A 286,974-nucleotide genomic window follows, 5' to 3' on the forward strand; every position below is an offset into this window, starting at 1 on the left:
AAAGGAGAAAGCATGATAGAAAATAATGTGTCAGATCTATGCTCAAACATACCTCTCGTGTGGAAAATGTTAATGGGCTGCCCTCACCTATTACGGAAAACGATTGGCAGATTAGATCACAAAGCAGAACCTAATGCTGCTGTTTACACATAAACATTTATAATAAAAAGATGGACAATAGCCTAATTGGGCAAATGCAAATAAAAGAGAGCAGGTGTCACAACCAAACAGGGTTGAATCCAGGTCAAAATCATTAAGCAAGTCAAAGAAACACACAAATACACTTTGAATGACAAAAGGTCCATTTCTCAATGAAGAAATAACAGTTACGAATATGCAACGAGAGAAATAGCATAAAAAAAAAAAATAAGGGGCTTCTGGGTGACTTAAGTCAGTTAAGCCTCTGATTCTTGGTTTCCGCTCGGGTCATGATCTCAGGGTCCTCATCTGAGCCCCAGAGCTGACTCCCCACTCTGTGGGGAGTCTGTTTGCCTCCCTCCTCCTCTGCCCTTCCACCTGTTCACGCACATGCTCTCTCTCTCTCTCTCTCTCGCTTAAATCAATCAACTTTTAGACAAACAAAAATGATAAGAGCCAAAAGGACAGTTGTTGTAAAAGATTCCATTTCACAGCAGTTGAAAAGGAAAAAAATGTGAATAAAAGCATATAGGTGGGGCGCCTGGGTGGCTCAGTGGGTCAAAGCCTCTGTCTTCAGCTCAGGTTATGATCTCTGCTCAGTGGGGAGCCTGTTTCCCTTCCTCTCTCTCTGGCTGCCTCTCTGCCCACTTGTGATCTCTGTCTGTCAAATAAATAAACAAAATCTTAAAAAGAAAAATAAAAAAATAAAAGCATATAGGTAACTTAAGTGTCACAACTAATAAAGAATATTGTTAATATAGCTCATGCCTTGAAAACAGAACCACTTCCCACTTCAGGGAAACCTAGAACATTCAGTGAAGCTGACTGTAAATTAGGCCACAAAGCAAATAACATCCACCAGTTATGTAAGGGCTTACCAAGTTCCAGTTACCCATCAAGTCATGTCACATATATTAACTCATATAATTTCAAGAACTTTAAAAAGTATGTGTATCATCGTTTCCATTTTACAAACTACGGCATGGAATGCTGAAGTTGCTTGCACTAAAGTCACGGAGTTAGTAAGCACGTGTCTCGAGAATAGAACCAATGCAGAGGTTTTAAATCACAATGTTTTGAGTAGAAGTTACCCACAGAACTAAGAAGCCTGCCACCTAAACATCAAAAAAGAAAAGAAAAAACAATTTAACCAACCAACTGGGAAAAAAAAAAAACAACCCCAAATAGCAAATTAAAAACCTAGACAAAAACCCTCTCTTCATTTTGGGGTGAAAGAGACTATCCAGATTGTTTTCATTAGAGATAAAGCTCAGAGGACAGGTGAAGGTCTTGAATCCTTATTATTAATAAACAGAAAAAAAATAAAAAAGTTAAAATAAACAGAAAAAAAAATAAAATAAATAAGATGACTTAAGCATCTTATCAAGGAGTAGGGGCACCTGGGTGACTCAGCCATTTTAGCATCAGACTCTTGGTTTTGGCTCAGGTCATGATCAGGGTGCTGGGATGGAGACTCATATTTGGCTCCCTGCTCATTGGAGAGCCTGTTTCTCCCCCCCTCTGCCTGCCGCTCCCCCTGCTTGTGCTCTCTTTCTCTGTGTCGAATAAATAAAATCTTTTAAAATGGGGGGGGGGGCACCTGGGTGGCTCAGTGGGTTAAAGAGCCTCTGCCCTAGGCTTGGTTTGGGGTCCCAGGGTCCTGGGATTGAGCCCCACATCGGGCTCTCTGTCCGGTGGGGAGCCTGCTTCCCCCCACTCTCTCTGCCTACTTGTGATCTCTGTCTGTCAAATAAATAAATAAAATCTTAAAAAAAGAAGAAGAAAAAGAAGAAGCAACATTGAAGTAAACTTAAGGACTCCACAAGAAAAAACTAGTCAACTCTGAAATTAACTAATTTAAAACTAGAAAAATGGCTACCACTAATAAGTGAAGGAGTTGGTTGGTTGGAAAAAAAAGATTTATGTTTATCTAATGAATCAAAGTGAGGGCTGGGGGTGGTGAACCACATACATACAAAATATTACAGGTCTTGGATAAACTCACAGAAGTGTAAACACGAGGTTGAAGACAGTGTATACTAGTATTTTCTGACAGACGTTGCTGAATTGCCATCCGCGGACGTTATTGGGACTCTGGTCTCCACTAGCACTGAGTGAAAGTGATCGTCTCCCGGTTCCACAGAAGTGCAGTTTGGTATTATCCATTCTGTTTCAAGTGTGTCATCCTGAGAGATGGAAAACAGTATCCCTGCTTAGGTTGTTAGTGTTTTTTTCTTTTGTGGATTGGGTCTTAGCTAGATGTGGAATCGTTTTGCTCCAGTCCTGAGAAGGAGCAGGAAGCTTTTCTCCTGTTCTCTACATTGTAACACTTTAAGTAACAGCAAACCTGTTGCTCTATAAACGCATGGTAGAATTTCCCTGGGAAACCAGCTGGTCCTAGGCTGTTTGTGTTTTTGAAGTGAGGGTTAGTTCTTTGGGGATGTTCTCGGTTTCTTCTATGGCAATGGAAGTGTCTGGATTTTTGTCATTTCTGGAATTACTTTTGTTATACGTGACACATTTTTTTTCTCTAGGAAGCCATCACTATGATTCATGGTGATTTTTACCACAAAGCATCATCCACAGTTTTGGTCTGCTGCCTCATGACATGGACATCAAGTGGACTCCTGACAGGCTCCTTACCCTTTCTCAGAACAGTGTCCTGTCTCCCATCTCCATCTCCAGCTACCTCATGGGGAGTTCCTGGTAACCTCACCTTTTTCACAGTTGATTGATCTGGGGGTGGGCACCTGACCCAAACTAGGCCAGTCAGAGAATCCTCTCTACAATTTTGGAATTGAGTGGAAAATTTTCCTGTCTTAGTCTGGGCTGGTCTCTCAAACAACAACAACAACAACAATAACAAAACTGGGGGAAGTATAACGAGGCCATATTTTTAATCAGGTAACTTGGGGAGCCAGGAGAGCTAGTCACAGAGAGAGGAAGGCAGAGTGAACAGATCTGAGAGGGAAGCAGAAAGGAGACAGAATATTACCCAGGAGTCCAGGCAGCTTTTCTAGTCCCTGGAACTAGCATCCTGACTCCAGTTTCTTGGGGCCTGATTGCATTCCTTCCTGTGGGTTCTAGGAGATATTCTCCCATTTGCTTTACAAACTTCTCTGTGTATTCAGCTCACCTAGGTGATTTCTTTCATGATACTTTAAAATGAAAGCTCTCTTATTATTCAGTTCTGATCCCCAATGCCCTGCTTTTAAGCTTGTTGGGGCAAGACAGTTCGTTCCATCCTCCCAGGTCATTATAGTCCGTCTTGAAGGCTATAGTCATGCCTTCCCTTGTCCTATGTATCCACATCCTCATCATCCTTAAGAAGTAAGTCCCTGTTCCTGCCATAAAATTTTCCTAACTATTCCAGACCTTCTTGATTTCTCCTTTCTTTGGATGTCCGTGTACCATTTGTAAATTTGGGGAAAAACTAAAAAAAAAAAAGCATTTGCCCAGCTATGCCAAATAACACCCAAAGTCTTTTCCAACTCAAGTGCCTGACTTTCACGCAGAATCATATGGTTTTCCTGCTTCTGCAGTGTGAAATTTCCACAGCCCAGCCTCGTGGTTACGAGCTCGTGAATATGTTCAGGACTCCATCTGCTATTAGTTCAGTATTTCATTATTTAAAGCACAATTTGCAACAAAACCGATTCTGCCCAAGGGAAGCTTGCAACATAAATTCCATGACACTTCCCTTAAAATTGGAAAAAGAAAATGATTATACTTTATAAGCATAAAAGCTGAGTATACAGAAAGTTCATCAATACATTCACCGGATAAACAAGTTGTGGTATATTCTTAATTGAACACCTGACAACAAGAAAAAAGAGTAAACTATTGATAATATGCAATAACATGGGTGAATTTCAAAATCATTACGTTGATTGAAAGAAGCCGGTCATAATATATATGAGGACGTATTGTGTCATTCTGCATAATGTTCAAAGACAGAAAAAAGTAATCAATGGCGGGTAGAAATCAGAACGGGAGTTACTTCTGGAGGATACTGAATGGCAAGGGACATGAAGTACCTTTCTGGGGTGAAGGAAAACTTAGGACTCTTCAGTGAGTACTAGGGCAAAGGGCTGTATACAAAAAGAAAAGTTTATCAAGTTGTATACATTTTCCTGTATGTTAAGAATTTCTTAATTTAAAAAAGGATGCAAATTTTTAGTTACCAGAGGTGGCTTCAAATCAAAACAGGCACACACAGACTGTCTTCAGCTTCTGTAAACCTCTTCTGTTTCTAAAACTGGCTATACAGCGTCTCTCCTCCTATCGCTTTTCAGTTTTGTGAATATACACCCAGGGATATATTATGTATATATAAAAAATACATTATTTCTTCCTTTTAACACAATGTTCTTCTTCTTTTTACACAAATGGTAGTACACTGAAGGTTGTTTTGCATATTGCTTTTCTCACTTAAGAGTAGATCTTAGTAATGAGATTTTTGAAAGAATTCCATTGTATGGCTTAACTCATCGTAAGGGAAATGTATGCCAAAATCAAATAAATATATCAGCTTAGGGTCGCCTGGGTGGTTCAGTGGGTTAAAGCTCAGTGGGTTAGAGCCTCTGCCTTAAAGACTCAGGTCATGATCCCAGCATCCTGGGATAGAGCCTCTGATCGGGCTCTCTGCTCAGCAGGGAGGCTGCTTCCTCCTCTCTCTCTGCCTGCCTCTCTGCCTACTTGTGATCTCTGTCAAATAAATAAATAAAATCTTTGAATAAAAATAAATATATCAGCTTGGCAAACAAAGATCAAAAAGTCTGATAACATAATATATTGCCAAGGGTACTGGGAAATAGGAACCCTCATACGGGGGCGCCTTTGTGGCTCAGTCGATTACCTTTGGCTCAGGTCATAATCCCGGAGTTCCGGGATCAAGCCCCATGTCAGCTCCTTGCTCACTGGGGATTCTGCTTCTCTTTCTCCCTCTGCTCTTCCTACCTTTCTCCCAGTTACCCCTCCCCATCCACTCATGTTTGTGCCCTCAAAATATCTTTAAAAAAAAAAAATCCTCATACATTGCTAGCAGAATATACATTGATACTTCCCATGGAGGGCAATTATCAAATTCAAAAGACACATATTCTTGGATTAAGCAATTGAGTCAGGTTGAGCACATTACATTTGCTGAACGGTTGCTTCAATTTCCTTTCCTGTGAGCTAACTGTTCATATCTTTCTCCACTTTTCTATTAGGGTATTATTGTTGTTTCCCCTTGATCTGTAGGCGTTCTTTATAGATTAGGGAAATACACCCTTGGTGAGATATGTTGCAAAATTGTTACCATTTTGTCATTTGTTTTTGACTAGTGCTGTTTTTCTGTCCTGCAGCAATTTATTTTAAACAGTTGAAATTATCAATCGTTCTTGGACTTTCCCTAGCATGAGATTATTTTTTTCAGTCTCAGCAGATTTCTTCTTAAAATGTTTAGGATTTCATTTTTTACATTTAAGACTTTGATTCACTAGAAATGTATCCTTTCGTAAGGTGTGAGATGCAATTATCTTCTTCTGTGGATGGCTACCCAGTCGCCTTAAACTCTTCTTTCCTTACTGATTTGAAATTATTGTACATTCAAGACACAGGAAATGGAAAATGCACAAGTAGAAAATGATTACAAAGAGCTAATTTACAGGAAACTTAAAAAACAGGTATATGAAGCAATGCTCAACTCCCTTGGTCATGAGAGGGATGCAAATCAGAATAATAATGACTGTTTGGGGCACCTGGGTGGCTCAGTCAGTTGGGCATCTGCCTTCGGCTCAGGTCATGATCCCGGAGTCCAGGAGTCCCGGGATCCAGTCCTGCATCGGGCTCCCTGCTCAGTGGGGAGCCTGCTTCTCCCTTTATCCCTCAACCCGCTTGTGCTCTCTCACTTTTTCTCAAGTAAATAAATACAATTAAAAAAAAATGACTGGCAAAAATTAAACTGGATTTGATGGTGGGTGTGGAGTAGTGGGCTGATGTAACATAGGAAGTCACATGTACTCATGCAGTCATTCTAGAAAGCAGTCCCTTCATGTGTATGTGTGTCCTAGGACTCAGTGGTTCTCACCTGAGCATATGTCTCCCAGGCATTTTCACACAGACCCAAAAGGGGATATGAGTGTGTTCATAGTTGCACTGTGGGGTGGGGGGTGGGGGAGCAAGAGGTATTATGAGTGTTCATCACTGAGAGAATAGGAAAACGTGCTACTATAGATTAGTACTCTAAAGTTGTAAACCAGTGGGGCACCTGGATGGCTCAGTTGGTTGAGCGACCAACTCTTGATTTCAGCTCAGTTCATGATCTCGGGGTCAGGAGATAGAGCCCCTCGAGTTAAGCTCTGAGCTTAACAGGGAGTTTGCTTGAGATACTCTGAGATCCCTCTGCCCTCTCCTCTGCTCTCTCTCTCAAATAAATATTTTTAAAAAAGTTATAAACTGGTGTATTACTACACACAGCAAACATGGGTGGATCTTAAAAATACGACGTTGAGTGAAAAAGAAACAATGAGATGTATAATAATAAATTTACTATTAAAAATATATGCATATAAAACCACATATTTACAAAGTCACATAGAAACAAAAAGTGAAACATTATAATTTCTGTCACTGGAGATAAGGAATGATAATAAGGTGAAATTTCAGAGAGGGGCAGGGGAGAGAGAGATAGAGAAGAGTCATCAATGATGACAATGGGCCACAAACCAAGTATGAGTAATTCAATCTTCTTTGCCCGAATTGAAAACCAAACCAAACCAAACTCAAGGTTACCAATAATCCCCGTTTTGCCAAGTGCAGGAATCATCTCCCTGTCCTCATCATACTAGACTTGGTAACATTCAACAGATAGTTGACAAGCCACTTTCTAAGATCCTATTACTCTTCTACTTAAAATTTTCCAATGGCTCTGGTTTCAAGTATAATAAAATCCCAACTGGTTACAACATTCCATGTAAGAGGACTCCTATCTCCCTCTCAGATTTGTCTCTTCTATCTGTCCCCCCTATTCTGACCTTTCTTCTAACTCACCAAGTTTGTTCCCTTCACAAACTTTGCACTTGCTTTTCTTTCTCTGTTATATTCTTCCTTTGGATCTTCCCAAAATATTCTGGTCTTGACTCAAATGTGTCTTCCTCTGACAAGACTAACATAAGAAGGATTAACAGAACATTGAACTGTGGTCCATTTTACCTTTCTATGTTTTCACTGCTATTGCCAATTAAGCTTTCTTCAATTGTTAACTCCAAAAGGCAACCATCTTACCACATTCATTTTGAGGAAGATGGGAAACAAGAATCTGGGGACAGCCCTTCTGTTCTGTCTCTAGGATATAACACTAAAGGAGAAGCACTAAACAGTGGGGTTGGTTTTTACCTTTTCTATAAGTATATGTCTCCACAGGTGCAAGATTACTGTACCCTGGGTTGAACATTAATCTTCAGCACAAGATTTGAGAGTCTGTTAAATTATAAAATTGTTGTGCTGAAGATGTTGTGGATAGTAATTTTTCATGAAAAGGGTATGAGCAGCTTGATCTCACAGGAATTTTGTATTTGTTGTATATTTTATATAAGAAAAACAAAATGCCTGATCTTATAGAATTATAGTTAAATAATGTGAATATCTTAGATATCTTTGATAATCTAAGATTTAAGGGATGCCTGGGTGGCTCAGTTGGTTAAGCGGCTGCCTTCAGCTCAGGTCATGATCCCATCGTCCTGGGATTGAGTCCCACATCGGGCTCCTTGCTCAGCAGCGAGCCTGCTTCTCCCTCTGCCTCTGCTGCCACTCTGCCTGCCTGTGCTCTCTCTCTCTCTCTCTCTCTGACAAATAAATAAATAAATAAAATCTTTTTAAAAATCTAAGATTTAAGACAAAGATATTCTGACTTTGCACTCAAGAGGAGTTGACTTTGACCTCTTCGCATCCTCCTCAAAGGCCCTTACTATTGAACAAGAGTATTTAGGATTTCCCAAATTCCCAAGGTACAGCATAGATAGACATGCTGTACCCCTAAAAAGTCCCCAAAGCAACAGAATTAATTTTTCCTCACCTATTCAGTCTCTAACTGCTAAGGTGGCTATCCATTTCAAACCGGTGATTGCAACCAGTGAGAAGCTGAAATCAATTTTAAAGGTCTAAGCAGCATTTTTTTAAAAATGAAATAGGCTACAACAGAATTTAATTGGGTTGAAAGTATCAGGGCACCTCACTAATCCTTATTCAAGGCTCAAGTTCAGGAGGGAGAGCTGATATACGAGCAGGTATCTTATTGGAATTTCTGGGTGAAATTTTTGGACAGATAACATTGTACAGTCTAATTTTATTTCTCACAACTACTTGTGATTTATGAAATTATATACAGGGAACTTTATTGCTGATAGAAAAATCCAGACTTTTCAACTGAGTTCCAATGAAGGACTTAAAGTATGTTTGGGGGAAAGGCATGTCATCATTTATGATGTATGTATGCACTAAACATATGGTGTGTGTGTTTGTGTGTGTGTGTGTTCTATTTATTAACCAAATCAGTGTAAATTGTTCCAAAGAAGTTGCTTTATTATCAGAAGGAAAAGAAATAATAAAGTGAAAAATACAGGAACTGTGTTCAGGTGTAGCTGCTAGATTTGGAAGTGCAGTGAAAAGACTGAGAAAAAAAATCTTCCTTTAATAATCAGAAAATAGGCTTTACATTTCAAAGGAGAAAAGGGTAATGCATTTCTGGCAAAGGAAAGATGAATATCTTCAAAATTAGGGGACATGTGAAAATATAACATGTAAGTCCCTAAAATAAGTTCTTAAGGAAAAAGGCATAAAGTTATTGGCACAATTTCTCAGTTGCTTCACAAATATTAATGAAAAAGACAATCTTTATGTTTAGTTGTGGCAGAAGAAAAATGGTTCGCACTAAGTGCTAAGAAACTGCTTCCTCCAATATGTTGGTGCATATGTTTTTGGTGGCAAAGAGGCTGATAAATTCAAAGCTATGATTCCTGGCAATAGCATAGTATCAACTCAATTATCACAGAACACTGAGAAGAATCAATGATTATCATGCAGTTACAGTCCAACTTGATGGGAGTACTAATACTGCGAGTTGTCTAATACTTTTACACCAGATATGTGTAGCAAGCCAATTTTATAGAGGAGTTATTTTCTGTATGGAGAAAAACATACTCACAATAAGAGAACAGCACTTAAGTCAATAAAAAACCTTTATACAGTTTATAATGGATAAAATATGTTATCCATTATATTAATGGATAATAATATAATGCACAAAAACCTTTATAAAATTTGTAATAGAATTGCAAGTGCTGGGACAACAAATATGGTCAGGAAATTGTAGATATACAAAAGAATTATTGAAAACTACTAAAAACAGAAGACAATTTGAAATATTAAATGAAAATAACAGTAAGATTCATTTGGTTTTCAAAACCTTAAGTAATTGAATTAAAGTTGATGTTCTATGAAGAGAATAAATTGATGTGGCTTAGGACCTCATTTACACAGAAAAATGATTGCCATACATGAAATTTATATTATGTTGGATTAAGATTAAAGATATTACTGCTAAGAAGAAAGTGGATTCATGTTACTATCCACAATGCCTATGTGAACTAGGATGTTCAATTTGATTCATTTTAAAAATAAAAAAAGATCAGGCTTAATAGTAGACCAGATGTACATGCGGCATCATCCTCATGCATTCTAGACTGGAGTAAACCTACGAACAGGCAGAGACTTCCATGGCTTTAAATAAAATCTTTACTAATTTGCTTCTGTACCACTTATATTAAGATTGGTTTCCAAATTGTATTATAAAATACCTTTATATTGTATTAATTTTGTTCTTACTTTATTTTACACAGTTCGTTTTGTATAGCTTGTATTTCAAGACATGTATGTGTGTGTATCCCGGGTTTCAGTGTAGAATCTATTTCTCACTGTGAGTTGTGGTTCAAAAGTCGGAAAAACACTCAATGCTTTAGAAGTTAGAAGAGGACTTTGGAAGAGTAACACACCTGCAGAAGGATCTGGCCCATAGACCACCTCTTTGCTGTCTGAGCTAAACTGTGGATGATACTGACTATGCATTCTATATGAAGTATAGAATTTACTTTGTAGGTAAGTTGCAGCTAGGACTAATACTGACATGATAAAAAGTGTTTTAGGGACACCTGGGTGGCTCAGTCAGTTAAGTGTCCTACTCCTGATTTCCGCTCAGGTCATGATCTCAGGGCTGTGGGATTGAGCTCGACGCTTCACGCCCCCACCCCAGCTCTGTGCTCAGTGCAGTTTGCTTCGAATTCTCTCGCTGTCTCCCTCCCTCTCAAACAAAATTTTAAACAAAAACAAAAAACTTGTTTTAGAAGCATTGATATAGTCCCACTGCAAGACTGGCAGGAAGAGAATGGAGACAGAAAGTTTACTTAAATGCTGCTAAAACAACCTAGAAATGAGACCACTAGCGCAGAAGCAAAATGGGAGCAACTGCAGAGAAGATAAGGGAGATAAAACGGCGCGCCAAGGAAAAATGATAGCAATTTAGAGCTGGGAGGGACCTTTGGAGACATCCATCCCATCAGTATCTTCATACAATTAGTAAAAGTAACAGTAAAAAATTTTGAGAATTTGTCTATGACGTCATACTGACCTAATCAAATAGTCCTCAGTAGGTGTTAAACATTGTTAATCCGGTTAATGAAATCAAAAGAAGGCATGAGTTCTCTTCAGGATGCAGAGGGCGGGCCCTCGAATTTGCTTGCTATTTAATGGATTAAAATGGGCAATAACTCCGGTCCTTTTAAATCTGAATTCCAATTAGTTTACCACAGGTGTGCCTACAAGGCTTCCCCCGTCAAGGCTCCCCTCCAGCCCGAAATGGGTCGTGGAGCCTTCTACTTTCAGAGAGTATGTTCCCTAAAGTACCACCAAATCCTCCGGAGACATTTTCTGTTAATTTCGACAGTTTATGGACGAGCCCAGAACTATTCCTTTACTGTACTCGTTCAATCACCCAACTTCAAAACGGTATTGAGCATTTTACGACCGTGCCACACACCGTCCCCACCGCGGCCGGGCGAGAAGAACAGGAGCCGGTCTAGGAAAGGGAGGCCTGTGGGAGTCAGTGGGGCGCTCTGCGGAAAGAAGCCGCAGGGCGAGTCCGGCTGCAGTTAGCCATTTCCTTTCTTTCCCCGACACTTCACAGGCTGCGGGGCGCTGGGCGGGCAGGCACCGCGGCTGGTCCTCGCGTCCGTCACCCCTTTCTCCGTATCCGCCTCGAATAACCTGCTTGACAACCCCGATTCTCTAGAGCCGAGGGCGGGAGGCGTGTGCCGGGGACGGGATCCAGCGCCATGATTAGGTCAGTCCCAGGCACATCCAGACGCTCGCTCCTAGCTGAGCCCCACATGCGTCGCGGGTTTCCGGGTGCTAGTGGGAAGCTCGGGAAACCCCAGACCCCTCCCTTTTAGGAAGGGCTCAGACGGCGTCTCCGTTTCCAAGGAAACTGGCCCTGCCATAACGTCACTTCCGCTGACCTGTCTGGACTCCAGACTGTTGAGAGGAAAAGAGGAAAACTGAGCCACAGCCACGACGGTGGACGCGAGCGTCTCCTGTCTGCGCATGCGCCCGCTCAGCGGCCTGCTTCTATTTATGTGGGGGATCCAACATGGCGGCTGCGGCGACCCTGGCGATGGCGGTGGAGCCCATCAGAACATAGTGGCGGGGAAGGGGGCACGGTCCGCACTCACGGTGGCGTCGGCAGAGACGACTGAGGGCGGTGGAGGGAAGAAAAGCGACGGAAAGCAAAAGGAAGGGCGGGCAGGCAGACAACTCGGCGTAGAACCGAGCGCCGGCTCGAGCGAAGGCAGAGGGCCAGAACAGTGGGGATGGCGGAGCCACGCAGAGTAGCGTTTATTAGCCTGTCACCGGTGAGGCGGCGCGAGGCCGACTACCCGGGGGCGGAACGCGAGCCCGAATACCCTCGCGAGCCCCCCCGGCTGGAGCCGCAGCCGTACCGCGAACCGGCCCGGGTGGAGCAGCCGGCCCCGCGGGAGGCTGCCCCCCGGTCGGACGCGCAGCCCCCGCCGCGGGAGAAGCCGCTCCCCCAGCGCGAGGTCAGCCGCGCCGAGCCGCCCATGTCGCTGCAGCGGGAGCCCCCGCGGCCCGAGCCGCCGCCGCCGCCGCTCCCTCAGCTGCACTTGCAGCCGCCCCCGCCACGAGAGTCGGCTTCCCGGGCCGAGCCGCAGCAGAGGCCGCCGAGGGAGACAGTGCGCCTGGAGCTAGTGCTCAAGGATCCCACCGACGAGAGCTGCGTGGAGTTCAGTTACCCGGAGCTGCTGCTGTGCGGAGAACAACGGGTACAGAAGATTCTCCCTCACCCCCCAGACCCTGGGAGCCTCAGGACTCATCCGCTTCTCCCAGTGGTTCGCACCTTCCGACGCCCGCTTTGCGCGTCTCGGGTCTCCTGGGAGGGTGGGCTGGAGGGGGCAGGGGCCGGACGGGTGGACCAGTGGTTGGTGCTGCTTTTCCCCTGCTCCCCTGGGTTGGCCAAGACTCCCACCCTGCTCTACACCCCCCGCCCCCTCGCCTCGTGCGCCCGCTCCAGATGCCGCTCGGAGCCGGTTTTCCTCTGCACCTTTCCAGACCTCAGAATTTACGCCTTTCTGCTCCCCGCACAGAATTTGGGGGCTCGGCAAGTTACGTGGCTGGGTTTTCCTTGTGGAGCTCCAGCAGTCGTTCCAGTAGAAAGGAAGAGAAAACCTTGGGGGACACGCCCCCCATCCGAAGCAGGGAGATAGTGTAACCCCCTCCATATCCTCCTCCTCTTCATCACTATTTGTTATGCTTGGCGCTGAGATGTGCTTGTGAGCGTGGGGTGTTTCTCTTAATTTAGAAGTGTATTTGAAAATAAAAATTTTCAGACTAAGGATTCCACTCTAGGAATGAAGAAGAAGCGGATTAGTTATTTGGTTACTTATTTTTCTCTCTCACCTTGGTATTGGTACACCTACTTAGCGTTGTTTTCTCTAGAGTTTGTTTTTACTGTAATTGAATGGGAAGGTGTCTCCTGTTTTATATGGCGCCTGCCGTCATACTCTCTTATTTGAGTGTATACCATTAGTTTATAGGTCTAGGTTGGAGGATGTTGCACTAGCCATTGTAATTTTTGGAGACCGATGAAACACAGCTTTGAATTTTTAGGAACTGGTTGCAAATATATAGGTATGCCTTTGGTGGAACCGGTGAACAGTGATAGGAGGGAGGTTTGTTAGTAATTGTAATTTTTATTGTAGGTTTTGGTGATCTTTAGAAGTAAACTAGAGAGGGAAATGATAGAGTAACAGTAATAAGAGAACAGTTTCCTCTGTTGTTTAGAGATTATGCTCTTAGGTTTTGCTCTAGCACAGGTCTAATGGACTCCAGAAGTCATTTGTTTTGTTTTCATTCTCAATTATCTTTGTACTTTGATGATTCTTAAGTTTAAAAATAATCATATTAAACAACGTCACTGGATTTTGTTTATTTTAAGGCCAATTAATCTTTTGATCATTATTTACAAATACTGCTGTGTGGCCAAATCACTACTAAATGTTTGCAATCACAATGAATTGTTAAGGGTAGAGATCATTTTGGCCATTTTCACAAACATTTTGTCCTTCAGACTCACTTTAGTGCCACTACTATTTATAAATGTGATGTTAGTTTTTTTCCCAAAAGCATTTTGAAAATACTAGATTGGAGCATTTTTCAAATTGTATTTGATCTAATCCAAGTGGGTTTGCAGTTTTACTCCCTAACTTTCTTTATAAATTACAGATGAAAAGCATCATCTTTGGGTAAAAGTACATTATGGTAGCCAACATTTACTGAATTCTTCCTATGTGTGTGCTATACACAGTTCTAAGTAAGGTGTATGGCTTACGTAATTTATTAGTTCAGCAGTGCTCCTTGAGATTGGAACCATTATCCCCACTTTACAGATGAGGAGGCTAAGGCACAAAGTGCTTGTACGTAATTTTATCAGTACTTCTTTCTGTACCAGTACCAATTCTTAGTAAAACAAAATTTCTTAAAATTGTATAGTTTAAATTTGGAGGATCCTGCCAAAATGAACTAAAATTAGAGTTATAGTAGAAATACAGAGATTTCTGTTATCCTCTTAATGCTATGATATTCATGCCATGATTAATAATAGATATGTACCGGGACACCTGGGTGGCTCAGTGGGTTGGGCCACTGCCTTCGGCTCGGGTCATGGTCCCAACGTCCTGGGATCGAGTCCCACATCGGGCTCCTTGTTCTGTGGGGAGCCTGCTTCTCCCTCTGCCTCTGCCTGCCACTCTGTCTGCCTGTGCTGGCTCTCTCTCTCTCTGACAAATAAATAGATAAAATCTTTAAAAAAAAATAGATATGTACCTTTTAATTATGACAAAAAAGTTAAATTTGACACCCTTTCTTGCTAATCTGATAATATCAGAACTACTAGTTTCATATGATAGGAGAAAGATAAATAATTCAGTTTCATTTTTCTGTTTATACTATCAACTTAGAGGTATTTTGGTCGAATTTTCTTGTATATTCAGCTATATATCACTTGTATTCTGAACAAAAAAAAACCCCATTGTTTATACAATGCATCTTTGCGACCGAGTATTACCATATTTACTAATGATTACTCCCAATGAACATATTTATTACATGAGGAATTGTAGAAAATATTTCTCTAAATAAAGTTGTCATATTTCCATGAAAGGAAATCCTAGTAGTAGAAACCAACAAAAAACTAAATGAGATCACCAGAATTGATCTGCTGAGTGGCAATTCCCAAATTTGGTTTTTCTTCCCCTCAAGGAGAGTCTAGTTATTTTTAAGGATGTTATAATATTTTCAAAATAGTCTAAACTTTGAGTTGTTGGAATTGAACAACTTGTTACAGAGTTTGAGTAGAAAGGGGAGAGAAGGAGATGGTATAAAATGAAAGAAAAAAGATTCTGAATTTTGAAATAGCCATCTGTCACTGAATTAAGATTTTAGTTGATAGGTATAGGTATAAATCTGTCACATGTGAATACCACCTATATTGGGGTGCATTTAAATCACCCCCCTTCATAAATGTGAGTAGTAAAACCCAGGTTAACTGAATGCAATCAGAATTTTTTGTATACTCTTATTATTATTATTTTTTAATGAGGAAAAGCACAGTTAACTAAGTATGCTGGCAAGAACAAAACCCCTTCTTGTCAGGTTGTAAGGACACAGGTTAGCTAAACTTTTAACCTTGTTCTCTCTCTAAGCTACTAAGCTCTGATGTAGTTGAAGATGATGACTGGGGCACTGCCATCATCTCTATCCTCAAAGATTAATTTGTTCACCATTTCTGGCTAAAGAGAAATAGCACAGTTGAGTAATAAGTTCTGGCAGTAATTGATATGCAAATAATTTTTGTTTGACTCGTAGTAAATCAGAGAATCAGTTAACCAGAACATCCACTTGTGAATGTGATTAATTGAGCATTTACTATAAAAAGAATAAGTGATTATAGTGTCAGTGTAGTTATACTGTTCGAGAATTCTGTGCTATTCCATTGCTTGTCATATTGCATATTTTTGATAACATCTGAAGGATCTGAAGATGGTATTAATGAGTTAATATCAAAGGACAAAATTATAATGTTATTGCCTATGGGTAGTTGGCAATTTTGATATTTGCTGATTTGTGGATTATCTTTTCACATGGAAAACATAAAGCTCACTTAGAGCCTTGATTGTGGGTATTTCTTAACTGTGAGAGAAAGTGAGTCATTTTTCTTAACTCTGTTTTTATAGACTGTAAAGAGTAAGAGATTTACTCTTGATTCCTCTATAAAGTCTATACAGAATGTTATAATGGCATTTAAGGTAATTGTTATTAAAAAATATATGTCCGTGTGTTTACACTTCACATATAAAATGGGACGACAGCTCAGTAATAAGACCTTGTATTTGGACTTCAGTGACATGAAGCAACAGTTGATAATGTCAAGGCATGGTGGTTGCACACTGTCCTTTAGTCTTAAGGCTATCTCTTGAACATACCTAGTATTTATTTTATTATCTGTCTCTTCCCCCTGATTTATTTATTCCTTTCATGTCATATATATTTATTCCACTGGTAACTCCGACTGGGATAAAGGATTTTGTAAATATATTACTTATTACAGTAGTTAATTTAAAACATTGATTCTAAGATTAATTTTTTTAAGCTTTAAGAATATCCCTTTAGGGTGACCTCGGTGGCTCAGTTGGTTGAGCAACTGCTTTCAGCTCAGGTCATGATCCTGGAGTCCCAGGAGGAGTCTTGAGTCCTGCATCGGGCTCCCTGCTCAGCAGGGGCTCTGCTTCTCCCTCTGACCTTCCCCCTCTTATGCTCATTCTCATGCTCTCTCTCTCTCTCAAATAAATAAAATCTTCAAAAAAAAAAAGTATCCCTTTATTCTAATACTTTAGGTCTGATGAATTGTTTTGTATTCATTCTATTCATATTTTTCTGTCATATTTTTAGACTAATCGTATCTCAGCTTTCATATCCAGGATGAAGTGTATCAGTTCCAAAGTGTGCAGATCTTTGTCCCCTCTGCATTTTTTTTCTTCAGGTTCAGCCAAACCTTTATCCAGTATTTCAGTTTTAATATTCTTTATTTTTAATTACTTGAAGATGCTACTTCATAAAACCACCTAGCCAAGATTAACTTTCTAGTCAGTTGTCCATAATTAGATACAAGTAGCATTTTTATTCATATGCAGCTCCTTGTTTTCCCTTTTTTGTATTGAAAACCTGTGTGTGTATGAAAGGTGTCTGCTAAAATAGTAAACTTGAATAAAGGTTGTGATTTACCTTCTTGTTTGTTTTAGTAAATAGATGGTAAATGTGGGATCCTAGCTGTGTGTGTGGTTTTTTAAAACCATGTATTATGATAAACTTTCATTCTCCCCTGCTAGAAGGAAGCCACAGGAATGTAATCTATTTGCAGCTTTCAGTTTTCTGGCTTTAAGAGAAGTATGTACTCCCTGAAGGAATACTGATGGACAAAAAGGAGGTGATGTAGACCGAGGTGTTGATGCTGGGCCTCAGCAGAAGGCTATAGCAGCTGCAGATACCCTCGTGGTAGCGAGGGCAGATGGTTCAGGATTGATGTTGGTTAATAACCTGGAGAGCCTTTGAGAAGCATTTCCTGACCAAAGCAGTTATTTTGAGGGGGAAGATCTCAAACCAGAGTTATAAGTGGGATTTTCATTTTTACCTAACTTTTCTTGGGGAATTTTTGGCCTTTTTATTTTGGATGGGGTGACCATAGATCATTTTGTAGGAGGAGACAATTTGATTTGTTGAGTTATGAACCAACGAAAAACTTGAGAGTGTGTAAGAATCCATTGAAACTGCAAGTATTTTTGCTACGAACCAACATTTCTTTCTAGTTACTTTTAATGTGTCTAACTTATTTGTTTTTTTTTTTTTTTAAGATTTTATTTATTTATTTGACAGAGATCACATGTAGACAGAGAGGCAGGCAGAGAGAGGGGGAAGCAGGCTCCCCGCTGAGCGGAGATCCTGATGTGGGGCTCCATCCCAGGACCCTGAGATCATGACCTGAGCCGAAGGCAGAGGCTTTAACCCACTGAGCCACCCAGGCGCCCACTAACTTATTTGTTAATATTTGGAAAATTTGACTCTAATTATTAAATTTAAGGATGCATTCAACTCTGGTTAAAGTAATATTAATACTTACATTTCTTTTCCTATTTACTTTGAATCAGAAGAAGCCCATTCACACAGAAGACCCATTTAATGATGAACATCAAGAGAGGCAAGAAGTGGAAATGTTGGCTAAGAAGTTTGAAATGAAATATGTGAGTATAATATATTCTTTGTTTAGATAATTTTATCTTACTGACTTTTTTTTCCCCCCTCTTGGTGACTGGTTGGGAAGGCTTATAATATCCATTGCCCACCTTATTTTGTTCTCATAAATTGAACCCAAATAAATGGTTAGACAAAGATTTTGATAGGTTTGTGGTGGCTATAATAGTAACCGTCATTTATTATACCCCTTCTAGAGCCCAGGAAGCTTGCTTAACATATGTTATCTTCCATCCTTCCTTCCTAAAACTACATAGTAAGTAATATTGACCACATCTTACAAACGAAGAAACTGAGGCTCTGAGCTCAAGGTCACACAATGGCAAGAACCAGGCTGCATAGCCAGGTCTGTCTACCTCTAATCCTTTGCCTTTTCTGCCATTGAGAAGGCTGCTTTAATTCCTTTGGTGTAGTATTTCTTAAGCCTTCCTGCCTCTTTTGAGTTTAAGAAAATGAACATGTATATTTCTAGCATACACATTCTGGGATCGGAATCAATCAGCAGCAGCATGAAATTTCTTTGAAAGTATCTTGTTTACCTTAAACATTCATGTACATTTTATACCCTATGCCATAAGTAGATTGATACTTGTTTTAATACAAAAGTGAATTCTAATTATTTGCTTAACATTTTTCTCACATTTTCTAGCATAATTGAGTTTATAGGAAAGCTCCCTCCCTCCCCATCTTTATCCTATGGCTTTATTCCGTGGCACTTTACTAAAATATAACTCATGAAAAGAAAGACCCCTTCTGGTTCCTGTCTGAGCATTGGGAAGTATCTCACAGAGATAGGAAGTCAGCTCACACTAGCCCTGTCATTCTCGTTATCCTCCCCATGCAACTGGGATCTTGGTTGATAGGTGTTGGCTCCTTGTGCTAATGAATCTGTTTGGGGTTGGGGAAATGTATGAGAATACTTTGGAATGTAGGTCAGGTTGTAGGCCATACTTTGCCATCTACAAATTGTTCTTTGGTAAAATTATTTAACCTTTTTGGGCCCCAGTTTTCTTATTTTGAAGATGTTTCAAGTCTTCTGCCTTTATATTCTGTGACTATATAAAAATTTTAGGGATGGACTGGTGGGTGTTTTGATGGAAAGAGTAGCAAAAGTTGTTACTTAAATTGTAGTGTTTAATTACAATAAAATGTTTTCAAGTTATAAATCCTAATGTACTATGGCTTTTTCTTTTTCTTTTTTTTTTAAAAGACTTTATTTATTTATTTGACAGAGAGAGAGAGATCACAAGTAGGCAGAGAGGCAGGCAGAGAGAGAGAGGGAAGCAGACTCCCTGCCGAGCAGAGAGCCCGATACAGGGCTTGATCCCAGGACCCTGAGATCATGACCCGAGCCGAAGGCAGAGGCTTTAACCCACTGAGCCACCCAGATGCCCCGCCCGGCTTTTTCTTTTTTAAGATATTTGTTTTTAAGTAATCTGTACACCCAGCGTGGGGTTTGAACTTATGAGCCCAAGACGAAGAGTCACATGTTCTATTGACTGAGACAGCCAGGCACCCCTATAGCTTTTTTATATAAGTTAATAAATACATTGGTTAAATTTAATGTTTTAACCAGGCAATATATTTTCATGGTTGAGAACTCAAAAATTACAGAGCAAAAAATCTTTCATTCTGTTGTTCACCCACATAATCTCACTTCCTAGAGGCATGTAATGTTTTGGGGGTCCTTTTAGAAATGTTTATGTATATCTATGTATATCTCTGTGTATACATGTATTAGCCCCACCCCCATATCTCTTTACACATTACGGAAGATGCAGTTCTGCTCTTTGCTTTTTTTCTGTTACTCTAACTTGGAGATTTTTTCACATCAGTACAAAGAAAGCTTTTTTATCTCTCTCTCTGTCTTTAGGGCTTCATGGTATTCCATAATATGGACATACCACAGTTTATTTAACCAGTCCCCAGATGATCCAAGTTTCTAAAAATTTGCTCTTAGAAGTAGTACTACAGTAAATTACTTAGTAGCATGGCATTTCACATATTTGCAAGTTTATCTCTTGGACAGATTCCTAGAAGGGGAATTTTTAGGTCAAAAGATTTATGCGTTTATTTAGTTTGGGTATATTTTGCCAAATTACCAGTTCCTAAGTCACCAGTTTCCATTCCCTCCCGCAGTGCATCAGAGTGCTTATTTTTCTATAGGTTTTAAAACTAAGGATTAGAATTGCCCTTTGCAAATGGAAAAATTCCTATCATATGATCCTATAAGTAATGTGATTCAGTATGTGATGTACTGCCTCAGAGTTAGCATTAAATCATCTTGGGGAGCCCTGGAATCATTCTTGGCATGGAAAAACCAATGTTCTGAAGAAGTTGGTTGATGTGTAAAATGGAGCTCCAAATAACTGGGATATCTCCAGGCACTGTCATTGTGCAGGGATAAGATGTTCTTCTTGTTATAATTTAAATTAATGGGCTGTAATTCTTCTGTAGATTTTTATTTTGGCTACTCTCTTATTTCCATTCTAAGCAGGGATTTTAATGTCCTATGTCATGAAGTCTTTATGCCATGAGTATTATAGGATTAAGTATGTATATTATAACAATTAAAGGCATTATATATAACAAATGATTTGGACCTTTGTAAGAAAGCCATCCAGCTAAAAGTGACTGGGACATGATGCTTCATCTAGCTCTAGGCTCTGGGGTGTCACAAAAGACAACTTCTAAACAACTAAGGGTTTTTTGGTGTTCTATATATTTATTTATACTTATGCATATATTATATGCATATTTATATTTTAAGTAAATAGACTTTTAAATATTGCATGTAAAATCTTGCAAAATGTTAACGCACCAATGTTACATTTCCCTTAGAAATTTTTTTTTTGGCAGTGATAAAAAGAGGATTTCATTCTTGGAGGCTTATAAAACATAAAACTAGCCACCTTTTCCTCTTGCTTTTGTTTCCTTCATATTATAATTTAGATGTCTTTGTCATTATTTCTGAAAATCACTTAAGGTTGCTTCTAAGTCATTGTTTCTTGGAACAAGAGGTGCAGTTTTTGGTTAAGTTTTGTGTATAAAAAAAGTGTTTGTGGAGCACCTGGGTGGCTCAGTGGGTTAAGCCTCTACCTTCAGCTCAGGTCATGATCTCAGGGTCCTGAGATCGAGCCCCGCATTGGGCTCTCTGCTCAGCAGGGAGCCTGCTTCCCCACCTCTCTCTCTGCCTGCCTCTCTGCCTACTTGTGATCTGTCTCTCTGTCAAAAAAAAAAAAAAAAAAAGTGTTTGAGCATTTACATTGGACATACAAAGGGGCACGATAGTCGCTTTCTCTTGGAACTTTCCAAATAATTGGGAAAATGAGACATACATATGACTCACAAATGTAGTACCAAGCAGTTGTCTATGGAATTGAAAGACTCTGGGGATTTGAAAGTGTGTAGAAGGGCCAGTTGAGTCTTGACATTTGAAGGAATTTTGGAGACTTTGGTGCAGAGTCGTTGAATGGATTCTTCAGTCTCCTGTGGAACCACATTTCTCTGTAATCCCTGGAATAGTTTTTCTACCCTTTGTAGGATATCCAGTAGATAAGAGGCAGCAACAATGTATTGTAGTGGAAGGAGCACAGGATTATGAGTTAACATAGCTGGATTCTAATCCTGTCTTTGCCATATTAACTAGCTGGGTGACCTTAGTACAGGCTCTTGGCTTTTTTATGGTTTGTATCTGAGGGGAGAACAGTATCTGCTTAGCCAACTTTATATTTATAGCACAGGGGTTTTGTCAACATCAGATGAAAAAATAGATTTTTAATGTCAGAAATATTTAAAGTGCTATCTAAATATGAAATACTGTTTATTTAAACATATTACTCTTGTGGAGAACTGCTTGTGTTCTATACATGTCATAAATTCTTTTTTTTTTTTTTTAAGATTTTATTTATTTATTCTACTGACAGAGATCACAAGTAGGCAGAGAGGCAGGCAGAGAGAGAGTGAGAAGCGGGCTTCCCGCCGAGCAGAGAGACCGATGCGGGGCTCGATCCCAGGACCCTGGACTCATGACCTGAGCCAAAGGCAGAGGCTTTAACCCAGGCGCCCCTCATAAATTCTTTTTAACATAAACATGTATGGGATTTTTTTAACCTCTATTAATTGCCCACCCCATTAATTTTTATCTTTTAGTTTAGTTCAGGCATTCTGTTCCAAATGGCCCTTTTTTTTAGTCCTTCAATCACTATTTACAGGTTCTTCTTAATTATTAGGGTCTTCTTAAAGACCGCAATAAATTATTTGGAATCCTTTAAGAAACTCGTTGGGCCAAAAGTGATGTGGGAGAGTTGTTTGCAAATATCTTCTCCCATTCTGTCAGTTGTCTTTTGGTTTTGTTAACTGTTTCCTTTGCTGTGCTCTCACAAAAGATCACTCATAAATAATCACTGACGATCTTTATTGACTATACTTTACTGTCTAATAGTTCCTTTAGTGTTCTCCAGTTCAGGAGTAACAAAGTCAGATGACCCCAAGATGCTCACCAAACCACCAGTGAAGCAGGCCAGTTGAACAGTAAAGGTGGGGGATTATTTGAACTAGGAGACAGCCACTGCTTAGTTCTAGCCTTTGTCACTTCTCAGGGACCGGGCTTAGGGTTGCCAAATCTTTACATTTCTCAAAAGAAGGCTGAAATATGGATTTTCTTATTTCTTTTCTTACTTTGAAATGTTGGCTTCTAGGGGGCCACATCCAGCTCTAAAGGTCTAGTTGGAGACATTGGTATACTTGCTTCACTATTTTTTTTTCTTATTTAACTCATCAGTCCATCTGTGCCGTTCTCTTCTTCTTCTTCTTTTTTTTTTAAAATTAATCTTTATTTATTTATTTATTTATTTTTATAAACATGTAATGTATTTTTATTCCCAGGGATACAGGTCTGTGAATTGCCAGGTTTACACACTTCATAGCACTCACCATAGCACATACCCTCCCCAATGTCCATAACCCCCCCGCTCCTCCCAGCAACCCTCAGTTTATTTGTGAGATTAAGAGTCACTTATGGTTTGTCTCCCTCCCGATCCCATCCTCTTTCATTTATTCTTCTCCTACCTCCCTAACCCCCCACGTTGCATCTCCACTTCCTCATATCAGGGAGATCATATGATACTTGTCTTTCTCCGATTGACTTATTTCACTAAGCATGATACCTTCTAGTTCCATCCACGTCGTCGCAAATGGCAAGATTTCGTTTCTTTTGATGGCTGCATAGTATTCCATTGTGTATATATACCACATCTTCTTTATCCATTCTGTTGATGGACATCTAGGTTCTTTCCATAGTTTGGCTATTGTAGACATTGCTGCTATAAACATTCGGGTGCACGTGCCCCTTCTGATCACTACGTTTGTATCTTTAGGTAAATACCCAGTAGTGCAATTGCTGGGTCATAGGGTAGTTCTATTTTCAACTTTTTGAGGAACCTCCATGCTGTTTTCCAGAGTGGTTGCACCAGCTTGCATTCCCACCAACAGTGTAGGAGGGTTCCCCTTTCTCCGCATCCTCGCCAGCATCTGTCATTTCTTGACTTGTTAATTGTAGCCATTCTGACTGGTGTGAGGTGGTATCTCATTGTGGTTTTGATTTGTATTTCCCTGATGCCGGGTGGATGTGGAGCACTTTTTCATGTGTCTGTTGGCTATCTGGACGTCGTCTTTGCAGAAATGTCTGTTCATGTCTTCTGTGCATTTCTTGATTGGATTATTGTTCTTTGGGTGTTGAGTTTGCTAAGTTCTTTATAGATTTTGGACACTAGCCCTTTATCTGATATGTTGTTTGCAAATATGTTCTCCCATTCTGTCAGTTGTCTTTTGGTTTTGTTAACTATTTCCTTTGCTGTGCAAAGCTTTTGATCTTGATGAAATCCCAATAGTTCACTTTTGCCCTTGCTTCTGTTACCTTTGGCGATGTTCCTAGGAAGACGTTGCTACGGCTGAGGTCGAAGAGGTTGCTGCCTGTGTTCTACTCAAGGATTTTGATGGATTCCTTTCTCACATTGAGGTCCTTCATCCATTTTGAGTCTATTTTCGTGTGTGGTGTAAGAAAATGGTCCAATTTCATTTTTCTGCATGTGGGCATCCAATTTTCCCATCACCATTTCGTGAAGAGGCTGTCTTTTTTCCATTGGACATTCTTTCCTGCTTTGTCAAAGATTAGTTGACCATAGAGTTGAGGGTCTATTCCTGGGCTCTCTGTTCTGTTCCATTGATCTATGTGTCTGTTTTTGTGCCAGTACCATGCTGTCTTGATGATGACAGCTTTGTAATAGAGCTTGAAGTCCGGAATTGTGATGCCACCAACTTTGGCTTTCTTTTTCAATGTTCCTTTGGCTATTCGAGGTCTTTTCTGGTTCCATATAAATTTTAGGACTATTTGTTCAATTTCTTTGAAAAAAATGGGTGGGATTTTGATAGGGATTGCATTGAATGTATAGATTGCTTTAGGTAGCATAGACATTTTCACAGTATTTGTTCTTCCAATCCAGGAGCATGGAACATTTTTCCATTTCTTTGTGTCTTCCTCTATTTCTTTCATGAGTACTTTATAGTTTTCTGAGTATAGATTCTTAGCCTCTTTGGTTAGGTTATTCCTAGGTATCTTATAGTTTTGGGTGTAATTGTAAATGGGATTGACTCCTTAATTTCTCTTTCTTCTGTCTCTGACACTTTACTGAATTCCTGTACGAGTTCTAGCAGTTTTGGAGTGGAGTCTTTTGGGTTTTCCACATATACTATCGTATCATCTGCGAAGAGTGATAGTTTGACTTCTTCTTTGCCGATTTCGATGCCTTTAATTTCCTTTTGTTGTCTGATTGCTGAGGCTAGGACTTCTAGTACTATGTTGAATAGCAGTGGTGATAATGGACATCCCTGCCGTGTTCCTGACCTTAGTGGAAAAGCTTTCAGTTTTTCTCCATTGAGAATGGTATTTGCGGTGGGTTTTTCATAGATGGCTTTGATAATATTGAGGTATGTGCCGTCTATCCCTACACTTTGAAGAGTTTTGATCAGGAAGGGATGCTGTACTTTGTCAAATGCTTTTTCAGCATCTATGGAGAGTATCATATGGTTCTTGTTCTTTCTTTTATTAATGTGTTGTAGCACATTGATTGATTTGCGGATGTTGAACCAACCTTGCAGCCCTGGAATAAATCCCACTTGGTCGTGGTGAATAATCCTTTTAATGTACTGTTGAATCCTATTGGCTAGTATTTTGGTGAGAATTTTCGCATCTGTGTTCATTAAGGATATTGGTCTGTAATTCTCTTTTTTGATGGGATCCTTTTCTGGTTTTGGGATCAAGGTGATGCTGGCTTCATAAAATGAGTTTGGAAGATTTCCTTCCATTTCTATTTTTTGGAACAGTTTCAGGAGAATAGGAATTAGTTCTTCTTTAAAAGTTTGGTGGAATTCCCCTGGGAAGCCATCTGGCCCTGGGCTTTTGTTTGTTTGGAGATTTTTGATGACTGTTTCAATCTCCTTACTGGTTATGGGTCTGTTCAGGTTTTCTATTTCTTCCTGGTTCAGTTGTGGTAGTTTATATGTCTCTAGAAATGCATCCATTTCTTCCAGATTGTCAAATTTATTTGCATAGAGTTGCTCATAGTATGTTCTTATAATTGTTTGTATTTCTTTGGTGTTAGTTGTGATCTCTCCTCTTTCATTCATGATTTTATTTATTTGGGTCCTTTCTCTTTTCTTTTTGATAAATCTGGCCAGGGGTTTATCAATCTTATTAATTCTTTCAAAGAACCAACTCCTAGTTTCGTTGATTTGTTCTATTGTTTTTTTTTTTGGTTTCTATTTCATTGATTTCTGCTCTGATCTTTATGATTTCTCTTCTCCTGCTGGGTTTAGGCTTTCTTTCTTGTTCTTTCTCCAGCTCCTTTAGGTGCAGGGTTAGGTTGTGTATTTGAGACCTTTCTTGTTTCTTGAGAAAGGCTTGTACCGCTATATATTTTCCTCTCAGGACTGCCTTTGCTGTGTCTCACAGATTTTGAACCGTTGTGTTTTCATTATCATTTGTTTCCATGAATTTTTTCAATTCTTCTTTAATTTTCTGGTTGACCCATTCATTCTTTAGAAGGATGCTGTTTAGTCTCCATGTATTTGTGTTCTTTACAAATTTCCTCTTGTGATTAGTTCTAGCTTCAGAGCATTGTGGTCTGAAAATATGCAGGGAATGATCCCAATCTTTTGATACCGGTTGAGACCTGATTTAGGACCCAGGATGTGATCTCTTCTAGAGAATGTTCCATGTGCACCGGAGAAGAATGTATTCTGTTGCTTTGGGATGAAATGTTCTGAATATATCTGTGATGTCCATCTGGTCCAGTGTGTCATTTAAGGCCTTTATTTCCTTGTTGATCTTTTGCTTGGATGATCTGTCCATTTCAGTGAGGGGAGTATTAAAATCCCCTACTATTATTGTATTATTGTCAGTGTGTTTCTTTGATTTTGTTATTAATTGGTTTATATAGTTGGCTGCTCCCACGTTAGGGGCATAGATATTTAAAATTGTTAGAACTTCTTGTTGGACAGATCCTTTGAGTATGATATAGTGTCCTTCCTCATCTCTTATTTTAGTCTTTGGCTTAAAATCTAATTGATCTGATATAAGGATTGCCACCCCAGCTTTCTTCTATGTCCATTAGCATGGTAAATTGTTTTCCACCCCCTCACTTTAAATCTGGTATCTTTGGGTCTAAAATGAGTTTCTTGTAGGCACATATTGATGGGTTTTGTTTTTTTATCCATTCTGATACTCTGTCTTTTGATTGGAGAATTTAGTCCATTAACATTCAGGGTAACTATTGAGAGATGTGAATTTAGTGCCATTGTATTGCCTGTAAGGTGACTGTTACTGTATATTGTCTCTGTTCCTTTCTGATTTACTACTTTTAGGCTCTCTCTTTGCTTAGAGGACCCCTTTCAATATTTCCTGTAGAGCTGGTTTGGTGTTTGCAAATTCTTTCAGTTTTTGTTTGTCCTGGAAGCTTTTTATCTCTCCTTCTATCTTCAATGATAGCCTAGCTGGATATAGTATTCTTGGCTGCATGTTTTTCTCATTTAGTGCTCTGAATATATCATGCCAGCTCTTTCTGGCCTGCCAGGTCTCTGTGGATAAGTCTGCTGCCAATCTAATATTTTTACCATTGTATATTCCAGACTTGTTTCCCGGGCTGCTTTTAGGATTTTTCTCTTTGTCGCTAAGACTTGTAAATTTTACTATTAGGTAACGGGGTGTGGATCTATTCTTGTCGATTTTGAGGGGGGTTCTCTGCACCTCCTGGATTTTGATGCTTGTGCCCTTTGCCATATTGGGGAAATTCTCTCCAATAATTCTCTCCAATATACCTTCTGCTCCCCTCTCTTTTTCTTCTTCTTCTGGAATCCCAATTATTCTAATGTTGTTTCGTCTTATGGTGTCACCTATCTCTCGAATTCTCCCCTCGTGGTCCAGTAGCTGTTTGTCCCTCTTTTGCTCAGCTTCTTTATTCTCTGTCATTTGGTCTTCTATATCACTAATTCTTTCTTCTGCCTCATTTATCCTAGCAGTTAGAGCCTCCATTTTTTATTGCACCTCATTAATAGCTTTTGTAATTTCAACTTGGTTAGATTTTATTTCTTTTATTTCTCCAGAAATGGCTTTTATTTCTCCCGAGAGGGTTTCTCTAATATCTTCCATACCTTTTTCGAGCCTGGCTAGAACCTTGAGAATCGTCATTCTTAACTCTTTATCTGACATATTACCTATGTCTGTATTGATTAGGTCCCTAGCCTTCGGTACTGCCTCTTGTTCTTTTTTTTGTGGTGAGTTTTTCTGCCTTGTCATTTTGTCCAGATAAGAGTATATGAAGGAGCAAATAAAATACTGAAAGGGTGGCAAAGACCCCAGGAAAATGCACTTTAACCAAATCAGAAGAGACCCCAAATCGTGGGAGGGAGGAAGGGGATAAAAAGAAGTTCAGGGAAAAAAAAAATTAAAAGAAGAAAACAGATAAAGAAAAAATATAAAAAACAAGAAAAAATATATATATATTAGATAAACTGGTTAAAAAATGTTAGAAAAGGGTAAAAGTTAAAAAAAAATTAAGCAGAAGAAAAAAAAATTTTTTTAAATTTAAATTAACCGCAAGACTAAAGAATCATGGGGAGAAAGCCATGAGTTCCGTGCTTTGCTTTCTCCTCCACTGGAATTCTGCTGTTCTCCTTGGTAGGTGAACTTTGTCTTGGCTGGATTTCTTGTTGATCTTCTGGGGGAGGGGCCTGTTGTAGTGATTCTCAAGTGTCTTGCCCGAATCGGAATATCACCGCCCTTACCAGGGCCCGGGCTAAGTAATCTGCTCGGGTTCGCTTTGGGGAGCTTTTGTCCCCTGAGCGCTTTCCGTAGAGTTCCGGAGGGCGGGAATGAAGATGGCAGCCTCCCTGTCTCCAGTCCGCAGGAGCTGAGAGCTCGGGGCCCCACTCCTCAGTGCGCCCTCAGAGAACAGCGCCCAATCACTCCCATCTCCCTGGCCTCCGGCCGCGCTCCGAGCTGACCTAGCCTGCGACCGGTTCAAGGTAACCCCGAGTTGAGAGCTCACTCTTCGGCTCTGTCTCTGTAGCCGGCTTCCCCGTTCTAATACCTGCGAGCTCTGCGACACTCAGACACCCCCATCCTTCTGTGACCCTGCGGGAGCTAGGGCCACGCTGGCCCCGTGTGGGCTTCACCCCGGTTTAGCCTCTGGAGCTACATCCCTCAGTGGAGCAGACTTTTAAAAGTCCTGATTTTGTGCTCCATTGCTCCACCGCTTGCCACGAGCCGACCCCTCCCCCCACGGTCTATTTTCCCGTCGCTTTGGATTCACTTTTCTGCTGGTCCTACCTTTCAGAAAGCGGTCGATTTTCTGTTTCTAGAATTGCTTTTCTTCTTCTCTTTGATCTCTTGTTGTATTTGTAGGTGTTTGCAGTGGATTGATAAGCTATCTAGCTGATCTCCTGCTACCTGATGTAGTCTCAGCCTGCTACTTCTCCGCCATCTTGACTCCTCCCTGTGCCGTTCTCTTCTGTGAGCAGAGTGGTTGGTCCAAGTGGGAGGGCATGCCATTTCCATTGTGGAGGAGAATGCATTTGCAGGAAGTTTCAGAGAATGAGCAAGTTAAACTCCATTGGGGGTTTCCAGATACCGGGACAGATAAGGTGCACAGAGGGGAGCCTGAGTCTATAAGTGATGTTAGCAATGAAATGAGTGGTTTGTTGGAGGGCTAGGAGGCCATTTTATGGGCTTCTTGTGGTCTCGAGTATGTGTAGCCATTGCTTGTGCTGGAGAGGAGGTGTGTGAAGTTGAATAGCCTCCACTTGCCGTAGAAGGAAGGAGAACCGTGGAGCTTAGGACATGTCCTTTCTCTTGCAGTAGTTGTATGGGGGTAAGGATTGAGACAGTCCTGGTAGTTGAAATGCAGTAATAGAAATTATTAAAAATAGCACCCTGTATCGAACTTTTTTTTTTCTCCCCTCTATCCTGTACTGTTTTTACTGCCTGTGTCTTGTTTCCTCTTATGTTACTGTTCAGGTAATGTGACAGTGCATGTTCACCATCAGTTGCTACATTTTTTCTTGGGAAAAGAGCAATGTAACTATTTGGTACTTAATTTTACCTAGAGTATACTAAATTGGTTTTGGTACATAAATCTTATTACAGAACTAAGTCCAACTTTGGACACTTCTCCATAGGCTCCAAATTTTTCTTGTTGGTTACTGTAGGAAGGAAGCAGGATACAGTTTATAGAAGCTTGTGTTCTTTTCCTCATTGGTAATTTTAAGACTCCCAAGTGTTTAGGCTAAATATCCTGCTTTCCTGGATATCCTGAATTTCCAGCTCAGTTTTTAGGTTATTTCTAGGTTGTGTACCCTTTTTTTCTGAGGCCGTATATACCAGAGCTCAAAAAAGCTGTTCACACTTGTTCTCAGCCTTCTAGGGCATAGGGTAACCTGTGGTGGATGGAAGATTTTTTTTTACTGATTTTTCTCACTGTTACCCCAGCCATCTTGAAACATCATGCTATTCTGGAATTGGATTTAAATTCAGTAATCTCAATGAAAGTGCTTAGCATAGTATCTGGTGCCTAGCAGTGGCTCAGCTAAGACTATTTGAATCTGAATGACCTATGGTATAGGGAGACATGTGTTCTGCCAAGCATTTATTAGCATTTATGAAATCATATTATGACTTTAAAATTCACTTGCTTTACCATATAGACTTTGAATACCACATTTAATGCTTAATTCTATGTGATTTTAAACTCTTAGGGCCCTAATAGCTTCATATTTATTTTAAAAGAGAGGGTTAAAAGTATATTTGATAGTATAAAGTAATTCTGAGCAGTCTTCTAAATAAAACAATTCAAATGGAGTTAATACTGTTTTAAATCAGAAACAAAGTATATTTATAAAAGTTGATTTTCTTGTTGTACGGCTTTTAAAATTGATTTTGTCCTGATATGTTTTAAAGAATGGTGATATCTTTTAATTTTATTTTATTTCCAGTGTAATTAACAGACAGTGTTATGTTAGTTTCAGATGCACAAAAAGTGATTCGACAATTCTGTACTTTACTGGGTGCTCATTTTGATAAGTGTGCTCTTAATCTCCTTCACCTGTTTCACCCATCCCCCCTACCCCCCCACCCCCCACTCTGGTAATTATTAGTTTGTTCTTTTATGGTTAAGAATCTCTTGGTTTGCCTCTTTTTTCCTTTGTTCATTTCTTTTGTTTCTTAAATTCCACATATGAGTGAAATCATACAGTATTTGTCTTTCTCCAACTGACTTTAGCATTATGTCCTCTAGATCCATCCATGTTGTCCCAAATGGCAAGATTTCATTCTTTTTTATGGCTAAGTAATATTCCTGTGTGTGTGTGTGTGTGTGTGTGTGTGTGTGTACACATACACCACATCATCTTTATTCATTCATCTACTGATGGACACTTGGGTTTCTTCCATAATTTGGTCACTGTAAATAATATTACAATAAGAAAATAGCAATATTTGGAATAACTGATAATTTCCAATGAGTGACTTCTTCAAAGTAAATACTACTCAATTGAGTGGAAAGGAAATATGCTTTTACACTTGAAATAATTCTGGGTTGTTTAAAAAGTGTCCTCAAGGGGCGCCTGGGTGGCTCAGTGGGTTAAGCCGCTGCCTTCGGCTCAGGTCATGATCCTAGGTCCTGGGTTCGAGCCCCGCATCAGGCTTTCTGCTCAGCAGGAAGCCTGCTTCCTCCTCTCTCTCCGCCTGCCTCTCTGCCTACTTGTGATTTCTCTCTGTCAAATAAATAAATAAAATCTTTAAAAAAAAAAAAAGTGTCCTCAAATCTGAGACTGGCACAAGTGGATGTGAGAAAACATTTATGCACTCTTCCTGGGAGGTTTAAGAATTCTCTGGTTACTCATATTAGATGATCATCTACAGTTGGTGAGGGGTTAGTGCTTCCTTGGGAACTTCCTTGGCTGGTTTTCCTCTGTATGTTTTGGCCTTACATTAGGTCTGGTCCATAAAGATCAACATGGTAGGACTTTGAGTAAAACAGGTTGGATAAATACTTGTTAACACCACCACAAAGTAAATTCTACTTATGAAGCACAAGTACCAGTGTACTTAGCTTTTATAGGGCAACTACATTACTATATATAGTGTGATACTACACATTCAGCAAAAACATCATGATCTTTTCAAACAAACTGAGGTTGGGGTTTCTTAAATATAGCACAGGGAAAAATTCTTAAGTCATAGCTTTCTCTTTTGCAGTTACCAGTTGTAATCGCTTGCCATGACATGCCCTTTCAGTTCCTTGCCCTCTTTGAGTTGAACAAATTCTCTTCAACTTCCTTAAATCCATTAGGAACAATCAAGAATCAGCAGTTTTAGAGTATTTGGAAGGAAGGCCCTATATCCTAAGGGGTGATTAAAGAAATCTGTTTATTCTTTATCTGTGCTGTTAAGTCAGCTCTTGGCTCTCTTTTCACGGACTTAAATTTGTCCTCTTTTCCATCAGTAGGTTAAGGAAATCAACAGAAGTGGAGGATAAGGTTGTGACTGGGCTGGGACAAATAAGGAATCTTGATGACCAGGAGATGTTTTCTTCTCAGTTATAGGACTGGAGTCTTAGCATTCAGTATCATGTTTCCCCTGTCTTCCATAGGTGATCAATGAACATTGCTTATTAGTTAGATTTCTTATTACCTGGAGGCATCTGCTGGGGGAGGGGGTGTCCTGTACTAGGAACATCTTGTTTTTCTTTCTCTCCTTCTCTCTTCCTTTCTAGATTGATTTATTTATTTTAGAGAGAGAGAGAGCAGTAGGTGGGGAGAAGGAAAGAATATTCAAGTGGACTCTAATGAGCACAGGGCGAGGGGGGCTCAGTCTAACAACCCATGAAATCATGACCTGAGCCAAAACCAAGAGTCGGATGTCCAACTGATTGAACCACTCAGGTGCCCCTTGTTTGTTTTCCAGCTTAGTGTTATAGTGTAATCCGGCAGCATTGGCTTGAAACACTGATTATCAGGTTAAACAGGTACTAATGAGTCAGTAAGTCATTTTCTTTTGAGTCATAGTAAACCAGTACCCTAGGGGAATAGATTTAAAGGGGGTTCTTTGTTTTAGGTGTAGCAAAACTCAAGGTTTTCTTTTTTAATTTGGAAAATAAGCTTTGTGTTTTTATCAGAGGCATTTATCGTGTAAACTATGGAACATCAACAACTGCAATGGTCCAGGGAATTTATCAAATAAGACTGTGATTCTATTGCAGGCAGTCTCCTTGCTAAGGCTGCTGGGAAAGAGACCAGTTCAAAACAGGCCTAGTGGGGAGGACACTCTAATACGATCCTTTGCCAGTCTATCTTGAGTTCCTTTAGGTGAAATTTTAGTATTTGTGAATAGTCTTTAGGGCAACTCTCCAGCGTCTGGTTCTAGTTCATACCATTTGCATATCACTGGACTTGAGCATAATTGGGGAGCTAGAGGGTGGAGAATAGAAAAGAGGAGGTGTGGCAGAAAGAGCGAGCCAAGGGAGAAGTGTTTCCAAGGCAGCCAGGAGATGAGGAGAAGTAAATTGAGGCCAGAAAACTCTACTCTTCTGGCCTCTGTGAGGAAAGAAAGGACTGTAATGTGCCTGACAGTAAATGCTTTGGCAGAAAGCCATTGATAGGTAGAGGAAAGGCTATTTAACCCTGGCTCTTGGGGAGGAAATTAAGAACGAGCTACTCAGGAATGAGTGTGTCAAGTACAGCTTGTCCAAATCTCTTTCCCCACCATTGGACTAGGAAGCAGAACCTAATTTGGAGTAGGGACTAGTAAATCCCCAACATGGGTCTAGGAAACAGAACCTCTTTGGGAGTGAAAACCCAAATGGTATTGAACATTTGGTGATCCAGACCTAAGAAAATAAAATCCTTGAATAGGTAGTACATGTACTTAACAACAACTCAAAAGGTACAGAGGGAATATGACGTGAAGTAAATCTCCCTCCTGTTCCTGACTCCCAGCTAACCAGTTGTGTCCTCAGAGATAATAATCACTGTTGGAGTTTATTTTCCTAGAGATAGATGTATGTAAGGATTTACATATTTCAAAGATTTTGTTCACTGTAGAAGAATATATCAATACAGATAAATGGAAGAAAATAAAAATCACCTAATCATTTGTAATCCCACTGCCAGCCGTTAACCACTGTTAATGGTTGGATGTGTATCCTTTCAGGGTTTTTAAAAATGATTGTATGCGGGGCGCCTGGGTGGCTCAGTGGGTTAAGCCGCTGCCTTCGGCTCAGGTCATGATCTCAGGGTCCTGGGATCGAGTCCCGCATTGGGCTCTCTGCTCGGCGGGGAGTCTGCTTCCCTCTCTCTCTCTCTCTCTGCCTGCCTCTCTGTCTACTTGTGATCTCTCTCTGTCAAATAAATAAATAAAATCTTAAAAAAAAAAAAAAGATTGTATGCTTACAGATGTGCTCTCTTGAACTTAAAAAAATTATTTTTAAACATCCCAGTAATACATGGATACATTCCTGTTATTAAAAATGAATTCAAAGTGTTACAGCTCTTTTATAGTTTGTCCAGGAGGTTTCCAGTTGGTTTCCTGAACCAAAGGGGAAAAAAATCCAAATAATACATATTAAGCCAACATCTTCCTTTACCACTGCCTCCAGTTATATCCCCTTCCCTATTGGTAATAACCATGGTGATCTGCTTGTTAGAATTCATTGAGCATTTTATATACATCTATAGGCATATATTGCTGTGTTGTCTTTCTCATAAATGAGATCCTTCTGTTTGAGAATTAAAAAAGCAAGATCTTATTATTTTAATATCATCTCCACAATTACCAGTTAAGTCGGACACTGTCAAATGCTTATTGAATATTACCTTTTCTGTGTCTAGGCTAACTGTACATAGCATTTGGTAATCTGCTTTTGTTGCCTTCTGTATTATTGAATATTCCTCTTCCACCTTATTTTTAAATGGCTATTAACGTTGAATGCATGTGTCATAGTATATGTAATTTATACCTTCATTATTGTTATGATGCTATAATTGATAGGGTGCTTGGTAAAGATCTTAGACCCGTAAGATCCTTTTTGGAAAGAATTATTATTGAGATTAATACTGTTACTATTAAGTGAAACTTTAGTCATTTTGTTTACTATCATTGATTCACATTTACTTAATTAGCCATTTTATTGCATATACTAGATTATGGACTCATAACTGTTAATAACAGCTACACTTTCCAGTGGTAACTGCTGATCACCTTGATTAGACTTAAATGTTCCTGAATCTTTCTAGTTATGCATTAAGTTATTTATACTTCTGCATATGTGTGATGGTGCCCATTCCGAAAGAACCTGTTTGCATTTTAGTTTTCCCTAGGTAAGTCTTACAGGCAGCTAGCTATGCCCAGAAAAAAAATATGTTAGAAGAGCAGAAAAACATCATTTTGATTTTAAGTAGAAAGCATCAAGGAGAAAAAGTTTAAAACTTACTAGCTAGGAAAAGTGGGAGAATTCAAAGAGGAGTAAGAAATTATTCACAGTAAGGGGAAGGCAGAGGAAAGATAAGCTTAAGTGTGTTTACGAGGAGAATGGACAGAGAGATTGAATGGATCAAAGTGTTCAAGTTGGAAAATTGTAAGAAAAAGTTGGAAAGGTAGTTTAAATCAGTATGTAGAAGGCATTTAATTAATGCCATATTAAGTGTGTTGGATTTATTTTCTAGTAGCTGAGATGCTTCTGAAGCATTTTGAGGAACTGGTATTTTATGACTATATTATGCAGGATAAGTTAGGATAAATGAAGGAAGAGAGGCTGATTAAGGCATTCATTGCATTTAAGTGAAAAACAATGGCTGACATAGCAATGACAGATGGAAAGGAAAGGAAATTGTAGATGTGAATGTTTACGTGAACAAAGGTTTGTGGGGAGAGAGTTGAAGTAGAAATCATTTTGAGGGGTTCTAAGAATCAGAACTATGGAAGATAATTTAAGTACATACAATTAATTCATTTTAATTGTATAGTTTTATGGATTTTGACAAATGACAGTTGTATAACCACTACTACAAACATGTAGTACGATTTCATCTTCCCGTAAGGTTCCCTTTTACCTCTCTACAAATAGTTCTCTCCCTCTAGCCCTGGTCCTTGGCAATCTTAGATCTCCTTCGTTGTCTGTATAGGTTTTTTGTTTTCGTTTTGCCGTTTCCAGAGTTTTCTAAAAATGTGAATCTTAAAGTCTTTTGTGCCTGGCCCCTTACACTTAGCATGAATTCAGCCTCGTGTTGCATGTTACCAGCAGTTCCTTCCCTTGTATTGCTGCGTAGTAATCCTTTTAAATGGATGTGGCACGGTTTATCCGTTCACTGGATGATGGGTATTGGGTTGTTTCTAGTTCTTGGGTGCTATGAATAAAGGTGCTCCGAACATAAGCATACAGGTCTTGTGTGAACATATGTTGTCATTTTTCTTGACTAAATAATAAGAGTGGAATTGTTAGGTCATATGGGAAGTGTATGTTTAAGTTTTAAGAAACTGCCAAACTGTTTTCCGGAATGGCTATTTCCATTATGCACCAGCCATGTAGGAGAGCTTATTAGCTCCACATCCTTGTTAACATTTGGTATCATCAGTCTTTTTAAATTTTAGCTAATAGTGGAGTTGTAAGGCAGAAAAATAGGATGAATAAAGTGGGAATGTCAAGTGGGAGAAGCTAATTGGGAGGTGACTGATAGTGGGGACACCAGTTTCAGTTTTTGGTATTGAGTTCAGGTGTCTCCAAGTGGGAAAATGACCCCAGGGATGCTGTAACTTCTCTTATAGAACTTAAAAAAAAAAAAAAGATTTATTTAGAGAGAACAAGTGCGAGTGGGGGTGAGGAACAGAAGGAGAATCTCAAGCAGACTCCCCGTTGACTGCAGAGCCCCCTGCTTGGTGCTCGATCCCACCACCCTGAGATGATGGCTTGAGTCAAAATCAAGAGTCCGACGCTCAACCGACTGAACCACACAAGCACCCTTCTTTTGTAGAACTTTTAGTAGAATGACACTTTGAAGTCAGATAGTCATGAGCTTGAAGATCGGCTCAGTTACTTTCCCTATGGTCTTGGGTTATTTGCCCTTTCTAAGCTTTAGCTTTTCCCATTTGCCAAATATGAAATAATAGGTAGTTACACTTAGAATAGGTGCTAATGCGGGGCACTTAGGTGGCTCAGTTGGTTAAGCATTTGCCTTCAGCTCAGATCATGATCACAGAGTCCTGGGATCAAGCCTCAGTTTGGGCTCCTGGCTCAGCAGGGAGCCTCCTTCTCCCTCTCCCCGCATTCTTTCTTGCCCTCTCTCTCTCTCAAATAAATAAATAAATAAAATCTTTTAAAAAAAAAAAAAGGTGCTAATGCAAAGTTAGCACTCAGTGAGTAGTAGCTGGCGGCATCATCATCATCATCATCATCACTGGTACTTAAATATACTTTTAAACCCCCCAGTAACTTAGGACTTTCTTGCAAATCTCTTGAATCTTTTCCCTGCCTTACTGATTTCCTTCCTGTCTGTGTTCATTCCCCACCACAACAGCGGGAGTGATTTTGTCAAGCGCAGATCTTGTCAGGTTACTTTGCTGTTCTAATCCATTCAGTGGCTTCCGTAAGTGATTACTTCCGTTCATCTTTATCTGGGCATCAGCATCTCAGGAAAGCCTTGGTTAAGTCCTCTGTTAAAAAGATCTAGTACTAGCTATATTTTCCTTTCTACTATTTATCATTACTGTAATTATTTGTTTAATCTTTCTCCTGTCTGCAATACTATAAAATCCATGAAGAATGGCATTTGGTAGGCACTTAGTTAATTTGTTGAGTAGGTTGTCTTGTTTTAAGTTTCTTCAGGATGGGAATTTCATACTTAAATTTGAATTCTTTTTTCTATCGATATACGATATTTTATTTTATTTTTATTTTTCAAATTTGAATTCTCATTAGTTAACATATAGAGTAATATTGATTTCAGTAGTAGAATATAGTAATTCATCATTTACATACTACATCCAGTGCTCATTACCAGTTCCCTCCTTAATGCCCATCACCCTTTAGCCTGCCTCCTACCCACCTCCCTCCATCAACCTGCAGTTTGTTCTCTGTCGTTAAGAGTCTCTTACAGTTTACTTCCCTACATCTTTTTATCTTAAATTTAAATACTTTCTGATATTTAATATAATACTTTTTTTCTTTTAATTTTAGTTATTTAAGTAATCTCTATACCCAGCGTGATGCTCGAACTCATGGCCCCAAGATCAAGAGCCACATACTCTTCTGGCTAAGCCAGCCAGGCACCCCAGCATAGGACTTTCTGTAGCATTAGTTCTTAACAAATATTCTTGGATCTAAGTAGTGGTTCAAAATAAGCTTACATAGAATTAATCGGGTCAAATAAGGTAAAAGGTTTTAAAAATTATTTTAGTATATTTCCATTATGTCATTAGTACTTCATAGGAAGTTTGGAAAGTAAAGAAGCAAAAGAAAAACATGTGAGAGTATCGCAGAATTCTTGGCAGATCCTTTCAGATTGCTTTCCAGAAGAGTTTCTGGTATAATGTTACTAGCAGTACTTGAGCAGCCCTGTTTCTTCTCCATTTTACCAGAATTTAAAAAGTTTATAATTTGTTAGATGATATAAGTATCTTTAATTACACATTTATTTGATCTATTAATTACTCTCCACTGAGTTGTAATGTTTCCTTTCTCATGTTAAATTCTTCCATACTAGGGTAAGTTTCTGAACATTGTTGTGCATCTATGTTTATCCTTATATTCTTGGTATAATGATTTTAACTCCCATAACTTATTTTTAATTTAATTTTTAAATTTTAATTCCAGTATAGTTAACTATATAGTGTTACATTAGTTTCAGGTATACAATATAATGATTCAATAATTCTGTATACTGTTCAGTGCTCATCAAGATAAGTGTACTCTTAACCCCCTTCACCTATTTCACACCCCTCCCAACTCTCCTCTGGTAACCATCTGTTTGTTCTCTGTAGTTAAAAGTCTATTTTTTGGTTTGTCTCTCTTTTTTTTCCCCCTTTGTTCATTTCTGTTGTTTCTTAAATTCACATACATGTGAAATCATATGGTTTTTGTCTTTCTCTGACTTATTTCACTTAACATTTTGCTCTCTAGATCCATCCATGTTGTTACAAATGGCAAGATTTCATGCTTTTTTATGGGAGAATAATATCCCTCTGTGTGTGTGTGTGTGTGTGTGTACACACGTACGTATACACTACATCTTCTTTATCCATTCATCTACTGATGGACCCTTGGGCTGCTTCCATAATTTGGCTATTATAAATAATGCTGCAGCAAACATAGGGGTGCATATATCTTTTTGAATTACAGTTTTCATGTTCTTCAGGTAAATACCCAGTAGTGGAATTACTGCATCAAATGGTAATCCTATTGTTAATATTTTGAGGAACCTCCCTACTGTTTTCCAGAGCGGCTGTACCAGTTTGGATTCCCACCAGCAGCGCACAAGGGTTCCTTTTTCTCCACACCCTTGCCAACACTTGTTGTTTCTCGTGTTTTTTATTTTAGCCATTCTGACAGGTGTGAGTTATAACTCATTATGGTTTTGATTTGCATTTCTCTGAAGATACGTGATGTTGAGCATCTTTTCACATGTCTGTTGGCCATCCCTATGTCTTCATTGGAGAGATGTCTGTTCATGTCTTTTGCCCATTTTTAAATTGGATTATTTGTTTTTTTGGTGTCAGGGTATATGAGTTCTTCATACATTTTGGATAGTAACCCCTTACTGGGTATGGCATTTGCAAATATCTTCTCCCACTCAGTAGGTTGTCTTTTGGTTTTGTTGGTTGTTTTCTTGGTCGTGCAGAAGCTTTTCATTTGGTTGTAATCCCGATAGTTTGTTTTTGCTTTTGTTTTTCTTGCCTCAGGGGACACATCTAGAAAAATGCTGCAGTGGCTCATGTCAGAGAGATTATTGCCTGTGCTCTCTTCTAAGATGTTTATGGTTTCAGATCTCAACACTAAGGTCTTTAATCCATTTTGAGTGTTTGTGTGTGGAATAAGAAATTGGTCCAGTTTCATTCTTTTGCATATTGCTGTCGACTTTTCCCAGAATTGTTTGTTGAAGAGACTGTTTCCTACTGTATATTCTTGCCTCCTTTGTTGAAGATTGACCTTATAACAATGGGGTTTTTCCCTGAACTTTCTATCCTGTTCCATTGATCTATGTGTCTGTTTTTGTGCCAGTACCATACTGTCTTGATCACTACAGCTTTGTAATATAACTTGAGATCTGGGACTGTGATACCACCAGCTTTGTTTTTCTTTTTCAAGTTTGCCTTGGGGTCTTTTGGGCTTCGTACAAATTTTAGAATTATTTGTTCTAGTTCTGTGAAAAATGCTGTTGGTGTTTTGGTAGGGTTTACATTAAATCTATAGATTGTTTTGGGTAGTATCGACCTTCTAACAGTATTTGTTCTTCCAGTCCATTGTTTATCTTTCCATTTGTGTCATCTTCAATTTCTTTCATCAGTGTTTCATAGTTTTCAGAGTACAAGTCTTTCACTTTCTTGGTTAAGTTTATTCTCTGGTATTTTATTATTATTGGTGCAATTGTAAATGAGACTGTTCTCTTAATTTCTCTTCATGCTGCTTCATTTTTAGTGTATAGAAATGCAATGAATTGGGGTGCCTGGGTGACTTACTTGGTTTAGTGTCCAACTCTTGGTTTCAACTTCAGTTGATTTCATGGGTCATGAAATCAAGCCCCCTGTCAGACTCTTTGCTCAGTGGGGAGTCTGCTTGAAGATTCTCTCCCTTTGCCCCTCCCCCCAGTTGTGCCCTCTTTCTCACTCTCTCTCTATCACAAATAAATAAATAAATCTTTTTTTAAAAAGAAACAAAAAAAAGGAAATGCAATAGATTTCTGTAAGTTGATTTTATTTCCTGAGATCTGACTGAATTTGTTTATCGGTTCTAATAGTTTTTTGGTAGTCTTCAGGGTTTTCTTTTTCTTTTTTTCTTTTTTTTTTTAAGATTTTATTTATTTATTTGACAGAGAGAGGGATCACAAGTAGGCAGAGAGGCAGGCGGAAAGAGAGGGAGAAGCAGGCTCCCCGCTGAGCAGAGAGCCTGATGAGGGGCTTGACCCCAGGACCCTGAGATCATGACCCCAGCTGAAGGCAGAGGCTTAACCCACTGAGCCACCCAGGAGCCCCTTCTTCAGAGTTTTCTATATATAGTATCATGTCATCTACAATAGTGAAAGTTTTACATCTTCCTTACCAGTTTGGATGCCTTTTATTCCTTTTTCTTGTCTTAACTGCTGTGGCTAGGACTTCCAGTACTATGTTGAATAAAAATGGTGAGTGTGAATTTCCTTGTCTTGTTTCTGATTATAGGGGAAAAGCTCTCCGTTCTTCCTGTTGAGGATGATGTTAGCTGTGGGTTTATCACATATGGCTTTTTTCATGTTGCTAACTCCCATAACTTTAAATAAATTTACTATGTGGCAGAGCTAGTATTCTTCATTTGTTTTTGTATTTTTTCATGTGCTAAGATATTTTTGTATTAGTGTTTATGCATCTTTGGGTTTTTATATTCTTTTTAAAGCTCACCCTCTGGTTTTTGGGTGAAACAGTCCCTCATGTACTTAATTGCTTGTATGTGACTTTTCTCAACAGAATAACTCCTATCCTAGAAATACCTCTTTCTGTCCCCTGACTTCTGATTTTGGGTTTTGTTGGAAGGTTTTTTGTTTTGTTTTTTTGACTTCTGATTCTAACGGTAGTTCTATAACCTAGTTGTAAGGGTTCCAGTTTGCAGACCTGGCAAATGGGAAAAATAAGAAGAATTTATTATGTGTGTTGCGTATAGGCATACACATGCTGTGTATATGTGTGTATATGTACATATGTTACATATGTGTCTGTATGTTTAAGGTTGCCAACTAGTATTTCTTAAGAAGGATTATTGTTGTGAGCTTATGTCTTTAATGACCTTACTTAGCAAAATGAAACAAGGGTTGTCACCTTGTGTCAGTCTTCAGAATTGTTTTTGAAATGTACCTGACTTATAAAATCAAAAATATGGGAACCCACTACTTTATCTCACACCATAATGACTTTCTTGGTGATAATGATGTAGTGTTGCTTTGTCCCCCAGAAGGAATACAATGAAGTCATAGCTTATGGGGGTTAGGTTTTTTAACATTTGTATATAACACAAATGTAACATGTAGTCTGAAATACTTTTACAAATTATTGAGAAAGGGATGGTACCAGGGCGCCTCGGTGGCTCAGTGGGTTAAAGCCTCTGCCTTCGGCCCAGGTCATGATCCCAGGGTCCTGGGATCAAGCCCCACATTGGGCTGTCTGCTCCGCAGGGAGCCTGCTTCATCTCTCTCTCTGCCTACTTGTGATCTCCGTCTGTCAAATAAATAAATAAAATCTTAAAAAAAAAAATTAAAAAAAAAAAAAAAGAAAGGGATGGTACCATGTTGGTGACATCTCTCAGCAGGTCCAGCATAACCATTTTTTCCATCAAACACTGGAGCAGATTATTTCTTTCCATGGAAAGAAGATAGAGCAGTTTTTTTTCTTTCTTTTTTTTTTTTTTTAAAGATTTATTTATTTGACAGAGAGATAGCACAAGTAGGCAGAGCAGCAGGCAGAGAGAGGGGGGAGAAAAAGGCTCTCTTCTGAGCAGGGAACCTGATGTGGGGCTTGATCCCAGGACCCTGGGATCATGACCTGAGCTGAAGGCAGCCGCTTAACCAACTGAGCCATCCATGCGCCCAGAGCAGTTTTTAATTTAAGGGCTGTGTTGCACACAACTTACCCATCTTTCACCATTAGAAGAGAGACCACTGAGAATTGAAACTGAGTAAGAGATTCACATCTTTCATCCCATGCTTTCTGGTGGACTCACTCTGGTTCCGTGGTGACATGTTGGTAGGCAGAATCCTTACAGCTTACTACTGTTTTCTCTCTTTCTGAGCATCTTCTTCCCCATGGCCCACTCCTGTGCTTAAAAAAAAAAAGTCAGGGGTCAAGGGGTGTTAGGGAGATGCTTAGAAAGTATAGTTAAATTCAAGTGAGTATATTTGAATATCTACAATAAGTCTTAAAGATTGAACTAAACACTTGTTTTAGTAGTGCCACAATAATAGTCCTGCTCACTTAAACTACTTATAGCAAGCTTATATATAACTTTTAGCCTACGTGTAACATTTATACCTAAGATAGAATGAGTTCTTTGTAAATATTGTAAAGACTTCTTAAACTGTGACGTGAATAGGGGTGCCTGGGTGGCTCAGTCAGTTAAGTGTCTGCCTTCAGCTCAAGTCGTGATCCCAGGGTCCTGGGATCAAGTCCTGTGTGGGGCTCCCTACTCAGCGGGGAATCTGCTTCTCCCTCTCCCTTTGCTGCTCACCCTGCTTGTGCTCTCCTGCTTGCAATCTCTCAAATAAAATCTTTTAAAAAAGTAGGACATGAATAATGGAATGTACCCTAACAGGTTCTTTTTGTTTTGTTATTGTTTTACTTTATTTTACATATTTATTTATTTAAAGGTTTGCTTATTTATTTGAGAGAGAGAGAAAGAGAGAAAGAAAGAGTAGGGGTGACAAGCGCAGAGGGAGAGAATTGTCAGACTCCCCTCCGACCATGCAGCCCGTCACAGGGCTCAATTCCATGATCTGTGAGATCACGACCTGAGCCAAAAGCAAGAGTCAAACACTTTAAACAACTGAGCCACCCATTTGCCCTTATTTATTTATTTTTTAAGTGGGCTTCATGCCCAGCATGGAGCCCAGTGGAGAGTTTGAACTCACAATGGTAAGATCAACACCTGAGCCAAGATCAGGAGTTGGACATGTAACCAACCGAGCCACCTAGGCACCCTAAATTGTTGTTTTTCTTTTTTAAAAAACATTTTTTTTAGTTTTCATTTATTTTTTTAAGTAATCTACACACAGTATGGATCTGGAACCCATGACCGTGAGATTAAGTCACATGTTCTACTGACTAAGCCAGCCGAGTGCCCCTAAAATATTTTTATTTAAAGAGAATATAGACTCACGTGAAGTTGTGCATATAATACAGAGAGGTCCCCTTGTACCAATCACCCAGCTTCTCCCAATATCTTACATAGCTGTAGTTACCAAGAATAGGAAATTGACATTGGCACAATACAGTTAACTAGACTTCAGATCTTATTCATGTATACCACGTACTCATGTTTCATGAGTATATATATACTCATGTATACACATGTACTCATGTTTCATTTTCTTTTATGTTTAATGTGTAAATTCTGGGAGTTTAAAAAAATTTATGAGTAGTTTGTACAGAAGAGTTACAGAGATAATACAGAGACTTCCCATATATTTCTCACCCACTCTCTCCCATGATATCTTAGGTTTATATAGTAGATTTGTTACAGCTAACAAACCAACATTGTTATATTACAATTAATTAAACTCCCATGTTTTATTTAGATTTTACTGGTTTACCCCTAATGCCCTTTTTAGGTATTGAATCTGTTTCAGAATACTGTATCACATTCAGTTTTTATGTCTCCTTGGATTCACCTAGACTGTGACAGTTAATCAGCTTTCTCCTTGTTTTTAATTATCCTTATAAGCTGAGGAATACTGGTCAGTTATTTGTGCAATGTCCCTCAGTTTAGTTTGCCTGTTTTGGTTTTTTTTTTAAGATTTTATTTATTTATTTGACAAACAGAGATCACAAGTAGGCAGAGAGGAGGAAGCAGGCTCCCTGCTGAGCAGAGAACCTGGTGTGGGGCTCGATCCCAGGACCCTGAGATCATGACCTTAGCCAAAGGCAGAGGCTTTAACCCACTGAGTCACCCAGGCGCCCCTGCCTATTGTTTTTTTTTTATGGTTAATTTGTATGATATTTTCTCATGGTTACCTGGGCATGTAGTCTTTTGTGAGAAGATCACAAAGGTGCCATTTTTATCGCAACGTACCAAGGGTACATGGCTATCAACACGTTTATCATGATGTTGTTGCACTTGATTACCTGGCCAAGGTCATGTTGGCCAGGTGTTTCATTATAAAGTTACTTTTCCCCCTCCCTTTCATACTCTACTCTTTGAGAGCAAATCCCTAAGCACAATTTAACATTCAGAGTGTGGGGGGGAATTAAATTCAACCTCTTGGAGAGGGGGATTATCTATAGAAATTATTTGGAATTCTTCTGACAGTTATTTTTTTAAGTTTATGGAAACAGCATGAATACTGATATCAGTCTGACATATCTGTTTTTTGCAGGGTGGGAAACCCCGTAAACACCGGAAGGATCGGCTTCAAGATTTAATTGATATAGGCTTTGGCTATGATGAGACAGATCCATTTATTGATAACTCAGAGGCTGTGAGTAATGTATCTTTAATATAGCAGCAATTCTTTGTTTGGGATAGAAGTCAAGGATAAAGTTACCAAAATAGTTCAGTATTTGTTTTTACTAACCAGTCGTTTGTTGATGTACATCTAAATTGTTTCCACTTTTATGTGCTTACAAACAGTTGAGCATCTGTGCACGTTTATCTTTGTGTACTTGAGTAAATATGTAAGATTAATTAGAGAGTGCAAATATACGTATAGGATAAATTTCTAGCAGTGAGATTTATTGATCGAGGGTATTTACCTCTTGAATTTTTATTGATATTCCCAAACTTGGGCAGGTGTATTTTCAAATGACTTTGAGATAAGAACCTTATGAACTTGAAGATTAGAGCTACTAGGTTGAAGTTAATCTGGCAGACATCTTTAAAATGTATTTCAATTTTGTTGCTGCTGCCAACCCTTTCTGCACTGGTGATGATTGAATGCCAGCTTTTATTGCTGTCTGTTTTGATCAAGCCCTACAGCTTTTTCCCTGGAGTCCTCTTTCTCTTACAAAATGAAGAGGAATTTAGGAAAGCATTTAGGAATTGTAGCAGTCCATTGATCACATAGCAAGTGAAAGTAGACGTACTGTGTTTGGAAGTAGGTAAGGTATATGTTCTTACATTCTTCTCAATGCACTAGAATAATCTAAACCCTGGACTTATGGTATCCTCTGCATTGTACAGTGATTTCTTAGAATATACAGAAAGTGACACCAGGGTAAGCATTATAATACTACCCACAAATTAGTATTTCTTTTTCCTGTGACTACACTGCTTGGTTATACAAATGAATACAAGGCATTCAGTGGTAGGAAAGTGATAGGTAGAACTTCCAGCAGGAGGCATCATGGGTACCCTATCATATTCCTGAGTTATTTTAGTGTCCTGACATAAACTGGTTCACCATACCAGACAGCCCGGTCTATAGGAGTAAAATACTGACAATGCTCTTTGGGGTAGAGAAGTCTTGTTACCAGAAAAGTTGACAAACCTTTTTGTAGGTTGAAGGATGGAATGTTTTTAAGAGTCTTGACCTTGATATGAAACACAAGTCAAAATTAATAGATTCTAGACTTGACTAGGTTTCTAAGGATTTCTAAGCAGATCTTTTAACATTACCCAATTTTCTCTGCTATGGTCGGAATATTTGAATAAAGTGTTTTTTCAGACTTTTGCAACCCATAATTGGAGTATGTATCAATTTATAGAGAGTGTGGCCAGTATTTTTCATGAAAATGAAGTAGACTAGAATAGGAGCTATCATAGCAAATCATAGTTGATTATGTGAGTTTTTTAATATGTATATGTGCGTGTGCATGCACTGGGTTTTGATGTGTATTTTCCTCTTGGGTGGTGGTGAAGAAAATTTGAAAGCTACTGCTTTAAAAAATAAGGACAAAGTTAGTAGGTATAAGTTGTTTAAAAATTTTAGAATTAATTGTTGACATTTAGAGGACGAGGTAGTTTCCTGTTTTGTAAGAGGAAATTGAATTAGAATACAGCCTGTTTATTGACTTGCCAAATAATTTTGTATTGTTATCTTTAACAGGTTATTGGGTTCTTTTTATGAGATAATTCAGACTGACAATTATAATCCAACCAAATGATTTTCTGTTCTTTTCATTGATTGTATTACCAGTAAGCTTTCACTGTTTGTAATTATTTGATAGAGAGTTAAAATAATCTGGTTCTAATTAATTGTCAGAATCATGTACTACTTACTGCTATAAATACCTGAAAATAAATGTTTTTGAAGATTATTTTTAGTCTCACTGATATTGCCAGATTCTGTAAAGACTGAAAGAAAATGTTTTTCTTTATTATTTAATAAATTATAATACCAGGCATGAATAACACTTTTATTTAGGTTGTTTCTTTTAAATTTCACTAGAACTTTCTGAAGTAAGTAATGTTGTCACTGTTACACAACCCCAAAGTATTGATGTTAAATGATTTCCTTTGGGTCACAATTGCCTTTCATAGCCAAAGGATCTAAATCCAGGCCTTCTGATTTTCAAATTCAGTATTCCATTGCCTCTTAACGCATTCTACTTAAAGGGCTAAATTAAATATGCATAAAAAGCTTGTTCTCCTGAAGAGTGTTCCGATAGGGGAAGCTTAGTAAAACACTGAAGCATACAGATATGGACAACACCATGTTGCCCTTTAATGTAGTGATGAATGTGTTTCCTGTCAGAAAAGCTGCTTGAAATAGTGGATAGTTTGAAATACAGCCAGAGCCTCTACTATAAGCTTTAAAAAATTATTCTGGCAAGGTTCTTAACCTCTAAATTTGGTTTTCACTTATAAAATGGGAATAATACTTGTCTTTTTTTGCCTCAAAGGTATCAGGAAGACCAAGTGAAATAATTTATATGAAGAAGCATTGTAAATTATAAAGCAGTGTAAGCGGAAAGTATAGATATGTTTGTCGCAATTATACATTTCCAGAAAATAATTACTACAGAGTCATTTCACTTTTAATTCTCTACTCTTCACATCACTTTTTTGCTTACAGATAGTACTGGACTCTTTCTGAAGGTTTTACCCGTGGATCTTTATAGTAGCCCATCAAATGAAGCAACAAGAAAGCACTTCATTCCTTTTTCCCCCCTGCTTCATTTCTCTTTGATTCAATGTGATTAAACTGGAAATTCTTTCTTTTTCTATTCACTCTTTAATTGAAAAGGATACAAGTTAAAAGCAAAATTTTTGTACTTAGCCTTAGGATTCTTAGAGTAACTAGTACATGCTCTATATTCCTTGTCCATGGCAAAGGATTCTCCTTAAAAATCTGACTTTCTTAAAAATACAAAATATGAAGAGACTGTAAGTAGAGTTTTGGGGACCTTAGGTAGCAGGTATGTAGCTCTGTTAGATAAGTAGTTCCTTTTTTCTGGTTGAGAAACTGCTTTCTCAACCAGAAAAAAGGAACTACTTATCTAGGACTCCATTATTTGGTGAAGATTGACCTTCATTTAATGTTTGCTTTTGTCCATTTTCATCAGGTGAGAAGTGATAAACTTTAAAATCCAAGCTTAGAGGACATCAGCTTAAGTGATATTTTAGGTCAAACCTTCAGTCTAGTTTAGGTAATTTTCATCTCTTGCTCAAGCCAAGTACCTGGCTCTTCACAATGTATGCTTAATGAACTGGCCAGTTCGTTTTCTCCTTCTTTTTTTTTTTTTTTTTTTTTAAGTTTTTTTTTTTTTTTTTTTTTTTTTTTTTTATTTATTTGACAGAGAGAGAACACAAGTAGGCAGAGAGCAGGCAGAGAGAGAGGAAGGGAAGCAGGCTCCCCGCTGAGCAGAGAGCCCGATGCAGGGCTCGATCCCAGGACCCCGGGATCATGACCTGAGCCGAAGGCAGAGGCTTAAACCACTGAGCCACCCAGGCACCCCTCTCCTTCTTTTTTAAACACATACTCTGCTGTTTTTATTTTAAAAATTTCCACCTAATACCTTAGAGCTAAGACACAAGAAGTAACTTTGTTATTCTTTAAAATCTTCTTATGAATAAAATTATATACTGATATGTTGGGAGATGAAATTTATTCTTTGCCTGAATGTTTAATCATCTGTTTTAACTTGTTTGAATTTCTCATCACAATCATTTGTTCTCGGGGTGCCTCGCTGGCTTGGCTGGTAGATAGAGCACGTGACCCTTAATCTCTGGGTTGTGAGTTTGAGCCCCATTTTGGGTGTAGAGCTCACTTAAAAAAATACATAAGTAGGGTGCCTGGGTGGCTCAGTGGGTTAAGCCTCTGCCTTCGGCTCAGGTCATGATCTCAGGGTTCTGGGATCGAGCCCTGCGTTGGGCTCTCTGCTCAGCAGGGAGCCTGCTTCCCGCTCTCTCTCTCTCTGCCTACTTGTGATCTCTCTCTCTGTCAAATAAATAAATAAAATCTTTTAAAAATATATATAAATAAAGATTTATAAAACAAAAAAAGAATCATTTATCATTAAGAATAGTAGTAGTGACCTTTAAATTTTTCTCAGCAGATGATAGAATTTGTGTTGTTATTCCAGAATTTCCATTATTTATAAATACTGAGTAATCCAGGCTCATTTTTATCTCATATACTAACTTTTTCTCAATTTATTCCACAAACATCCTCATTGTATTCAGTTTTGTAGTTAGGATTTAAGGAAGGTGCTGACATAGTGATTGATTCTTTGATACATTTATAGAATTAATAATAGGATGTATCTGAGACCTTTTTTTTTTTAATACAGTATGACGAGTTAGTTCCTGCTTCTCTAACGACAAAATATGGAGGCTTTTACATCAACACTGGCACACTGCAGTTTCGCCAAGCTTCAGATACTGAAGAAGAAGATATTACAGACAACCAGAAGCACAAGCCACCCAAAGTAAGTTTATCCAGCATTGCAGTAGTAATGAGTGTTCGGTTAATAGGGTGTACTTTTTTATTTACTTGTGAATATAAGGAAAAATAAAATGCTAACCATTGTTTAATGAATCTGTAGTTATTTACATGCTTTAAGGTAAAATTATGTAGATAAGGGGAAATTGATACTTACATAATAGGAAAATTGTATTCTTTTAAAACTTCTCTCTCCATATGTGGTCTTATAATCTGCTGTTTGGGGGGTAAGAGTAAGTTTCTAGGATAAGTTAAGACTCGGTATAGAAATGATGAAAAGCAAAAACAAAAAAAATAAAAAAAGAAATGGTGAAAAGCTATTACCTTTTCTAAGATGTATTTTATAAAGCTAATTGTATGGAATGTATACATTGTTATAGGAAATGAAGAGTGTCCTTAGTTAAGTGTTTTTTTGTTTTTTTTTTAAAGATTTTATTTATTTATTTGACAGAGATCACAAGTAGGCAGAGAGGCAGGCAGAGAGAGAGGAGGAAGCAGGCTCCCTGCTGAGCAAAGAGCCCGATGTGGGTCTCGATCCCAGGACCCTGGGATCATGATCCGAGCCGAAGGCAGAGGCTTTAACCCACTTAGCCACCCAGGCGCCCCTAGTTAAGTGTTTCTTGAAGTGTGATCAAAGGACTTACTTGTACCAGAATGACCAGAATGTTTGTTAAAAACCACGCAGTGCTCATATACCCCAAGAATCTGCATTTATTACAAGCACTCCTAATGTACACTGAACTTTGAGAGAAAACTACCCTGGATGCTATATTGATACCATCAAAGAGTAAAGTATTGATACTCAGATAAGTGATACATTCTTCTATCATTTGAAGATTCCCAAAATAAAAGAAGATGACATTGAAATGAAGAAGCGGAAGCGGAAAGAGGAAGGGGAAAAGGAGAAGAAGCCAAGGAAAAAAGTACCCAAACAATTGGGGTATGTAAAATTAAACATCATAGGGTCATAGATGACCAGCTGCCCTTTTAGAAAGATATATTTAGCATTAATTCATTCAGCTTTGCTGGGTCTAATTTAATACTCTATTTATAAATGTCAGTGACTATTAACTTATATTTAATAATATTTATATGTATTTGGTATAATATTTATATGTATTTGGTATAATATTTATATGTATTTGGTATAATAATATTATATGTATTTGGTATACATGTAGTAAGTAGAAAGTTTTATCTTCTTAGGTTTTGGGGTTTTTTTTGCGAATGTATTCTTTACTAAATCTTACTAGTGTTCTTTAAGGGGAAACACACAGACAAGTACATTGAAGAAATCTTATTTTTATAAGAGATTTAAGAAGCCTTTAAGATATTTCCAGGTATTAAAAAAAAAAAAGATATTTCCAGGTATTATCTTCAGTGATGCTTCTTATCTTTATTCTTGGAGTCCAGGTAATATTCAGCTCCTATAGTTACCACAAATGCAGCAAATCCCCATTTGAATTCTTTTAATAATGCACCAACAAAGGAAACATTGTTTGCAAAAGCACGGGTGTATCTCCAAGCTTCATTGCGGCCCCATGGGTCAGTGCAGCCAGCTTCTCCTGGACAGTTTCTAATGGTTTTCCTTCTGTCTTCCATTGTTTATAATCTGGAAGTTCCAGTTTGCTATGGCCATGTTCCTGTCCATGTCTGTGGGCCATGTCTGACAGCAGTCGGACCTCTCATGACACTCAATATTCAATCTGTCATCTTCGATTTTAATTAATTAATATTTATTTATTGAGAAGTAGAAGGGTTTATCATTTTAGAGACTCACGTTGCTTTAGATCAGATTTACACATTCATTTATTAAGTATTTTACTCATTATAACTTTTTACTAAAAAGAATCAGTTTGAAAAGATGGTATAAGCCTTAAACAGTTGTTTTGAACTTTCTGTGCTAAAACTAAGCTGATTAGATGCCTGGGAATTGAGGATTGGCAGTCGTCTTTGTGTGAACAATTTATAGTTGTTTTACTATTTAAAAAGGCATTTGTTTAGTTCTTCATGCTTATAATTTGAGGTAATGACATTATCTCTAAACATCAAGTAGACTTTCTTAAAAAGACTTAAGTCATAAGAATAAAATGTTTATACTATGCATTCATAAAATTACCATTTGCTCTTGCTTCTCTCTGACTTTTTTTGGAGAACTAAAGGACAGAAACTAAGAGAGGCTGGATTTCCTTCCCCTCTTTGCCAGGGGAGGTGCATCTGCATTTTGGCCTATCAGTATTCAAAAGATTGATGTAGGGAGGTATTTATCCTCCTGTAAACATGAGATTTTAGTGACCTTGGAGTCATTAAGTAATTAAGGAAAAACATATAGATTACTAGTGAATATATTAAAAGGTCATTATTTACAAGTAAACTTCTTTGGGAACAAAAATCTATAATGCCTTTTATTGAATTTGTCTTTTTCTCAAATTCATAACTTATTCATGCAGCAAGTCTTTATTAAGTACCTGTTGTATACCAGGTATTGTTGTATTTGGAGTTATATGTATTTGGAGTATGTAACAGTTAATGAAATGTGGGCTTGCCTTGAAAGTACAAATCATCTTTTTGATTCTGTAGTGCATATAGAAGCATATAAGCCATAGAATGTAGGAAAGATTTCTAGAGAGAGTGGTAACTAAACTGAAACCACCTTTTTCCCCATGGTTTCTGTAGGGAGAACATTGTCACAGAAAATTACACGTATATGATTGCCTCACATGGCTGTTCCCAGAATGGAAAGTGAAAGTGATCAGAACTGTAGCAGCAGATAGAATAGGGTCTAGAAAGATTTTGCATTTCTTTGGCAGCTTGTAGCACAAACCACCTGGAGTATCAGTTTGAAGTTGTACTTGTGTGAGCTTCTCTGGTTGTAAGGCAACTCTGTTTTCAGCGAAAGTGCATTTCTTTACTTGGTTTATTTCTTAGGCAACCACTTTATAGAAGTGCTTAAGGATGTGAACATTCCAAAAACAGTAGTAAGTTTAACTTCATATTCTCTAATAAACATGAGCTACATTCTGTTTTGTTTCTGTTAACTTTAGTCCATTCATTTTCTTCACTCTGATGACCATTTACCTGTCGACCTTTCCTCAGCACAGTCCATCCAGATGATGAGAAAGATGCTGTGATAAAAGGATAATTTAATAAGAAATTTGCTCTCCCACATATCAAATGATTGTTTTGATGATCTCTGCCTGCTTATTTACATGGGGCTTTCAACTTTAAAATTATACATAGCCTAATGGATGACCTTTTTCTTCACAGAGTTGTGGCTCTAAATTCCCACAAGTCTGAAAAAAAGAAGAAACGTTATAAAGATTCTCTTTCTCTAGCTGCCATGATACGAAAATTTCAGAAAGAGAAGGATGCATTAAAGAAGGAGCCTAACCCCAAAGTCCCAGTGAACTTAACAACCTCCTCTCTGAATAAACCCCCCTCCACTGCTGTAGCATTGGGAAATGACGTCTCGGACTTAAATCTGAACAGTGCTGATCCGGACCTCCCTATTTTTGTTGGCACAAACGAACATGAACTGTTTCAGGAAGCTGAAAATGCCCTAGAGATGCTAGATGATTTCGACTTTGACAGATTACTGGATGCTGCTTCTGATGGTAGCCCCCTCTCCGAGTCAGGGGGAGAGAATGGAAACACCACCCAGCCAACCTATGCCTCTCAGGTTATGCCCAAGGTGGTGCCTACACTCCCAGAGGGTCTACCTGCCCTTCTTGAAAAACGCATTGACGACCTCCGTGTAGTAAGTGTAATAATTCCCTTGTTTCTTATTTGCCACATAAACTTAACAATAAATGCTTTCTATAAGACAAAAGTAATAACTCACAATCCCAGCACCCATATAAACAACTTACGATTTTCTGTATTTCCTTTTAGGCATTGGCTGTATGCATAGGCCTTAGATTTGAAGTAGGAATAGTTACAGCAACATATATGGGTGATTGTTTTATTATTTTATTTCATCTTATAAATTTTTTAAAAGATTTATTTTAGAAAGAGTGAGAGGATGCTTGCAGAAGTGAGTGTGAGGGGGAAGGAGCAAAGGAAGAGGGAGAGAATCCTCAAACAGATTCCCCACTGACCACAGAGCCTAAAGTGGATCTTGATCCCAGTACCCTGGGATCATGACCTGAGCTGAAATCAAGAGTCGGACACTTAAAGGACTGAGCCACCCAGGTGCCCCTTATCTTATAAATATTTTTCAGCATAGCTTTCATAAATTACAATTTTTATTGTTAAAAAAAAAGTCACATAAAGACAATAGAGGGAAGGGAGGAGCAATAGGAACATCACAAAAGCATACCTGAACTTGGTCCAAGCTATCAACATCTAGTTATTTTTTAATTGATTTTTCCAGCTAATCACATTTAATAAGCATGCATTGTGTTCCCATTAGGCCAAACTTGAGAGCTGAACTTTAGCATGTCACACTAGATACCTCTCTAGATTGACTTGGGTTCATAATCTTTGTTTAACTAGCTGCAGATCCAGATAAGTATCATCACACTTCATTTAATCTCAGGGAGATAGTATTTTGACTTAAAATAACATGCCAGTGGGCACCCTAGGTGGCTCAGGTTCAGCTCAGGTTCCTGGGATCAGTCCCCACAGCAGGCTTCCTGCTTAGCAGGGAGTCTGCTTCTCCCTTTCCCTCTGTCCCTACCCCTGCTTATGCTCGCTTGCTTGCTCTCAAATAAATAAAATATTAAAAATAATAATAACATGCCAAACCTAGCTTAAAAGACCCTTCTTGATTACTTTAGCATCTTTTTTTGAACCCATGCCATATTTTAGTCCTCATTTTTTTCTTGACTACAAAAGTAAATTGCACAGTATTAAATGTATTTTCATACATAGGGAAAGATCCCCCATAATCTGACATTCCCCACTCCCAGCGGAAATAACCACTATTAAATAATATATTTTTCTGGATTTTAATCCATTCATTTGCAAATGTTATAGTATTATAAAAAATAATTAATGGGATGGTAATGTATGGACTATACAGCTTGCTTCTTTCTCATGGGATTGTAGTAACCCAACTTAAGTCACATTTTAAAATTTACTAATCATCTTTATATTGTATTTATTTTTCATAACTTTTCCTGAAATTTAAATACCTGATTATGAGAATATTAGATTTATCTAATTTTTCTAGTAACTGGCCTACAGATTTTATTTAGTAATTCTATTATTTTTTTCCAAATTTTTTATTCTTTAGCATTTCTTCTGAAGTTGTGACTTAATTTTGGCTCACCCGTATTTTTACTTATTTTAATGTATTTCATGTTGGGTCCATGGTCAAAGGAGCGAGACTGATACAAAGCGAAGGTCAAGAAAAGCTTTTTTTCGCGCCAAGCATCAAGAAACAAACTGACCGGCCAGGGCCGTCTCTTACAAAGAGGCTACCTCTCTCTTCTTTGCAGACTAGCTTTTAAGGGCAAAGGCCATGTGGTTGGGCCTGGCCACGCACAGGTGACCAGTGAGATTGTAACACAGAGAAAGCTGCACAGTCCTGCTAGGTCACACATAAGTGACCAATTGAATTACAGTTTACCCTATAGTAGATATTTGAACTAGCCTATGACCTTGGTCAGAGTTGGTGCCCAAAGGGCGGGGCCCACACTCCTTTGTAGCTAGGGAGACAGTATGCACCCCACCGACTGCATACCTCCACCTGACCTGACCCACGCTTGTATTTGGGCTTTGTTACCAGGGACTGGTTTCCGGAACTTGTTTTTAAATAAGTTCCCTGAAGGGGGTGGGGGCAGGGTCAGGACGGAGCTGCTCTGGCTAAATAGGCCCTTGCATTTCATTAGTATGGAATTTAGAGAAGTGTGTTAAAATATCTCATGGCCAGTATTTCTTAGGTTATAAATTGTGTTTACCATCATTTTTGCTTCATTTCCATGCTGTGTTGTTTGACCCATAAAATTCTTGATGGCTAGATCTTCTTTGTGGTGATTATCATTTGAAGGTGACTTTTTGTGCTGTTACTGCTTTTTACCTTGAATTTAGTTTTGTCTGACTTATTGTAGATTGTTTTCTTTTTATTTCTACATGGTAGTTTTTCTCATCATTTACCGTCAACCTCTTTGATTTTATTTTAGCTCTTTTTCTTATAGACAGTGTTTAATTTCTTTATTGGCCTCATCTGAGTCCTTTCTCTTTTAACAAATTATTTTATTTTTTACAGTTGTTATAATTATATAATTGATCTTTGTCATTTTCTTTTTTATCTTGTTACTCATCTCTTTTGTTTTCATTGTTTTGCTATTTTCTGTGCTTATTTTTTGAAAAGTATACAGTCTGTAGATTCAGTATTAAGCAGGTTTTTATTTAATCTTCTCAGCTACTCTGCATAGGAAATATAAGTATTATTTCCTTTTTGTGGTTAAGAAACTTGAGGTAGGTTAAATAGCTTGATCACGTCTATGCAACTAGTAAGTAAGTTATGGAGCCAGATTTTCGCCACAAGGGTTCACCTATCTCCAAAGTATATGCTTCTTACTTTCCCATGTTGCCTATCTCTAAAACCTTTAGTATCTTATAGGTTTTAAAAAGTGTTAGTGATGTGATCCACATTTTGCAAGATATTATTAATAATAATAGCTCTTGGGGTGCCTGGGTGGCTCAGATGATTCAACCTCTACCTTCAGCTCAGGTTATGATTTCCAGGTCCTGGGATCAAGTCCCATATCAGGCTTCCAACTCATTGGGGAGCCTGCAACTCCCTCTCCCTCTTTCTTTGCCTTTCCCCCTGCTTGTGCTCTCTCTGTCTCTCTCTCAAATGAACAAATACAGTCTTTAAAAAAAAAAATAGCTCTTGTTTATTTAGCAGAAACCTGTACTCTGTATTGAATGCAGTGTTTCTGTGTCTCACATAGCATTTACCATTCGGGGGACAGTACCCTGATTGGGTTTAGTGTGCTTTACCTACTGTGTAGTCTGATCCTCCAACAGTCACGTGAAGTAGGTAGTAATCTTCCATTTAATAGATGAGGAAACTAAGATTCAAAAGGTGAAGGGATTTGCCCAAGGCCAGATAATTTTTAAATGGCTGAGCCGTGATTTAAGGTCAGCATTTAAAGGCAGGACTGTGGAGTTCCATTGTAGGCACTCTGTCTGCTATGTTATATGCCATTCATTTTTACTTACTAAGCAAAATTGATTAGTAATGAGTGTGTTATAGTCTTGTAAAAGCTTTGTCATATCTTATATACCAGAACGTATTTCTCTTTCTCTCTCTCTTAATAGCCCTGCCAGGGTTAATACAGGTGCTCCCTGACTCCTTGGTAGGAAATCATCAGTAAGAAGTTTGATTTCACTTACTGGTATCTATGACTTCTCTTTATGTTTTATTTGAAATACGAGAATGGTATTTTTTTCTTTAGGAGCTGAGAAGTCATCCTTAGCTTAAATGCTTATGTTTGTGTGAGAAGGAATTGCTTCTTGTGGCTCTTTTCTTACTTTGTAATATTCTTCCACTCTTCAACCTCTTGACTTTTTATTATTTTTCTTGAAGTTTAGTTTCCCTGTGCCTTTCATATATTTCCACCCCCTACACATACCCAGTTTTCATGCTAAGAAGTACTGAAGCACATCTTGGAAATTTTCTTCTACTTATTGCATGTAAAGTCAAGTAACTTGGTGTGATGGCTGAGTCAGCATATGGCTTGCTCAGATTATTAGATCAGGCTTCTTGGTGTTTTATACCTCATGGACCTCAACTACATTGTTTGTGATTTTCCCAGTGTATTTTCCTTCTGGTAGGGTTTGCTGATAACTTGGTTTCTGGTCACCTGGTTGAGGTGACAAACATAACGATGAAATTAATCTCATTGTACTAATTTTTGCTTATCCCTTGATAACTACCTTGCCTACGTTTTTTGGTTATAAGTAATTAGGTGGAACCTAAACAGGCTGCAGGAAGCCAGGTGTCTTTGTACGGGGTGACGGTGTTGTGCAATCGAAGTCAGAAAGCTTGTGTCTGAGTCCCGGATCCACCACTTACTAGTAGTGTGATTTGAGGGCATGTCATGTAACCTCTGACAGATTTAGCTTCCTTGTTTGTAAGTGGGGGCAGTCATGCCAATGTCATTGGCTGTTATGAGGTTTAAACATGGTAATGAATATAACATGTAGAATATCAGGTAGATACTTTGTAGACACTCAATAGAGCTTGTTGTTATCCTGGAGATCACAGCAATAATTAATAAACCTGTGGATGGTCAAGTACACAAGATCCCCAAAGCACTAAGAAGTCTTGTATGTATAATTTGTTAATTTAGTTGGGATTAAGAAAAATTAAATACAGAGGTAATAGGAAACATTGGCATATATGCTAAATTTGTTACACTCTAATTTCCTACTCATGCCATGTACTAAGTTGGGTATGGAGGATACAAAGTGAAGTAAATCACAGTAGCCCCACCCTCAAGAAGCTTATCCTTTAGTAAATAAATATGGAAACAATGTTTTTATTGAAAGTGATTGGCAGGGTGCCTGGGTGGCTCAGTTCCTTAAAGGTCTGCCTTTGGCTCAGGTCATGATCTCAGGGTGTTGGGATCGAGCCCCACAGGGGTCTCTGGCTTTCCCTCTGCCTGCCACTCCCCTTGCTTGTATGTGCACACTCTCTCTGTCAAATAAATAAGTAAAATCTTAAAAAAAAAAAAAAAGCAATATTGACAATCTTATGTTTCTCTAGGCTGCCAAACTTTTTGATGAAGAAGGAAGGAAAAAATTCTTTACGCAGGATATGAATAATATTCTTCTGGAGTAAGTAATTCTCTTCTTTAATTAAAAAGCCTAAAAGTTATTTATACTTTAAGAATGCATTTAAACATACAGTTGGTTACAGCTTTACAGGTTGAATATTACTTTAGATTTAAATGTTTTTTTGTCACTTTGTATGAAAATGTCTTTCTGGAACAGCTCTGAGTATTCTTATTAAATTTGGTATAATTTTCCTTCTGTTTTCATTCGGTCTTGAGAAGAATAATTCCATTGGCATCTAGCAAAATTAATTCATACAAACATTTTTATAGCCAAATGGGAAGAAAGTATGGTTTAATGAAGAAATTTCTGGTTGTGAGGTAGGAGAGAGGCAGTGTGGAGAAAACAAAAGAGAGAATGGAAAGGGGAGGCTGAAGGCTGAAATAGGATACAGATTGTATTTAAATTAGTGACAGTTTTTCCTCTTACCTGGTGTTTGATGCTAAGGAAGTTGCAGGTTCTAATATTGTGGTCCCCTAAGCTGTCCTTGTAAACCTATTGGCTTTTAAATTTTGAACATTGGTTTTAGAAGTGGAGTGCAAGCAGAACTGGGTAAAAAAGGCAATCCTGGAGAAAGCAACAGATTTTACTCCTCTCACATGAAAATAATGTGTGCCTGCTCTTGGTGGTTCGATAGTATTATATACGAAGAAACAAGCAGCGTTTCCAATACTGTGTGTTGAGTCCTGTCTTTTAAGTATATGTTGGAGGTAGTTTCTCATAAGACACAAAGAATGATGAATTGGTTTGCTTTGATAACTATTTTCTTTTTTGTTTGTTTTTTCCCTCTCCCCTTTGATTATTGTTTGAATTGAGTGCAATCTCTCTTTCTCGAGTACTTAAAAAATCTTTTTGGTCCCCTGCAGACCCATGAAACGTATAACCTAGTATGCTACTGGTTTGGTGACAGAGGAATTTCTTATTCCTATTCTTTATTTTAGCCAGAGATTTTCAGATTGATTCTGTCTGCCTGGAAGCAAGGCAAATGCTTCCTGCCTGCGCCAGCTCCTTTTACACCCCAGATTCAGTAAACAGTATAACCATTACTCACCAGAGCTGTCCCAGATTTCCTAATCAGGAATCTGACTGGCTGCTTTTTCTTTCTACTGGGAGAGCCCTAAGTTTACTGGATCAGGTCCTTTTCCTATGATTAAGACAGTGCTTTTTTATTTTACTCTTTTGTAAGAGGGACTGACTTTTCTCCCCTGAGGGAAAGGAAGGATCATCCTTGGGACATAACATCTCAGATAAGCAGAATATCAGCATTCCACTAACAGGCTTCTTTCTTTCTTTTTTTCCTTCTTCTTCTTCTTCTTTTTTTTTTTTTAAGTAATCTCCACACCCAGCAAGAGTGTTGAACTCATGACCCTCAAATCAAGAGTCACCTGCTCTACTGACTGAGCTGGCCAGTTGCCCCTCCTGCACTCTAAAAACTGTTTTTATTTTAAAATTTACTTTATTTATTTTAAAGTAGGCTCCATGCCCAGTGTGAGGCTTGGACTCATGACCCTGAGATCAAGAGTTGGATGTTCTTCCACCTGAGCCAACCAGGCATCCCCCTGCCCCCAACAGACTTCCCTTAATCTTCCCTATGTCTATCTTAAATCCTCGAGTTTTGTTAGAGCCTGTCTATTTTTCATTTCACAGAGTGTGCCTCCAGTATTATAAAGCTGTAGTGTTCAGAGTTTAATGTTTTCCATTTTAATCACTTATTTATGCCCTTAGCCTCCGTTTCCACTTTCCTAAACAAATATCCCTTGTTTCTCTAGACTGAGAGCACACGGTACATGATTATTTTGGGGAGTAAATTCTTATGAAATTATCCAGGTGTATTGGCTCTGCCTCACACTGCTTCATTATGCTGGGCAGAAAGGGGTGAATTTGTTGGAATAGGAGCACTTTCTTTTTTTGCTTAATTGATTTTGACTTGGATCAGCAAATATACAACTTGCCAGCTTAATCTCTTTCCCTGTTTCCTCCTTTATCTCAAGCATACATTGCTAATAAAATCTTGGTACTCTTTGCCTGTGATCCCAATCCAACCTGAGTTGTGTTTAACATATACTCTAAAGTTGTTTAGGGTCAGGAGGAATTCACATCCCTCTTGTGTATTATCAATCAACAGGCTTTTGAATTCTTGCTATAAAATAAGAACTATTTTGGATTTTGTATTTAGGTTACTGCTCCCTAAGTCCTCAGTTACTGGTTTTCAGTGGTTCTGTTATGTATAGTACAGTGTTGGTAAACTACATGGAACACTAGAGGAATAATTCAGGAAATTAAGTAGGTTCCAGAATTCACTTGGAGTTAGTCGGCTTTTCTTTTGCTAGTATTTTTAAACTGATTGAATGAGATATATATTCTGGGTTTCTTTTTAAGACTTTGTATATTTATTTGAGAGACAAGGCATGACTGGGGTTGGGAGGACAGAGGAAGAGAGAGAAGCAGACTCCCCACTGAGCAGGGAGCCTGACGTGGGGCTGTAGCCCAGGATCCCGAGATCATGACCTGAGCAGAAAGCAGACAATCAACTGAGTCACCCAGGAGCCCCTATATTCTGTTTTTTAAAAAGAGGGAGAAGGGGGCCTGGTTGGCTCAGTTGGTAGAGCATGTGACTTTTGATCTCAGTGTCATGAGTTCAGGCCCCACCTTGGGTGTAGAGCTTACTTAAAAATATAATAATAAAAAGAGGGTTGATAGGTAAAAAATAAAATTAAATTAAATTTAAAAAAAGGTTGATAGGCTAGGAAGATAGTCATATATCAACTATGGGGAAATGACTGTTTCTAGAATTCTGTGTGAAAATACAGATAAGACTAAGTATTCCTGAGCCAGAAGAATCTTGTTTATAAAGTTGACCATTGCTTGAGCTAAGGATTCCTGTGCTGCATTTCTTGGAGGCTTCTTCAGAGGCAAGTGAGAGCCTTGTAAAGACAGATACACAAATGGGTTTCACATACCTGTTTGTGGGTTACTCATAAAACCCAGTGGTTTGTCCTCTAATGCATTGTCAGCAGATGATCCCAGTATATTTTTATCTGTTTAGAACGTGTAGCGATCATGTGTTCATAATTTATTATCAGAGGTTTGAGACCCATCGTCATAACTTCCATGCATGGATATCTGCTTTGGGGATAGACTTCACTTAAAGAAGTGAAAGAACCTGGTAGATAGAAGGAGACAGGCTCAGGGAAAGTTTGTTGCTTTAGGGGAACCTTCATTTTTTTTGAAATGTGAAAATTACTGAAATTCAAACTTTTCATTACCATGTGTTTTAGGTACTTCTTAGACCTTAGAAGATTGGAATTCTTAGTGAGAAAAAAAAAATTAAATGTCTGAGGGATGTGTGCTAAAAATATACTGCTCTCAGGAATTTGTATATAGTTGTGATAGACCAATTTGTTGGTAACCTTCAGAGATAATATGTTTCTCTAATTTTTACCTGGTATTGGCATAGGAGCAGGGAGTCAGCTCTTTGTGTTTTTGTTTCCCCTCTCTTTGGAAACCACTGATTTTTATAAGTGTGTATTGAGTCACTCTGTTCTTACTTAGAATCTCTTATTACTTGGAGTTCCTATTTTATTTTCAGCCTTAATTAATCTTTAATAATGGGGCAAGCCTAGAAAGCCTCCTACCAGACTCTAGACTTTTAGTAAAGATCCCCCCTTAATGTTATTTAAACCAAATGTTTATACACAGAATTCATGACCATAGTGATTGTTTCCCATATGATCCTCTGCATTTGACCTTTTGGTTCTTATAGATTCTAAACATGTTTCCATTCATCTATGTGTTTGACTTCTCTAATACCAAGAATTTTTATTGCCAGTGCTAAGAGCATAGTTCTCCACATTTTGTTGTTTCTGAAATTGCAGTGTATCTTGTAAGTGATGGATATACTTGATATGGGAGGGCTTCTTTCCTTCCCCAGATGCTGTTAATTGACTCTTTGGATTCATCTTACATTTGTGAAAATTATTTATCAAAATATCTGCACCTTCTCCTATAATAGAATGTGATGATTTGGACATAGTTTTTGCCAAGAGCCCCAGTTTGGTCTTGGCCTTCAAATTAAAATGTGTTCCTACCTTCCTGCAATAGCAGCTGCCGGATAGATACAGTGTCTTTCATCTTAGTAGAAACCTCAATTATTGATTAGTAGACTTGTCCTGCTGAGAATATGGTGGCTGTTAAAACTCTTCTCCTTTTCTTATTTTTCATTTTTTAATAACTATTACATTAAATACCCATTTAACTATTTTTGGTCTAAAAAACGAATTTACAAATGGAAACAGGAAATGAAGAATTGGAATAAATTGAACAAACTACTAAATATCTAGCTTATGCAGTGCAGGCATAATGGAGGAGACAAAGATAGATGAAAAACAGTCTGTATGTGTATCCTGAAGGGCTTCACCTCTCCCGAATCTGAATTTTTTTTAAACACCTGTAAGGAAAAAATACTCTAAATTCATCAAAACTATGTAACTCTCTAGCGTAGCAATTGCAGTGGGGGAGAGAGCATATGAATATCTATCTGAAGGAATGAGCTTTTGGTTAATTGAGTTCCTGTGCTTTATCCCAAAATGTGGACTTTACCCCTGTTCATCAAAAAATTATTCACCAGTTTATTGTTGTATAAATTCTTTCTATATTTTCTCCTTGAAAAATACTGTGTAGGAAATCATGGAAGATAAAACAAGGGAAGAGTTACCGCCTTTGTCTCCTTACTTGTGTCAGTGCCTGAAGGAAATCTGTACTATTTATTTGTCATTGTTTTTGTTCAGCATCGAGTTACAGCTACAGGAACTAGGCCCTGTCATCCGTAGTGGTGTCTACTCCCATCTTGAAGCTTTTGTGCCATGCAATAAAGAAACACTGGTAAAACGTCTCAAGAAGTTACATCTCAACGTCCAGGTAAGACGAGGAATAATAATATCCATATCTGAGGTTTTATAACCTATAAAGAGACTGGTTTCTTTTGGCGGCTTTTGTGTATTAGGTGCTTTATAGTCTTATTGTACATATGGAATAACTATAGGAGTTGTCAAAGGCATATTGGATCTCTTGAAGAAACTTACTTTTTAACAGTTGATAAGTCTAGATGACAATGTTTTCTAAGGCATAGATTCTTGGACTGGTAAAATAACTTCAGTTCCACAGTGGATACGGTTTTGCCCTCAAGAAATATGTGACAGATTTAGAACTCCGTTTTTTCATTACTAAGCTGGATCTATGCAGATATGTTCACACCTACTTTACACAAACCAATGGAATGAATCCCAGGGTAAACTTAGAGATTTTTTGGTGTAATCCTCCATGTTTTGCTAGATTGTTCTCCCCTACAACCCCACTAGGTAATTGTCTAAGTTTGAATGCTTCCAGTGGTCAGAAAAATATTTCATTGTAATATTAGAAAATTCTTCCATGCACTGAGACAAATCCAGGTGCTTTCCACCCCATTGGTCCTAATTCTACCTTTGAGTCTATTCATAAATCTAATTGTCACCTTCACAGCTTTCATGTTTTTGAAAGCTTGTATTATATCCCCTTCTTCACCTCATGTAAAATGGTTTTTAGTATCTTCATTGCCCTGATTACTCTTCCCTTAATGATTTATTTGATTATATATTTTAAAAATATTTATAACTTGCAAGTAAAGGAAAAGAACTTAAATGTAATTTAAGACCAAAAATGACATTTTTTTCTATTAATAAAGGTATTTCATGGAATTAAAAATACAGCCAGTAAGGGATGGGAACTAATAATTTAGATTAACTCTTATTTCTCTCTACCCATCTACCCATGTCTCATTTTTATCCTTGTAAGTCATCTGAAAATAAGATTACCTTTTTTTTTTTTTTTAAGATTTTATTTACTTATCTGACAGAGAGAGAGCACAAATAGGCAGAACAGCAGGCAGAGGGAGAGGGAGAAGCAGCCTCCCTGGGCTTGATCCCAGGACCCATGGGATCATGATCTGAGCTGAAGGCAGAAACTTAACTGACAGAGCCACCCAGGTACCCCTGAAAATAAGATTACTTTATTCTCAAGGTTTTATATTACGGAAAAGCCACACACACAGACTGACTTGACTTAGCCCTCTCATCCCAATCCAAGTTCTTGGGTCAGAGAATCTGATTATATTATCTTTTCTGGCCAGAGGTTGGGAGTCACGTAGCACAACGTGGCTGTCTAAGGCCCCCCATGGCTCTAATGGGGGAATGAATGTGGTGCCCTGGACCACTTGTAATGTGATCTGAGAGACATAGAACTGTTTATTATAAGTATTATACAACTGTTAATAAAACAGCCTGACTCTTGGTTTTGGCTCATTTCATGATCTCAGTGTTTTGAGATTAAGCCTTTCATCAGGCTCTGAGCTGGGAATGGAACCTGGTCAGGATTCTCTCTCCCTTTCCCTCTGCCCCTCCCCAACTCCCCACATGCATTCGTGTGTGTGCTCTCTCTTAAAAAAAAAAAAAAAAAAATCTTTTGAATTGGGAAATCTTTCTCAGTTTAAAGCAGAGAAATAAATGAAATTTACTTGAGATCACAGATTTTGTGTCTGTGCCTGGCTCCTTCAGACACTGGCAGTTGGAGCTAACTGCCATACATTCACAGGACAGAAGTGGGTACCAGTAAAAAAAGATCTAGAGGCAGGAGAACAACTTTTTATACATTATAAGATGTTTTCTATACATTATAAGATGCTTTCTAAGGAACATATCAGATTTGATATTTGAAGTTATTTAATATCCCTCTTGGCTGTAAAAGAAGACATTTATCTTAGCCCTTGCTTTTCTTTGTATGGTTTTAGCATGTGTACTTTTACTCCCTAAATACTATATTATTTGATTTTATATATTTTTGAGCTTCGTATAAATGGAGTCATACTGTCTCCATACTTTTCTTCTGTGACTGACTTTTTTACACTGAACATTATGCATGTCAGATTTATCTGTGTCTTTACATGTGGTGAACTCCATTTTTGGAGTACATTTGCTGTACAGTGTGTATGGTGTTCCGTTCTATAAATACATCCTAATTAATTTATTCATGTTACTGTTGATGGATATTTGGGTTGTTCCAGATAGTCTCAGCTACATAATTAAGAAGTGATCACCTAGGATCCATGATACTGGCTGTTTCACATTTCTTTTAATGGAATTTTTATAGCAGACAGTGTCATATGTGCTGTTATATTTATTAATTGGTATGTATGAAAATAGTAAGAGTCTTCCAGTTTCCTCTTTCTCTTTGGCCTTGACCTTGCATTTTTGCTTGCAGCATAAGTCATATTTAGTAACAATTTTAAATGAAAGAACAGGATGCCAGCATCCTGTTTGTAGTCTCCCAGACCGAATCCTATGTTCCAGTGTTGCAAAGCGATATCTCTACTTATGGTACTGCTTCCTCCTCATAACGGTGATCAACCAGTAGTAGTTTGCACAATATAGACTTTGATCTGTATTTAATCTTAAAGTGTCCATATAATTTATCGACTGGGGCATTTTTAAGAATGTAAAGGAATACATTGTGTGTCAACTAAACTCAAATAAAAAAAATTTTAAGAAAAAAAATGTCAGGAACACTTAATTATGCTGGGGTACCAAGCAAAAACTGGGATTCTCGTTGGCGGTCTGGGAAGTATGGTCATCCTAATTTTATATCCGGTGTGCATTATGAAAAGTCAGTGTGGTAGGAGAAGCGTCCACATTTAAATATGTTTACATTAAAAAAATAGGTTTTCATTTCAAATCCATAATCAATATCTTTTGTGGATTTGCTTTAATTCTTGTAAATTTTAAAAAACTTTTAGTATACTTTCTCCTCAGGATGATCGTTTAAGAGAACCTCTGCAAAAACTGAAACTGGCTGTTAGCAACGTGATGCCTGAACAGCTATTCAAATACCAGGAGGACTGCCAAGCTCGTAGTCAAGCTAAGTGTGCCAAGTATGTACCTCTTCTGTTTGGAGCGGCTTTTGCATTTGAGAAATATTTTTAGCTCTGAAGGATTGGTCTTACATAGATGTTACCACCAAGTAGAAATCCACATGTACCACTGAAGTGGTGTAATTGAGTGTTTTCTAAATGACACAACGCTCCCCATTCAGTTGCTTTTGTGTTAAAAGCAAAAGGTCTCTTGATTGAGTGTATGGGTGTGATCAAAGCAAGAGCTGGCACTGGTCAGACATTTCACACATCAGCCAATTTGGCTGAAGTTGGACACAAATATTTTCTGAACTGAAATATAAGTATTCATGGCCTTATGTTACAGTTTGAAAACCTTATATACCAAACCACCATATAACACATTTCAAAGTATTACATATAAGGTAGATTCCCCATTCACTTTCCCTTTTGAGTTAATATTCAGTTAAGCAGTTTAACAAGTGTCTCTGGAGCATATCATAGGCACTGTTGGGCTAAAACTCCGCCTCCCAGGACACCTGGGTGGCTCAGTTGGTTAAGTGTCTGCCTTCAGCCCAGGTGGTGATCCCAGGGTCCTGAGAGTGAGTCCCGAGTTGGGCTCCTTGCTTTGTGGGGAGCCTGCTTTTCCCTCTGCCTGCTGCTGCCCCCGCTTATACTCTTCTCTCTCTCTCTCTGACAAATAAAATCTTAAAAAAAAAAAAAAAAAACAAAAAAAAAAACAAACTCTGCTTCATAAAATCTTTTTCATTTTTAGGTTGCAAACAGATGAAGAACGAGAAAAAAATGGATCCGAGGAAGATGATGATGAGAAGCCAGGGAAACGTGTCATAGGACCAAGAAAGAAATTCCACTGGAATGACACCATCAGGTAAAATTTAACCAAAGCCTTCACTTTTAACCAAATAGATACTGCAGAACTAAGGTTTCTAATAAAAAGAATATATAGTAAATGAAAGACTAGATTGGAAACAACCAAAGATTAGTATGTAGGAAAAATTCATTCAAAGGAAGATTGATTTGATCCTAATATTCTTAGAGTGCTCTCACTTTTATTTTTATATCCTACTTTTTATAAGCTAATCTTCTAATAATTAAGTAAGTCATACTGGTTTCAGAAGGTGAAGTACTCCATATACTTGTATAATCAGTCATCTTTTTTACCAGTATTTCTGTACCCATGTAGAGGGTTTGGCTACAGGACTATCCCTTTCAGTCTTTGGTGCCTAGATGAAAGGTATCAAAGGAAATTGTTTCATATTGGGGATTTGGCTGTAGTGCGATGAGTGATGTGTGTTGGAAATCATTTATCTTCATGTCATCTGAATTCTTGAGATAATAGTCTTTATTATTGCTGTCAGATTTATGTGCTTTTAAAAAAATCTGTTTCAAGCTTAATTTTCCACAATTTTGCAGTCAGATTTATATATAAATATATATTTTTAATCTGTTTAGAACTTTGTTATGTAACCTTGTTGAGATCAAATTGGGATGCTATGAGTTAGAGCCAAATAAAAGCCAGTCCGCTGAGGATTATCTTAAATCCTTTATGGAGACAGAGGTGAAACCATTGTGGCCTAAGGGCTGGATGCAGGCAAGGTAAGAAATATGACATCCTAGATTTTACTTTACTTTTCTTATTATTGCTATTATTAACGATACATATATACGTATATACACCCACACACACATATATGACATTCATTTTGCAAAGAACCTAGTCATCTCAGATGACCTCTGCTTTGAAAACTTCAAGTCCTTAAAAGACAAAATAGTCACATGGATGTGGAGATACAGAGATAGACATAAAGGGTGGTTATTTGTTTTTTTTATTATTTTTTTTTTTTTGGCCAACTCCTTTTTCTTTTTTGGACCTAAATTCGCTAATAGAGAAATGGGAGGAGGAGAAGATGGTTAGGAACTTTGGGAGGGGAACTTCACATGGGTATTGTGTAGATAAGGAACTAAATACAAAATGGAGAGTGTAGAAAAGGCAATCCCAACTTTAGGTTCTGTTGAAAATAGTCAATGTGGAGTGGTATCTCAGAAGTTAAGAGTAGCCCAATTTAAAGTTTAAAGAGTTAAGAATGTTGAAATTAATAGATGTGGCTATCTCTGTCATCTTAAAGCATTCCATCTTCAATTTAAAAAAAGGTCTGTTAAAGATTTAAATAAATAAGTGTGCTATAAAACTCCCCATAAAATAGATTTTTGAATTTACTCTGTGCCATTATAACTTTCATTTGATAAATAAGCGAGTAATAGACTGCTGAAAAACCATGTAACTAAAACGAGGAAGTGGCTGTCATGATCTGTTACACAAAAATAATCATGTCTTTTTAACTTTTGCAGAATGCTTTTTAAGGAGAGCCGGAGTGTACATAATCATCTTACTTCTGCTCCGTGAGTAAAACAGACTCCAGATTTCTTCGTTTATTTTTGCTCACCTTATGCGCTTTAGTAAACAAGGGCTGGTGAAATAGTACTTAAATGTACATTTGAACAATCTCCCTTTTTACTACTGCCTTTAAAAAAAAAATCATTTTTACTTTTTATGTAAACCTGAGAACACATTTATTATCCAGAAAACTGAATGTGTGCTGGCCCAAGATTTGTTAGGTAGGAGCCATGTAAACAGGAAGGTTCTGATGGTTTCCTTTGGTCCTGGGCCTTCCTCCCTCCAGTTCTTTGGTCCTTTTTCTTTCTCTCTTAGTGACCATTAATGTAGCTAACCTATAGCCTTGTGCATTCCAAGATGGTTTCCTATACATACCTACCCTGCCTTGCCTTGCAGAGTGTTTCATTCCACAACAATTAACCTATTCTTCATTTCCTTCCCTTCTCTTCAAAACTGGGTATTTCCTTAGTGATGTGAGTACTAAAGAAAGGTCTCTTAACCTAAGAGGGAGAAGTAAAAAGCTGGGGTTTTTGTGGTTATATTTTTGGGTGAATACTGGTTGACTTCAAGAATTTTATTTTTAGGGGCGCCTGGGTGGCTCAGTGGGTTAAGCCGCTGCCTTCGGCTCAGGTCATGATCTCAGGGTCCTGGGATCGAGTCCCGCATCGGGCTCTCTGCTCGGCAGGGGGCCTGCTTCCCCCTCTCTCTCTCTCTCTCTCTCTCTCTGCCTTCCTCTCCGTCTACTTGTGATCTCTCTCTGTCAAATAAATAAATAAAATCTTTTAAAAAAAAAAAAAAAGAATTTTATTTTTACCTACAACTTAGGGCTATTTCTCTGTAGCATAGAAGTATAGTAATAGTTAATAAAATATTAAATTAGTAATTTACTAAGAATTTATGGATCACTGTATTTCAGTATTCTAAGAGGTCTGGCTAACAGCTGGGTAACCTTACAGAATTCTCCGTCTCTTTGCATACAATCACAGTGGAAATGTTTACAAGGCTTAGGAAGGACACGTGGTTAGCATACTGTCAGGGTTGTATTGGGTTGGTTATGGCTTTCAGTTCTTGCCTTTCTTCTTTATTGCTGGTGGTTTAGTTATCCTGGGGCAGGGGTACGTATATATTGGTGTCAGTAATATTTCTGGCCTTTAATTTCCCCTCTGTTATAAAATCACATGTGTTACAGTTCAGGGTAGAAATAATTAATTCCTTTAAACCTAAAACTGATGTTTACGTAGATCCTCTTCCCCAGTTTTTTTTTTTAAAGTAGCTTTATTACTCTGATCAACTCGTGTTTTAATATCAGAAAGTGGAAATCAATGGGATATGTGGGCCCCAATAGTCTTTATCAAAAAAACTTTGAAAATTACTGTTGCCTTAATGAAGTTGTATATTGACCATTTTTATCATGATATTTGTTAATTTGATGGATGACATTTTCAACTTAGTGAAATGGAAGTACTCAGTGTGAGGTATTTTAGCTTGTTAACCCTTTAATTCAACAGACATTGAATACTTTCCCTTATTATGGAACTGTAAGGTTTTTTTTGTCTTCAAACTTTTTCACACTGCTTCCCAAAGGTTTCAAGGCTCCACAGTATTTTTCTTGCCTTTTTTTCTGTCATTTTGACATTTTTAAATTTGAATTTGTATATTAAAATAATTTTCTCTAAAAACAAAGATTTGTTTTTAAAATGACATCTCATTTACAACTTCTTGGAGTGGTTCTCAAATTATGGTTTAATTTGAACTGAAAGTTTCTTGAGGCTTTATTTTCCTATAAATAATCACAAATTCTTGCAAGTTGTTTGAAGTGAGTTTCCTTAGGGAGCTTTGTTACCCTGTCTTGAGGGTTTTTGTTTTTGTTTTTAATTTTGAGCATTTACATTTAATTTTTAAAAAACCTTTGTCTATAATTGGTATTTTGCTAATGGTATGGCCTTTCTTCCAGTTGATTGAAATTGGAGGAAATGGTACTGTATATTCACATATAAACTGAGCACTTATATATAGTTCCTTCCTTCATAGAGTTTTCCAAATAGCATAAGAAGTTACTTACCAACGTAATGACAAGATTATGTTATAATTTCCTAATGGTGACCTAACTGCTACTGAAATGGCCTTTTTTTTTTTTTTTTTAATCTCTTGTCTTAGGGCAAAGAAAAAGGTGATTCCTGCACCTAAACCCAAAGTGAAGGTAAGTATTGAACCAAATCTTAATTAATCATAATTGGGGAGTGTTGAAATACATTCTTAAAATGCAAAAAATATATGTATTTGGCACAGGTGGATAGATTCCATACTTTTAAGAAGAGTGTTTTTAAACTTTGTAAAAATCCTAGAACCATTGTACTTCAGAGAATTAAATTGTAAGAGTTAACCTAATATAAATTAGAAGTGTTCTATAAAATATAACAAATATCCTTTAAAAGCATAGTTGAGATTACAGAAATGTAAGAGAAATCCTTAAGGCCTGAAACAGAGAAGAAGCTGCCAGAGTGTTAATCTGTCACTGAAACTTTGGTTGCCTTTAGATGCATTTGCTGATTTTCATCCATCACTTTATGGTTTATTTTTAAATTTCTTCTCAGACCACAACAGATAGGGGTTTCTTTGCCTTACATAGGTTAGGAATTAGACTGAAACTCTGCATAAACCTGGGACTTTCAAAGGATAACATCTTTAGTAAAAGGAAGGACTTGAAAAAAAAAAAAAAATCCATTCACCAGCAGAAAGATTAAGAAACTTGGGTGTCTTGGCCCGAGTTCTAGATTAGGGGAAGGAAGTCCTTCCTGAGAATTTTCCCTGGTTTAGGAGTTTAATTTAAACTGCTTCTACAGGGGCGCCTGGGTGGCTCAGTGGGTTAAGCCGCTGCCTTCGGCTCAGGTCATGATCCCAGGTCCTGGGTTCGAGCCCTACGTCGGGCTTTCTGCTCAGCAGGGAGCCTGCTTCCTCCTCTCTCTCTGCCTGCCTCTCTGCCTACTTGTGATTTCTCTCTGTCAAATAAATAAATAAAATCTTTAAAAAAAAAAAATAAAAAAATAAACTGCTTCTACAAGATCTGGGAAATCCTCAAGCTTTGAAAAGAATGTAAAGGTATTAGATTAGTTATTAACCCAGGGCAAATGGCAAATCAAACTCTCTCTGGAATAATGCAGTTTCATCCCAGGCCCCAAAGGCTTACCACATATATACCATGTCAAATATGAGTTTAAAATATGAAAACACAGAAAACATGAGGAAATAAGTTGCTATGAGTGAGAGCCAGCAGAAACATCTGACAGAATTAGATCCCTGAGAAGGGCAAGTGATGGATTTATTAGGTTTAGAACATAAAGGAATTTAACTTGTTTAATATTTAAAGAAGGAGAAGAAGGGATAAAAAAAATACCAAATAGACAAAGCAGAGTTGAAAAAGAATCATGTATAATCTATAGAACTGAAAATTATAATCATGTGAAAGTAAAATTGTAAAGAAAGCCAACAGCCTTTAGGTTTTAGACTTTCCCCATAGCTTTCATCTCTTTGAATAGATGAGTTTCTTGGCTTATGAGGTTATGGCCAGTAGGTCAGTATTCGTTACTCTGTGGCCTTCTTAACTTTTAGCATTAGAGGCTCTTTGAATACAGAGTAAATAGTCTTTTTTCTTACCTACCTCATTTGTCTTCTAATCCAAATAATAATGAGCCAGTATTTCATCACATGTGTTGAGTTCATGCTTTGCTTTGACACTTTATTTGTACACTCCTAATACTCTCCATAAAGTATTGGTTAAATTTTGGTACATCTATTCAAGCATATGTTTATCTGAATTCTAATAATGACTAGGGTGGTGTAGGGGAATTATCTATTTTGTTTGTGTCTTTGTGATTAAATTACTGTTTCCTTTTCCCCAAATAGAAAAACTATATTGCTGATTTGTGTTTGCCCTACCACCCATCAAATACCTATTTTAGTTACAAAGGTTAATATAAGGAAGTACAGTAGAAAATGGAAATACAGAAAAGTAAGAAGGAGAAAAGTAAAAGTATCCAGGGAAAAAGCTCTTCCTTTCTGATACACAACCACCATCTCTTCTTCTGGATCTCTGTCCTTGCCAGACCTCCTTCCAGCCATCCAAACAGTCATTCATTTATTCAGATTTAATTACCGTTTTCTAAATGGGATAACCTGCTTTTTAGACTCATTTATATAATCTCTGGACAGTTATCTCTGCTAGTATAAATTTATATAATACTCAGTGGGTAGATTTAACATTAGAAGAAAAAATTAATTTAGAGGCACCTGGCTGGCTCAGTCAGAAGAGCATATGATACTTGATCTCAGGGTTGTGAGTTCAAGCCCCACATTGGGTCTAGAACTTAAAATAAATAAATAAATAGATACATAGAAAGAAAGAAAATAAAAATGAAACCAGTTTATCCTTTAAAAAAAATTAAAAGTTACTTTAAAAAACAGTTTTCTATTGGTAGTGTTACCATTATTATTCCAGGACATTCCCTACCCTCAGTTTCTGTACTTTCTAAATAAAAATGGTATTTTCACTAATCATACTTGGATGGATGCCATGTCAAAGCAAACGTGTCTCATATGTATTACCCATTCATCTTAATGGACAATTTTGACCTTAATGCAGTTATACTACAGAATTCTGAGAGGTAGTGGAGTTTTCAGGCAGGGCTTTTAAAATAGCAGCTTAGAAAAATTGCTGAGGAAGTTAGAGTTTAACAGCCTTCTTAACAGCTTCTTTATTGTAATACCTTAGAAGTGATGGTAAAGACACTTCCTCTCCATTCTTTCCCCACTATGGTTAAGGTAAGTGCTGTGGTTGTAAAAAATGATGTGGAATTCAAGACTTTGGGATTAGGTTTACTTGGGTTTCTTTTTAAGAAACTAATCAAAGAAACTTTGAAGTGCTTTTTATGTAATAGTTGTATTTCTTCTTAATCTTACAAATGACAGTCAAATTTATATTTCCCTTTTAAGGGAAACAACTTTTTTTTAAGATTTTATTTATTATTTGAAGAGAGACAGAGGACAAGGGAAGGAAGTGCAAAGAGAGGGAGAGCTCTGCTCTGAGCTTGGGGGCCCATGCAGGCCTAATCTCAGGATTCTGAGATGGGAGCCTAAACTGAAATCGAGAGTTGGAAGTCCAACCAACTGATACATTAGTCCCAGGCACCCCGAAACAGTTACTTTTTAATTCTTTTGCTCTTTGAATATTTTTTTTTTTGCTCTTTGAATATTTTAAACTAGATTCTAATTCTCTTTTCTCTTCCTTGAATTTTAAGAAACTTAATTTTTTTGAAAAAAAAATTCTCTTAGGTATTCAGAATTTTAATTCCCATAACCTTGTTTTCTTAGTGTACAGTGCCTTGCTCATAGTAGATACTTTAGTAAATATATGTTGAATAAATTAAAATGACCATAGTGAATAGAAGATATAGTTTAAGTATGCTTGTATTGAGTCCCAGTTTGAATGTACCGTTTTCTCTATGTACTGGCTATGGATGGCTGTTGGACAGGGCATACAGAGGCAGAAATACAAGGAACAGAAAGTGTGAGTCAGTATCCCAGCAAAAACCATACTACGTTAGGAGGGTAGAGTCTTAGGATAAAGGCAGAATTTCTCCTAGGTACAAGGAGAATAAAAAGAGAATAGTCCCTGAACAGATGGATTTGGATCAGTATCTTATGCACGTGGGCTAGGGTGAGGAAGGATTTCACCAGTAATATATGCAAGTAATATATGAACGTTCCTTTGGCTTGGTTTCAAGTCTTCTTAGAAGAGCTCACTAAGGTATGGCGGCCATGCAATGTATCAGATGCTTATGGCTTCTGAGGACAGTTCAGTCAAGAGCTCTGTCCTCAAAACCGTTTTGGTTTTTTCAGTCTAAAGATTTCCAGTAGAATTTTAATCATTGTGAGAAGTTCTTTGTCCTTTTAAGACTTATACTTAGTGGTTGTTTATTAATCATTTAATTTGTTCCACTATAATGCTGTTTATGCTAGGAGTATAGTCCAAAAAAGGACCAGAAAACTCCTGCATCCTTGGTGGCTTCCGTTGGTGGTCCCTCAGCAAGCTCTAGCACATCTGCGGTGGCCTCTGCCAGCTCTAGCTCTACACCCGCCCAGGAGACCATCTGCCTTGATGACTCACTAGATGAAGACCTTTCTTTCCATCCACCTGCACTGGATCTTGTTTCTGAAGCTTTAGCTGTTATCAACAATGGGAACAAAGGCCCTCCAGCTGGCTCAAGGATAAGCATGCCAACTGCAAAACCTCGTCCAGGACTGAGAGAAGAAAAATTAGCAAGTATCATGAGTAAGTTGCCGCTGGCTGCTCCTAAAAAACTAGATTCTCCTCAGACTGCACATTCATCCAGTCTTATTGCCGGTCACACAGGGCCAGTACCAAAGAAACCCCAGGATTTAGCTCATACTGGCATCTCTTCAGGCCTTATCGCTGGTTCTTCAATTCAGAACCCTAAAGTTTCCTTGGAACCTTTGCCAGCCAGGCTGCTTCAACAAGGACTACAGAGGTCGAGTCAGATTCATGCTGCTTCCTCTTCACAGACCCACGTGTCCTCTTCTTCCCAAGCCCAAGTTGCTGCCTCCTCTCATGCTCTGGGAACACCCGAGGCCCAGGATGCTTCTTCGTTAACACAAGTAACAAAGGTGCACCAGCATTCAGCTGTCCAACAAAACTATGTGTCTCCATTACAAGCAACCATTAGTAAATCACAGACCAACCCAGTGGTGAAATTGAGTAATAATCCCCAACTTGCCTGTTCATCCCCGCTTATTAAGACTTCGGATAAGCCACTTATGTACCGCCTTCCCTTATCTACTCCCTCGCCTGGAAATGGTTCTCACGGGTCCCATCCCCTGGTTTCTAGGACAGTACCCAGCACCACTACCTCCAGTAACTACTTAGCCAAGGCTATGGTGTCACAGATGTCCACGCAGGGTTTCAAATCTCCCTTCTCAATGGCTGCATCCCCCAAACTTGCCGCATCTCCAAAACCCGCCACATCTCCTAAACCCTTGCCCTCGCCTAAGCCTTCTGCCTCGCCCAAGCCCTCTCTGTCAGCTAAGCCTTCAGTATCAACTAAACTTATTTCGAAATCCAACCCCACTCCCAAGCCTCCTGTACCCCCAAGCTCTTCCAGTCCAAATGCACTCGTAGCCCAGAGTAGCCACTCCAGCGGTAACAACCCAGTCCATAAACAGCCCAGTGGGATAAACCTCAGCAGACAGTCACCCACCTTGAATTTGCTGCCCTCCAATCGCACTTCAGGCCTTCCAGCCACAAAAAATCTTCAGGCCCCTTCAAAGCTCACCAACTCCTCGTCCGCTGGAACTGTTGGGAAGAATAGCTTGAGTGGCATCGCAGTGAATGTACCTGCCAGCAGAGGTAGCAGCCTAAACTCAAGCGGAGCGAATAGGACTAGTCTCTCTGGGGGAACAGGAAGTGGAACACAGGGTGCTACTAAACCGTTGTCTACTCCACACAGACCATCCTCTGCCTCAGGGTCTTCAGTCGTAACAGCCAGTGTGCAGGTATGTATGTTACATATGTTTGTGGGATGAAGTGTAAGATTGTGTGATCTTTCCTGTGAGTCTGTTCAGTAACTGTGCTTATGGGTTATCCCTAATAGCTTATTACAGCTTGTGGCCAAGGAATTTCCTGATGTTGACATCACAGTACTGGGGATAGTTGGTGGGTGAGGTTTTTGTTGGGATGTGGATTTCTTTTTTCCCCGGTAAAGTAGCACATACGTACTTCCGCAATTTTTGAAAAACACATAATGCATAGTTAAAATGATATGTTGTCAGAGTCCAGAACAAAGCAGTAACTTACGAGTTTAACATACCCTCACTTGTCTCCTTTCTTCCTCTCTCTAGTCCCCTTTCCCCTGCCAACTTTTTGATTTTTGTATTTAATCAAATTTGTACATTTATGGGGTTTTTTTCTTTAGCCATTTGTCTTCAAATAAACTTTTTATTTGGCATGAATTTTGCAGTTACTCATATAATTCTTTATGTCAAATTACCATCGATAATCCTTTTATTCCACCGTTTCCCCATTTTAATTTAAGTTTATCTCAGAGGGAGTACCTCACTCAGAGTCTTTTCAAGAATGCTAACACATACCTATTTTACCTTAGCATTAGCATACCTGATAATTTCTGACTGTCACACTTAAGTATATAACTTCTTGGGTTCATTAACTGTCTCCCTCCCTATGTTGTATAAATACTGTTCCACTAACCTTTGCTTAGTATTGAGGATTATAGGAAGTCTGAGGCCATTCCAATATTTGTTCCCTTATTTGTGTTTTCCCTGCCTAAATGTTAGTAAGGTTTTCTCTTTTTTGTTGAATTTCAAGTATTCTCGAATTAGGCTAGATTTTAATCTATAAGTTTAATCTATAGTTTATAGTTTATTAAGATATAATCTATAATCTATAAGTTTATAAGTTAATCTATAAGTGGCTTTTTCAGCTCAAGAATATTTTGTTCAATGATGTATTTCATTATCATTTCTGATCCATTTGCCCTAGGTTTGTTGAGAACTCTTTATCCTTCATATTTTGTCTCCCTCCTTTCCATGTCATCTTCTCTGCCATTGTTTTCATCTTTCTGCCACTCCCTGTATCCTGAGACTTGTCAGATTTGTCCTTCATGTGACCAGTTTGATTTCTTAAAGATTCTTCTTCCCTGTCCCCCATCCCAAAAAGTAATACATATTCACGGTAGGCAAATACACAAAAAAGAAAGTCCCCCATTCCTGGTACTTTTTTGGATTCTTGTCAAGAAAATGGGTTTCACATAATATGCTGTTTCATAACAAGCTTTTAAAAAATACATAACATTTTATGATGTGTTCTTAGGTTCCAAAGTGTTTTTTGAAAACATGACTTTCGTTGATTTGTGGAATTCCGTTGTCTTAGAAAGTGTTCTTTTTACTGCTTCCTGTTGATGTGGAATAGGAACATCTAATGAAAGAATTTTTACCTTGGTGTTTATAGATGTTTTCTGCTATTGAGTACAAACTAAGCATTGGTATTCATAAATATATGAAACCCAGATCATTACTCTGCCATTACGGTAGGCTTAGTAATGAATTCATTTATTCCAGAACTCTAATATAAAACAAAATTCAATTAACTGATACTTCACTAGTTGGAATCTAGGACTCACTGATGTTTTATCTGTGTAATTTTACTTTCATCAGAAATGAAATGAAAAAAAAAATACTGATTAGGAATTGTATGTTAAAATTTAAGTTATAACTAACGTCTGGAAGTTAGTTCACATTCCTCTTTGTATTACCTTTATTAAAATGTTGACCATGTTTAACGTTAATCCTCAGTTTGAGTAAAGGAGAGAATTATAACAGAAATTCAGAATTATAACATTCCTGCCACATGGGTCCTACTTCCCAGCATCAGTTACTTCTAATTCTCATAGCTTTTTCTGTGTTTTTAAATATTAAGAATGAATGGAAGACAATTTATTCATTTTACTATTATCTTTTCTTGTCATGATAAAGCTTTTAGCTGTTTTTATACCTTTGCCATTCTCCTAAAAGAATAAAACTACAACTTTTGGTTAAATCCATGACTTTGTAAAATATTGTCTCTGTTGAGCTAAACCATAAACTGTGGTTTCATTTGCTTTCTTATTTTAAGTTTTTGGCTTTTTTCCTCAAGAAAAATGCCTTCCCCCCCCCTTCACTTTGAATTTAACGTTAAATCTTTATCCTTTGTCATCTCCAGAGTCTCTGAGTTCTGTCCCCACCCTGCTGCCACCCCTCAGCCTTCCCCTTCCTGCCAGTCCTTCTTGTATTTGATCATCTACCCCAGGAGAACCTAGATGCTTAGCATACCAATTCATTTGTCAGCAGGGAACCTATGGCAAAATTTGTATTTCCAAAAAGTTAACTACTTCCTTCTGGTTTTCATCCTTTCCGAAATGACTTTATGCTTTGAAGGCCTTATTGATCCTGCCTTCAGATCTGATCCTTTTTGTTCTGTCTTACTGGTTTGACTGAAGAAAAGATCAATAATTGAATAAGGTTTTTTGTAACTTTGGGAGAACCTGTGGTTTTTGTTGTTGTTGTTGTTGTTTTAACATAGCCTCTCATTGAAACTTCTTGGTCTCTAGATCGCGTCTCTCTAAAACTCTAGCACTAAAAGAAGATTCCCTGTCTGTGCCCGTAAAACATTCAGCACCTGTCTGAAAGATATCTTCAGCTATCTATTCATTTGCAGAATGAAAAGGACAGGTTTAACAGAAGTTAAAATCTTTCTGGGTTCAGATTATTACCTTTCCCTGCTTTGTATTTAGTAACTTCCTGCTCAAGGCTTTCCTCTTCTTTCTTGCCCTTCAACTTAACTGATGTTCTGTGAATCCTGTCTTTGCCACTTTATAATTCCAAAAATAATTCACTCCTTAAGCAAATGTTTCTGAGGTATTTACTATGTGCCAGGCACTCTTCTAGGTGCTGGGGAGCTAGAGTAAACACCATACTCAAGGTCTCTTCTGTCAGGGAGCATATTTTCTAGGTAGAAAGATAAAAACAAATTTTCTTTAAAAATGTTAAGTGTTATGAAAAATTAAAACAATAATATGGTAGAGTGTGATTGCTGCTAACATAGGTAAGGGAGTTGGGGACAGCCTCTTTCAGGTGATAACATTTGAGCTGAGAATTGAATAAACAGGCTAGTCATTTGGAGATAGGAGGGAACAAACAGTCCAGGCTAGAGAGGTGGTAGGTGTGAAAACATGGAGATAGGAAAGAGCCTGACATGTAGGTATGCATGGCTGGACTAGGGAGAGATGGATAGGTGAGAGATCTGAGATCAACCAGAACCATGTGATGAAGGACCTTGCAGGCCACGATAAAAACTTGGGGTTTTAATCTGTGTGCAGTGGGAAGCCATTGGAGGGTCTTCTTTGATTTATATTTCAAAATATCTCCCTGGTTTTTGTAGAGAATGGGGAGGTGGTTTTTTTAAAAATTCCCTCTCTCTCTATATATATGTACATGCATATACACACACACACACACACACATTTATGCATAGATATGTAGAATGCCCACCACAGGAAGAGCATGGTTTTCCTTCATTATTTTCCCCTGGAAATGAAATATGTAGGTCATGGAAGTATTTTTGATTATGGAGCATTATCCTGAACTGTTTGCCTGTTTTTGGTTGACAGCTTCTCCTCTAGGCTTCTGGATGATATCAACAGTAGGATACCCGACTTTTGAAAGGTCTCCATCTTATAGGGAGAAATTTATGAACGTTATGTAATATTTAGATAGTCTGATGTTTCATTTTGGTTTTATAAACAAAAGTGGACATGGAAGTTTTTTGAAAATACAAACTGTTACACAGTTACGGCATGACATCATTTTTGATCGCTCACTTAATTTGGAAAGTTGCCCTAATTTATATTTTCCAGCTATTTTAATACTTCATTTAGCCTTCTCCAGAAAAGCTTGAGTTCTCCTTCTTAGCAGTACTCACTGTTCCTCTGTAGGGGCCTCCACTTGGGGCACATGGTCTTAGAGTGTGTGCTTCATATTATCCTGAGATTACAAGAGAATTATGATTTAAAAATTTTAATTCTTAAATTGATGTAGGATCCCTTCTATCTAAGTTGCTTCAAAGTGTCCTTATTTCTAATTTAGTAATTCTTTCCAGTGAATCCATTTTGTATATCATGGTTGGCCCAGTAAGGGAAAGACTAGAAAATAGAAAAGTGGCCAAGTCCAAGCATAAAGTGATGAAGATTTGTACTTAAGTGTTGGAGGAAGTGGTGGTTAAAAAAAAAAAAAGAAAAAGAATGGGTATGTTGACAGTAAGTTCATCTTGTCCATTTTTTTATGATGTCTAAAAACTAAGGTTTTAAGCCCGGATGTCCAGAAAGAACGAGACTATTAATGATAGCAGTTGAGCTATAAGGTGGGGGTCACATGATTATAGGAGCTGCTGAGTTCAGTTGTTGGTGAGTGTTCCATAGCCAAGTGCGATTCCTCCCTGAGCTTTTAGATTTACAGAATTGAAACCGAGGTGAGGATGTAAATTTGAGAGCTAACAAAGGAAATAAAGGAAGGGAAGGCTATTGGAGAAAGAGTAGCGAAACCAGATTTAAAGCCTTCTGGAAGGTGTTCTTCATTTTTTGTTTAGCAGTGGCATGGACTGTTAGGTATAAGAAATGCATATGCTGGGGAATGCCTGGGTGGCTCAGTTGGTTAAGCAGCTGCCTTCGGCTCAGGTCATGATCCCAGCGTCCTGGGATCGAGTCCCACATCGGGCTCCTTGCTCATCAGGGAACCTGCTTCTCCCTCTGCCTCTCCCTGACATTCTGTCTGCCTGTGCTCGCTCTTGCTCTCTGACAAATAAATAAATAAAATCTTTAAAAAAAAAAAAGAAAGAAAGAAAGAAATGTATATGCTGTGGCATATATGTATGGGAAGATCACTTAAATTTTTTCTCATATATTAACTAAGAAATAAAATGATCAGCCCTTTACTAGTAATGTTTACTGATGAGGAGTGAGCACACAAAATAAACCTGATGATAGTTAACATCGATTACTGACTAAAATTCAAAGAATTCAGTATTCTTTTTTTTTTTTTTTAAAGATTTTATTTATTTATTTGACAGAGATCACAAGTAGATGGAGAGGCAGGCAGAGAGAGAGAGAGGGAAGCAGGCTTCCCGCTGAGCAGAGAGCCCGACGCGGGACTCGATCCCAGGACCCTGAGATCACGACCTGAGCCGAAGGCAGCAGCTCAACCCACTGAGCCACCCAGGCGCCCAAGAATTCAGTATTCTTGACGGAATTTAGAACTGTAAAAATTTCGGCCAGGGAAACTTAGAATTGGTAAAATAAGACTACAAAAGAAAAGTCACAGTTGCACAAACTATCATAGATAATCTGATACTGAGACAATTTTATTGTAATGTTAGTTGATAAGTACATGTAGAAAAGAAAGCCAAAATGGGAAAAGATTATTGCTGAATAGAAAATTGTTCAAAGAATTAAATTAGCTTAAGGAAGTGTACGTAAGTAATTTCTTAGGGAAAGTTAGTTAATGTTAGCGTATGTCTGATTTAAATGTACTTTTCTTACACATGGCATCAAAGCCCAGATAGAGGAGTGTTAAAACACCTTTTACTGTAAGGAGTCTTTAGGTTCAGAAAAGTAATGACATGGAAACCAGCTTTCAGGGGTTAAGGAGAAACTAGGTAATGTGGGGAATGGAGGGTATCATTTAGTAAATTTGATTAACAAAAGGAATACAAACAAGGTTGTTTCTAGGGGGTGAGGAACAGCCAGGAGTAACTATGGTTGTTTAAAGAAAAAAAAAAAAAAAAAAAGGTGAGGTCTCTGTATATGACAAGGCAGAGGAATCTTGGAGAAAGATATAATACTAGATATTTGTACCAGAAAGTTCGGCATAGGCGGATTCGTGGCATGCGTCAGATGGTTAGTTTTGGAGGAGAGGCAGTTAGAGCTAATAAAGGAAGAGGAAGAACATCTAGATGGCCTCATTTCTTTAAGGTGCTATGATGAAAGCAGGGGGTATTGTGTTACAGGCTCTGAGAGGGTCCTCATCTAGAACACTAACCACATGAATTGTATCAGGAAAGATGGTAAAAACAAACAAACAAACAAAAAAAAAAAACAGTGAAATTACCGAGCATTTTCAAAGACCAAATTGAAATTGTTATGGAATTAATGACCCGTGGTTCAGATGGAGGCCTTAGGAGCAAAAGTGGAAAAGCGGAAGTCTGAGGTGAGGTATGAATGAATGAGTGGTAATACAGGCTTTAAAATAAAGAGTTTAAACTGGCAATGAAGAGCCGAGTCGAGAATTCATTCCTAAACCAATGTGAGTGGCTCGTAGAAATGTATTTTTCACCTCAGTCTTCATTTTCTGTCTCCTAACGTTTCTGTTAGATAGAGGACACAGTCTTGCGCCCATAAGGATATTAAATAAAATAAATCAATTCAGGTTAAAGATTTGATTTCTTATGTATTTTGACCCCTGGTTTCTGCAGTCCACAGCAGGAGCATCATTATTGGCTAATGCCTCACCTCTGACTCTCATGACATCACCTTTGTCTGTAACAAATCAAAATGTGACTCCTTTTGGGATGCTGGGTGGCCTTGTTCCAGTGACCATGCCCTTCCAGTTTCCCTTGGAGCTACTTGGCTTTGGAACGGACACAGCTGGAGTGACAACCACCTCGGGATCTACCTCAGCCGCTTTCCACCATAGCCTAACTCAGAGTAAGTGGGGCTCTTTTAGTTACTGGGCTACCTAGTTTGACAGAGCAGGAAACCTCATGAATTTATTCTCATTGAGAGTAGTCCATGTGGAGTTAATGAAGATTACAGAATTCCTTTTTTTTAAGAAATGCAATTTATTTCATTTATATGTAAGTCAAATTACTGGAATCAGATTTTATTTACAGTTCTTAAAGGAACCATCTATACCATATTTCTATCTTAATGAAACTACTAATAAAAGGGAGTCGTGGTTGCTGGGTTATTTGCATACACATATTTTTATACATATAAATTTTTCAGTGTATGTGCTCTAGTTTAAGAAGGACTCTGAAGTCAGGGGCTATGTCGTACATTAGATAAATTAAATATTTTTATTTTTGATCTAAGAGGGCTCAAATCTTAGGTTGAAAATTACTGACAGGTCTGTTTTTCTCTCAGATTTACTAAAGGGTTTACAGCCAGGAGCTCAGCATGCAGCAACACTTTCCCACTCACCTCTGCCTACACATTTACAGCAAACATTCAATGGTAAGAAAGCCACCAGTTTTTTCATCTTTTAATATGTATATAGATTTATAAATTGGATTACAAACCTTTTCTGAAAACTGAATGAGATGACAAAGGTTGGAAAAAACAGATTTTCATATGACTAAATCCTTATTAACAACAAACTCCTTATAAGAAAAAGGAAATAGGTATGAGACCTTTTGTTACATGTGAAAAAAAAAACCTTTTGAAGACATGTGTTTGCTATATTGAAATGAGGACAAAGAAGAGGATTCCTTAAACAGTGTTCAAAAGTCATGTCCAGTGATTGTAATAATTCATATGTATCGAAGGTTTACTAAGAGCCAGGTGGTCCTGTGACTACTTAATGTATTAGCTAATTTAATCCTTCTAACAGGCCTGTGAGTGAGCTAATGACAATCCCTAGTTTTATAGATCAGGAAACTGTATTCGAGGTAAGCAGCTTGCCCAAGATGATAATCCTAGGAAGTGAGCTGAAATTCAAATCTGGGCAGTCTGACTTGACGGGCTGTATTCTTAACCATTCAACTTTTCTGCCTTTTAGCAGTGATTCAGTCTATACCATCCAAACTGTATGCATTAGATACTTGCCGGCCAGCTAGATCCGTGTGAAATCTGAGATTAGGGAGTAGACACTGAACATCACATACTGGCCTCAAGGTTCTTGCTTTCACCAGCAGTTGACCTCGGTGGACTGTTGATACTATTCTTGAAGACCATTTTCAGGATCTTTTGAACAGAAATAACTGTTCAGCTTTGGGGGTTAACTGGGACCTCACTATTCTTTTTGGCCACTGCATTTAAAATGATCTTTGAACAAGTTTACGGTTGACCACATGCAGAAGTGGGAGCCGTGTGGCAATCTCAAGGCAGCGGGTTATAATTAATTCTGTGAAAGACTAAGTAGTAAGCTGCCCCAGACTCAGCCCTTGAAAGAATGACTATAACTTTTATATAGTCTTTTTATATAGCATATACATTGCTTGTAAAAAGGCCTAAATAGTAAATATTTTCAGCTTTGCAGGTCACGAAGTTTCTATCACAACTGCTTGACTGTGCCATTGTAGTGCAAAAACAGCCTCAGACAAAAACACCAACATCAGTGTGGCTGGGTTCCAGTAAAACTAGAAAGCACTGGTGGGCCACATCTGGGCCTTGGGCCAAACCTTGGTCTAAAGAATCTCACAGTTCACTTAATATGAATATTTTATTTTGCTAATTTACCAATACCTCTTTGAGCATAGTCCTTCCTTGCCATTTTAGGAATTTAATTTTATACATCAGGTCAACATTATTGTCTCTATAAACACAAGCACATAATATCTCATTATAAATGGAAAAGCCAATTCCTTAGATGTCACCAAAATGATTTTAATAGTGTTCTGTTTATACAGCTTTTGAAACAATTATCCTATCTCATTGATCTAGCTTTTCTTCAATAGAGACAGTTTTTTGTTTTATGTTTTACGGGAGTAATTTAGATATCACATGAATGAACCTAGCAATGTGACTTTCGTGGTCTCCTCCAGCATTAGAACAGATCTTACAGTACAGTAATTTTATTCTTTCTCACCTGTGTGCTTCAACCATTCATGCCTTCCCCTGACTTTCTCTCTCAGGCCTAGAAGAGGGAGGCTTCCTTGTCTTTGCTAAAGCAGGACTTTTTTTTTTTTTTTTTTTTTTTAAAGATTTTTTTATTTATTTATTTGACAGAGAGAGAGATCACAAGTAGACAGAGAGGCAGGCAGAGAGAGAGAGAGAGAGAGAGAGGGAAGCAGGCTCCCTGCTGAGCAGAGAGCCCGATGTGGGACTCGATCCCAGGACCCTGAGATCATGACCTGAGCCAAAGGCAGCGGGTTAACCCACTGAGCCACCCAGGTGCCCCCTTTTTTTTTTTTTTTAAAACATTCTGTTCGCTCTCAAGCTTACTGCATCCTGCTCTCGCCCAGTTTAAAAAGAGTAACCAACATCTTCCCAACAAAAGTTAAAAAGCCACATGTAAACCTAGAAACCACTGTTCGCAGGAGCAGACTTTCCTTGTCACTTACAACTCTGGCCCAGTTAGGACCAAAACAAAAGCTCAGCTGGATTTTTGCAGTATGTTGCATTCATTTATGTAGGTAACGGGGAATTCGCTATCAAATGCTGTGTCATGGCAAGAAATTTAATTTCACTCACAGGAAAATGGAATTGACCTTGTCTTCTAAAGGAATTGAAAGATGTGGTAGCTTCCTTAAACATGAGGGTTATGTCTTTTATATTCCTTTATAATCCTCACAGCATTTGTCACAATCGGCTCTGGGGTCGATTATAAATACCTGTTGAAAATAGTATTTCAGCTGAAAACCAACTAAACCGCAGTCACTTGAGATAAGAGGATCATTTTTGTTGAGTTAACTTATCTCCTTTATGTTACGTTTCTCAATCTAATGCTGTACCATGTAAGATATTAAAGGCTATCTTTTTAGCAATGTCCTTCACATGCAGATTAAAAGTTAATTGTTCTCTTTGTTTTATCTTTTTTTTTTTTATATAACATGCCAACCCATGCCAATTAAACACCTCTTTTCTCAGATGGAGGCCAAAGTAAAGGGGACACTAAATTACCACGGAAATCTCAGTGACTTCCCAGCAAGCAATGGAGATGAGACTTTCAGCTGGCTGATGGAATCTACCTGATGGGAAAGTCCTCATGTGGTCATAGGGCTGCTGTTCTGTCGATGTTTACATTCTCTCGTCCCAAGCACTGTGGTGAGGAGGAAAAAAGGAAAGAGAACGTTACTTGAGTAAAGCCAGGTGCAGGAGGAAGAAATGCGTTCGTGCAAAGTTAGTGACCTTTGGTCTCCTCTAAAGAAAGACAAAGTTATCATATTAACTGACTTGAAAGAGACTCAGTTGTCAAACCCACAGAAGTACAAATTTGATTTTTTCCCCGGGGGGGGAGGAAGAAGGAATCTGAGGATTTGGGTATACTCCATCCATCCTGGGGGTTGGATCTGAACACTTGTAGACATAATTGCATAATAAAAGGCAATATATCTAGAATTAGGCCAGTTTGTCAGGAGTAACAATCACGTCTATTTGAGTGGACTATGCAGCAAATTGCCACACAAAAATTATGACCCTGTGTCTGATACAGACAGTAGCTGAGTAAATATCGTACCCTCACACAATCCTGAACAAACTTGAATCTTCTCCAGTGTGTAGCAACTCCCCGTGTAAATCAGTGGACTAAAGAGGCTTCAGGAAAGTTATTTTAGCACAATGATATATATTATTAAATCATCAAGATTTTTAAAAGTCAAGAAATTGAGCCTGTTGCTCTTAACAGACGAAACTTATATGCCCCCTTTTTGTAAAAGGGTCAATTCCTTCTTCCATTCAGAAGCAGGTACTTAACTCTTCTTCAGGTGATTTGTGCATCTGGTATTGACTGGTTAATTCTTATTTCCATTCTTGATGTTAAAATGTGGCTTTGTTCACATTTTTCTCTTCAGAAATGGGGATCTTTGACGTAGGGCTGCGACTTTGGTGCTCTTAGCCCTTGCAGGCCTACCGCTCTGAATTGTAGATTTCCCCAGCCTCCCCTCAGTTCACGACTTCTCCTGGTCTTTTAGCTAGTGGTACTTCAGGTGATATAGACAGGTGTAAGTGTGTACTGCACATGCCTCTTCATTGGTCATTCAAATGGCATATATTATATTTTTGGAATTTTTAAGATAGTATTTTAAAGGGAGGAATTACATTAGATCATGTGTACAAGGGATTATTTTTTATAACAATCACAATGTATTTTTACTCCCTGTATCCAGTGTAGTGAAATGGATTTGGAGCATTTGGGATCTTAAAGCTTTATTAATATTTACTGAGAATATTGATACGTTAGTAAACCTGCAGACAGTAGTAAGACTGCTTAGTTATTATTGCTTCCTTATGCAAATACATATTCAACAAAGGATGTTAAGGGAGAAATTTATGGTTCTTTTTGGATACATTTGATTTTTTTTCGTCATCATCGGTCTTGTCTCTATCAATCTCTCTCTCTCACTCTTTTTTTCTCCCTATTTAGACTTCTGAATGTTTTTAAACCGTACCCAAGATTGGTGTAAGCTTGATCCGTTTATAACAGACTCACCTAAAAAACAGCATCAGATTGGTAGTAGCAAGATTTGCATGTTTTCATTACAAGTCACCCTATACCTTTAAATTTATTAAATAAGTGTATTAATGTGGCCCTTTTTTCCTTTTTAAGCAAAAGTCCCAAATAGCCTACAGGACTGGATGAGTCACCACAGGTCTGTTCAGATCTGTGGTACCTGTATTTTGACTTCAGAGTCACATTGGCTTGCTTCATAGCAAAAAGTTAATAAGTAACTGAAAACTTTATTTCCAAAATGTTGCAGTAAGGCAGAGGACTGTTTCAGAGGAATCATTGCTACAATTACTTGCCTCTAAGAATTTAGTTTACCAGTAGAACAAATAAGAATGTTTTGTCCACCCCAGAGGATGCTTCCAAAGGATGTTGCGATGTTGCCTAGAGGTTTGACTTGAATTGGATATGTTTGATTAAAGATTGTTTGGTTTATTTAATTAGGGAAGCTTACCCAATTCTTGAGTTATTCCAGTGTAGTATACCTGTTGCTCTTATCTAATTTGGGGAAAAAAAAAAAGTCTTTGCTAATACTGTATAGGAGTTTGCCTTTGGGAAGCTGACCTTGGTCTCACTTCCCGAACCACGAGTCCGAGTGCATATTAATCTCTCTTCCTGCTGATAGTTGTGCAAGTGTTCATCTGTGTGTATACATAAATTTATTTCTATATAAAAATGCATCACTAGTTTAAGTCAGGGAATAACTTCAGTCTCTGAAATCCATCAGTTCTGAATCATGCCGCGTGAAGATCCCTGATGATTCTTTTGTCTCCGTTAGAGAAGAACAGGATTATCAATTCTTCCCCCAAGTATTATTTTGTAACTAACCAGTAAAAATATCTGGAGGCCCTTGGCTCCGAGAAGTCCATATACAGGGAGATGAGATTCTGTTCTCTTCAGTCTTGATTCCGTGAGGACTGCTGCCAGATCCCGCCCTCAGCCCCATACCACATTTTTGCTAACTTACGTCCATTTCAATCAAGTCTACCCTTTTGTGTTGTTCAGATGAAACAAGCATCCTTTTATTTCTAAATAGATAAGTATGATCTGAGAGCTCCTACCTGTAAATACAGAACTATTTCTTTTCTAGATCATAACATTGAAAATGGTGTCCATACTTTACGGGCACCTGTCTTTACAGTTTTTCTTACTAAATACAGACATATAAATTGGTTATTTTTTAGCCCAGAGACTTGTGACTCATACTGTATTTTTGCACTTAAAAGTCAAATTATGTTATTTTTTAAAATGGTGAGTAATCAGAAAGGATATAGAGCAATGTGTATTTCCGAAGAGCATTAGCAACATCCCAATGCAAAAATAATCAGCCCACTTAATTATGTCCCACTCGGCGGGACTCTTGATTCAGGAAAATTAAGCTGTTCGTTTTCAACTGTCTTGTATTTAAATTGCCTTCACTGATGTATAAGCTGTTACTGTACATACAAGTTAATCCTCAGTATTCACAAGCAATAACGGTCAGCGGAGTTGTCTTCAGAGACAGCCGTGCTGAGCCTCGGCTGGAGACTGTTTGGGAGCAAAGTGTCAAGCTCATTCAGAGCCTCCAGAATCAATGCAAGCAATAATTCCACTATAACTCAATGATAATTCTTTCTCATAAGCTTCTGAGATCAGAGGGTAAAAGAAATCAGGGGTTTGAGATCAGCCTGAAGAAAAACGTTTGGGAAAAAGAAGTGAAGTTAATCTGAAGTCGCAGAATCCTGAGATTCTGAGGAAATCAGAGGCTCGTGTTCATACATTCTTTTATGCCTGCCACCCCTTTGATGGATGTTGTTAGCCCAAATTACGTTTTTTTACTATCACAGAAGTTGAGTAGGGTTTCTTGCATCACTAAGGTAGGAGGAAGAACCGGGCACTTATTTGTTTGGATACTGTGGGTTTGACACCTGTTGAAAACAACTTACTGGAAAAGATTTTTAACCCAGGATTTTTTTTTTCCCTTCCCAAAGCAGATCTAAATTGTTTACTACCCAGGGTTGGAAAGGGCAGGCCCCTCTAGTCTTTCTTCTCCGCTTGCCCTTACCACACCCCTTCCTGCCTCTACTTGGTTCAAGACAGTTTCTGAGATGGAAACTCTACTGTTATTCAAACTGCCATTGATTGTGAGAACTCTCTGTCCCTTGGGACAGTCTCCTAGAACTCCAGTTGTCTATCATATTTGCTGCTACACTTGTATAATGAACTTTGCCTGTATTGGTCGATTATAGTCTGATTTACAGTTCTTTATCTCTAGGAGGTTTTGTCATGTAACTTGACCCATACATAGAGTTAGGATACTTTATTTTAGGAGTGTACCATAAAAGCACACTGGTCCCGAATTCTTTTTATTATCATGTAGGTTTTGAATTTGTGTTGGCTTCTTTTTTTGTTTGTTGCTGTTTTGTTTCTCTTTGTTTTAAATTAGAAATAGCAGAGTGAGAAAAATCTATAATCAGGCCAAACTTGAGAACTTTCCCTTGTGCTTCAGCACTGTAGTTTCTGCTGACCGTATGTTCTCAAAAGGGGCACTTGTACTTTCTATTGTGCATGTATGATTGTTTTGTTTTGTTTTTTTGCTTTTGTAATAATGAAACAGAAATGCAGTAGTGGGTAAATGACCGATTACAAACATGTTATGCAATTTTATTTTGTAAAATTGAAGGGGAAAAGTTTAACTCTCTGTAAATCATTTCTTAGCTCTGGTAAAATGCTTATATTACTCCTCTAAAACATGCTCAATTCAGGCCTTTGTCTTTGTTAAGTGCCTTTTTTTCTTTCTTTTTCCCCCTCTTAAAAGTGTTCTCAGATATCCTAAGTACAGGCTTATAAGTCAGGGGATTCAGGAGGAAGAATCTCAAACTTGCCAACGTCATGTCATGCTGTAATATTCTTCCTTTTCTTTATATGTATAAGGATATATGTGTAAGATACATAATACATATATATGTGTATATATATGTATACATATGTAATATATATATATATATATAACTAGTAGCTGCTGTACCATTGCATCCTTTCCAAACACAGCCCTTTCGATGTTTGCAAAACTTCTGGCTTGTTTATTCCATTGCTTTTAGTCAATTAAAATGGGTAGATTGGGAAATTGTCTTTACACAAGATGCTATCTTCCCCCTTTGAATATCTGTTTGTAGACATTAACAAAAATACATAAATAGAATAAGTCATTTATTTCAATTTAAGTAAATTTAGTGGACTCATTGACTATTCCTGGATGTAACCCACTGCTCTCTGCCCTTCAGACTTGGCATGAGTAATCCTGGAGAAAGCATTGGAATAACAAGAGTCTTTAGAGGGTCAGGTTGATATAGGTGCACTGTGGCAGGCAAACGTAAAGACGCGGGGGAGCCAGAGTTAGGAGCTCGGTGTTCTATCTGAGTACGTTTTGAAGGAAGCTACCAGCTTTGTCCACATGCAATGTGCATCGTATTTTCTTCTGGAAAATGATTTTCGAAGAATTCATACGGCTGCATATCTGTGAAAAGGTTAATAAACTTAGACTTCAGATACTCACGTAAACACTCACCTAACTACAGCATTCTTGAGAGATCTTCGGTTTTCTTTTCATTTGCCAGATAATTACATTTGGCTTCATCTGATTTTATGGCTGTTTAGAGTTCTCCCTGGAGCGCAATAGCGTAATCTTCAGTATCTGAGATTCATCTGTTCCTTGTTGAAAACAGATATGACACACAAAGGGAGACTAAGCTGAACCAATCCTCAGAGACCAGTACAAATATATCTAATAAGTGCCCCCCTTTTTAATTGGGAGGACATTTTAATTGGGAAGAGGAGACTGGTGATTAACAGAAAGCAGCGGCTCCTGGTAGAGTCAGCAGATAGCGGAAGCACTATCAGGCAGCCTCAGCTCAGACACGCTACTCTGGAATCACTGTATTTAACAGGGGGAAGATCATTTAACCTTCGTGCCTCAGATTACCCATTAGAAAATTGGGTATAATAATATTCACCTACCTCCCAGGGATATCAGAGACTTTACTATTTCAAAAATACTTTGAGTTTTTCTAAAATGTCCTATGTAATTAAAAAAGTATTACCATCTTTCCACAGAGGCTAAAAAATGTTTCCCTGTGATGGGTATAAAAGTACCATATGATTTTTAAGTTTAAAAAAAAATCACTGGAATTCTACTTTAGATGCATATTATTTAAGCATATTTGTGGTGGGATTAAAATGGTTAGTTTCAGGTTAACAAGGGTTCGGGGGAGTAACACTAAGTTTCTTAATTATAAGTAGAGTTTTGTTTTTTTTTTTTTTTAGCCTTTTCTGATGTTAATACACGTGTGATTTTTGCCAAGGTTGTGGAGCTACAGCTAGGTAAAGTTTGGATGATTGGTTATTGGAGTTGATAAATGATCCTGCAAGTTTTAGCTGCCTCACTTTTCCATCTTCTCAATTTAATTTCCTTATGTCACTTGTCTGGTGATGGACAGCCAAGCTTTTAACCTTCGAGGAATGAATGGGCGTCTCCTAGTCCTTGTACATCAGAGACTGTGTACTAATCCTGTCACTACAGGTCTATCCAACTTTGTGCCGTCGGGGCAAGCACTACACACAGCTGGGTAGACACTAGCCGGTCTACCTTTGTGTAACTCCGGCTTCTTCCACCCATTAAAGAGTCAGAGCCAGCCACTGCTCAGGTTGTAGGAAAATGGGAGAGAGGAGACAGGATTCACTTCTTAACTGGGACGTGAGGTGGGAAGGGGAAGGGACAGAAGGAAGCATGTTTTGCCCATCTCTGAAAAAGAAATGAAGATCATTTTATCCCCCTCTCATCCTGGCATGTTAGGTAGTGATACTTAGAATTTTCCTTTATCGTTTCAGACAACAGCAACAGGAAAAAATGGATGCTGTGTTTGTAGTTAGTGCTAAATGCTAAGCAAAAATTATTAGAGAGTGTGTGTAGATTTAAATTACAGCACATATTCAGGGTCAGGAAAGAGAATGTAGAGGATGAGGAACAAATTACCCAGCTCAAGTGAGTCAAGAGAAAGCCCCAGGCCCAAGCAGACAAAGCATCTGTGTTAATTCCCACAATGGGCCAAGGCCCATTTAATCTAGTGATAGGATGTTTTTGTCTTAAAAATCACCTTTTGGCTTTTTATTGCTTTTTTTAAGATAACGCCTTAGTTAGTAACCTCTAAATATCAACTATGCAGATAAACATACTCTTTATTTTCCACATTTTCCCTCTTTTTTCCATTCTTCAAATACAACTGTTAAATGACTTCTACCCAAAGAAATAAGGCATAAGGGTTTTGTTGAATGTGTGTTTGTTCCTCTAGAGAAAATTAACAGAAGCATAAAACAGATATTTTGTGTGTTCATCTATCCTGAAATGTGAACTTGATATTGAAAAACTTAAGTACAGATCCTTTTACTGGTGCAAAACTGTAGCGAGAATCATGGAATGTCTTTGGGTTGTTAAGATGAAATCATCCCAGTGTTCAGTTCTGAGAAAGTTCTAGATTCTGTGGCACAGTGTTCAGGTTTGTAGAGCTGAACAGTTGGTCAGACTCTAATTAAAAATGGCTTTGAATATTTAATGTTGAATTCCTTTCCTCCTCCTTCTTACCTCTAGTTTGAGCTCTTAAGTTAACCATTTCATCACCCAGTTGCTAAGAGTCCCGAGAGGAAAGACTAGACTTTCACTTCTTTTCTCACTCACTCTGGCGGTCTTTCCTGGGTCTCCACTGCATTCAGAAGTGAAGACTGCAGGCATAGTCCAGGACACTGTTCCTGTCCTCACACAGACTCAGACAGGGACTTGGTGGAGGCTTATCATCAGACTGCCTTTGAACAACTTTGAAATGAAAAATTAACATTTTTCTCAGATACTCCCAAAGTATCAAATTGGCTTGAAAGTAGCTATTTGTGATCTTTATTTAATTTCTTCATACTGTTATTCTTTAACTTCTCAGTCTTTCTTACATATTGCCATTTATGGTGAACCATTAGCAGTTTCCCAAACTGTATCCCAAACAGGTCAAGGATACTTTCAGAAACCTCAGTAGTCTAATTAAAGGGGTCTCTGTGTCCAGGATTTGGCATCAAGTTCACTGGTGACTGGAATTGTTTTTTTTTTATTATTCTCCCTTGTATTAAAAACTAGCTTTCTCTACTACTATACCTTGTGGTTGCTACAATTCATGGCTTCTTCTTGATATTTTTCAAGGTTATTCAAATGAGATGCAGACCTTTGTTAAGGGCTCTTATTTCTCATAATACTCCGCCTTGCTTATTTTCATATCCTTCCCCTGGAATAAACCTGCTTTGCAAAGGTCTGCGTCACACGGGCCATATAAATTCCTAGAACCAGTTTTATGTTCCTCAAAAAACTCTGTACATTATTTGCTCCCATTTTGCTAATGATAATATAATTCTATTTTATCTTAAATCTAGTTTTAAAATATTTTGTAATAGAGCACTAATGGAAACCTAATTGAAATACAAAAAAGATAACTATTACTCAAGATAACTTGGAAATACTTCTGTTTTTGAAGTTAACAACTCCATCTACCCTCTAAGCACATTTAAGAGTCAGCCGTAACCAAGACCAGCCAGTCGGCATGTTTTTCTGTGACAACCTGCCTTTAATTTGTCAGACCTTACCTATCTTGTATTTTCTGTCCTTGTGGCCATAACCTTTCCTCATTTTTTTTGCTATTCTGTGCTGTTCTCAAGGTTAGTGTGCCCTGGACTGGCACATAAGAGTTTTTCTTTCCCATACTTGCCAAACTACCAAGGATTACCCTGATTTTGGCTAGGGGCACTAAAAGACAAAGAAGTTATTCTCAGCTGATAAAATCTATTGCTGTTTTATATAGTTAGTTAGAAAGTTGGCCATCTTTGGCTGACTTTTAAAATCCTGGCTATGCCTACATAATTAATTACATATACCATCTGAGACCTTCCAATAAGTAAGGGGCCTTTTCCACCAGCAGAGGCAGGTTTCCAACCTACAAATAATTTCCTCTGATGTACATCCAGCCACAGAAAAGATTCAAACTTTGTATTGTCCTTTTGATGGATGTCATTAAAAAATTATAGAAAGTAGCAAAAATCTCAAATTGTCCTTAAGAAAGGTATGTTATCTGGGGCTTGCCCTTGTGTTTTGCTCACAAAACATTGTCAAGCTTAAAAGAAAAGGAAAAGAAATCTCTGGCTGGTGAGAATTTTGTGCCCCAAATAATATGCTAGTCAGAGTCTACCGAGGTAACTAAGTGATGGGTGTTCTCTCTCTTTTATTACAAGCAAGAAAGTTTATTTGCAGTTGTAAAATTATTGTGGGACTGCAGATCTGTTTGCTATAACCAATTGGGAATAAGGATTCTGATTTTTAGTCTGGGTAAGCACATATTTCCAACACTTGTGGTATGAATTTTGATAAGGGAAAGACTTTTGTGTGGTAACAGAAGGAAAAACAGGACTTAACCGATACAGTGAACGTTCACTCTCTAGAGGAACTTCCCTCCAGGTACACATCTTCCTCTTTAGCCACCTCCACACTTGACAGAGATGCCAGCATGTTCCACAACCGATCTCAAAGGAAGGAGCCTAGAGAATTGCAGCTCCTCTGGGTGAAGGGCGCTCATTGCTGTCTTGCATTTGTTTATAGGGAGGTGTGTTTTTGCTAACTTGAAGGGATATACTGTATTTTAAATAAGTGTGTGACTTAATATTTTGGGACTTTTTTTTCCTCCTTTAAAACTGGACCTGAACACAGCTTTGAGTTAATATTTGTAATAATCTCAGGACCTGAAAGATTGTAGCATTTAGTGTGTCTTAAAAATTATGTACTGTACCAGCCATGGATTTTTGTAAATATACCTGTCTCCCTTTTTTGTATTATTTTAGTAAAAAAAAAAATAATAATAAATTTAAATAAAAGGGGGTGGTGAGGACATGTGAATGGGTGTGGGTATGTGTGTGTGTGTGTTTGTATAAGGCTCTTTTGAGACGAACTGGTGCTTGTTTAATTTCCGGCTCTACTTAGAGCAGGAATATGGACAAACTGCTGCTACTGACCCCTGCACTGAGCCTAGGTATTTCCATTTTGTCTTTTCCCACGGTGGATTGAATACGGGCTGCCAGGACATGACTGAGAAGTTAAATTCTTCCCACTGCCATCTTGCCTTTGCATTCTCTGTTCTGCACACCCTTTGAACTTGAATGGTAAAGCTTTCCAAACTCTGGGTGGTTTGGTGGTCTCGAGTTTTTAGAGAGCTCTTGTCACTGTTTTCTAAGCAGAAAGAAGGACAGGTAAATTTTTTTAACCAAAAAAATAACCACACATTTCATAAAACCCTGATGAATTTTGGATATGTGAGAGGGCTTAAACATTCCTAAATATGGATCTGTGAATTTAGTAAATTAGCCCTATGGATATACCCCTTCAGTGCAGGGAATTTTTTTTTTCTTTTCTTTTTGTTTTTTTGCAACAGCCTTGCTCATATTCCAGGTATAGCTAGCAAACCCCTGTTTTAAAGCAGGAGCCTTATTTGATTCAGTGTAGATGTTTCCTGTCTATCCTTCTGTGACAGGACCTTTTACATGAGTGTTTTTTTTCTTTTTGTATGTGTTATGTGTTGTATTAAATAAAGAGGAATGTACATATTATTCTCGTGTCCGTTGTATTATTTGGCTAACTTGGGTTTTAATACCTCATTCTATCAGTCGTGTTTGAGGATCTGTTGTCTGTATTGTACTGTGCCGGGCGCTATCAGAAACAGAAGTAAAGGGCAGGGTCCCCACGTCAGTGTATTAACAAACACTTTGCTATCTCATGACGAGTTAAAAGATTACATTACAGCTCAAAATTTGTCACAAAGGTGTGGTCCATTGCTGCCTGACATACGAGTTCAGAGCAGGGGAGAAACAGGACTGGAGAGAGCTGGGAAGACTTTGTCAGTTGGATGGCACTTGAGCCGGGTCTCAGGATACTGGGATTTGGCTATGAAGAAAGAAAAAGGAATGTCCTGAGCAGAGTCAGGAAGAAGCAGGAAAGAGACTGGTCTGGTATGAGGTGTGCACTGGGATTAGTAGAAGCCAGGCTGAAAGTCCTAGAACACAGGCCCACTAGGGTCTTCCTTCAGGGTATAGGGCGTGTGTGTACGTGCATGTGCGTGCGTGTGTGTGTGCGTGTGTGTATGCTACCTACCAGGCTCAAGGTTTGAAATGTAGACGTGAGAATTATCTCCAGAAGTGATCTTCCATGGGGTTGGTTGGCTGGCTGGCTCAGTCGGTACAGCATGTGACTCTTAATCTTGGAGGAGTGGGTTCAAGTCCCACAATGGGTATAGAGATTACTTTAGAATTTAAAAAAAAATAAAGACCAAAAAAAGGAAGCGATCATTTAAATCCTTACTTGTAGAAGACTTCTAGAAAAAGTACAAATAAGATAAAGGGTGGAAAAAGAAGTCAACCTTAGAACTCTGGGGAAGGGTGGGGAAAGGATGAAGAGATAGAAAGGAACTTGTTGGAGAAATTGAACAGTTTGTCATTTGTGTATGTATATGTGCGTAGAAAATCCGAAAAAGGACATATACTCCAAAATATATAAAGAGTGGTTGTATAAGTGCTTTTTTCTTTTTCCTTTTACTTACATGTATTTTTGGTGCTTTATCCTTAACATGAACTTTTAAAAGGGTTGGTCCTTGTGCATGGAGGAGAATAGGCTGCAGTTGTTTTTACTAAAAAACATGTTAAGGATAGACTTGCCAAAGCCAGTTCTTGGGAAGTAATAACCCTAAAGATAATTATTGTTATTTGACTACACTCAACTATGTTATCACCGTCTTGTAAATGTGTATTAACACATTAAAGGTGTTATTATAAGCAAGATTTTTTTTTTTTTTAAATGTAAGGTCCATGCCCAGTATGGATCCCGATACAGGGCTTGAACTTATGACCCTGAGATCAAGACCTGAGCTGAGGTCAAACAACCAAGCCACCCAGGTGCCCCTGTAAGCAAGATATTTTTAAATCTATAATTTCCCCAAGCTTATTTGAGCATGGAATTTTTTTCCATGTAACTCCAATTAACAAATTATGTAAGGCCTGTAAAGCACCTAGCACAGTGACCCAGGAATCCGCACCAGGAAGCCTTAGCTCTTACCATTTAAATTAGTTCTACCTTATTATGTATTATATTCTGTGGTTTGAAAAGTTTCTAAGAAGATAACCTAGCTCCAGGAGTTAAGGATTTCAGAATAACCTTTAGAGAGCCAGCAAGTCATCAGGTAGAAAAATGCAACCAATCTTCTAGAGTTGAATGAAGGTCAAGTGTCTGGAAGGTGAGGTTTTTCAAGGGAGTATAGAAAGATATACGGAGCAGGAACTATGTTTGACACTGTCCGCGTGGGCAGGAAATGGTGTCAGACCTGAGTTTTAGGACGGGAGAGTGGTTGTCTAGGACATGCACACACAACAGCCACTACAGATGGAGCTCTAAGGCCAAATTAACGGGCAGTGGAGTTACTTTCCTTTTATAAGTTAATTCTAAGGGAGAAATGGATTGTACAAAGATTCTGTGCAATGATATAAAAGTTTGAAACAGTCTAAGGCCATGTTAGGATTGGTTAAGTAAATTAAAAATATATTAAATAAAATATTTTAAAAATAAGAAATGGCAAAGATGTCCAGGCATTAAGAAAGAGCCGTTATATGTGTAAATGCACATAGGCAAGGAAAAATAAATAGAAAAACTTAACACTCCCAAAATTTAAAGAATGGTGGTATGAGTGCTTTTTCTCCATCCTTTTACTTAAAAGTATTTTCAACAAACATGGATGACATGAGAAAGGTTTTTTTTCTGTTTGTTTGTTTTAAAGAAACAAACAGGTAGCCTTGGTTGAAGAAAGGGAGAGAGATGGGAAAGAGGCTCTTCCTTGTGTCATCACTGGGAGAAGGGAAGAGAAAAGACTGTATTTCCTCTACTCAGATCCGATTAGATCCCAAAATTGGATCTGTTTTAGAGAGAAGACAAAATGAACTGCTTGATTAGAGTTTGGGGGGCACCTGGCTGGCTTGGTAGAGCACGCAATTCTGGGTCATTGATCTCAGGGTCATGAGTTCATTGGACATGGAGCCTACTTAATTTAAAAAATAAAATAAAGATTTTTGGGTGGTGGGAAAAGATTATCCTTGCACTTGGGATAGGAAAAAAAAAGTAACAAGTACATGGGCATATAGTGAGTACAAAGTATGTCTTTCCTAGCCATGGCTCTATATCCTTTTCTCAGAGGAGCGAGTGCTACCAATATTTGCAGTTATAAGTATAAATACGTACCTGACTCTTAAGCATAAATTTAGCAAATGTACTTTTTTTTTTTTTTTCCGTTATCTTTGAGGTTATTCCACATCAGTACATGGGGGTCTGGGTCATTCTTTTTGACAGCTCACAGTATTCCAACTTGTGGTGTCATCACTATTTATTGTATCTGTTTTTAACTGATGAGCATTTAGATTACCGTCACAAGGCTGACTGTGATATCTGTGGAGGCATATAGAAGTTCATCCTGGTATAGGTAATAAAGACCTGACGTACTAGAGGTGAAAGTCAGTGTCTGGGATCTTTGACGTTGCTTCTTATCCAAGTAAAGCTTTGAGAAGTACTTGATAAACCATTTTTTTTTAAGGGTTTTGAAAACTGGAAATCGAAGCAGAAAAGCTGGTTCTGGGTGCACCGAGGGTTGAATTACATGGCAAGTGAAATCATGTGATTTTTCGAAGGACGGGCCCCTCTGATGCCAGTATGCCCCGGTATGTCATGAGGATCCTTACCTCGAAAATGATGCTCTCCCCCATCGGTGTGTGCCTTGACGTGGCTTGTTTTTTCTGTCTGTATAATTACCTCTTCTGTGTCCCTGTGTCTGTCCCTCTACCATTTCCCCACTCTTTTTTCTAATAGGTGGCATAGCATGAAGGAGAACACGCTGACATTAGACAGATGGGTTCCCAAGTCCCTACTATAAAGTTGTGGCCCTAATTTAGACAAGATGCTTAGCTCCTTTTAGCCTGTTTCCTTATATGTACAGTGATGATAGCCAATGGTGGGGGCGTGGCTGAGTTAGAGACTAGATATGGAAAGCACCTAGCATAGTGCCTAGCACATACGAGCTAATTAACGGTAGCTACGTTATTCTCACTCTCTCCTGCCTTTTTTCTTAAATCCATTTCTTTAAACTCATGCTTCCTCTTGTTCTCCTAACTTCCAAAACTACAGAGGTGAAGCCGTAGTGTTTAAAAAAAAATTTTTTTTCCTTTTTTTAATACTTAAAGTACAGAAGTGGATAAACATCAGAATTCTTTGATCACAGGTGTCAAAGAGAAACTTCTCTAAAAACTAAAGTCTGTTAAAACAGTAAAGGGCATCTTTTGGTTCATGTAACTAAGTAGTCTAGAGGTGAGCGTGGTGTAGGTGAAAGCTTTACCCAGTGGTTCGTGTCAACACTGTCTCCGCGTGGACAATCAAAGGGTCAGATTCCACACAGAGCCGTCTGACTTCAGGCTCTCCCTTTGCAGCCAGATGGCCACTCCCACTCAAAACGACATGTATGTGCTGTATGTAGTTTATTTTTGCTTTATTGTACCTCAAATGCAAAGCAATGCATTAATTAGGGGCCTCAAGTCGTAGCACATGGTCATCACCACTCAATACAAAAACTCATTCCCTCTCTTTATTATATAAGATTCAGTTTCTCCTTCCTTCCTTAGTCCCCAGTCCCCCGTATTTCATAGGTGCCCACTTGATACATGCCCCTTGCCATCCATGTATACTTCTAAAATAGTGTTATTTTGTGTGTGTACACCTTTAATTCATACAAATGGTCTGGGGCTATAAATCTTGCTGTTTCCTCCTTTTCTCACTTTTCTTAGATTTGTCCGTGTTGCTATGTGGGCATCTTGTGTGTTGCTTATCTCTGCATGGTTTTCCATACTATATATCCACCACAGTTTACAGAAATGTTTCTCTGGTGGTAGATACCTAGATTGCCACCAATTTCTTATTGGCTACGGATAGTCTTCTGCGAGGTGCCTGTTCATCTCTGCTTATCATTCAATTGCATTTTATCTTTTTGTTGCAGATATTAATCTCTTACCAGGTTGAGATGTGTTTGATATTTTCACCTATAACCTCTCTTTTAACTTTGTCCATGACATCCTATGTTCAACAGAAAATCTTTATTTTTAATGGTCAAATTGATCCATTTTTCTACAGATATGTGTCGAGGGGTTTGTTAGGAGATACTTCCCTACCCTTGGGTCACAAAGTTCTCCTCTTACACTTTCTTCTATTAACTTTATAGTTTTAAGTTTGATCTATAGAGGTATTGTTCATGCATTGATTTCTGGGTACTCTACAATTGCTTTTATGAATGGCACGCTATTCTCCATTATACACTCTAATAGTGTTCACTAGTATCAGGGAATGCTACTGATTTCTGAAAGTTGAGTTTGTGTTCAACAACTTTGCTAAACTCTCTGATTCAAATAACTCATGATTATTTTATTAGCTTTTCAATGGAGATGATCATATAATCTACAAAAAAATGACAGGGGGTGCTTGGCTGGCTCAGTCAGTGGAGCATACAATTCTTGATTTCTGGGTTGTGAGTTCAAGCCCCATATTGGGTGTAGAGATTGCTTAAATAGATAGATAGATACATAGATAGATACATAGATAGATAAGCTAGGGGGAGGGGACAGTATAATTTCCTCTCCCACTTCTTTTGCTTCTGTCTTATCTTAGATCATTACACTGGCCTTTAATACAGTGTTAAAGAGTAGTGGTAAAAGCGACATCTAAAAAAAAAAAAAGTGACATCTTTGTTCCTTATCTCTATTTTCTCCATTAAGTGTGGTGTTTATTCTAGATTTTTTGTATATAGTTTTTATGAAGTTAAAGTTCTATTCTGGGATGCCTGGGTGGCTTAGCTGGTTAAATGTCTGCCTTCAGCCCAGGTCATGATCCCAGGGTCCTGGGATGAAGTCCCAAATGGGGCTCCTTGCTTGGTGGGGAGTCTGCTTCTCCCTCTGTCTGCCACCTCCCCCTGCTTGTGCTCTCTCTCTCTCTCCCTCTCTGATAAATAAATAAATAAATAAAATCTTTTTTAAAAAATTCGTAAAAATCCCTAAAAAAAATTCCTAAAGAGTCCTTAAAAAATTCCTATTCCTAATTTTCTGGGAATGTTGGTCATAGGTATGAGTTGGATTATATCAGGTGCTTTCCCTATAAGACCAATAACATGATCTACACCTCCAGAAAATTTCTTAGAAATGTATTCATAATTTTTTTATTCTCATAATCTTTAATGTATCCTTGTCTTCCTCTTTCATTCTTGGTTTTGTTTATAAGCATCACTCCCTTTTTCTTCTTCATTCTTGCCAGTCTTATTCAGTCTTCTTCAGTCTTACTAATTTTTCAGGAAACCATGAATTTTATTGGGTACATCCATGTTCATTATGGTTATATCTTTTTGATCTACTGTTTTTTCCACCAATATATAATGTCTCTCATTTTTCTTTATGATGTGTTTGCCCTATTGTTGTTTGATATCCCAGGTATCTATATTCTGAATAATATTCCATGGTATGAATATATCACATTTCTATTTATCCATTTATCAGTTGATAGACACCTAGGCCATTTGCACATTTTGGATAGGATGAATAATGCTGCTATAAACATTTTTGTACCGTAGTTTGCCCTTATCCAAGTGGTATATGTTCCAAGACCCCCAGTGGATGCCTGAAACCACTTTTAGTACTGAGCCCTACATATACTATGTTCCTATACATACATACCGAAGATAAAGGTTAATTTATAAATTATGCACAATAAGAGATTATCAATAATAATGAATAAAATAAAACAATTATAACAATATACTGTGATAGAAGTTATGTGAATGTGGTCTCTTCCTCTCAAAATATCTTCTTGTATTGTACTCACCCTTGCCTACAAAATGCCTCATGATGAGATGAAGGGAGGTGAAAGACATAGGCATTATGATGTAGCATTAGGCTACCACCCACCTTCTGACGCTGTCGGAAGGGAGATCATCTGCTCCCAGACCATGGCTGACCATGGGTAACTGAAATTGTGGGTCAAGGGGACTACTGTACAAGTTTTTGTGCAGATGTATGTTTTCACTTCTCTTAGGTATGTACTAATAATATCTGATTAGGTGTGGAACTGCTGGGCCATATGGAAACTCTCTAACTTTTTGAGGAACCACAAAACTATTTCCCACAGTAGCTGAAACATTTTGCATTTCTACTAGCAATATAGAAGAGCTTAAATTTCTCTGTGTCCTTGTCAACACTTGTTATTTTCCATTTTTTTGATGAGAGCTATTGCAGTAGGTATAAAGTGATACTCATCCTTTTGATATGCATTTCCCTAATGATTCATGGTGTTGAGTATATTTTCATGTGCTTATTAAGTACTTAGTATATTGGTATAATTATAGTAGATAGCTAAGTATATTAAGTATAAAAGTACTTCTTCAAGGAGAGTTTCCAAACTTTGTGACTTTGTGCTGTAACCTTTCTAAGGCCTTGCATGTTTGAACTTACCATTTTTACCTCCTTACATTTATAGACTAGTTTAGCTGGATATAATATTCTAAGTTATTTTCCTTCAACACTTAGAAAATATGACTCGATTGCTTTTTTGTCTCCAGTGTTTGTTAGAAAAACTAATGTCAATCAAATTCTTACTCTTTGGTAGACTATCTGCTCCTTCTTTTAGAATTTTGTTTTTGTCTTTGGTGTTCTTTAATTTCACTATAATGTGTCAAAATTTAGTTTTGCCATATTTATTCTGTTTGGTGCTCCATGAGACCTATGTATTAGAATCTTTTTTTATCTTTAATTTTTGAAAGCTCTTATGATTTCTGTAAATATTTTCTTTCCTAAATCTATTTTCTCTCTTTCTGGAACACATATTGTACAGATATTTACATCATCGTCTCTTCAGCATTCTTTTATATTCCCTATCTCTTTCCAGTACCTTCTGGGAAAATTCCTTGAGCTGATCTGAATCATTATTCATTTTTCAGCTATGCAGCCATTCTTGTTTCTATCCAATCTATCAGGTTTATTCACTATATCATACCCAGTATTTCCATTTGGTTCTCTAGAGCTGCTTATTTGTCATTATTGTCCTCCTATCTCAGGAAGTATCTTTACTATGCTTATCTTAAATTCTTGATTTGTTCCATTCTGGTTTGTCTAGTACAGTTTGTTCCAGTTATTGTCTCTTTTGGTGTGACTCTACTCCTCAAATATCTATTATTTTCACTTGTGAGTTTGTTTTTTCCAGGGTTTATAAACAGCTTTCTTAGCTGGGAATGTATACTAAGGGCAGAGGCCAAGGTGGGGCTCTAGCATGTGCTTTTAAGAACCAGGCTGGGAGCCTCAGAGGGCATTTCTCAGGGCCAAGTCCCAAGCACCAGAGTCAGATCTTGACCCAAACTGTGGGTCCAGTCTTGTGGTTATTGTTTTCCGCTAACCTGTTCACAGTGGCTTATCTTTGTGTTCGGCGATCTTTTATTATATATCTCTGCACTTTTTAACTTCAGCTATGGGCATTCTTTGAGGCCTAGATTTAAAGTATGTCCCTCTAAAGAGTATTTGAGTTTGCTTTTTCCTGGCTCCTAGGAACATTACCAACCGAGGACCACGCCAAACTAAGCATTAGCTTAAGGATTTCAGAGCCTCAGAGACAGGATGGATTTCAGCCACTAAAGCATGTGACGGTTATTGCTTTTGGTTAGGAACTCTTACAGAAGGTTCTCCACCCTGCTAGCCCACCCTAAGCTGAGATTAAGACAGAAAGGTCTTGGAGTGCCTGCCTGACTCATTCGGTAGAGCATGTGACTATCAGTCTCAGGGTTGTGAGTTTGAGCCCCATGTTGGGTGAGTGTAGAGATTACTTAAAAAATAAAATCTTAAAAAAAAAAAAACCAGGGGCACCTGGGTGGCTCAGTGGGTTAAAGCCTCTGCCTTCGGCTCAGGTCATGATCCCAGGATCCTGGGATCGAGCCCCACATCGGGCTCTCTGCTCGGCAGGGAGCCTGCTTCCTCCTCTCTCTCTGCCTGCCTCTCTGCCTACTTGTGATCTCTCTCTGTCAAATAAATAAATAAAATCTTTTAAAAAAATGGTGAAACAAGATTTGTCAGAACTTTAAAAAAAAAAAAAAAACAGAAAAGTGAGATCAGGGATATTTTTTTCATTCCCACCAATGAGGTCAATTTGGGGGGTTCCATCATTTTGTAAGAGTTTTTTAATAATTCTTTTTAAAAAATATTTTATTTATTTATTAGAGAGAGAGAGCAGAAGCAGAGGGAGGAGTCAGGGGGAAGGGTTGGGGGAGGGGTATGGGGAGGGGCAGGCTCCCCACTGAGCAGGGAGCCTCACACAGGACTCCATCCCGGGACCCTGGGATCATGACCTGAGCCAAACGCTTAACCAGCTAAGCCACCCAGGTGCCCCAATTTTTAAGACTTTTTTTTTTTTTAAGATTTTATTTATTTATTTGACAGAGAGAGATCACAAGTAGGCAGAGAGGCAGGCAGAGAGAGAGGGAAGCAGACTCCCCGCAGAGCAGAGAGCCCGATGCAGGGCTCGATCCCAGGACCCTGAGATCATGACCTGAGCCGAAGGCAGAGGCTTTAACCCACTGAGCCACCCAGGCGCCCCTTTTTAAGACTTTTTGATCTGACCTTTCCCATACTAGTCTGAGGCCTTCTTTGCTTCTGATGGCCTATGGCAAATTGAAATCCAGACTCTAGGCCACCAGGGAATCAACAGATCTCTTCAGGGCAAATGCCGCTTCACACTCACTCTCCTATTCCTCTTCCTTTGCCATCTCTGGCTATTCTGGCTCCTTTACTGTCAGCTCTGTTACGCTGTGAAAAAGTGTTATTTTTGTATGTGTATTTGTTAAAATCTCACCCAACGCTTATGGTGTTTTATATTGAGAGAATTCTCTGTACATCTCATCTTTCATAATGTCAAAACCAAAATCCTATAAATATTTTGTATAAAATAGTTTATATGTAAACATGTTAAGTGTACATATTAATATTTAATATAAAATTATATAGCTCTTTAGTATTTAATTCTCTATTAACTGTACATTCACAGCCCAGTTCATAAGTCAGACTGTTTGTTGTCTGTCACCCCCAGTGCATCAGGTGTCCTGAGGAAAGGACAGGAGTTCCATGAGGAGGAGGGGTTGACCATAGCAACTTCACTTACTAAAATAGGACTCTTTCTGTGTCAGTTTCACCAGAAACCCCAAAGGCTGAGAACAAAAGAGTAGGCGCCAAGTCTGTCCACATTCTAAAGAGAGGAGGAGCTAGGTCACCTATGCCGCCCATGCTAAGAGACTGTGAAATGGATCCTGGGAAGCACTAGCTCACTACTGGGAAGGATTAGCTCGGCATCCACCCCAGGAGATGTAAGAGAACATGAGAGGATTTCTGTGGACGTCCTTGTCAGTATGCTGGATGTTTCCTGAAGTCTCCCCAACCCGGAGAGGGTGGGGCTGCTTCCTCTTTGCCTCATGCCAAATGAGGGGGCACTTCAAGAGGACCGTTTGAAGAGCTTCACACATCCTGTGGAGTCTGAGGGACACAGGGACTGGTGTCTGACTCCCTCCTAAAAGCCTAAAGACAACCCGTCGGGTGGCCAGCTCCTTGAGAAGACAAGCCTGGGTTCAGAATGGAATGGCTTGCACGTCCAAAGCTCCTGAGTTCCTGTGGGCCTGATGTAGTTCTCAAGAAAGGAGTGAGGTTTGCTCATTTTAAGAAGGAATCCAGCTGAAGGGAACCTCTGGAGGCTTGAGATGACATCAGTGGCGGGGAACCTGGGGTAGGAATCCGAGTCACTAGAGAAGGCGTGGCCTACAGAGGAACTTCAGGTGAGAGATCGCGGGGATGGACAGAGTCTGGAGAACCCAGGAGGAAGCACGTGTGAGGAAAGCTCCTCCCAGAGGACACTAGCACCAGATGGCAGGTCTGCCACTTGAGTAGGGAGAACAGGCCCAGAACAGCCGCCGCTGGGAAGAGGAAGTGTGTGTGACAAATCAGAATGGGGTTGACTGTGACCCCTAGCCTCCCTCAGATGGGCCATGCTGGGGAAGGGGAGAAGTTGGAAATTAACTGACATTTGAAGTTTTAATAGATGACTGGGTGAGACTTGCCAATACCCAGGAAGAGAGGCTATTTCTGAAATGACGAGGGGAGGCTGGAAATTCTTCAACCTGTTTGTTACTTTGCAGAGACTGGAAAAGCCGGAGATGTCATCCAGGCAGAAGGAAAAAACAAAGCATCACAGCAGGTTTGTAGGGAAGCTCGTGAGACCATAAAGTTGCTTTCTCTTGACCCCTGACAAGTCTAGCTTGTTCCACAAACAGGCCGTGTCTGAGGAGCAAAGAGCAGGTCAGGGAGACAGAGAAGCTGGCCGTGTCCTCCACCCTTCTTGGCCCATGGTAGCCTCAGCCGACAACGGGGAGAAGTTCTACTGGGTGAAGTTTGGAATTGTAATGTCATACGGCCTGGATTTTCTTAAAACCAAAGAAAAACAGCTAATCGTCCTGTTAGCTCTTGGAATAGCTGCGTGAACCATCACAATTTCATGCTGGCGAGGAGGAATTCAGCCAGGAGGTTTGCGAGCCACGGTGGGGAGAGGACTAGATCGCTGTTCTCTGCCTGCATCTAGCACGTTGGCTTGCTTGTTCATAGTCCCATTTACTTCTATTACAACGTACTGCAATTTATAGGCTACAGGAGGTGATTAGTTAGGTTAACGTGATGAAAAGTAATATCTTTCAACAGAAGAAATTACTGTGTAATGCCAAGCAGTCGTGAAAATCCTATAAACTGCCAAGAGACTGAGTGATTATCTTGTTGGGAAGTATTCCCAGGAGTTTTACAACTGAAAACTTAATTGCTATTTTTCTTTTACAAGAGAGGCAAGTGTTTCTTAATTGCCTTCCTTTTCCATGAGGATGAGAGATGATCAGGGGGGCGCTCCTGCGGGGTCCACAGCCTTTTGTCAGCCAGCATTCATCCCCGCAGCCGTGTGTGCTGCTCTCACTCTCCGTGGTCCAGGGACCGGAATTATGGAAATGACGCCTCCCAGACTTCTTCACCTTCAAGGTTCTGGATGTACTTTCTTTCTGTCGGTGTATGCAGGTGAGATTTTTGTAGGTGGGAGCACCTAGCAAAATGGGTAGGTCACGGTAGACTTCAAGTTCTCCCCTAGGGTCTAGGTGATCTGTGAGCCCTCATGTTGGTAACTGGGTGCAGATCTGATCAGCAGTGGGGGTTCCTTGCATTTTTCTGACCTGGGTGACCGCCCCAACCTCCTAGTAACTGCTTAGACCTGCTGAACCTTGGCGGCAACTTCCCCAAACTCGTCCAGTCCTTCTAAACGTGCCCTAAGCTTCTTAATGCCCTGTTTGCTTGGAAGGTCTGCAGCGGGCTCTCTCTTGCTGATGGACCCCTGATGGTCACAGCGTCTAGTAGCTGGTATTGTGAAGGAAATGAACATGCTGAATGGGTCCCTTAAGTTAGAAGTCATTTTTTAAAGTTACAAAGGAGGCATTAACTGCTTTTTTTTTTTTTTTAAGAAACTTATGTGATGAAGAGGGAAATTTGAAAATTGTTCTTTAGAAATACTTATCACTATGATTCTGTTGCCCAAAATGATGTGTTAAACCAACATTTTCAAAATACTGAAAAGTACTGAATTACATTGTTTTCAATAAAATAAACACTACTCTTTGCTGAGAGAACGTAGGACTTTTTTTTACCATTAGTAAATAAAATAAAAATATTTTCCAAATGTTGTGTATTTCATTTTTTAAAAACAGCCTTTTAATTCTATTTTGTGTGTATTTTTAACGTATGTACCATATGTCTCAGTAGTGCATGTATATATTTTAAAAATAAACGCAAACACTTATGGGGGAGATGTAAGATTTTTACCACTGGCCACATGATCAAAAAAGTTTAGGGGGGCATCTGGCTGGCTCAGTCAGTGAGCTCAAGCCCCATGTTGGGTGTAGAGTTTAAATGAGTAAATAATAAAATTATCCTCATTAAAGAATGAGAAATCACTGCTTTCAGACACACATCTAGAGTATCACAAGGGATGGAACCAGTGCCTTCACGTGTATATTCTCTTAGATACGCCCTCTTTCATTAGTCCTGGCGCTTTCCCACCAAAAACTCCCCCAGATTCCTATGTGACTGGCCAGGTCGCCAAGTAACTGCTGTAGTTGCGGAGTTAAGACTGAATCCTCTGGGTCCGTTCCCACAGTTTCACTGGACACAGAACACTTGTCCCAGAGCACCTCCTCTTCCCTTACGGAGTTTGAAGGACAGAATGGTGATCTTGTGATTGTTGGGAGAATGGAGACTGGGTCTCTCTACTTAAATGTACGGGCACTGTCCCACCCTGACATTTGCACACACGCAAGCTCAAGACACTGGATCCTTCCATCAGCTGGGTCTCTGCCCAAATGTCACCAAATCGGCAAGGACATCCCTGAACGGACATGAAGCAGCAGGTTGCAATCTGCTGCCCTGAGCTTTCCTTTTCTCCATAGCACTCCCCACCGGTTGATAAATTTGATGTTTGATCTGATTACTGTCTGTCTTTCTGGATGGAAACTTCACGAGTATAGAAGTTTCACTTTTGTTTGCTTTTGCTTCCCTAGCATCTAGAAGAGTGCTTGACTCATAGCAGATGCTTAATAAAAATTCACCATGTGATCAAATAGTTGCTTTCCCAACCACCCTTGACCAAAACCTAGGAATAGGATCCAGGCCATGCTAATGAGAAGTCCTCACCCAGAATGTGGCGCTTAGGTAAAGATGTTATCTGTTGTAGCCCAAGTAAAAGCACAGAAACCATAGGCTATAGCCAGTGTCCCGGAGCAGCAGCTCTGGTGTCCTGGCGCCCAGCTCCTGTCCACTGTCATTGTGTCCGACTTGCAAGCTATTAGCAGTTGTTTTCGCTGGATTGAATCGGAAGCAGGATTCTGGGTGAGATCTTTGTCTGTGTGGCTTCTAAGTCTGGTCTCTGGCCTTTTCAGGAAATTCTGAAAATTACCCTGTATCTTTTTTTTTTTTTTAAGACTTTACTTATTTATTTGACAGACAGAGATCACAAGTAGGCAGAGACACAGGCAGAGAGGGAGGAAGGGAAGCAGGCTCCCCGCCAAGCAGAGAGCGCAATGCGGGGCTTGATCCCAGGACCCTGAGATCATGACCTGAGCTGAAGGCAGAGGCTTAACCCACTGAGCCACCCAGCCGCCCCTACCCTGTATCTTTTTAATAAAAATCCATTTTCTGCTATAACTTAAAAAATGTATTTTTTAAAATACGCTTTGGTGTCAGATTGTCTGGAGCCAAACTCCAGCTTTCCACAGATGGTTGATCATGCTGACTAAACCATGAAACTATTCTGAGATTGTTCCCACATTTGTAAGTGGGTAAAAAGAGATACTACCTCATAGGACTGTGGTGAAGGTCAAGTGAGACATTACCTATAAAGTGCTCTGGGATGTCATCATTCACACACATGCAATCCTAGGTTATATAAGACCAACAGAAGGGTTTTATTTGATAAACTGTTTTTTAACATGATCAGTAACATTTAAAAGTTAGGGCATTTCATAAAAATGCTGGATTTACAATTATTGAAAAGTCAGTGGCTCTGGCAACACTGGCAACACTTTCCTACTTTGCAACTGAGATTGAGCTGAAAAGCAGCTAGCTCCTTTGCAGGATGTAGGAACCCACCTGGCCAGTTTTACTTTTGTATTACCCGCCTGGTCTCTGCTGTAGGGTTTTGAGTTTGTAGCCTTGCAACTAGGAACCTAAAAACTTTCAAAAGCTGCAAAACTGAGAAATTTGGCTAAATTGTTCCCACAAACTTTTTCAGACTGATTTGCTGTTTTGTTGTTGCAGAGTAATTTCAAAACTTATTGGAATCATTCCCAAACAACAGCCATCTTATCACCTTTAATGATTCTTGGAGTTAATTGGGCTTAGCTGGGCAATTTTCTCTCTATCTGGCAGAGACTGTGGTCTTCTGCAAGTGCCGCTGGATTAGGACATTCAAGATGGTTTACACATGCCTTTCTTGGGGTGCCTGGGTGGCTCAGTTAGTTAAGCAACTGCTTTTGGCTCAGGTCATGATCCTGGAGTCCTGGGATTCAGTCCTACATCAGGCTCCTTGCTTGGCAGGAAGTATGCTTTTCTCTCTGACCCTCCCCCTTCTCATGGTCTCTCTCTCTCTCTCTCTCTCTCTCAAATAAATAAAATCTAAAACAAAAACAAAAAAACTCAGTGGAGAACTCACTTGGTGCTATCTCAGTACTCCTCCACAGGCCTTGGGGATTTCACAGGCTGGTAGCTAGCTAAGACGCAGAAGTGAAAGTTGCTAGTTTTAAGGCCTGGTCTTGGATAGATGGCCTGGAATATCACTTCTGCTGTGTTCTGTTGGTCAAAGCTAATCAGAAGGCCAGCTCAGATTCAAGAGGGGGAGGGGCGGGTGGGATGGGAAATAAGCTTTACCTCTTTTTTTTAAACTGGTGAAAAAAAAAATTTTTTTTTTTTTTTTTTAGATTTTATCTGTTTATTTGTCAGAGAGAGAGAGTGTGAGCACACAAGTAGCCAGAAGGAGAAGCCTTGCAGGGAGCCTAATGCGGAGCAGGGAGCCCAATGCAGGAGGACTCAGTCCCAGGAGATCATGACCTGAGCAGAAGGCAGACACTTAACCCACTGAGCCACCCAGGCATCCCAAGCTTCACCTCTTGATGTCAGGAGCAAGTTATGTATAAAAAGAGAAGACTCTTGGAAGCCCATCTCTGGAGGCTAGTGGCTACATATAGCTAACATTTCATGATTATTTACTCTCTGTGTAAGAAGGGCTTAGAGCAGAAGAAAAGAGTCTCTTGGCCATTTAGTAAAAAGGAATTCAGAATTAGTAATTACTCTGTACCACAACATATAAAGTTATAGAAGGCCTATTTCCAATAAATTCTCCCACTTCCTCAGAGCTGGCTTAAATTTGCTATATCTTAGAAAGCTGGTTAAACAAATTTATAGTTAAGTAACAAATATTCAGCTGACTAAATTTGAAAGATCTAATTGGCTTTATTAATCAAGTCATAAAACAGGTAGCATCCCATCCAGCAAATATAGGGGCGCTCCAAAGGGCTACAGAAAACGAAAGGCTTTTTAAAGACAGAAATAGTTACAAAAAGGGAACTATTAGCTAAGAATCCATTGTTTTAAGCAATGCTGCCTTCCTGAGGGTAACGGAAGGAGTCTATTGATTTCCTAGTGCTGACCAGTAAATTTCCATACTGACTGGTTATAGGTTCAATTCCTTTTTCTTTTTTTTTTTATTTAACAGAGAGAGAGAGAGAGAGAGAGAGATCACAAGTAGGCAGAGAGCTAGGCAGAGAGAGGGGAAGCAGGCTTCCCGCTGAGCAGGGAGCCTGATGTGGGGCTCCATCCAAAGACCCTGAGATCATGACCTGAGCCAAAGGCAGAGGCTTAACCCATTGAGCCACCCAGATGCTCCATAGGTTCAATTTCTGAGGGTTTCTAACTGCAGTCAGGTTAGGTGTTAATTCTTGGTTTACTGACTTGGGGCCTTAATCTAAGTGAGGCCATTTTCAGCCTGTGGTTTTCTAGTTAACAATATTAAGAAAAGAATTAACTGATAACATTCTCCCCAAACCCTAGTTCATTCATATTAAGTCATTCTAGTCTGGTCTCCTCTAATGTTCATACTGTGTCAGGATTCTAGCCGGATTACGAACTGTTGTCTCGAAATTGGCCACAGCTAAATCTGGTGAACCCTGACAGGGACCCAAGAGGAGGGAGCTGTTAAAAGTGGGAATTCGTGGTCGCCTGGGTGGCTTAGTGGGTTGAGCGTCTGCTTTTGGCTCCAGTCATTATCTGGATCAACACCACCCCCCCAAAAGGCTTCCTGCTCAGCGGGGAGCCTGCTTCTCCCTCTTCCTCTGCCCGTTCCCTCCACGCTCTCTCTCAAATGAATGAATAAAATCTTGGAAAAGGAAGGAAAAAAAAAAAAGTGGGACTTCAGGAATCTGAGCAGTTGCTTCCTGGCTCACGCGGAAGACGACGGAGCGGAGACACAGGTATCCTATTTGTAAAAGGTACGATTAACACGTAATCTAGAGAACCTCCAGGAGCTCAGAGGTGAAATGAATCGTTTTAACTTTACCGTATTACCCACAAAGGCCTAGAGCAGTTCCTGACCTAGACTTGTCGAGGAAAACTGGAAGTCCAGAAGATAAATAGGAATGTTAATACAAAATGGTTAAACCTCAGGCGGAGGGAGTAACAGGAATGCAGAGGACGAGAGAAGCTGGGGCACCAGGCGCAAAGGTGTGAGGAAACGAGGAGAGATGACGGTTACGACACAGACAAGGGTCCAAAAGTTTCAGGGGCAAGAGGGAGCCACTGCCGAGAGTTAAGGTTGTTGAAAATGAGAGGTGACTTGTCCAAGCTGCACAATTAGGACCAGAGCCAGAAAAAGAGGTTCTAATTATTTCTGATGAACTAATTTCCAGTGAATTAATAAATCCCCGCTGTCCCACGTTTATCTTCCAACCCGGCAACTCAAAACGTAACACACTCGTCCCCTACTCGCCAATGGCTTTGCGGAAATGGCCTCAGCGCTTCAACCGGAAACAGAAAGTGACCGATGCGGACGCCACCTAACGGCGGGTTGGGGGCAAGCTAAATCCGGAAAGCCGCAACACCGGAAGGGGCAGCCTGTTTCCGGTAAAAATCCGACGCGGGAGAAGCTCAGAGGGCGAGTCTCCGAGGTTCGACCAGTGTACCCAGCGCGCTCTGCTCCGCGACATCGCTTGCCCACTTTTGCGCAGGCGCAGGGGCACAGGGCAGACAAACGCGGACGCAAAACCGTGCGCGCGCCCGTTCTCCGTCCGGCGCAGCGGTGCTGTTTTGAGGGTAAAGCCTTTGGAGCTGGAACGCGGGCACTTGTTCGCTGAACTACAACTCCCAGCATGCCTCACCCCTCATGTTGGTACTAGGTGTGGTGTCTTAGGATAGGTTAAAAGGCGACCTAGATGACGATGACGTACCAAAGAGGAAAAAAGAATTGAATACGTTACTGGAGCGTTTCATTCTCAGAAGCCCCAGTGGCCTAATGGATAAGGCATTGGCCTCCTAAGCCAGGGATTGTGGGTTCGAGTCCCATCTGGGGTGGTTAGCTTTTCGTCCTCAAAATGACTTTTGCCGTTTTTAGAGAACTACACCGAATATGCTAACTTAACTTTCTTAAAAATGGGAAGGATATGTGTGGTTTTCCTAGGTGATGGGCTACAGTTTGAGAGAATAAGAATACTCCCATTTCCTTCTTCTGAGTCGTATAGTGCCGTAAGATTTCTGGGAAGTCAGTACTTTGAATTCTGCTATCCCCTCTAGGTACCAAAACGTATCTTTCGTGTTCTGTTTCAAATCAACACCCACTCCCACCAGGCGCACTTATTCTCGAGACTCAGCGGTCAGCTAATGACGTTTTAAATGACGTAGTCAGCGAAGAACCTTTCCCCTAGCCCAGCCTTTCTCACTTTTTCTTACGGACCCGGTGAGTCAGTTAAACTCGGCTTTCGTTTGCTTCTCCCTTAACTCCTTAGGGTGCCGCTCGGTGTTTGATTAGTAAGGCCCCGCAGAGAAGGGAAGTGAGATATTCCACTACTCTGCGTTCGATGGGGGGACCCAGTAGTCTGCGTCCGATTGTACCATTTAGCGGCTGAGCTGGGGGGGAGGGAGTTAGAGGGGGCGTAGGGCGCCATTGGGCACCGCGCTCCGAGGACGGGAAAATGGCGGCCCTGGGGTCCCCGGCGCGCACTTTACGAGGTCTTCTACGGGAATTGCGCTACATGAACGAGGCCACGGGCCGACCCTATCGCGACACCGCGGCCTATCGGTACCTCGTGAAAGCTTTCCGTGCACATCGGGTACGGAAGCCTGAGTCGGGTTCCTGAGTCCAGCGTCCCTTCCACTGGGGGTGGGAGTGGGGTTGGGGATGGGGGTGGGAGTGGGTGGGGAATATGGGCAGGGGTTGGGAGCACTGGGGACCCTCCCACCCAGCCCGGGTTCTGGCCAAATAAATCCAGGCCCTAGGCCCCGGTCTCCCAGGAACTAACCAAGGACCAGCCGGACAGGAAAGTCGCTGTGGGATGGAGACGTCCCGAGGATTTTATTGGCTGGTCTTCTGCAGGGGCGGTGGAGAAAGATCAGTGAAGTCCAAGAGATGGGGGAAAAGAAGAGATGTACTTGGAGAGTGTAGGGTTACTAGCTACAGCGTTTATCCACCATTCTCCTCGCCCATCCTCTAGTAGTTACTCTGAAAACCAGTTTTTGATGCAGAAAAGAGAAGTGTAATAAGATGAGAAATATTAACTTGGCAGACACTATGTTGTATCCCATACCCCATTTAAGGAAATGGTGCCTTGTAGAGCTGAACTAGAAACCTGTCATGAGATTGTGCTGTCCCAACATTAACGTGATTATCTGACCGGATACATTTTTTCCTTACATAGCAGATAAACTTGAACATATGGGAAGCCATCCTTGGGAAATTGCTTTGTGAATCCCACACTCCATATTCCCCTTAGGCAAGAGCAGGTGGAAGCGGTTTTATTTTTCAGGTGGGACAACTGAGGGTCAGGGACACTGACCAGTGAGGGTACATGCATAGGAACAGCTAGAACCTCCGTTCACAGATAGGGTGCTTCCGTTTAATTGTTGCCTGTGGATTTTCAGATCAGGCTTCGAAGGAATTTGAAAGGAATCTCTGAAATATAGGTTAGAGAATCACTTTGGGCTGTAGGGTAGGTAGCTTACTGTCATTTGAACAATGTGGGAAAAAGGAGAACCAGCATCTCGCTCAATCTTTGAGCCATGGAAGTTAGAGTGCAATGTTTTAGAACTAAAATTCAAAAATTTTTTAATTTTTAAATTTAAAATATGCATATATTTATTTGGGTAAACTCTATGCCCACATGGGGCTAAAATTCAAAATTTTCCTTTTTCTTAAGATTTATTAGAGAGAGAGAGTGGGCAAGTGGCAGAAGAAGAGGGAGAGAGTAAGAGTCTCAAGCAGACTCCACGCTAAGTGTGGAGCTGCCACAGGGCTTGATCCCAGGACCCCGATACCATGACCTGAGCTGAAAAACCAAGTCTAATGCCTAGCTGACTGAGCCACCCACTCACCTCTAAAATTCAGAAATTTTTAAAAGGCCCAAATGGTAGGGACTTTAGGAACTTGCCTAAAATTATGAATAAGATGGACATGAATCCTGTCTTTTTTTTTTTTTTAAGATTTTATTTATTTATTTGACAGAGAGAGATCACAAGTAGACGGAGAGGAAGGCAGAGAGAGAGAGAGAGAGAGAGAAGCAGGCTTCTTGGTGAGCAGAGAGCCCGATGTGGGACTCGATCCCAGCACCCTGAGATCATGACCTGAGCCGAAGGCAGCGGCTTAACCCACTGAGCCACCCAGGCGCCCCTGAATCCTGTCTTTTAAGACAAAGCTTGCAGTCCAACTGAGGAGCCTTACAGCAAAGCACTTAATAAACAATAGGAGGTCCTCCTATAAAGAAATAGTGGGATTTCAGGAGGAAAGTCAAGGGTGGGGTTGCAGGGCAGAAGGAGAGAGAGATGAGAGAGAAAAGCAGACTCCTCACTGAGCAGGGATCCGGATTCAGGACTTGATCCCAGGACCCTGGGATCATGACCTGAGCTGAAGTGGATGTGTAACTGACTGAGCCACCCATGCACCATCATTCTAAGATTTTTAAGGTGACATGATTATAGTTGTACTTTCTGGAGGCAACATTATTGCCCTTGAGAGAGACTTGGTAATGGCTCTCAAATTCCTTGGAAATACATTTGAAATTCATGCTACAAATTCCAGAAACACCATTCTGTGCAATGCATATGAGGCTATGGGGAATGCTTTCTGTTTCTGCTGGCTCAGAGCTAACTCAATAACCATCTATGCCCATTTTCTTTATCTTTTTTTAAACTGAAGGGGTTCATTTAGGGAAGAATCTCTGCTTCCTCCTTAGAGAAAATACAGTTTTCTTTTACTTTTTTTTTTAAAGATTTATTTATTGGAGAGAGAGCGAGATGGGACAAGCAGGAGAGGGAGAGAGATCTCAAGCAGCCTCCGCACAGAGCAGCACTCTCTCCCAGGACTCTGAGATCATGACCTGAGCTGAAACCAAGAGTCGGATGCTTACCCGACTGAGCCATGTAGGCGCCCTGAGTTTTCTTTTTCATTTGGTCTTTTTTGGTCCTTTTTAGTTACTTACTGTGTATATATATATATATTTTTTTTAAGATTTTAAAAAATTTTTGAGAGAGAGAAGAAGACTCCCCACAGAGCAGGGAGTCCGATGCAGGACTCAATCCAAGGACCCTGGGATCATGACCTGAGCTGAAGGCAGATACTCAACCCACTAAGCCCCCTAGTCATCCCACTTTCTGTTTATATTGTTGACCCTTCTCTCCTCACTCATGATTCAAGTTCAGCTGAGTCAAGATCTGTATTCTCCTACACTAGTGCAGAATTGCTGTTTCAAATCCTGTCAGTTGGGCTTATATAATAGACATGGATATTACCATTTGTTAATGTTTGACACTGGTGTTGGTTGCTCATAAATTTTTAATTATAAAAAGTTAAATGATTAAAGATGAATTCTTTTTTCGAGCAGTTTGAGTGCCATTTTCACATATGTGATCTGCACATTTTTGTGTGGGCTCTTCAGATCTTAAACCACACTTTCTAATTTTCAGATTCTAACCCTATATATTCAAATAAAGAAACGTGAAAGAAAGGGGTTTGCATAGGCACTGGTGCCCAGAGATTAATCTGCAGTTCGATATACACAGGCCTCAAGTCACTTGAAGCCATGCACACATCTATTTCACCTTTTCTGCCCTTTGCTCACAACCTCAGAACACAAAACTAGTCAAGTAAAGGCCAGTGTACTAAATCGAGATTAATTAGGAAGAAGAGAAAACAAGGTTTGGAGTCATTGGGGACCTCTGAAAGGAAATAGTTTCCAGCTACTTACGGTCATCAGAATCTGGATTTGGCAGATGGATAAGTATATAGAAAGTATAATTAAGTGGCGCCTGGGTGGGTTAGTGGGTTAAAGCCTCTGCCTTCGGCTTGGGTCATGATTCCAGGGTCCTGGGATCGAGCCCCACGTTGGGCTCTCTGCTCGGCGGGGAGCCTGCTTCCTCCTCTCTCTCTGCCTGCCTCTCTCCCTACTCGTGATCTCTATCAAATAAATAAATAAAATCTTTAAAAAAAATAAGTAATACAAATATATGCATATTACTTTTATATATAAAACCTTCATTTTGTTCCTGTTGAGGACAAAGTTATTATTTCCAGACAAAATGGTTTTACTTTTCAGTGAAATGAAAGACCTATACCACATTAACCAAAGTCAGAAATATAAAAAGCAGACTTTCATTTGAAGGGGAGGAAGTTCTAGATTTTATTCCTTAGGTGACATTAATGATTATAGTTCCCCATCTCTGCCAGTAGCCAACCATTGAAGTCTCTGTGGGCTTTAGTTTCTTATTTGTAAAACATTTGCAAGACAAGGGAGTTGAAATAACTTTTTTGGGGTATTAAAATCTGAGGACGCTCAAACTCTTCAGTGATATTCCTCGTAAAATTCCTCTTCAATTAATTGGAGGTCAGCTTTCTCAATCAACTACAGGGTGTCTCTACATATGTAATTAGTATACGCATACACATGTTTATATTTCCTCTCTGCATTTACTTTCACTCTAGAGAATGCTTATGAAATCTTTGTGGCCATGTATCTTGGCTGGGCTGCTAATAAAGTCTGTGACCTTGCTACTTTCTAGGTTACCAGTGAGAAGCTGTGCAGAGCCCAACATGAGCTTCATTTCCAAGCCGCCACCTATCTCTGCCTCCTACGCAGCATTCGAGAACACGTGGCCCTTCATCAGGAATTTCATGGCAAGGGTGAGCGCTCAGTGGAGGAGTCCGCTGGCTTAGTGGGTCTCAAGTTACCCCAGCAGCCTGGAGGGAAGGGCTGGGAGCCATGAGAATGGAGAGAGTCCTTGGATGCTGCCATCATTCAAGAATTTAATCATCTTTCAATATGTATTTATCATTAAATTTTTGTTTAAGTTTAGGGTTTTTCTCTGTAATTTTGTTGACCGAGTGTTTCTTAGGGAGGTTTCATCCTTTCAGTGAATTTACTGAACTTCTTGTATTAGGCTGATTGATGCTTCTGATCTACTTTTAAAACTATTATTTTTATTTTCAAAGTATACAAACTTACTGTTTTAAGTAACTCAAATGGTACAGAATATAAAATAAAAGGTGTCTTTTTTCTTATCCCTGGTCCCTACCCTGTTGCATCCCCATTACCAGGTAGAAACTGTTGCTAACAGTTTGGTGTGTATCTTTCCAGATATTTCCTATATACGAGCATACAATTATATACGTACATACACTCATACATACATATACACGCTTTATTTAAAAATACACAAATATATGTTTAAGGTCCCGACAGAAAGGAGTAACAGATAGGGTTACTGCAGGGAGTTAATGAAGGGGTATAGAAAAATGTGGGCTGAGCTACAGTCAACAAGTTGTGAAGCCTCCAGGGGCTAGCACCATCTGGGGACTATTACCTCCACAGGGTGACAGAATCGACCCTTGTCAGTATAGGAAGATGGGCGCCACTCAGGCCGCAGGGAGGAAGTCTACAGAGAGGGAGATGGAATGAGCGTACTGACTTCTGCCTTCTAATCTGTGAAACTGCTCTTCCTCTTGAACTGTCAGTGTGAAAGGCTCCACCATGCCCTTGGCTGACCAAGTAAATGCTGACTTCATTCTGTATTCCTGTCTCCTTCCTCTCCATATCTAATCAGCAATTTCTGCTTCTGCAGTGTTCTACTGTCCTTTCCCCCACCAGTCCTCATTGCCTCTCTTCTAGTTCAAGCACTGATAATCTTTTGGCTGAACTATTACACTGTTCTCCTCAATTTTCTCTTTGCTTCTAACATCCTCAAACAGAAATTACTCTTTCTGTGAATCAGCAGCAGTCTTTGTGCCCACTTCGTGGTCCATGTCAGTTTCTCATAGGCATGTCTTAGGACTTCTTTTTCCCTGGACCGCAGGCTGCTAAAGAGTAAGCATCATGTCTCATTCATCACTGTGGTCTCCAAAGCACCTTCCACAGTGACTGTACACGTAGCATTATTCAGTATTTTGAATACACGGCTCAGTGAGTACTACTCACACGGAGGCGTCCAATCTGAACGGATCTATTCCTAAAGCAGTTCAAAACACCATACGAGATTAACACGAAAACAGTAGTATTAAGAGGTCAAACAAGAGGGCGCCCGGGTGGCTCCGTGGGTTAAGCCGCTGCCTCCGGCTCGGGTCATGGTCCCGGGGTCCTGGGATCGAGCCCCGAATCGGGCTCTCTGCTCAGCGGGGAGCCTGCTTCCCCCTCTCTCTCTGTCTGCCTCTCTGCCTGCTTGTGATCTCTGTCTGTCAAATAAATAAAAAAATTAAAAAAAAAAGAGGTCAAACAAGCATTTATTCAATTAATGGATCAAAAAGATAGAAATACTTAACATTTTTCCCCTTGCTTTATTTCATGGGCATGAGTATAATATTATCTGAAGATGTCTTACTTTGGTAAAATGAAGAAAGCAAGAGGATTAGAGTAGGTTGATGCTTTGATTTCCTTTATTTATTTTTATTTTTTATTTATTTATTTTTTTAGAAGGTTTTTTTAATTTATTTGACACAGAGAGAGAGAGAGAGATCACAAGCAGGCAGAGAGGTAGGTGGGGGGCGAGGAAGGAGGCTCCCCACTGAGCAGAGAGCCTGATGCGGGGCTCCATCCCAGGACCCTGGGATCATGACCTGAGCCGAAGGCAGCGGCTTAACCAACTGAGCCACCCAGGCGTCCCTATTTTTATTTTTTTTTTTAAGATTTTATTTATTTATTTGACAGACAGAGATCACAGGCAGGCAGAGAGAGAGGAAGGGAAGCAGGCTCCCTGCCGAGCAGAAAGCCCGATGCAGGGCTCGACCCCAGGACCCTGAAATCATGACCTGAACTGAAGGCAGAGGCTTTAACCCACTGAGCCACACAGGTGCCCCGGATTTCCTTTATTGTTACAATATTGCATATACGATAAAGATTTGAGGCAAAATAGCCTAACCGGCATAAGATATCATGGGTCTGAAGTAACAGAGACCTAGGTTTTAATCCACTTTTATAATTTCCCAGCTATATTATCTTGGGCAGGTTAGTTGACATGAGCTTATTTGCTCTTCTATAAAATGGGAATGCCAACAAGGTGGTTGTAATAAATACATAAATAAGAAAATCTTACTATTGTAATCATTTTACTTCACTTATTTATCTTACTCATTCTTTTATCATGAACTCTTAAATCCTATTGCCATCTGTCTTCTGGATTATAGATAGGTTTTTTTGTTTTGTTTTTATAGTTTAAATAATTTGTTCAAACCATTTTTATTCATATATATTCAAACCTGTGCCTCTTATGGACTTACCAAAAAGAATTAGCTGAACTCAGTTTTAGAAATACAAGGAAATGATGGGGGCACCTGGGTGGCTCAGTCATTAAGCATCTGCCTTTGGCTCAGGTCATGATCCCTGGGCCCTGGGATCAAACCCCACATCAGGCTCCCTGCTCAGCAGGAAGCCTGCTTCTCCCTCTCCCACTCCCCCTGCTTGTATTCCCTCTCTTGCAGTCTCTGTCAAATAAATAAATTATTAAAAAAAAAAAAATAGAAGGAAATTATTTTGGAACATAAACATAAACTTTCTATACTGGGAAGTTCTGAGAACTGAGGTTTTGGCACTGTATTAACCTACTATAGTTGTTTTTTTTTTTTTTAATCCATTTTAGAGAACACGTGTGAACGAGAGGGGAGAGGGGAGGAGGGAGAGAGAGACTCTCAAACAGGCTTCACACCCAGCGGAGCCTGACAGGGGCCTGAGACCATGACCTGAGCTGAAACCAAAAGTCGGATGCCCAATCAACTGAGCTACCCAGGCGCCCCTGCTATAGTTTTTGATGTGGCACATGCTTTATCACATTCCTTCATTTGCTCTCTCTTTTACCCTCTTTCCTTTGATTTTAGCTACTTCCTCTTGCTTAATTATAGTAGCATTTAAACAGGCTCAAGGCAGGGCACGTGGGTGGCTCAGTGGGTTAAGTCTCTGCCTTCGACTTAGGTCATAATCTCAGGGTCCTGGGATCGAGCCCCACGTCGGGCTCTCCGCCCAGCAGGGAGCCTGCCTCTCTGCCTACTTGTGATCTCTGTCAAATAAATAAATAAAATCTTTAAAAAAAAATTAACTGGCTCAAGGCTCTTCCATCTAAAAACAATCAATCATGGGGCACCTGGGTCCCTCATGCTCAGAGCAGAGAGAGTCTGAGTTTCTCTCTCCTTCACCTTCTGCCTCTCCCCACCGTGTTCTCTCTCTCTGGAATAAATCCCCCCCCGCCTTTTTAAAAAAATATTTTATTTATTTAACACAGAGAGAGAGATCACAAGTAGGCAGAGAGGCAGGCAGAGAGAGAGGGGGAAGTAGGCTCCCTGCTGAGCAGAGAGCCTGATGTGGGGCTCAATCCCAGGATCTTGAAATCATACCTGAGCTGAAGGCAGAGGTTTAACCCACTGAGCCACCCAGGTGCCCCTCCCCTTTTAAAAGATTTTATTTATTTGAGAGAGGGAGAGGAAGCAACAGACTCCCTGCTGAGCACAGCACCCAACTTTGGGCTCAGTCCTGGGGCTCCAGGATCATGATCTGAGCTGAAGGCAGATGCTTAATCCACCAGGCCACCCAGGTGCCCCTCTGGAATAAATCTTTTATATAAAAAGATAAAGACGCTTGGGTGGCTCAGTTGGTTAAGTGTCTGACTCAGCTCAGGTCACAATCTCATGAATCATGAGATGGAGCCCCCACACTGGGTTCCATGCTCAGCAGGGAGTCTGTTTAAGGATTCTGTCCCTCTGCCTCTCCCCCACTCTCTCCCAAAAATAAATAATAAATCTTAAATAAAAACACTCAACTTTTTACACAAATGCCTTTACAGCTACTACCTCTTCACAAATTGAGTCATTTAATGAATTATACTCATTTTCTACATTTTCATGTTTTTTAAAAGTTTTTTATTTAAGTAATCTCTTCACTCAACATGGGGCTTGAACTCACAACCCCAAGATCAAGAGTCACATGTTTCTCTGACTGAGCCAGCGAGGCACCCCTCATTTTCTACATTTTAAAACATGAAATAGGATGTAGTGACGTATAATTTATATAATAAATATACCCATTTTAAACGTGCAGGTCAGTGAATAATGACAAGGGCATACGTCTGTGTAATAACCCCATTAAAACTATAGAACATTTCCATCAGACCCAAAAATTGCCCTGTGCCCCTCTGTAGTCAATTCCCCTTCCCCACCCCTGGTCTCAGGTAACCACTGACCTGTTGCTGTCAGCATAAATTAGTTTGGCCTGCTTAGGAATTTCATCCAAATGCACTCTATAGTATGTACTCTGGAGTAGGCTTCTTTTGCTCAACATACTAATTTTGAGATTAATAATCCGTGTTGCATCATTTTCTGCGTTTTCACTGCTCAATCATCCTCAGTCCACTGTAGTCTGGCTTCTGCCCCTCCACTACCTGAACTGCTTTGCAAGGTTACAAATGACCTTCAGGCCACTAAACTCAGTGGATTTTTCCTTACCTTGCTTGATCTCTAGGAAGGATTTTTTGTTTTTGTTTTTTACTAAACTCTACCCCTCTGTGGGTCTTGAACTCATGATATCGAGCTCAAGTGTTCAATGCTTTACTTACTGAGCCAATTGGGTGCCCCTCTAGGAAGCATTTGACACTACTGACCATTCTTTTTTCTTGGCTTTGATGACATCACATTCTTGTTTTCTTCTCTTGCTCTAGCCATCTGTCTTCAGTTTACTCTCCTGCATGTCCCTAATATATTTGCATTCTTCAGGTTCAAGTCTAGGTTGTTACCTCACACTTGATATGCTTTCCCTGGGTGAAATCACCTCTACTTCCCAGGCTTCAATTATCATGAACAGGCTAACTCCAGTCCAAGCCCTCCTCTAGCCCTCTATGTCCAGCTACTTCAAAGACAACACCACTTAGATGATTCAAAGGCATATCAAATTCAAAGCATCCAAATGGAACCTCATCATCTTCCCCTATAAATCTCCTCTGGTACTGACACCTGTACTCAGTCGTTCAAAGCAGAAAACAGGGTCATTCTTGACTGCTTTCTCCTTCATACCTCAGTTAAATAATCACTGAATTAATTAGATTCTACTTCCTAAGAATCCCCTAAATCTCTCTAATACTCTAGTCCAGACCTCTTATCTCTTGTTCCTCTTCCCTGAACCACTTGCTTGTCCCTTGTAAATGTAGCACATAAAGGCACAAATTTGGCTTCAGGGCACTTGCCAGTTGTGTAGGTAGTAGCTTTGTATTGAAACTGAGCTACACTTTTGATGGGTTTTTAGGGTTAACACAAAGTCTAGGGCCCACCAAGGTAGGCACTGTAAAAAATCCACATCCACTTGAATCTAGAACCCTGACATTCACCCTCAAAGATGAACTGTAAGTAAAAAAGTCCTTGCCAGATTCTCGGCCGATTTTTTTGTCATTTTGGCGGTCAAGAGGAATTGAGGCCTTGAACCTGTATTAGAGTGGTCCTTGACTAGTAAGGTCTGCAGTTACCTATCAGAAAAATAAAAAGCTCTGGAGGAAGATAGCATCATATCCTACTTAGATTTGTATTATTCCTGTATGTAATTTTTAAAAAAGATTTTTTATTTATTTATTTGACAGAGAGAAATCACAAGGCAGAGAGGCAGGCAAAGGGAGAGGGGGAAGCAGGCTCCCCACTGAGCAGAGAGCCTGATGCGGGGATCCCAGGACCCTGAGCCCATTACTTGAGGCGAAGGCAGAGGCTTAACCCACTGAGCCACCCAGGCACCCCTCTTACATGTAATTTTTCAAAAATATGGCTCAACATATAAACATAACCAGACATAGGGGCGCCTGGGTGGCTCAGTGGGTTAAGCCTCTGCCTTCAGCTCATTTCATGATCTCAGGGTTCTGAGATCAAGCCCCGCATCGGGCTCTCTGCTCAGCAGGGAGCCTGCTTCCTCCTCTCTCTCTCTCTGCCTGCCTCTCTGCCTACTGTGATCTCTCTCTGTCAAATAAATAAATAAATAAATAAATAAATAGATAACCAGACATATAAGAAAACAAAGAGTCCATGAGTGAAAACCAGCAGAAACAACAGGCAACAGAAACAAAACTACAAAAAACTTCAGATAATTGGATTTAGCAAACTCAGATTACAAAGAAATTATGTTCAGTAGCAATAAAGAATAGCCAGGCTTGGAAATTTTATCAGGGAACCAAAAACTATTAAGAAATGACCTAGTAGACTTGAAAAGGAAACCAATAAAAATTCTAGAACTGAAAAAATAAATTCAGTTGATCTATTTAACAGCAGACTAGATACAGCTGAAAGGAGACTAATGAACTATCACATTTTTTTTTTTTGGTCAAAATATCAAGAAGACAGTTTGGCAAGACAAGGTAGAAAATGGAGACTAAAGAGATACAGAGGTTACAGTGAAAACCGTCTAATAAACACTTACTTGGAGTTTCAGAAGTGGATGAGTGAGAAACAATATTAAGAATAGCTAAACATGGGGTGCCTGGGTGGTTCAGTGGGTTAAAGCCTCTGCCTTCGGCTCAGGTCATGATCCCAAGGTCCTGGGATCAAGCCCCGCATTGGGCTATCTGCTCGGCAGGGAGCCTGCTTCCCTTCCTCTGTCTGCCTCTCTGCCTGCTTGTGATCTCTGTCTGTTGAATGAATAAATAAAATCTTAAAAAAAAAAAAAAAAAAGCTGAATGAATCCTAAAAGCAGAAAAAAATTAATCCACACCCAGATACATCATAGTAAAATTGCAGGATACCCAGAGTAAAAAGAACAGAATTTTAAAGCAGCCAACTATCTGCAAAGGAGTGACAGACTTCACAGGAGCAATGGAAGGTAAAAGGCAAAAGAAAGGTGGAATGAATATGCTGAAAGAAAGTAAATTCAAACCTAGAATTCTATACCCAATAAAAATACCTGCCTAGAATTAAGAAAGGGAAAAGAAAGATCGTTTCTGATCAACAGGAATGGGACAGTTCCCCATTAGCAGACCAATGTAAAAGCAAACTCCGAAGCAGATTAGGCAAACTTATGTATAAAGCCAGGTAGTAAATATTTTAGTCTTGCTGGCCATACAGTATCTGTCACAACCACTCAACAATGCTGTGGTAGTGCAAGTGCAAAAGCAACTAGAGACAATAGTAAATGAATGAGCCTGGAGGTAGTCCAATGAAACTATTCAGAAAAATGGGCAGTGGGCTGGATTTGGATATTGCTGACCCGTGTCCTAAAGTTTAAACTTCAGACAAAAGGGAAATGATCCCAGATGGAAAGGCAGAGATTCCAGAAGGAATAAAGAAGAAAAAAAAAGTGGCAAATGAACAGTATATGAAGTTTGGTTTTAAAGAACATAGAACTAAAACACATGGTAATGGGTATATAACTTCAGGAAAAGTTAATTGGAGTTAGTTTTCTAAGTTTTTTGTATTATCTGGGGAAAGTGAAAAGGTACTGGTTAAGAATGCCTATTATAACTTTTAGGGTAACTACTAAAATAAGAATAAAACTTCCAAACTACTAGAAGGGGGGAAAATGGAATGATTAGAAAGCAGACAGGAAAGGAGAGAAAATTGAATAGATGAGACAAATAGACAAAATGAACTTTAAGCCCAAACATGTGAGTAATTACATGAATATAAATGAATAAATTTAATTAAAAGTGAATATCGGATTAAATAAAAAAAACAAATGTATGCTGTTTTTAGGAGACCCATTTAAAATGTAAGCAACCAGAAAAGTAGGAAGTAAAAAACTAAATTCTCTTCATTAACACATTATTCAACAAGTGGCTCTACTTTCCACCTACGGATATTGTCTCATACTGTATATATGTATATATACTATACCTCCCTCTAGGACAGAATAATCTGTACACTTTTATTTTTATTTATTTAAGATTTTATTTGACAGAAACACAGCAAGAGAAGGAACACAAGCAGAGGGAATGGGAGGAGTAGGTTTCTCACGGAGCAGGGAGCCCAATGTGGGGCGCAAACCCAGGACCCTGAGATATGACCTGAGCTAAAGGCAGACGCTTAAAGACTGAGCCACCCAGGAGCCCCAGTACACTTTTACTGTAAATTGTTTTCAATGATATTAATAGTTTTGGAGTTGTTGGAATTTTGAGTTCTTTGAATAATGGAGGGAAACTATTTTGTCAGCTACAAAAGACAACGTAATTTAAAAATTAAAATAAAAAAATTGGGGGGTGCCTGGATGGCTCAGTGGGTTAAAGCCTCTGCCTTCAGCCCAGGTCATGATCCCAGGGTCCTGGGATTGAGCCCCAAGGCAGGCTCTCTGCTCAGCAGGGAGCCTGCTTCCTCCTCTCTCTCTGCCTGCCTCTCTGCCTACTTGTGATCTCTGTCTGTCAAATAAATAAATAAAATCTTTGGAAAAAAAAAAGAAATTTTACTGGCCCAATATGCATTTTAGTTATTTACTTTTTTTTTTCCCAGTAATCTCTACACCCAATGTGGGGTGTAGAGATTATACCCCACATTACTCACAGCCCTGAGATCAACCTCTGAGTCAGCCAGGTGCCCCTTGGCCCAATGTGCATTTAAACGGATCTTGGGACTACAACTATTACTTTGTTTTTTTCTTGCTAATAGATTTAAGTTCCAGGTTGATGCACATAAATTTTTTTTAAAAAATATTTTTATTTATTTGACAGAGACACAGCAAGAGAGGGAACACAAGCAGGGGGAGTAGGAGAGGGAGAAGCAGGCTCTAGTCCAACCAGAGAGCCTGATGCCGTCCCAGGACCCTGGGATCGGAACCCAAGCCGAAGACAAACGCTTAACGACTGAGCCACCCAGGCGCTCCTGATACACATAAAAAAAATTTTTTTTAAAGATTTTATTTATTTGACAGACGGATCACAAGTAGAGCAGCAGGCAGAGAGGGGGGTGGGGAAGCAGGCTCCCTGCTGAGCAAAGAGCCCCATGCGGGGGGTCCATCCCAGAACCCTGAGATCATGACCTGAGCCGAAGGCAGAGGCTAAACCCACTGAGTCACCCAGGCGCTCAGAGAGGGGGGTGGGGAAGCAGGCTCCCTGCTGAGCAAAGAGCCCCATGCGGGGGGTCCATCCCAGAACCCTGAGATCATGACCTGAGCCGAAGGCAGAGGCTAAACCCACTGAGTCACCCAGGCGCTCCGCACATAAATTTTTAATGAAAGAAATGTTACCATTACTTTTCCAAGTATCTAGGAAGTACCTATGTCTTATTTTAAGGAATTAATATTTTATAAAAAAGTCAAAATATCAAGCTCTGCATTTTCTGTTAGCTTATTTAGTCCTCACAACAATGTTATGAGGTATGAGAGTTTAGATCTATAAATACGAGATTAAGGAATAAATTGCTTAAAGTTCCAGATAGCAATCACTCGACTAAAATTTTAAATCCAAAGTGATGGCAAGCTATGACCACACAGGCTTTTTTCTCCCACTGTCAGTGCTGCTGATACACTGAAAAGGCTTTATTCTTCAAACTTATCTTTTAAGCAGGAAAGAAAAACTTTCTACAAGATCACCTTTCCTTTCTGAGAATACTGCTTAATTTTTATAGTTCCAAATTTAGACTAACAGCTTCCCGTTAAAAATTATCATAATCAGTCTGAATGGGTTAGATCATCTGTTTCCTAGTGTATTAATTTCAGGTGATACTTCCTGAACTTAATTTATCCTAATGGGGTGGGGGGTGCTGTTAAGCCTCTATGCATAGAGGAAGGGAAATGACCCGGATTTCACATCTCCAGGGCTCCTTTTGGAGGTCAAGGCAGCAGTGGGGAAGTGTGGAGCGTACAGTATTCTGGGTGGGCCGCTGAAAACGAGTTAATTGGGCAGCGAATAATCATTAGAAATACGCATCTATTAGCTACTAAGACTGCTAACTTCAGTCGAACCGACGGGCAAGGTCTCCACCCACTTTCAACTCGGGGTAGCCCTCTGGCACATCTGCTAATCTGGGTCTGTTTCGCCAGCACAACGTAGTGCCGCGCAGCCCTGGCCCACTTGGAGCTCGTAGCGTGAGGTTTGGCGCCTCGGGCGGATCCGGCTCGAGGGTCGTTTGATAACCAGAGTCTCGCGAGATCTGGGGGAAAGGGGCGGGAGAAGTTCGCGTGCACGCGCCCCAGAGCCGTTAGGGAGGAACCTCTCCCGGGCGGGGCGGGTGGAGCAAATACAGTTGGACGCCAGTTGGTGGAGCCCCCGCGGGAAACAACTGAGCGCGAGGAGCGTGCGCGCTCACGTCCCGACGACGGTGGCGGCGAGCGGCGTCAGAGCTTGAAGGGGGGGCCGACGGCTTCTGGCGGGTGGCGGTGTTGGAGGCGAGAGCTTGCTTAGCCCGTAACGCTTCTATCCCAAGAGCCGACGGAGAGTGAGGGAACGAGGGCTGCTTTCGGGGGCTGCTGCCTTCTACTTACACATCGTCGTGAGGAGCGCAGTCGGGACTCTCCTACAAGCCCTGCGGCTCCCTTTCCACACGCCTTGAGGCGGCGGCGGCGGCGGCAACTGAGACAGCGTCTCACCTTCCCCCACCCCTTCCCCTGTCCCCCCTGCCCGAGAGGGCCCGGTCTGCGCCCCACCCCCGCCCGCTCGCTACGCCGCCGCCATGTCGGCGCAGGCCCAGATGCGCGCAATGCTGGACCAGTTGATGGGCACCTCCCGGGACGGTAAGTGTCTGCCAGTGCCCTGGGGGTGGGGGAGGGGATGGGGAAAGCGAGGGGAAGGGGCTCCACGGGCGTACCTGGGCTTGCGTGTGTGGCTGAGTAAGGGGCTCCCAGATTGGTAACACGAGGTCCCGGCTCCAGTCCCATCCAATCAGGGCTGGGCAGGCGGGCTTGGGGGGCGGTGACCGAGCGGATTGGCGGGAACTGCTGCCAATGGGGTCAGGCGGGGCCTGGAGGCAGAAAGGAGAGTTTGAGATTCAATGTTGACTTGTCTGGGACGGCAGAGCCCACGTCTCTCTTGGCGTAGTCGGTCATCCCGTTTTGTGGCTGCTTAGGTACCGGTGAACTGCTAAGGCCTCCTCCCCCTGAATTCCTTAACCCTGTGCTTTGGGATCGTCCCTCGCCGCCGCCCTCCAGAGCATCCACAGAGAATTGCCCCACCCCTCCCCCCTCCCCCCCGCCCCTTACCTGGGTCCGGAGAGAAGCTTCTCTGGGAACCCAGTCCCAGCAGTGTACTCTCGATCCCCACAGAAACAATCCTTATGGAAAAATCTGACCCAAACCATGGTTTCTTGAAGTGGGTGTGTTTGGCCCCATTTTGTGAAAAGAAATGTTATGGCTTGTTTTTTTCCGAGAGACCTCCATTTTGTTAGAGAATTTAATAAAAGCTTTGTTCAGTAAATATTGACAGATCTTGCATGTGCCCCAAAATAGAACCATTTTGAAAATGTGGTGCCCAGTGAAATAGAATTGAGGGAAACAACGGTCCTTTTAGGCAGTTAGGTTAGAATTTGTGTAGAAGATTACTAATTGCGGATATTTTTGTCATAAAGAGAATTTCTAAATAAAAAGATGAAATGCTTTTGCTTTTTTGGTGATGATGATAATGTATTATCAAATTGAGCTCAAATAATGCTAATACGGAGGAAAGGTCTAGTTCAGTACTTTCTTAAAAGCAAAACACTTGCTTATTTTTATGTTGCTTGTTTAGCAGATCGTTTCTTAGCCATTAAAGAAATGCTTTTTTCTTGAAAAGTTACTTAAATTGCTTGGCGTAAGAAAAAAGGCACACTTATATTTTTAACAGTTGCTCTTGTAATTTTCTTGAATACTTTGCAGCAAAATATGTGAGTAGATTTTTAAAAATGTACTGAATTGGGGTATTTTTCGCAGTGCATACAGAGAATGGCTTTTCAGGATTCACAGTTCAGTTTTCATAAAAGCTCATATTGGGAATTTGTCTTCATAGGACGTACAGACAAATAGGTGGAGGTGTGGCAAACCTACTTGTGGTTGTGTAGAGAGGAGGGGAAAATTGGGAAGGAAATGAATTTTGTGTAGTAAACCCTTGAAAGTTAACATTAATTAAAAATGCCCCTGGAACTTTTTTACCTGTTCATTTTTCACTGTTAGATAAGAATGGTTATTTTATAACTGCAGCATGTCTTAACATTGCTCCTTTTCCATAATGAAGACTGTATTGGGAAGGGACCTAATTCAGGATTTTAGCTGACAGAGTATTTTTTGTAATAAAAGTAAAGAAAATCATTTAAGATTTTACATGAACCTTTTAATCCTAGATGGATACCATTTTTGGTACCTTCTGCATGGATTGAATTTTCTAATTTCACTGGGAGGGTAGTTGGATCAAAGTAATTGCTGTCAACTGATATCACCTGATACATTTCCAAATGAGGTAGCCAATCTAGTATTGCAAAGCTACATTAAAAAAATATATATATATATATAAAATATATTCTTGTGTGTGTAGTCAGCAGAAACATGGATTTCTTAAAATCCATTCTGCTTTGTATACAAATAAATTTACATTTTTTATGTGTATGTTACCGGATTTTTTTTGCCTCCAGACTAAGAGGATTTACCAATGAACTCATGTTAACGAGTCCACGATATTATTTAGCTGAAATGACTGGATTTTCACTGCTGTGTTGGGCCAGAAGTAAGAAACCTACTACTTTGAAGGAAAAGAAATGAATGTTTTTTTAGATACCCATATTCTTTTATGTATACAAGATAAGAATCAGAACATTCTTTTCCTGACCAGATAATGAGTTTACATATTTCATCTTACGATTCAGGACCTTTAAATAATTAGGATTGTTCTTCTTTAGCATACAGTCAACTTCAAGTTATCCAGGGGTAGGAGAATATGTTCGTGAATAACACCATATAATTTTAAAACCATAAAATGGAAAGCTTTGTATTGGACAAAGGAACAGCTTACAGGGAATGCTGTTGGGTGTCTTTGGCACTAGAGGTGGAAATGGGGATCCAAGAGGTGGGAGAGAGATGGAAAAGGTAGGTAGGGGAGGGTGTGCTTAAGGCAGTTCTGCCCACCCCCCCTTAAAACAATCATCCCAGAGACTGACTGTAAAACAACTACTGTCTTCTGTGATCGTGTGACTCAAGGTTGTAATAATCCCTCCTCAACCTTTAGTGTCCCGTCTCTGAGGGAATCTGAAGTGGCACAAGAGGCCTAGGGCACTGGGAAAACTTTGTTTCCCTTTCACCTCCCCCTCTCCTCCACCTATAAAAATACTTACTCCTTCTTCCCTTCTCCCAACTCAGTTTTTATTAAGTTCTTTTTTAAGCTCTTTGGAGATGTAAGTCTATTAAAAGTACCTTATTTTGAGTTACTTAATTCAGCTAAACCTGTAGATTACCTAATCTTTATTGAAATTCTCAGAAATAGGAATTTTAGTGTCAGGGAAATGGAGAGGTAATTTTGGATCACTGGGCACTCCCAGAAAGGACAGTCTTGGGTGAGTGGTGGAAGTGGGCGGCGTTGGACAACCAGAGGGCAGCATGATGGTGCTGGGAGGCTGGGCAGGGGGATGACCAGGTGGTGGGAGAGGAAATGCATAAGGGTGGTGGGAGGGCCAAAGACAAACTTTGCCTTCTTTGCAATTTTGCCTAGGGCCCTGGTGGTGGCAACCGCCTGTGTGCCACTGAAAATCGTGCCGATGCCTGGCATACTGCATAAATGGAAGCAGGGTACCGCGTGAGTTGAAACATTGGTCACACTATATAAAGTTTGTATATGTGAATCAGTGTAACTCATACCCATGTAACTGGGGCTCTGACTGTATTTGGATTTTTCTGATAAGGCATCATGGGCTAAGGAAAAGAGCCCTGGGCTGAGACTCAGGAGACCTGGTTTCTAGCCCCAGCTGTACCTCTAATTGTAACCTTGGGTAAGTCACTTAACCTTTTTTGCCTCAAGTTAAATCAATAATCTGTTAAATGGGAAACCAAATAATTTACTATGTTACACTCAAAAAATGTTGAAAAATAAGTATATTTTAAGTTTTTTTAGGAGAGAGGAACCATAAGTAGATATAAATTAGTATGTTATTTTATCTGAAGTTTGAGGTAAATTAAACTTTATAAATACCTTTTTGTTGTAGTTGTTGGCATTAGTAGAAGGGAGAGGGATAATTTTTTTTCTCCCTGAGCATAGTCCATTTGAAAGGAGGGAGGATCAGCAAAGGAGAATTCAAGTGGGAGGAACTCAGTGTCCTTGCATAGACTAGTTATTTTTTCTGAGTTTGGTTAATTGCAGGAATGTCCCTTAGCTAAAACTTTTGCCAGCAAATAGGCTTTGTTTATAAGCCTCTGGTCCTGACCCCTAAAAGGCCTGGCAAGGTGCAAGGGATAGGAATTAAACAAAATTGTGGGTATGAATTTAGATTATATCCTAAGTTTAGAAACCAGGGAATTTAGAGAAGTAGTTTGAGGACTCCATATTTTTTAATTACTTACAACCTTTAAATGGCAGAGATCATCTTGGAAAGGTTAAAACAGGCCAGGAATGACAATCATCCCCAGCATCTCCCCTTCCTCTAGTTCGTGTCCCAAACGACCAGTGAACTAATAGAATGTAGAAAACAGAATAGAATTTTATTGCAGCATTAGTTGCCCATTATGGTTAGGGAATGTCTAGGGCAAGTTAAAGCTTTCAGATAATTGTACCTATTTTTGAGGGTAATCCTTCTAAACATACAGTGATGTGTTTCCTTAGTTAATAGAGTACATTTAGTCATAATTTGTCAGTTACATTGTATAGTAGTTTTATAGAATGTAAAATTAAAAGGGTACTACTCATCCTAGGAGGTAACCAGGAAAATAAAGTTCAGTAAATCATTTACTTGTTCCGAATATAAGTTTAGTGATACGTAACTTGAACCTGTAGGATAGTATGACATTGCTGCCTTTCTGCAAAATAAATCATTGAATCAAAGATAGAAGCAGTGTTATCTTCAGTGGATTTTCTTCATAAAGTCATCTTTACTGTAATCTGTGTTTCTTGACTTGTCATCAACATTGAGAGCATTTTTTTTTTTAATTTTTCTCATTAGCATAATGAGCCATATTTATTTCTTGGTCAGTTGTAAACCATTCTATTCCACTTGGATTGTTCATTATAAGTGAAGGAGGCATAGCCTTTAATGTATAAGCACACATTTAAAAAAAATAATAATGGGGTATATCTTACTCCAGAGCTTGTAATTCTTTTAACTTAAGAAATTTTGGCAAAAATAAGGTTAAACAGTAGTTAAAAACATCAGGCTAAATAAGAGTTCTGCTGAATATTTGACTTAGAGGTTCAGGCATATCAAAACACTGAAAGCCCTGTTAACATCCATACGGTGAGCCTGTTTTAAACAAACTTTAACTCATTTTACATTTTGAACTCTGAATATTTCTGTCTGCAAAACAGCCCAGAAAATAGTAATGGTATCATTTCATGTAATCTTGTTTTCTTCTTGGATTCTCTATAGTCGTTTAACTTTCCTCAAGGAAGCCTATGCTTGTGAGATATTCTTTTACTTTGGGTAAAGAAATAAATGGAAACCAAAGAAAAGTCCTTTTGTTTATCACTACATAAGCTCTGTAAGCAACAAATAAATGCTTTGATTTGGATAAGATGTTACATGAGGAAAAATGGTGGTGAGCTGCACGTTCAACATAGGTAGGAAGGGTGTCATGGATCATGATCTTTGAATGAGTCAGATAGTGGTGTTGAGTACTCAGTGGTTTATACAGACATTAAAGCTTGAAGTTGCTAAGAGTTCAGGCAAGCGGTGGGGTTGCAATGATAGGTAGATGGCTTAAAACTGAAGGTCACCTAAGTGTGGGCAAAACTAGATCAGTGAGGCAAATGCTCCTCAAGGATGGAATTCTAGAAAGGTACATGAAATGGATTGAATCCTACAAACCTGGGGCTATTAGTATAGTCTACAAGGAAGTATAAACGTTTATTTTAACTACTCAGTCAACTAAGAAATTGTAGACAAAGAAGATGAAGAAAGGTGGAACATTTTGCAGGAGAAGGAATGAGGGAGTGAGAGGGTACATTTCTGACAGGAATTTTGTGAATTCACCTGCAGAAAAGTCATTCTGTATCTTTTTGGTTTAAATTCTCATGCAGTAGTAGCCGCTAGGGTAGAAATTGGAAGCAAGGCCAAAATACATCAGTTGATCAATTTTTGTAAGGTGACTGAGGTTATAGAGTAGTTTTGTAAAAACTGAGTAAATGGGGGCGCCTGGGTGGCTCAGTGGGTTAAAGCCTCTGCCTTAGGCTCAGATCATGATTGCAGGGTCCTGGGATCGAGCCGCATCGGGCTCTCTACTCAGCAGGGAGCCTGCTTCCACCTCTCTCTCTCTCTCTCTCTCTGCCTACTTGTGATCTCTGCCTGTCAAATAAGTAATAAATAAAATCTTAAAAAAAAAATAAAAAAACAAAAACCGAGTAAATGTATTTTGCTCTTTTAACATGGGCTAGTGAAAGGAGTCTTTTTAAAATTTTTTTCTAAAAAAAAACCAACTCACTAGATATTGATCCATATGTTCTAATTTAGTTGTGAACCATGTGCATTGATGTCTGACCTGTGTGATTCAACATGAAAAGAATTTAACCAGACGCCCTTGCTGAGTCTTTTGTCATGTCTCCTGAATGCATGTTACATTGTTTTGTTTTTATCTTCTTGAGACTTCAGTTTTCTCTTTCAGAGTAAAACTTTTCAGAGTTTTACCTTTCAATAAAATAAGTTGGATATTAATTGGTTATTATCTATGGGATACTTAGCTGTTCACTGCCTCTTTATTTTGTCCTGTTACTAGATTACGCAGTATACCCTTTTTTAGTTATTTGAAGGTATATTTTAGATCAGGATTGGTACTGTGGCCCACCTGCTTTTTGTAAATAAATTTTTATATGAATACAGCCATGCCCATTTGTGTACCTACTGTCTTTTGCTGCTTTGCCTTGAAACAGCAGAGTTGAGTAGCTGCAAGAGATATCTATAGCTGGCGAGTTTGAAATGTTTGCTGTCTGGCCCTTTAGGGAAAAAGCTTGTTGACCACTGTTTTGGTGAGTGATTCTCAAAATGTGGTCCCCAGACTTTAGCAGTACCTGGAGACTTGTTAGAAATGCAAATTCTTGGGCTGACTCCAGAAATTCTGGGGATTGGAGCCTATAATCTGTGATTTAAACAACCTTCTAAATGACTCTGATGTGCATTAAAAGTTTGAGAAACTCTGTTCTAGATAAGTGTTTCCCAAGTGTTCGTCTCACATACCACCTTGACTGTTTTTTAACCCTATTTTCTGTTTATTTAATATTTTCTAAACATAAACTCACTTTCTCAAAACTTAATTTTAAAATGAAAATTTATGTCACCAGAAAATACAATGAGAGCAACATGGTATTTTTTTAAATATTTTTTTTCAAGATTTTACTTATTTATTTGACAGAGAGAGGGAACACAAGGAGGGAGAGTAGGAGAGGGAGAAGTAGACTTTCCACTGAACAAGGAGCCCGAAGCAGGGCTTGATCCCAGGACCCTAGGATCATGACCTGAGCCAAAGGCAGACACTTAACAACTGAGCCACCCAAGCTCCCCAACAACATGATATTTTAAGAGATAAAACTTAGACTCAAAAAAATTCAAGAAAAAGCTTAGACTTTGTTGTCACACATGCTAAACATTACCTTATTAGAGGTATGGACTTGATCATGTACTTTTAAAGTTAATTATGATAATCACTAAATGATTCAGTGGTGCTTAAAATGTTGGTGAAATCCTGTTGGTGAAATTGGATAACACCTAAAATCATCTTTTGTATAAATCTCATACTTTGGAAAATACCGTTCTAGTGAAAGAAAAAGCTGTTTTAACTACATACCCAAGCCCTGAAGTAGAAGTGACCAGAAGAAGCACATACCTGTGAGATGGAGCGATCTAGAATCCGTAGAGAGGTTCGTCTAGCCCTCAAGGGTGAAATTACTTCATTTAGCTTGAATTCTCTCCTCCTCAGTAGTGTTTTGGCCAATGGTAGCCAGCAGTTCTGCAGGACTTCACCAACCTGTTTCACAAGGGGCATGTGGAAAGGTGCCTGGCTCTGGGAAGGCTACTTATAAAAGATTAACCCCTGGACTAGAAACTGTGGGTGAAGTGGCTGTGGTTTTACCTTGTGGATAGGGGAACAGCGGGACAAGCTTGCTGGAACAATAGTTGATTCTGGAAACCATGTGGTCATATTTTGAGAAATTCCCATGTTATTTTACTTGCCTTATGGTATTAAAGGGATACTTCCCTGGACATAGTGTTCTCTTTATTTACTGGCTGATGTGCTTTAGGGTATAGTAATTGTTAATAGGAATAGAATCTTTCTTTTCCTGAATATCCCCAAGTTGCTGATTTGCTTTAGTTACTTCTTTTCCTTAGAGATTATGGACACATTGGTTTCTGTTGTCTTTTGTATCTGCAATAAAGTAGTGATGTAGGACTCTAAACTGACAGGCTAGTGGGAAATGAAGGTTTACACATGAACAATTATATTTATTTTTAATTGATGAATTCTATGATGTTGATTGTATGGGTCTAATTTGGCAAAAACTTTAAAAAAATGCAAAAGACAGACACCTATAGGAGTGAACAAATGTTACTTTGTTCAGACTGTAATAAACAAAATATTGCAAATGAAGTTCTTCTGCTCCACTTCACAGTCAGAGTTCTTTCCCCAGAGGCCATCCTGGTGAATTTGGTGTGTATTCAGCATGACACAGTATTTCTGCTGTGTTGTTTCAGTAGTTGCAAGGCTCAGTCTCCTTCATTGTAATCTGTTTTTCATTCTAACTTCCTTTATCATTGTCTGTCACTTCTGTCCTTTGATATTCTCATTTCTTATCTTATTTCTTTCCTTCACTATATTTTGATTTGGGGAGGCTCCTCTTAGCTTTTATTGCTATAGCCAGCTGACGAGAATTTGTCTTTTTGATAAATCAATCACTTTCTCTTTGGTTCTTTTCAGCTATTTCTTCATAGCCAGAGATAGCTTTCATTACTTCTGGTTTTGTGTATAGAAAGTTCTGGATGATAGAAGGCACCAGATATTCCCAATATAAGTGTTACTGTATCAGAATTTGCAGCTCTGCAAGTAAGTATCAAAATGGAAAATTTAGCAGGCTGCAGCTTTTTAATGACCATCTTTCCTTTCTGACATATATCATAAAACACATTCTATATAATCTGCTTTTAGAACTTCATTTTTAGGTAACAGTTTATTCAGGCTTTTCTGATATATCTCTTAAATCTAAAAGGAGAAACATGTTGGTAGATATCCTAAAGCGCCATTCCACCACCAGCCCTGCTGTGGCTGAGAGTCTTTGCTTGTGTAATGAGAGAAGATTAGGGGTGGAATAGAACCCTTGGAATGTAGCTACTTTAGTATTCCTGTTCTCACTTCTCCATCACTATTCTGTTAGTTCTTAAATATCCTGTAAGCTTTTTCACCTAATAGCCAGGCTGTTCCTCTGTCTCATTGGTTACAATTCTGTTACATGGATTTTCTTTTCTTTTTTTTTTTTTCTCTCTTTTTAAGATTTTATTTATTTATTTTTTTGACAGAGAGAGACACAGCAAGAGAGGGAACAGAAGCAAGGGGACTGGGAGAGGGACAAACAGGCTCCCACTGAGCAGGGAGCCCGATGTGGGGCTCCATCCCAGGACCCTGGGATCATGACCTGAGCTGAAGGCAGCCGCTTAACGACTGAGCCACCTAGGCGCCCCTACGTGGATTTTCATAGACAAGTAGGCTGGTAGATTTAAAAAGTTAACTTTAGCATTATTAATCTTTGATCATATTCGGTAAGAATGAACTTGTTCTAGCAGTTTCTACAATGGGCATTGCAGCTCTACAGTGGGCATTGCATGGGTTTGTTTTGGGGGTTCTGATAGGGGTAATAGTAGTACTTATTTGTGATTATAAACCTATAGAACCCTATGGAAAGGTTAAGAGGGATAGCTTTCTGGACCATATAGTACCCTTAGTTTTGCATTTTCTGGGGGAAAATAAATTTGCTACTACTTACTTGGTATGACTTTGTAAGTTCTTTTAGATAGAAGTGACTTAATTTGGAAGGGACAATGCCATAATTGGTTTTTCCCACTGCCACCTTTGAGTACATAATAAATACATTCCTGAAAAGTTCGATATGTATCACGTTGTGTTAACTGTTTGAAAACCCCTCTAGTCACAATATATTAAGTCATGGTAATAAGTCATTTTACAAAACAAATTCTATACTTTCAACTGTATAAATATACAGTGAATTAAACTAAGTGTGTAAACAATGCATGGAGTAATAGTTTTTTTTTTTTAAGGATAATTACAAATGCATTCTTATAGATGAGCTTTAGGCTGAATTCTGAAGGAACAGCAAAGGTAGGTGGGAGAAGTTAGTGGAGTTGATGTGAAACTTTGAGAAGAGTGTAAAAGTAATCACAATGGGTTTTTCAGTGTAGCAGTCATGGTGCAGCAGGAATCTCCTGCTTTCACCCCTGAAGACAAGGGCTTCCTGGGACAGGCTTCCTGCCCCGTATGAGACTAGAAATTGGCCACCAGTCTTTATAGAGTTTCTGTGTTACTATGTGGACTCAGTAGCTGATATATTACAAGAAGTAGTACTAAGAGGGTGAAACATTTCTCTGCATTTGATGATTCCGAGAGCACAGGAAAATGAGAAACTAAGCTATTGATATACTTCTTTTTCTTGCTCTGCTTTCCTTTCACTGAAGGGGTATGGATTTTATTTCAGAGGGAATGTACCTATCCTGTCTTAACCCAATGGTGACAGTTGGCTCCTAACTTGTGTACCTGTGGGGAGGGGTTTGGTTGTCACATTGGAGAATATGGGAGGGCTTTCTCTCTCCTGACCCCATTTATAAGCTAGGGGTTGCTTCCATTTGCTTTGTGTGCTATTGAGTTTTCTCTGTTTTCCCTAAGCTAAGCTCTAAGCTAATTCTATACAAAAGAAATAGTAATTAGTTGTTTTTATAAATTGCTTGCCTTAATGCCTGATAATATGCAGTAAAATAAGGATTCCGCATACCATTATATATGTCAAATATTACAGAGTTTAAGGTTCTTTTAATTACGATACTAAACTCAGTTCACTTTTGCTTAGCCTTCACAGTTGTTGATCACATAGCATGGTCATCCACTCACAGCTTAAAAAAATACAGGGAGCATCGGAGAGAATGGGTAAAGTAAAATTTTGATGTTTTTAAAATAGCACCTAAATCTATGAAAGTTTATTTGATTTATTGTTTGTATGGGAGGGAGAGGGTGGGTGGCACTGGGGGGGGGTGGGTATTGGGAAAACAGCATGCACCATGTAAAATGATGTCAGATACCATCTAGGCTGAAGTTTTAAGTGTTACTACTACTGTTTAAGTCAGTTTCAGAAGAGGCAGGACCATAAAATAGCAGTGTTGGGATTTACAGTGGTCTTATTTTTCCCTCCCAACAAACTGAAGAGGATTTTGAGCATAGCAGTATTCGAGTACATTCTGGGCTGGAGCTGCCTTTCTAAGAGTGGCCTTTCTGTATTCTCCAAGTGAAACTGCTTCAGTACCATGTTAGGTCCTGTTAACTTGTTGAGAAACTTTGAGAGGAATAATAGGCATTCCAGTTTTTGTTGGTATACTTGCAACTCAGGTGTTCCCAAATACAGATTACAATGTATGAAACTCATGAAGGGGTTGAACCAAAGAGAGAACTAAAGAAAGTTGTTACTCTGATATTAGTTGCTTAGTAATAAATATTAACAGAAATTTTGATGCTTCCATTAAAATGAAGAACACTTTGCCTACCAAAGTTCCAAATCAAGTTACTAATTCTGAAAACTTGGGTTGTAGTTATGTACAAAGCCTAATTAATAATTGTAGAGGTTACAGGGTAGAGAAACCTCCATGTTTTTATGGGTAGGACATTGTATTGCTGTAACTCAAATAACTTGGTTTAATCTCTGGCCTTGTTATTTTTAAACTTTTAAAACTTTGTTTACACACTAAAAATCTGGATTGAAGAAAAAAATTAAATCAGGTTTTACTCAGAAAATACTATTCTGGCCCTAGCTTTGCTATTCCTCTACATGTAGCCATTTGCCAAAGCCAAATTTGACTTGGAGTATTTACTATTCCCTGAATCTTTCTGCCTACATAAGCTTTGTTAAAGATAATACTCCAGTTTGAAATGTTCTTCTTCTTTCCTGTGGTCTGAGTCCTCTTATCTTTTCTTTAAATTTTGGCTTCTGCTTTTTGTATGAAGCCTTTTCTAACCTCTCCATCCTTGGTGGCCATTCTACTCTTAGAATTCCTGAAGTACTACTGTTAGAGACATCCATTTGGCTCTTGGGTCATGCTACCTTTATTGTTATTTCATTTAACTGTCCTATTTCTCTATCAACATCATGGACTCCTTGAAGGTAGAGAGCTTGCAATTATATGCCTATTTGTAACCCCATTGACTAGCACAGAGGATATGTGCACTAAGAGGTTTGATTCTTTAATTTGGATCCAGTGTTAGTGTAAGAGGGTAACTGTTTTTTTTTTTTTTTAACTCAGGTTATTTTTATATGAATATGTGCCCAGAAAATCCAAAGATAAAATATTTGAATTCATAAAGTAATTCTTTTTATTAAAAGATTTGGTTCATAATTGTTTTCTGTTAATTGTAGTCTGCCCCCCCCCCCTTTTTTTTAAATGGGCGCTGCTTTACCTAGTTTCTTTTGAAAAACATGGTTTGGGCCAGATACCTTGATAAAAACCAAAATTACCAGTATTTTTATTTTAAAATTCTTTGTTGGTTTAGCTAAATTATGCGTTTCATGGCATAAGCCCAAGTAAGTTTATTAAATACTGCATGATAATGTAGTCAAATTATTTTAAGATATTAACCTTAAAGTCTCTTAAGTAAAACTTTAAAAATACCAATTACCAGATACTTAGTTGCTAGTCCATCTTGGGATATTTCTGCATCTGAAATTATTAGCGGTTTTATTATTTCTTGGTCTTAGAGGTTTTTGTAATGTGTAAGCTGTTACTTGATAGCTGTATTTATTGTGTTTGCAGTTATCAAATGTTTCTAGAGCAAGCACTCTTTTTTAAAAAAAATTTTTATTTATTTGACAGACAGACAGAGATCACAAGTAGGCAGAGAGGCAGGCAGAGAGAGAGAGAGAGGCCCCGCCAAGCAGAGAGCACGACTCGGGGCTTGATCCCAGGACCCTGGGATCATGACCTGAGCCAAAGGCAGACGCTTAACACGCTGAGCCACCCAGGCGCTTCAAGAGCGACCACTCTTAACGCAGTGAGAAGTTACTTTAAAATGCTTCTTGGCATTTAAAGAAATAATGCTTTTTGTAAGAGCTCAGCCTAGGGATAATGTTTGCTAAATTCGTATTTGGAATTGTTTATATTGTACCTGATAGCTGTGTCTTCAGGGCACGTATATCTTAATGTTAGACTTAATGTTGTGATTTCTGAAGCAAAAACAGTCGCCCTACTTCATAAAATGTTTGACTAGTAAAACTTCTAAGAACCTTGGTATTTTTCTGAGGCCTGGTTTATAATATTACTGAGCCATTAGTTTGACATAGCATTGAAACAATATTGTTGTTGCATGCTGAAAAGCTTAGATATTGTAGTAGTTAGAATCCTAGATATGTAAGGGTTTTTTTTTTTTTTCTATTTATAAAAGTTACATCATCTTTAAAATTCTTAGCATAATTTGGGTACAGTTTAAAAATAAGACATTTTTTCTTACATGCCAGTAAGCAAAAAAAAAAAAACCTAATATATAACATTGCCCTTCTGGTGCTGCTTATCGTAGTACCATTCTAACGCGAACCTAGGCCCGGCCCTCACCAAAGTTTTAATGAGATAATATCTTTAAAAAAGCATTTTTTTTAAAAACGCCTCTTGGCCCAGAGACCATTTCCCAGAGTTTCAGCATTGGACTTTTTCCTGTGGTCAGTCATACTCTTATGTAGGGTTACACTTGTTAAGTCAATATTTTGAAAAAACAAAACACCCTGATTTTGTTCACTTTTGTTTTCATATACAAGAATCTTTACAGTCAACATGTACTTCTAGATGCTGTATTGAAATTGCTGGCAGAGTCTATTCTATACAAACTGAACAATCTGGCCCCTTGTTTTATTTGTAAAGGTTCAATGTATCTATGCCTGCCTACTTCAATCTGCAAGGGAGTGTCAGAAAGGCCCCGCATTCGCCGAGCCGTGAGTTATCACTAACTTTTCAGATGTGTTAATGAATGTGGAACAAAAGCAGTTGTGTTTAAAAGGAAAAAAGGACCATCAAAATAACCTTTATTATAGTAGCAGGCGTGAACACTAAATGATTTATTCCAAATTGTGGTGTCAAAAATAACCTACTTTAACTAGAGATTAGCCTCTAGAAAACCTATTGTTGAACTGCTCTGAAGCTATCATTTTAGCTATAAATTACTTTTCTTAAATTTTATATACCCTGATTACAAATGAGAATTTTCTTTAAGTCTTTTTAACGGAGTTAAAACAATTTGAACAAAATCTTACCCCACCTAAAAATGACATATTTAGTTGACTTCGCATTAAGTTCTTCAAAGTAATGTCATGTCCATGTGAAGTAATGTCAAAGTCCATGTGAAAGGGGCAAAGGTTTAACCTTTCTGTTATTCACATGTGAAAAACAAATTGATTTAAATAATTGAATCACTTCTAGGTGAGTTTTTGGAGTGCCCCAAGCATCATGTTAAGTACAGAGGTATTTACAATCTCTTTTGGTACCAACAGTTCTCGCTTCAGTAATTCATCAGTAGGTTTTCATTCATCAATGATGATATCAATTTAAGGCTAAAATAAAACACCTACATTTCTTAGGGCTTATCATTCTACATAGAAAAAATGTCCTTAAGAGTTTTTTTTTTTCCTTTTCTTTTTTTCCAAAGAGATTCTAAGCAAAAAAATTGTAACTAACATCTATATTTTGTTACTAGAGCTAGTTACCTTTCTTTTTCTTAGACTCTTTAAAGTTTGAGTTAGATAGGCATATTTGACTAGGAGGTTGGATGCTTCTGTTGCTTAGGAGGTATATTGTGTTATATGAAGACAGTAAATTTAAATGTACCGGGTTTGGCCATATGTAGCACAGACCACCTAAAATTTGAAGGTATGGTACCTTTGGAGGCATTAAAGTTAACGTTTCATTTAGGCAATGTGCCTTTGTCTGACTGGTGTGTAAGTCCTTCTTCCAGGTTTGTACACTCTTAAACACGCTATTCTACCCTCTCTAACTCATCCCAGCAGCAAAAGGGAGACACTTCAGCTGGAACAAAATAGTGGAAGAAATGGCGTCTGGGGTTCAGTGGGGATTCGCAGTGTGTATGCAATGTTTGCAAGATTACTTTTTATGTTTTTCAATTAATGTAAATAATTACAAAATAAATCTATGCTTAGTGTGAAGTAGGGAACACTGTATACCAGTAGAAACTTCCTTGTGGGTCTGCTGCAAGTCGCTTAACCTCTTGGGGCCTCAGTTTCATCATCTGCAATGTAAAGGAGTTGGACTCCATAATCTTAAAAGTCCATTCCTGCTCTATATCCTATGCTTTCCTGAAGTACTCTGTTTAACAGAATGCATTGCTTTCCCACTTTGACTATTTGAATTACATGTGCAGTACACATACTGCAACTGCATGTCTAAGATAGTTTTTCTGTAGGATATTCTATAAAAAACTAATCCCTCTTGAGCTGATGTATAAATATATGTGTGTATAGCCACACAGAAAAAGCTAGCGATAGTAGGGCTCTCAGAAAATAAGTATTTTCTAGTTGTCTAACCTTGAATGTTATTAACTTTCCTATATTACAGGAGATACTACTCGTCAACGAATCAAGTTCAGTGATGACAGAGTATGCAAGAGTCACCTTCTCAACTGTTGCCCCCACGATGTCCTCTCTGGAACTGTACGTATTTATTAAATTTACTGTTTGATTATTGGTATCCTACAGAAATGAACTACTTGAAAAAGACTTAATTCCTTGTCAAATTATTATCTGATCATTTTTTAAAAAGGTTTATCAGAGGAATTTGCATCTCTTATATTGTTTATTGAAGTTGATTATTTAAATCTGCAAAAATGGAATTCCTCCAAAAAGTCATTGTTATCCTTTGCTTTATAATTATTTCAATTCTTCAGAGAAATTTTTGAAAAAGCACTTCTTATTTGGAATATAGAGGCAATTTTTATGCTGTAGTTGCACTTTCAGTTCTGAAATTACAGAAACAACTTTTAAAATAGTTTTCTTTACTGTTGATCAGAGTAGACTTATGTCTAGAGCATTATATGTTTAGATTTGTGCACATTATATTGTGGAAGTCAGAGAGAGGAAAACATAGTCGCAGTTACTTAAATTCACACAACTTAATTTGCTAGTAGTGTCACTTAAAATGCATTTATATTCCTGACTCCAATAATGTAAAGCTTACTTAATTTAGATTCTATATTTAGTGATGTTGGTTGACCTTGGAGTATTGTCATTTTAATTTGAAAGATAAATCACATGGTGATGGACCTATTTAAATGGAACAGAGGATCTGATTATCTGACTTTGGGGTTTGGTTGAAATGATTACTCAGTGCAAGAGCTTTCCTTCACAGGCTACATGTGGTGGTGGAGAAAGACTAGTACGAGCTAAACATTTATCTGGCTTTATTTCTCATTTGCCTGAAATGACTGAAATGAAGAAAAGATTTCTGGTCCATTTTCCGACATGATGAGTTCCTGTAGTTAAAGTATTCTAAATGAGTGGTTTCTTCTGGATAGGAGAAGTTAAATAGCTCTAATAGAAATCAAGGGTATGTACAATAGGAAACACCTCTGTCTTTTTCCAGTAGGAAAGACTGTAAAACTGTATTAGGTTAAAAGAAAGAAAAACAGTAACCCTGCATTTAAAAGTATATGTGATAGCTAATTTTTTTCTAAGTGCAATAACGTAACCCAGATTCTGAGCACTCAACTTAGAACTATGATAGATAATTGACCCTAATTTCTACTCTTTAGAGTGTCCATAAAGTATTTTCTGCTGTACTTATAAAACATTTGAAATCCATAAAATGTATAATTATCTGTAGTATACTTTGATTCTCCACATTTACTATTAAATTTAACAGTCATTTTAGTTAATGGCTAAATTATCACGTCAAGTAATTTTTGAGAACAGGATTAATTAACAGAGTGACAAAGTTAGTTTTTTTATTTTTTAAAACTATAAAACCAGCCATAGCAAGTGTTATACTCTTCAGATTTGCCATTAATAATAAAAATCTGGCATCACAGTAGTGCTTTATGTTTTATAATGTACATTTGCATTTATGCTCATTTCTTTCTTTTTTTTTTTTTTTTTTTTTTTAATTCTATTTATTTGAGAGAGAGTACAAGCGGGGGGAGAGAGGGACAAACAGACTCTGCACTGAGCGCCGAGCCCATTGTGGTACTCGATTCCATGACCCTGAAATCATGACCTGAGCCAAAACCAAGAGTCATGTTTAGGGGCACCGGGGTGGCTCAGTTGGTTAAATGTCGAACTCAGGTCATGGCTCAGGTCATGATCTCAAGGTCTTGGGATTGAGCGGTGCGTCAGGCTTGGTGCTCAGGGCAAAGTTCGCTCTGCATTCTCTCTTTGCCTCTCCCCTCCACAGCCACACTCCTTTGCTTGTGTGTGCACGCATACTGTCTCTCTAAATAAAATAAAGCACAAGCTAAATAAAATAAAGCATAAGCACAGGGGAGCTGGAGAGGGAGAAGCAGGCTTCCCGCTGAGCAGGGAGCCTGATGCACGGCTTGATCTCAGGATGCTGGGATCATGACCTGAGCCCGAGGCACAGGCTTAATGACTGAGCCATCCAGGTGCCCCAAAACAAATGAAATCTTAAAACTGTTTTGTTTTATGATCCACAGTTAGCTTTAATGATAGTAGGTGAGTATTCAAAATCCTGTAGTTCTATTGATTTAAAGTACAATTGGGACCAGACCCAAGTTTTACTCATCATGTTTCTACTCTGTAGGGAATACTTAATTTTTTATTCTTTTAAATGAAAAAGGATGAGTGGGTTGGTCTTAGACTTTCCTTCTTGTAAGTTCTTGCCTGGTGGATTTATAAGATGCACATTTTCTCAAATCTAACATCTCTGAAACACATTTTTAAATGATGATAGAAAAATACTAATTGGTAACATTTTCTTATGGTTCAGAATTAAATATTGTGGCTTAAAATTGTCAGTGCTTGGATTATATTAAAAATGGTTAATGAAAACCCTTTTATAGGCACTATGCCAGGGAAACTCTGGATGAAAATACCTCCTTTTTGTCAGTGTAATAGACCTGAGATTGCCTTATGTAAAGATGATATTAAGAAGTTGTGAACCTCTGTGAGAATTGAAACAGAGCTTGTAGAGATGGCTATGGGACTTTGTTAAGACTTAAGGGTTAGAGAGTGGTCTCCTTGATAACTCAAAACCATACATGGTGTTACTTTCTCATGACCCTTATTAGGAAAAAGCTATTTATAACAGTTCATCCTGTGTACAAATGGTTTATAATTACAGACTTATGACTTACTTAGCAACCAGTCTCTCTAGAACTACTTTTTTGGCACAGTCTAACAGTTCATACCTCTTTATGTTGAAATGCCTGTTTCTCTTTTTCTTTCTTTTTTAACATGTTAGATGAAAAGAACTGAATTGTAACTTGATTTTATAATGTTTTTTCTTTGTTGTATAACTAAGTTTACCCTTTTTTTTTGAGATCTGTCACTTCCAGCAGAATATCACTCACCAATACACTAAATTATTTAGCAGAAGAATACACAGAAGTATATTTTCTGGCATTTTTGGAGATGGAAAGTCTGATTTCTAAAAATTCAGTCATGACTAACTATTGTATGAAGTATTTTTGGAATTCAGTTTGATGAAAAATGCTCCATAATATTTTACCTTTCATTAGTCTGATACTCTGGTATAACTGATACATAAGTTAAGAAGTCAGGAGGTCAGATGTAGAATAGAGATTGAAAATAATTGTACATATGTATTTTTGGGTTATGGTTTTTATAAGCATGACTTTTCTTGTAACTGAGGAAGCTTCTTTATTTCAAAGGCTTGTGTTGTTCTCTTAGTCATTGAGAATATTGTTTTAAGTCTCATTCTTTTCCTCCTTTTGGCACACTTAGTTTCTTATCTAGTCACTGTGCAAAGAGTAGGCAGCACCCCTTTCAGATTTAGCTTCTTGTGATCTGGGAAAAAGGTGTGTAGTAGTAATATTTTAATTTATATATTTATGTATGTATTTATTTTTAAAGATTTTATTTATTTATTTGACAGAGACAGACACAGCAAAAGAGGGAACACAAGCAGGGGGAGTGAGAAAGGGAGAACCAGACTCCCCACTGAGCAGGGAGCCCAATGCAGGGCTCTATCCCAGGACCCTAGGATCATGACCTGAGCCGAAGGTAGATGCCTAGCAACTGAGCCAGGTGCCCCTGTAGTAGTAATAATTTAGAGGCATTAAATATAAAGCAGAGATGGTAACAGAAGCTTGAAATTGAGGTCTGCAGAGGTGAAAATGTTTACTCTCATGATGTGCCTGTCCTGAAATCAGAAATGGCCACTACTAATTTTATTACAGCCTTCATCAAGTATAGTTGTAGGGTTGACAGACCATCATGTATTGTAATGTAAGGTCATCATTTCATAGGTGGGAAAAATTAAGGCTCAGAGAAATTGTGCTTGTCAGATGTCTCACAGAGAATTACAGTATATTATATAACACAGGAATCTTAGAGGTATTTAAATACTTTAAAAAATGTTTTTGTGGTTTTTGTTAGTTTTTTAGATAGCACAGTTACTTAGGTCAGTGACTTTCAAATGTTTCTGAAGCATCCTTGGAGGCATTTCATGCCCTATGGGGACTGGCCAGTCTTTCCTATTTCAATAGGAATTTTACACATTACAGGTATAGGGATTTTCCATGAAATTTTGTTTAAAAAGAGATTCTCCTGCTCAGAAATTGAATTTAAAGTTTAAAATTGAGGGACACGTGGGTGGTTCAGTCGTTAAGCGTCTGCCTCTGGCTCAGGTTATGATCCCAGAGCCCTGGGATCGAGCCCTGCATCGGGCTCCTTGCTTGTCAGGAAGCCTGCTTCTCCCTCTCCCACTCCCCCTGCTTGTGTTCCCTCTCTCACTGTGTCTCACTCTGTCAAATAGCTTAATAAATAATCTAAAAAAAAACTATAAGAAAATAAAGTTTAAAATTGAGAAATCGAGACAAAGATAAAGTAAAAATTTTTTCTGCCCTTTTTTTTTTTTTAAATTTTATTTTTTATAAACATATATTTTTATCCCCAGGGGTACAGGTCTGTGAATCGCCAGGTTTACACACTTCACAGCACTCACCATAGCACATACCCTCCCCAATGTCAATAACCCCACCCCCCCTCTCCCAACCCCCCTCCCCCATCAACCCTCAGTTTGTTTTGTGAGATTAAGAGTCACTTATGGTTTGTCTCCCTCCCAATCCCATCTTGTTTCATTTACTCTTCTCCTACCCCCTTAACCCCCCATGTTGCATCTCCTCTCCCTCATATCAGGGAGATCATATGATAGTTGTCTTTCTCCGATTGACTTATTTCGCTAAGCATGATACCCTCTAGTTCCATCCACGTCGTCGCAAATGGCAAGATTTCATTTCTTTTGATGGCTGCATAGTATTCCATTGTGTATATATACCACATCTTTATCCATTCGTCTGTTGATGGACATCTAGGTTCTTTCCATTTTTCTGCCTTTTTGAAGTGATTGAGTAGGAATATTAGTTGTCAAAAATTCTCTGTTGATTTTATGGTGCCCTAAAAGGTTCTGGTTTTTAGCTGAAGTGCAGTTTTTACTAACTATTCAAAGTCCCTTATTGTTTCTCTAAACTGTTCTGTTTAAGGGCTGGTCTAAAATCGGTTACTTGGATACATACAAGCCTGAACTTTAAAACTGTTGAAGTCTCTTTGCTAGTACATATGTAAAAGAGCCATGGGAGTATGGAGAAGCAGAATAAGTATAAGAAAGAAAGAAACCGTAGAATTTTCTCAACCAGACCCTAGAATGTAAGTTTCATAATAAGGGCAAGCATATTTTGTTTAGTGCTATGTCCTCAGCATCTAGAACAGTGTCCCTCCGTTGTGTTGAATGAGTAATCAGTCCACCCAAAGTAAAACACTAAATAAGTCTGTTACAGAACTAACCTGAGTTTGAAAAATTAACGATTGTTAGTGGGAAATGTGTTACCTTTTAACATGTAAGGTGCTGGAGAGTGTCTTGGGTTTGTTGAGTTGCTTATCTAAATAATGACAGCAGTAGGGGTGCCTGGGTGGCTCAGGGTTAAAGCTTCTGCCTTTGGCTCAGGTCATGATCCCAGGAGCCTGGGATAGAGCCCCACATCCAGCTCTCTGCTCAGTAGGGAGCCTGCTTCCTCCTCTCTCTCTGCCTCCTTCTCTGCCTACTTGGGATCTCTGTCAAATAAATAAATAAAATCTTAAAAAAAAATGACAGCAGTAGTTCCACATGCAGATGTGAAAAAATTAGTCTTTAGATACTTTCAACTCAAAATTACTTCCCCCAAAATGACTTGTTTAGGGCTAATTTGTTTTGTTTTGTTTTTTTAAGATTTTATTTATTTATTTGAGAGGGAGAGAGAATGAGAGGGGAGAGATGTCAGTGGGAGAAGCAGACTCCCTGCTGATGTGGAATTTGATCCCAGGACTCCAGGATCATGACCTGAGCCAAAGGCAGTCGCTTAACCAACTGAACCACCCAGGCGCCCCTTTTTTCGTATTTTTTTTAGCAGTTCTTAGCATCAGTCCAGATAACTGGCTTCATTTTTTTTTCTTTTCAATTTACATGACAAGTAAATTTCCAGAGCTCCCCAATTTGTAAAAATGCCAGTTTTAATGTACCCAAAGTTTTACCAGTTTTGGGTTGTTTTTTTTTTTTTTTAAGATTTTATTTTTTTATTTGTCAGAGGGAGAGAATGTGTAAAAGCAAGGGAACAGCAGGATGAGGGAGAAGCAGACTCTCTGCTGAGTCTATCCTAGGACCCTGAGATCTGACCTGAGGCAAAGGCAGACTCCCAACTCACCCATGCCCCCCAGGTGTCCCTAGTTTCGGCTTTCGATGTATATTTTATGTCCTTTTATTAAGCAGATTTTGTGATTTGTGTTTTATTCTTCAGTTAGAAAAATGCATTCTTTTAATAAGCATTTCTAGAGATTACTTAAACCGAAACACCTTTAGTGTCTAGGAAGTCAGAGGCACAGAAAAAGCTTCCCAGTGAGTAATTAAACTTTGCTATTAAACTTTAAAAACCAAGCCCTCAACATTGTTGATAGCATTGTTGGCAGATTGGCCCACAAATACCCTGAACGATTCAACTTAGGGTGCATATGCCCTTGGGAAACTTTTTCTGCCCTACTAAATAATCTTGTAGTCATTCATTTTATATACTTTAGGCTTATGGAAGTGATTTTTGTAAAGATCTTTATTTTTTAAGATTTTATTTGTCAGAGAGAGGGTGCATGCTTAGGGTGCACACAAGCAGGGAGAATGGCAGAAGGAGAAGCAGGCTCCCTGCTGAGCAAGAAGCCTGATGCCAGACTCAGTCTCAGCACCCTGGGATCACGACCTGAGCCAAAGGCAGACCCCTTGATGATTGAGCTACCCAAGCGCCCCGAATCTTTAACTTCTGTAATAGAAAATTTTGACTATAAATAGAAGTAGAATTGTATAAGGAACTTCATGTACCCATACACCAGCTTCAGTAAATCTTGACCACAATGCTACCTTATTTATAATCACTTAGCATCCATTTTTGGTATTTTGAAGCAAATTTTAACTCTTGGACCTATCTGATAGGATGAACCTTGAAACAATATAAAATAGTAAAGACCAATTACTCCCAGGCAAAGTAGAATAAGATCTGGAAGTCATTGTTATATAAGGCAGATTGTTTTTCATAGTTTGGTACTTCCTTAACATATTTTGGTGTCATATTTGTTTTTCTGTACAGTGATTCTCAATAAATGCTCATGACTTGAGAACCTCAGATCGTCCTCTGAGTATTCCCAGAACTCTTCAGATCTGTTTTAGAGATGTGCACAGTTTTATAAACTGTGTTTTAACAAGTCTGAAGAAACTAGTATGTCTCTGAGGCTATTCAGTGAAAAGAGAGAGTGGAGTAGTTATAAATGCATCATTTGGAGGATGTAACCAATGAACACAGAGAAAGCGCATGATAATAAACGAAACCTTAAAACAGATATTTTTTGTTACTGTACCAGGGGATTAACCACAAACATCAAGCAGAGTCCCAGATTCTCTATCACTGGAAATATTTTTTAAACTGATGAATTTTACCTTGATGTACAGGTGGCAAGACAGATGACTTACTGAAATACTTTTTAGTTTGATGATTCTCACTCATTAAGGGAACTTGTAAAAGCAGTTGGTGTTTTATTTTGACTCATATACAGTAAAACATTGTGAATCTTTATTGTCCCATAGACATTACTAGTCTGTAAGATCAAAAAATATAGGCATATATATTAATGTATTTGGGTAATGTAATTTGTAAAATTTCCACATTTTGGTTTTCATGGTTTTTTTTTCCTTTTATGGTATTTATTGTAGTGTTTGGAATAATGAAATTTAACTAATACCAAAATTAAGAAATAGAAAAAGAAGGCTGATTGGAGAAAGTAAAGAGAATTCACAGTAAAAGTTAACAAAGAATTTCTCTTCAAAAACTGATTTGTTTGAGGTGCCTGGGTGACTCAGTGGGTTAAGCGGCTGCCTTTGGCTCAGGTCATGATCCCAGGGTCCTGGGATCATCAGGCTCCCTGCTCCGCAGAGAGCCTGCTTCCTCTCCCTCTGCCTGCCTCTCTGCCTACTTGTGCTGTCTGTCTCTGTCAAATAAATAAAATCTTTTTTTTTAAAAGGTGATTTAGGGACACCTGGGTGGCTCAGTTGGTTAAGCCGCTGCCTTCGGCTCAGGTCATGATCCCGGGTCCTGGGATCGAGACCCACAAGGGGCTCCTTGCTTAGCAGGGAGCCTGCTTCTCTCTCTCTCTGCCTCTCCCTCTGCTTGTGTGCTCTCCCTCTCTCTTTCTCTCTGACAAATAAACCAATAAAATCTTTTTTAAAAAAGTGATTTATTTTTTCATCTCTTTGGGAGTGGTACTGATGACTGAGATCATTCATTCACTCATTCATTCACTTCACAAGTACTTAGGACCTACTGTGTGCTGTGTTGGGGATACAGAAGTGAACACAGGTTTCTCCTTTAAGTGGTGGGAGCTAGCATTCTGATGTCAGAGACAAACAACTAAGTGAAAAATAATGTGATTTCAGGTCATAATTTAAGTTTCTAGGACCAAAAAAAGCATGGTTAGGTAACTTAGACTGTCTGAAACAGTGGTCCACGGTGGTTAGAGAAAACTGTTCTGATGAAGTGACATTTGAAGAGATAGAACTGTTAAGAAACTTAAGCCAGTCATTTCTGAGCAGGAATGAACTTCTATGTTGCTTCCTCACAAGACTTTTGGTGTTTTCCTACTTATTGTACATATGGCCAAACATACAAAATCCTTAGCCCAGTCTGCCTCTTCCTTGAATGAATAAATCCTTGAAAAATTCCTGTTTTTTTACCAGACTGATTTATTCATTGTTATCTCACTGTTTTCCTTCCCTAGCATGATTGTTGTTTTAGGTTACCTCTTTTTCTCTTGCTGAAGTAATTTTTTTCTTTTTTACACATTTAAATCCTGCCTGGCTTGCTACATTTGATTGTGTGAGCCTAAAGCCTTTTAGCCTCTGAACCCCAGTGTAGCGGCTGCTCTCCATCCTACTGAATAGGCATTCCTTACTTTTTCTTGTTTATATATGTGTTCTCTCCTCAATTAGCATTGTCTTTCTAGGGCAAGGACGTTTTTCTTTCTTTCTTTCTTTCTTTCTTTCTTTTTTTTTTTTTTTTTTTTTTAGATTTTATTTATTTGAGAGCCTGCGGATGCGAGAGCACAAACTGGGTGGAGGGAGAGAGAGAGAGAAGCATACTCCCCACTGAGCAGGGAACCCGATGCTGGGCCTGATTCCAGGACCCTGAAATTATGACCAAGCCAAAGGCAGTTGCTTAACCAACTGAGCCACCAAGGTGCCCCCAGGGACTTTTGTCTTAATGTTATCTAGATATCTTTGCATATCTTGGTTTGGGATGAATAAGAAAATATCTCATGCTATGTTCTTCAAAAACAATATTAAAAGCTAGAAGAGCTTTATTGTTCTTTATCCACTCAGGGAAAAATGGACTTGGGAGTGGAACACATAAATGGGAATGAGCAGTTAATACATGGGAAGTGGCAGAAAGCAGGAACTCATCTCTGCGCGCCCAGTGTGCCCGTTTTCCTCTTCACCCATCACTGTGTTGGACTTATTCATTTGAATGCCAGGATTGGAATTAGGAAAGAAATACCATAATTTCTACTTTAAGACATATGGCGTAACTTGAATGCGTACTCAGGTTTTATTATTTCAAGGCTTTTTCCATATTTTACTGGCTTTCTCTTGTTACTGAGCTGGGGCTGGAATCAAACGTTGAACATAGAAGAGATTTTACAAATAGGAAGGAAGTTAATGATGCAAGAAGTGAGACTCAAAGTGTGGGTGACTTGTGTTTTAGAAAGTGGCATTGGAGGGCATGTGGAAGGATTCGCGTGGTCAGCCAGGGCTTTGTATTTCCCATGCTCTGTCCTGCTGTCATGTCATTGTTTCACTTTTTCTCCAACTGGTGTGCATTCTTTTTAGTACTTTACCAATATCACTATCCTTCGATTCCTTGCTATTTTTGTACTGTGTCTAAATTATTGTTGTATTTTGATATCTTTCAACCTTTTCTTGAGACTCTTAAGAAATAGTGTAAGAAAACATAATAAAACAACACATGGGAAGAATGACTGTTTTAAACAAACTAAGCAGTATAAATAAATAAAAGAATTATGGGATCTCTGCTCAGCAGGGACCCCGCTTCCCCTCTCTCTTTGCCTGTCTCTCTGCCTACTTGTGATCTCTCTCTGTCAAATAAATAAATAAAATCTTAAAAAAAAAAAATTAAAACCAGGTTAGAGAAAAGTGAAACTATTGCTCTAATGAAAGTGGTTTTTAGAAAGTTAAAATTGTGAAGCAGTGGAGTATGTTTTTTGTTTTTTGTTTTTGTGGGGTTTGTTTTTATTTATCTTTTTTTTAAAGATTTTATTTATTATTTGACGGAGAGAGAGAGATCGCAAGTAGGCAGAGAGGCAGGCAGAGAGAGTGGGGAGAAGCAGGCTCCCCGCTGAGCAGAGAGCCGGATGTGGGGCTCAATCCCAGAACCCTGGGATCATGACCCGAGCCGAAGGCAGAGGCTTAACCCACTGAGCCACCCAGGTGCCCCTGTGGGGTTTGTTTTTAAATCATAAGTATGATAATAGAACTTATACTGTAATTCTCAAGTATTCTTCCTCATCTTCTCCCTCATTAAATTTCTCTCTGGCAGTATACTGTGATCTTACAGGTGGTACTGTTCTTTAAAAATACTTTTCTATTCTTTCTTTCTGTCTTTCTTTCTTAGGTTTTGTTTATTTGGGTGACTGGGTGGCTCACTTGGTTAAATGTCTGCCTTTGGCTCGGTCATGATCTCAGGGTCCTGGGATGGAACCCCACATGGTGCGGGGGGGGGGGGGGTCCTTGCTCAGCAGGGAGTCTGCTTCTCCTTCTCCCTAACTCTCTGCCTATTTGTGATGTCTCTCTCGGACAAATAAAATCTTCTAGAAAAATACCTTAAAGTATTTCCATTGTTAATAAATTGACTTAGGAAAGTCAGATTTGGGGTTCCTATATAATTTGTTAAAGAGGGGCTCCTAGAAGAATACTCGAGCTGTAACTCTATGGAGGAATATGTAAAACTGTCTGCTTGGAAAACTTAATTGGATAAAGCAAGCCTTTACTGAATGTAGTATTATATCTGTTCCATACTGGACACTGATTCTTAGATTTCCTATTGTTAAATCACCTTCAGCATGTCCAGAACAAAACATTTCCTTCACAGACCAACTCTTCCATTTGATTTAGTTATTTCTCTTGGTGGTGTCACTGTTTGCTCATGCTTGAAGTACTCCTGATCTTTTCCTCTCTGCACTTCATTTCCAGTTAGTTACTTGGTTAGTCAGTAGTTCCATTTAATTAGTTGATTGAGAGGATATTGAACTATATTAAGGACTGGATTTAAATTTTTACTCCGCTCCTGGCTGCTTAAAATCTTAGATTTGTGATCTTAGGACTTCTCTGAGCCTTGACTTCATTGTTGTAGAAAGGTGGTGGAACTGATGATTTCAGAGATCCTTCCCATCTTTAAAATGCTTTCATTCTTCTGTAGCATTCTGTTTTACCTCCATCACCTGCTTTCTCTCCCCCCCGCCTTTTTTTTTTTTTCCCCAGATTTGACCCTATGACTTTATTTCTGGCTTGTCTTAGTAGCCTGTTCTGCCCTTGACCTCTTTCTTCTTGTCAGTCCATCCAGTAATATGGTGTTAATGCTTCTAAAATACAGATTTCATCATATCCTATTTCTGCCCAAATAGTCACGCATTCTTCTTTGCCTTTAGAGAAAATTTTGCATATTGATACATGTTCAAAATTTTCAACAGTCTAGTCAGAATCTATTTGATTGGTGCAGCAGTCCTGAAATACTTGAGAAAAGAGAAGTTCAGAGAAATTAAATGAATTTCTCAGAGTTAAATGGATAATAAGATGTTAAGGGAGGTCTTCTGAGTTGCTGTGTAGCCAGTCTGTCCTTACTTTATTACTTTGACAATAAAGTTTTCAAGTAAAAGTGGAAAAAGCATAAAACATGAACATTTTCCATTATATATCATCCCCCATCCCAGACATAAAGCCTGTCAACAATTTAATGTACCTTTTTTACTCTCCTTTCTGTGTGTGTGTGTGTGCATGTGCAAGTTTTAACAAATGGTATTATGTTTGATTTTTTTTTTTCACTTGTCTTGGAGAAGTTTCCAAGTCAGTGGTCTGTATTTTTAAAATGTGCCTACATAATATTTTATAATATGGCTATTTCCTAAATTATTTATTCAGTGACTATGATTGTGTTAATAGTTTTTGGTTTTGGTGCACAGTCTGGCAATAAAATCTTTGCATGTGCATCTGTGTTATGTATTTGCAACTGTTATTTTAGTTTAATGTCTCCATTTTTTCCATTGAGAATATAAACTCCTTGATAGCAGGGATTATCATCTTACCCTGCTTTATAATTCACTTTAGGATCTAGCTCATTGATCTGAGTAAATATAACAAAGCAAGAATATTTGTAATTTTTGAAGTAGTTCTAATGCCCACTTTCTATCACTGCTTTATTCATTAACATATTACTGCCATTAGTTTATAACTGGCAGTACACTCAGATGTGTAGGTCAGCCTTTTGATTTGCTGTACTCAAATACCATATTTATTTGTTGATTTTGATGTATAATTTCTGCATGCCTCTGTTCTGTTACCTAATTTTTTTCCTCCAAAATCAAGTGGCTTTATTGATTTTTTTTTTAAGTTTTTTTTTTTTTTTTTTTAATTTATTTGACAGAGAGAGAGATCACAAGTAGACGGAGAGGCAGGCAGAGAGAGAGAGAGAGGGAAGCAGGCTTCTCGCTGAGCAGAGAGCCCGATGCGGGACTCGATCCCAGGACCCTGAGATCATGACCTGAGCCGAAGGCAGCGGCTTAACCCACTGAGCCACCCAGGCGCCCCAACTTTATTGATTTTTTTCCTGAGTATAAGAATACCACGACCAATATCAGACCAGCTTCACAGCAGTGTCTGTGCATGAATCTGAAAATCTGTACATGAAAAAAAATGGCATTTTATTATATTTTTCTTTGCTATCTATTTTCTCCATTTAGTATCAAGATGATAATTCCTAATGGCTAAGTAATGTGTTGTATGACTATTCCATAATTCAGTTAAAACCCTACGCTCTAAAACATCATTGTTTTGTCCATTTACCTTTGTGTACTTACTTCATTGTTTCTTCAAGTTCTTAGAAGTAGAATTCCTTAGTTAAATCATCACATTTATTTAGTAGTGATGAGTTCTATAAAACCTGGTCTTTTATGTAGGAGGGAAAAAATAAGAGAAACTATTCTCCTCATGAAGCTTAAAATCCAGTTTGAGGAGATAATGTTCATTTTTGAAATTTCAAAAGAACACTTAGAAAAGCACTTAATAGAATCAACTTTGTTAAACAGTAAAATGTAATACAAAATGCTAAGAGGTTGTAAGAGAAGTTTTCAGAATTAGACGACTTCACAAGGGAAATATATTTAGGATGGAGAAGACAAAAATGCAGAACTGAATTTTTCCAATTAAAAATAAACATTTTTCCCATTTACAATCTAAGAATTTAGATGTCTTTTAATTAAAATGCCATAAATAAACTTGTGGGATGAATGTAATTATGAAATAAATTACTACATTTAAAATTCAAAACCTCTCCCTTTGGCTTTCATTACAAATAGAGCCATTATAAGTTAAATAGCCAAACATATGTATTATGTTCTGTTTGAAGCTCATTTATTTTACAAGAGAAGCAGCAGCAAGTATCTGTGCACTGAGTGTTCAAAGCACTATTGAACCGTCAGTGATAAAGTCAGGATTGATGAGGCTTTTGAGGATTGGTCCATAATTGGTCATAGTGTGGTTCTATCATGGTTCCCTTTGTGGTGGCTTTTTAATTAGATGACTGCAGTCTTGAAGAGCCTTAACACGGACACACTTACCCTTCCCTCACTTTTACATTGGCAGGTAGTTGTGTTTACTTTGGCTTGCTTGTTCTTTTATTTTATTTTATTATTTTATTTTTTTTAAAGATTTATTTTTTTATTTTATTTTTTTTAAGATTCCATTTATTTATTTGACAGACAGAGATCACAAGTAGGCAGAGAGGCAGGCAGAGCGAGAGGAGGAAGCAGGCTCCCCGCCCAGCAGAGAGCCCGATGCGGGGCTCGATCCCAGAACCCTGGGACCATGACCCAAGCCGAAGGCAGAGGCTTTAACCCACTGAGCCACTCAGGCTCCCCATTGTTCTTTATTTTAAATATTCCCTGTGTGTATGACAGTGCCAGAGTATGTGTTTAGTTGCGATGGTATGGATAGAGAGGAAAATAGATGACTAGTATCTAGAATTCTGAAAATTTGTATATACCTACTGTCCTGCTAGATCCCCAAAGAATAAGCACTGGGGCTATTCCAGGCCAAAAGAAAAAAAATTATAGCTAGGCCCTTCCTCCTAGGATTTTGGTGCCTTGCAAATCTACTTTTGTAAGCTAGTCTAGACTGGAATGCTGCAGAGCTCATGGCCCAGGATAGTGTCAAGTCCAAGTGGTCTACCTTCTGGAGGAGAGTAGCATAAAATACTTAGGAAGGAAAGAAGTCCCAACAAGATCGATAATCCATGGAAGTGAAGACGACCTTCCCCTCCAGAACTCAGATCAGTTTTGTACTTGGTTGGATCTTGACCACACTTGCTTGTTAACCTCCGGGCCCACTATGCCACATGTCGTTTGTCCTTTTACCAGTTTGAGTCTTTCAACAAATATTTCTTAAACATCTTGTATACCAGGCAAACTACGTATAGATAAAACAAAAAAAACCACTTTGGTCTTTGTGGAGCTCACATTCTGGTGAGGTAGTAAAAATTTCCCCCTTGTGCAAATTGCCCTCCAAGGCATACATCCACCCTCCCCCTCTACATTTCACCCTCTTACCAAAACTCCACCCTTAACACCAGTGGTATAATTTTGAGTTGTGTCCTTTTTGGTGTTCCATTTTGTTCTTGACCCAAAGAGTTGGGTTTTTCCCTTTGGTTGGTTGTATGATGGAAGTTTAATGGTAAAGCAGAAGAAAAGCCTAGAATTCCTGCCAGTATGGGTGGGCAACAGTGATGTTTAGGTTAAACAGACAAGATTTATGCATTCCTTTTAGAGTTTTTGTTGTTGTTGTTGTTGTTGTTTTAAGATTTTATTTATTTATTTGACAGAGACACGGGAAGAGAGGAAACACAAGCAGGGGGAGTGGGAGATGGAGAAGCAGGCTTCCCGCTGAGCAGGGAGCCCTATGATGGGGCTTGATCTTAGATGACCCTGGGATCATGACCTGAGCCGAAGGCAGACACTTAATGACTGAGCCTCTCAGTTGCGCCCCTCCTTTTAGGTTTCTTTTTTTCATTTTTATTTTTTTAAAGATTTTCTTTCTTTCTTTGACAGAGATCACAGGTAGGCAGAGAGGCAGGCAGAAGGAGAGGAGGAAGCAGGCTCCCTGCTGAGCAGAGAGCGTGATGCAGGGTTCGGTCCCAGGACCCTGGGATCATGACCTGAGCCAAGGCAGAGGCTTTAACCCACTGAGCCACCCAGGTGCCCTCCTTTTAGGTTTTTATTGAGAACAGATTGGAAATCTAGTTAAACAGGGAATAAAGATAAGGGAGTTAACTGGAGGAAAGGCAGTTAGACAACTGCTTTGGGTATCTGTGATGTGTCAGAACACTCGTATAGCATGGTAAAACAGAAGGGGTGTTAGACCTAGAAATCAGTGTAACCAGATTTCCCAGTAAGTATCTGGAATAAATGTCTTTCTGGGCTTTGGTTCCTTTGTCTGTAGATTAGGAATAAAACTAGATCAGTGAGTGGTTCCTAACACTGTACATTAAAAACACCTGGGAGGCTTTTACAGCTCTGTCTTTGGAGGGTAGGCTTGGACCTATTTTCAAAAGCTTGTATCAGTATTATTACCCCGGGTCTAGGTTAAAAACCACTGTATTGGATCAGTGGCATTCCCAACTGGCATCATAACATTTTAGGAAATGAGTGTAGCTTCCCATTACCATCTCTAACTATAGAAATACATGTGTAGAGGGAGTTGTTGGAGAGAATATTAAGATACCAATTAAGAGACACACTTGCTGGGGCAGCTGGTTGGCTTCTGTTGGTAGAGCGTGCAACTCTTGGTCATGAGGTCATGAGTTTAAACCCCACTTGGGGCATGGAGCCTACACACACACACACACACACACACACACAGTCTGGTGTAGCAAAGATGGTAACAATGTACTTTGCAACTCTTTCATTACTATCTTACTTTCCTGCATATTTTAGGAGCATTACATTTTAACTTCTTAAAAATGTTGCTTAATAAGCAGTTTTGAATTTTCACACATCAGCAGCAAGTTTCAGTTGCTGCTTAATATCACTGGAAGACTTAATTATAATTATCCATAGACTCATGAGAGGAAGGAGTGGGGCCTGGAAGAATCTCAGCATACTCAGCAGCAGTGATAATGAGAGCCATTAGTAGGATGATGACTTATAATACTGGTGAATATTCCTTACTATTCCCAAAGGATAACTTTGAAGACATTGTCTATATTCCCGCATTCATTCTTTTATGTAATTAGTAACCCAGGTAATAGAGTTTAACGGAAAAGCTTTTTTTTTTTTTTAAGATAATCATAAAATGAGTTGGAAAGAGGAAGCTACTTTAGCAGTTCAGTTCTTTGCTCAGTGTCTTAGAAAAATGTTGTCTAAACTGTACTGAGATCTTCCAGTTATCTGGGAATTCACTAACTCTTCAGGAAGCGTATTCTGTCTTTGGAAAGCTTTGATCATTAGAAAGTTGGTGGGGTTTTTTGTTTATGTTTATAATTTGAGAGAAAGTTAAAATCCGACTCTGAAGTCCCTTGGAGCAATATTAAGATCTATTTTTGCTTCATGTTGAAAAGTTCTTTAGTTGATTGGGGTCTAGGTTCACATTTTGATTTTTCTTGGCTAATTGCATCTGTCCTCCGGCTTTTTTTGTATAGCTTGGTTTTGAAACACTTGGTCTAACTTATTTATATCCCTTTGAAATGTGTAGCACAGAATGTATCTTTTGGAAGAGAGGTGTTTGCCAGCCTTCAGCAAGAGATTCTTACTTTGTTCATACTATGTCCTGTAAGTTAATTTATCTCAATCTTGCCACATTATAACTCTTATTCTTGACTAGTGTTTTCAAATTTGTCTTAATTTTCTGCTCATAGCTATTTGTAAATTTGTCTTCTTATATATAAGACTTCATATTTTTGAGAAATTTTACCTGATCTATCAATTCTTTTGAATCTTAAAAATTTTTTTGAAGTTTATTTATTTTTATTTTTTTATCTTATTTATTTTTTTAAAAAGATTTTTATTTAATTATTTGACAGAGATCACAAGTAGGCAGAGAGGCAGGCAAAGAGAGGAGGAAGCAGGCTCCCTGCGGAGCAGAGAGCCCAATGTGGGGCTTGATCCCAGGACCCTCGGATCATGACCCGAGCTGAAGGCAGAGCCTTTAACCCACTGAGCCACCCAGGCGCCCCATTGAAGTTTATTTATTTTTAAGTAATCTCTACATATAACTTGGGTCTCAAACTCATAACCCCGAAATCAAGAGTCACATGCTCTTCCAACTAAGCTAACCAGGTGCCCCAATTCTTTTGAATCTTAGTCCAGTGAATTCACTTTTTTTTTTTTTTTGCTTGGGATATTGTACAAAATAGACTTTCATATCCTTTGTTGTATCTAGGTTGTTGGCCAAAAAGTTAAGACAGAGTCATTTCTAGGTACTTAGATAACAAAGCTTAAGGCCCAGACCAATGTGCCAGTGATTATCCTATTCTGTTTTTTGCTGCTAGAAACATTCCTCTGCTCCCATCATAATGGGAGGGTTACTGTTTTATTAAACCTCTTAACTGTGTTCAGAGACACAATTATGGTTAATTAATTATTTCCCCTCTTCTAAATGTCAACTCCATGAGGTCAGAGACTGTATGTATCTGTGTCAGTTAGCTCTGTGTCCCTACCACATGGCACAGATGGGTACACAGTTAACTGAATGAATGACTTTACTACTATAATGTTTGTTGTACTTTATGCATAGTTTGTATAACAAAACCAAAGGCCATATTTATTATACCTTTTCAAATTATTGTATTCTCTTTTTACCAACCTTTGAGCAATTCTGAGACATTGTATTTGATAGGATAGCATACTTGCAGTTGGAAAATCTGTTTTACTTGGATCTCCATTAATCACATCTGTAAATATCTTTGCATCCAGCCCAATTTTTTCCCCTCAATTTTCCTCTTAAATGATTTCCTGAAATATCTTATCAGTTGCCCAGATAATGTAAAAATGGGTGGATTTTTAGGAATTTTGGTCTCAGGAGAAAACCTAATTTGGTAAATAATGTCTAATTGGAATTCTAAGTAGGAGGATGCTAGATTCAATGGGAGTATATTTAATATCCCTGATACATGCTTGTAAATAGGATTTTAGTTTTTTGTGAAGTTATATTGGGTGTTAATAAATTTCTTTTTGCTAGTTCACCTAGAGTCTTATCTGGAATCCTTATCAAGTTTAGTGGTCTAATGTTTGTGAACTCCATCTTTATTTGAAAATCAGAATGTTCAAAGAATATTGATATAATTCAGAAATTTGATTTATATATTCTTTTAATTTTAAACTAATGTTATCTTTTCTGTGTTAATAGGTTAAGTGAAATTTGATTTGATAAAGAAGCCGGAAGCTTTTTCAGATTTTTACAGTTTTTCTTGTCTGTCTGTTCTTAAGTACGAAAGTAATCACTGTTGCCATCTGTTGATAGACAGAATTGATGTGGATTTTTTTCTGACATCAGCTTTTATGCTTGTCTATGAAATTTTGTAATTTGAAAGTCCATAAATAAAGAAGCATCTGTAAGACTTAATATGTATTTTGAAGAGAACTGTGGTGGTTAATGAAGTTTTGAAAAATGTGTTTACTGTTTCAATAATATGTCTTTTTTCCACCCCCCAGAGAATGGATCTTGGAGAATGTCTGAAAGTTCATGACCTGGCTTTAAGAGCAGATTATGAAATTGCGTCCAAAGAACAAGATTTTTTCTTTGAACTTGATGTATGTAATTTTTCTTTAATGGGTTAGATTGTTTTTTTATAGTAAGTGTTTTGAGTATGGATTAATAATCTCTAAAGGAAAAGGCTCTTAGCAAGTTATCTTCTTTGTGTTTATTTGAAGGTCAGTACTAAAGTAAGATCGTGAATTTTCTTGACTAACAATATATTTTTTTAAAGATTTTATTTTATTTTATTTTATTTTATTTTATTTATTTATTTATTTATTTGACAGACAAAGATCATAAGCAGGCAGAGAGAGGAGGGGAAGCAGGCTCCCTGCTGAACAGAGAGCCCGATGGGAGGCTCGATCCCAGGACCCTGGGATCATGACCTGAGCTGAAGGCAGAGGCTTTAACCCACTGAGCCACCCAGGCGCCCCTTGACTAACAATATTTTTTTAAAAATATAAGGTGAAACTGGGTAGTTTAAGAAAATGTGTAAAAATCCTTGCAGTACATATAATCTTTTGAAAAACTGTTCCAGTAAAGTTGTGATGATTAAGGAAACCTCAATTTAAGCACATGTAAACAACAAATTTCTAATGTATTTTAGGCCCTTCAATAATCTACAGAACTTTTACATTCATTTTTGTTTGTATCTATGAATATGTATAGAGGGAGAGAGGATATTGAGTACAGTGTTTTTTATGTAAAACTGATAGGAGAAATATTAAAAGGTACCATTTACATACCTTAAAGGCCCAAGATCTGATTTATTTATACAAACAGAATCATTTGTTATAAAAATAGGGAAACTTTTTTTTATATTTATATAAAACTTACCAGTTAGTATTACATGAAAGATACTAATGAGCACGCATCTTATGATACTTTTTACAGTAAGGTGTAATAGATATATTACTTGGTTTGGAAGGTAAAGCAGTCAAGAGGCACCTCCATCTACTTCTCTCCTAAGGATTTCTGCTAATAGAAATGAAAATTAGGAGTGCCTGGGTGGCTTAGTCAGTTAAGTGTCCTACTTGGTTTAGGCTCAGATCATGATCTCAGGGTTGTGAGATCAAGTCCTGCATTGGGTTCCATGCTGGTTGTGGAGCCTGCTTAAGATTCTCTCTCCCTCTCATTCTCTACCTGCCCATGTGCATTCTCTCTCTCTGTCAAACAAAACAAAAAAACAATATCTATGTAAACATAATTTAATATGGGACTGGAACAGTTGGGGGCGACATCTTAAATCAACTAGATTTTGATTTAATCTGGGCATAAAGCAGAAACCATCACTTAGATATAGGGATATGGATAATTAGGTCATTTTCCATATTTAACTGTTTTTCTTTTAGTGGTTGTGGGCCTTGCAGAATGTTTTAATAGTTGTCTCATATATCAGTGCTTTAAAAATTTCTAATGGGTTAATTCAAAAGGGTCTTTCTTGTTCTGAGGTGTTGAGAGTCTCTCATGGTTTCTCCTGGTATTTTTTACGACTTCATTTTATACACTTAGATCTTTGAAAGAAGTTAAATTTATGCTGGTCTAAGGAATTGAGGTACAGATTTAGCTTTATTTTTCCAGATAGCTACTTAGTTGACCTAACAGTACTGATGAGTACATCTTTTTCCTCTGACTGCTTTCAGATCCCCCTTTAATCTTCCCATAAGTAAATTTAAATAGACCTATCTTGTGAATTTAAAGGTGAATTTTAAATTAAAAGAGCTAAATAGCTTTTTTTTTTTTTTTTAAGATTTTTATTTATTTGAGAGAGCCCACACACACATGAGCAGGGTGGGTGGGGAGGGGCGGCGGGGGGTGCTGGTTGTAGAGAAGCAGACTTCCTGCTGAACAGGGAACCTGACATGGGGCTCCATCTCAGGACTCAAGGATAATGACCTGAGTGACAGGCGGACGCTTAACCAACTGAGCCACCCATTTGTCCCTAAATACCTGTTTCTTTATCATTACAGATAAGAGCTTTTAAATGAACCTGTTGCTTTTTACTTCCAAGAAATTCCTAGAATCTGCTATGTGCTGAGATTTTATTTTTAATTAAACATTTGTATTTTAAATTAGTTCTCTTTCTGTACAGTAAGATATGAAAGTCCAAATTGCTTGACTTAGGAATAAACCTTAAAAGTTTACTTTTAAATGAATTACTATTTTATTATAGACATGCTAACATATGCCTGACAAATGTTTTTAATATATTTATTGAATTGGATTTTTACAATGTAGATGTTGCTAAAATTCTCACTGGTTTATTCTTTGAAAAAAAAGCAAGTTTTCCTGATTGTAACATTTTCATTTTGGAAAATCTGAGAAGCATGGAAAAACTAATTATTGAAAATTTTGCATATACTCAAGAAGAATTGCTAAAATTTTATGTATGCTCTCCTCTTTTTCTGTGCTTTTTTTTTTTTTTTTTTAAAGATTTTATTTATTTGACAGAGATCACAAGTAGGCAGAGAGGCAGGTAGAGAGAGAGAGGGAGGCAGGCTCCCCGCTGAGCAAAGAGCCGGATGCGGGATCCCAGGAGCCCAGGATCACAATCTGAGCCGAAGGCAGAGGCTTTAACCCACTGAGCCACCCAGGCGCCCCTTTTTTCGTGCTTTATTTTACAAGGATTTTATGGCATATGATACTGTGTAAAATGCTTTTTATTTACAAATCATGAACATTTTCTTGTATCATTAAGTATTAAACCTTTTTTTATTGGCTAAAGATCAAAATTTCTACATTACGTAGGTATTTAGGGTATTTACAACTATTAACCATAAAAATAACACTGTGAGGAACATCTTTGAATATTAAGCCTCCTGTATATCTGATTACTTTCTTAAAAGGTATTTCTGGAAGCAAAATTACTAAGTCAGGAGACATTTTTAAGTCTTTTGATACCAGTTACCACATTGTCTTTTTTAAACACTGTACTGACTCTAGCAGAGTATGAGAGTGGTAGTTTCCTTACAGTTTCACTTTTCTGGGAACTGTTTATATTTACTCTGCTAATTTAATACGTGATTAAGTTGTATTTTTGATTCATAATTGAACCTGCTTTTGTTTTTTTACTACCCTATTAGCACTTCAAAAAATAAAGTATGGGGTCCCTGGGTGGCTCTGTTGGTTAAGTGTCTGACTCTTGATCTCAGGGTTGTGAGTTCAGGCCTTGCATTGGGCTCCATGCTGGGTTTGGAGCCTCCTTTTAAAAAATAAGAAAATTATGTATAATTTTTGAGTAAAGATACTCCTCAATAAAGTTGATTTTTCTGGCAGTAATTTTCTTTTAAATTTTGCAGGCTATGGATCATCTTCAGTCATTCATTGCAGATTGTGATAGAAGAACAGAAGTGGCTAAGAAAAGATTAGCAGAAACTCAAGAAGAGATCAGTGCTGAAGTGGCAGCAAAGGTAAGAATTTCGGTTATTTCATTAGTACTACAAAATACTGTTTCAACTCTCTAATTCTAACTTTTTTTTTTTTTGTGATTTTTATTTATTTATTTGACAGGGAGAGAGAGATCACAAGTAGGCTGAGAGATAGGCGGAGAGAGAGGAGAAAGCAGGCTCTCTGCTGAGCAGAGAGCCCTGTGCAGGGCTAGATCCCAGGACCTGGAGATCATGATCTGAGCTGAAGGCAGAGGCTTAACCCACTGAACCACCCAGGTGCCCCTAATTCTAACTTTTTATTTTGAAATAATTACATCCACAGATTGCAAAGACATATGTAGGGAATTCTCTGAGCTCTTCCTCTAGCCTCCCCTAATGTTCACATTTTATATGGCTACAGTACACAAGGAATGGATACTGGTCCAATTGTGACATTTTACTCAGATTTTTTTTTTTTAAGATTTTATTTATTTATTTGACAGACAGAGATCACAAGTAGGCAGAGAGGCAGGCAGAGAGAGAGGAGGAAGCAGGCTCCCTGCCAAGCAGAGACCCCAGTGTGGGGCTTGATCCCAGGAGCCTGGGATCATGACCTGAGCCGAAGGCAGAGACTTTAACCCACTGAGCCATCCAGGCACCCCATTTTACTCAAATTTTACCAGTTGTGTGTGCACTTGTGTATGTGTATATATAGCTCGGTGCAGTTTTATCACACTTGTAAGTAACTTGGGTAGTTACTACCATAGTTAAGTTACTTCACTATAACATCACGATGAGAGTCCCTCATGTTACCTTTCTAGAGCCACATCTATTTCCCCTTTCCCCTGTCTTCTGGAAACCACTAATGTATTCTCTGGCTCTATAATTATGTTATTTTACTGAATATTACATAAATGGAATCAGGTAACCTTTTGAGATGGTTCTTTTCACTCAGCACAGGTTCCTTGATTCATATACGTTGCTATGTATATCAGTTCATTTCTTTTTGAGTAATATTTCATGGTACGGCTATACCACAGTTTAACCACACATTGAAAGATGTTTAGGTTGTTTGCACTTTCTGGTTAACACCAGTAAAACTGCAATAAATATTTCATTTCTTTGGGATTAAAAAAAAAGGAAGGCAGTTCTGGGTCATGTGGTCATATTATAAGTCCATTTTTAGTTTTGAAAGCAGGTGTCAAACTTTTTTCTAGAGTGGCTGTACCAGTTTATGATTCCTTTTTTTTTTTTTTTTTTAAGATTTTATTTATTTATTTGAGAGAAAGAGAGAATGAGAGAGAGAAAGCACATGAGAGGAGAGAGGTCAGCAGCAGAAGCAGACTCCCTGCTGAGCAGGGAGCCCAATGTGAGACTCAATCCCAGGACTCCAGGATCATGACCTGAGCTGAAGGCAGTTGCTTAACCAACTGAGTCACCCAGGCACCCCCAGTTTATAATTCTACCAGCAATGTGTTAGTGATTTGGTTTCTTCACATCTATGCCAGCATTTGGTTTTCATTTTCATTTTAGCCATTCTTTTTTTTTTTTAAATTTATTTATTTTTTTAATTTTATTTTTTATAAACATATATTTTTATCCCCAGGGGTATAGGTCTATGAATCGCCAGGTTTACACACTTCACAGCACTCACCATAGCACATACCCTCCCCAATGTCCATAACCCCACCCTCCCTCTCCCAACCCCCCACCCCCCATCAACCCTCAGTTTGTTTTGTGAGATTAAGAGTCACTTATGGTTTGTCTCCCTCCCAATCCCATCTTGTTTCATTTACTCTTCTCCTACCCCCTTAACCCCCCATGTTGCATCTCCTCTCCCTCATATCAGGGAGATCATATGATAGTTGTCTTTCTCTGATTGACTTATTTCGCTAAGCATGATACCCTCTAGTTCCATCCACGTCGTCGCAAATGGCAAGATTTCATTTCTTTTGATGGCTGCATAGTATTCCATTGTGTATATATACCACATCTTCTTTATCCATTCGTCTGTTGATGGACATGTAGGTTCTTTCCATAGTTTGGCTATTGTAGACATTGCTGCTATAAACATTTGGGTGCACGTGCCCCTTCGGATCACTACATTTGTATCTTTAGGGTAAATACCCAGCAATGCAATTGCTGGGTCATAGGGTAGAAGAGCAACAAGAAACCCAGCCAGGACCAAGTTCACCTACCAAGGAGTGCAGTTTCAATACTAAGGAGAGCAGCGGAATTCCAGAGGAGGAGAAAGCAAAGCACAGAACTCATGGCTTTCTCCCCATGATTCTTTAGCCTTGCAGTTAATTTAATTTTTTTTTTCTTTTTCAATTTTTTTTTCTCTTCTTCTAAATTTTTTTAACTTTTACCCTTTTCTTTTTAAACATTTTAGCCATTCTTAAAGGTGTGCAGTGATATTTCTTGGTTTAGTTTGCATTTCCTGAATGCCTTATGATGCTGAACATTTTTTTGATGTGTTTATTTGGCATTTATGTACGTCTTTAGTGAAATGTCTGTCTTAAACCCATTCTCCAGATGGAGTAATTTTTTTTTAATGTTGATTTTTTAGTGTTCTTTAGGGAGGGTATGTTTTACCCTCCATTTTTAAAAAGTATTTCATCATGGGAACATGTGGTGGCCCAAGTAGGTTAAGCATCCAAGTGTTGATCACTCAACTCAGGTCTTGATCTCAGGGTCATGAGTTCAAGCCCCGTGTTGTGCTCCTTGCTGGGTGTGGAGCCTACTTAAGGAAAAAAAAAATTTTTTTTTTATGTGAACTTAAACACAAAAAGGGGAAACGGGGTGCCTGACAGGCTCAGTTGGTAGAGCATGCAACTCTCGATCTCTGGGTTGTGAGTTTGAGCCTCATGTTGGGTGTGGAGATTACTTAAATAAATAAATAAAGTTTAAAAAGACAAACAGAAAACTGGAAAGAAAAGTACAATAAATCCCAATGGATTCATAGTTTTTTGCTCTTGTTTCATTGTTCTATTTATTTATTTAAAAATTTTACTTATTTGAGTGAGAGAAATGGAGCAGGGGAAGACGCTGAGGGAGAAGGAGAAGGAGAATCCTCACTGAGCAGGAAGCCCAACATGGGGCTCAATCCCAGAACCCTGGAATCATGATCTGGGCTGAAGGCAGATGCTTAACCAACTGAGCCACCCAGGTGTCCCTGTTTCATTATTTTAAAATTCCAGATGTCACATCGTTTCACCTCTAAAGCATAACCATAATAAATCACATCCATAAAGTTAGTAATTTTTTAACATAGTTATCTAATATCCTGAATGTGTTCATTTTTCCTATATAGAGTTGGTTTGTTCTAATCAGAATCTAAAGTCCATTTATTGCATTTTGTTGATTGATGACTTTTAACTACTTTGAAATATTTTGTGGTGTTCAATATAGTTTTTACATTTTTTTTTTTAAAGATTTTATTTATTTATTTGACAGAGATCACAAGTAGGCAGAGAGGCAGGCAGAAAGAGATAGGAGAAAGCAGGCTCCCTGCAGAGCAGAGAGCCCCATGTGGGGCTCGATCCCAGGACCCTGAGATCATGACCAGAGCCGAAGGCAGAGGCTTTAACCCACTGAGCCACCCAGGTGACCCACTACTGTCGTATTAACTAAAGCCAGTTACATGGCCAAATTCAGAATCAGAATATGATGGTACTAATTATATAGCAAAGAGATGGATACAGGGAAAGGTGAAGAGTTTAGGGCATAACACACAATCATTCCATGACAGATCCTGAAAAAACAAATTAGCATTTTGCTAAAGAGTTAAAATGAGGGGCGCCTGGGTGGCTCAGTGGGTTAAAGCCTCTGCCTTTGGCTCTGGTCGTGATCTCAGGGTCCTGGGATCGAGCCCCGCATCAGGCTCTCTGTCGGCAGGGAGCCTGCTTCCTCCTCCCTCTCTCTCTCTCTCTCTCTGCCTGACTCTCTGCCTACTTCTGATCTTGGTCTGTCAAATAAATAAAATTATTTTAAAAAAAAGAGTTACAATGATAATAGAATTGAAAATTTCTTTAAGGGTGAGTTTGGAATGAAGGACATTTAAGAAGTAAAGATTATTGGCACACTGGTTTGTTGGGACTGGATATCCATATCAAATTAAAATCTTTGATAATATAATTGGCTACCCAGCCTGAATACTTACTTTCTGGCTGATAAAAAGACTGTATATAGGTATCATATGCCATTAAAACAATAGGAATGAACTATGTTCTTAGGATGATGGTGATGAAGAGGAGGAGGAGGACACAGATTCCAAGGCAAGAATTAATCCCAGAGAAAAGACATGAACTAAGGCTAGGGAAGACAGAGTGTTATGGTAGAATACTGAAAAATCAGTAATGTGCTCTGCAGTGTATGTGCAAGGCACATTTTCTCATTTCTCACAACTTTATGAGATTGGCATTATTCCCACTTCTCTGATGAAGTGGATTCAGGTTGAGTAATGTGGTCAAAATTACATAGTTGGTAATTGTTTGGCAATAAGCCAGACCTGTTGGACTTTAAAGTCATGTATTTATCTTAAAGAGTATCTACCAGTTCATTCCTGTAACTCCTGTTTGAGGCTATGCTGTTTTTGGGCATTGGAAATACAAATAATTGTGTTTAAGGTGGTATGATATATATATAAAAGTATATATATATATATATATACACACACACAAGTATGTACATAAGAGTGTCATTAAAGATAAAAAGATGGCGCAAAGGAAGGTTTGGGTCTCTGCTTATGTTTAAGTGGGGGTGAAATGTGGTGACTGATCAAGAATGTTTCACAGAATAGTTGAATCTTGTTGAATGAATAGGCATTCATGAGTTCAGACAGGGAGGTAAGGGACAATGTCCGAGGAAGAGGGATGACATCCCTCTGCAAAGTCACAGAGGCAGAAAACAAGAGTAAATATGGGAAACTAGCTATAACTATAGATTGTGTTGTGAAGTGGGGGAACAACAAGAGATGCTTTGCAAAGGTAGATAGGGGCAGATAGTGGAAGAAACAGTATTTTATGCTTGGAATACATTGCCAATGCAGAGGTTGTAAAGTAATAGTTAAATTGAGGTCAGTTGTATTTCCTGACCTCCCTGTAATGAGAGGGCAGGTAGGTTTAAACACCCTCATATCCCACCAGTTCATTTATGATATGCTCAGAAAGCATTATTTATCCTCATATTGCTTTGAGTCTTTCCTGAGCATTTATGAAATATTTTGAACTCTGATAATTTATTCTGCTTTTTATTCATGATCTTCTTTTCTGTTTCTTTCTAGGCAGAACGTGTTCACGAGTTAAATGAAGAAATTGGTAAGTTGTTGGCCAAGGTGGAACAACTAGGAGCTGAAGGAAATGTGGAAGAATCTCAGAAAGTAATGGATGAAGTTGAGAAAGCTCGGGCAAAGAAAAGAGAAGCAGAGGTAATACAATTTTTAATGGTAATATGTTTAGTCTTACTGTCAAAACATACTTGATTGGAAGTTATTGAAAATTTATTGCTAGTACAGGAAATTTAAACTAATTATAAAATTTAATTAGTCCATTCCATAGTAATGGATTATGTATCAAAGTTGGGGGATTTTTGGTTTTACTTTAGAGGCTTTGATCTGTTGAAGTTTTTAACTAGAAAATGAAATTAACTGACTAGCTAGTCATACACAGCAGTCACATACAGAATGCATTTATGCATTTCCTATGATGTCCTCCCTCCCTTGACTTTACCATCATGCAACCATAGCATTCTCTCTTCACTTCACATCTCAGTACAGTTCTGCTAGTACTTTGGGAGCCTTCTCTCATTCTTTCTCTGTAGTAGCACAAGTCAAAAGCTAATATCCTACAGACAAAATTCTATTTTGTTTGGCCCATCTCGTGTGTCTTAAAAAATCAGATGCCTTCAGATGGGGTTGTATTTTCCCATTTTGCCATAGTCTCCATTGCTCTTAACTATATCACACCTCTGTTTAATTTGTTCTTATTCTGCTCTCTTTTAAAATGGAAGCCTAGATAATTGATTTTAGCCCCTTAGATGCTACAGATTTTCTTCTGGCACAATTGTAGCTGGATCCCACAGAATTCCACATTTTGTTTTTATTTTCATTAAGTTCAGATATTTTCTAATATTCTTTGTGATTTCTTCTTTGATCTATGGGTTACTTAGGATCGTGTTTTTATATATTTGGTGTTTTTTCCAAATAGTTTTCTGATCTTAATTTACTTCTGTTGCAGTGGGAGAACATTTGTGTGATTTTAGGTCTCTCAGATATTATCAGTACTTGTTTTGTGCCCTGCATGTGGTCTTGGTGAAATGTCTGTCTTAAACCCATTCTCCAGATGGACTACTCTTTTTTTTTTTTTTTTAACATTGATTTGGAATGATGGAATGGTCCATCTGCATTTGAAAAGAATGATACTCTGCCTTATTAAGTGGAGTGTTCATAAATGTTAATGGAGTCAAGGTAGTTGATTGATTAATCAAGTCCTCCATATCAGATAGATTTCCTGTTCTATTTACTGAGAGGAGTATTAAAGTCTCCATCTCTAATTGTGGTAGACTTAAACCCAGTGTACTGGTAATTATGTTAAATATAAATGGTCTAAACATTCCAATTAAAAGGCAGAGATTGTGAGACTGGATTTTTTTTTTTTTTTTTTTTTTTAAATGCAAGACTTAGGGCACCTGGGTGACTCAGTTTGTTAAGCACTTTCTGCTTAGGTCTTAAAAGAATAAAAGGAAGACTTTACTATATGCCAGGTACAAGAAATCTACTTTAGGGGCATCTGGGTGGCTCAGTGGGTTAAACCTCTGCCTTTGGCTTGGGTCATAATCTCAGGGTCCTGGGATCGAGCCCCGCATCGGGTTCTCTGCTCAGTTTCTCTTTCTGCTCAATTTCTCCCTCTCTCTCTGCCTGCCTTTCTGCCTACTTGAGATCTCTAATTAAAAAAAAGAAATCTACTTTAAATACAAAGACAGATCAAAGGTAATAGGATAGAAGAAGATACACCATTTAGCCATTCTTGTTAATTTTATTTAAGTCTTAATACTTAGGATTTCTTTTTTTTTTTAATTCATTTTATTTTATTTATCTGACAGATAGAGATCACAAGTAGGCAGAGAGCCAGGCAGAGAGAGAGAGGAAAGCAGTCTCCCTGCCAAGCAGAGAGCCTGATGTGGGGCTTGATACCAGGACCCTGGGATCACGACCTGAGCCGAAGGCAGAGGCTTTAACCCACTGAGCCACCCAGGTGCCCCTACTTAGGATTTCTTTAAATGTAATTAGTATCATTCCAGAAAGTAAACACTATTAATTTTATTATATTTAAAAACTTTTTAAGACTTTATTTGTTAGAGAGAGCACTAGAGAGAGAGAGCAAGCATGAGTAGCGGGGAGAAGGAGTAGTAGGCTCCCTACTCAGTAAGGAGCCCAATGTGGAGCTTGGTCCTGGGATCATGACCTGAGCCAAAGGCAGACACCTAATTGACTGAGCCAGCCCCGTGCCCCTAAACCCTATGAATTTTAAAATGCAGAGTATTTTATAGCTCATTTCCCCCAAAAGACTCAAGTAATGAACCTTAGTAAGCATTATTACTTGCATATTTTGCAGTTTTCATGAAGTTTCATATATATGTATTTGAAGATTTTCTAGTAGCATACAATGTCTTAACATCTTTAGCCTGTTATATTTTATTATCAGTTGATTTTAAGACAGTGCACTAAAAAATTTACTTGCTTATTGTAGATTATGTTCAGGTGCACATGATAAAAACTTAAATGGCTTAACCAAAAAAGGGTTTTCTTTTCTTCATTTATTAAGTAATCGTCATTAGGGAGTCTGGGGCTGGTACAGCAGCTCTGTAATTCCATCAAGTACACAGACTATTTCTGCCATCCTTACTACATGGATTCATCTTTATACTTACCAATTTGTGTTGGCAGTAGAGCTACCATGCCTAAAGCGTTTTCTCTATACGTAACTAGAAAAAGGAAGAGTAACAAGGCACTAAAATTGAGTTGACTTGCCTCCTAGTGTCATACATTTGTTTTTCTTTTCCCTTTTTTGTGTGTTTTTATTTATTTATTTATTTATTTTAAAGATTTTATTTATTTATTTGACAGAGAGAGATCACAAGTAGACGGAGAGGCAGGCAGAGAGAGAGAGAGGGAAGCAGGCTCCCTGCTGAGCAGAGAGCCCGATGCGGGGCTCGATCCCAGGACCCTGAGATCATGACCTGAGCCGAAGGCAGCGGCTTAACCCACTGAGCCACCCAGGCGCCCCTTTTGTGTGTTTTTATTTGAGAGCGAGCTCAGGAGAGAGCATGAGATGGGGGTATTGGGGGACAAAGGTAGTGGGAGAACCAGAAGCAGATTCCCCATTGAGTAGGGAGCCAGTGTGGCTGATCCCAGGACACTGGGTTCATGACCAGAGTCTAAAGGCAGATGCTTAACCCACTGAGCCACCCAGACACCTCTGGTTTTCTTTTTTAAAAACTTTTTTTGGAAGTATCTTCAGAAAAATTTAAGGAATAGAATAAAGAATTCCCCTGTATCCTTCACCCAGCCTTTAAGTGTTAACATTTTACCATATTTGCTTTGTCTTTCTCCTCATGTGTGTGTGTTTGTGTGTGTGTGTATTTGAACTGTTTGACATTAAGTTATGGATAAGATGCCTCTTTATCCCCAGATACTCCCATGTGTGTTTTCTAAAGACAAGGATATTATATAACCGCAATAGAATGATCTGAATCAGAAATTAACAGTGATACAATACTGCTATGAATCTGAAGCCTTTATGAAGATTTTCCCAATTGCCACAATAATGTCATTTTTATTAAAAAATTTTTGTTATTTGTTTAGGGTCCAGTTCAGGATCATGTACTGCCTTTAGTTGTTAATGTCGTCCTAGGGTCCTTTAATCTGGAACTTCAGTCTTTGTCTGACACGATCTTGACAGTTTTGAAAAGTACAGGCTTCATTTTATAAAATTTCCTTCAGTTTCTGTTTGTCTAATTTTTCTCCCTGGTTAGATTTTTTTTTTTTTTTTTTTTTTTTTTTTTAAGATTTTATTCATTTGACAGAGATCACAGGTAGGGAGAGAGAGAGAGAGAGAGGAGGAAGCAGTCTCCCTTGCAAGGAGAGAGTCTGATGCGGGGTTCGATCCCAGGACCCTGAGATCATGATCTGAGCCGCAGGCAGAGGCCCAACCCACTGAGCCACCCAGGTGCCCCCTTTTTGACAGTACCGTTTAAGTAATGTCATATCTCATTAGAAGGCACATGTTAGTGATTTGTCCCATTTCTGATGATTGGCCTATTTTTCTACTATGAAGTTAGAGTGCTTTCTTTTTGTAATTAGTATCTTGATATTGACATTTTTGAAACTGTAAATATTGTTTCCCATCACTTTCTGATCTATAGGTGATAGCAGCCATTGGTAATTTTTTTATTTCAGTCTGTTGACTCCCTTTGAAAGGACTTTCTATAGATTCCATCCAGCAATGTCCACTTGAATATCTCCTTAGCCAAAGGTCTGTGGAGGCTTGGGAATGTAATATCTTTTAGCTGGACGTACTGCTGGCCTCAAACAAAAGGAGTACAGTGAATACACAAATCCACCAATACTTGTTATTTCATTAATGAACTTAAAATCGTTTTGTGTAAGACATCTTTCTCTCATTAAGGCACCTTTCATTGCTTGTCTTACAGAACTATTCCTCTCAGTAGAAAGAAAGTCTTATCATTTATATGCCCTGTCCATATTTTCAAAGGAGGAGAAAATGATCTGTGGGAGAGAAGGCACTAGAAGGAAACTAACAGTATCAAAGACATGCATTCTTTCTTTCTCTGCCAGTGTGGGTGACTTCTTCCTTGGTCCTTCACTGATAACACAGTTTCGGGGTTGCTGCATCTCATTCTAACAAAAATTGTAGAAAACAAAGCCTTGTAGAACTGAGAAAATTTTTTCCAGAAGTCATAGTCTGTGGTAGAAGTCAGAATTCATGGTAGAATTCTTATAGTAGTTCTTGGCAAAATGCAGTTGTGTCTTGGATCTTTTACCTCTAGTGGAAGAGGTCCTAAGGACAGAGGATGGAGGAGTCCCATCATTTTTGTGACAAAAATAGCCGTACTTTAATTATTCATTAGAAATGACTTTTTAGGGGCGCCTGGGTGGCTCAGTGGGTTAAGGCCGCTGCCTTCGGCTCGGGTCGTGATCCCAGGGTCCTGGGATTGAGCCCCACGTCGGGCTCTCTGCTCAGCGGGGAGCCTGCTTCCCTTCCTTTCTCTCTACCTGCCTCTCTGCCTACTTGTGATCTGTCAAATAAATAAATAAAAAATCTTTTAAAAAAATGACTTTTTAATACAAACATAATGTATTTTGTGTAGCGGTATGGCTCAGAGATTTATATGAACATTGTTTTTCTCACTTTTATTTAGGAAGTTTATCGGAATTCTATGCCAGCTTCCAGTTTCCAACAGCAGAAACTTCGAGTCTGTGAAGTCTGCTCTGCCTATTTAGGTCTTCATGATAATGATAGACGACTGGCTGATCATTTTGGGGGTAAACTGCACCTGGGATTTATTGAAATAAGAGAGAAGCTTGAAGAATTAAAGGTACATTGGTAAATTAATATCATGTGCTCTAATTTAACCACCCATTGTTTTGATTCTGCTAACAATTCATACTGAATAGTATAGGATTATAAATGGAGATAATAACTGGTTTAATGGGTGATGTTTGAGAAACAGACTTTTAAATAATGTCCCCCTTATTCTGGGAGGCAGTATTTTGTGTTGAATATGTATGACATTAAATTAGGAGTCTTAAAAACTGGGTTCTTCATTCTTAAAAACTAATTCTTTCGGGGGTGCTTAGGTGGCTAAGTCATTAATCATCTGCCTTTGGCTCGGCTCATGATCCTGGGGTACTGGGATTGAGCCCTGTGCCAGGCTCCCTGCTTCTCCCTCTCCCATTCCCCCTGCTTGTGTTCCCTCTCTAGCTGTCTCTCCCTCTGTCAAATAAATAAATAGAATCTTTAAAAAAGAATAATAATAAAAACTGGGCGCCTGGGTGACTCAGTTGGTTAAGTGACTGCCTTGGGCTCAGGTCATGATCCCGGAGTCCCAGGATCAAGTCCTGCATTGGGATCCCAGCTCTATGGGGAGTCTGCTACTCCCTCTGACCTTCTCTCCTCTCATGCTCTCTCTCTCTCTCTCTCTCTCTCAAATAAGTAAATAAAATCTTAAAAAAAAATTTTTTTTTCATATAAATATCCCCCCAATTTTTCTTTTCTTTTTTTTTTTTTTTTAATTTTTACTTATTTATTTGACAGAGAGAGTTCACAAGTAGATGGAGAGGCAGGCAGAGAGAGAGAGAGAGGGAAGCAGGCTCCCTGCTGAGCAGAGAGCCCGATGCGGGACTCGATCCCAGGACCCTGAGATCATGACCTGAGCCGAAAGCAGCAGCTTAACCCACTGAGCCACCCAGGCGCCCCAATTTTTATTTTCTTTGAATTAAAATTAACGGTATTAGTATAATATTATTTTAAAGGAAGATTGAGAAAATGAGACTATTATTTAAAGTATTTTGCAGTTCTTCACTAAATAGCAAGCTTGTATGTAGATTTCTATTCTACTTTCTCTTGCTCCCATCTCAGAAAGGAATTAGAATGAAACCTATCTTTAAAAAAAAGCCACATATGTGGCTATTATAAGAAAGGCAATACAGTTCTTACTGTATCATGTGCTGAATTCTTTTGAGAAGATAAGGAAACCGCATAGGGTATTTCTAAAGATGTAAACAGAATTAGTAAATGGATATAATCAGTTCCTTTCCAACAGTCTGATGTGGCTAATTTTTTTTAAAAATTGTGGCACTGTAGCATTTTGTTGTGAATGAAAGAATGGCTCAGCGATGGCAAACACTAGGTAGTGACTTTTATTGCTGAAATTAACCCAAGATCTGTAGTTTGATATTTAAAATAATGAGTCAGAAACATGTAGGGACGTCTCCATATTTATATCAACAGTGAGATCTTCTAAGTATTCTGAGTAGCTAGGAAGATTTTGGGTAAGTTTTTATTTAAAATGACAAAGTAAGGGGTGCCTGGGTGGCTCAGTCGTTAAGCTCTGCCTGCCTCCGGCTCGGGTCATAATCCCAGAGTCCTGGGATCACCCTATATCAGGCCCTGCTCAGCAGGAAGCCTGCTTTTCCCTCTCCCACTCCCCGTGCTTGTGTTTCCTCTCTGTCAAATAAATAAATAACATCTTAAATAAGTAAATAAAATGACAAAGTAAGTTTCACCTTATCAAATGGTTACTGGGCCCTGAATTAAAACTCAAAAATGGTACCTATTTGGGAATCTTTGCAGATAGAGACCTAGCAACAGGACTTTTTTGCGTCTTCCTGGTATTTTTTGAAGCAGTGGAATTAGGATGGTAATTGGAAATGACAATGAAATTAGGATGGTAATTTGGAAATCAGAGAATAGAAACTAATAGTGATTTATAATGCTTAATGTCCTTTAAAAAATACAAAATAGGTGCACCTTCCTGGGTCAATTGTTAGAGCTTGTACCTCTCGTTCTTAGGGTTGTGAGTTGGAGCCCCGCATTGGGGATAGAGATTACTAAAAAAATAAACTTGAAAAAATATAAAATAATGTTAGAAAGCATTCATAGGAGAAGATCTTACAGAAATGATTTTGGAATATTAAGTCATGAAGAAATATGAAATTTTACAAGCATTCCCCAGAAGGGGGAAAGATTTTGGAAACTAGGCTTGTAAATGTAATGATTTTACCCAGCAAAACTTTTAATTAAGTTGTTATTAAATAGATTTTGATGTTCTTTATACTATATTGGGAACCAGATATGGTAGAGTTTAGAATAATTCTTGTTAATGGGCCCAATAAATAATGCTTCTCACTTTTTATTATTTGACCTGTTATTGTCTTTTATAGAGAGTTGTAGCTGAAAAACAGGAGAAAAGAAATCAGGAACGTCTGAAACGAAGAGAAGAAAGGGAGAGAGAAGAAAGAGAGAAGCTGAGGAGGTATGGAGTGATTAATTGAATAGTCCAAGTATGTGAAATTGAAGGTCCCTGGCTCTAAAAAGAGATGTGATTGATACAGGATTCTAGGTGTTAATAAATCTAGTTATGGGAGATTTGTTTACTTTTGAAAATATTACCATGTGAAAGTGTTTATACAAATATATTAAGTTATGGCCATTTAAGTCAAGGTGATTTCCTTCAAAATGTATGGAAGGCTAAATAGTGAGTGAGTCACATCCTTATTTTTTGTGAGATTGACTACAAAGCTTTTCTATTTCATAACAGCTAGATTTGTACCAGATGGGTATAAAACTCTTCATTTTTATGATATATTTTATTCTTGATGAAAGATTTGAGTTTTGGGGTCCCTTGCTGGCTTAGTTGGTAGAGCATGTGGCTCTTAATCTCAAGGCTGTGATTTGGATTTCCACACTGGGTGTAAAGATTATTTAAAAATAAAATCTTAGGGATGCCTGCCTGGGTGGCTCAGTGGGTTAAGCCTCTGCTTTCAGCTCAGGTCATGAACTCAGGATCCTGGAATCAAGCCCCGCATTGCGCTTTCTGCTCAGCAGGGAGCCTGCTTCCCCCCTCTCTCTCTGCCTGCCTCTCTGCCTACTTGTGATCTCTCTGTCAAATAAATAAAATCTTTTTAAAAAAATAAAATCTTAAGATATTTTAATCATACTTTGATTTTGTAATTCTTCAATTTTAGAAGCTCTAAACTATTGAAATTGTATCAATAATAGCCAAATGTATGCAATTCTTTTTATATTGGTATTCATTAGGTGATAAATTTATATTCTTCATATTTAGAATGCTTAAATGTTCTGAGTGACTTTTACCCATTGACAGCAAATTGTGTGGCATCATGATGGCAATCTTCTTTGAACTTAAGTACATAACTTTTTTTTAACAACCTTACAATGGATAGCTATGGCACAAAAGAATTAACCTGTAGTTCTAATTTATAATGTTCCCTTAATTCTATTACACATTTCTGAAACTTAAATACTTTATCCCCAGCAGATTTTGTGCCTAATTAAAACCCTTTATAATATGTGACTTGGTCACACCAACTTCCCCTGAGGTTCGAGCATGTTGTATTTCTTCTATTTCAAAATGTTTAAACTAACTTTGTTACATGGCCTGTAGCAGGTAATATTTTTGCACTATAATGAAAAATGATTTTCATGCAGCTATTTTGCCTTTTTAGGGGAAGTGCTGTCTTACATACATTGATAAATATGTTCTTCAGTTACCATAAGTTTTATCTCATAGCTTTATCAGTATTCTCTTTTGTGTACACTGAGTTTCTATGGGAATAGTGCTCAGCATGGTAATATAAGACCGTATAAGTGGCATTAGAAACCTGTTTTTTTAAAATTCTGTATATAGTGCCACTGGTTTATATGATTCAACTGAAGTGATAGTTGAATGAGAAAGAAAAAATTCTTTGCCGTGACTACATTTTCATATCTATAGGTGACAAGAAAGCATATCACTCTTACTCCTTTGCTGTCAACTGACAGATTTCTTTTAACATTGGTTATAAATGCAGTGTTATTTCAGAAATGTGTTTAAGATTATTTTTAAACCTGTGAACTTGAGGAAATAATATAACCAAGTATGAAAGATGAAGAAATTACAAGCAAGTACAGAGTTAAGCAAGGTGGGATTCCAACTATGGTATTGAAAAAGATAATGATAAAAATCACTGTCACTGGGACGCCTGGGTGGCTCAGTTGGTTAAGCAGCTGCCTTCGGCTCAGGTCATGATCCCAGCGTCCTGGGATCGAGTCCCACATCAGGCTCCTTGCTCGGCGGGGAGCCTGCTTCTCCCTCTGCCTCTGCCTGCCATTCTGTCTGCCTGTGCTCGGTCTCTCTCACTTTCTCTCTGACAAATAAATAAAAAAAATCTTAAAAAAAAAAAAAATCACTGTCACTTATTTAAGTGCCTATTATGTATCAGGCATGGTGCTAAGAATTTACCTACGTTAGTTCATCTAATCCTTATAATTGCTTCGTGAAATTTCTGTTACTGTTGTCCTTTGGCAAATGACAGGGAAAGCTTAGAGAAAATTTATAATCTGTCCAGGTCACAGATAGTGGTGCAGCGAGAGTTTTAAAACTTAAATCAGGCAGGGGCGCCTGGGTGGTTCCGTGGGTTAAGCCTTAAGCTCAGATCATGATCCTAGCATTCTGGGATCGAGCCCCGCAGGGAGCCTGCTTCCCTTCCTCTCTCTCTCTGCCTGCCTCTTTGCCTACCTGTGATCTCTGTCAAAAAAAAATAAAATCTTTAAAACAACAACAACAAAAACTTAAGTCAGGCTGAGTCCATAGTCATCCTTCAGTTGTGCTTTATATTCACCACAGAAGACACCTGTTTCCTAGTACCCATAATGTTAGCCATTACTATTTATTGAGTGTTAATTATGTGCTAGGAGTGTGAAGAGTGCTTTAATAAGGGAATCGTGTCTTGTTAAGAAACAGATGTTGTAAGACAGAATCGGGTGTTCTAGGGATTATACTATGAGGTTGCTGTTTGAAAGTGAATACGTGTCAAACAAAAACAAAAACAAAAACATCTCAGAGAAATTTTTTTCTCTTCCCAGAGGGAAAGAAGAAATAACAGATAAAAATAACAAAGAATCTTTCCCAGGTTGGGAAGGGATTTCTGGAGAATTACTGAGTGGTGATGTACCATGTTTTAGTCTCCTGGGAGCATATTCATTTTTAAGAGCCAGGTATCCTACTTAGGGGATCTCCTGTGCCAGTTCTGTGGGGAAATCTGTATAGTTTATGGTGTGTGCATTTATATGTGCCTTGTATTTATAGAATTAATAAAAAGATTAGAAATCAGGAAGAGTAATTTTAACAGTACTTTTGCTTTTTCTCACTTAATTCTTTTTTTCTAAAAATAGATATTCTTTTTTTAGGTCTCGATCACATAGCAAGAACCCCAAAAGGTAAGTATACACAAAACATATGAGTAGTGAAGTTGGTTTGTTTTTCAGAGGTAATCTTTATATAAGATTAAATGTCTTTTTAAAAAATGAATGAGAATTGCTAGATTAGTACTCTTAATTCTTTTGTAGTTCCAAGTTTGGGTATTGTGTATTAAGATGTAACTGGTTAGAAGGTACTTATGAGGGGCGCCTGGGTGGCTCAGTGGGTTAAGCCTCTGCCTTCGGCTCAGGTCACAATCCCAGGGTCCTGAGATTGAGTCCTGCATCGGGCTCTCTGCTCAGCTGGGAGCCTGCTTCTTCCTCTCTCTCTGCCTGTCTCTCTGCCTACTTGTGATCTGTCTGCCAAATAAATAAAATCTTAAAAAAAAAAAAAAGAAGGTACTTATAACTTTATTTTATCAAGGATATATACCGTACTCTGGAGGTAAGGGTAAAACTGAAAATACTGGGGTGCATGGCCGGCTCAGTTTGTGGAGCATGTAACTTCTTGTAGGGGTTGTGAGTTCAAGACCAATGTTGGGTATAGAGCCGACTTAAACCAAAAAAAAAAAAAGAAAGCTTAAGAATATTTTAGAATATTTTAAAAAAATCTTTAGAAACGTAGGTTAACTATATACAGAATTTATTTTTAAAATCATTTTGGGGGGTGCATGTCAGAAACGCAGGTCTAAGATGTTATATCTGTTGAAAAGGGAAATAGGTTAAATAGTTGAATACATTTTTTGAAAGATTTTATTTATTAGAGTGGGCATTGGGAGGTGGGGTATGGGGCAGAGGCAGAGGGAGAAGCAGAGCCCTCCACTGAGCAGGGAGCCAGATGAGGGGCTTGGTCCAGGGACTCTGGGATCACAACCTGAGCTGAAGACAGACATTTAATGACTGAACCCCCCCCCCCCCCCCCCAGGCAGCCCTAGTTGAATACATTTTTGAAAGAAACTTAAATGTTAAGAGAAACTTATTAGTTTTATATCTTGATCTTCACTTTCTATGAGTTTATTACTTACCCTTGTACATAGATGACAACTTGAAAGGGGCACTTTCAGCCCTAATGAGGATAGAACAGTTTCTTTTGATTTGTGGCATTAAAATTTGAGGGCTTTTTGAAGATTTTCTTTACAGTTTTTACTAGTTGCTGGTAATTTTTTTCTGAGAAAGGTGGGGAGACATGGTGTACGTCATCATTTTTAATATTTCATGTGCAGTTCCCATGAGTCCATCCCCATCTAGAATGTCCTTATTGTCAAGTCCTGCCATTTTTCTTGTACAGATCACATCTTTTTGAAACCTCCCAAGTACTCTTACCTTTAAAGAGTATTTATTTCTCGAGAACTTATCCCTATAAAACTAGAGCATTTGTTATGAAAGAAAAACCTGCCCAGTTGTGTCAGCCATTTTATATTGTTTCTGAAATCTAGGATCAGAAGTAGAACCAATCGGGCACCTGGGTGGCTCATTTGTTAAAGCTTCTGCCTTCGGCTCAGGTCATGATCCCAGAGTCCTGGGATCGATCCCCACATCGGGCTCCCTGGTTAGTGGAGAGCCTGCTTCTCCCTCTCACATTTCCCTTTGCTTGGGTTCCTTCTCTCGCTGCCTCATTCTGTCAAATGAATAAATAAAATCTTAAAAAAAAAAAAAAGGATACATTAATTGGTGATACTATTCTTATTTACCATTGATTAATACAAATTAGACCCTTTGTTGGTTATTTAAACTGTGTACATAGAACGTCTTCAGATATTGAGGCCAGAAATCTAATTTCTACCGTTCTGCTCCCAGCCACTTGCCTGGTGATTATAATAGCCTCTTCACTGGTCTCTTAATTTCTGTACTTGGCCCAGTTCCCTTCTCCACCTCACTCTGGTTTTTATGCATCCGCCAGAATGAGCCCTTTAACAAGTGAACAGATTACATCAGCCTTCTCTTCAGACTCTCCAGAGGTATTCCATTTCACTTAGAAGTGGAAATCCTCCCCATAACTTTGAAGTAGAGCGATCGATCTGAGAGTTGGGGTAGTTACCAATTTATGTCTTATGTCAGCATATCAATAGCTTCCCCTTGCTCTTCATGTAATTTATCATTGACAGGATCCTGGTTTGAATTATAAGGTATTTGGTCATCCTGCCTGTAAGACCCCTGAATTACTCCCCTTGCTCACTTTATTCCAGCCAAACAGCTATCTTTTAGTCCTTCAACATTCTGAACTTTCTTCTATCTCAGGGCTCTTGCACCTGTGCTCCCTCTACCAGAAGCATCCTATTTTGAGATGGCTGATTAACTGATTACCTTATGTCATCTTTGCTTAAATGCCGTTTTACCAGAAAAGCCTTTTCTACCTATTCTTTATAAAAGATTACCACCTCATTTCTGTCCTTATTTACCTTCTTAATATATAATTTCTTTACTAGTTGATGTATCTTTGTTTACTGCCAGCGTATCTGTGGACTTCTTTCTGGAGCGTAACTTTCATGAGGTTAAGGATTTTGCTTTATTAGCTGCTCGGTCTTTTTCTAGTACCTAGAGTACTGCAGTGTGCACCCCGTAAATACTTAAGTTTATTTGAAAGGAGAGTGAGCAGAGAGAGCACGAGCAGGAGGAGAGGGAGAGGCAGATTCCCTGCTGAGTAGGGAGCCTGATGAGGGGCATGACCTGAGCCACCAACTGAGTCACTTAGGTGCCCTTAAGTACTTTTAAATGAGTAATTGTCTAGAATTTTTAAAAAAATGAATGAAATTACACATTGAAAGACATAGATTTATTGTAATTGCTCAAAATGACTAAACAAAAATACCTTTTAATAAAACTTGAATGAAGTTTATGTTCTGTTCCCTCTGTTGGTTTTCAGAGATACTGTATTCAGTTGTTGAAATACTCAACTGTGCTTGGTGCGGGGTCCACTAATTACGCTTTCTTTGAATATACTGTTGACATAAGCTGAATGCTTTCAAACTTCCTTTAACAAAATCATCACTTGAAAATGAGCTGTTTGTAAATTGCATCACCTGAATATGCTTTTGTATTTATCAGATTATGAGAAAACATCACATTCTTAACATGACTCAAACTTTTTAACAGCTTTATTAAGGCATAATTTACATACCATAAGTTCACCCATTTAAACTGTACAAGTCAATCATTTTTAGTGAATTCAGAGTTACGGAATTGTCAAAGTCAAGTTTAACTCCTTGTCATCACTCTTAAAATGACCTTTAGAACAAAGTTGCGTTATCTTCTTGTTTTCTCTCAAATGTTTTATGTCTCTGCAAGTGCCATTCCAACCCTCAGACCACACACACATTGTTAGTTTTGTGACATAGAGGAGGCTATGCAAGTATTTTTCACTTGCTGCTGCTGCTTCTTCGAAACGTTTTTCCTTTTCTGTATTTAGACTTTTTTCAACTCCAGTAAAGTTCTCTAAACTGACTTATGTTAGTTTTTTCTCCCAAATTAAGGACTGCTTTAATAGAGAACTCTGTGTTGATCATGACTAAGCATATTGTGGGTATTCAGACTTACTTTGGTGGTCCTGTCACCTTTTTAATTCAGTTAGTGACTTATCATAAACAATACTCTTTCTTCTGCCTGAATTTTATCCATGTCCATCAGGTATCTACTTTGTTTCTGAAGTATCCCAGAAATATTAGAAGTTTAAATGAAATACAAATCCATAAAACATCTGGAGAAAACAAAGCATGGAGTAGTGGTATGGATTGTTGTCGTAATTTTTATAATATTCTTGATGTAAATCTGTACAACAGTGATCGGGCCCTGAGACTAGTGTTTCATTTGTATTTTGGAATTTCAGTATATAGCTAATATGCCAGCATTTTATTTTGGTGTAGATTGAGCTGACTGGATGGAACTGGCATTAAGTCATGTTATTCAGATACCGTAAAAGAGAAGGCTATAGTAAAGGAGGTGCATTGCTGAGAAAGCTAAAAACTAAAGCAAAGGTTTTGTTGTAGGTCCAGGTCCAGAGAGCATCGCAGACATCGGTCTCGCTCCATGTCACGGGAACGGAAGAGGAGAACTCGATCCAAATCTCGGGAGAAACGCCATCGCCACCGATCCCGCTCCAGCAGCCGCAGCCGCAGCCGCAGCCACCAGCGCAGTGGGCACAGTTCTAGAGACAGGAGCAGAGAGCGATCCAGGAGGAGGTACTGAGGTGTCCATAAGAGGATATGGAACTACCTTTATGGTTTAGAGTTGGAATACTGCTGGTTTGACACTTGCATCTGGTCACATGTACACATTTGTGTGTGAGTGTATAACATTTTTCCCCTGATGATATGGGTAGTTAAGAATACACTTAGGAGCCAGAGTAAGAAATTGGAACCAATATGTGATGCAGAGGTTATTGCTTTTTCTCTGCTTAGTGTATTTTGGAAAAAAAAGTACTTTGTGGGCAATTTTAGGTACCAATACTCCATTTTTTCAGTATGTATTGGCGGATTAGGGGTTCTGAGAAGCCCTTTCATTTAAAGAGTTTAGCTTTGCTTGACTTACTGTTTTCCAAACTTGTTTGAGCTGGTGCACTTTTTCAGAGCAGACACCTTCTGGTATATTGTTTTAACTGCACTATAGGTATACATTGCTATATACAGTTAGCTTGGTGGGGCGGATTCAGAATCTTGAGGTTGGACTTCCTCAGCGTGAAAATTTGAAAGATGTAAGGGAGAGCAGATCTAGGGTGTGGTACGTTGCAGGACCTGAATATTTTTTCAGGATAAAGGATTAGAATGTGTGATAGAGCCTTAGCACTCAGATCTACATTGACCAAGCTCCCAAAACTTCTCAGGTCACAAGATGGTCCTTAAGCCAGTTCATTTCTATGAAACCTATAAACCATGCTTACAATTGCTTTTTTCATTACAACTCTTCTTAAGCATATGTGTAATCTTTTTTGAGTGCCTAGCACCTACTAGTCTTAAATTTTCTAACGATTACTCTCCATAAAGCCCATGATAGAATTCACAGAAAGCAGATAAAAATCTTTTGGCAGGGGTGGGGGAGAGGAGGGAAGCCTTTCCTTGGAACCACTCACACACAGAGTTGGTGAATAGGGTTTCACTGAGTATTTTCTTTATATTCTTGCCTTGTTCCAAGTAGATCCTTTTCCCTCCTCCAGCTTTACTGAGGTATAATTGACAACATTTTAAGATATTTAAGGTGTACTTTGTGGTGACTTGATATCTATATATATATATAGATTTTTATATATATATATATATGTGTGTATACACACACACACACACACACACACACGTTATGAAAAGGTTCCTGCCAGTGGTTAATGAACATATCTTTCACTTCAGGTGTTTATCATCCCCCCCCGCCCCCAGCTCCCCGCCCCGGAAAACATTTATGTTCTCTTATTAGCGAACTAGTTCAAGTAACTCTAGTAAGAATTGTATACTTGCTTCAATACTAGGCCTAGTAAAAAATAACCAAAAAGTATATTGTAGTTGAGCAACTTTGTTGTAGTTGAGCAACTTTATTCATGTTAGAACATAACAATAACATCTTCTATAATAAACAGACTGGTCTAATACTTAAAGTGCTACAGTGCACATCCAGAGTAGCATAGAAGCTTAGATGAAGGAAATACCAGAGCAATTAAAAAAGGCTTCAGAAAGTAGGTAAAACCAGGTAGTAAAAAGATAATTCGAGATGGAGTAACTATCACAGACCAATGCAGAGAATGAACAAATTCCCTCTGAGATTTACCTGCACTGTGTATTTTGAGAGTCACACTACTGATGGATGGAAGGTATGGAGAGTTTGTTTGTGAACCTGCCCACAGGTCATTGTTTCTGGTATCTGTGAACTCTCAAATGTCTTTATTAAATGGTGGTGGGGGTGGAAGGGAGGGGCATGTCGCCTCACCGGGGTTATGTTATCCTAGTCCCTAATGGTTCCTGCATTTATGAAGTTGTAGAGGAGATATTTCTGCTGTCCTACATGACACACTTAATATTTTCAGCATGTTTATAAGCAGGTTTATTTTTGTAAAACTATTAAAAGTTTTTGCTTTTCTCAAGAGCACTTATAATCTCGACAACTTATTCTCTTTCAAAGCAGCCTTCTGTGTTTTTACCAAAAATAAGTAGGCAATTGCTATATATTTCAGTTTAAATTTCAAGGTAAAGATCCTAGTCACAAGTCTCATGATTTTCTTTTTCCCCAATTGTGAAATACTGGTCTGTTATGATTCTGTTGGTGACATTTCCCTGGCAACAGTTATCTTAATAAATGAGGACTTAACTTGCATTTTTCTACTTCCTGGTCTGTTGAAACCCCTAGTGCAGTCTTGAGAGTCGGACTGCTTGGGTTCAGTGGCCTTGGCCAAGTAATCTCATTATCCTGTCTTGCCCCCCATCTTCGAAGTACCTCTGTTAGGATTAGTGGTAGTTTGAATGACATAGTGTAAGTAAACGGATTGGATGGGACATTGTAATCCCTCACAAAATCGTAGTTGATGCTCATCTCATGGTTATCTTCCAGTTAGTACTGATCGCTGAGACTTACCTGCAACTGTGTCCTTAATTCTTAGGCATCATCTCTCTCCATAGTCTATTCTTAAAAAGATTGTGGAGAGGATTACACTGTGATTTTTTTTCTTTCTCACATCTTTTTAAAATCAGTAGAACATGCTCAAAGCTGATACTAACTTTTGAACCTTTCTGCTTGAATCCTCCTTAACATTATTTCTAAAACTGAGTATCATATTTTTTTCCTGCCTTAGAAGTTCAAAGTATTACTTGACCCATGTTCAGAATTAGGATCTGAGGCCTGGTTAAGTGAGATTATATAAAAAGTACCATGTCACTTGTAAAGAACCAGATAAATGTAATATATATTACTGATTCATTCTAGATGTTAAAAGTAGAGATTTTATATTCTGATCCCATAATAGCCTTTGATCTTCCTTCTTACTGAATCTCTGCTGTGAGCCTGTTATCACTTACCTTTCTTAACGAAACTGGGTATGGGAATGGAGAGATAGTATCCAGAAACGGTTATGGTTAATCAAGATACAAGATCATCTTTCTGTGTCTTCCATTCTTATTTTTCTCTGTTAGTTGAATGAGCTCACTCAGGAAGAGTAAAGAGGATTCAAAAATGATAAATGATTATTTAAAGCCATGTCATTGACTGGTTCTCTAGTATCTAAGTCGTGTTGGCAAACTGTTGCCTGCAGGCCAAATCTGGCCCCATAGCCTGTTCTTCGAATAGCTAGTGAGCTATGGGTGGTTTTTACAGTGTTAAAGGGTTGATAAAAAGAAAAGGAAGAATACCCCCTTAAGTAATTAGTCTCTGGCCAGACAGCAAAGAAAAAAAGGTTTGCTGACCCCCATTCTAAGTCCTTAATTTCCACCCAGTTGGGCACCTGTACTGTTTGTTTTTTTTTAATTGGTTAACACTTCCCCTTTTTAAAGGTATTGTCTATATACTATTTTTTTTAATATTAAACACATTTGCCATGAATTGGAAAACCTTTATGATTACCTCTGAGATAATGAGAACATACTCTATTAAGTCATTATTTTAGCTTATGGTTTCTGACCCTTAATTTGTTTTCACCCATCTCCCTTGTCAGATTGGGTAATGCTCTTTTTGGTCAGAAAACTGGCTCCTCTGTCTTTCTTGGATGTATTCTGTATAACTTCAGCTGTCCGTACCTTAATATTTATCCGATTCTTTCATTTGGATATTGGGTTTCCCAACACATTTTGCTCCTCAAATTAATATTTTTCAGATCCTCAAAAGAAAGATTCAGAGACCAAGACTTAGCATCACGTGACAGAGACAGGAATTCAAGAGACAGATCACCTCGTGACAGAGATCGAAAAGATAAGAAGCGGTCCTATGAGAGCGCTAATGGCAGATCAGAAGACAGGAGGAGCTCTGAAGAGCGCGAAGCAGGGGAGATATAATTAGCTGTGTACATATCCTCAATCCTTAAGCTTCCTATGGAGTTACATACTATTGTTTAGTTTACAGCTGTTGGGGGTAACAGTGAGCAGTTCCAGACTCCGATCCAAATAGGCTAGATGCGCAGTATCTAACTTGATCTGAACTGAACTTGTTTCCCCGATGAAGCCTAAAACTACATCCATAGTTTCTGGTGAACCTGTAATGCGATTCTGAAAGTACAGTTTTATATAATAAGATGCTGATATCTTTATTCTTTCTAGTAGGAGTGATAGTGAACGAATTGTGTTGCTTGCCTTGGGATTTTTTGAACATTTGTAAAATGCTGTCTTCCTTTCTAGTCCACCAACAACAGCTTTCAGAATTTTTCTTTTTAATTCTTCTTCCTCTGACTTTTGTATCCCCTAATACCTCCACCCTCTAATTATCAGAGAAAGGGGGAGCAGGGAAGCAATATAACTTCTGTTCTAAGGTTCTGTTCCCATTTATTACTAGCTGATTACAGAGCATTTATACTGGAAAGTGTGCTGGAGAAATTTAAATACTGAGAGTTTTTGTTTTGTTTTACGGTGCCTATTTAGAGTTGGAAGTTGAACAGCTGTTGCATTACCTACTTTGCTTTTTTTATTGAAATTTTGAAATCAAACATGTCTTGATTTTTCTGTTCTATTGAATTGCTATGTTCAGGATGTTTTGGAAAGGGGGGTGGGGGCAGGGACTCTTTCATAAGCACTTGTTTTATTTTGTGTGTGTGGAGTATAAAGGCTACAACCTTATTGTAAAAATTAATAAAATGAAACAATCACCACCACCATCATTAAACTGTAACTTGTCTAGTAAATTGTCACTAGAACTATTTGCTGTGGGCATTTCTTCCATTCTGTTTTATCGTTGTTAGTGCCTTACCGTGCAAGGCACCAAAGGAAGTAAAGATGAGCTGTTGCTCCAACTGGGCCCCGTGGTGACTGTATTCCAGCTGCTCCAGGGTTGTCTAACAACTGCTATGGAGAAGGACCAGACCTACAAAAGAAATTGGTTTTTTCTGTGGTTTTTTTTTTTTTTTTTTTTCATTCAGCAAACTAAAATAAAAACATGGAGTAATCAATGTAACGAGAACAGTTTCTCCACTGAAGAACCGTGTACCTACTAGTGATTTTAAATAATAGTTGGGAGGTATCCCTTGTGATTCTAGAAAATCTAGGAACAAAAATACTTCAGCAAAGTTAGTGTCTGTTTAACTAACATCACCTTCTAAGAATTGTCTTTGGACCCCTAGTGTGACAACTTTAATATGACTGAGGTACATGGGCCACAGAGGCAAAGAGAAATTAATTCCAAGTCGCAAATTTACATCTAAAAGGGACACTCAGCAAATTTACTAAGCTGCATATCATTAACGGAAGGTTTGCTGCCATATTTAGTTCCACACACTCCAGTTTATGCAGGGTTCAGGCTGAGAACCATTGCCCTCAGTGGCCCATTTTCTTTTACTCTTGGTTTCTGAGGAATTTTTTTTTTTTTCATCTCCTTTGGATTTAGTACCTTGGGGTGTGGAGTAAGACCAAACAGGTTAAGTTGGCAGATAAAAGGAGACCAAAAACTCCAAAACGTTGGAAAATGTCTTCATGTTGTTTAAGTGACACTTACTACCTCTCTGCCTAATTGCATAAGTGTTTATTAGCTGTTAATGCAGTTCTGATTTGTAGGGCAGCACTGGCTACACGACCATCAGCAGGTCAGCAATAGCCAGTGAAGGACATCATCATCTGGGTCTGGGCTACCCTGTTGGAGCACTTCAGCTACCTGGCTCTTTAAAAATCTCATTTTAAAAACCCTTTTAGAACAATTCTGTTGCTTAGGTACATCTAGTATTAGGATTTCGGGATAAGCAATCTACATTTTTAACCATCACCCTTAAGCCAGGGCAGCTACTCTGAATTGGAGTAACCTTAAAATCTCGTTATCTGTAAGAAGGTGGAAGAGTATCTTCCATACTGAGAAGGACTTTATTGTTTAAGGTTTTGCCAGAAGGAAAGCATGCACAAGCAGAGGAGGGATAGAGGGAGAGAAGCAGGCTCCTGCTAAGCAAGGAGCCAGGTACATTCTGAGAAGGATCTTAAGACCTAAGGTGATCAGGGCATTGTGCAGCTGTCTAACGCCTCTGTTTTCTAGGCTGTGTTTTCTGCAGCTCTCCGGACCTTAATCCCGGTATCTTCTGGAGCAAGGAGCATGAAGGTGAGGTCACAGCTTAGTTAAAGTGGTACTCCTGGTATGGAGGGGAAGGCGGCTACAGAGGACCTTGGCTTCCCTCACCCCACAAATCCAACTATCCATTCATCCTTAATCCCCCCAAATCAGCCGCAAGACTGGCAGAACAGACTCCACAAATAAAACCAAAGCATAGAGATGGAGTTTGTGGAGAAATGGGTCCTGGCTGCTGCAGAGAAGAGGTAACCCTGATTATGGAGAAGGTTGAGAGGGAGCGAGAGAGAAAGAGGAGCAAATAGGGGAATGCTAAAGGACAAGGTTTCCTCATAGTCATTGGAAAGTGAGAGGAGCTGAATTTGAGTTTGCAACCAGTGAGACTTAAAGCCAGAAGTTCTGTTAGCAGGCTGGGCTCCTGCAGAGTCCAGTCTGGAGGCAAGCAGCTGCTGTTGGAAAGAAGGCAAGCAAACAAGTGGGGGACAAATACCACGATCTGAGGAGTGCTAGCAGAAATGGGGGTGGGGGGATTATTTTATCTTCTCCAAGTGTGACTAAAGGCAGTATTCACTGTAGATACCTCTCCAAGAACAAAGAAGCTGGCCCTGCCCTTGCCTGCTCTTGCCTGCCCTTGCCCTCCCACGTCCCTCGGCATGAACACAGAGCCACCTGCAGGAACTGGCTGCCTAACTTGCTTACAGTAAGCCCCATTCCTCTGTGCCTCAGTAGAACTGCCCTTCTCAGTCAAGCCTGCTTTAGACCCAAGTGTGGCAAGCCCCCTCATCCAGAAGGCCAGCACAACCCCCCTGTCCATACCACATCTCCCAACCAGAGCCTCATTGAAAGTTTCATCTCAAGCATATCAAAGCCCACCCAACTAAAATTCGCCAGCTCAAACATTCAGGCCAGGCACCAAACACCACATGGCAGGGAAGGAGAGGTTCTGCAGATGAAGGGCTGAAAGGATAGAGGAGCTGAACTACAACAGCAGAAAACATGCAGCACACTCGGAGACACTCCGTGAAGGACCAGGACCAGGGCACTATAGGACTTCCTTGAAACCATTTCTTTGGGAAGCAGGAGACCTAATTGGCCACAGGAGCAGGCAGAGACTTAGACAACATGAGAAGGCAGATGAATTTATCCCAAATAAAAGAACAAGATAAGGCCATGACCAGAGATCTAAGTGAAATGGAAGTAATATGCCCGATGGAGAATTTAGAGCAATGATCATAAGGATACTCATGGGGCTTGAGAAAAGAATGGAAGACATCAGTGGGACCCTTACCATGGAGATAGGAGTTTTTAAAAAAATGCAATAAAGGAGATTAGAATTAGAAGCATTCATGATGCAATGAACAGCAGGCTGGAAGAAGAGCAACAAATTAATTCAAGTATAGTAAAGAAGCTGAACAAAAGGAAAAAAGAATCATACAAAACGAGAATAGATTGAGGGAACTCATTGACTCCATCAATGTAATAACATTCATAGGAGTCCCAGAATAAGAAAGAAAAATGGGGACAAAATTTACTTGAAGCAGTAGCTGAAAACTTTCCTACTCTGGGGAAGGAAACAGACATCCAGGTGCAGGAGACAGAACAGCCAAACAAAACAAACAAAACCACAAAAGCAGACCAACACCAAGACAAATTTACAAAATACAGTCATAAGAACATCTTAAACACACTAACACAATATAAAACCATTACTTATTAGAGAAAACCCATAAGGCTATCGGCAGATTTTTCATCAGAACCCCTGCAAACCAGAAGGGACTGTGGCATGATCTATTCAAAGTGCTGAGAGGGAAAAATCTGCAGCCATCAAATACTCTACCCAGCAAAGCTAACATTCAAAGTAAGAGAAAAGAGTTTCCCAGACAAAAATTAATCGTGACCACTCAACCATCCCTGCAAGAAATATTAGAGAAATAGAAGAGACAAAAGGTGACAGAATGGAGGAAGCAAATGCAGTAAAAATGACTTTATTAAAAAAAAAATCCTTCAAGGAACTCAAAAAAGATGCAAAATATGACAACATATACCTAAAATGTAGGGAGGAGTCAAGAGTGGGTTCAGACTTAAGCAACCATCAACTTAATACAGACTGCTATATGTAGAAGTTATATGCAAACCTAATGGTAACCACAAATCAAAATAGAAATACACAAAGAATAATGAGAAATTCAAATTGCTCAAGAAAACCAGCAAACCAAATGACAGATAAAGGTCTAGTATCCAAAATCCATAAAGAACTTAACCAAACTCAGCACCCAAAGAACAAGTAATCCGATCAAGAAATGGTCAGAAGACATGAATAGACATTTCTGCAAAGAAGACGTCCAAATGGCCAACAGACTCATGAAAAAGTGCTCTTCCTCACTCGGCATCAAGGAAATACAAATCAAAACCACAGTGACATTCCACCTCACACCAGTCAGAATAGCTAAAATTAGCCAGTCAGTGAACAACAGGAGTTGGAGAGGATGTGGAGAAAGGGGAACCCTCCTACACTGTTGGTGGGAATTCAAGCTGGTGTAGCCACTCTGGAAAACAGCATGGAGGTTCCTCAAAAAGTTGAAAATAGAGCTACCCTATGGCCCAGCAATTGCACTACAGTATTTATTCCAAAAGTAAAAATGTAATGATCCAAAGGAGTGCCTTCACTCCCAATGTTTATAGCAGCAATGTCCACAATAGCCAAACTGTGGAAAGAGCCCAGATGTCCATCAACAGATGAATGGATAAAAAAGAGGTGGTGTGTGTGTGTGTGTGTGTGTGTGTGTGTGTGTTTGTGTATACACAAAAAATGGAATATTATGTAGCCATCAAAATGAAATCCTACCATTTCCAGTGACGTGGATGGAACCAGAGGGTATTATGCTAAGTGAAATAAGTCAGAAAGATAATTATCGTATGATCTCACTGATACGTGGGATTTGAGAAACAAGGCAGAGGATCATAGGGGAAGAGTGGAAGAAATGAAACAAGAAAATAGACAAACCATAAGAGACTCTGGAAATAAACAGTTGTTGGAGTGGGGAGGGGTGGGAGGAGTAGGGTGGCTGGGTGATTGACACTGGTGAAAACATGTGTTGTGGTGAGCACTGTGTATTGTTTACAACTGATGAATCACAGACCTATACCCTTGAAACAAATACATACGTTAAAGAAAACAATCACAAACCATGAAAAAGGATGAGAGAAAGTCCCCCACAAACCATAAGACAGTAAAATGAAAAGAAATGGTTGTCAATAATTACTTTGAATGTAAATGGACTAAATGCTCTAACAGAAGACATAGGGTGACAGAGTGGATTAAAAAACAACAAAAAAGCAAGACCCATCTACATATTCCTTACAAGAGACTCAAAAAATTTTTAAGATTTTACTTTGAAGTAATCTCTACATCCAACATTGGGGTTGAATTTATTACCCCTAGATTAAGAGTCCCATGCTCCACCGAGACAGCCAGGTGCCTCAAAAGACTCTTTCAGAACTAAGGACACTTGCAGATTGAAAGTGAGGGGATGGAGAAACATTCAAGAGGATGTCAAAAGAAAGCTGGAGTAGCAGTATACTGGACCAACTGGGCTTTAAAACAAAGGCTGTAATGAGACAAAGCCACTATATAATAGAGGAGACAATTCAACAAGAACATAGGACAATTATAGATTTTTATCCATCCAACATGGGAGCACTGAAATCTATAAAACAAAGAAAGGAACTAATGAATAACAGATCAGGTTAGTAGGGGATTTGAACACCCTAGATCAACTGACAGATCATCTGAACAGAAAATCAAGGAAACACTGGCTTTGAATGACACACTGGGCCGGAAGGACTTAACAGATATATGCAGAACATTTCTTCCTACACCAGAATACACATTACTTTAAGTGTACATGCAACATTCTTTAGATCACCTATTAGCCCACTAAACTAACCCCAACAAATTCAAGAAGCTGCAAGTCCCACCATGTACCTTTTCTGATCACAACATTATGAAACAGGAAGTCAACCACAAGAAAAAAGTCTGAAAAGATCAAAAACACATGAAGGTTACCTAGCATGCTACTAAACAATGAAGAGAGGAAGGAGAATGAAGGGGTCAACCAGGAAATAAGAGTACATGGAAACCAATGAAAATGAAAACCATAGTCCAAAACACTTGGGATGCAGCGAAGTGGCCCTAAGACGGAACTATACAGCAATACAGGCCTACCTGAAGAAGCAAGCAAAATCTCAACCTGACGTTACCCCTAAAGGAGCTAACAAACAAACGAAACCAAAAAACAGTAGAAGAAAGGAAATAATAGAGATGAGAGCAGACATAAAGGATATAGAAACTAAAAAATCCCAGTAGGACAGATCAGTGAAATGAGGATTTGGTTCTTCTAGAAGAACAACAGAATTGTAAACCTCTAGCCAGACTTAGCCAGACAAAGGGCCCAAATAAAATCACAAAAGAGAGGAGAAATACCAACACCACAGAAATATGATCATAAGAGAATACAGTGAAAAACGACACGCCAACAAATGGGACAACCTAGAAGAAATGGGTAAGTTTCTAGAAACATCAACTGCCAAAATGGAAATGAAAAAATAGAAAACTTATAGAAAAGAGACTAATAACCAGCAAAGAAACTGAATCCGTGATCAACTCCCAACAGACAGAAGTCCAGGACCAGATGGCTTCATAGGCAAATTCTACCAAACACTTTAAAGAAGATTTAATACCTATTCTCAAACTATTTCTAAAAATAGAAAAGGAATAACTTCTACATTCATTCTATAAGGCCAGAATTACCCTGATAGCAAAACCAACACTTCAGAAAAAAGAACTACAGGCTGATATCCTTAATGAACATATATTCAAAAGTCCTCAATACTAGCAAACCAGATACAACAACATAGTTTTAAAAGTGACCACAATCAAGTGGGATTTATTCCTGGTTTTTAAGTATGATTCAATATTCACAAATCAATAAACATAATATACCACATCTGTAAGTTTAAGAACCATATGATTATTTCGATTGGTGCAGAAAAAGCATTTGACAAAGTACAAACATCCATTCATGATAACAACCCTAAACAGAGTAGCTTTACAAAATCCGCATATGAAAAACCCAGAGCTAATACCATTCTAAATACGGAAAAATTGACAGCTTTTTCTTCTGGGTCAGGAATAAGATGGATATCTACGCCCATCACGTTATTCCACAGAGTTACTAGAAGTCCTAGGCACAGCAGTCAGATAACAATAAGAAGTAAAAGGCATCCACATTGGTAAGGAAGAAGTCAAACTTTCACCATTTGCAGATGACCTGATCCACTATGCAGAAACCCGAAAGACTCCTCTGAAAAAGTGCTAGGAATGATAAATGAATTCAGTAAAGTTGCAGGACACAAAAATTAGCATACAGAAATCTATTGCATTTCTGTACACCAACAAGGAAGCAGAAAGAGAAGGGAATTAATCCCATTTACAGTTGCACCAAAAATAGTAAGATACCTAGGAATAAATCTAACCAAAGAGGTAAAAGACCTTTACTCTGAAAACTCTAAAATACTGATGAGACAAACTGAGGCTAACACTAAGAAATGGAAGGACAGCCCATGCTTACAGGTTGGAACAAATTTTGCTAAAATGTCTATACTGCCGAAAGCATTCAACACATTTAATACAATCCCTGTCCATCAGTATTTTTCATGAAGCTAAAACAATGCTAAAATTTGTATGGAACCACAGAAGAATAGCCAGAGCAATCGTGAGAACAAAGCTGGAGGCATCACAATTCTGGACCTTGAGTTTTGTTTTATTTTTAAAGATTTTATTTATTTGAGAGAGAGCAAAAGTGGCAGAGATCACAGAGGGAGAGGGAGAAGCAGGCTCTTCACTGAGCAGGGAGCCCAATGCGGGGCTTTATCCCAGGACCCCGGGATCATGACCTGCGTTGAGGGCAGATGCTTAACTGACTGAGCCACCCAGGCGCCCCTGGGCTTTGAGTTGTTTTAGAAAGCTGTAGTGATCAAAACAGTATGGTGCTGGCAAAAAAAAAAAAAAAAAAAACACCTAGATCAATGGAACATAACAGAACATAATAGAAAGCCCAGAAATAAACCCACAATCATCTGGTTAGTTAAGCTTCAACAAAGGAGGAGAGAATATTCAGCGGGGAAAAAGATGGTCTCTTCAACAAATGATGTTGGGAAACCTGGACCGGCAAGATGCAAAAGATGAAACTGGACCACTTAACATCGTACACAAAAACTCAAAATGGGTTAAAGACCTAGATGTGAGACCTGAAACCATAAAAAGCCTATAAAAGAGCACAGGCAGTAATCACTCTGACACTGGCCATAGATAGCAGTGTTTTTCCAAGTAGGTCTCCTGAGGCAAAGAAAAACAAAAGCAGAAATAAACTACCGAGACTACATGAAAATCGAAAGCTTCTGCACAGCTGAGGAAACAACTAAAAGACAACCTACTGAATGCGAGAGGATATGTGTAAATGACCTGTCTGATGAGGGGCTAGTATCCAAAATTAATGAATAATTTATTTAACACCTCCAAAATAAATAATCAATTTAAAAATGGGCAGAGGACATGAAAAGGCATTTCTTCAAAGATGGCCAACAGACACATGGAAAGATGCTGAACATTGCTGTCAAAGAAATGCAAGTCACAGCTACGAGGTGACAGCCCTTCACACCTGCAGAATGGCTACATTGTTAACACAGGAAACAACAACTGACAAGGGTGTGGAGAAAAAGGAACCCTCTTGTGCTGTTGGTAGGATTGCAAACTGATGCATTGTGGAAAACAGTATGGATGTTCCTCAAGAAAAAAAATAGCACTATCACTGGATCCAGTGATCTCACTACTGGGGATTTTCCCAAAGAATACAAGGACAGTAATTCAGATGGATACATGCACCCAGTGCTTATAGGAGCATTATTTACGACGGCCCAATTACAGAAAAAGTCCGAGTGTCTATCGATGGATGAATGGATAAACAAGATGTGGTACAGTGGAATATTAGCCATAAAAAAATGTTATCTCACCACACGCAACAGCATGGATGGATCCAGAGCGCAATGCCAAGTGACTTATGTTAGTCCCGGACAAGTACCATGTAACTGCACTTTTACAGAATTTCAGAAATGAACCAAGTGAAGGGAAAAGGCAGGGAGGCAAACCAAGAAACAGACTCTTAGCTGTAGAGAACAAACTGATGGTTATCGGAAGGGAGTGGGTATGCGGATGGGGTTAAGCAGTGCACTTGTGAGGAGCACCGGCGGATGTCTGGGAGGGATTATGGAATCATTATTATTCCATGTGTATGGAAACTAATATTATACTATGTTAACTGGAATTTTAAGATTGATTTATTTTAGAGAGCAAGTGGGGGGGAGGGGCGGATGGAGAGGGAGACTTTTTTTTTTTTTTAAATATTTTATTTATTTATCTGACAGAGAGAGATCACAAGCAGGCAGAGAGGCAGACAGAGAGAGAGGAGGAAGCAGGCTCCCTGCTGAGCAGAGAGCCCGATGCGGGGCTCGATCCCAGGATCCTGAGATCATGACCTGAGCCGAAGGCAGCGGCTTAACCCACTGAGTCACCCAGGCGCCCCTAGAGAGGGAGACTCTTAAGCAGACTCCATGCTGAGCGTGGAGCCTGGACAGAGCACTTGACCTCATGACCCTGAGATCACCACCAGAGCGGAAACCCAGAGTCGGATGCCTAACTGACTGCACCACCGAGGCACCCCTAGACTTTATTTTATGGATTAATTTGTTTTAGAAACAGCACAAGCAGTGGGGAGGTGGAGAGAAAATCTCCAGCAGACTCCACGCTAAGCCCAGAACCCGATACGAGGCTCAATCTCACAACCCTGAGATCGTGTCCGGAGCCAAAACCCAAAGTCAGACACTCAAATTGACTGAGCCACCCAGGTGCCCCATGTTAACTGGATTTAAAAACAAAACAAAACAGTGTTACTGCCTGTGCACCAGCAGATAGTGCAAAATGGAAGGCCAAAGATGGAGTCAGTATTGTCAGCACTCCTACACTCCACCCCCAATATCTTTATGGCCCGTGTAACATCTGTGTGCCATTCTTCTATGACCCGAGATGACAAATGTCTTACAGACAACAGACCTGGCAAATCTTTCTTGAGCAGCAACACAGTGTTTGGTCCTCATTAGCGAATACCAGCCCTGGCTTTTCAGCATTCTTCATTGTTGAGGGGTAGGGGCTATGACCACTCTCCCCCTGCTGGAAAGGGGCACCCATGGGATTTGACAAGCGAAACTGCTGCCATCTAATTGCAAACATTCCTTAGTACTAACTTGAAGCCCCAGCCTTCGTGGAGCCATTATTTTGGAACTCTGATGTATAGACTGACCATCTTCTGCATTTCAGAAGTCATTTCCTAGTGGTCTCATTTCCGGAGGCTGTCCTGCCAGTGGGCTTTCAAAAATAATCTTTTTTTTTTTTTTTAAGATTTTATTTATTTATTTGACAGAGATCACAAGTAGATGGAGAGGCAGGCAGAGAGAGAGAGAGGGAAGCAGGCTCCCTGCTGAGCAGAGAGCCTGATGCGGGCCTCGATCCCAGGACCCTGAGATCATGACCCGAGCCGAAGGCAGCGGCCTAACCCACTGAGCCACCCAGGCGCCCAGCCAGTGGGCTTTCAAAACCCAGCCTGTCATGTGCAGCTGGGTAGAAAATTAGCCAGATCTGCAAAGAAACCAGAGGAATTCAGGATCCAGCCTCATTTTATAGGTAATCAATCATTCAGGGATAATCAGAACTAGAATATTTCTCCCATAAAGGCGTTTCACTTTATTCCCTCTCTAAACTCTCTGTCAGAGGTACCCAAATTAAGAGTTACTTGTTTGTGAAGCAAATTGTCTTAACAAACTTGGCCCAATTACCTACGGAAGTGTAGCAAGAACAGTGATTGGCCATACAGGTTCCTTTAAATCCAGTTTGCGAGAGCGTCTCCTAAGGAATTTCAGATTGTGCCTGTAACAGCTTAAGAGCCAAGCCACACACTTGCCATCAGACTTGCCTATGAATACCTATAGAATTGGGTTACATTCTTCTCGAGGTCCCAAAAATATCCTTAAATTCCCGAGCCTGCTAGGAAGTGACAATCTTACTCATCTGGTAGGGCTCCGGGGAGCCTCTGTAAGCAAGGTGCCAGACCCATTATTTCCACGGGGCTTCATGGGTTCCATAAAGTCAACCTTAGTTCCTTCATGCTCTCTGGTCATACTTGAGCGTATGCAGGTCTCTCTCAAATAGGACATTCCAGTCAAAGCCTTGGTCATATAACCGACATTTCTAGTGGTGTCCTTTTTTAGGGAGAACAGATTCTCATCAGATTTATTCGATTTCCCGTTTGGTCATCACAGCAGACCCCAACCAAACCCTTCTGGATGTTAAGTTCATGTAATTCACAGCTCACACTGCGCATTAAAGACCCCCAGGGCCTGTAGTTGTTTGACTACGATTTTTTTTCTTCAAGGAAGCCTCTTGTTGGGGGCACCTGGCTGTCTCAGTAAAGCATGGGACTCTTGATCTCAGGGTTTTAAGATCAAGCCTCACATTGGGTGTAGAAATCGCTTAAAAATAAAATATTTTATTTATTTACTTATTTATTTTTAAAGATTTTATTTATTTGACAGAGAGAGATTACAAGTAGGCAGAGAAGCAGGCAGAGAGAAGGAAGCAGGCTCCTTGCGGAGCAGCGAGCCCAATGCGGGGCTTGATCCTAGGACCCTGAGATCGTGACTTGAGCCGCAGGCTTAACCCATGAGCCACCCAGGGACCCCTTAAAAATAAAAATCTGAAAAAAGAAAAAAAGAAAAAGAAAAGAAAGCCTCTTGTTGTTTAGCAACCCAATCCAATTGGCTTCCCTTCTTAACGAAAGCATACAAAGATTTGAGATTTATTATTATTTTTAAAGATTTTATTTATTTATTTGACAGATAGAAATCACAAGTAGGCAGAGAGGCAGGCAGAGAGAGAGGAGGAAGCAGGCTCCCCGCGGAGCAGAGAGCCCCATATGGGGCTCGATCCCAGAACCCTGGGACCATGACCTGAGCTGAAGGCAGAGGCCTTAACCCACTGAGCCACCCAGGCGCCCCAAGATTTATTATTTTTAAGAATAAGTTTTATTTTTTTATTTTATTGAGCTCATGAGTCGCATGCTCTACCAACTAAGCCAGCCAGGTCCCCCTTAAAGGCCTTAATAACGGCATCAGCTGGGAAATGCAGGGCCCCAGTAACCCAGTAAGCCAACAAGCCTGCAATCCCTTTATTATTTGAGAGACTGGAAAGGTTTGTATTTTATTGATGACCACCTTGGCTGCACTTTTGCCTTACCCGACCAGATGATGGTCAGGAGCTTGACTGACCGGGCCATCGAATCCTGTCGGTATTTACCTGCCATCCTAGCAACCAAGTATGCAGCTGCTTGGGACAGAGGATGAGTCAGCACAGGTTAACATCATCCACATAATGATGAAGCCCCATCGCCTCGGCTGTGTGCATTCTCTAGGGAACCAGCGGCTGTACAGCACAGGTTTCCATTTTGCATAACCCACGAGGCTCGATTTCACTACTTAGCTACACAACCAGAATTCACCTGTTGTCATTAGAGACCGGTCAGGAATGGGGGACAAATGCGCAAGAAAGCACGGGGAAGAAAGCCTGCTGATCTTGGAGGTAGAGACTAATTTGACCTTAATAACTTGTTCCTCCTAACTATCAGTACTCTATTTCTCCCCCAAAATTTCGAGGGGTTTCTGTACAGATTAGTGTGTCTTTAGCTGTATTGTCTATTAGAGCATAGTCTGTGCGAGACCAATAAATGGATAATTCATCCTGGGGCCTCTGGCCCACACCTATTCGGGCACCAGAGCACAACGCTAGCCTAATCCATACCTCTAGGGATAGAGGGTAAGCAGAGGGACAACTGGCGACACCCCTGGCTTTTTTGAGCCTTCCTTCTAGGGAGTAAACTACTTTCTTAGGCAGTGCCTCCTGTAGGCTTAGCAAGACTGAATTGGGTTGTATTTTCTCTTGGAGTCCCAAATACTAGATCTTGCCACAGTTGTTCACAAGCAACCGTGATGGCACCCCTCTCCGCCATTTTGTCATGGGCAGGGTCCTTTTGTTTTCACCCTATTTCCTTTGGGGGGGATTCTTTCAGTTTCACTTAAGTCAGTCACCACGAAGGGGTGGTGGAAAGGTGGTGGGGAAAGGCCTGGGGGAAAGGCGCTGATTAATCACAGTGGCCAGGGCAGGCGCCGAAGTCCTGTACCATATGTCCCTGGGGCCGACTGCCAGACGCAGCCCTCCACGCCAGAGGAAAATTCTTCAGCCTCTGAACGCTGGGCGAAAATAGCACGTTGTGTTCCCGCCTCACCTGTCATTGCTTCTTGTAGTTCTTCTAGAGAGCCGGGTTACCTTGATTCTAGTGTTTATCTGATCAAATTAGCTAAGTGCCTGCAATCCTCACCCATGGCCTGGAGTATGTCTTCCGTGTTGCAAGGCTGGTTGAGCAGTGACTCTTTTTTTTAACGTGGCAAACCCAGTTAACATACTACCGTCTCCCCCAGGATCCCACAGTCTGACACCCAAGCTGCCACCCCTTCCCAGCCCTTCTGCCTGCCCCCCATCTCAGGGAGCGTACCTAACAACTCCTTGGGCGTTTTTTTTTTTAAGTTTTTATTTTATTTATTTGACAGACAGATCACAAGTAGGCAGAGAGGCAGGCAGAGAGAAAGGAAGGGAAGCAGGCTCCCCGCTGAGCAGAGAGCCCGATGTGGGGCTCGATCCCAGGACCCTGGGATCATGACCTGAGCCGAAGGCAGTGGCTTTAACCCACTGAGCCACCCAGGCGCCCCTCCTTGGGCGTTTTTAAGGTGTCCCTGAACTCATGCGCTGGTCCAAAATGCTCCGAAGACCTGGCCAAGTCTCCCCACGGGGTCGCGGCTGGCCAACGTGGGATTCTGAACCAGCGGCCAGGCTTCCTCCATCCCCTGCCGGGCCCCGTCGCCCCCACCCCCCAAGAGAACCGGCTCTCCCCCAGCATAGACCCTTAACTGAAGCTGGTTTTGTCCTTCGTACCCTGCTGACTACGCCTGCCAGTTGTTTAAAGGTGGAGGAGGGTCACTAACCCATCCTCCAGCGTCAGAAGACACTGTCAGACCGAATAAACGAAGCAAGCCACCGAGGTTTCCGCAGGCCAACTTACAGGGACAGGAGGGCGTGCAGAGGACCACGCAGCTCGCTGCGCCATACTCCAGCACCGCGATCCAGACCTTAATTGCCAGTGTTCACAGAGCGAGGAGCGTGCGGGGGAGGTCCCCGGGCAGTGACCTAAGTGGAGCCACCTGTGCGCCCGAGGGAGCCCCCCCCCACGCCCCGCCCCGCCAACAAGATGGCGGCCCAAAGATGGCGCCAGTGCTGCCAGCACAGAGGCCATCTTCCTCCTGTACAGTTCTCTGCACTGCTGTGTTATCTGGCCCGTGCGGCAGAGGGTGTAAGGTTAGTCACATTCGCAAAAGCTTTCGGTCCTCTGGGGACATCATGCGCAGTGTTTCCTTCCTTGAGGCCTTTGTTCTGCTGTCATCAGGCGTTTCCTCCAAAGCTGAAGCTTGAGGGAAAAAACCCTCCATTTCTAAGTAGGCTGGTTTTTTTTCAAGAAGGACTTCCTCACTCCTCTGATAACCCTAAAACTAAGGTTTACTTTTCTTGATCATTTCCAAGTTCTTGTTTTTTCTCTCGAAGTCTCATTTTAAGCATCTACTTTTATAAGCTGTTTAATAACAGCTTCCAGCATTACCCCACTGGGCCTGAGCCAAGTGTGTGCCGCCATTTCAACGCTTCCATCAGTCACTGCTAGTTTGTCCTTCCGAGTGACAAATGAGGTAATTGCTCAGTCTGTGTGGTACTGTTCGGGTCCGTGATCGAAGAACGAGACTGATTAAAGCAAAAATCAAACAAAGCTTTATTTCACGCCAAGCATCAAAAATCAAACTGACCGGTCCGGGCTGTCTCTTACGAAAAGGTGACGACGAAGACCCCGCAAGTCCGCTCCCAACGTGGCTGCTCTGGATAAGGCCTTCCTGTAGATGAGGCCACTCTGGACGAGGCCACTCCCAGGACGAGGCCGCAGCTGATGAGGTCGCTCCTCAGGGCTGCTCCCTGGAGAGGCTGCTCACAAAAAGAGGCCACTCTGGAGGAAGCCTCTTTCCTGACGATGCTGCCTCCCACAGGGCTGCTCACCGAGGAAGCCTCTTTCCAGATGAAGCCGCTCCCCGGAATGGCGCAGCTCCAGCGAGGCTGCAGCTCAGGGTATCAAGGCCGCTCCTGGCAGCGAGGCCGTTCGCAGCGAGGTTGCTGGCGTCAGGATGTTCCCTGCTGTGTGTCAGTGGGGCCGCTGGCGTCGGGACCGCTGGCGTCTCGGCTGCTGCTGGAGTGCTGGGACCGCCGGCGTCTCAGGTGCAATGGCGGGTCCGCTGCAGGTGGCTCCGCTGCTCCCCGCCGCGCCGCTGCCGAAGCCGCGGTGTGGGCGGGGCTGCAGGCGTCGGAGCTGCCGGCGGCTCGGGTCCACTGGCGGCTCGTCTAGCTCTGACAAGGGCTGTCACACTCTCACAGCTCTTACAAGAGCTGTTACAGCTCCTACAGCTCTTAACGAGAGTTGCGACAGCTCCTATAGCTCTTACAAGAGCTGTCACAGCTCTTCCCGACTCTTCTCTGCTGCTCCTTCCTTCCTTCTTCTTCTGACAGCTCTGCTCCCCGCTTTCGCCAGCCTCACAGACCAACCTTTATGGGGGTGGTTGAGCCCCGCCCCTACACAGGTAGCCAATTGAATCCTAATTCACCCAGTGGATATACCCACGCCACACCGATTGGACGTCTTCACCAGGCCTGCCCCGCCCCTACTTCCGGGGTCCACAAACTAGTTACTCTGGGAGGGGCAGGCCCTTACAGTACCTTGTAAAAATGAGTTTTTTTTTTTTTAAGATTTTATTTATTTGACGGAGAGAGATCACAAGTAGGCGGAGCAGCAGGTGGGTGACTGGGCGAGGAGGTGGGGGGTGGGGAAGCAGGCTTCCCGCTGAGCAGAGAGCCCGATGCTGGCTTCGATCCCAGGACCCCGAGATCATGACCTGACCTGAAGGCAGAGGCTTAACCTACTGAGCCACTCAGGCACCCCTAAAAATGACAGTTTTAAGCAATGGCCCATTTTAATGATGGTAAGTTTTTATAAATGTTGGTGACAGTTTTAACGATCAGAATTCTTTATAGGATTTTTAGCATTAAAAATCCAAGTAAAGGGGCGAGAGAGGGAGAGTGCCAAGAGAACTGGGTTTTCGTGGCAGAGGCCAGGCCAGGGGGAACCAACCAGGCAAGGCCCACCAGCAGCGGGGGTGCAGGGACCTCAGGTGAGGAGGGCCTTGTGGGGTGCTGGCACCAGTGCAAAGGATGTCAGATGTTCTGGGTCTACAAGTCCGTAAGGAGATCAGACCAAACTCCTGGCCAGCATAGCAGGGCTGAAAGTGAGGCACCCAGCCTCGTGGAACGGGGCTCTCCATCAAGGAGCCGGCAGGACGAGGCCACACAGGAGAAGCCAAAGGCTGGCAGCAGCACCAGAGTCTCCTCCAATAGGGCTTTGTAAGAGTGGCTCTCGAAGTCCCCAGTCAGTGCTGTCCTGTAGCTGGAGACTACAGACCACCCATAACATAACATCTGACTCAAATGGGCTTCAACAGTGGCCTCTTGTTGGCTCCTGTGACTGAATTCCAAGTGACAGCTCTATCCCTGGGTTAGCACTTAAGCCTTACACCCAGATGAAGAGAAACCATTCCATTCTGGATCTCAAAGAGCAAGGCATCTTTTTCTCCAGTTTCTGTTACACAGCCTGGGTTGTGTTCCCACCTGGGACCTAAAGTGAGCAGAGCCAGGACGTCCCTGACTGGCTGGGCTCTGGAACCCAACACTGGCCAGGGGTCTGGGACTGATTCCTTTGCTTGAACATACACTGTGGAGTTGGCAGCCGGAACAAATGCTGGGGTAGAGAACAGACATTGTTTTCTGGGTCCTCACGTGAGCCTGCTGCAGAGACACAGCCAGTGTGCCATAAACGTGGAATGGATGAAGTGCCTCTTTAACCAACATGATTTCAGTGGATTCATACATCACTTTATCGTATCACTACAGCCATTTTACAGGGTAGGAAGCTCAGCCATGCCAAGTGACTAGTTGAAGTCACAATGGGAGGCACCTGGGTGGCTCAGTAGGTTAGGCGGGAGACTCTTGCTCTCAGCTCGGATCTTGATCTCTTGTGAGTTTCAAGCCCTATGTCAGGCTCCATGCAGGTGTGGAGTATATTAAAAAAAAAAAAAAAAAAGGCCGCAACAAAGTTGACACGTTTCTGTTGGTGAGCCTGAGGCTCCTCTTGGCCTAACATGACAGGTATGACCTGGGCTGGGAGAGGGAAGAGGGGACGAACCAACATCCCAAGAGGGAGCAAAAAAGGCCCAAGCAAACGAAGGTGGAGTAATACACAGCCCTAGGTATAGGACTGTGTCATTTCTGAAACCCTTTTCATAGTGTCATACTCTTTATTTTACTTTGATACTGCCTCCGAAGCCGAGACTAACCAATGACAAGCCCGTATGTATCCTAATTGGGATACACGAATTTGGCCCCCTGAAGTTTTTGAGAAAATTTTGGTACAAATTGCTTGAAATCAGTGTTAAAAATCTATCGAGTGATAAATTAAGAAGTACCCAGTGTCACAACCTATTCCTGTTGAAAATGCTTATAGTGAATCTAAGCCTAACTCCTGCAGCTTACAGAAAATGACAGAAATCCAGAATATTTGTCATTCTACAAGACAACTGGCCTTGTCTATTCAAAAAGTCAGTGTTTCAGAAAACAAGTTCTAGGTTTAAAGAGATTAAAGGGATTAGTAACAGTGCTGAGACCCTGACTGGATCTTTGTTTATAATACATTAGTGGAACAATGTATTATAACAATGCAGGACTGAATGTGAATTTAACAGTAGTTTCATTAAGTGTAATAATGGTGGAATTACAATTACACAGAAGAACACACCTATTTTTAGGAGATGCATGCCGAAGTGCATAGGGGTGAAGTGTTGAAGTCTACAACTTATTTTCAAATGGTTCAGCCAATTTATACACACACACACACACACACACACACACGCGTGCGCGCGCATGCTCGCGCGCACACACACACACACACACACAGTAAATATGGCGAAATGTTATTTCATTAGATCTGGGTAGAAGGCGTACAGGAGTTCATCCTTTTTTTTTTAAGATTTTATTTATTTATTTGGCAGACAGAGATTACAAGTAGGCAGAGAGGCAGGCAGAGAGAGAGAGGAAGGGAAGCAGGCTCCCCGCTGAGCAGAGAGCCCGATGCGGGGCTCGATCCCAGGACCCTGGGACCATGACCTGAGCCGAAGGCAGAGTCTTTAACCCACTGAGCCACTCAGGCGCCCCGGAGTTCATCCTTTTATCAACACTCCATTTTGAAAATTTTCACAAAGTTGAGGGATATCTTTAGGTTTTCCATTAAAAAAAAAAAAGATTTTATTTATTTGACAGATGGAGATCACAAGTAGGCAGAAAAGCAGGCAGAGAGAGAGAGAGAGGAGGAAGCAGGCTCCCCGCTGAGCAGAGAGCCCGATGTGGGGCTCAGTCCCAGGACCCTGGGATCATGACCTGAGCTGAAGGCAGAGGCTTAACCCATTGAGCCACCCAGGCGCCCCTAGGTTTTCCATTTAAATCATCACTTTTAAAAATGCTCTGTCCTGGGGCGCCTGGGTGGCTCAGTGGGTTAAAGCCTCTGCCTTCGGCTCAGGTCATGATCCCGGGGTCCTGGGATCGAGCCCCACATCGGGCTCTCTGCTCAGCGGGGAGCCTGCTTCCTCCTCTCTCTGACTGCCTCTCTGCCTACCTGTAATCTCTGTCTGTCAAATAAATAAATAAAATCTTAAAAAAAAAATGCTCTGTCCTTGGGGCACCTAGGTGGCTCAGCGGGTTAAGCTGCTGCCTTCGGCTCGGGTCATGATCCCAGAGTCCTGGGATCGAGCCCCATGTCAGGCTCTCTGCTCAGCAGGGAGCCTGCTTCCTCCTCTCTCTGCCTGCCTCTCTGCCTACTTGTAATCTCTGTCTGTCAAATTAAACAAACAAACAAAAAAATGCTCTGTCCTTCAGGCAGGGTTTTTGAAAATATGGTCTCTCATCATCAATAGGAGAATCACAAAAGAAAACAGAGAAATGGCCAACGAGCAAATGAAAAGAAGCTCAATGTCAGGCATCCAGCAAAGGCCAATATAATTACAGACTTGTGGTATCACTGCCATGCGCTGAAACTAATGGGACGTGTGTGTCGATGACACTGGATGAAAACAAACGCAAACAGAAACCACGAGGAGTCAGCACTACACACCCACGCGAATGGTGACACCGAAGGAGACTGGCAACCTCAGGGCTGATGAAGGTGTGGAACGGCGGGAGCTCAGCTCACACTGGTGCGGGGATTATAAAATGGTACAGCTACTTTGGAAAAGAATTCGGCAGTTTCTTACAAACATACAACCCAGTAATCCTCTTAGGTCCCTAGAGAAAGGAAAACCTACCTCCAAAGACCTGTACATGAACATTCATAGCAGCTGTATTCCTAACAGCCCAAACCTGGAGATGACCGTGATATCACCAACCCGAGCAGAGAGAAACTGGGCTCTACACCTGCAGAGCAAGCAGCTATGGACCTCTGCGGCAACGCAAGCGAGTCTCTGAAACCAAAAGTACATAATACACGCCTCTTTTTTTTCTACGAAATCCTAGAACAAGTTCAACTTACCTGTAGAGACCGACCACAGATTCACCTGGGACTGGAGGTCAGGGAGGATTGGCTGCAGAGGGACACAAGGGAACTTTCTGAGGCCTGTGGGACCTATTCCATATCTTGTTTGGCGGTGGTGACACAGGTAGCTACATTTGTTGGAAGGTACCTCCAAGATCGGTAGATTTTCTTTTGGGCAACTCTATCTCAATTTGATTTATTTCTAATTTTTAAAAAAGATTTTTATTTATTTATTTGAGAAACAGAGATCACAAGTAGGCAGAGAGGCATGCAGAGAGAGAGAGAGAGAGAGGAGGAGGAAGCAGGCTCACAGCTGAGCAGAGAGCCCGATGCGGGGCTCGATCCCAGGACCCTGAGATCATGACCTGAGCCAAAGGCAGAGGCTTTAACCCACTGAGCCACCCAGGTGCCCCTCAATAAGTTAATTTTTTTTTTAAAGATTTAATTTATTTGACAGAGAGAGATCACAAGGAGGCAGAGGCAGGCAGAGAGAGGGGGAAGCAAGCTTCCTGCTGAGCAGAGAGCCCAATGTGGGGCTTGATCCCAGAACCTTGAGATCATGACCTGAGTCAAAGGCAGAGGCTTAACCCACTGAGCCACCCAGGCGCCCCAATAAGTTGATTTAAAATAGGTTCACATATCTCTCTCCCACCCCCCACCTCCCTGCCCTGCCATGGGCTCTTTTAGACAGGGTTTCTCAAAATGTGGCATCCGGACTATGTGCGTCAGCATCACCAGGAAAGCTGGTAAAAATCTGATCCACTGAAGCAGAATCTCTGGATGGGGTGGAGGAGGAGTCAAATACACCTGACCCTGGTGGCTCTTCCACCACTGGATGGCCATCTGAATGGACCTCGGAGGCTGCTGGGCCCACCCATGCCAGCAGCTGGTCCCCACAGCTCCGTGACCCCAGCCAGTGCCGGCAGTGCCACGATGACGTGTGGATTTCACACACTAGCAGCTGGTGGCACCTGGTGGGAAGAGAGACTAGAGAAACTCCTCAGGAGGAATTCCATGCCGTCCAGCCTGCTGTGTCATCTCCCCAGCTTCAGTTTTGTACAAAGGGAAAGATGCGCTCTGAACGCCTGGCTGGAACCTGTGAGAAGGCCCCTCAGCAAATGAGGTAATGACAGGCTGCAAGAAGGGGCGGCCCCAGCTCTCACTTCTGGAGCCAGCAATTCTCAAGCCGGGCTGTGCGTCAGGATCTTGTGGACTTTTTTAAAAAGTCTAATTCCTGGGGCGCCTGGGTGGCTCAGTGGGTTAAAGCCTCTGCCTTCAGCTCAGGTCATGGTCCCAGGGTCCTGGGATCGAGCCCCGCATCGGGTTCTCTGCTCAGCAGAGAGCCTGCTTCCCTCTCTCTCTGCCTGCCCCTCTGCCTACTTGTGATCTCTGTCAAATAAATAAAAAATCTTAAAAAAAAAAGTATACAGCTTGATGAACGTTTATGTCTGTGTCCACCTGACCCTGTCCAGATCCAGACCACTTCCAGCACCCTAGAATGTTCCCTGGGGACCATTCTCAGTTCATATTTCCCCCACATAACCCCTATCCTGATCCAGTCACTATCAGTTAGTTTTAAGGCAACCACTTTATTTTTGCCATTTCTTCTAGTACTGTTTCCGTCTTTTTTTTTTTTTTTTAAAGATTTTTATTTATTGAGACACCTGGGTGGCTAAGTCGGTTGAGCGGCTGCCTTTGGCTCGAGTCATGATCCCGGCGTCCTGGGATGGAGCCCCATATCCGGCTTCTTGCTTGGCGGAGAGCCTGCTTCTCCCTCTGCCTCTGCCTGCCACTCTGTCTGCTTGTTCTCTCTCTCTCTCTGACAAATAAATAAATAAAATCTTAAAAAAAAAAGATATTTATTGGGTGGGGAGGGGCAGAGGAAGAGGGAGAGAACCTCCACAATGAGTGCGGGGACACGATCTCCTGACCCTGAGATCATGACTTGAGCCAAAACCAAGAGTCAGTCACTTACCTACTGAGCCTCCCAGGCGCCTCCCCATATTCCTAAATAATATGGTTACACTGCTGTTTCTTGGTCTGCCTACTTCAGACAGGAACTAGTAGCTTCTTAGGACCTAAGTCAAAAGATCGCTCTTGTTCCAATTCCTCAGCAGGTGAAGCTTAAAAACTTTGGGACTTCCAGGCTTTGGCACCACCCAGCACACCCTGGCCGCCCGTGCCCCAGGTGTCCCCAACCTGTGGTTCCTGGCCTTGAGCTGGGCGCAGCCAGACGGCTGCCAGTGTCAGATGCGCCGAACGAGCCAGGCTCGGGACCTTGCTGAGCGGGACTGTGAGGTGTGAGTGGAACATGTTACCAAGCTCCGGGGTTAACTGATAGCAGGAGTGAGAAAGCCAGGAGAAACACCAGAGCGTTTTTAAGATTTTTATTTCTTGTCCAGTGCACTCTTAGGACCCCACCCCTCTCTGCCAGCCAGCCCGTGTGTTCTGTACCAGAGACTGGTGTGAACGGACCAGTAAAGGTTTCTGTTCAAGAGGAAGCTGAACGCATGGCCTGCCCCTGACGAGGGAGGTCAGTGGGCCCAGGACAGTCAAGTGCTTGGCACCAAAGGAACATGCAGGTACCGTCCCCGGTCACTGGGAGAGAGGTCTGCACAGCCTGCACAGACTAAACCAGTCCTCCCGGCCCCCCGGCCACTCCTGGCCTGAAGGCCCCTCACTGAACCCCAACACAGATATCTTCAGGCTGGTGTCCCCACACCTGTCAGGGGAAGAGCTGCCTCGACTTCCCCACAATTCTGATTTCCTTCCTCCAGACCCTGTGCTTTGCAGCTCCTGTGTTTTCCTGCCCGGGGCTGGGGGTGGGGTTGGGCTGTGCTCCGCATCTTCCCAGCCTTGGGCATCAGCTGCTCAGAAGCCCCACGAGTGCCGCACACCGTGAACCTTACCCTCTGCCAGCTTGGGGCCAGGAAGGACACCCTACTCTTCCCTCCTCCAGGGGCAACCACTTCTCACTCGCCGTCCTCCAACACTGTTGGTCAGCGGTGTCGGCCGTGCACACAGCCGCCGCATCCCAGCCTCGGTCTCTGCGCTCAGGGGCAGCAGCACCTGGGATTGCTAAGGCCTCCTGGTCCTCCAAGACTTGGGGGCGGGGGGTGTGCAGGTGGAATTCAGCAGGTGAGGGAGAGGACGGGAAATGGGCATTTTAATGAGGGAGAAACCTAGGCTCAAAAAAGCGAAGAAACAAAAACAAAAACAAAAACAAAAACAAAAAAAACCACACACCATCCCAAGGTAATCAAATCTGCTTCAGAAGCTGGACACTCAGCCTGGCCACAGAAAGCCTCCTTTCCCTTGGATGTGACCCGCCTGAGCCAGAAGTCCAGTCCCTTATGGCTCAGAAAGGGCCCCTGTTGAGCACAGAGCAGGGAGACCTGGAAGTCTGGGTCCAGGGAAGAGGCTTCCCCAGCGGGCAACCTGGCTTCCCCTGGGGTGGCTGCAGGCCCCCAAGTCTCAGGATGGGTGGAAGCCAAGTCACTTGGTCCCCTTGGCGCAGACCCACGGTCTTGGAGAGGCACAGTCCAAAGCCACCAGCTTGCCTCCCTCCAGGCCCCCGCACTTGAGATCTGGCTGGTCTTCCTCTTCCTCCGGGAGTCTGGGGAAGGTGAGAAGAGGGGACAGAGCTCAGGGTGACAGCCCCTGCCGGCCTGTGTGCCTGCTGCCGACGCTGGCGTGGGTAAGGCTTCATCACCGCACGGGGTCGCGGGGTCCGGGAAAGGCCCTCAGATGGGAGCCGTGAGGATGCGCCATAGCTCACGAGAACCACCCAGATCCCTCTGTGCAGCCCCCTAGTCTACAGAACAGGGCAACGATCCTGCGTGGGTGAGTACTCTGGGGGCCCGAGCAAGGGATGGGGTGACTGGGACAAGTGAAACTAAGGCTCCAAGCCAGATGGGGCAAGGAGGGTGGGGGCTGAACAGGGGGCTGAATCTGGGAACACATGGAGGTTCTAGATGGGGTGGGGGGGGTGTCAGCAGAGAGGAAGGCCCCAGCCCCTCTGTGGCACGTGCGGGTGATGTCATTCTGGTCGTACTGGAGACAGAGGGGCCACCCACCCAGGCCCATGGTCACTCACAGCTGGGGCGACAGTGGGGCCCCGTCGATCCAGTGCCAGCCCTGGGAGCCTCGCCGGGCCCCCACCCAGGAGTACTTGGGGACTGGGTATCTGCTCAGGAAGTCCTGAAGGAGAAAAGCAGCGGGTCACCCTTCTTCAGACACTAGTAAGACTCACCTGGGGCTTCTGTGCCCCCTCCTCCCCGTCGGACCTTGGGCAAGTTCCCAGCTCACCCAGCTGTCCCCAAACACCAGGAACTGGAAAGCCGTATTGGATGCTTGCCAGTTGCCAGACACTGGGGACGGGAAATGGGGGGATCCCCTCTCAGCCTCAAGGGGAGAGAGCATGTGAAGTCCAGTCCCCACCAAGCAGTGCGAGCTGGGTATGGAGGGGACAGAGCAGAGGGCCGGCAGGACATTGGTCAGTGACATCCTATCAGCTCAGCACATTATTAAGAATATTTTTTAAAAAGATGAGAACAAAGACCACGGAGCCATAAGAAGCAAGTTATGGGACATCAAGGGTTATGGTGGGTAAAAATGCTGACTCTGAGGGTGGCACGATTACAGTCACGACAAAATGTGTTCGTACAAGAACGCAGACGCACGAGGTGAACGACGAAAACCCCAAGGATGTCAGAGAGCTGTTAGAGATGATCTTCCTCTTCAATATTTGTCCTTGATGTCACACATTAAAGGAAAAAATGGCATTTAAAAATGTTTAACTTAGAAAAAGATGTTTTAATGTTTTCAGTCCCGGCATGAGGCCGCGAAGCTGGCGCGGTTTCAGAACTTACGTTGCTGCCACTTTGCATGCAAGGTCACATCCTTCCTACCACTCCCACGAGTGATTCCACTTTGGAGAATAAATCCAAGAGCATAAAGGGGAGAAAATGAACTTACCCAAAGATAACACAGTGCTATTTAGAAAGGAAAAATGGAAACCACTCAAATGCTCGGCAATCAGGAAATAACTGGGCCCGTTACGGGGTATCAACACGACGGAAAGTTACAGTGCTGTTCAGGATGCCAAGTACGTAGCAAATGTAACTATGAATCCCACTGAGTGAAGAAAAGCAGACCACACCGGGAAGTACACTTTGCTCACGACATCCAGAAGCCTCTATCCATGAGCGAAAATTAGGAGACTGTCCTGTGTGAGTTTAGGGTTTGACCAGCTCTTCCCGAGAAAACTTGTTTAAGTTGAGAAATCCCAAACCTCGCTATTTAACCCTGGTTCTTAGAAAGTAAGCACGGAAGTAATGACTGTCCCCTGAAGGGACTGTGTGCAGACCCCCGTGTAAAGTGAGCTGCCCTAACCGGACTCTGGAGTTTGGTGCACGGCCTGTCGCTTTCCCATGTGGGACCGTGAACCTGGCGAGGATGGGGAAGGCACACCCACGGCCACACGTCGGGCTGGACTGCAGGCCGAGGCCCGCCAGCAGGGCCAGGCAGGGTGCTGTGCAGGGGAGGACGGGGAACCCGGAGGTGGCTGGGAGCTGAGTCAGTGGGCAGAGCAGCTCTGGGCAGTGGCTGCAGCAGAAGGGGGCCCCTGCTGGCCAGCACCCTCCTCCTGGGAACAGGGAAGGAACACTGGGGCACGGGGCTTCTCCCAGCACCGGGACACCCCCTATTCAAATTCTGGTCCTGTGGGACCTTAGGCAAGGACACCTTTCTGAGCTTCCATATGGGCCTCCGAAGTCGGGGCACGTTGGGAAGGAGGCCTGAGAGGATCTGTATAAAGCCAAGGGCATAGTGTACACACTCACTACAGGAGAACTCTGCGGTCTGGGCCGGAGGGTGTGCAAATGCAGCCCCCAACACAGGGAATCTCATCTGAGGTCCCCAGTGTTGCCAAGAAGCCCCTGCCCTCAGTTCTGGCCCCAGGCCACCTGGCTTGCCCTGACTTCCACCTCTGGGCCTCTTGGAACAGGAGGCACAGCCCGTCCCTGAACACTCACTCCTTTCCACCCTTCCTTCCTCATAGTGCTGACGCCGTGCACTTGTTCTCATAGCTAGCAAAAAAAACGACGGTATGGGAAAAGCATCATCCAGAGATGTAAATTCCAGAAACTCAAGAATCACTTGAGTTCAAACCACTGCTCCCGTAATGATGCCACCGGCATCCCGGGGCCTCCACGGCCTCCCGAGGGCGCTTCTCCAACTTGGCCACCAATGTCGGGGCCCATGGGAATGGGATCCCGAGCAGGATGTACTTGAAATCCCACATCTGGCATCTTAAAGTGGAGGTAAATTATCTGCTCTGCCCTCAAACATTTCTTTTTTTCTAAAGTTGTGGTAAAATACATATCATGGAATTAAGCATTTTGACCATTTTTAAGTGTCCAGGTTGGTGGCATTGCGGTTGTCCACGCTATTATGTGACCATCAGGGCCATCTGCCCCCGGAACTACCTTCCTCGAGGGAAACTCCCTGCACCTCCAACACCTACCCCCAACCCTGCCAGCCCCACTCCGCTTTCCGCCTGCATACATTTCTGCTTTCATATGCAAATGATCAATTAGTTAATTGGCTTAATCCTAGGATGGGTATTTCTTCCGGTCTTTTTTTTTTTTTAAAGATTTTATTTATTTATTTGACAGAGATCACAAGTAAGCAGAGAAGCAGGCAGAGAGAGAGAGGAGGAAGCAGGCTCCCTGCTGAGCAGAGAGCCCGATGTGGGGCTCGATCCCAGGACCCTGGGATCACGACCCGAGCCGAAGGCAGAGGCTTTAACCCACTGAGCCACCCAGGCGCCCCTCTTCCGGTCTTTTTTCACCTTCCTGCAGTCGGTGTGTGAGGCTGACAGTCATGTGCGCACCTCAAGCTCCCTGCACCCCAGGAGACACAGCTGTGTGAGACCAAGGGCACCGATGGCACCTCAACTTTCTCCCTTTTCGCTAATCTGGAGCAAACCCAGCTCTGCGGGAGTAGGAGACCTGCTTCTCCAAGGGCTGGGCGAACCACTGGTACCACCACAATGTCCCTGGGTGTGTGCTGGAGCCTGGCCTTTGCCCACTGCCCCTGCCTGCCTCGCCCTGCCCCAGTGCCTCCTGGAGCGTCTAGCCCTCGTCCAGAGCTCGGAAGGATTCCAGAATTCCACAGTCACCGTATTCCAGAATTTAACTGCCTGGGACCCAATCCTCTTTTTGTAAGGAACTTACTCAGACACGTATGTCCCAAATAATTGATCCTGAATGATTAGTTTTGAAAGAATTCTTTATCTCAAGCTTGCAGTTTGGTTGGTGTAAGCCTATCTGCCCCCTGGAGGGTGCACCCGCCACGGACCAGAGGGCTGAGGTCATTCTGAACTGAACCCATGTCCTCAGGAGCTGGAGGGCAGAGGCAGGCTTTCTGAGGAAGCTGCTGGGCTCGGTGGGTCCCTGCCAGGCTTGACCCCCTCCCCCAGCGCCACCACTGTCCAGGGACCCACCTCTGCTCCCGTTCCCACTGGCTTTCATTTTGTGGACGCCAACAGGGAGGGGCCTGGGAAGGTTCCTCAACACAGCCGGTCCTTATTTGACAAGCGTAAGAACTCCAGGCCCGCCCCAGGCCTCTGGCAAAATCTTTATAAACTGATCTTCTTCATAGGCTACTGTCCCTCTGGCATTTCCTCCAAATTATACACAGCACATATTATTTGCAGAACATTTAGAAAGTTAAAAAAATAATAATTAAAACTTTAAGGAAGAAGAAGAAAAGACCAGTCATAAATCTTGCCCCCAGGGATAACCACAATTAGAATAACGAGTATACATATTTCCTTCCTGTGTTTTTTTTTGGCGTATATCTTTTTATCATACTGAGATCCCAGATTTGGTGTTTTTCAATCTACACTGTATCCTTTTCATTTCCCCATGTTTTTTGAAACAGAGTATTATTCCTGATGATCAAATAACTCACTGTATTTCCCCAGCTCAGTGTTCTATCCACCTCCAGGAACTCTCTCAGAGAGAAAGAAAAAGGCAGGGACCCCCTTCCCTGTTGTATGGTGCAGAATAGCTTTCAGGTCAGGACTGGGCAGAACAGTCCAAGAAAACCAAATGTCATGTATGAGAAATCCTAAGTAACATATTAACAAGTCAAATCCAGAAGTCCTGGGGGAAGAAAAAATCCTGGCTAAGTAAACTATCACAAGAGCCCTAGAATATTAAAAAAAAAAAAAAAAAAAAATCAATGTAATTCACACAAGAAGAAATCCAGGAAGTAAACAAAAAGATATCATCTAACAGACACACAAAAAACCATCCAATGAAATTAAACTCATTCATGTTTAAAACTTTTTTTTTTTTTAAGATTTTATTTGTTTATTTGACAGAGATCACAAGTAGGCAGAGAGGCAGGCAGATAGAGAGAGGGACGGAAGCAGGCTCCCCGCCGAGCAGAGAGCCCAATGTGGGGCTCGATCCCAGGACCCTGGGATCATGACCTGAGCCGAAGGCAGAGGCTTTAAACCCACTGAGGCCACCCAGGTGCCCCCATGTTTAAAACTTTTAAGAAAATAGGAGTAGAAAGGAATTTCCTGAAATGATAACAGAAGGGGAAAATAAGAGACAACGGGAGATGATAGCAATGAGAAATTCCCATAGCACTTGGGTAGCACCCAAGAAAGTGATGCGTTTTTTTCAAGGAAAAGGTCGAGTGAGAGGAAGCTGAGAAAGATGCCAGTCTGAATTGAGAAGTCCCCAAATGCTCAAATATTAGAGGCGACAGGCCCTTCTGGAGGCCAAGATACAGGAAAGGGGCCTGGAAAAGTCTGGTGACAAGTCTATAAAAGCAGCGGCGAAGGCCCCTCTCCTACCTCTTCCCACAAATCCACTCACCCCTCCCATACAGCAGGTCACCAGGAGAACTGAGAGAGAAACCACAGGGGACCAGGGACCCAGAGCACCAGGTCTGGCTGAGGGTTGGAGGAAGTTAGACTAAAAAAGGAGAGGGATTAAGTGCTACACTCTTACAAGTGAAACCTTGGCTCCCTTTCTCCACTGCTCCTGGAATGCTGACATCTTAGCACTCACTTAAAAAAAAAGAAAAAGAAAAAGAACAGTTGAGGCCCAGTGTGATGTCCCCATTGCAAAGCCTGCCCCTGCTAAAGCCCAGTGCAGCCCCTCCTCTCCCCTCCCCACACAGAGCTTCCAGCCTGTTCTCTAGTGCCTCACTCTGGATTATAACAGCTAGGGGTCATCAGACATTTCAGGACATTTTCTAACATGAAAGGCAAAAATCCCCCACAACTCAATACATAGAATAAAAAGTACTTGCAGAAAAAAAAAAAAAAACAAAACAGATATAGTACAGGGAGCAGAACAAATTCCAAAACAAAGTTAGCTATATCTACTATCTATAATGAGATAAGAGAGGGGCGCCTGGGTGGCTCAGTGGGTTAAGTGCCTGCCTTCAGCTCAGGTCATGATCCCAGGGTCCTGGGACTGAGTTCCATGTCGTCGGGCTCCCTGCTCAGCAGAGAGTCTGCTTCTCCCTCTCCCTCTGTGTGCATGTGCATTCTCTCTCTCTCAAATAAATAAGTAAATCTTTATAATGAGATAAAAGAAGATATTGCATCCTTGAAACAAATAGGACACCATAAAAAAGGCTATTTGAAGAACCAAAAGGAGTTCTCAGAATTAAAAATAAAGTAGCAGGAATAAAAATGAAGAAAAATACCAACAAAGGGATAGGATTGTTCAATTTCAGGACTGAGGGAGAAGAAAGATGAAAGCCCTGAAATTTGGAGTTGGGGGGGGTCACATACAAAGGATCAGAAATCAGACTTATTAAATGGTAACACTGAACACTGGAAGATAATGAAGCGAAACCAGCACAATGCTGGGGGAAAACTATTTCAACCCTAGAATTCTATACCCAGCCAAGCTATCAGTCAATAAGGTTAGAATAAAAGCATCTTCAGACATGACAGGTCTCAAGAAATTTACCAGGCACGCACTTTTTCCCAGGAATTTACAGTGTATGTGCTCCACCGAGAAAAGGCTATGAAAAAGAAAAAGAAAAAGCTTGAAGCTTATGAAAAAAGAAAAGTTTCATGTACCAAGAAAAAGTCTTGAGATCTAGGAACCAGGGATCCCACCTAGGAAAGTGGCAGAATCATACCAAGGACGGAGACAAGATTCCAAGACAACATATACCTTGAGCACTGTGCACCTTTCCTCCCCAGGACAGATCAATATAGTGATTAAACACACATTTCTGTGGTTTCTTGATTAATGCCTGCCGCACTCACTGCTCTGTTGGCCGTGTAAAGGTGAGGCCGGGTGTTCTAGCTCGTCCTTGAGTCCCCAGTGTCAAACACAGCGTAGGCGCCTGATAACTACTTATGAAGCACTGGCAGAAGGAATGCTCCCTGTTAACTGCTTGGCCACAGGATGGACAGGACCATCCCTGCCCCCATCTTCCCTGCTCCGCCTCTACTTCTTAGAAGGAAGAGTAATTTGAAGATCTTGGACCCCTGAGGTCTGGTCCTCTCGCATGTCACGTTATCTCCCCAGGCCTTGGTGATTTTCTCTGTAATGCAGAGATGCACTAGATCTTTGCCAGGAGTCTGTGGTCTGTGATGATACCCACATCCTCCCACTGCCCACCGCCTCCGTCTCACCTGGGTGTGGCTCAGCAGTGGGAGGGTAGCCTGGTGAGCTGAGCAGAAGGCCTGGCTGGCCTCCCAAGCCTGAGCTTCGGCAGAGAGATAGTAGCAGTTCTCCTCGGACCACATCCAGCCACGGGGACATGGCTGGCATCTGGTCCCTGCAAGCAGAGAAACCACTATAAAGAACTGAATGTACGCACGTGAAAAAAGTCAAAATCTAGGGCACATGGGTGGCTCAGTCGGTTAAGCAGCTGCCTTTGGCTCAGGTCCTGATCTCAGGATCCTGGGATCAAGCCCCCATCAGGCTCCCTGCTGCATCCTCTCCCTTCTCCCTCTCCCTCTGCTGCTTCCCCTGCTTGTGCTCTCTCTCTGGCTCTCGCTCTCTCTCTCTCATAAATAAATGAAAATCTTTAAAAATATATATAAATAAATAATCAAAATCTAGGCACTGTTTTGAGTGAGGGGGCAAATCTAGAGTGTGGAACGGGTGAGCCCTGGGAGAGCAAGCAGGGTGGGCAGGGTCCTGGGCAGGCTGTGGAGTCTGTGCAGGGCACAGACCCCTCCCCCAGGTGGGGTCTGCCAACCCCCTGCTTGTTAGAGCACAGGCTGTGTTCATCGGGAGGTAGGAGCTCTTTGTCCCTCTTTTTGCTCAACAAGTCCCGTGGGAATGTCATTTTCTAATTCTCACAAAGCTGCCGTAAGGAGAAGACGCCCCGGTGGTGGACAGGGGAGGAAAGAGACCAGGAGGAGGCACCACACCTGCTCTAGACGCCAGAGCCACGATGGCGACTGCGGACACGGCCAGGAACACGGCCATGACCGCCAGCGCCCAGCGCAGGGACTTCATGTACATAGGCAGCCCTGGGGAGCAGACACCAGGAGAGACGGGTTAGAAGGAGACGACCCAAACCACACCCGACTTGGAACCACACTGACTCACATACCAGCACCCCAACCCCTTGGCCCAAGACACCACAAAAAGCCACTCAATTTAGGACAAAACTTCCTATTTGGGAGAAAAATGCTTGAAGATATTCTGCTTCCTTTTTTTTTTTTTTAAGATTTTATTTATTTGACAGAGATCACAAGTGGGCAGAGAGGCAGAGAGAGAGAGAGGAGGAAGCAGGCTCCCTGCGGAGTAGAGAGCCCGATGTGGGATTCGATCCCAGGACCCTGAGATCATGACCTGAGCTGAAGGCAGAGGCTTAACCCACTGAGCCACCCAGGTGCCCCAGATATTCTGCTTCTTAAATAACTAGAAGACTTCAGAGTCCGTTCAAGAAAGGGAACAAATGAGTGGCTGACAATCGTACGCTGAGCACTGACTGAATGGGCACAAGACACAGGGCACAGACCCCACCAAGAACAGGGCCAGACCTCTGCGCTCACAGAGCTAACAGTACCGGGAGCTGCCCCTCAAAGAGAGGGATGTGGGTTCCGTTTCAGCTTGGACAGACCCGAGTTCAGGTCTGGCCTCCACAGGCCCCCCCATGTGTTTTTGGTCTTTTTCCATTTTGCCAATGAAATCACCTGCCTCTTCTATCTCCCTAGCTCACTGGAGGCCACCAGTGAAGCATGGTGCAGGGCGTGCTTTGCAGGCAGGAGAGCAGGAGACAGATGTGAGGCTGCCGGCAGCTCAGGGCCGAGGGGGACCCGAGAAGGGCAGTGTGGCTGCTGGGGGGGAAGGAGCTCCGGAGATGGAGCTGGGAGGGAGCAAAGGCTCAGAGAGAGAGAGAACTTGTTCGATTGTCAGATGCTGCCCTGGTGATGGAGTGACCGTGGAGACCAGATTGGAAAACGGGGAGAAGAAAACACAGTAAATGGTTAGTCACGGCCATCGGCGGTTGTAAGCAGCTTTCCACCCGGAAACACCTAAAGTAACTGAGCGCTCCTGAATTTGATCTCTGCCTGGACACAGAGGCATGAAATCAATTAATGCAAAGAGGCCTCTCTTTAGATGCGAGTTCAATTTAAACTTCCCAGGGGTGTCTGGGTGGCTCAGTCAGTTAGGTGTCTGCCTTCAGCTCGGGTCATGATCTGGGGATCTTGGAATCGAGCCCCATGTCGGGACTCCCTGCTCAGTGGGGAGCCTGCTTCTCCCTCTCCCTCTGCCACTCCTCCTGGCTTGTGCTCCCTCTCTCTCAAATAAATAAAATATTTTATATATTTTTAAAGATTTTATTTATTTATTTGTCAGAGAGAGCGCACAAGCAGGCAGGCAGGCAGAGGCAGAGAGAGAAGCAGGCTCCCTGCTGGACAAGGAGCCCGATGCTGGACTCGATCCCAGGACCCTGGGATCATGACCTGAGCTGAAGGCAGCAGCTTAACTGACTGAGCCACCCAGGCATCCCAATAATTTAAAAAATAAACTTCCCAGACACCTGCTGCCACGGGCCGGAGGACCCACCCACATCTCGGGGCCAAAGGCTGGGAATGCCACATGTCCAGTGTAAGGGTCCCAAGAACTCAATCATCATATGTTTGCCAAAACCCAGAACAGCAGAGGTTAATTCTCCAGCAGATATTTTATTTTGAAGAGACTGATTCCATTTTTAAAACCATATGCATATTCATATGTACCTCCATATGAATACACACAACATGTACACAAAGAAAGCTGGGACACATTTCCAAGGTTTTTCATAAAACATGTTTTCAATCATAACTCAACTCTAAAAGCACTTTTGAAGTCCTTGATTTCCTATTTCCATTAGAAAAAAACACCTGCTTCAAAGACTGAAAAGGGAAGTGTGTTACACAGATATATACGAAGAGTCACATTCCATCTGTGACCTTTTTGGAGTTTGCTTTTTTATTTATTTTTTTTTTTTTTGCTTTTTTATTTTTAATTACATAATCTGCTCCTTAAAGGGGTTTGACCCAAATTTTCATCAACTGATAAATGAATAAACAAAATGTGGCATATCCATACAGCAGAACACTCAGCCATAAAAGGCAGCACACTGGTGGGTGCTGGGCTGTGGCTGAACAAGAGAACTTTATGCCAAGTGAAAGAAGCTTGTCCCAGAAGGACACAGATGAGTCCATCTATGAAATGTCCAGAATAGGCAAACCCACAGGGACAGAAAGTGGCTCAGTGGTGGCCTGGGAGAGGCTGGGGGGGTTGACAACTCAAAGATACAGCGTTTCTTTTTAGAGTGTTGAAAACATGCTAAAACCACCTGTGTGATGTGTGATGATTGTGCACATCTGGGAACGTGAAGACCACCGGACCACGCGCTTGAAGTGAGTGGGCTGTGCGGTTACATGAATTATAACTTGATAAAGCCGTTACCAAAAAAAAAAAGTGACTTGAATATGCTTGGAATCAAAGATACATACAAATTGAGAGTCTTAAAATAAAAGCAGAACTAAAAAGCCTGGAGAAGAAAAGGAACACAAATCTACCAGTCCCCTCCGTCAATGCAACCGTGACTGCACGCTCAGGCCCTTCAGAAAAGAATGCTTAAAAGAAATAGAGCAGGTTACACAGTCCCACCCACCTTCTGCTCAGGGCTGCATGGCTGACCTTGGGAATGGCCCCCCACAGAGCCAGAGTCCTCCCAAACTTCCAGACAGAGGAAGTCCTGCCTACCCCCTTTCCAAGGCAATTCCTTTTTTTTTTTTTAAAGATTTTATTTATTGGAGAGAGAAATAGCTAGAGAGATATCGAGTCAGAACGAGTGGGGGAGAGGCAGAGAGGGAGAAGCAGACTCCCCACTGGGCAGGGAGCCCTGCGTGGGGCTCGATCCCAGGACCCTGGGATCATGACCTGAGCTGAAGGCAGACACTTAACTGACTCAGACACCCAGGTGCCCCTCCAAAGCAATTCCTAATTACACAGGTAACCCCAAAACATTCTCCTTACAAAAAAATGAAAACACACATAAAGCTAAAGCCCCTCTCTACCCGTCTTCACCCCACTTCCAATTCTGGACCCCCTTAAACCAAATCCTCTCGTGTCTGCAAACACACCCAGTCCCACGTGGCAATAATAACACACACTCGCTTTCTCTCCAGCACCTTCCCCTCAGCTCCACTCTCTAGCTTCCACCCAATTTCCCTTCTCCCATCTTGGAATGACATCTCTGATGTCACATCCTCTGTTCACTCTTGAACTGCGAGTCTCCCTTAATCTGCCACATTTCCTACCCGCAGCTGATGCACTGTCTGCTTCCTCCTAGTTAGATCCAGTGGCCTGGGCTGGAACCAGGTTTTGTGGGGCTTAAAGGTTATTCAATTTGAGGAGGAAATCTTAAAAAGAAAAAGAACAGAACAGAAAAGAAGAGAACGAAAAAAGAAAACTTCCAAATACAAAGCTCAGAATAGGACTGACTCAGAGGGCTCGTGCCCATGAGTGTCCCTTTTGTGTCACTGCTTCAGGTAAAGCTGTTACAAACGCCCTTGCTCCTCCAGCTTGGCCTGACCGTGCTGGTCATCACCCTTCCGGGTCCCATTTCCTCCAGGCCCCCAGCGCCGAGTACGTTCTTCCTGCCCATCCCACCAAAATTCGAACTACCTCTGGACTTCCGAGGCCACCCCACCTTCTCCAAAAGACACCTCCTGGGGTGCCTGGATGGCTCAGTGGGTTGAGCCACCTCTGCCTTTGGCTCAGGTCGTGATCTCAGGGTCCTGGGATGGAGCCCTGCATCGGGTTCTCTGCTCGGTGGGGAGCCTGCTTCCCCCTCTCTCTTCTGCCTGCCTCTCTGCCGACCTGTGATCTCTCTCTCTGTCAAATAAATGAATAAAATCTTAAAAAAAAAAAAAAAAAGGACAACTCCTCCCCCAGCCTCTGTTCTCACTCTCAGCTCCAGAGTCCTCCCTGCCCAGACCCCCCTGGCTCCAGCCCAGGCTGACCTGTACTTGTACTTTTTTTTAGTCCTAGACTCTTTAATTACTCTGACAAAAAGCTGTAAACTCATTGTGGTGGAGAGAATAACATTCCGTCCTTGCCCCAAAGATGCGCATGACTTAATCCCTGGAACCTGTAAGTTAGGTTACATGGCAAAGGGCACTTCAGGTTTTGGTTGGAATTAAGGCTGCTTATTAGCTGACCTTAAGATGAAGAGATTTTCCCGGGTTTTCGGGGTAGGCCCAATGTAAACACAAGGGTCTGTATAAACAAGAAGGAGGCAGAAGAAGAGGAAAGTCAGAGAGGGCAGCAGAAGGAATCAGTCCAACATTGGTTGCTGGCTTGGAATATTCTGAGGGGACTGAACTAAGGAATGCAGCCTCTTCTAGCTCCAAAAGGCAAGGAAACAGAATCCCCCCTTGAGCCCCCAGGAAGGAACACAAGGCTGCTGACAGCTCAGCTTTAGCCCTTCAGACTTCTGACCTACAGAACTGTAAGATAATAAATGTGTTGTTTCAAACCACTAAGTTCGAGGCAATTTGTTAGGGCAGCGATAGGAAATACATCTTTGGGGAGCCTGGGTGGCTCAGTGGGTTAAGCAGCCGACCCTTGCTTTTGGGTCCCATCATGATCTCAAGGTTGTCAGATGGGCCCCCTGTGGGGCTCCACACTGTGCCTGGAGAGCCTGCTTGGGATTCCCTCTCTTCCTCTCCCTCTGCCCTGCCCCGTTTTAAGGGAAAAACAACAACAACAACAACAACAACAACAACAACAACAACAGACAATATACCATCATTTAGAAAATGTGTTCACGCCAAACTGCAAAATCCCGAGTGATTTGTGTCCCTGAACTCTCCCCGAGACTAAGATGTGGCAGATCCCCTGAGGCTTTGGGGCCTGTCTAGCTGGCCTGGCCTTCCTCTAACCTGGCCAAACTCTTGGCACACTGCCTCCTGAGCCTTCCAGTTGGAAGGGACCTTTGCCACCCCTGAATCCTACTCACTTTTCAACGCTTATTCCAGGAAGCTTTCCCATGCCCCCAAGCTCACCAACCACTCCCTCTTGGCTCCTGGTCCAGGATTGTTTATGCTCCTTTATTATTATTATTATTTTTTAAGAGAGTGAGGAGAGGGAGGGCAGAGGGAAAGGGAGAAAGAATCCTAAGCAGGCTCCACGCCCAGCACAGAGCAGGGGAAGGGCTCCATCTCACCCCCCTGAGATCACGACCTGAGCTGAAATCGAGAGTCAGAGGCATAACCGACTGAGCCACCCAGGCGCCTCTCCAGGCTCCTTCTTGTCCCCTGACGGGCACCCCGCCCCCAAGACGGGCCCCTCTCCGCCACACACCGCCTCCAGCAGTCTGGTCCCCAGTCCCCCCGCAGTAGCTGATGAATGGGGGAGTGTTCGGGGCTCAATGCTCCTCAACAGAGGCGGAGAGAGAAGGGGAGTCCGGGTCGGGAGGCCCGGTTCCGGGTTCCCGCCCGAGCCGCCAGCGCAGTCAGGTGATCCTGGAAGCCCTCCCTCTCCTGGAAGCCCTCCCCGCTCTACTTCTCAGCCACGCCGCGCGCACGAAGAGGGAAATGTGGAAGTTCTCGCGCTGGGGAGGCGGAGTGGTGGCGGAAATAGAGGTTTTATTCTCTCGGCACAGACGAACGCGGTACGATTGCCTAGCCCCGAATGTTACGGATCCCAGGCCGGACAGGCCACGTGGGGCCCGGGCAGCGGCCGCAGTGGCTCCGGCGCTGGGCGGCTGTGGGGGACGCTCAGGCTGCGTCGCCCCCTCCCGGCCGCGCGGGCTTACCTACGAGCTGTATGGCCCGGGGCAGCTTCTCGTCGCCGCCCGTCTCCGCGCGGTGCAGCAGCGCTCCCGCCTCCTCCTTCTCCAGCCCCAGCTCCCGGCAGCGGCCGCGGCACGTGGGGGAGCCCGGGAGCTCCGAGCGCCCGTCTGCGGGGCTCGCCCGGCCCTCGGCGTCGAGGCCGCGCTCGGGCCGGGCGGGGGTCCGCGGCAGCAGCGGGTGCACGGGGAAGGCGTGGCGGGAGAAGGCCGGGGACTCGGGCACCGGCACGGTGAGGAAGCGCGGGGACGGCGCCGGCGAGGGCGCGCGGCTGCCGCCCGCCACGCCCACGGACTTCACGCGCACGTCCACCTGCAGCTCCACCGGGGCCCAGGCGCCCTGCGGCGGCTCCCCCGGTACCAGCTCAGCCCCCGGCGCCTCGCCGGCCCGGGACTGCTCGGCTGAGGCGGGGCCGGGCGACGGCGGCTCGGAGCCCGCGGACACCTGGCGGCGGAAGGCGCCGTAGCCCAGGCTGGGGGGCGGGAGCCGCAGGAGCGCCGGGCGAGGCGGGGGCAGCTTCTTCCCGCGGGAGAGGTCCTGGCCCGCGCCCGCCGCCTCCTTTGCGGCGCGGGCCAGACTCGGGCTGCTCTCGGGACTCTCGAGCTGTTGCTCCTCTGCGGGGACCTGCGGCTGCTCCGGTGCCGCGACCTGGCTCCCCAAGGGCTCCATCGGGAACTCGGCTCCGGGTTGGTCTCCTCCGGACCCTGCTTGGGCCCGCTCCATCCGGTGAGCAGAGCGACCGAGAGACGCAGAGCGAGCGCACCTGGGCCCAGGTATGGAGTCGGCTTCACCAACTGGCTGGGGATTGGTCCAGCCGGGTCCCTGGAAGTTTTCAGGCCACGCCCCTCTGCCCCGCCCACCCGAAGGACCCCGCTGGGATTGGCGGTGGCTGGGATTGTTAGCCACGCCCGCTCCGCTGGGCTGCGGGAGAAAGGAGCAGAGGGCCGGCCCGCGGGGTTACCGAGAAAGAACTGGAAGCTGAGGCTGAAGGGAGAACCCAGAGTCCCACCTGACTCCTATCTCTTCTTTGTCCCCAGTTCCATGGCCCTCTGCCATTGCTCTGATTTTGAAGATTACAGTTTGGGCTGAGAGCGGTTGGCCAAGTCTATGAGATGCTGCAACCTCAGGAAAACAAAACAAAACAAAACAAAACAGCGGGGCCAAAAGAAATTCTGTGGCCTGGGGAAAAGTAGCAGAGCTGGTTGTCCTGACAGTGTAGTGGGGGAAGGGACACCACACCTAAGAGACTTCCCTATAGCAGAAGTCCCAGGGACAGCCGCTCAAGAGGGATGACTTAGTACCCTAACTCATTAAAAAGTGAGGGATGAATAAGCATGCCCCGCACGTTTTCACAGGGAGAGGAGCCTGGCCCCAGTCAGCCAGTGTGGTGCAGTGCAGGGTTCCCAAACCTGGCTAGTGATCTGAATTCAAATCTTGAATTTGAACCGGGGTTGGCACAGGCATCAACCAGGGCCGAAAGTGCAGCCAGCACTGGCAGCAAGAAAGGGGAGCAGAAGCTGCAGTGGACTCAAAATGTGGCCCTGGCCAGTCCCTCCAACCTGCTTTCTGGATTCTGTCCCCTTTGTGTGCGGTCACACTTTGATTTCACAGACACTTAATGAGCAGGGTCCCTAGCCCGTGGGCACACAACGGGTTCTTTCCCACCATCAGCAAACAGGAGCAGGTGGTAAATGCCTCCTTGGCATCTCCTCCTCCAGTGGACACTCGTTTCTTCCTTGTACATCCGACCTACTTGTGCACTTTCTCCACTCCGTCACATCCTAAGGCCTCCTTGCACCACCGCAGTGTTTCTCACCCTGGCTAGTCTGCCGACATTTGCCCCGCCAAGGACACCACACACTGTCAAATCCCGCACATGTCTTCAGTGTTTGCTTTATCTCGCGGAAGCCACGCATCTGTGGCTCTCCTCATGTACACTCTGCTGGTTTGCCATCTGCTCCCAAAGGCTTCTCACTCCCCATTAGGTCACAAACCCTGCAGCTGTCCCTCCAGCCCAGATCTTTCTCTGGACCTGGACCGTACGTAACAGGGTGTGGGGTGAATTTCGTCTCTCCACCCTGCCCTGCCCTGAATTCATATGTCCAAGTCTTAATCCCCCAAGCCTCAGAAAGCGACCTTCTTTGGAATTAGGGTGGGGACTGTGATGATGTCATCCCAGAGTAGGCGGGTTCATAATCCAACATGACTGGTGTCCTTATAAAAAGGGGATATTTGGACACACACACACAGGGAGAACACTGTGTGAACATGAAGGTAGAGATCAGGGTGATGTGTCTACCGGCCAGGGAAGGCCAAGGATTGCTGGCAAACCACCAAAGATAGCAGACAGGCCCAGGGCAGATTCTCTTCCCACAGACCTCAGAAGGAACCAACCCTGCTGGCGCCTTAACCTTGGACTTCCTGCCCCCAGAGCTGGGAGATAATACATTTCTGCCATTTAAGCGGCCCAGGGTGTTACCCTGTCACCTCAGGCTGCCACAGCAAACAAGTCACTCAGCCAAATGGCTGCCCGCCCCGGCAACGGCTCTCTGGACGGATGCAGGTGGTCTCTGTGTCTCCGCCTCTGGACCCCTTCCCCCACCGTGGCTGATACAGCTGGGCCAATCCGATTGTCCCTCAAAGGAATTTTGGCACTTGATCTGAGAGACTGAGGGCGGGGAGGTGTCACAACTCCAACAGGGTGGCTCCCTGGAGAGAAGACCCACAAACCCCTCTTCAGGTCCCTGGCGTTTCCCTGGTTTCAGCCCTTCCTGAAGCCTGCTTGCTCATGTGTGTGGACTTCATGAGACCCCACAGGATCTCTCCCCTCCCTCCCTTTTTTACCTCAAGTTAGGATATCATTTACCACTCTGACTGCAAGTGGCAGAAAACCCAAATTCTACCACCGGCTGCCTTGGGTTCTGCGGGGCTCCCTTTGGGTGAGAGCTGGGCTCTGTAGCCATCTCCATTGTGCCTTCCATGGCGAGCCACGGTGGCTCTGTGGTCAGAAGGCCACTGACAACTCGTGTGGTGGGAGACGCTAAGGCAGGTGAATTCTCCAGCTGTTTCAAGGTTTATCTCCCAGCTGCCCCCAGAGATGAACCACTAGCTGCTGTCATTTTTCCTTCCATCCTTGTCTCCCACTTTAAATCCTTATTTTTTTTTCTGCTTATAACAGCCATACGTGCTTCTGAAACAAAATTTAAATATTACAGGAACACATGCTGTAGAAAGTGATTTCATGCCCCAGACATCCCTGTTGTTAACATTTCAAAATAGAGTCTTCTGGACTTTCTTCTATGCCTATATTATTTATATTGTTATTATGGGTACATATATTTTATTTCTAAGACTTTACTCATATTATACCCATACCCATACATCATTTATTTAAGCAGTTTCCTGCTGGCCAGCAATCGGACAGGCAGTCCCGTTTCTGCAAAAGCCAGTTATAATTCAGTGCCGTCCTTGTGCCTTGTTTTTAAAAACTCAACTGATGACATCTCTAGAATAGCTTCATCAAAATGGAAATGCTGAGGGGCGCCTGGGTGGCTCAGTGGGTTAAAGCCTCTGCCTTCAGCTCAGGTCGTGGTCCCGGGGTCCTGGGATCGAGCCCCGCATCGGGCTCTCTGCTTAGCCGGGAGCCTGCTTCCTCCTCTCTCTCTCTCTCTCTCTGCCTGCCTCTCTGTCTACTTGTGATCTCTGTCTGCCAAATAAATAAAATCTTAAAAAAAAAAATGGAAATGCTGAGCCAAAGCATGGTCACGATTTCACATTTGATGGACAGTGTCAAAACGCCCCAAATTTTCCACGAGAAGCTGAAGTAACCATGGGTGAGGGGCCGTTCCCCACAGCACCCCCAGTACCGGATGTCTTTACCAATCTGATGGGTGAAAATACATTTCTATGCCATTTCTTTATGAATGAAGCTCCACTTGTGGCCCGTGTTACTGGGCAGTGTCTTCACCAGTCTCGGGGGCTGTGGAAAGGGCTGCCTCTGGGGCCAGTCCCAGATCCCGGGCTGATTCCAGAAAGTGGCTCAGCAGGCACCCTTGTCCCACCTTCCTGCCCCCACGCCATGGAGTTCACTGGTCCAGGGAGAGTGATGGTATCTGACTTGTCTGAACAGACCCAAGAGTTACGAAAGCATAAACCAGAGCATGGCTGGTTTCTCCCAGGGAGGAAGCAAACACCCCCACGCCGCGCGGCCCCTCAGGCTTTTGGCTGATGTCCCCTCTGGAATCCCGAGCCTTTCCAGGGCTCCTGGCCACACAGAGGAGAGAGGAGGGGTAGTTTCTGCACAGCTGGCCCCCTGGCACAGTCCATGCTCAGCTCACATTCCACCTGCTCAGAGGCTCAGAGGCACTCCCACCCCCTCGGGTCCCCTGTCCTTCACCTGGGGACTGTCTTCGTAGCATGTGAGCACTAGCTTTGGTTACCAAGTTCACGTACTTGTTTTGTTGTTTAATGTTTGTCTCTGGCCTTCTTGAAATCATTGCTGTGTCCCCAGAACAGTATCTGGCGTGTTCGTCTCTGGTTCTTGGCTGACATCACCCTCAGTGGCTTAGATAAGGACTGGGGCATGGGCATTGTGTAGGGGGCTTGGCATATCTTCTCATCTATTCTTTTTCTCCCCTATTTTCGATGCATTTTATTTTTTTTAATTTTTAAAAAAGATTTTACTTATTTATTTGACAGAGATCACAAGTAGGCAGAGAGGCAGGTGGGGCTGAGGGGGAAGCAGGCTCCCCGCTGAGCAGAGAGCCCAGGGCAATGTGGGGCTCGATCCCAGGATCCTGGGATCATGGCCTGGGCTGAAGGCACAGGCTTTAACCCACTGAGCCACCCAGGCACCCCTTCGACACATTTTAAACATTAGGAAGAAATGTTAAGAATAAACCATGAACACGTGCACCCTTTCCTCCTGGCTTCAGCAGTTAGCACTGCACCGTATTTGCTCCTCGTCGCCACACACACACACTTTTGGTCACTGTTTCAGTGCGCCGCAGACCTCAAGAAACACATCCTCAAACATTGTGGTGGACGTTTCCTAAGAGTTCAGGTTGTCCCAAATAAGTATAATACCATTCTCAAACCAGCAAATGAACAGTTAGTCCATACTAGACGATACCAAAGAGATCCTACTTCAATGTCCCCAATTTTTTTCAAAGCAGGATGCACTCAAATTCGTCCGTGGCATTTGGCTGTCGCATCTATTCACTTTGTCATCACTGGGAGGAAGGCACCAGAATTCCTACTGTAGTGGTGAAGAACGAGAGTCAGAGAGCTTGAGGAGCTTGTCCAGGAGCCCATGCCTCCTGAGTGGGAAGGCCAGGATGCCATCACTCGTCCCTGACTCCCAAACTCCTCTTTTTTCCCCCGTTTCCTGCATCGGGCTCCCCTAGTCCGTCCCTCTTGGTGCCCTGGAGGCTTCACTCCCAGTCTCTAGCTGGATCTGGTCCATGCGAGTCATGTGCTGGGCTGAGGTCGAGGGTGCCTCCCGTTTACTCAGCAGGCCAGTCCCTCCAGCCACACACCCACTCCGCACCCCTGGGCTTGTCTCCTTCGCTCTCGGACACCTCAGCCAACAGCTGCGAGTGACAGGCAGTCCTGTCCCTGCCTCATTCAGTTGGCTGATTCCACTTGCAGTGGCCTGGGCAGAGGAGAGACCCCCACGGCTCCCGTGCAGGGACAAAAGGTGTTGTGGGTACAGCGGCCCACAGGGATCGAGAGAACATCCCGCCGGATCGTGCAAGCTCATCCGAGGAGACTTCGAGAACGAGCAGACAAACATCTCCCTGAGTCACCCGCTGTTTGCTTTCTGCAAGTCAAGACAGATCCCCTCTTGCCGGGAGCCCCACCCCGAGAACCGTTCCTGTGGAGAGCAGCGCGCGTGCTGGATGACGAGTAACTAGCGTGTCTGTGCGTGGGTGCGCATGTGTGTGCGCGCGTGTGGTGTGTGTGGGGGGTAGAAGACCCCAACTTAGTAACGTCTGAGGCAGACCTAGCTCTCCCGTGGATGACGGCCCATCCTTAGCTGCTCTCTGCGCATCCGGCGGGCGCAGCATTTGAAACAATCTGCATGGAGGCTGGAGTAAGTACCAGGAGACCAGGGGGAGACAAGGCAGGCCGGGGACACCGAGACTCAGACAGGCAGCCACCGTCACCTCATATCACAAGCGTGTGTGAAACTCCATCAGGCTGAGGGGAGACCCCCCGTCAGCGGAGTCTGAGCAGCAGATGCCCAGGAACACCCGGTGAGGGGGACCCCAATTTGGCCTGGGGGTGGGTCTCTGGCCTGCTGACCACGGATCTTGGGGATTTTTTGGCCTCTATCATGGGGTGAGCTACTTCCTTATAAGATTGTAAGATTACAACACAGCATCTATCATTCTTTTAATAGATATAAGGAATTGGCCCACCCAGTAGAGAGGGCTGAGAAATTCCAAGATATCTCCTATTGATTTGATTTCTCTGAAGAACCCGGACAAATACAGCCTTTGTGTGTGACAGTCACGGACTCCTCCTCCCGGCTGTCACTCCCCAGCACACTGCACTGAGGCCGCTTCCGCACATCATCTCGTCCCCTTCCCAGTGGGACGTCCTGCCCCCCTCCCTGCCCTTGGGGAGCCGGTCTCTGGCACTGTGGGGACACTGGTCCCTGCCCGTATCTCCACCCTTGGGCTGTTCTTTGGATTCAATCCAGAGTCCTCCTCTATCCCAGATCTCCTGTGTTATGATTATTTTATAAGCCTCGGCTTTCAAAAATAAAACACTCAACTCTCCCTTGGGGCTAGGAACGCTATCATTTTCAGGACAAAAAGTCCAACTGTCCCGAGAAGAGGAAGAAGCACAAAATCCCTCTTTTCAGTCTGAGTCAGTAGGAGAGGAAGGTGGCTAACTGGGTATCAGGCTAGTGCTACCCACGGGCTTTGTTTCCTCACCACGGTCAAGAGCAGGCCTGACGAGGTGCTCCACTCACGGGGGCCTCTGTCCTCACTCGAGTTAGAGTTGAGGTGAGCGGAGACCCTGGGCTCAGCCGTTCCCAGTCTGCGCTACTGGTGCACAGCCTGGTTAAGGGCCCCCCTGCTGGACCCTGTGCCCGGGGTCCCAGTGGGTGACTCACTACAGAGAAGAGGTGTGGTGTCTTTCCGCAAGACCCTGACTACCCGCTCCAGGCCGGACTGTGCAGAGCTCAGTGAGGCCAAAGAGCCCGAGTTCCTTTTAACCGCACTTGATTCTGGTTCCACCTGGATCTAGAAAATGGGTCCTCCCAGGGAAGCTGGGCTGCCTGATGCCAGGCTAGACAGCCGTGCTGGAGCCAAAGAGTGGTGCTGGGCTGCTCGGCGTGAAGGTCAGACAAAAGGCCTTAGCAGCCGCATCGCCAACTATGGGTCGGTCTCTCCTGACTGTCCTGGGCCCTGAAATTGGTCTGTCAGAAGTAAACTGACCCGGCTGCCTCTGCCTGTCCAAGGCATGGGGTCACCTGTCTGAGGTGCGGCGTTGTCTATCTGAAACGTGGAGTTCCCGCCCTCCTAGGCCTTGGTCCATCTCAGTCCTATTCTGCTTCTGTCATAGCTCCCCCTCACCTGCCTCTAACTGTTCCCTCAGCCCCCTCTGCTCACCTCAGTGTAGGTGGGTCTGCTTCCTGAGACCTGCCTCAGAATTCGGAAGGGCCTCGAACACTTGAGGACTTTTCCATGTGAGAGAAAGAAGGGTGCTTTGTGAACACTGTGACTCCCCAGAGATGCCCTCTCCTCTCACAAGGGAACAGCCCCAGAATTCAGGGATTCTCCACACGCTGCTCGCACCTCCCCTGGTCCCTATCATGGCCACTTCCCTGCCAGCCCCGATCTTCTCTCAGGCCTTCATCCAAACCACGTGTCCCTCTTCTCTAAGCCCTCAGGAGTCTGACCCCACTTCTCACCCACAGACGCAGTCATGCCTCAGGGGCCCCAATGACCCAAGACTGTCAGGAGCAGGGGAAACCCACAGCCGGGACATTGCTTTACCACGGACATTTGTGCCAGCCTCTCCTACACCTGTTGGGACCGCCCCCAAGGTGTAGACTCATCCCATCTGACCAAAGATGGCCCAGAAAGAGCCTGAAATCCCCTCACCAACAAAGTGGGAGTTGTAAGAGCCTTCTGTGGCCCACGTTAACAACACAGGTAATGAGCTTGGCACTTAACGGAGACCAGGAGCACCAGACAGTAAGATACAGTGATGCTAACACTGCCTCATGAGGCTTGGCCGGGGCAGGGGTGTCATTAGGCCACACCCTTGGTGCTCTTGTGCAAACGCTTTCCCAATGGCAGGAATAATTCCCCAGACACTCTATAGTCCCGCATGGTAATGAGCGTGATTGCCGGACTGTCAGATACAAGGAGAGGGAAGGCCAACGAGAGATGATCAGAGCACACAGTAAGGTGGGGATCTTCTCGGGGCATCATATGTGTGCGTCAGAATGACCCAAGCTTTCTAGATGACATTAAAGAGAAAATGCAAGCAAGTCGAGAAAAAGAAGCTTCTCTCCCCGAAATAAAAGCCAAATCCATCAGTTAGTGCAGAAGTGACCTCTGCAGAGGAGACTACTGATCTCTGGCTCTGAAGGAAATCTACTAAAGAAAATAGTTTATTAAACAGTTTGTTAAAACTTCCTATTTTATTTCTGTAAAAGTTGAATTCCCGTTGTCCTTTTTATAATGCGGACAGAACTTTCCCTACTATGTACCATGAATATTATCCCTTACCTCTATCTATAGATATATATCTATTCTCTATATATGTAATAGGGTAGAGTGGTGGAGGAGGGTCAGACAGATGGGAGCATGACTGAGAGAGAGAGAATATTCGATGAGATTCTGTCCTAATTATAAACAGGTGAATCCTTTGGCCACACAGAAGTCACGTGCCACTCAGCTCTAGCTGACATGAACAAAAACCCTCCATAGAGGCAAACTTCTGGGGGAAGGGCCTTCCATCCCTAACAATCTTGGGACCAAGTCCATGGGCTCCATCAAGGTCCCTGCTTCTCCATAAAGAATAGGCACTTCTATTAGAGGGACCCATCAGAGACCCCAGGCCACAGGGGACCGCATTATATGCCAATTCATGACCACTAGAACCTAGCCTGCACACGCCAAATTATAAGTCCATATACATAACCTTGTCAGGAAATTCAAGGTCCAAACCAGGAGATGGACCACTGTCAAGTTTAAAGGTCTTGCTCCCTTTGCTAAAAATTCTAAATTTCATGATGAACTTCTACATGGTAGAAGAAAACGGAATTTATTGTTTTAGCATAAAGATGTGTGAGGGGATGAGAGGTCAGTAGCTCTCAGTCGGTTTGTATCTAGCTTCCTTTGAGAATGCAACAAAAGCCGGAATCCTTTCCCTTTTGTAGTAAAATACACATATTCTGCAGTTTTCCATTGTAGGGGTTCAGAGATTACAGGCCACCCACAAATGGCAATGTAAAGACCTCTGGGCTACAGGCTGAAGCTCCGACCAGCGGCTTCCTGATTCTACCGCATCTCTGCCCTTGAAGCCTTCCCAGGCCATCAGTGGCCGGCTCCTCCCCACCTGCCTCACCAGAGCCCCAAACTGGGATGACGGAGGACTCTGTATGTGACAGATTTAAGTAATTCAAATGCCATGATTTGGATAGCATGACAGCCCCTCCAGCCACAGTGCTGGAGACTTAAACACTGATTTGCAGCCAGAATTAGGACATTTCTGCAAGCAAAACCCATCAACTGAAACAAGCATTTAAGTTATGGTTAACCTTAAGGAGACCTTCACGATGATGATTAAGAGAATTTATGATTTGAGAAGCCAAAGGGGCAAAGGGGCTGTGAGGTCCATGACAGCTTGGGCAGGCCAGGTCTGTGAGGCCCTCTAGGGATGAACATGTCTCTGGCTACTGAGGCCGCTCACAGCCTCTTCTGGTCACCAAACCTCCCTCTCCCTTATGGTCTGGGAACACATAAGGAAGAGGCTGTCTGGCTTATCTGCCTGTCTTGGGGATTTTATTGTTTATCTGGGGATGAGACACACTCCTGATACAAACCCGAGGCAGAAAGAAAAACTTTTTTGCAGCTTTTATGAGCTGAATGTCCCCTCCCTCCCACATCCCTTTTCCTGTCACCAAGGCAGTGGGTAGATGTGGGGGGGGGGGCTTTACTGCCATCTTGTTTGGGGTCCTTAATGGTATCAGTTGAATTGTGTCTTCCCAAATTCATATGTTGAAACCCCAACCCCCAGAACCTCAGAATGTGACCTTCTCTGGAGATGTCATTAGTCAAGGTGAGGCCGTTGGGGGGGCCTAATCCAGTATAACTGGGTATTATGAAAAGGGGAGATCAGGACATAGACACGCATCCTGGGAGAATGCCACGTGAACACAATGGCAGGTGGGTGTGATGTATCTACAAGCCAAAACCCACAGAGATCACCAGCAAAGCCCGTGGAAGCTGGGAGAAAGGCACGGAGAGCCCTCAGAAGGGGCTAGTCCTGATGTACTGGTTGATCTTGGACTTCTCGCCTGCAGAAGTGTGAGACAGCACATTTCTGCTGGTCCACACCACCCAGGCTTGTAAGTACTTCCTTGCAGCACCCTGAGGAAATGTGTATGTTTCCCTGGTCCTCTGGTGGGCCAGGAGGAAACACCTCACCATTTACAACATCAAAGGTGCCTAACCACTCAGATTTTATAGACCAGATGGAAGAAACATAAACCCACCTTTGGGCCCTCCTTAACATTTGTCCACTGGGATTGTAATGACCTTTCAGTATAGAGATGTGTCTTTGCACCTAAAGGATTTTGGGAACAAGAGAAACGAGGGCAAGCTGTTCACAGCTCGGCTTAAGGAACCAGACCAGAGTCAACAGAACAGTGCAAATACGTGTTTTTTTTGCCTGAAAAACATTACAATAAAAAACCAGGCTTCTATAAGTGCACTGGCATTGTGCCCCACCAGTGCCCCTGATGGAGACCACAAACACCAGAAAAGGTCTGGCCCTCCCGCTAACACACTGTGGACCTCCAAGGGAGTTTCTACTTGTGGGAGAAGTGAGGTGATTGTGGCCCACAGAAACCAAAGAATCCTGGGCTGGGGCTCCACACAGGAGCCTTTTCTCCAAAGACAGTCACCTAACTCCCCAAGGGCTGCAGCCTGCCCCTCTCTGTGCCTGAGAAGGAAAAGGGGGCCCCTGTAGATGGGCTCATGGAGAGCAGGTGAATCTGAGGAGGGCTCCCCTCCCTCTGGGCAGACACAGCCCTTGCCAGGTTGCATGGCTCTGTGATCAGGTAAGGACGGAGTTCCGGATCCCAGTGCCCAGTGCCCACCCCTCTACCACCACCAGGTGCCCTTGTGCAGTGAGCAACTTGCACAAACATACATGGCAGCTATGCTTGCTCTCTCTGTTCTCGGTTTGCATCTGCTTCTATTAAGGCACTGATCACATATGGGTGAGAATTTGTCCTGTTGCCCAAGAACGGCAGCGAAGGTCCAACACTGTGGATAAGAGGTGCTAAATGCCCCATATTCGAAAGCTAAGGAACCCCAGCAGGCCGACCAAGCCAATCTGCAGGGCTCATTGAGTGGTGCCTCCTGAGAACTTTCTTTCCCTCCCATATAAGATCTTGCAGGGTTGGGGCGCCTGGGCGGCCTCCGCGGGTTAAAGCCTCTGCCTTGGGCTCAGGTCAGTGATCCCGGGTCCCTGGGATCGCGCCCCACGTCGGGCTCTCTGCTCAGCAGGGAGCCTGCTTCCCTTCCTCTCTCTGCCTGCCTCTCTGCCTACCTGTGATCTCTGTCTGTCAAATAAATAATAAAATCTTTAAAAAAAAAAAAAAAAAGATCTTGCAGGGAGGGAGGGCATCGGCCTTTGGGAGTACAGTGCTTGCAGAGAGAAGCTAGTCCCTTAAGGGGGTGGGTGCTTTTGTAACAGCCGGCCAACCGGTCTTAAGGATTACCTTCCTTCAAGCTTATGCCCTACTTGCTTGCTGACCTAAGTCTCTTGGTCTGTAGTAGGACTAACTTTCTTTGAGATTTGCAAACCACTGGTCTTGGGGATGAAGGACCAGGCTTTCCCAGAAGGTAAGGTCAGCTGCTGCAGATGCCGGCAAGTCTGTTCCAGATCATGCCAACAACAGTACTAAACCCCTGCACACCTAGTTTTCCACATGCAGCCCCCTTCTCTCCCCTCCCCTCTTTCTGTCTAAAACCCTCTGGCTTTGCCTGGACGGAGAAGATGGTCTTTGAGACATCAGTCCACCAGCTTCCCAGCTGCTGGCTTACCGAATAAAACCACCTTTCCTTTCCCACCAGCACTTGTCTCGGGGGTACCAATTTTCCAGTAGCGAGCTCCCCAACCTGAGTTCAGAGCCCGTACTCTGTCCGGAAACGCTTTCCTCCACGAAGCCCCCTGGAGGCATGCAAGAAAATCCCTAGTAAAGTTCGGGTGACTACGAATAGGCTGCTGGAGTCTTGTCCCCACCTGTGCTGCAGAGCGCTGGTTCCTTGGGTCTGTGGGCCAGCGAGGGCGAATGGAGGGAGGGGGGAGGTGCTCGCTGGGAGGCCGTTTCAGGAACCTAGCTTTGCCCTCCGCTGCCCTGTCCTCTGCAGGTGGCACTTTGGGAGGGCAGGCCTGTTGGGAGCTGGTGGAGCTAGTGGAGCCCCCTCCCGTCCCCCCGTCCCCCTGAACACCTTTCCCCGCTCCGACAGAGGGTGGGCTTTCCTAAGCCAGACCTACTTGCACACAGGCCGTCGGCCAAGTGTGGGCTCTCGAAGCGAACCTCACTGGCGCCGCGGGCCCCTTCTTTTGAAGACCAGGGCACTGTTGACACCGGGCCTTACTCAGATGTGGCCCCAGGCCCCCCTTACTCTGCGGAGGGGGCCCCGGGTTGCGGGGTGCAGGCGAAGGACCACCAGTACCACTCCCCCCCCACAGGGCCCTGGGAGTGGGTCCAGTCCCCACCCCGAAGTGTTCCCGCACTAACCAGAATGTTCCAAACTTGGAACGTCGGCCGGTTTCCCGTCTGAACGCAGCAGTATATCCTGGCTGTCACTAGAGGGCGACCCTGTGTAAAGGGAGCGCGGGAGGTCGCTGCTCCGCGTTCCCGGCCGGGATGCCTGAGACAGAAAGGGGTACGCCCGGCGCCTTCCCGGCGGCGGGGTCCGCGGCTGGGACTGAGCAGGCGCCAGGCGGCTGGGGAGGACGCCGGCGCGGTCTGGGGCCCCGCCCTCGGAGGCGTGGCTCTGGGGCGCAGCTCCGCCCCCGGGCCCTCCTGTGTGCTCCGCCCCTGCCCCTGCGCCGCGCTACCGGGTGGTAGTCGGGTTTTTAGATGACGCGCTAAGGTCCGGGCAGGACGTGAGCCCTGAGAGGAATAGAGAGCATGTCCCGGCCGAGCAGGGCCCCTGAGGCACAGACCCCGGGCTCAAGGCCACCCCCAAGGCGGGAGCTGTGCATGAACTGCAAAATTCGACCGCAAGAACAGTCTCCTGGAAGCACCAGAGTGGCTCCCCACCTTGATAGGTTTACTGTCCGTCGCTACTCCCGCCCCCACGCACACTCCAGCTTACGCCCCGGAGCAGGTGCCCAGTAAATACTTGGACGACGTAGGAAGTTTCCTGTGATTCTCCACACCGGCCCTCAGCTGGGCTTTCTCCCTCAATCTCGCTCTAGGCACGACCGCGCTAGAGTCTGCAGTTCTCTGGAAGGTTCCCCGTAACCACACGCTGCTGCTCCAGAAATCAAGTTCTGGGGTTCTTGTTTGTGGGGCTTCTGGTCCTCCGAGGCCGCTCCCCTTCCATACTGGCTGCTCCGTCTGCCTCGTGGTAACTGAATTCAGGCCCCGGGGCAGGATGAGGGAAAACACCAAGTAACAACAAGAGTCCGAAGTGGTTCCTGCGGTCAGGGACAGAGTCCACAGCGGCTGCTTGTCTTCCAGAGAGATAATGCCCAAGAGCTTCTTGAATCTCCAGAAGTTCAAAAATGACAGTAGTTCAAGAGACATTAATGATGGTCACAACTGTCTGGGGTTGCTTGTGACATCTAGTGGATAGAAAGTGCGCAGGATCCAACCCTCCAACGCCACAGCCTGACGAAGAATCTTCTAGACCAAAAAGTCAACAGTTTGGAAGTTGAAAAACCCTGGAATATGGGAATGTTTATTTGGTTCCTGTGTTGTGTCCTTTAAAAAAAAAAAAGTCTCAGCCCAGTGTTTTCCTGTTCTTATTCTCATTCTAGAACCACATTTTCCTTGTCTGCTGTTTTATTTCTTATCTCAGGACCCTCTTCTAAACAGTTGTGTTACTTCCTATCACTTCTGGAACATTGCTGACTATTCAGTGATGTTGGGACAACGGCAAAAGTGCAGTGAGAACTGGCGGCTGGGCTCCGCTCACTAGGTTAGGGGAATGTTCTACACCATTGTCTGAAATTTCACCCGCACACGCCTGCTCACCGTGGACCTTTGGCCACTCACAAGAGGAAAACACTAAGACATACTCAGACTCACTAAGACTTACCCAGAGTCTTATTGTGGTATGTTGTATTAATTTTATTTAAGAAGCGGTTTCGACTGTAGATATTTCTGGGTGAGTTTAAGAATAAGCTAGAAACTGACCACCCCAACTCATTGCCTAAAGTGGCAGAGATCAGCCCCTATGTGTGAGCGCAGGTGCTGACATCCACAGGCCTCTTGGGGGCGCTGTTCTCTCTTCAGAACTGCACTCCCCGGTTGAGGGCTGGTGCTTCCAAGTGTCTCTGGCTCTGTGTGACCCAAACTCACGTGGCATCCACTGATGTGTTCAGTTCATGGCTAATCCTGATGCTGACATCAAAACTTCTCTCACGTTCATGCCAGGGGGACACACCGACTCAGGAATCCTGCTCCGCTCATTTCCTGTCCTAACGAGGAAACCGATTGGAATATTTCCGACCAGGCAGGCCCAACTCCAGAAAGCACATCCTTGGGCAAACTTTACAGGTTACTCTGAATTATTAATCCTGTCTATTATTTTGTAACGCTCTGATCCTCAGACTGTCCGCTTACACAGTGTTCTTCACCTCAAAATCAAGTTGAACCATCTCAGAGAAGTTTTGACCCACTGATTCCACTTCTAGAAATTTCTTGCACAGAAACACTCCTACAAGGGCACAAGATTTTATGTACTAGAATGTTCATTGCAGTGTTGTTTGTACTATTAAAAAATTAGAAACAATTTCAGTGTCCACCAATAGGCAAATAATGAAGTAATAATAATTTTGATACCTCCATACTTTATGGAATTCTATGTTGCTGTTAAAAAGGAATGCAATAGGGGCACCTGGGTGGCTCAGTGGGTTAAAGCCTCTGCCTTTGGCTAGGGTCATGATCCCAGGGTCCTGGGATCGAGCCCCACATCGGACTCTCTGCTCGGCGGGGAGCCTGCTTCCTCCTCTCTCTGCCTGTCTCTCTGCCTACTTGTGAGCTCTGTCTGTGAAATGAATAAGTAAAATCTTAAAAAAAAAAAAGGAATGCAATAGAGCTATATGAAATGACAGAAGAAGCAAGCTGCAGAATGTATTAACTCTACTTTTGTAAAAAAAATTATAAGTATTTATTTTACATATATTAAGAAGTACTTAGGAGTACATACTGTATACCAAAGTCTAAAGAAAAGTTATTTTTTAAATGTATACATTGTTTTCATGAAAACATCCTACTTACTCATTTTACAATAGAAAAAGTGTTTATTTTTGTCCTTGTAGGAAAAAAATACAAAATTGGATTTGGTTTTCTTCCCCAGCCTGTACTGGTTGAGTTTTCTGTCACTTACTGGTTCCTATTACCCTCTAGGGAGCGGGCTAATGCATGAGGCAGTGGTTTTTGGCAGGATTATTATTGAAGACATCATTCTTATCCAAAAGCCCATCTTTTGGCCAAGACCAGCTTTTCTTGACTGCAGACCTTGGTTCCATCAGGCAATGCTAAACATAGTTGCCTTGTCACTCTCAGAGCTGGTACCCGGGGCACTCACCCTCATGGTGAATGAGACCTGGTGGTCTCTCACTCAGGAGAGACCTGAGTCTCTCTAAAGAGAAATAGAGACCACCAAAAGGTCAGCTTCTACCTTCTGGTGGGGCCCTTATCAGGAAGTTCTGAGGGCCAGGACTGGACACACCGTTGACTTCTGTATTCCCCGCCCCCACGCAGCACCCAGTAGGTCACTGATGGTCAATAATTGTTTTTTTAAACCCCACTGAGCAGGAAGCTCAACATGGGGGCTCGATCCCAGGATCCTGGGATCATGACCTGAACTGAAGGCAGATGCTTCACTGACCGAACCACCTAGGCGCTTCACGGCTCAATAAATGTTGAATGAATTTAAGGAGTAATTTTTTATTCCTGTTGACTTGATTTTCATGTATCATGGGGAAAGAGGTGTCTGTGAATATGGCTGGCAGTTCCTGGATGGCGAGTCAGGGTTGTCTCCCCATTTTGTAGAGTTGTGAGCAGGTAGCCTGAGCACCTGAGTGGCACCTGATGGAGTCTGAACACAGGAGAGCCCACCGTCCCTGGACTCAGAAACAACACCATGGAGTTGATCTGACACGTCTTGGTGATTTGCAGAATGTGCCCGCTACGCATTAACTAGATATAAACAGTAATCGCCCTATACTGATAAGTGGTGTTAATGGCCTAAGCAATCTCCTTGGGACCAGGGTGCCAAAAAAAAGCCTCGGTGGGCTTGCAGCTGCCCTGAAATCCCTCCAAAGATCCTTTGGATCTCAATTCTAGGCCCCCTCTATTTCCAAAAAGGGGTAAAGTTCTCCGACTTGCGCTCTCAGAGCCAAGCCCCTCTGCTTCCCTCTCCTTCTAAAGGTCTTAGCAGCCTCTGCTCCTGACGAAGGCACATGGCAGTGCGCTCTGCTTTGCCCAGCTCCTGGTCTGTGGCTCCCAGACTGGGCTAGCCCAGGCAATTGCCTCTCAGTCAAAACCTCAGCCAGGTCACAGATTACATGCGCTCAGTGATTATCCCATGAGGCAAAAATTCTAACACAGGTGCACTGAACGCAACTTAAAGGTGGGACCTTGTTGGTGGGTGTTTAATGAAAATGTGCAGGTACTCAATTAAGCTTTCAGAAGGACAGAAAACAAATAAACAGACTTCTTTCCACCATCCACACCCCAGTGCCACTGTACAGAGATAAACACCCGTTTACTGTTTCTCATGTATTCTTACAAAAATGTTCACACAAGCACACACTCACACACATCTTGGTAGAGACAAATGAGTTATACATTATACACACTCTTCTGCATACTGCTTTCTTCTAACTTAATTTATCTTGGAAGGTTGTTCCCAATCAGCATATGCTGACTGACCTTATTCTTTTTAAACAGCTGTATACTATTCTAAGTATACAACATATAATTTTTTGTTTTTCTTGACAGCATGCTCTCCTCTTCCTTTCAGGAATATCAGCCTACCTTTCCTTTGGGGAATCATCTCTTCCTCCCTGTCAGTCCCATGACTTGGATGGGGATGGGTCTAACCCCATCTCTGGCTTGGACATATGGCCTGGACCTTACTGTAGTGATTGAGTCAGTGATGGACACGTGACCCTTGTTAGGGCAATGCCAGCCATGGTCTGGACTTCATTCAAACTGTTAAGGAAAGAGAAGTCAGTAACAGACAGAGTTAGGACTGTGACTTGAGCAGTAGATGGTTTTGTGACCGTTCCACTGCATTAGAAGCACCTCCAAATCCCAAGGGAATTGTGTTATCAGAGACACTAGCATGTGACTCAGAGTGGCTGGTGTGGGCTAACCCCCTCCCTCTCCCCTCCCAGCCATCTCCAAGCCCTGCTGCGCCAATGAGAAGCAGGCTGTGCCTCGGCCCCCAGGTGCAGAAAAGATGATGTGGGGATTTACCAGCTACCGCCTTGCCCATCTTATTGTCGTGGTCACGTCCTTTAATTTTCATGGATTCTCGTCCTTCCTGAGGACAATCTTTGGAGTAGCTTAGGAAAACCCTGGGCTGTGCCAAAATCTTTGCTGCTTCAAAGACTTATTCACCATGATCATCTTTTGATGTACACAGTCTGGGGAGCTAACCAAGGGTATGCTCATTTCCTGGGCCATAGTATCATCAGCGGTGTGGCTCACTTTCGGCTCTTGGATTGGAAAATCTCTTGCCCAAAGTCTTTTGATGTCCCTACTATTTCCCGCTTTGAACAATCTATTTGTGTGCTCCACTTGGGGGTCACAAATATGGGCTGGATATTAGGGCGAGGCTGAGGATGAAAAAGATTCAAAGTCATCACCTGGCCTGAGAAGGGGCTGATGGAAGAGGCTGGATCACAGGCATCACTGGGAACCTGTTGGTAAAAAAAAAAGTGGGGGGGCAGGACAGGGGAGTGGTCCTTTCCTGCTGGGAAGACTTGTTCCAGCAAGATGAGCCATGGGCCAGAGAGAAACACTTGACAGAAGGGAGGCTCTGCCCCAGCAGAGAAACATTTCTTCAGTAGAAAGATACCTGCCCCCCAACCGGGTCCCCCTGCCTTCCTGAACCCAAAGAAGAAGGACCTTGAAGACCCCGTGGCTTGAGCAGAGTCGCAGTGAATTGTACAGCAATACTCACATGGACTTGGCAATGAGAATTTGATTGTTGACAGCCAAGAATAAACTCTGTGAAGGAGACTATGCCAAAATACAACCATGCAACAAAATATGTTCAACTACCAGTATTTAGTTTTTCTTCTTTTTGTGTGGTTTTACAATTTTTCACTTTATTCACTTATGTAAAGAGAAATGATTATAAATAATCTGTCCCTAGACCTATTTCTGCCAAGACCTAGGACCTCCCTGGTGTCCCACAGTGATGGGCATCCTGGTTGCAGACTAGGTGATTGTGTGGACTTGTGGGCTTGCACCAGTGTGGTGGGAAGGCAATTTGGTTTCTCAAGCCCAATCCAACGGAATAAGCTGAGAAACCTACAACTTGTACACAGATTAAGCTCTCATTCCAATGGAAAAACAGGAGTTGAGGATGAGGAAACAGATGTGGAATTGGGATGGGGGAGGGAACATTCAGGGGGAGGGCCTCAGGTGACTGTGGGTCAGCCAGGGAGGGAGTACAGGTGGAGTGAAGGTCATTGAGGAAGCCCGGGCCCGGGAGTGAGAAAACCCACCATCCACACACCTGCCCGATGCAGCCTTCAGAAATGCCCTTGACTTCCAATTTTCAACCTAAACCGGGTAGGTGGTCAGCTCGTGTCTGTAAGAGTCCCTGGCGCTTAGCAGATGCTCACCAATCTGAAATGTTGTCCCACTTGTCCCCATCAGACCTTTGCTCTCTCCTTTGTCTCCTGGGTCAAGGGTCTGGGCCAAGTGACAGCCCCCACCCCTCTGCTCCAGCTCCAGGACGCCAGAGGAAAGTCCCTCATTTTCCTTAAGTCTCGCTGCACCATCCCTGTCAACTTTATTTCCATTTTACAGAGGACAGGCCGGAGGCTGGGAGGGGCAGCCGGATTAGAGGACAGGTCTCCCGGCTCCAGGATCCGCGCTCCTCTCTCTGCAGCATCTGGCATCCCGCCGAGGGCGCGGGTGGCCGGCGGGGCCGTGGTTGTGGGGCTGTCCCTGCTCCTCGGCGCCTCCTCCCTCCCCGTCCCCCACCCGCACCCCTCCCTCCCTCCCCGCGCCACCCCGCCACCCGCGCTACCGCGCGCCTCCACCCGCTCCTCCCCGTGGCCCGGCTGTGCGCGGAAGCTGCGGCTCGGCGAGGGCAGGCGCGGCGCGTACGGCCGGCGGAGGCGACAGCGACCAGGCACAGGGGGTCCGGTGCGGGGAACCGGGCTCAGCCCCGGCCAGCGCGAGCCGCGGCCCTCGTCCACCCGAGGCCGGCCTGGGGGGCCCGCAGGGCGCGCGGAGCGCCGAGTGCGCGTCGGGCTGGGCCCCGCACCCCGGCGCAGGAGCGCGGGCGCGGCGCGGCGGAGCGCGGGGCATGGAGCCGGCCCCGGAGCCCCCCGCGAGGACCCGGCCGCCACCGCCCCCAGCCGCCCGCCCCGCGCCCGCCCCCGCCGCGCCCAGGCCTCGCTCGCCTGCCGAGGTGGAGGGCCGAGGCCCGGAGGGGCTGCTGCGGCGATCCGGGTCGGGTTATGAGGGCAGCACCAGCTGGAAGGCAGCCTTGGAGGGTAAGAGCCTAGCGACCCTCCATCACCCCCCCCCCCCGCCCCTTGGCCCGGGGACCAGGGTAGGGGACCCGGGAGGCGGGTCAGAGTCACCTTGGCCAAGGAGGGGAGGACGGAGCGCCCGGGGGATTGACTTCAGGGCCCTCAGATGCCACATGGTGGAGGGGGTGGGGGATGTAGCTAGGGACCACCTCTGGTTACAACCTGGACCCTACCTAGACAGCTAACTTATCTTTGACCTTGGGAGCAGGTTTCATGCTCTGAGCCCCAATCTCCTCCAGAACTGAGGCGGGGGGTCAGCTACTGAGCGGCTCTCATCTGATGGGCATGTTGAGAGGGCGGCTGAAATCTGTAGTAGTGGAAAGGTTTGGGCAAAGTGACAAAGGCTGTAAGCCCAGAGATGGTGCCCATGCCCCGTGGGAAGTTGGGTGGGGGGAGGGTGCTGGTGGTGATGGGGACACATAGGGAGAGGAGATGTCGAGAATATGCTTTAGGCTCTTCCTTGCAAGGTCATGAGTGCCACATACCCCTTCCAGTCAGATGGGCTCAGGGAGTGGCCCCTGGCTAGGGGGTCACTAGTACAGTACAGTCACTAGTACAGTACACTAGTACAAGGAGCAGTAACCAAGTGGAAAATAGATTTCAAGTTCATGAGTTCTTCTGGAAAACTTTGTGGCCCCTGGTGGTGTGTGGTGTGGGAGGTGCTGCAGCTGGCATGGGAGAGCGCTGGCCTTCTGGGTCCTCCTGACATCCCTAGTCCAAAGGCTGAGGATCTGGGCAGTATTAACCAGGGAAGCCCAGAGCCAGGGTCACCCAACCCACAGGGACAGAGTATTAGAACAGAAAGGCTTCCTGGAGTAGGTGATGTCAGGTGTGGAGAGAAGACAAGGTGCGCCAGACTCAAGGACTGACACATTCAGGGGCCAGAGGGCCAGGACTAGCTTGTCCCTTGTGTCAAACTGAACTCTGGAGTACTAGGATGGGGGGAGGGGTGGGAGGAGATGAATCTGGAGGGCCCAGACTGCGGATGGCCACCCAGACCTTGCCAAAGAGTTGGACTTCGTTCGGCAGGCGGTGTTGAGAGGTTTTAAGCCTAGAATGAGCCAGTGGATTTGCCCTTGGAAGAGTGGCCAGGTCAGTGAGGAAGGTGGGGTGGTGGTCGGTGGGGGGGTGGTTGAGGTGGGCGAGGTGGGCGAGGCCTAGCCATTACTTGCCAGCGCAGGTGCCTTTTCACGGAGGGAGAGGTGGACGCAGGAATGCCAGCTTTCAACCCAGAGGCTAGAGGGCCAAGGGTGTGGACGAACTCTGCGCTGACTCTGGAGGGAGGGCCAGTCCGAGGCCTGGACGGTGATCTGGGACAAAGGAAGCAGAGATGTTGGATCACGGAGTAGAAGAGCCGTTGCAAGCTGGGAAGAGTTGAGCTGAATAAAGGTGGACAAACCCCTCTCTCTGCCGGGCATTGTTGGGTTTGCCTGTGATCCCTGCTTCCCTCCCGCCCAAGTTATTTCTTGAAGAAGTTGCTCACACCTTTTGCGGGTATGTCTTCATTCACTCCTGAGCGCTCCTGCAGGGTCTGCCCTAACCTAACGCCAGCCCCCTGATGGTTAGGACCACTTCAGGGGAGATATGGCCTCTTCAATGCCTCTCTGGCTTGCTGGTTCCTATTTTACCTCCTGCCCCGACTTTGACCCATTTTGCTTCCTGCTCCTCGCTGGCGCTGGGCCAGCCACCTGCAGTTAGGCTGAAGAAGGCAGGAAAATGGCCCAATGACTGGCTCCTCTACCCCGGCAGAACCTAGCCGCTCTGTGCTTTGTGCCTACTTGTGTCCAGCCTTCCAGCCTTGTCTTGCCTGTCCCAGTGTGGCTCTTTACCAGGTTTGGCTCTGCGTCTCCTGCCACCTCTGGTTCTCCCCATGGGCTCCCAGCAGCTGCCCACCCTTGATGCCTGTGGTCCTCGAGGGCTCAGCATCTGCAGCTTATGGACGTTTATTTACTTTTTTTTTTTTTTTTTTAAGTAGGGTCCGTGCTCAGTGCAGAGCCCAACATGGGCTTGAACTCGCCACCCTGAGATCAAGACCTGAGCTGGGATCAAGAGTTGGTAGCTCAACTGACTGAGCCACCGGCATGCCACACCCCCACTCCACCCCCCAGCCATGGACTTTTTCTATAGTAGTTTTAGCATCTGGGGTCCGAGTCCAGGGTGTTCTCCTCTACTGGTGCTCTGAGGGTCTGCTGGGTGTTGCCTTGACCCTCCCATCTCCTGCCAGAAGAGGGACGCTCAGGGACTGGGACTGGTCTCTCCAGGGTGTCACCCTGTGGGCAGAAATCATAGGATTTGGACTGAGGCAGGTTGGTGAGGCACAAAGAACACAAAGTCTGGAGTTGGGTAAACTCACCTTCCACCACCATGGGCTAGCAGCTTTTCAATTGAGCCTCAGTTTCCTTATGTACCAAGCTAGTTAATGATTTCCACCTCTCAGGGCCACACAGAGTGGTAGGCTGTGCAGGTGACCCCTCTCCCCAGCTCTCTGCGCCTGTGATGAGGGAGCTCAGATGAAACACTTGGACTTCTGGTCTACCTACCTTGAGTTGGCTTCCCCAGTCCAGACTGAAGTCCGTGTAATGAGCCCAGTTGGCTGACACGGAGAAACACCCGTGATGGGATGACGGGTCTGCGGGTCTGGGAATGAAGGGCTGTGCGGCCCTTGCTTAGCCAAGTACCTGTCTTGAGATAAGTGGGAGATTTTTGGACTTGACCAAGCTAAACATTAAGGGGTCCTGAGCTCCTTTATTTCCAAGCAACTGACATCACAGAAGCATGTGTTGTGTGCCGGAGCCCGGGCTGGGGGCTTTCACGATACTGTCCCATTTAATCCTCACACATACCCTGCTGGGGCTGGTGAGTGTTCTGCAGATGAGGAAACAGATTTGGAGGGGTCAAATGTCTTGCCCAAGGACGCAGGTTGGTTGCTAAGGCGTGTCTGCCACAAAGCCCCCCTGCCCTGAGAGTTCTTGTTTCATCCCGCGTGGACCAAGGATTCTGGGCTTTGTGAGGCTCGTTGGACAAAACTGAAGTGTGTTTGGGACGTGTGTAGCTCTCCTGCCCATGCTCCCCTGCCACCTCCAGCGTGGACACTTTTTCCTTCCTCACGGGTTAAGTGAAATGGAGAACTTCTTCAATTTAAACCAGGATTAGAGCTCAGGACTCCATGACTTTTCTTAGGTGAACAATTAGCTCTATAAATAGAAAACCAAACAGAAGTTCTTCTGACCAAGACTTCTCTCCTGGTGGCTGTTCACTTTTCCTTCCACCTGCCCCCCAGCCAAGGGGGAGGGGCTGGGAAAGATGACCCAGAGCTTCGGCCTGGGTTCTAGAAAGACTGGGGGTGACTGGAGATGGGGATATTTCTGGTATCGGGTGGGATGGAGAAGAGTGGCCTGGGGGGGGGGTATGACAGGGGACGGAGTGATTCTGCATATCGCCAGGCTATAGATTTTCCAGAGCTCACCGATTCTGAATTTTTAATGTTGAAAGTTTCTTGATTAGGCATCAACCCACAACTTCCTGATCAAAACCACACACATGCATTTAGCAAAGTCTTTTAAAAATTTAAAAATTACCAAACTCTACATTTGATAGTTTCAAAGAGTCACGACTATGCTCACCAGACTGTGGCTCTGATAACTGAGAAAGGTCAGCGGTGAGTCTCTTCTGGGCCCTGGATGTGAGGGTGAGGGGACATCTGTCTGGGTTGGGAGCCAGATTCTCAGCGGGCCCTGCTGACATGACGTTTAAATCGCCGACCTTTATAAACACAAGTTACTGCGTCCTCCAAGTCCGACTATTGTGGACCATTGCCTAGAAGGAATGATAATTGAGTTAGACACGTCTTATGGCTTGAACAGTATCTCCCCCTGCTCTCCCAAAGAGCTGTGTTGAAGAAGCTGAACCACCAGCTCCTGAGAATGAGACCTTATTTGCAAATATGGTCACTGCAGCTGTGACCAGTGAAGACAGGCTCATGCTGGAGTGGGTATGCTCCTAATCCCATAGGACTAGTGTCCTTATAAGATGACAGTCACATAAAGACAGAGACACCCAGGGAGAAGGTTGTGGGGTGAAGAAGGCAGAGCCAGGAATGAGGGGACCGCAAACCAGGGATGAGGAAGGTCACCAGCAAACCCTCAGAAGACGGGAAAAAGCGAGCAAGGACTTCCTTCACCTTTGGAGGGACTTCGGCCCTGCTGGAGCCTTGAATGGGGGCTTGTGGCCTCCAGAAGTGGGAGACAAGAAATTTCTGGTGTTGTAAGTCATCTAGTTTGTGGGGTTTGTTACCGTAACCCTAGGAAATGAATACAACCTTGTTTTGGATCGTCCGGCCCCATAGCCATCCTCTGTGAGGGCAGCAGTGAGCAACGAGTGGGGACTCCCTCGAGTGTCCTTTTTCTGTCCCCGGTGCTGTGTCCGGAGCCGTTGTCCCCAGGAAAGAATGAAGAGCTCTTCGGTTCTGGTGGCGTTGGAGAAGCATATGCAGAGTCCCAGCACATTTTTCCTCTTTCCTTCCGGAAGCCCGCTGATACGACAGTAAAGGGATTTTTAAAAGGACGTACGGACAACAAGAAGAAAGAAGACAATAGCAATACAGTTGGGAGTTAGGAATCAAGGATGAGTAGCAACTGCTTCCACTGACCTGAGAAGGCTCGGAAAGCAAAGGAGCAACCTGAGTCACAAGCAGGGGCCCCCGAAGTATGGAGATGGGGGGCACCAGTCATCATGGCAGTGAGTGAAGAGAGGGCTGGAACAGGAGGGCTGGTTGAACATTTTAGAAAGGGTTCAATTGTGAGGTTCTCTTCCCAGCCCTGGTAGGAGCCTGGAGCTAAACTTGAGAGAGGGTCTCTAGAGGACAGGACATTTGGGGACAAAAAATTAAGGGGACATTTACATAATGAATGCTTAGGATGACCTCCCAGCCTCTCCTGGTTAAGCCCACACTCTTCAGGAGGGAAACAGAAGAGTCTTCACCAGGAACTCTGGCCCACCTGAGAAGAAAACCCCCAGAAGGTTAGCACTCACAGCACCTTGAGGACCAGCCCAGCCTGGTCACTCTGCCGGGACCCCACAGCCGATTAAGCCCCTCCCTGGTCTCGGAGGCTCCAATGGACTCTTTCCTCCTGCCTTAACCAGGAGCAAATCACCAAGCATCTCCTGACATCTGAGGAAACTCAACAACATGGAAACTAGAGCCCAAAACAAATGAAGAGAAAAAAAGAAAAAAACAATTTAGAGGAAAAAAGAGACTATGCAGGGAGGAATAAGCTTTCTGCCCACCTTTCCTCTCCTTCTCCTCCTCCAAAAAACCATCAGTAATATCCTCAAAGAGGTAAGAGAAAACATGGCATCATTTTTGAAAAAGATTTTTTATTTATTTTATGGGCAGTGGGGCAGAGAGAGTCCCGGGCAGACTGTGCTGAGCACGAGCGTGGAGCCTGAGGTGGGGCTGGGTCTTACCGCGCTGAGGTCAGGACCTGAGCCAAAACCAAGTCAGACGCACAACTGACTATACCACCCAGGAGCTCCGGTATGGCGTCATTTAAAGCAGGATGCTCAGGCTGCTGGCAAAGGGAGATTCTAAGGTGGCGGCGAGCTAAGGCAAAATCAGACTGTCGCAGCAGAAGGTTCTGGGGGCCGCTGCTTCAAGAGCATTGTTATGGACTGGACGTTCATGTCTCCCCGTGTGTCAATCAGCAGATGAAGGGATAAACAACAATAGTAAATACACATATATGCGTATATACGTATGCATATATTCATACAATGGAATATTACTCAGCCATAAAAAGGAATGTCATTCTGCCACATGGTACAACATGGATGAACCCTGGAAACATTAAGGGAAATAAGTCAGACACAAAAGGGCAAATATTGTATGATTCCACTCTTATGAAATCTCCAGAATAGGCAAATTCACAGAGACAGAAAGTAGATTAGAGGTAACCAGGGGCTGGGGGAGATGGCAACCAGGAGTGAAAGCTAAATCAGTACTGAGTTTCTGTTTGGGTGGTGAGAAAGTTTTGCAAAGAAACAGTGGGGATAGTCGCACAACATCATGAATGGAATTAATGCCACTAACTGTGCACCTAAAAATGGTTTAAAAAGGGGGCGCCTGCGTGGCTCATTGGGTTAAAGCCTCTGCCTCCGGCTCAGGTCATGATCCCAGGGTCCTGGGATCAAGTCCCACATTGGGCTTTCTGCTCAGCGGGGAGCCTGACTGCCCCCTCCCCCCCGCCTGCCTCTCTGCCTGTTTGTGATCTCTGTCTGTCAAATAAATAAATAAAATCTTTTAAAAAATCGTTAAAATGGCAACTTTTAAGTTATGTCTATTTTATGACATTAAGAAAAACCTAAATAGGGGCAGTCCTTAATGGCTCAGTCCATTAAGCTCAGGTCATGATCCCAGAGTCCTGTGATCGAGCCCTGTGTGGGGCTCCCGGCTCAGCAGGAAGCCTGCTTCTCCCTCTGCCCCTCCCTCTGCTTGTGCTCTGTCTGTCTCTCTCTCTTACTTGATCTCTCTCTCTCAAGCAAATAAAATCTTTTAAAAAAAGAGAGAAACTTAAATAGAGTCGATGTCTAAAATCTAAAAGGGTTCTTCCATTAAAAAGAAAATAAAAATTTTCAGTGATAACAAAAAATATATAAAAATTAAAAAGGGGGAAGGCAGGGGATCAGGGGAGGTTTTGTGAAGAGGATGGAAGGTGGAGGCAGGGCGGGATTCCAGAGGTAGGAGTGGAGAAGAGCTCTGGGGGCAAGGACTCAGCCCTTTGGGCTGTGAGGATGGGCTGGGTCATTTCAGCGTGAAACCGGGAGCAGGTAGAGAAGCAGCAGGAGGCAAGAACTGGAAAGCTCTTTGGCCCAGAAGGCAGCAGAAGGCAGCGCAGAGGCTCGGGGGAAGTGTTTTAGGCCGTGGGGTCATGGATTCTGACCTGTGCCCCAGAACGGCAGCAGCCTGGCTTCAGTGAGCGGCAGATTCCCGCCGAGGGCTTGGGAAACCTCAGCCTGCTGGGCCAGGGTTCCCTGGTATCAGGACCCGGGGTTTGGCAGTGGGGCGTGGTGGTGGGGTGGGTGGCCGGGCACTGAACCGCTCCTTTCTCTCCTCAGACACCACCACACGTCTCCTGCTGGGGGCCATCGCAGTCCTTCTGTTCGCCATCCTGGTGGTGATGAGCATCTTGGGTGAGCATGTGCAGGCTGAGAGCACCCACCTCGTCAAACTCGGGTCTCACTTGGTAAAGAAAGGTTCCAGACATACCACATATTCCGCGGGGCCCAAAGCCTAGAAAACATTGTGCTGTTTCTAGGTGAGAGTTGAGCCTAAAATAATATATTTACACGACGATTTTCTGTGTCCCCTTTACTCTCTGTGTCCCCATGTGGGGGCGTGGCTGGGTGGCTTCAGTGCCATTCTGTACGTGCTTCGAGGACGCAGAGCCAGCTTGAGGTGAGTGAGACAGGCACCGCTTCTTGGAGGAGATGGTTTGGGGACAATGGCCTGTAAAGATCGCATTCATTCATTTAACGAACATTCGTGGAGCCCTGCTGTGTGTTAGGCCCCCTAAATGCAGAGGATAGAAAACAAAAAAAGAAAGGATGAATGGGACACCATCTCCCTCCCCTGCCCAGTAAGGAGGCATCATGGCTACAGGGCTCCCCCTGGGGGGACCGAAAGGGAGAAAGGAATAAAGAGACGGAACCCTTCAAGGACAGGCAAGGCTCTAGGACTGGGAGATTGGGCTGCTTTTTATGGATTCAAGTCCAAGTGTGTGGTGCGTTCCGAAGGGTTTGCAAAGTGGTTTCAGTGCCTCTGTCTTTAATCTTTGAGAAGCACCCAGAGGCGGGCGCCGTGGAAGGGGAGAGAAGTCCAGTGACAGTTTTAGCTCCCACCAAATCCTCCCCTTCGGGCATGCACATTAATCAGGGGGATCTGTGAGCATTTAGAAAAGAATGTGGTGACCACCGGTGCCAGCTTGGATTCATCTAGAATAATCAAGACAAATTAGATGGGTTTCCTTTTGTCCTCGCGCTAGGTGGGGAGATCAGAGCAATGCGAAGAGAGAGTGTATTGTGATTTCCATAAAGCAGCTGAAATGTACCCACGCCATGGGCAAGACTCCCAGTGGTCCTGCGCTCACTGAGCAGACAGGCTGGACTGTCGATTATTCGACTGGGGTCGGTGTGGCTGTAGGTCTCTCAGGGCTGGGGTACCACGGGCCAGTTCTTGGCTCTGTCCCTGTCTACACTGTAATCAAACACTTGTACGGAAACAAAAAGATGCTGATGGAGTTTGTCAGTGATACAAGGATGCTCAGGGTGACAGATGAAGGGTGCTTAATATGAGAGGTGGGAAAAAAAATCAAGACTATAATCTATCTTTCAAAATGCAAATGGGCCAACTTGAATGAGATAAAGGTGGAAGAAATAAAAATAAGACCTTTGGACGGATTTAAAAGGTGACCGACACCTGTTCTGGACACAGGGGAGAGCTGGCTTAGAAACAGATCCCAGGAAAACAATCGAAGGGTGTGTTCCGCCCGCCCAGGGAAGCGCACGTCTGCACGTACCCGCCGATTCCTTTCCTGGAAGCGGTCTGCAGACTGGCAAGCTGGCAGCCGCTGGAAGGAGTGTGGCCGTCACTGTTGCTGGGGCTGGGGCCACAACTGGCATGTTCCAGTCTGTTCTGGGGGCAGCATTTGGGTGCCGATGTGGACACATTGCAGTGAGCCAGGCAGGATGGAGAAGAGTGTGGACAGCGTCCCCTGCAAGAAACTGTGGAAGAGAGGGTGTCTGTTTAAACCTGGACGAGGGGAGGCTGGTGAAGGTGGGCCGGGCTTGCCCTGGGTCACTCAGAGGCCGATCCTAGGTCTGTATGGCTGGGTCCCAGAGAGGCAGGCTGGGACTCAGACCTGAGAAAGAACTTGACAGCAGCTCAGTAGTGGACCAGGTTGAACTGTTAGCTAATGAGGGTGTGGCCAATGAGATCAGACCCTTGGAGCCTGCCGAGGGTTCCCACTGTGGAGAGCGTGTACACGTGGCCTCCAGGTCCTTTCTAAATCTGTGTTTCTGGGCTTACATGCCCCAGGGAGTCTGGGGAGAGAGAGGAGCTCTTAACCCAGGGCTGAATCTGCTGGCACTTCCCCTTGGCGGTCACACCCCTGCCGATCTCCCCAGTCTCCCTGTTTATTGGGTCACCAACCTTCTCCCCCGCCGGGCACTGTGAGAAGGGCTCGCCTAGGGAGACGGCTGTCCAAGGCACCCCCGGAGGGCACCAGCGTTCGGCAGGTGGAGGAGCGCTGGGTCACCGAGTGGGATTCCTGAGGCGGGAGCCAGGCATGCTGTCAGATGCTGAGTCCGTCCCCCCACCCCCGTCTCCCCTGCAGCTTCCAAGGGCTGTATCAAGTGTGAGGCACCCTGCCCGGAGGACTGGCTGCTCTACGGAAGGAAGTGCTACTTCTTTTCTGAGGAGCCGAGGGACTGGAACACAGGCAGGCAGTACTGCCATACCCACGAGGCTGCGCTGGCTGTGATTCAGAGCCAGAAGGAGCTGGTGAGCGCTGGGCCGGGGGCGACCTCTGGGGACATCCCCACTCCTAGGGTGTGGCGTCCCGTGTGACATGTTTCCAGAGCATGCACAGCATGGGGTATCCTGGTGAACCCCGTGGGGTCTGAGCACCTCTCCAAGGGGCTCCTGTTTCCACCGCCATGGTGAAGGCCAACGATTTCAATCCAAGGCTGGCTTGCTGAACCCAGCTCAGTATCCTAAAGTGTGAGCATCACCAATTATAAATGCCCTTGTGAATGAGGAACACACTGGCACCTTCTACGCGTCCAAATCAGGGCGTGAGCTCCTGCTGAACACCCAAAACAGTTTTCTCAGTAGGAAAGCGAAAGAAACACAATGAATGAGTCTGTTGATCCATTTTGGATTTTGAGGGTAACAGTGGTATGGCAATCCAAAATGGCAGGTGATCTCCAAGTCACTTCTGCTTGTCTCTGATACACAGTGTAGTATCTCCCTGCTGCAGAGAAGGCCAAGAAGCCAAATGAATGTTGCAGTTTGTCCCAAATAATCCATTAAGTGGGCAATCCCAGGCTTCCTGCCAATCAGGAACACTGAATGGTTGGCTGGACCACAGAGCTGGGAAGACAAACCTTGTCCAAGGCTTCTTGGTCCAGTGAGCACGCTTGCAACTGCTGGGAGAGGGGTCAGCGTGAGTGCTGGGCACTCGGTGACCCTAGTTCCTTATTTGCAGGACGCAGTGAGGGATCCCCCTTTCAGGGTCTCTATATCCCGGGAGCCAATCTTCTCAGCTGAGGTTAGTCCAGGGATGTATGAACAGTTAGGAAACCATAGATGACTTGGGTTTCCCTCTTTCCTTGATACAGGAATTTATGTTCAAGTTCACACGGAGGGAGCCCTGGATTGGCCTGCGCAGAGTCGGGGATGAATTCCACTGGGTCAATGGCGACCCGTTTGACCCGGACACGTGAGCTGAGGCTTCATCTTCTGGCTGCTGATCTTAGGCTAGGGGAGGCCTGGCCCCCCGGACACAGCCTCCTGAGGGAGAACCAGTGGGTTTGTGCTAGCTAGAGCTCTAACCTCCAGGGTCAGCAGCGTGTGACCGAGAGAATGATAATGAAGATGACTTTACTTCTCTCCCTCTCCCCTAATGTCCAGCCTGGTTTGGCGGCTCCACTGTATGTAATCATCAGAGCTTCCTGCTGTGGGGCCCAGGCTCTTTCCATCTTGTGGCTCCCCGCCTGGGGAGTGGCTCGTCTGCGTGGCTCCATGTGGCTCAGAGGAGAGGGAAGACATGCCCCGGATGTCCCTTGGTGTTGGCCAGAACTTAGCCCCACGAACACAGCTGCCTGCTGGGGAGGGTGGGGATGGAGCCTCTATTCCGGGCAGCTGGTGTTGCCTAAACATTAGTCCTACGGAAGAAAGAGGCTCTGACGCCAGGGTACCGTGAACACTCCCTTAGAGAAAACAGCACCTGAGGGTGCTGGCGGTGTGAGCCGTGGTCGGATTGCTTGTGTGACCCAAGCGGTGTGGACGTGAGAGTGTGGTGGGGTGGCAGGTGTGCGATGACAGGGACTGGTTTGTGGGGTGCTGGTGGCAGGGGACGTGGGTGGTGGGGGTGGTGACTGTGTGTATGGGGGGAGCAGTCCAGGCTTAGGGGAGTACGGTAGGGGGCATACAGGGAAACAAGAACCTCAGTTTCTAGTCCAGCCCCAAGGCTGGAAGCATAGGCCCTGAGATGCTGAGGGGTGGGGTACAGCCTGCTCACCTGATGATGATGATGCAGGAGGGTCCCCAAGGCAGGAGAAGTGGGAGGCACCCAAGACCCCCAGCCCTCCACCATGGCCGGGAGCTGGTGATCAGCTACCTTCTCATCCAAGGCGGGCTTAGGGCTTAGCCTTCAGGTTGCGAGCAATGTCAGCATCTTCCCTCCTGGCTCCTGTGCCCTTCGTTGTGCACCCCCTCTTTGTCCTCATTGTTTCTTCCTTTTTTTCTTTTTCCTTTTCGTGCCTTCATCCCAGATCTATCCTTAGAGCTGCTGAGAAGTCTTGCACTTTCTGCCTCTCTCTCTCTTCTTCTGGAAGCTTCCCGCTCCCTGAACCTGGGAGAGCCCTGGAGGCTGGGGTCCCCAGTGTGCTCACCATCTGCCAACCAGAGGACCTTTAGGAGTGTTGCTCTGGAGGTCCTGCCTGGCACCCCCTCTTGAGGTCATTCTGGTGCCCTCTTGTGAGACACTGACTCCAGCCCTGGCAGGGATGTCAGGTCAGGGTGACTGAACAAGGTTGAGGAGAAATCTTGAAATTCAAAAGGAAATGATTTTAGGTAGAAAGAACCCCCATCCCCCACACCTACTGATGACATCAGCCAACGCCAGGGTGAGTCAGGTCCGCCCCTGTGAGATAGTTTCATTCGGCTCATCTCTGCTGGGCTCTTCCTGTGCTGGACGCTGGGTGCTGTAGGGGAGCCCAGATGAGGGGGCATGGAGCCCACTGTGTGGGTGCTGACCGCCTGGGGGACAGGCAGGGACAGACGGACATAGGCCTTCATGTCCCACGGTGCAGGCAGCTGCTGTGGGGAGGGAAGCTGGGTAGAGGGTGGTCCTGACCCAGATTCTGACTCATGGGACTTGTGAGCTGACTGGAAGGCTGTGGAAGCAGGATGGGAAAGCACAGGGCATGTTCAGGAGACGTCTGTGGGCATGCTCAGGATGGCTGGAGCCGTGGTGCACACAGTAGGCAGACAATGGGGGGACACATTACAAAGTTCTGTAGGGGCTAAAGGTATTAGAAGGTGGATCCAGAGGGAGAGACAGGTCGCAGGGCCTCCAGGGCCACCCAAAGACGGGCTACGTGTGCCAGGTTGTAAGCGCCTGCTCTCTTGTCTTCTGGCCACAGATTCTCCATCTCGGGCCTGGGAGAGTGTGTCTTCGTGGAGCCCACCAGGCTGGTGTCAACCGAGTGTCTGATGACCCGGCCCTGGGTGTGCAGCAAGACGGCCTACACGTGAGCTGGGTCAGGCCAGAGGCGGGCCTCCAGCCGGGCTCCGAGACCGGCCTGGCCCCAGCTCGTCTCCACAGTGAAGCAGTGGAGGGTGCCCTCCACCCCCGGCCCCTGGTCCAGGTCCCACAGCCCTGGCTCCTAGTCTCCTTGGCCCAGGCAGGTCCTGCGGCTCAGCCGTCAAATCCCACGTGCTCAGTAGTGTAGGCATTCCCAAGACACACACACGCACACGTATACACGCCTGCACAGGCATGCACACAGTCCCTTCTCAAGTTCAGAGTCCACTCTTGGTCACCCCAAGTCCCTCCCTGGCCCTGCGCTGGAACGTGTCTCCCCCACGCGGCCCTGGTGCTTGGAGGAAGAGTGGGCGCTGACGAAGACCGCGTTTCTGTCTGCACTGTCACTTCTCCCCTGGGATCTGGGGAGGCCAGGAGGTGGGCTTCCCCGGCCCCCTCTATCCACCCTTTCTGCCTGGCCCGGGGTTCTCAGGCAGGCCCCTGCTGTGTCTGTGGTGCTGTCATGTTGGTCACTGACAGAATAAAGAGATGACTGGCATCCAGAGGAATCGGCTGCCTTTGTTCCAGGGTCATGGGTTGGGGGGGGTGGGGAGCAGAGGCACACATCTCTGGGGGCATGTGTGTGGGGAGCCACCACTGAGATGCACCTGATCTAGCATGGCGGGTGACGATGTGTAGGAGCTGAGGACCAAAACCCATTCTGTGGCCTCAGGACCACTTAATGTGGCAGGGCTGCCGAGTTATTCTTAGATGGCTCGGGGGTGTGCTCTGTCTGGGTCCTTCATTACTATTCAACTCAATATGACAAATGTTTATTCACATCACACCTAACACGTGCCAGACACCACGCCACGCGTCGGGAGCAACAGCTTTATCCCCCAAGGAGCACACAGGGAGCAGAGGCAACAGCTTGGGAAGCACCAGAATGTTCTAGAACACAGTTGAGGGATGGTTTATTCTGCCTCAGGGGAGAAGGAGGGTGAAGTGAGCAGGAGGATTAGCCGTGCAGAAAAGATGGTGTTCATGCGGGGGCGGGTGGTAGGATAAGAGTGTGTGCAGGTCCTAGGGCCTCTGATCTTCCTTGATCTGCCTGGGGAGGAAATGGGGGTCTAACATTTCCCCTGGGCCTGTAGAGGCTCCAAGTGCCACCACCTCAACACACACATACACACACCTGGAGCCCCAAAGCTCACCCTAGTGCGGCCCAGGCTTCCCCAGCCGCCTCTCAGTGCCCCGGGCTGGCTGCCCGCGAGCCGCGCGCAGGTGAATTTGGGTCCTGGCCCACTTTCAGAAAATAGCTCAGAGGGAAACCAGGTCCTGCTCTGCTCTACTCAGTCCTTTTACTGCTGGGTTTTCAGACAAAACTGTCAGCTTGGTTTTGTTGAACTTTCTGCCTGCTTTCCAGATATCTTAGTAGAACATGGGCATTTTTGTGATTTCCTCTTTTGTCTTTAGTGGGAAACCAGTGAGGAACCTGATGTAGAATAAAGAGGTGACAGCAACTCAGCATGGGGGTGGTGAGGCCCCGCGAGGGTGGCAGGAAGCCCACCACCTCCCCTGTGCGCATAGGAAGCCTGTCTGGGAGCCGAGGACTGAGGAAATGGTCAGTGGCAGCATCAGCTACTGGGGGGCGGGGGTTGGGGGGAGTCTCCCTCCCACTGATTCTCAGTCATGCACAGGCCCATAGTTCCTTTTCTCCTCAAAGATGGCGAGGCTCAAAAGCCTTGCAGGTGGTACCCACAGAAATGTCCGAGGCAGGAAATGCTACCACAGGGGGCGAGGGTCCCTAGCAGGATCCAAAGGTCCCAAGGAGGGGGTCATGGCCTGCCAGGGCTTTTGAGCTGTGCCCTTGTCCTGCGGGGGGGGTGGTTCTCCAGTGGGGAGAGCTGAGCAATGAGAGGGGCCGGGAAAGGAGCAGGGGGACAAGGCAGGGATGGTGAACCCGTGGCACCGTGGCATTCAGATCTTACCTCTTACTCCGTCATCCAAAGCCTGCCACCTGCGGCTTCCAAGTCTGCACTGCCAGATGAGCTCTTCTGACCTTGGGTTTGTCCTGGGAACACACCACAATTCTAAATCAGTTTAGCGGCTAAAGGAACACTGACTCAGGGTCGCCAAGGCTTTCAGAGTTTTCCCATCTGGTGCCTACTAAGAAAGGAAGCACGAGACAGAAACCAAACACTGGCACGCCAGAATCCAGGAACGTAGAGCATCCTTCCCAAGGTTAGACAGCGGCGAAGCTCCTCACTCTCCCACGTGGGCTGAGCCCGCGGGTTTGCGGGGCTGCGGCGCCCGGTGCTGTGCTCTTGACGGCCACAGGGGGGCAGCACTGAGGGCGGGCACCACGGTTTCCGACCCTCCCCCAAGCCGTTCCCGCCCCCCACAGTCCCCGTCCCCCGCCTTCCCCAGGCCCCACTCCCGAGCCCCTTGCGAAGGTTCTTCCTTGCCGAGGCGTGCCCTGGCGTTGAGAATGTGCCTACCTTGGAGCCTGGGCTGCCGCTCCCTGGGTGGATTTGCACCCAAACCCCAGTCCGGTCCTCGGTGACCCCTTGCAGCGGGCAGGGCCCGGTAGAAGGCTGAGCACTCACAGCAGGCACTCCTCCCTCAAACGGCCAGGGAGGACTGGGTGAGCGTGGGGGCCCCGTCAGCCAGGGTCCCCCTCGCGCGTCTCCTGCCGGCGAGCCCGCACTGCCCGTCCGCGGTTACAGACGAGGAGCAGACTCAGAGAGGTTGAGGGACTGCCCCGCGTCACACAGCCACGAGGTGGTGGAGGCAGGGTTTGAACTTACCCCCACCCCACAGGCCCTTGGGAAGCCACTTGTGTGGCGGGCATGTCCCGTGCCCAGCCGGCTCTGAGGCCAGCTCTGGCGAGGGAGGGTTGGGAGGGTGTCCGTGTGGGGGTGCGGGGCCACCCTGGGAAAACAAGGTGGATGCCCACAGGCAATTCTTTCTCGGGACACTTTTGTCTCCTTCATATGATTTCATTCACATTACCCACGGCTGGTGGGGGTGAGGCAAATAATGACTTCTGTCCTTTTCCTTCTTCAGGGTCGGGCTGGAGCCTCTCCCAGACGCCTTGGGGGACCGCAGCAGCTCCCTTGCCCCAAACTTCCAGCGCTTTAAGACTGAGCATCTCCGGTGACCCGAGTCTCTCGGCCTTGTGTCTGTGACTCCTCTCTGCCCCATCTGACTGCCCCGTCATCTGATTGTAAACCGCTGGAGAGCAGGGATTGTGTTGTTGGCCTCTCCTACCACACACGGCACCTGCTCCGAAGATGGTTCCCATGACAGCAAGATTGCCCACAGCGCCTGGAGCCGTGTGCCACCGCCAGAGGGGGCAGAGGGCGGTGTGGTCACTGTTCTTTAAGCTTTGGTGGCTACGGTGTGGTTTTTAGAGGCACAGCAGAGATGAATCTTTAATATGCTTTTTTTTTTTAAGATTTTATTTATTTATTTGACATAGATCACAAGTAGACGGAGAGGCAGGCAGAGAGAGAGAGAGAGGGAAGCAGGTTCCCTGCTGAGCAGAGAGCTCGATGCGGGACTCGATCCCAGGACCCCGAGATCATGACCTGAGCCGAAGGCAGTGGCTTAACCCACTGAGCCACCCAGGCGCCCCTTTAATGTGCTTTGCTTCAGTTAAATGAGCTCACTCACATTCCCTCAGTGTGCGCATCCTGCCTGGGCTGGGGGGCGGGGGGTGGCCCAGTACAGTGAGGGAGAGCTGCCTCAGCCTCCAAAATGTCCTTCACATTACGCACAGAGTCCACGATGGGGACATGGCTGAGTGGAAACCAGGCTGACTGGGCTTGGCCGCTGAAGGTTCCCGGGCCCACCAGGATAACCGTGCTAATGTCACTGCGTCATTCTGTAAAACATGACCTGGTTTTGAGAAAGGCCCACTGTCTGCTGAGTGCTCACACCAGGAGGGGGTGGAGGTGGGCGAGGGACCTGCCTTTTCTCTCTTCTTGGTCTGTAGCGTATGGGACTCAAGGTGGGGGCATCTGGAAAGCCTCCTGCCACCTTCGTCAGAGATCCCTGCTCTCTGGAGAGGCAGCCTGGAGTGGGCACATACTGGGTCTGGCTCCTGAGACTTGCCTGAGACTAGTCTGGGGCTGCCTCTACCGACCAGGAGGTGTGGAGCTCAGGCCACATTGCTAAGCCTCTCCGACCCCAGGCTTCACCTCTCTAAAGTAGAAATTGCACCTGCCCTGTCTCCCTCACAGTGTTTTGAGAATTGTACGGGTTAGACTTTCAGGGGTTAGAAATTATCTACCCCATTCTCACTACCCACGAGGCCCAGAGAGGTTAAGTAACATCTCCAGGGTCACACAGCTAGTGGCAGAGCTAGAACTCAGGTCTGCTGCCCTCCTGCTCCCTGTTTATGCTCTTATCATTGCACGTGTCCTGCTTTATTTGTTTACTTGTTCATCATCCTTGCATAAGTGTAAGTTCCTAGAGGGCAGGGGTCCACACTCACACTCCTTTGTTTCTGCAGCCTCTGGTACATACAGACGGTGCTCAATAAATATGCGTTGAATTAAACTAACCTTGACTGCTAGTTCCAGCGCTCTTTCCTCTACCCATGCTGTCTCTGATCCTAGAAACCTGTACTTCCAGCTCAGTCTCCCACAAAGTATGAAAACTTGCAGATGTGTTAGAAAGATGCTCAACCACATTGCCCTTCCCATTAGGGTCCTGTGGTTTATAGCACAGAACCCATCTGAGCAAATACAGACACATAAGACAAAATTGGAATAAGGGTAACAACTAACATGAATAGAGAGGTGAGTAGGGCCAGGAACTGTGTTAAGTGTTTCATACATGAAGAGCCAGCCCCATGGTAAGTGCTTAAAAAAAGGTACTATTTGGGCACCTGGGAGGCTCAGTCGATTAAGGCTTTGACTCCTGATCTCGGCTTAGTCCTTGATCTCAGGGCTGTGAGTTCGGGTCCTGCATTGGGCTCCACAATGGGCCTGGAGGCTACTTAAAAAAAAAAGTATTACTATCTTCTTTAACTATAATGTGAGTTGAGTAGAATATTAGAGTATGCTAGCAGCTTCTGCCAGGATGCCCAGATTTCAGAAGCTAACAAAGTAAAGATCTTTTTTTTAGGCTCACGCCATAGACTAAGTGGATCGGTGATGGGGAACAGCTTTGCTCTGTCTGGGGCCTTTGGATGTAGCAGTTCACACTGGATGTGTTTCAGAAGTTGTGGTAGATGGGAATGCCAGCAAGCCTTTTCACTATCCTTCTGGGCACACGGAAAGATTGTAGTTGCCAGTCTCTTTGCAGTTAGGTATGCAGTGACTTGCTTTAACCAAGAAAAAGCGACACATGTCATTGCCAGGTGAAAGCATTTAAAAAAAAAACTTACTTTAAATTCAATTAATTAACATATAATGCATTATTTGTTTCAGGGGGACAGGTCTGTGATTCATCAGTCTTATATAACACCCAATGCTCCTTACAACACATGCCCTCCTTAACGTCCATCACCCAGTTACTCCATCCGCCTTACCCCTCCCCTCCAGCAACCCTCAGTTTGTTTCCTATGATTATGAGTCTCTTATGGTTTGTCTCCCTCTCTGGTTTCGTTTCATTTTTTTCCTCTCTTCCCCTAAAGTCCCCTGCCTTGTTTCTTGAATTCCACCTATCAGTGAGATGATATGATAATTGTTTTTTTCCTGATTGATTTATTTCACTTAGCATAATACCCTCTAGTTCTATCCACGTTGTTGCAAATGGCAAGATTTCGTTTTCTGATGGCTGAGTGATATTCCATTGTGTTTATATAAAATATATAACACATCTTCATTCATTCATCTGTTGATGGACATCTGGGCTCCTTTCATAGTTTGGCTACTGTGGACATTGCTGCTATGAATGTTGGGGTGCAGGTGACGCTCTGGATCACTACATTTGTATCTTTGGGGTAAATATCCAGTTGTGCAATTGCTGGGTCATGGGGTAGTTTTATTTTCAACTTTTTGAGGAAGCTCTATACTGTTTTCCAGAATGGCTGCACCAGCTTGCATTCCCATCCAGGTGGGAGCATTTAAGAACCAAAGCAGACTTCTTCAAATGTTCCCTCCTTTCCCCAACCATGACTTGTTTATTTGGGGCTTCATAAGGTTGAGACATCCTGGAATGCTAAGCCACTATGTAGGGGACGGGTTTCCTGGACAGTTCTGGATCTGCCGCAAACTGTGTGTGTGAGAAATCAAGCCTGAGACTTGCACCGATCATGGCCTATCTCCCCCTCTGCTAGCCAGGGGCCAGCCAGGAGGTGGCACGCACGCTGCCCACAGACCACTGCTCAGGACAGTCGTGGAAGGCTGAGGAGGGCAGTCTAGTCGATTCTGTGCGTTCGTGTCATCGATCAATTTTGGAAAATTCTTCATCTTTACCTAAATATTTCTCTGGCCTCACCCTTCTTTTCTTCTCTCTTCCCGGGACTCCAGTTAAGGCTGTTGGATATTATCACATGGGTCTCTAATGCTTTATCTTTTTTTGTTTGTTTTTGTCACTTGTACCAACAAAGCCGGGATTACACTGGATCTGTAAATCAGTGTGAAGACCTATGCCATCTTAATAATGTGACTATTCTATTCAACAGTGTAGATCTCTCCATTTTTTAAAAGTCTTTTAAAATTTCAGAAAACTTGTTACAAGTTTTAAGGGTAGAGTTTCTGCATATATTTTTAAAAAACTTATCCTCAAGCGTTTTCAGGTGGCCAGGAAGATGGCAGACATGCAGGCTGAGCGCGCCAACCGAAAGCAGTGAACCATCTTTCAAAATAAGAAGTGGGTCCTGCTGGGAGAAACTGGCAAGGAGAAGCTCCTGTGATCCTAGGAAAACATCGGTTTGGGCTTCAAGATGCCTGAGGAAGCCACTGAGAGCACCTTGATGAGACAAGAGGGAGAAGAGATGCCCCTTTCCTGGCAATGTGTCCATCCAAGGGTGGATTCTGTCCAGTGTGGTGACCAAGGTTAAGATGCAGAGGACCTCTGTCATCTGCCGAGACTACCTCTGCTACCCCCAAAACTACAAGCTCTTTGAGAAAGGACATAAGCGTATGTCTGTGCACCTGTCCCCTGCTGCAGGGATGTCCAGATCGGCGACATCATCGCAGTGGACAAGTGCCGGCCCTTGAGCAAGACTGTGCATTTCAAAGTGCCCAAAGTCACCAAGGCTGCTGGCACCAAGAAGCAATTCCAGAAGTTCTGATATTAGACATTTGCCCACATCCCCAAAGAAAGTAATTTCCCAACTAAAAAAATAAAAACTTATCTTCAAATATTTTTTTCATGCTTCTACAATTTTTAAAAAATATTTCACAGTCCAACTGTTTGTCACTGGTATAAAGAAATAGAATCAACTTTTGTGTATTGACCGTTCCTCCTACAGTCTTGCCAGATTGACGTGCTAGCTTGAGTAGATCTTTTTGCAGACTGCTTAGGGTTTGTAACGGCATGATTATGGCACGTTTTATTAAAGCATAACATGGGCATCACCTTTCTGGCTCCTGAGATCAATCTCCCTATTTCTCTGTCCAGCTGCTAAGCCAATGCTATGTATTCTCTCTAGTTTAGATGTTACAGCAGCACCTCGCTTTCAGGGACTGGTGTCTGTATGAGTTGGGATAGCTTAGTTGTTACAATAAACAACCCTAAAATTGCAGAGTCTTAAATATAATAATAATACTTGTAAGTCTAGGGAACGAGCTGAGGTCGCTGGAGTGGAGGTGGGTGGGGGGATGGGGCCACTGGGTGAGGGGCAGTAAGGAGGACACGGGATGTGACGAGCACTGGGTGTTCTACCCAAATGATGAATCACCAAATTCTGCCCCCAAATTAAGAATACACTGTAGAGGGGAGCCTGGGTGGCTCAGTGGGTTAAAGCCTCTGCCTTTGGCTCAGGTTATGATCTCAGGATCCTGGGATCGAGCCCCGCATTGGGCTCTCTGCTCAGCGGGGAGCCTGCTACCCCCTCTCTCTCTGCCTGCCTCTGTGCCTACTTGTGATCTGTCTGTCGAATAAATAAATAAAATCTTAAAAAAGAAAAAAAGAATACACTGTAGAGCAGCGCCTGGGTGGCTCAGTGGGTTAAAGCCTCTGCCTTTGGCTCGGGTCATGATCCCAGGGTCCTGGGATCGAGCCCCACATTGGGCTCTCTGCTCAGCAGGGAGCCTGCTACCCCCTCTCTCTCTGCCTGCCTCTGTGCCCACTTGTGATCTCTGTCAAATAAATAAATAAAAATCTTAAAAAAAAAAGAATACACTGCATGTTAACAAACTTGAATTGAAATAAAACAAAAAAAAGTTATAAGACCATTAAAAATCTATATATAACAAAAATACTTATTTCTTGCTCTTTTGTGGTTTTGTCCCGTGTGGGTTTATGAGGAGGTCACTCAGTGTCCTGGGCTGCTTCTGTCTGGAGGCCCCACCGTGTCTAGGCCCTCAGAGTCCTTCATTGGATCTTCCTCATCTGGCCAGAAATGGAGGGAAGAGAGTGTGGATAAATGCGTGACCATTTTTTAGGGCCCCGTTCCAGTCATATTTTTCTGCAGAGCAAGTGAGGACATATAATCTAGCTGTGTGTTCAGTAAGAGGAGGACTTGACTTTGGGGTTTATGTGGCCAGTCTTTGCCAGATGTAGTGTTATCCCCATTTTACAGTTAAGAAAACTGAGGCTCAAGAGAGTAAGGGATTTCCCAGCTTTCACGGTCATGGACAACAGCTCCTGGAACTGAGCCCGAATATGGCAGACTCCCACGCTCCCAAACCGTATGCTGTCGATGCAACCTTCTCTCCTATGCCTCCCTCCCCGGTTCCTGTGCTAGCTTTCTTTTCTTTTCTTTTTTTCATTTTTAAAAAAACTGTTACTATTTTTTATTTTTTATCCTTTCTCAAGTTTTCATTTAAATTCCAGGTAGTTAACTTACAGTGTAATATTAGTTTCAGGTGCAGAACTCAGTGAAGCTTCAGTTCCGTACAACACCCGGGGCTCAAGGCCTGTGCTCTCTTAAGACCGGTGGTGTTTCGTTTCCCTCCCAGCTCGGCTTCCTCCAGATGGCCGGGTTTTCCTTCTGGCCTTTGAGCTACCTGCTGGTACTTTGTGCTTTCCCGAGCAGCCCGGTCCACAGACTTAGTCTGCAATGGGTAAGGATCCTGAGAGCCACTGTAATAAAACGTAAGACATTTAAACAGAACAGAAGAAGACACAAAAGCTGATGTCAAGTGTTCTCTTTCCAGGAGTACCTATCCTCCTGCGTTGTTTCAGACGCGCTGTCACACGCCAAAGTCTCGGGAGAAAGGACTGTGGAGCTCCTCTATCAGCACCTGTAAAACCACAGTGGAAACCTGGAATTGGATGGTCTTACGATACAGGCCGTCCAGCTCCTCGATGTTTCTTTCCTACAGAATGGGGATTAGGGTTGTCACTGGGCAGTGGGTTTTTTCCATCTTCAAGCGGTGCCAGAAACGTAATGGAATTAGATCTTCTAAGGGAGATCTGCTGGAAGAAAACAGATCTCCCAAGGGAGCTTTGCACGGCCCAAGTAGGACATACTGTGGAGGCAGGGGGTGGTCCAAGGCATCTGCTTTGAAGCTCAGTACGGAGGCGCCTGGGTGGCTCAGCCGGTTAAGCTCTGCCTTGGGCTTGGGTCATGATCCCATGTCCTGGGATCGAGCCCTGCCTCAGGCTCCCTGCCCAGGGGCGTCTGCTTCTCCCTCTCCCTCTGAGATCTTTCTTGCTTGAGCTCTCTCTCAAATAAATAAAACCTTAAAAAAAAACAACAAAAAAAAAACCGCCCAGTCCTGACAGAAAGGAGGGACTGAACAGGTAAGCTCAAAGGTCATGAGGTCATGAGGCCACCAACCCATTAGTGTCACATCTATACTTTGCCTTTAGTGTGTTCTCTGCTTTTCCACGTATTTAATATTTGCTGAGGCTTAAATATTCTTTTTTTTTTTTTAAGATTTTACTTATTTATTTGTCAGAGAGAGAGAGGGAGAGAGAGCGAGCACAGGCAGACAGAATGGCAGGCAGAGGCAGAGGGAGAAGCAGGCTCCCTGCAGAGCAAGGAGCCTGATGTGGGACTCGATCCCAGGACACTGGGATCATGACTTGAGCTGAAGGCAGCTGCTTAACCAACTGAGCCACCCAGGCGTCCCGAGGCTTAAATATTCTAGGGGATAGTGAGAAAACAGTTAAGTCAGACTCATAAAGAACATACACCTCGTTTGGGGGAGGCTCCTGGGCAGGCATGACCTCCATGACTGTGATCCCTGGTGGTGCGTTTCTAATTTAAAACTATATATTCTGAGCCAAACTATGGAAAGAGCCTAGATATCCATCAACAGATGAATGGATAAAGAGGATGTGGTGTACGTATACAGTGGTTACTGTGCCCAGGGGCTCCCTGTAGTCGGGGCTGCAGGGAGAGTGGGAGGTTTCCGACTAGCCACAGAGGGAGCTGATAAGATCAGATGGCTGGACGAGGTCCAAGAGCGTTTGGGGTCTTCTCCAGCAGCTCGGGAGCTTGGGTGTCAGAGCAGAGCCGTGGGTGGTAGGACAGGTCCAGCAAGCAGGTGTGGCAGGAGCACGGGCGGCAGGGAGCGCAGCTAACAGGGGCGGGGAGTGGGGCGGTCCTGAGGCCTCCTGAGCCCGGCAATGGAAGGCAGGCTAAGGACGAAGGGTGAGGACCCCAGATCCCTGCGCATGGCTGGTGAGAATGCAGAACGGCGGAGTCGCTGGGGATAGTTTGGCGGTTCCACAAAAAGTTTCCAGATAATCCACTAATTCTACTCCTAGTATGCATCCAAAAGAACTGGGATTCCTATTTGCGTACTGATGTCCACAGCAGCATTATTCACAAAATCCAAACACACACACACACACACACACAGAACAATAGACGAATGGATAAACAAAATGTGGCATTTAGATACAATGGGATGTTACTCAGTCTTAAAAAGTAAGGAGAATCTGATACATGTTACAAAATCGATGACCTTTGAGAAGACAGGTACAGGACATAAGCCAGCACAATCAAGTAAAGGGCAAATAGTGTAGGATCCCACTTCCAGGAGGTACCCAGAGGCAGAGAGTAGAAGGGTCGATGTCAAGCCTGTGGGTGGGGTGCGGAGGGGAACGGGGAGGTATTGCTTAACAGGTACAGAGCTTCTGTTTGGGACGATGACAGTTCTAGAAACAGCTGGTGGCGACGACTGCCCAACGGACGAGGTGGGCCCTTCTCGTGAGGCCCTCTCTCTACAGGCCTCCATGGTCATCTCGGCCGACCGTAGGTGTTGTGGTGTGTGATGAAAGCGTTCAGGGGTATTAAAGGACTTCTGAAAGGTTAGCTAAGTCCCCAACGGTGTTACTTGGATCAGGAACCTCTTTAGTCTCAGAGAACTAGTCTGGTTCTAGAAGAAATAAGCATACCAGGCCAAGTTTACAGTGATTCCAAACAGTTTAATGTAATTCCAAGACAAAGTGTGATTACATTTCTACACATATACAATATGCATATGTGAGTTTACAAATTTTAATTAATAACTCATTTCACCTCAGAGACCGAAAAAATGATCAAAAAGAAACTGTGAGTAACAAGCTATAACATAGTTCACCACAACGGGACCCCCCTTTCTCACCCTACAGTTAGTAATATTACAATTAAAATAACTATATTCTTCTATAATTTTTTTCTGTTAAAATCATCTCATAAATTTACAATGCTATTATTAGTTTCCAAGACTAATATAAATTCACTCCATTTTTCTACAACGAAAATGATTATTAATTTAGAAGCACACGACATCATGATGAAAAACACAAGCATTTAGTAGCAAGGACTTGATCAGTTAAGAATTATTTTTCTTGTAAAACATTCTAAAGCCAAGTAAAATATCCATTCTTATAACATACCTATAATATGAGACTAAGGAATAGGTTACATATAGGTCTACAACACATTGGTTTGTTTTTTAAAAAAAGTAGACATTTATAAATAAAAAAGAAAAGAGGGACAATTCACATAGGAAAAAGAGGTACACGAGAAAATACTGTTGCACGCAATAATTTTCACAAAGATTAACATGGATTAACACTTTTCATTACAGAAACCGTACAGTGAAGGAACACAACAGACCGGGGCTTTCATAGGGCTATTGAGCTGAGATGACCTGGTGGAGGAAGATGTAGGCAAGGTGACCTTGGGGAGGGAGCCGTGTTCCTTGGACTGTTGACCAATCACCACCGGGTCTCCTCCTCCCGGCTCTCATTCTGGGGAGTGAGTCTTTCTATCCAGTGTCCGGAATTCATGGGCAGTTGAAAGGTAAACATTTCTACAGATCTGTTCTCTTTACACTCTAATGGATCCCGCTCTTGGAAACATGATATTGTATCAGAGGCTGTAGCTCATTACATGTGGTCAACACAAAATGGGATGGAAAATTCCAGTCGTTCTGATGTGCTGCCCCCCTCCTCACTCATCTGTGCCCTGGAGGCTGGGGACCCAGAGAGAGTGGCGGCCCCCCTCAGGGGGCCACTCCGCTGTGGTGAGGTGGGTGACGAGAACCCCGCACCAGGCCTCGGGCCCACCTGGGGAAGGGGCAGCCTGGGGCCAGCCCCCCGGCTCGTGGACGACGCCATCGCTGCCTGATTTCTGAAAGCTCCTCTTCCTCCTCATCCGTAAAGCTATACTCGTCCTATCAGAAATTTGGTTTGATATATATATACACTTTTGATGTATATATACATCATTTGGTTTGATATATATATACACTAACATATATATCACCATCTATCTCTACACAGTGGTTCTACTAAACTACAAAGTCTCCTGCCCCAAAGTAGGACTTTCTGGTCTACTTCATTTGGTTACAAAATGCACACAAAGAGGATGAGGAGATGCTTTGGGGGCCAGAAATGATTGTGCCCTGGAAAAGCCACGGAAGACAGCTTTAAATGAGCAGTAACACAAAAGTGAGAGGGAGCGTGAAAGGGTCGGGGGAGACCCGGAGGCGGAGGCAGCGCCCACGGGACGGGGGGGGGGGGGGTGTCTGCTTGGAAGTGAGGAGAGGCGAGTGGGGTGGGCGACGCTTCGTGTTCCATTCAGAAGTCACAGAAAGCTACAAAGGATGGGCATGGTCAAGTCACTTTCCACTTCCCAAGTTCTTTCTTATAACCTGAGCCGAAAACTATTAAAATAATAATAATAATATTAATAATTAACAATAATGATAATAATAATGATAAATCCATTGCCCCTTCCACCAAGCAAGTGAGTATCTAGCAGGGAGGCAAGACCACTGCTCACGAGGCCAAGTGAGTCCTTTTTCCTGGCTCTTGAGAACATTCTGGGAGTCCTAGATGCCTGCGTGTGGGGCTGTGGTGGCAGCAGGGGGTGTGTGGGGGTGGCCCCGGAGACACTGACCCGGACAAGGAGTAGGGAGGCCACACAAGGAGAGATCTGTGTGGAGCGGTTCAGAGGACACTAGAAGGAGCCAGTTTCAGATGTGGTGTACTTCTTTTTTTCTCCTTTTTTTTTTTTTTGAAGCTAATTTCTATGCTTCTAGTTTTTAAACATACGGTTAAGCCCCAAAGACAATGACATAAAATTAATTTGATGAGTTTCAAGCAAAGGAAAAGACCAAACAGAGGGAAAACAGGAGTATTATTAGGAAGAGTGAGATTAAAAAAAAAAATTTTTTTTTTTTTACCCTAATGTTTCTTACAAGAACCTGTCATGAGAAAGTACGGTCCACAGAGGTCACAGGGAAAACGCGAATGCATTCAAATGAACACACACAAACAGTTCCCTGGTCCCAGGCGTCCTGCAGTTTGCAAAGTCTTAATCTGCTAACGGAATGCCCTTTATCACAGCAGGTCCTCTGCACTTGGGTTGTTGTAGGAGAGAAAACAAGAAACAAACTAAAACTTTTAGGGGAACCAGCATGTTCTAGGTTGTTCCTAGGAGACAGTGGGGCCCACTCTCTGAAGCGTCACAGGGACCATCTCTACTTCGAGGGTCTCAATGACCCACACTCCTCCCCCAGCTGCCCCTAGGTTCCCCAGCCTGTCCCCTGCTCAGCAGCACTTAACAGTCTCAAGGGAGGAATCTAGCGTCCCCTCTCCCACTGACCTCGGCTTCAAATCTGAGTTTGACAAAGAGTAAAAAGTAAACACATCCTTTTGCATTTATTTTGTTTTAAAGGAGAAAAGGAATGAGTGACAGCAGGTATGTGGAAAGCCCAGCCGAAGAATGTGGGCAGAGAGGTGGCTCCCCCTTGCAAAACACCAATCAGAATATTGCCAGGGGCCCAGATATAGCAGCTGTACCTTCAGGGCCGCCTAAATCCCAGTGTCTTTTACTGCCTGGTGACTGGAAGTCAGTGGATCAATAGAAATTAAACATTCAGATCAAGACAAAATCAACGAATCAGGTATCTGTTCTCTCTGCCTCTTCCAGGATGTCAAAGAGAAGGCCTCTTTGGAGACAAGCGTTGATACAACAAGGCATGAGGTCTTCACATCTGGCCCAGGCTACAGACTCACCCCCTTCCCACTCAATCCAGAAATCCTTTCACATTCTCTCGCGTTCACATGGAAACCAGTAAGTAACGTGGAGGGAAACGTTCTGTTGGGCTACACAATGGTATGGGTAGAAAACACCTGCCTTGGAGGGGCATGGCCTCCAACTAAAGAGGCGATTGCTGGGGTCTGAAGATGTCAGTTAGAAACAGAAATTTTCTTTAAAAAGTACCAGTTCAAATGTAAACTATAAAACACTTTAACTATAAAACGTAGCCAGAAATATGCTTAAGTATCCACAGTCAATTACTTAGTTTACGCATTTAAAATGTGGCTCTCTTGATATCTTAGAAGGCTAACAGCATTTTACAGTAGCTAAAAACATATATACTTAACATGTGCATTTGAATATCACATTTCATTACAACACACAAAGAATAATCTCTTCCTTGGTTTAATTTTTGATGTAAAGATCAGCTATTTTCAGAATTCACTTAAGCAACAATGACCAGGGTGTGCATTAATCATTATTTTCAGCCCACACAGAGTTCATAGTCTTTTAAATCCCAAGATCAAGCTGGCTACATGATTTCAAAAAAGGCTAAAACCAGGATGAATGCCCACATTTGAGGTAATTATTGCCATTAGGTCACAGTTTGTGTAAGATAATGTATCTAAAACCTTCTTTAAAAAAAATCTTTAGGTATTCTGTCAGAATTCCAGAATACCTATTGAAACCAACCAGGATCTCAAATTCTGATTAGCTGGGTTTGCTTCCAATGGAGTCAAAGTTCTAGAAGGCTCTAGAACTTGTGTAAACTACCTAAGAATTGAGGCAAACAAGCCTGGAGCCAGTCAATAGAGAAGTTTTTGTTTTTTTTTTTGTTTTTTTTTTTTTTTTGTTTTTTTAAATAAAAAAGAAACAAAAACCCACCCAACACAACTGAGGAGATGTTTCATAACACATGGTAATAGTTTTCTAAAAAATTAAAAATCTCATCATAAAGCATTTCTAAATTCTTGTCACTTTCAACCAAATTAAAAATGCTTCTGCATTACTATTAATCTCATACTGTGGCAAGAGACTCTCCTTCTTTATACCCTAAAAGCTGGCTGATTTTTCTGTTTACATGACTGTTCTCTCCATTTCTTTGAGAAGAGTATCTCCAAAGAAACCCTTATCTGGTTCCTCTAAGAGTCATCTTGGTTTTTCTCCTTCTCTCTCTCTCTCTCTTTTTTTTTTAACACAAAGAAAAAAGTTCCTGGACACCAGACCCACACACGGTATTTACAAATTTGGTGTGAATCCCGCATCTGGTTCTACCCAGAGCTGAAGAGTGGATCGATTATAGAGACCAGAGTTGTCATGATATTTATCAGTGCAGTAAAAAATAGCATTTTAAAAAAAATATATACCTTTAGTATTGCCTTTCTAGAATTAACTATAAGCAAGAAAAAATTTATTATTTTTTTTTAAAAGAAGAAAAGAACACTTTTTTTCTTCACTCCTAAGTTTGTTGTAGCAGCACTACTAAAGCTAGTTGGTACACTGGAAAGGAATCGGAAATGAATTCTACTATGAATCAAAAGAAACTCCCCTAAGATTTTCTCTAAAAGTAAAACGGATTCTGCCCCTTCTGCTTACATCCAATCCAGGGCTTCCTCTCATTCAGACCTTCTGCTGGGTTGCACGCATGGGGCAGGGATGGGGAGGGGTGACATTCCTTCAAGGCTTTTCTTTGCACACACACTACACACACACACACACACACACACACACACACACACACACACAGGAGGTGGCCGAGGAGGCTGGTGGCTGCGAGCTCAGTTCTGGAGCTGGGCAGACCCAGGTTCAAGGCCCGCTCCCTCACCAGCCATGTGACCCTGGGCATGTCACCAGCTCTCCAAGCCACATGCCTCACCTGGAAAGGGACAAATGGGACCCCTTTCATACCGTTATTATGGAGACTAAACAAAACAAGATAACCAGTGAGCAGTTTTGAGCACAGTGTTTGGCACACGGTAAACAGAAGTATCATTAGATGGTCTGTCAAAAGGCATGAAGCCACTCATTGTTAATTAAAAAAGCGGAACAAAATGGTATCTCAGTGAAGTCCTGATTAACACAAATTTCACTAGAAACTTGGGAGATTTTGGACCACCGTCATATTTCCTTTCCTTTAACAAGCGTGCTTTCTCAGAGCGTTGCTTCCTATGGGTAAAGAGGGCATCCACGAGGGGCCCATGAGATAAGCTCATCCGGGGCTTGGCCTGGGGCCCTGCAACCGGAAGCATTCAGCAAATGCTGCCTCCAACTTCCTGGAGGGACACTGCATGTTTTAGCAAACGGGTGACAGCCAACACGCGGCTCCAATGCAGCCGTCTAGGGTAGGGGCCCTCAGAGACCTGTAGGGAATGAGGAAGATCTCTGACAAAGCATCCTCTGCAGGAGGATCACTTCTCTGTAAACGCTCAACACATATCACAGGGGCGACTGGCTTGGAGCTGGCTCTCCTGAACTTCTGGAAGCTGCGAGAGAGATGTGAGGGACCGCTACTGGCTTGGGCCATCCTGGGGTGCAAGGGTGCCAAAAGCCTTTGGAAGGTTTCTATTGCGTGTAAGGGTCGTTTCGCCATCTTCCATTCTCTAGCAGCCCAACTGGGATTTGACAGACTCTAGTCTGTGGAGATTAGGAGGGAGAGTCCTAAGGCATCAAAGTGGGAAAGCACTGACACGCCCAGTGCAGCCCCGCGTGCACCCGACCCCCCGAGCTTCGGTCAGTCTCTGGGACAACGCGCCATCCGTCAAGCCCACGTGTTCTCCCGGTGCCTCCAGCTTCCCCAAGCAGCAGCATTTAGGGTTACTGATCTCCTCTCCTCTTAAAAGATGAATGCAGTTTGAAATCAATGCAATAATAATAATAAATAAATACAAGTCAGGAGAGAGGACAAAGAGAGACACATGGAATCGCATCGCTGACGATGTCATTATTGCCCGGAAAGAGGAATGCCATTTTGTCCCTATCTGGAGGTGTCTTTGAGAAGGGTTCTTTGGCTAAAGAAAGGAACAGTTACACCTTCCTTTCCAATTTGTTAAGGACAGCTCTGGCCTGTTCAGTTTTGAGGCTTCCCCATCTGAAGTCGGTGAGACACAGCGGAGCCAGAACAGCGTGCAAAGTGCTTCCGGGGCCGGAATGCTTCCTGGCAAAATGGCTCACGCTGGCATCGTGAAGTCCCAGGCCAGGCCTGCGGAAAGGGTCCTCACCTCCCTGCTGAATTCCCTCTGCTACCTGAGAGCACCTCGTTATCTTCTTTCTATGATCTGTCCTAGCAGCTCCTGGGCAGGCCAGCGGGGGCCCCACTCCCCGACCCCTGGTCCCAGCACCCGAGAGGGCCTGGGATGAAAGCTGGGGTCAGCTCAAGGACACACCTCGTTTCACCGACCACAGCCCGTCAGCAGTAACTCCTTAAGCCTCCTCATCTCCTTCCTCCAGTTTCCAAGAAAGTCTGCCCCACTCACACACACACACACTCACACAACCCAAATCCTCCACCATAAGCTTGTTCAAAAATGAGTGTTTGCCCTTCCAGAGATCTGGTCGAGGGAAAGCAGCCCGTTGGCAGCTGTGCTGATCTCCCCTTCCCTTCCTTACATCCAACAGTCTGGTGTTCGGGCGGGTCGACTCTTCCAGGGTGAAGAGTGCAAGGCCAGCCCGCAAGCCCCTCACCGCCAGTAAGGCCAGAACGCAGCTCCGGTCCAGGAGACAGCCGTTGGTTCGCCTCAACCCTTCCTCGCCCTCTGAACGCGATCAACCACATGCACCACTTCACAGTTTTAACTGGCATCAAGCCTCAGACTCTCCCACCGGTCGGCCTGCTCACCTTCCCTTGGAAACAGCCAGAACGCCATGAACGAGGCACTAAGTGCAGAAACACGGGTGTGCACGCCCAGATGCATCAGCGAGAACCCCCGGGGCAGAAGCACATCCCCCCGACTTCCTGAGGCTACGGACAGCTACATGGTTCTCCTTGACCTGTCCTTCTCAACCTTCCCCTCTTCCGCTTTGCTATGCTTCTTCAACTAGAGGTGGTTGAAGAACAGGTGATGTTCTAGGTCATTTATGGTCTCAACAAGGATGAGGTTGGCATCCCTCTACTTTAGAGAACTTGGTCCTAGGGATGGGCAGGCTTTGATTCATCCGATTTGCTGGGGTGACTCAGAGCCTGGAGGAAGGGACGGGAGATCTGGGCAAGTGCTACGGAGTGCACGAGGGGCCTGGCCTCACACACGGGGGGTCTTCTGATTCTGCAGCTCTGTGCTGGGGACCTGAAGAGGAGGGTGGTGGGGGACAAGGGGAGGATGCACTCCTGTTTGCCGGTCAGCACCAGGGCTGGGCACGGCCTGACATCACCCTCGGTAAGCCTCAGTAAAACCAGCAGTTCAACCTAAGGCCTGTACTTCTGGGTTTGGTGGGCAGTGTGTGGGCATCTCAAGCCAATTTTAAAAAGCCCATCACACACTAGGCATAGTGCACCAAAGGGATGGCTTTGAGGTCCTGCTGTGCTCCTCTGCTGGCCGACACTTTCAGGAGGCCCTGCCTGCCAGTGTTGGAGGAGCTGCTTGACTTCGTCAGTGCTCCTTTGGCCTCTTACCATCCCTCCACCTTTTTTTGGCTCCTAGTTTTGTCCCTAGAATTGCACGCTGAGAAGAGGTACTGGGGGGCGGGAGGGGTAAGGGAGAAGAGATTGGAGAAGTGGGCAGTATGGCTGGCGAGTGGGAGGAGGGGACTGAGGCTGAAGTTGCCCAGGGGAAGGTACCACCTGCCTTGCACCCTTACATCCGCTCATTCTAGCCAGTGGCTTCTAGGACAGACAACCGTCTCTGCACTGAGGGAGATAGAGCCACACTTCCGGGGCACTGATGGGAAAAGGACATCTGGGCAGAAGGGCTTGTCTTTTGCATGACAGGTCAGTATCAGATGTGAAGCAGGCCAAGAATCTAGTTAGCAGATTCTAGAAGCACACGAGAGCACAGGGAATGTGGGAAAGAGCCACAGCTGAGGGTGGGGCCTGGAGGTACCACCTCACAACTCTTCCCAGGCCACTGTGACTCTGGGAGAGTATGACGTCAATGGTGATTGTGTTGTTAAGAGTCCAGTCCAGCCTGCGCACAGAAAAGGTCTTGATTCCTCTTCAAACTTTTGTTTTGTGGTGGGTCTTTCTTGACAGCTCTTTGTGGACTAGAGACGACAGAAACAATTTTCCTAATTCCTGGGTCTTTCCTTTTTGTCTTTTGTTTTGTTTTTTGTCTTGTTTAACAAAACTGGACACTGCGTGTCCTTCCTGTCTACTCATACACTCACAGATATAATAAGTTTAAATATTAAAGAGAAAACACGAAGATACTGGGAATAAATGTGCATTTAAAACCCTAGCTAAAATATCAACATGATGATCTTGATAAAAATTACAATGGAAATAATCAGAACAATTAGTACAATAATATTATCTTTAGGAGCAGCAAGGAACATTCATTCCTGATCTGGAAGAAAACAAAGAAAATCTCAGGTGAAAGAATGAGACTTCCAACTTAAGTAGACAAAGAAATTTTCTTTAAAATGGAAGGCTACGTTGTCTTTTCCCAGAGGAGATCAGATCTAGGAAGGGCTGGGAGTCAGCTGTATGAGGGGACGCAGGTGCTACCCAGCAAGGCCGCTGCGGTCTCACGTGCAGCCAAGACTTCTGTCGCTGGTCAGGAGGACACGGGACGGGGCTCGGCTGCCATCCGGATGCTGTCAAGTCAGGACAGGTGGGTCTTCCAGGCTGGCATGGCTCTGAGAGGGCTCTGGCTCATATGTCCTCTGACGACTTTTCTCCCCCACTGTCTCCAGACTGGTCTTAGGGAGATGGCCCTTCCCCATGTCCCGGGAAAGGAGTATCCATCAATCGGTCAGTTGGTGGGTCCCCGAGGAGAGTGTCTTGCCCTGGGGCGAACCTCTCGCAGGCTCACTGGCCAGGGACTGGGGGCTGCCTGAGTGTGTGCCTCCGGGGGGGTCATGGTGTCTTTCCTTCCAGCCTCAGGCCGGCACTAAGCTGGCTCCAGTTCGGGGACCTATTTCTTTGTAAGATGAGCAGAATTCATGGTTGGGGAGGAGGAATTTCCAAAGTTATTTCACAGCTAACAGCTATTTCACAGCTAACAGCTAAGGTAATGGCCTGGCTTTGTTACTGAATTAAGGGGATCACAATAAAACCATTGTTCACAGTAGATGGTGGCGGGAAATTGCAGGGGGCAGGGAGCAGGAGGACAAACTGCCCCAGCTGGGAACCATCTCTTTGCCCCTTGGAGACTTGGCTTTGGGATCAGTTAGGACTCAGCATCAAGAATCAAACAATTAGGGCCACCCTTCTAAGCCCCATCTAAGATGAGAGTCTCCCAACATTCATGTACGCAGAGTAGTTTTGCTATGAATGGAGATATCCCACCCCCCCACCCCCCTAGCAGTGTTCAAAGCCTGAGAAAACTTCCAGAATGTATCAATGGTACAAAGAGGGCAAAGGGCAAATTTCTTTGGAAACTTAAGCGCCTGTGGGAGTGTTCCAAAGTGCAGTGTAAGACCCACTCGTCACCCTCATAAACGTCCCTCTGACCTTCTGCCCACCAGACCCCTCTAAGACCAAAAACGAAGTCGAGTCTTGGGCAGGCCCGGTAGCGAGAGGAAAGATGCAGCAGCAAACAAAGGTTGATGGTTGTCCACGAGGGAAGGATCCAGCAGAACTGGGAGAGCAATACGCAGTCGGCGCAATGAGAGAGACGGATAGGGGCGTGCAAGAGTGTGGGGTGGGTGTGAGGGCCTGGGGTGGGGTCCACCTCGCAGACAGGAAGGCTGTGCCAAGCCCGGAGGTGGCAGGTGGCCTCCTCTCCCCTGGGCTCCTGTATCAGGAAGGAGGCAGCCACCTGGCAAGGGCAACATTCCGGCAACGCGGATGGGACCTCTGCCCCCGCAAAGGGTAGGAGCCGGCCCCCCAAGCAAAACTGGAGGCAGAGTCGGGGGAGGTGCAGGGTGGGGAATCTCTCGTGCTCTCGGTCTCCAAAGTCAAGTCAGGGTTGGTCCACCCGCCCACATCTCTCTTAAGCTCCCGGGGCACCTGCCCACCCTGCCCCCTGCTCCTGCCAACTCCCTGATACCCCTCTGCTAGCAGACAGCTCAAAAAAGACAACAGGTATCAAAATTAAATTAAATTAAAATAAAAAGAAAAGAAAACAAGGAAAGACCAGAGTAAAATGCTGCAACAGCACGAGAGAAGAGCTGAGATGACGGGACTCGCCTCAGTGCGCGTCTAGGAGTACCGCGGAATCCCCCTCACACCGCGTCTGTGGGTCGGTAAGGCACTAGGAGGGACCGGTGTCAAACCCAGGATGCGAGAGCCGTGATGGCGGCGCCGAGGGACACACGGGGAGGGCGGCATCCGCGCTCACACCCGCACACACTCGCCCACGCTCGCACACCTGGACCACCACACTGCTTACATGCCTATGTTCTATCACTTTTTTTTTTTTTTTTTGTGCAATTACGTTGAGGAATAGTCTATTGGTATCACTGGAGTTGAACACAAAGTAGAAAACGGGGGTGCTGACTGCTACATTCTACCAGGGTGTCGGCGACGACCGCTAGTCCTATGCTACGTGACTAGGGATTGGTTCAAAGAGAAAATAAACCTTCAGGAAAGGAAAAAAAAGAAAACCCCTCAAGTTTGCAACACACAATATTAATGACACTGGAGGAGTAACATTGCTTAGGGATTTATCCAGAGTGCTCCGGAAGAGAAAACGCGCCCTCTTTGCGGTGGGGAGGCGTCCTTCAGCCTGGCCACCCCTGCCCCAACCAGTCCTGACACACGAACCACAATGGGCTTGGCCGACCCCACGCCACCACTTCCCCCAATATCAGCCTCCTCAGGCCACGGCCCGACCTTCTAGAGGGCTGCTGACCCTTCAGAGTTCTGGAAAAATCCCTAATTCTTATGTTCCATCATTAAAAATCTATTGGATTTCCGTATCAGGTGTCCCCGACAGCAAATTCTTAAATGTCACTTGCCGCCATATGAAAATAATCTTTGAGAAGTTCATAGATAAAGTTCTTTCAAAAACTGGGGCCCCCCCACTTCCAGAATCTTCCATTGCTCTCTTCTTCTCCTTTCCAGCTTGGTGCAGAATGGGTTCGTGAGCTGTGTTCTTTGTTACTGATGCTTTCTTTTTTTTCTTTTTCTTTTTTTAAAATAAAAAGCATAGAATTCCCCCTCCTCAATCCCTTCTTTTTTAAAATGTTCTCTTCTCTGCTCTAAGTCCCCCTACCTCCTAGTTCAAGTTTCATTTGTATCCGTCCCTGCCCCCTGCCCCCCCTGCCCCCGTTGCATTGTTTGTGTGCCGCATCTTCAGTATAAAAAGCCCAGCTCCCACCTTGCCCCTCCGCCCTCCTCCCCTCTGGCCATCCTCCCTCCCCTCCCCTCCCCTTCCAGTGTTTATATGTAAGGGTACTGGTTGACCTTGGCGGGGCTCAGTGGGTATCCAGTGTAGACGGTGGAGGCTGGAGAGGCGCTGATGTAGGTCTGGTGGGCAAACTGGGCTGGATACTGACTCGGGTGGATGGTGGGCGAGGGCAGGACCCGGGGGCCCATGCTCACGGGGACCTGGTGGACGATGCTGGCCGGGTAGGCAGTGTGCTGCACGGTGTGGCGTGCTGAGCCTTGGGAGGCCACCAGGTGGGCCACGGTGCCGGTGGAGCCCAAGGCCGCGGGTGCCGTGTAGGTGTAGAGGTGGGGCTGGGTGGGGAGGTGGGCTGCTGCGGCTGCGGCGGCCAGGTGGGGGTGCACAGTGCCATGGCTGGGGCTGTTGTGCGGGAAGGAGTACGGGGCCTGAGCCATCGTGGGAGTGATGTAGGCCTGCTGCCGGCGGTGGCTCCCGGCGCGCTCTGCGGTGATGTGCTGCTGAGCCTGGAGAAGGAGAAGCACCAGGAGAGGGCTGCATTGGGGGCCAGACACGCGGGAGGAGAGAGAGGGGAGGAAGAGGACAGGAAGGGGAGGAGGGAGAAGTGGGAGGGAGGATGGAGAGGAGTAAAAGAGAGAGAAGGGAAGAGGGGAGTGGGGAGGAAGAGGAAGAGGAGGGAGGGAGGAGGGAGAAGTAGAGAGGGGGGAGGGAGAGAGAGAGAAGTGAGAAGGGGTAAGAGAGGAAGGGGAGGAAGGGGAGGTGGAAGGTGGCAGGGGAGGACAGGGGAGTGGGGAGGAGGGGTAGGAGAGGAGGGGAGGAGGCCAGAAGCCATAGGAGTGAGGGAAGATGCCTCTCTTGTACGCTGGGAAAGCAACATCAGCCTGGCCTAAGAAAGGAACGCTTTCCCGAGTCCCCCGAGTCCCCCAAGTCCCCAAAGTCCCTGGCTGGATGACACACAGACCAAGCCTGCTTGAGGAGATAACAGGAGACAGGATGTCTCCTAAGGGCCTACTATGGCCGGGAAGAATCAGAGGAACCCTTCTTTGAGCCACAGCTGCTTTCTCCCTCACCGGGAAATCTTGTTCTCTGAAATCCCAGGCTCTTGGGAACTCTGCTGTGGGAAGAGCCTCTCTTCCAGAGACCCGGAGTCCTGACGACACAGACACGCGCCCTCAGTTTAGCAAGTGCACCCCTTTGGACGAGGGGTTTGGGAACACAAAATCCCCATTGACTTCACTTCCGTGGCTCCTGAGGAACAGGCCCCCGAGGCCACTCTGCGGGTCAGACGTGACGCAGACCCTGCACGCACAGGCCGCTGTGCCGCGGAGACTCTGCTCACGTGTAATTCCCCCTCAACGCCACCCAATGTCTCCGAGTCCTCTCTGCCCTCGGCTTGGGGTTCCCCACGTGTGGCCTGGTCTCCCTCACGGCAATGGGCCAGTCAGCCCGCCGTTGTCAGCCTGCAGATCCTCCTCAGGCATCCTGGTCTGCCAGGGCCAGGACGCGATGTGTTAGCCTCTGCCTGGCTGGGAGGGCGAGCTGGGGGCCATCCTGCTGTAAGGCTCTGACACCATGCCACTGAGTCCTCTGTGACACGAGACAACTTACTGTACTCGGGGCTGGCTCTCTGGGACCCAGGGAGACGTACTTCCCCCAGCGTAACCCATGGTGGCAAGAAGGCAGAGGTCCCTGGGGACCCATCCGGCCACCAGGGGAATGCGGCCCTCTGAGCCACAGCCATGGCCACCTGCTGGGCAGCTGAGGTGGGAGGGGACTGCGGTGATCCCAGATGACTTGCAGGCCTGCAGGCCAGGGCCGGACGGCACTCACCTGGCTGAGATTGAGAGGCTGTTGCTGCTGGAAATGCGGGCCTGGCCGCGGCTGCCGGTAGGCAATGGCTCCGGACGAGCTCCCTGAAGAGTGACCGCTGGTGGAGGTCACGTTGCTGGAGGACTTGGACTTGTAGGACGAGTGCTGACTGGTGGTGACTGTGTGGGGAAGAACCATGCGTCACAGACTGGTCACAGGCCCTCCACTGCCCAGAAGACCCTGCCCTCTAGGAAAGCACGGCTGCTCTGCCAGGAAGGAGCGCGTTCCCGGGACCAGCCCTCAACATCAGCCTCATCTCCCTGAGACCCGGTGAAGAGTCTGCCAGGACGCTGGACTGGCCACTGGGCTTTGGAGGAAGTCCCAGCTTGTTGGACTTGGGATTCCCTGTCTGGGGACACCAAAGAGCACAAGGAGGGTCTAACGGAG

At 42.6% G+C, this 286,974-nt stretch overlaps 6 protein-coding genes, 2 long non-coding RNA genes, 2 other non-coding genes and 2 pseudogenes across 32 annotated transcripts in view; 7 read left to right on the forward strand and 5 right to left on the reverse strand.

Annotated features, from left to right (window-relative positions):
- Positions 1–11,718: 11,718 nt before the first annotated feature.
- On the forward strand, positions 11,719–107,823 carry UBN2 (ubinuclein 2). 4 transcript variants are annotated; one of them, XM_047694325.1, is made up of 17 exons: positions 11,721–12,512; positions 17,949–18,041; positions 44,923–45,024; positions 49,277–49,414; positions 50,265–50,368; positions 52,696–53,185; positions 58,151–58,221; positions 63,006–63,135; positions 66,057–66,175; positions 66,909–67,022; positions 67,607–67,750; positions 68,504–68,554; positions 70,707–70,749; positions 74,565–76,115; positions 82,639–82,870; positions 83,309–83,398; positions 85,973–96,209. In XM_047694325.1, the coding sequence occupies exons 1-17, from the start codon at positions 12,042–12,044 to the stop codon at positions 86,020–86,022; spliced, it is 3,993 nt and encodes a 1,330-aa protein (XP_047550281.1). In that variant the 5' UTR covers positions 11,721–12,041; the 3' UTR covers positions 86,023–96,209. The 4 variants fall into 4 exon arrangements, with proteins under 4 accessions (XP_047550284.1, XP_047550281.1, XP_047550282.1 ...); XM_047694326.1 differs by having other exon boundaries at positions 17,952–18,041; XM_047694327.1 differs by lacking the exon at positions 67,607–67,750.
- LOC125081538 (U7 small nuclear RNA) lies at positions 34,140–34,199 on the forward strand. The gene has a single exon (XR_007121735.1). It is a non-coding gene; the product is annotated as a U7 small nuclear RNA (small nuclear RNA).
- LOC125080466 (NADH dehydrogenase [ubiquinone] 1 beta subcomplex subunit 3-like) lies at positions 50,806–51,130 on the reverse strand (annotated as a pseudogene).
- A 5,992-nt stretch (positions 107,824–113,815) lies between the features above and the next one.
- Positions 113,816–113,888, forward strand: TRNAR-CCU (transfer RNA arginine (anticodon CCU)). Its single transcript has one exon. It is a non-coding gene; the product is annotated as a tRNA-Arg (tRNA).
- A 516-nt stretch (positions 113,889–114,404) lies between these two features.
- Positions 114,405–118,873, forward strand: FMC1 (formation of mitochondrial complex V assembly factor 1 homolog). The gene is made up of 2 exons (XM_047695620.1): positions 114,405–114,643; positions 118,581–118,873. Exons 1-2 carry the CDS (start codon positions 114,506–114,508, stop codon positions 118,782–118,784), a joined length of 342 nt encoding a protein of 113 aa, XP_047551576.1. The 5' UTR covers positions 114,405–114,505; the 3' UTR covers positions 118,785–118,873.
- Positions 118,874–129,202: 10,329 nt separating this feature from the next.
- On the forward strand, positions 129,203–192,272 carry LUC7L2 (LUC7 like 2, pre-mRNA splicing factor). 10 transcript variants are annotated; one of them, XM_047695604.1, is made up of 13 exons: positions 129,203–129,679; positions 143,215–143,285; positions 144,919–145,013; positions 150,448–150,449; positions 162,094–162,170; positions 164,052–164,150; positions 167,394–167,504; positions 172,747–172,890; positions 177,903–178,079; positions 180,427–180,518; positions 183,455–183,484; positions 187,447–187,638; positions 191,241–192,272. In XM_047695604.1, exons 1-13 carry the CDS (start codon positions 129,619–129,621, stop codon positions 191,416–191,418), a joined length of 1,329 nt encoding a protein of 442 aa, XP_047551560.1. In that variant the 5' UTR covers positions 129,203–129,618; the 3' UTR covers positions 191,419–192,272. The 10 variants fall into 10 exon arrangements, with proteins under 10 accessions (XP_047551560.1, XP_047551563.1, XP_047551562.1 ...); XM_047695607.1 differs by lacking the exon at positions 143,215–143,285 and adding an exon at positions 132,615–132,698 and having other exon boundaries at positions 129,208–129,679; XM_047695606.1 differs by lacking the exons at positions 150,448–150,449; positions 162,094–162,170 and adding an exon at positions 132,615–132,698 and having other exon boundaries at positions 129,211–129,679.
- Positions 192,273–192,310: 38 nt separating this feature from the next.
- KLRG2 (killer cell lectin like receptor G2) lies at positions 192,311–239,634 on the reverse strand. 4 transcript variants are annotated; one of them, XM_047695614.1, is made up of 7 exons: positions 231,393–231,521; positions 229,923–230,092; positions 228,880–229,676; positions 222,986–223,087; positions 222,239–222,384; positions 215,651–215,754; positions 214,910–215,170 (listed from the first exon to the last, which is right to left on the reverse strand). In XM_047695614.1, exons 2-7 carry the CDS (start codon positions 229,967–229,969, stop codon positions 215,050–215,052), a joined length of 1,317 nt encoding a protein of 438 aa, XP_047551570.1. In that variant the 5' UTR covers positions 229,970–230,092; positions 231,393–231,521; the 3' UTR covers positions 214,910–215,049. The 4 variants fall into 4 exon arrangements, with proteins under 4 accessions (XP_047551573.1, XP_047551570.1, XP_047551571.1 ...); XM_047695615.1 differs by lacking the exons at positions 229,923–230,092; positions 231,393–231,521 and adding an exon at positions 239,158–239,634 and having other exon boundaries at positions 228,880–229,686; XM_047695617.1 differs by lacking the exons at positions 214,910–215,170; positions 215,651–215,754; positions 231,393–231,521 and adding an exon at positions 192,311–192,436 and having other exon boundaries at positions 229,923–230,120.
- Positions 239,635–248,628: 8,994 nt separating this feature from the next.
- On the forward strand, positions 248,629–262,222 carry CLEC2L (C-type lectin domain family 2 member L). Its single transcript, XM_047695619.1, has 5 exons — positions 248,629–249,100; positions 256,253–256,327; positions 258,529–258,695; positions 259,535–259,635; positions 261,563–262,222. The coding sequence occupies exons 1-5, from the start codon at positions 248,911–248,913 to the stop codon at positions 261,672–261,674; spliced, it is 645 nt and encodes a 214-aa protein (XP_047551575.1). The 5' UTR covers positions 248,629–248,910; the 3' UTR covers positions 261,675–262,222.
- Positions 262,223–262,641: 419 nt separating this feature from the next.
- Positions 262,642–264,276, reverse strand: LOC125081129 (uncharacterized). The gene is made up of 3 exons (XR_007121587.1): positions 264,165–264,276; positions 263,655–263,737; positions 262,642–263,158 (listed from the first exon to the last, which is right to left on the reverse strand). It is a non-coding gene; the product is annotated as an uncharacterized LOC125081129 (long non-coding RNA).
- Positions 264,277–268,373: 4,097 nt separating this feature from the next.
- On the forward strand, positions 268,374–268,974 carry LOC125080908 (40S ribosomal protein S11-like; annotated as a pseudogene).
- Positions 268,975–269,994: 1,020 nt separating this feature from the next.
- On the reverse strand, positions 269,995–271,035 carry LOC125081179 (uncharacterized). The gene is made up of 3 exons (XR_007121600.1): positions 270,951–271,035; positions 270,635–270,870; positions 269,995–270,177 (listed from the first exon to the last, which is right to left on the reverse strand). It is a non-coding gene; the product is annotated as an uncharacterized LOC125081179 (long non-coding RNA).
- A 4,186-nt stretch (positions 271,036–275,221) lies between these two features.
- Positions 275,222–286,974, reverse strand: part of HIPK2 (homeodomain interacting protein kinase 2) — a 180,601-nt gene continuing 168,848 nt past the window's right edge. For 4 of the 8 annotated variants that reach the window (XM_047695196.1, XM_047695193.1, XM_047695195.1 and 1 more), the window contains exons 14-15: positions 286,549–286,706; positions 275,222–285,252 (exon numbers count right to left, since the gene is read on the reverse strand). In XM_047695196.1, the coding sequence (XP_047551152.1) occupies positions 284,602–285,252; positions 286,549–286,706 (809 nt within the window). In that variant the 3' untranslated portion in view covers positions 275,222–284,601. The remainder of the gene's footprint in view (positions 285,253–286,548; positions 286,707–286,974) is intronic. The other 4 variants (XM_047695200.1, XM_047695199.1, XM_047695198.1 and 1 more) reach the window with 2 other exon arrangements.

Source organism: Lutra lutra, chromosome 11 (assembly GCF_902655055.1).
Source record: "Lutra lutra chromosome 11, mLutLut1.2, whole genome shotgun sequence".
Taxonomy (NCBI): Eukaryota; Metazoa; Chordata; class Mammalia; order Carnivora; family Mustelidae; genus Lutra; species Lutra lutra.

Excerpts from the sequence above, each read along its gene's own strand:
- CLEC2L (XM_047695619.1), top strand. The coding sequence starts at position 248,911 with ATGGAGCCGGCCCCGGAGCCCCCCGCGAGGACCCGGCCGCCACCGCCC. Across the intron at positions 249,101-256,252 it reads CTGGAAGGCAGCCTTGGAGG|ACACCACCACACGTCTCCTG; the intron begins GTAAGAGCCTAG and ends TTCTCTCCTCAG. Across the intron at positions 258,696-259,534 it reads TTCAGAGCCAGAAGGAGCTG|GAATTTATGTTCAAGTTCAC; the intron begins GTGAGCGCTGGG and ends TCCTTGATACAG.
- KLRG2 (XM_047695614.1), bottom strand. The coding sequence starts at position 229,969 with ATGGCAGAGGGCCATGGAACTGGGGACAAAGAAGAGATAGGAGTCAG. Across the intron at positions 223,088-228,879 it reads CCGGGCCATACAGCTCGTAG|GGCTGCCTATGTACATGAAG; the intron begins GTAAGCCCGCGC and ends TCTGCTCCCCAG. Across the intron at positions 222,385-222,985 it reads GGCTCTGGCGTCTAGAGCAG|GGACCAGATGCCAGCCATGT; the intron begins GTGTGGTGCCTC and ends CTCTGCTTGCAG.
- LUC7L2 (XM_047695603.1), top strand. The coding sequence starts at position 140,102 with ATGTCAAATATTACAGAGTTTAAGGTTCTTTTAATTACGATACTAAAC. Across the intron at positions 140,246-144,918 it reads GGGAGCATCGGAGAGAATGG|GAGATACTACTCGTCAACGA; the intron begins GTAAAGTAAAAT and ends CCTATATTACAG. Across the intron at positions 164,151-167,393 it reads ATTTTTTCTTTGAACTTGAT|GCTATGGATCATCTTCAGTC; the intron begins GTATGTAATTTT and ends TAAATTTTGCAG.
- UBN2 (XM_047694325.1), top strand. The coding sequence starts at position 12,042 with ATGGCGGAGCCACGCAGAGTAGCGTTTATTAGCCTGTCACCGGTGAGG. Across the intron at positions 67,023-67,606 it reads CACTGGAATGACACCATCAG|AACTTTGTTATGTAACCTTG; the intron begins GTAAAATTTAAC and ends TAATCTGTTTAG. Across the intron at positions 83,399-85,972 it reads TTTACAGCAAACATTCAATG|ATGGAGGCCAAAGTAAAGGG; the intron begins GTAAGAAAGCCA and ends CTCTTTTCTCAG.
- FMC1 (XM_047695620.1), top strand. The coding sequence starts at position 114,506 with ATGGCGGCCCTGGGGTCCCCGGCGCGCACTTTACGAGGTCTTCTACGG. Across the intron at positions 114,644-118,580 it reads AAGCTTTCCGTGCACATCGG|GTTACCAGTGAGAAGCTGTG; the intron begins GTACGGAAGCCT and ends GCTACTTTCTAG.